Raw genomic sequence first — 243,793 nt, forward strand, 5'->3', positions numbered from 1 at the left:
TAACCATGTAACTCACAATATTAGGAAGAATAGAATAGCTTGCTTGTCCAAAGACAAAGTATAAGATGTGCCTTGAACTCAAAAATGTAGTTGATAACAGAGGATGGAAAAAAACAGCCAGAAAATGTCAGGCCTGGGAGTCAGCTAGGCAGGTAGGGATGGGAGATGAGTGAGGTGTAAAAAGGATGTGGTCCATGCCGCGGAGCGGCTAGGCCAGTGAGCCATGGCCGCTGAGCCTGAGCGTTCGGAGCCTGTGCTCTGCAACGGGAGAGGCCACAACAGTGAGAGGCCCACGTACTGCAAAAAAAAAAAAAAAAAAAAAAAAAAATGATGTGGTCAGGGGGAGGGGGCCACAGGCAAGAGATCAACTCCTCTAGGGAGAGGAGTGCCTAGAGGGAAAAAAATAAAGAAATCAGACTTTTATGCCACGCACTAAGAAAAGACAAGAAGCAGAGTCCAAGGAATCATGTGGTAGACAGAATAATGGCCCCAGCAAAGATGTCCACATTCTAATTCCTAGAACTTGTGACTATGTTATGTCACATGGCAAAGGGAATTAAGGTCACAGGTGGAATTAAGGTTGCTATTCAGCTGACCTTAAAATAGGGAGATTTCCTGGATTATCTGTGTAGACCCAGTGTCATCACAAGGGTTCCTAAAAATGGAAGAGGGAAACAGAAGGGAATCAGAAAAAGAGATATGACAAGGCAAGCAGGGTCAAAGAGGTGTTATGCTGTTGGCTTTGAAGATATAAAGGGGTCCCTCAAGCCAAGGAATGTGGGCAGCCTCTAGAAGCTGGGAAAAGCAAGGAAACAGATTCTCCCTATAACCTCAAGGAAGGAATGCAGGCTTACCAATACCTTGATATTAGCCTAGTGATCAGCATCATACTCTGACCTATAGAACTGTAAGATAATAAATTTGTGTTGCTTTAAGCCACTAAGTTTGTGGTAACTTGCTGGCAGTGGTAGAAAACTAACATGGATCTGTGCCCAACTAAAGGGGACGAACAGGCTATTCAATCAGTGTTTGTTGAAAAAAATGGAGAAATGAGTGAATAGAGGAATATGAGGCAGTTGGCAACCACATTCTGGGGTCCATCAAAGATAAGGGAGTCATCAGCCACAGAACGTGATAATAACAATTGATCTATAGACTCAGCATCAATTTCCCTGAACTTTCCCATCCTATGGAGTGTGGATAAAACATGCCTAGTGAAGAATATGTGTTAAAAGTCAGGCTTAAACAAATACATAAAGACATACTCAACATTACTAATCATCAGGGAGATGTATATCAAAATCACAAAAAGCTATGACCTCACACCTGTTAGAAAGGCTATCATCAAAAAGACAAGAAATAGGGCTTCCCTGGTGGCACAGTGGTTGAGAGTCTGCCTGCCAATGCAGGGGACACGGGTTCGTGCCCTGGTCTGGGAGGATCCCACATGCCGCGGAGCAACTAGGCCCATGAGCCACAACTACTGAGCCTGCACCGTCTGGAGCCTGTGCTCAGCAAGAAGAGAGGCCGCGATAGTGAGAGGCCCACGCACAGGCCTCCACTTGCCACAACTGGAGAAAGCCCTCGCACAGAAACGAAGACCCAACACAGCCATAAATAAATAAATAAATAATTTTTTTAAAAAAAGACAAGAAATAACAAGTTTGGCAAGGATGGGGAGGAAAGGGGACCCTTGGGCACTGTCAGTGGGAATGTAAATTGGTACAACCACCATGGAAAACAGTATGGAGGTTCCTCAAAAAATTAAAAGTAGAACTACCATATGATCCAGCACTTCCATTTCTGAGTATATATCTGAAGAAAATGAAATAACTCTCTTGAAGAGATATCTACACCTCTGTGTTCATTACAGCTTTATTTACAATAGCCAATACATGGAAACAACCTAAGTGCCTATCGGTGAATGAATGGATAAAGAAAAATAATAATAAATATATATATATATATATATAATATATATATCCAAAGGAATATTATTCATCTGTAAAGAAGAAAGAAGTCCTGATATTTGTAATAACATGGATGAATGAAACTTGAGGGCATTATGCTAAGTGAAATAAGTCAAACAGAGAAAGAAAATATGGTGCGATCTTACTTATATGTGGGCTCTTCTATGTTTCTCATAGAAACAGAGAACAGATTGGTGGTTGCCACAGGTGGAGGGTGGTAGGTAGGGGAAATGGATGAAGCTGGTCAAAGGGTATAAACTTCCAGTTATAACATGAATAAGTCCTGGGGATGCAATGTACAGCATGCTGACCATAGTTAACAACACTGTATTGTATATTTGAAAGTTGCTAGGAGAGTAGATTTTGAAATTTCTCACCACAAAAGAACAATTGTAACTATATGAGGTGATGGATGTGTTAACTAAGCTTTCTGTGGTGATCATTTTGCAACGTATACATAAAAAATCACTACACTGTATACCTTAAACTTACACAATGTTATATGTCACTTATATCTCAATAAAGTTGGAAAAAGTAAAATCAGGCTTATCTCCCAGTTTCCCAGGTTATTGTGGCAGTTGATCAAGACTGACAAAATGGTATTACCTTACAGCTGCTGACCTTTGTCCAGCAATTAGCCCAACCCCACTCCACTCCCTTCCTCCCACCATGAAAAACACCTGCCAGTCAGATCACCTTACCATGCTCTCTGTCTCCTAGGTCTTTAAGCTTGCTGCTGCCTCTGCCTGGCAGGCTCTTATTACATACTCCCATAGATGCTCACATCCTCTACTTCATGACATTTGTTTAGTGACTGGTATTTTCCAGTACACCCTAAATCAGGAACACCGGTACAGCCCAATAGTACAGAAGAGTGCCTGGGTCAACCATATTTGCATCAATACGAATCTACCCTTGCTGATTTAATTGGACCAAACTTGCTCTCCTGGGCTGTCACAAATGCTTGTAAAAGGCAGGGATAATATCCATCTTGCTCATCATTCACTCCTCAACATCTAGTACTGACACAAGATGGGTTCCCAGCAAATTTTTGTGGAATGAAAACACTAAAAGACCAAAACAATAAAATCTTGGTCTTTTTGAGAAATTCATTCTTGGATTCCAATTTTGATTCCTGACACCAAGGTGAGTGTTTGGGGCTACTATTGATATTCTCTTCAAAGTTAAAGTGATAACTGCCTTTTATACTTTTCTTTTCCAGCAGGAAGAATAAAAAATATTTTATAATTTCTATTTTCAGCTTTAATATATGAATAAAATGAAAGTCTATTATGTCTAGTGTGTGTACATATAAATATACACATACCCTGTATTAGTCAGTGTTCTGGTGAAAGAGGACCAACAGGAGACAGATGATAGATAGATAGATGGATAGATAGATAGACAGATAGACATAGATAGACATAGATAGATAGATAGATAGATAGACATAGATAGACATAGATAGATAGATAGATAGATAGATAGATAGATAGATAGATAGATGATAGATAGATGATAGATGATAGATAGATAGATAGATGATAGATAGATAGACATAGATAGACATAGATAGATAGATAGATAGACATAGATAGACATAGATAGATAGATAGATAGATGATAGATAGATAGATAGACATAGATAGACATAGATAGATAGATAGATAGCTGATAGATAGATGATAGATAGATGATAGATAGATTAGATAGATAGATGATAGATAGATAGATAGATAGATGATAGGTAGATAGATGATAGATAGATAGATAGATAGATAGATGATAGATAAATAGATGATAGATAGAAGATAGATAGATGATAGACAGATAAATAGATGATAGACAGATAATAGATAGATGATAGATAGATAGATAAATAGATGATAGATGATAGATAGATAGGTAGATGATAGATAGATAGATAGATGATAGATTAGATAGATAGTAGATAGATGATAGATACATTAGATAGATAAATAGTAGATAGATGATAGATAGATAAATAGATGATAGATAGATGATAGATAGGTAGATGATAGATTAGATAGATAGTAGATAGATGATAGATAGATAGGTGATAGACAGATGATAGATAGATAGATGATAGATAGTAGATAGATAGATAGATGATAGATAGATATATAGATTGATAGATGATAGATTGATAGATGATAGATAGATAGATAAATAGATAGATAGATGATAGATAGATAGATAGACATAGATAGAGGCTTATTGTAAGGCATTGGTGCACATTATGGACTATGGAAGCTGAGAAGTCCCACAGTCTGTCTGCAGGCTGGAGACCCAGGAAAGCCAGTAGTGTAGTTCCAGTCTGAGTCCAAAGGCCTGAGGACCAGGAGAGCCAATGATGTAAGTCCCAGTTCAAGGGCATAAGATCCATGTCTCAGTTCATGCAGTCAGGCAGAGACAGCAAGTTATCCCTTACCCCAACTTTTATTCTACTCAGGCCCTCAACAGATTGGATGATGTCCATCCAAATTGAGAAGGGAAATCTGCTTAACTCAATCTATGAATTCAAATGCTAATCTCTTCTGGAAACACCGCACAGACACACCCAGAAATCATGTTTAACCAAATATCTGGGCACCCACTGGCCCAGTCAAGCTGACACATAAAACTGACTATCACACACATATATATATAATTTATTTTATTTTCAAATAGCCTTTATTTTCACTAATGTGTTCTGATTCTAGACTCATGGAATGCTCCTTCACTCTCATATCTGATGATTTGATGAGCAAGAGATTTCTGGATTCAGATGGCTAAATGAAGCTATACTGATTCTCTCTCTTCCAATACACCATGATTTAGAGCACATATATTCAAAATTAACAAAATAAGTTCACCAATATAACTCCCCCAAAAGAGCAGAGTCTAAATATGTATTCTTTCCAAGAAAGGTACCCAAGAAGAACCTGAAGCAGAATCAGGTAGCAGAGCAGAGTGAACCCCACCCCTACCCCTCCCATCCTGCTCACAGACCAGTCTAGTCATCAAAATTTTGACATTTCTGGGGCTTCCCTGGTGGCACAGTGGTTGAGAGTCCGCCTGCCGATGCAGGGGACGCAGGTTCGTACCCCGGTCCGGGAAGATCCCACTTGCCGCAGAGCGGCTGAGCCCGTGAGCCATGGCCGCTGAGCCCGCGCGTCCGGAGCCTGTGCTCCGCAACGGGAGAGGCCACAACAGTGAGAGGCCCGCGTACCGCAAAAAAAAAAAAAAAAATTGTGACATTTCTAATATATCCATGTGTTCATTTTCTATAGCTTCCATAACAAATTACCACAAGTTTAGCCACTTAACACAACACTAATTTATGATCCCACCGTTCTGTAGGTCAGGAGTCTGGTGAGCTCAGCTGGTTCCTCTGGCCCGGGTTTCACAGGCTGAGATCAAGTTGTTGGCAAGCTGGACTCTTATCTGGAGGCTCTGAGGGAGCGTCGGTTTCCAAGCTCGTCCAGGCTGTTGACAGAATTCAGTTATTTGGGCTGCAGGGCTGAGGTCTCTGTTTCCTTGCTGGCTGTTAGCCAGGAGCCTCTCTCAGCCTGAATTCCTCATCATGTTGTTCCCACAACTGCAAACCAGCAACTTCCTGTTAAGTCCTCCTCATGCTTTGAATCTCTCTGAATTCTCTTTCTGCCTCATCCCTTCTGCCTCCAGCTGGAGAAAGTTCTCTGCTTTTAAGGGTTTATGTGGTTAGCTTCGGTCCTCTTGGATAATCCAAAATAATTTCCCTATTTTACGGTCAGTAACTTTAATTGCATCTGCAAAGTCTCATTTGCTACGTAACATAACCTATTCACAGGTTCCAGGGATTAGGGTATAGACATCTTTAGGGGAGGGAAGGGACCTTATGCCAACCACACCCCACATCTCAAAGGAGCTAAATGCAGAGGGTTAGAGGTCTCATCTTTCCCCTCTTCTGACTCTAGAATACTATATAGGATTTGTAGAAATTAGTAAAAAAAAAAATTGTCAGGAGACAAGATCCAGAGTTACACCAAACCAGGGGAGGGGTTGTGGCAGAGGGCAGAGATCCCACCTGAAATGCAAAGATATTCTCCCCCAGGGATGGAATACAACCCCCAGTTGGGTAGAGTGGGTCCTAGAATGGCTCCACCACTTTACACAATCTTGGAAGAGACAGCAGAGCTCATGTCTTCCAAAAATGATGGCACACCCCCTTCTTTGGAAGCTGAGCTCTTCCTCTCAGTCACCACTGTGCTATGGTGCTACAAAAAGTAGATGGACCACCAAAAATTCAGCACTCAAACTGTGAATCAGTGGAGTAAGGAAATGTGTCAAAGGTATGGTGGAAAGGGAGGTATGAATCTGCCCACACTCTCAGACTAAATGAAATTTCTGGGCAGAGCCACGCAAGCATGAGTAAGCTAGAAAAAGGAATGGCGTGGCATGCATGCAAGCTACATGGAGAAAGGAAGGAAGACAGCAAGGAAGGGAGGGAGGGAGGGAGGACAGAAAGGGGTGAGAGAGAGAAAGAAAAAAATATACACAACCAAGAGAAAAAAATTCCCAAGTGCTTCAAACTATTTAGAACATTAACAAAAATGCTCAAAAATTTTTTTTTAAAAGAATGACATGAGAGCATTGCAGGTTTAATTAAACAATTTGAGGACCTAAACAGCATTATCAAAAACCTAATGGATGAATTTTTAAAAACAGGAAACATAATACGCATGGTTACAGACTGAATAATTGTCATGGAGGAAAGACAGAGCTAGTCAGAAGGAAGACAGATGAAAGAGAGATTAAAGCAATCTGAGAAAAACTGAAAATGATGGAATCTAGGTAAAGATAACCTGTCATAATTGATGTCTGGAGCAGAAAACCCTCCAAATAATGTTGGGACAACCCTTTTAATGGAAAAAGACTATTCAGGGACACTTGTTAAAGATGGTCATGCAGACTTTATTTGGGACCATCGTAACAGGTATATGGACCACTGCAATGGAACTTTACAGCAGGAGAAAGAGATTAGGCTCAACTCTGATTACAGCACAGGCAGGTGGGAATTTATAGCCAGGGGAAAGGGTGAGGGTCAATGGACAGAAAATTACTAAGAGGAAACATCAGGGGTAAGGGGGATTCTGGCTAAACTGACCTGACAAGATCCTTTGCCGAAGACAGGCCAGGATGAGAAAACATCACCTGCGGGATGGGGAGGGTGAGGGTGAGGAACCTGATCAGAGATCGAAGGTGATCAGACATCAGGTATGCAGGGTTCTTGTCAAACTGACTTAGCAAAGTTCTTCCTAAAACTAGATTTTACAAGGAAGGGCGCAGATGGGCCTAGGAGGAGATTCAGGAACCTGATTGAAGTTTGCTCAAGCAAAGAATCTCCTGCTCGTCTTTCTACTGAGAGGAGGAAAGCTCTACTCAGTTCCCTAAGAGGAAGAAATATGAAACAACCATTTCACCTTGAGTCTGTTCTTTCATTCTGTTTTCCCCAAGGACAGATTGATTTACCTGATGGGTGAATTTGGAATAAAGGACTGGAAAGGGGTGGATCTGTGCCTTTTGGCCCTTGCTTCTGACCTTCCTGTTTGTGGAGAGGTACAGCCAGCTCTGCATCTCAGGGCAAGTTAGAGGGCTGACTGAGGGGCATGAAACACGGTGAGCAAATCTGTCTAATTCAGGAGGAATATCATAAACCCACTTGGCCTCAGCTCTCAACGTATACTTTCCAGCTTTATTATAATAAGGATAACATCTTAAACTCTATTAATCTGTCTCCTGGGTCTTATTTCTTTCTTGCTTTCAGACTTGAGAGGGAAAGAAATGGGTAATATTCACCAGTCCCCCTAAATTCAACAAAATATTTTTATTAAAAATACTCAAAGAGGGCTTCCCTGGTGGCGCAGTGGTTGACAGTCCGTCTGCCAATGCAGGGGACACAGGTCCGAGCCCTGGTCTGGGAGGAGCAGCTGGGCCCATGCGCCACAACTGCTGAGCCTGCACTCTAAAGCTTGCAAGCCACAACTACTGAGCCCACGTGCCACAACTGCTGAGGCCCGCGTGCCTGGAGCCCATGTTCTGCAGTGGGTGGGGGGCCCACGATGAGAGGCCCGTGTACTGCAGCGAGGGATGGCCCCCCTCACCGCAGCTGGAGAGAGCCCACGCATAGCAACGAAGACCCAATGCAGCCATAAATAAATAAATAAATAAATAAATAAATAAATATTCAAAGATATAATATAGAAAAATCTTTCAAAAGTGAAGAAAGAACTTGACTATGTCAAGTAAAAGAGTATATGTGTTTCAGGTACATCTGTTGCAGACTATGACTCACTCATAACTCACTCATGTCCTTTTTAATTGATTGACTTCAAGGATAAATCAAAAAATATTCATATACTCCCAAAGAAAAGGCAAATCTCTCTGAAAAGGGCATAGAAATGAGTCTGGCCAAGATTTCCTGAAGGCAACTATCCAGAGTCCTAGAGGAGGAAGGGCACACTCCAAGATATTGTTTAACAGAAGAGGCGAAAATCAAAAGCTTTTGATTTATTTCCTTCTTACAGCTTTTTATTTAGTCCTTTGACATTATCCTTACAAAGCCTTTCTTTGTAAGATTATTCTTGATTATATAAATATTGGCTCATATTGTTTCACAAAATCTCTATGCTTTCCTTTTCTATTTAAACAGTTAATCCAACTAGAATTTATTTTAGTTATTATGGAAGCAAGGGATGGAACTTAATCTTTTTCTAAATTTTTAGCAACTGTCCCAAAATAATTTTTAAATGATTTATTCTATCTTATATTGCTTTGAAATATCAAATTAAGGAAGATAGTAGAAATCTATTGAGAAGTAGATAGTCCAGGTTCACTATGCTAAATTCTCTTCAATAAATCATTAACACACACAAACACTTCTATTTCTGGACTTCCTACTCTGTTTCTTTAGATTGACCAAGTATTCTTGGACCAGAAATACTCTATTTTTATTAACATAGCTTTATAATATATTTTAATGCCAAGAAGCTTAAATTCTATACCTTAGTGCCTTCTCTCCTCCCCCGCACACACACATATTACTCTTCTATTTAAAATTTTCTTTAGCTTTTCTCTCTTATTAAATTTTCACAATGAGATTTAGGTGCATGAAATTGAATTAATCATAATTCTTGGTCAATCATAGTTGTTGGAATAGATCTATATTACTTTATCTATTTAGCATTTATTCATTTATTATTTAATAATAAAATGGATACCCATTAATCTATCACCCAGCCCAAGAACAGGAACATTAACTTACATCTACTTATGTACACCCCATCCTATTCCCCTGCCTCTCCTTTGCACACACACATCTGGAGGTAACCACTATCCTCAGTTTTGTGTATATTATTTCCTTACCTTTTTTTTTTGGGGGGGGGCTGCATTGGGTCTTCGTTGCTGTGTGCGGGCTTTCTCTAGTTGCGGCGAGCGGGGGCTACTCTTCGTTGCCGTGCGCACGCTTCTCATTGCAGTGGCTTCTCTTGTGGAATACACGCTCTAGGGGCACAGGCTTCAGTAGTTGTGGCTCGCAAGCTCTAGAGTACAGGCTCAGTAGTTGTGGCGCACGGGCTCAGCTGCTCCTCGGCATGTGGGATCCTCCCGGACCAGGGCTCAAACCTGTGTCCCCTGCATTGGCAGGCTGATTCTTAACCACTGCACCACCAGGGAAGCTCCTATTTCCTTACTTTGTAAAACAATTTTTACATATCAGCATGTTTAACCAAACACTTTATTTTACTTGCTTTTTAACTTCAGAAACGTTATTTTTATAGATGACTTTAGAATTATTTTGTCAAATCTGTCCCTGAAAAAAATTTACAACTTTAATTGAAATGCATTATATTTATATGTAATTTGGGGAAGAATTATTATCTCTATAATAAAGAAACTTCAGGAATTAGTGGTTATGACCACTTTCATTTAAAATCCCTCTCTCTCTCTCTTTCTTTTGCTCTCTATCCTGTTGCTGTTATTGTTTTTGTTGTTTTGCTTGAGGTTTGTCTAGTAATTGATCCTTTCAATGAACTGTGTTTGGAAGGTATATACTAGAATTTGGTTTTAAATTCATAATTTTCTGCTTTAATCTTTTTGGTTCTGTTCTACTGATGTTCCTAGATTCCTTGTATAACCCTCTTTTAACTCCTTGTATTAACACAGCCTGTTTAAGCTTTATTTTTTCTTATTTAATAAAATAAATAACACATTGAAAATCTTGAGTACATTCTTACTACTCTGGTTTTCACTCTATTCTAAATATCCTGTAATTGCAATTTTGTTTTCCTGTAGACCTTGAAGTTATTCAGGATACTTTTTTTAAATTTCCAAGTTATTGGGTCTTTAAATCAAACTTACAGTGTTAATTTCTGTTTGTCCTACGTTGTGTTCAGGGGTTGGGTCCCGTAAACTTTGGTTTTTTATAACATGTTGAGGTTATGTGTTCTAAAACGTGATCATGTTTTAATGTCCTATGAACATATTCTTTGTGTGTGAGATACAAAAATTGATGTTATCTACATTATTTAAGTGGTTATTAGTGAAAGAATATGATCTCTGGAATATGCCTTAAAACATAACAACAATAACTCACTAATGAAATGCACACACACATAAAAGGGGTAGAGAGCGATGAAAAAATAATGGCAAAATGTGAATTTACCTTTTATCAATATAGATTGGTAATGGTTTTGCTTTGGATGCCAGCTTTCTTTTTGTTTGTATTGATCTTTGCTCATTCTTTAACTTTTAACTTTTTTGGTGATTTTGCTTAAATGGTATCTTTTTTCAACATTATTTTGTTGAATTTTTAAAACCCTACATGAAAGTATTGTTCATTTAATAGAGAAGTTTAACTCATTTATAAATATTGTCATAATTTATATATTTCATATTAAATCTATCCTTTATAGCTGTTTTTAATCCTTTCTTGTTTATAATGTACAATATGATTCAGCTATCTATGCTAGTCTTTAATATATAGGAAAAATATGTCCTTTTTAAAAAAATCTATTAATAGTTACATTTATGTTTTTAAATCATTTTTAATCTATAAATCCAAATTTCAGAATCAAAAATGAAACTCATACATTCAGTCAACAAGTACATACTGAGCCCTTATGCTATGCCAACTACTATAACGTGATTTGAAAATCAAAAGGCAAAAAAAGATAAACCTAGTCCTTGTCCATACATAGCTTAAAATCTATTTGCAGTTACAACTCAGCATTACAAGGGCAACTACAGGAAAGCAAAAGATGCTATGGAAGCATGTAGGAGAGATCCCCCACCTTGACTAAGATGTTCAGAGAACATTTTATGGAGGAAATGACATCTCAGCCAAGACCTTGAGATTGAGTGGGAGTCAGTTAAGACCTTTTAAGCTTTATTATTTAACTTAGAACATGTTTGATCCTCTTCCCTACCATCACTACTTCTCAGTTGTTATTAATATTATCTGATGTTTTATACTTAGATATTTGCTATTAGTTTACCATTTTGCATTCAGTAGAAAATGTTGACTTTTTTCTCAGATTTTAACAAGGTAAGTTAAATGTATCTTTATTTCAACGAGTTTTAGTGCTCATATCTAGGTCTTTTAAGCCATTATCTTGCTATTCTTTAGGTACCATTTTCCCTGAAAAATTCTAAATTCTAAAAGGTAAACAGCTAAATATATTTTCCTGAGGTCTGTACCTAATTCTTCCTCCATATCTTTAGGGATATTGCTAAATTAATTATCCCCTCTTGACCATATATCTAGCTCTCCCTCTCTTTCTAGCTCTTTTCCTTCAGCGTATAAATATCCTCAATACCTTTTCTGTTTGAAAAGTCATGTTTTTGACCCCTTGTTTCTTGTAGCTACTACCTTACATCATTCCCTTCAATGCCAAACTACTTCCTACTTGAAAAAGTTGTCTACACTCTTATGTCCAATTTATAAACACCTGTCTGCTCTTAAACCACTGCTGTAAGCCAGTTTCTATCCTCAGCTCTCGCCTGACACCGCTGTCATCAACATCATCAAAGACCTTCCTGTTGCCAAAAATCAAAGAAATTTTTATGTTACTTGACTTCCCTGCCACACCTAAATCTGTAGAGCAGCTCCTGTGTCACTAAACTCTCTCCTAAGTTGGATTTTAAGACTCTTCTGTGGTTTTCCTCCATCCTTGTCCTTCTACTTTTCACTCTTCCTTCAATCATCTCTTAAGTATTGGGGTCCTCAGACTTTTTGAGTTTAAACAGGACTTTTTTTCTCATCTATTCTCTTCTTACACTAGTACTTTTCCTGTCTGATATGGTATAATCTCCATGGCATCAAATAATGTCTATATACCAGTGACTCCAAAATATATACATCTGAAACCAAAATTAATGCTCTGGGCTCCAGAGCATTACATGTAATTGTGCATTCGTGTCTCCACTTGGATATCCAATAAGCATCTTAGTTCAATGTGTCCATCTTCCTCCCAATACTCTTTTCCTATATTCCCTGTGTTTTTCTCTTCTTTGAAACCAGAAACCTAAGAATCATCCCTGACTCCTTCTCCCTGACCCATATGGTCAGGCATCAATTACTAATATTTCTACTTTTCAAATTTATATCTTCTTCTCTGATTCCCCACAACTGGCTTAATTCAAGTTCTCATAATTTACCAAATTGGATCATTGCCAAGGTCTTCCATCGTCACCATTTTTGCTCCACTCCAATCCATTCATTAGATTCCTCACAGAATTATTTCCCTAAAACACAAATATGATCATGCCACTTATATACTTCCATCTTCTGATAACTCTTCACTGCCTTGAACAGAGTATTCAAATACCTAACCTGGTATACAAGGTAGTTTCTGATCTAGCCCCTTCCATTAACTGCAGTCTCATCACTACCCCAACTCATACGCACAGGCTCATGCAACCATTTTCCCTAACAAAGCACTTTCTCCCTTTGCATGTATAGTTCCCTCTAACTGAAAATTTAAAAATCACCTTTTCTTCCTTACCTGAGCAATTCTTACTTATCCTTTCAGATAGCTCATATGTTATCCCCTATCCTCTCTACTAGTTTGGATCTGACAATTTCATCCCCCAATCTGGGTTACATTTTTTTTCAAGTGTTTATATCATCTTTATAATCATTTTTATTGTCACATTTATAACATTTTAAATAACTGTCTCCAATATTCAACTAAGAATTCAATGAGGGCAGGAATCATATCTTACAAATCCTTCTGCCTTGAGGGCCTGTCACCAATGCCCCATGATCAAGATATAGATTTATAGATTTATATGAATGAACAACAAGTAGTTCAGCATAGATGTATTATGAAGACATACAGGAAAATAGCCAGATCATGAAAAAACTTGTGTGTCAGACAAGTCATCTTAACAGGAAAGGATATGACCAAATGTACATGTTTAAAACCTCATACTCATGGCCATGTGGTAAATAGACCATAGATGAATAGAACTGGAGGAAGCAAGTGCTTTGAAATGGTTCGAGTGAACAATTATGAAAACCAAACTGATGACAGCAAGGATAGAGAGTGGGAAGCAGATATAAATGACACTTGGAAAGTAAAGTGAATAGGAGTCAATGGCCAATTCAATATAGGAGTTAATGAGGCATTAAGAACCATGAGCAACTCCAAGACTTCTGGCTTGACTGACTCAGAAGATAGATTACTCATGTTGTAAATCATCAAGTCATATTAAGCATATGCTCTAAACAGGCAATGTACCGGGTGCTTAGACCACGAGATAAATAAATCAAACATAGCCCCTGCCTTTCACAGTGTGCAGTCAAAGAGATAAACACACAATAGAACATAATCAATGTTATTATAGATCTGTAGGCAAGGTCCTATGGGAGGAAAAAAAAGAAAGAAAGTGCTTAACTCTGCTTGGGAATAAGTAGTTTGTAAAACTACCTAGAGTGAAATAAATGCCAAGAAGAATGAGGTACAGTCAACTGAAGCAGGGAATTTAGGAAGTGGAGCAGAATCTGAAGGAGGAAGGGAGGACAATTGGAAGTTGAGATTGAGGGGCCTTTGGGTAATCCAAGTGCCAGCCATCAGGCAGCCAGAATCCAGAGTTGATGGGAAAGAGCTGAGCTAGAGACTTCTCACACCAGGATTACCACAAGGGCTTAGTATTATTTTTTTCTGAAGCTGCCTTAACAAACTACCATAAACTTGGTGGCTTGAAACAACAGAAATTTATTCCCTCAGAGTCTTGAAGGCCAGAAGTCCGAAGTCAAGGTCTGGGCAGGGCCATGCACCCTCTAGAGGTTCTAGAGGAGAATCTTTCCTTGCCTCTTCCAGCCTCTTCTGGAGGCTGTCAGTGTTCCTACACTTGTGACCTCACCGCTCCAATCTCTGCTTCCATGGTTACATTGCCTCCTCCTCTTCTATCCGTCCCAAACCTTCTCCTGTCTTTCTCTTACAATTCAGGATGATCGCCTCATCTCAGGATACTTAATTGTATCTACAAAGATACTTTTTCTGAATAAGGTAAGCTTCATAGTTCTGGGGATTAGAATGTGGACATACCTGGGGGGAGAACCATTCAATCCACTACAGGCATCCTAAGTGAACTCCTTGCTTTCACCACTGTGTCCTTCAGTCAATCCTCAAAACTGCAGCCAACGAGACTCAAAACTTAAGTCACAGATGTAGAAAACAAACTTATGGTTACCAGGGGGGGAAGGCGGGGCGGGGGGGGAGGGATAAATTGGGAAATTGCGATTGACATATACACACTAATATATATAAAATAGATAATTAATAAGGACCTACTCTATAGCACAGAGAACTCGACTCAATACTCTGTAATGACCTATATGGGAAAAGAATGTAAAAAAGAGTGGAGATGTGTGTGTGTGTGTGTGTGTGTGTGTGTGTGTGTGTGTGTGTATAACTGGTTCACTTTGCTGTACACCTGAAACTAACACAACACTCTAAATCAACTCTTCTCCAATAAAAATTTTAAAAACAAATCAGATCAAGTCACTTCATTCAAATCCCTCTATTGGTTCGCACTTCCAGTAACAGCCCAATGGTCTACCAAGTTTGAGTATATCTGGCCCCCAGTTAGCTCTCTGGCCTCATCTCCTACTTCTGTTCCTCATGTTCACTCCATTCCAGACACACCAGCCTCCTGGCTATTCCTCAACATGACACACACACTACACCTAATATACCATTGTATGATGGTTAATTTAATGTGTCCCCTTGACCAGGTCATGAGGTGCCCGTACATTTGGTCAAACATTATTCTGAGTGTGCCTGTGAGGGTGTTTCTGAATGAGGTTAATACTTGTTTTAATTTTATCAAGAATTTATTGTCAGTAAGAAGACTGGCTAATGGTAGTTTTCAGTAAAAATCCTTTACAAGACCACTGCATCACAAATATACAGACACTATTGAAAAAAGAAAAAACTGTGTCATGGTGGTTTTGGTTCTAAACAGGTGTGCAGAAGGTCCCCCTTACACTCTCCAATAATGAAAATGCTTATAATTCTAAATTACAGCAAACATTTAAGACGTGTTCATGTATCAGATCTTTCCTCAGCTTACATAGCGCTAGAAATGAATGATTATATTGAAATGTATCAGTGAGATGTCATACTTCAGTGGAAAATGGCAAATAGTGAAACCCCAATTATATTAAAAAATCAGGGTGCTAGGCAGTGACACTAACACCATCAAAATTCGGCCAAAGACAAATGCACAAAATATCTTGAAAATCTAGTTAAAACTATAAAAAATCAAATCTGTACATAAAATTTATCTAAAGAAACCAGGAAAATTAAAATGATTGAATCTATATAAATACATGAATCATGTTAACAAGATTTCAAGACTGATTTTCATTTCATGATTTTAACACAAATGTAAATACAAAACAGATGTTCATAAATGGCACCAATGTAAATCTCAACCAGTGACAGTTGGTTAGGACACTAGAAATGATTCACACATCAAGAACTGTGGAATTCAGTACAGCCATGCCCATTTTAGCTCACCAAGAAAAAACACTTAAGCACAGCTGCAAAGAACAATGACGAAAATTACTTATATAATCTCTGGGTTCATTAAAGTCCAGGCACTTTGAGGGGAGTTTGAGCATCAGACTTCCATATGTTGTTATGAATCTAGTCGAGGAACTGTCACCTCTTCAAAGTGGCTGTCATGGCACTCTCATGGACACTCGTCAAGACCTCAGACTCTGAACATGCCGACATATCTGAGGAGGAAGGTGTGGGCATGTACACAGACATAGGCATGTTTGCTACAGTGGAGGCTTCAAAGTTTCTTTGATACCCTGAAGAGTAAGGGGCATAGGGTTCTCTACTAGTATTGTTCTCACCAGTGCCTACTTTTTGAGGTTCAGACATACTGACACGATAGAAACTGGGCAGATAAGTGATTCAAGTTGAACTTTGGCCGGTTTCTCAATGAAGAACCCAAACTACCTGGAGCAAGCATGTTTCTTGGAGGGTTTATGGATTCAAACTGATCACTGAATTCTGGAGGTCATGTTGATGGTTCATCAGGCACACGAAAGTCTTCTAGTGATGGCAGAAAAATCACTTTCAAAGTCGTAACCTCCAGGGTTATAGTCTGTATCAACGGCATTTGGATATGCTGAATACAGGAGTGTCTGCTCATCAATAATTGGGGAATTCTTATATATGTGGCATAGGAACATTTGGCATCCAATCCGATGTATGCCAGTGATACCCAGTGTCATCACATGATTCAGACGGAAAGGCGCTATGAGATTTCCCTTCAGACAGGATTTCCCAGGCACTGTATGAGTGAGAAAGCCTTTCCTCTAGACGTTTCTTGGAGAGGCAAGGATCTAGATCCACTACTTTAGTACCGTGGTGGATGTCTGTGTTAGGCTTCTCTATTGAGTCACTGTCAGGAGGAGCGTTCAAAGGATGAGAGGGAGGCAAGGTTGGGGCTATGTACAGACATCTACTGCTTTTCCATGTCTGTGCACAGACTCAGGGCTAAAGGTATTGAATTCAGGATGCTCTGGTATAACAGATCCTTCAAAGGAATTTCAGTAAAGATTGTTCCAAGAGCCACTTGGAATGCTTGGAGTGTAGGGAATAGGATGGATAGACACCTGGGGTGGTATGTCTGAGTAAATATTCTTATTTAGCTTTGAATCAAACTATGGTCTTGGCAAAAAAGCTGTGGCTGGTCCCAAGTGTCTGTCTTCAGCTTCAGCCTGGTGTTTCTTCTTTCAGCTAAACATCTTATGGCAAAGGACGAACACCACCACCAGTAAATATATCCTTGTTTTAAAAAATATTCCTATTCTTTCAGCCAATTTAACATGTCATGGAGTCAACACATGTTGATAGGAGGTAGCATTCTCACAGTATTTTCCTCTGTACTCGTGGATGCAGTTACAGTGATAGGAGCCATGTGTATTCTCACAAAGGGCCCTGTTATGGCAGAAGTTTCTAGCACATTCATCGATGTCACTCTGACACATTTCTCCCCTAAAACCTGAATCACACTGACAAACGGTACCATCCAAACTGTCAAAACATGTTCCACCATTTTTACAGGGTTCATCTTTGCAGCATGGACTAAGCTGGCAGCTCTGACCAGTAAATAATTGGCAAACAAAGTCCATTGTCCACAATGCATGTACCACCATATAGGCATGGATTGGAGGAACATAGATTGCTGTTCACCTCACCTATGTTTAAGGCACTGCATTTGCAGTAATAACCTCCAGTAGGTGATGAATTGTAAATGCCTCCATCCTGGCAGGGGTTACTTGAGCAGTCCTCTATAGCTGTTCATAAGCACCCAAGAGATATATCCACTGATTATTCAATGTGCACAGAGCTTCTTGGTTTGCTGTTTAAAGGGATCTCCTGCCCATTCAAATAAATGGAATCCATACAACCCCTGAAACCATTATTAACTTCTTCCACGCCTTGTGCCTTGCTGGTGGATATGACCCCCTAAAACACATGATTATCCAGGTTTTGATAATTACTGATTATCCAGGTTTTCAGAGCCCCTGGGGCTGTGCCTGATGCAGTGTGGACTTGGTCTAGAACCAATCTGGCATAGTTTCCATTCACTTCAAGTGACACTGCATGTCACAGCCCATCATTGAATTGAATGCTTCAAACAAACACAATTCCAGGGCCACTTCTACAGTTAAATTTGCATTGTAGTCTTTCATTATGAATCTCCACGATGTTATAGTCGGCTCCTTGTGTATACATTACAACTGCATGAGTAGAATATGTTCTAAGCCTCAGGGTCAGTTTCATCTCTAATTTGTTTTTATTTTCAAGATTTCCATTTTAAGAGATAGACTCAGTAAAGCAGATTGTCCTCCCTAATATACACAGGGCTTGTCCAATTAATCAAAGGCCAGAATAGAACAAAAGACTGATCCTCCTGAATAGGAGGGAGCTCCTTCTGCTTGACTGTCTTTGATTAGGGACATTGGCTTTCTCTTGCCTTCAAGCTCAAACTGAAACACAGGCTCTTCCTGGGTCTCAAACCTGCCAGCTTTTGGAATGGGACTATGTCTTTGGCTCTCCTGGTTCTCAGGCCTTAGGACCCAGACTAGAACTAAACCATCAACTCTCCTGGGTCTCCAGCTTGCCAACTCACTCAGCAGATCTTGAGTCTTACCAACTTCCATAATTGTATCAGCCAAATTTTTATAATAAATCTCTTATATGTATACCTTCTATTGGTTCTGTTTCTCTAGAGAGCCATAATACACATATCTTTTACCTATTTATCTTATTGGCTGTCTCCCACTTGAATCTAAAATCACGAGGTCAGGGATTTTTCTGGCTTGCTTACTGGTCACTTGGTCACGTTTAGAGCCTAAAATATGTCTGGCACATTGTATGCATTGAAAAAAATCTCTTGGGCTTCCCTGGTGGTGCAGTGGTTGAGAGTCCGCCTGCCAATGCAGGGGACACGGATTCATGACCCAGTCCGGGAAGATCCCACATGCCGAGGAGCGGCTAGGCCCGTGAGCCATGGCCACTGAGCCTGCGCATCGGGAGCCTGTGCTCCACAACGGGAGAGGCCACAACAGTGAGAGGCCTGCGTACTACAAAAAAAAATCTCTTATTGGATTAATTCATGGATATATACAAATCTGAGAGTACTCAGCAAAACACTATATTTTCCTTTCAGTTTAAATAACATAGTACACAGAATATTTCTTGTAATCTTCAGTGGATTCTGGTTCACCTAAAATATCAGTGGTCTTTGGCAGAAGAGGTATGTAAGAAAATAATTTAAAATACAGTAAAATTCAAAGAAAGAAAAGAAGGCCTTGAATCACACATTATGAAGGCGTTAAATACCCAACCACAAGAAGAAGGGACAGACAAGAATATATATCTTTGAGAAGAAAATAAGTCAAAAATAGAATGTAATTGATAAGAAGTTTTAGATTATGCCTTCAGGATCAAATATTTTTAAAGAGAAGTTAACTAGAAACTTCTCTAAATGTATGTGGATAATTATATTTTTAGACTGCTTTTTCTGAAAGCTTTCTGGTTTATAGCCTATAAGGCTTTTATGAAAAGAGAAAAAGCCATTGAATTATATCATTTAAAAACTTGGGGCTTCCCTGGTGGCGCAGTAGTTGAGAGTCTGCCTGCCGATGCAGGGGACACGGGTTCGTGCCCCGGTCCAGGAAGATCCCACATGCCACAGAGTGGCTGGGCCCGTGAGCCATGGCCACTGAGCCTGCGTGTCCGGAGGCTGTGCTCCGCAACGGGACAGGTCACAACAGTGAGAGGCCCATGTATAGCTAAAAAAAAAAAAAAAAAAAAAAAAAATTTGAAAGTTCTGCCTTCCAATAGAAGATGGTTGACTAAACATACACATTTCCTTTTCTTCCCACCACAAATCCCTCTGAAGTAATACAATATAAAAATATGAATAACTATGGTAATGCAGGAAAGCCAGGAAGGCTTGGACAGAAACAATGAGGATTTCTTGAACATATAAAGGAGAGAAAATGGATGCTGAATGTCTTTCAAAACAAGATATAAACAAATTAGGTTTTAACTCAAAAAGTGAGTCTTTCTTCAGAAGAAACCCTGAAAAAAAATCCTAAAAGGAGAGAGGGCAGACAGCAAAAGCAAGAAGAACTACAATCCTGCAGCCTGTGGAACAATAACCACATTCACAGAAAGATAGACAAGATGAAAAGGCAGAGGGCTATGTACCAGATGAAGGAACAAGATAAAACCCCAGAAAAACAACTAAATGAAGTGGAAATAGGAAAACCATCCAGAAAAAGAATTCAGGATAATGATAGTGAAGATGATCCAGGACCTCACAAAAAGAATGGAGGCAAAGACCGAGAAGATGCAAGAAATGTTTAACAAAGATTTAGAAGAACTAAAGAGCAAACAGAGATGAACAACACAATAACTGAAATGAAAACTACACTAGAAGGAATGAATAGCAGAATAACTGAGGCAGAAGTACGGATAAATGACCTGGAAGACAGAATGGTGGAATTCACTCTTGAGGAACAGAATAAAGAAAAAAGAATGAAAAGAAATGAAGACAGCCTAAGAGACCTCAGGGACAACATTAAATGCAACAACATTTGCATTATACGGGTCCCAGAAGGAGAAGAGAGAGAGAAAGGACCTGAGAAAATATTTGAAGAGATTATAGTTGAAAACTTCCCTAACATGGAAAAGGAAATAGCCACCCAAGTCCAGGAAATGCAGAGTCCCATACAGGATAAACCCAAGGAGAAACACACTGAGACACATAGTAATCAAATTGGCAAAAATTAAGACAAAGAAAAATTATTGAAAGCAGCAAGGGAAAAATGACAAATAGCATACAAGGGAACTCCCATAAGGTTAACGGCTGATTTCTCAGCAGAAACTCTACACGCCAGAAGGGAGTGGCATGATATACTTAAAGTGATGAAAGGGAACAACCTACAACCAAGATTACTTTACGCAGCAAGGATCTCATTCAGATTTGATGGAGAAATCAAAAGTTTTACAAACAACCAAAAGCAAAGAGAATTCAGTACCACCAAACCAGCTCTACAACAAATGCTAAGGGAACATCTCTAAGTGGGAAACAAAAGAGAAGAAAAGGACCTACAAAAACAAACCCAAAACAATTAAGAAAACGGTCATAGGAACATGAATACAAAAACAAGACCCATATATATGCTGTCTACAAGAGACCCACTTCAGACCTAGGGGCACATTCAGACAGAAAGTGAGGGGATGGAAAAGATATTCCATGCAAATGGAAATTAAAAGAAAGCTAGAGTGGCAATACTCATATCAGATAAAATAGACTTTAAAGTAAAGAATGTTACAGAGACAAGGAAGGACACTACATAAAGATAAAGGGATCAATCCAAGAAGAAGATATAACAATTATAAATATAAATGCACCCAACATAGGAGCACCTTGATACATAAAGCAACTACTAACAGCTATAAAAGAGGAAATCAACAGTAACACAATAATAGTGGGGGACTTTAACACCTCACTTACACCAGGTACAGATCATCCAATATGCAAATAAATAAGGAAACAGAAGCTTTAAATAACACAATAGACCAGATAGATTTAATTAATATTTATAGGGCATTCCATCATAAAACAGCAGATTACACTTTCTTCTCAAGTGGTCACGGAATATTCTCCAGGACAGATCACATCTTGAGTCACAAATCAAGCCTCAGTAAATTTAAGAAAATTGAAATCATATCAATCATCTTTTCTGACCACAACGCTATGAGATTAGAAATCAATTACAGGGAAAAAAAGTAAAAAACATAAAAACATGGAGACTAAACAATATATTACTAAATAACCAAGAGATCACTGAAGAAATCAAAGAGGGAATAAAAAAATACCTAGAAACAAATGACAATGAAAACACGACGATCGAAAACCTATGGGATGCAGCAAAAGCAGTTCTAAGAGGAACGTTTACAGCTATACAAGCTTACCTCAAGAAACAAGAAAAATCTCAAAAAAACAATCTAACCTTACAGCTAAAGGAACTAGAGAAAGAAGAACAAACAAAACCAAAAGTTAGTAGAAGGAAAGAAATCACAAAGATCAGAGCAGAGATAAAGAAAAGAGAAACAAAGAAAACAATAGCAAAGATCAATAAAACTAAAAGCTGGTTCTTTGAGAAGATAAACAAACTTGATAAACCATTAGCCAGACTCATCAAGAAAAGGAGGGAGAGGACTCAAATCCATAAAATTAGAAGTGAAAAAAGGAGAAGTTACAACAGACACTGCAGAAATACAAAGCATCCTAAGAGACTACTACAAGCAACTCTATGCCAATAAAATGGACAACTTGGAAGAAATGGACAAATTCTTAGAAAGGTATAAACTTCCAAGACTGAACAAGGAAGAAATATAAAATATGAACAGACCAATCACAAGTAATGAAATTGAAACTGTGATTTAAAATCTTCCAACAAGGGCTTCCCTGGTGGCGCAGTGGTTGAGAGTCCACCTGCCGATGCAGGGGACACGGGTTCATGCCCCGGTCCGGGAAGATCCCACATGCCGCGGAGCAGCTAGGCCCGTGAGCCGTGGCCACTGAGCCTGTGCGTCCGGAGCCTGTGCTCTGCAACGGGAGAGGCCACAAAGTGAGAGACCCGCATGCCACAAAGAAAAAGAAAAAAACTTCCAACAAACAGAAGTCCAGGCCCAGATGGCTTCACAGGTGAATTCTATCAAACATTTAGAGAAGAACTAACACCCATCCTTCTCAAACTCTTCAAAAAATTTGCAGAGGAAGGAACTCTCCCAAACTCATTCTATGAGGCCACTGTCACCCTGATACCAAAACCAGACAAAGATACTACAGAAAAAGAAAATTACAGACCAATATCACTGATGAATATAGATGCTAAATCCTCAACAAAATACTAGCAAACAAAATCCAACAACACATTAAAAGGATCATGCACCATGATCAAGTGGGATTTATCCCAGGGATGCAAGGATTCTTCAATATACACAAATCAATCAATGTGATACACCATATTAACAAATTGAAGGATAAAAAACATATGATCATCTCAATAGATGCAGAAAAAGCTTTTGACAAAATTCAACACACATTTATGATAAAAACTCTCCAGAAAGTGGGCATAGAGGGAACCTACCTTAAGATAATAAAGGTCATATATGAGAAACCCACAGCAAACATCATTCTCAATGGTGAAAAACTGAAAGCATTTCCTCTAAGATCAGGAACAAGACAAGGAAGTCCACTCTCGCCACTATTCTTCAACATAGTTTAAGAAGTCCTAGCTACAGAAATCAGAGAATAAAAAGAAATAAAAGAGATACAAATTGGAAAAGAAGAAGTAAAACTGTCCCTGTTTGCAGATGACATGATACTATACATAGAGCATCCTAAAGATGCCACCAGAAAACTACTAGAGCTAATCAATGAATTTGGTAAAGTTGCAGGATACAAAATTAATGCACAGAAATCTCTTGCATTCCTATACACTAATGATGAAAAATCTGAAAAAGAAATTAAGGAAACACTCTCATTTACCATTGCAAAAAAAAGAATAAAATATCTAGGAATAAACCTACCTAGGGAGACAAACGACCTGTATGCAGAAAACTATAAGACACTGTTGAAAGAAATTAAAGATGAAACAAACAGATGGAGAGATATACCATGTTCTTGGATTGGAAGAATCAACATTGTGAAAATGACTATACTACCCAAAGCAATCTAGAGAGTGAATGCAATCCCTATCAAATTACCAATGGCATTTTTTACAGAACTAGAGCAAAAATCTTAAAATTTGTACAGAGACACAAAAGACCGTGAACAGCCAAAGCAGTCTTGAGGGAAAAAAATGGAGCGGGAGGAATCAGACTCTCTGACTTCAGACTATACTACAAAGCTACAGTAATCAAGACAATATGGTACTGGTACAAAAACTGGTACAAAAAAAAAGAAATATAGATGAATGGAACAGGATAGAAAGCCCAGAGATAAACCCACACACATATGGTCAACAAATCTATGACAGAGGAGGCAAGGATATACAATGGAGATAAAACAGTCTCTTCAATAAGTGTTGCTGGGAAAACTGGACAGCTAGATGTAAAAGAATGAAATTAGAACACTCCCTAACACCATACACAAAAATAAACTCAAAATGTATTAGAGACCTAAATGTAAGACCGGACACTGTAAAACTCTTAGAGGGAAACATAGGAAGAACACTCTTTGACAAAAATCACAGCAAGATCTTCTTTGATCTACCTCCTAGAGTAATGGAAATAAAAACAAAAATAAACAAATGGGACCTAATGAACCTTAAAACCTTTTGCAAAGCAAATGAAACTACAAGCAAGATGAAAAGACAACCCTCAGAATGGGAAAAAATACTTGCAAATGAATCAACGGACAAAGGATTAATCTCCAAAATATATAAACAGCTCATGCAGAGCAATATTAAAAAAACAAACATCCCAATTAAAAAATGGGCAGAAGACCTAAGTAGACTTCTCTCCAAAGATGGCCAAGAAGCATATGAAAAGCTGCTCAACATCACTAATTATTAGAGAAATGCAAAGCAAAGCTCCAATGAGGTATCACCTCACACCAGTTAGAATGGGCATCATCAGATAATCTACAAACACAAATGTTGGAGAGGGTGTGGAGGAAAGGGAACCCTTATGCACTGTTGGTGGGAATGTAAGCTGATACAGCCACTGTGGAGAACAGTATGAAGGTTCCTTAAAAAACTAAAAATAGAATTACCATATGACCCAGCAGTTCCACTACTGGGCATATACCTAGAGAAAACCATAATTCAAAAACACACATGCACTGCAATGTTCATTGCAGCACTATTTACAATAGCCAGGTCATGGAAGCAACCTAAATGCTCATTGACAGATGAATGGATAAAGAAGATGTGGTACATATATACAATGGAATATTGCTCAGCCATAAAAAGGAACGAAATTGGGTCATTTGTAGAGACGTGGATGAATCTAGAGACTCTCATACAGAGTGAAGTAAGTCAGAAAGAGAAAAACAAATATCACATATTAACGCATAGATATGAAACCTAGAAAAATGGTACAGATGAACCAGTTTGCAGGGCAGAAATAGAGACACAGATGTAGCGAACAAACGTATGGATACTAAGGGGAGAAAGCAGTGGCAGGTGGGGGTGTGATGAATTGGGAGATTGGGATTGACATGTATACACTGATGTGTATAAAATGGATGACTAATAACAATCTTCTGTATAAAAACTTTTTTTAATTTTTAAAAAATTAAAAAATCCTAAAAGCATAGGCAGCTAAAGCTGACCCATCTATTAAGCTATGAGTTGGTTGTTAAGGAGATTAAAGCTCCATAAGGCTCCAAGTTCAAGTTGTAGTTGAGTACACCTTAATTTTCTCTATCTGCCAAGGTCCTCTTACAGCATAGTAAACCCACAGCTGAGAGAACAGGAGGACTACTATCAGTAAATAAGGGATTCAATAAATTTCTGGAACACAAAAAGCATAAGAAGGAATAGCTATTGATGATGCAGAACAGAGGAAGGTATAGCCTAAAACACACACATACACACACACACAACACACACACACAGAGACTGTACCACTGGGAGGTGTCTACCTGGTCTGTTGGTAAGACTCAGAAATACTATACTTGGTACATCAGATGGTTGAAGGGTGGTGCAGGCCCTAAAAACAAGAGTCTGCAGAGGAACAGTCAATCCCCTCCTGACAGCATGGTGTTTCTCCTTAAGGAAGAAAAAAAAGTGGGGAATTCTCTTTTAAAATGGAGTAAACTTTCTGGGAAAAACTGAAGTAGCTCGGAGTCAGCATCCCAGAAACCCCACCACCACCTCCAGTTTCCCTAAAAGAAAACTTGCCAGCTGACAGGTCCCACCCCTGTTCACAGACCTCATGGTCAGCTTTTCTATTTTCTCATTTTGAAATACGAATGGAAAACCAAGGATCACCAGACATTTGTGGAAAAAAAACATAGTACACTAACTACAAATAACCTCAAGGAAACAGATAAAACCAAATCAAACAAAAAAAAAGGGCAGAAAATAACTTAGAAAATGTTAATTCGTACCCTAGGAGAAATTAAACTAAGATAAAAATCTCGGTTTTGTGTAACCTAAAGCTTAATCAATACTGGGGGTCTTTTTTAAAATATAAAATTAGAAATATAAAACTTGATGCAAAAATGAATATTTATATATGAAAAATATGTCACAATTTAAATTACATGATCTTAGAGATTCCAATCCCTCTTTTTTGAGATCTATTCAGCCAGAAGAGCTTTCATAAAACTGTTTCCTGATTGTAACATAGCTTTACCTGCCCACTTAGAATACTCTACAACTCCCAGCAACTTTCTGAACTCAAGTGTGGGTCCTTAGTTTTGTGGTAAATTTATTCTGGCAAAGATAAAAAAGGAGGGGGAGGAGAATGAAGATTAGAGAGCAAGAAAGGTATTTTTAACGTTACTGCCAAAAAACAAAAATCAATAAAAGTTTTGAAAGACATAGTTGAGGAAACCTCTCAGAAAATAAGTCAAAGAACTCCTCCTCAAAAAAGAGAGGCAAGGGGTTTCCCTGGTGGTCCAGCGCGTAAGACTCTATGCTCCCAATGCAGGGGGCCTGGGTTTAGTCCCTGGTCAGGGAACTAAATCCTGCACGCCACAACAAAGAGTTCACATGCCGCAACTGAGGGGTCTGCATGCCACAACAAAGACCCAGTACAGAAAAAATAAATAAATAAATATTTTTTAGAAAGAGAGAGAGAGAAAAGATTAGACACAAAGAGGATTAATCCAAGTGGCCCATCATCAGACCAATAAAGAAAGGTTCCAGAAAAATGATTAGAGACAGCAGAACAGAGATAAGTATAAAATGAAAGAGGAGAATTTCCCTGGGTTAAAGACACACTCAGATTTTCAGACTAAAATATCCCCCCACATGCCCAAAAGTTGATGAGTAAAGACCCACACCTGTACATACTATTGTGAAATTTTAGAGTGCAAGAATTAAAGACAATATTCTAAATGTTCCCAGTTAGAGAAAAATCAAAACATAAAAGGAAGCCACATACAAAGAAACAAGAATTAATCCAGCATCAGACTTCTCATTTGTAACACTAGATGCAAGAATACAACAAAACTTCGAAGTTCTAAACAAGGGATTGGCAAAGTACATCCCGTGGGCCAGACGCAGCCTGCTGCCTCTTTTGAAAATGAAGTTTTACTGGAACACAGCCAGGCTCATTCATTTACCCCTTGTCTATAACTTCTCTATAACTTCTTTTATGCTACAAAGGCAGAGTTGAGTAGTTGCAACAGAAACCATATGGCTCACAAAGCCTAAAATATTTACTATCTGGCCCTTTACAGAAGTTTGCTGACCACTGTTCTTCAGGAAAATGATTATCAACCTAGATTTCTACAACCTTCCAAACCATAATGCAAGCTGGAGGGTAAGATATATTTACAAACATGAAAGAACTAATAGCTTAATCTATCATACCCTCTTGGAGAATGGAATACACAAGTGGAGTCATAACACAGAAAAGAAAAGGACGTGTGATCCAGGAAACAATGGCTCTTACATCAGAGAATAGTAAGAAAAGTGTAAGGATGACAACCGTGCAGCAAGTCAGGGCACCCAATCCATACTGTGTTGGGAAGACAGAAGAGAGGTCTCTAGGAAACAGAACTTGACAGGATTGACATAATGAAGAGACTGAGGTAGCGGGGAAATGAGGCTATGGTGAAGGCATACTCTTCAGGGAGAGAACTCCATTTTCTCTAATAATGTAAATACTGACTATTGAGTTTCAATGTGTACCATGAGCCTGTAAGCAAACATGGAAGATTCAATCATGACTGCAAAAAAGAAAGTAAATGTCATCAATCATTACAGTGTAAAAGGAAAAATACAGATCAAAAAGGCTGAAAGATTAAGGGGAGAGGAGACTTAAAGGAAAACTCTCTTCTCTTTGTAATATCTTCATCTTACAGAGTGAGGCAGGACTCTGATGTATCAAGTAATAAAGGTACAATGCTGACCAATACAGAAATCAAAAGTGATAATGGAACTAAACTGTAAAGAGAGAAAAGAGGGAGTATGTGGTATAAGTAAATTAAAATGTCTAAATCTGATCAAGTAAGTAACAGTGATATAAATGTGTCATTTAGAAATAGGGTTGAAATCGCCTAGGAAAAAAACTGGTAAAAGTGTTTAAAATGGCTCTGGGAAGCAGAAGTGGGAGTGGGAGGGATGGGGCAGAATTGACGTTTTTAAGCATAAGTCTCTCTGCATTTGATTTTCTAATGATGTGCTTGGTAAATGTTTATTTTAAATGAATAACAAAGTTGTTATTAACTTCTGGATGATGAAATTAAATAATGAAATGGAATGAAATGAAATGAAATGAGCTGGACTGCATGCAGAGTAGATTCACCACTCCTACTCTCACACCAGTGTGCTGATGCAATTGTCCCTGGGATAAATAAAGCAAATTTGCTCCATATTGCTTCATTATCTCCTTCTGTACTGTTATTATCAAATATACTATTTATTGTCAAATATATATTTTAATGCATATATTTTCATATATATAGTATATACTCAAAAATATGGTGTTATAATTATTTCATTATTGATTTAAACATTCTTACATTTTTAAGGAAATATAAAAGAAAAGATGGAAAAATACATATGCAGACTGTTACACATACCTACATATTTAACATTTCCTGTGGTCTGCATCTTTCCTGTGGATCTGAGTTAACATCTTCTGTCATTTCCTTCCTTTCTGCTGGACTTTTTTTTAGTATTCCATAAAGGGAAAGACTGCTAGCAATGAATTCTCTCAGCTTTTGTAGATCTAGGAATGTCTTCATTTTATCTTATAATTTTTGAAGAATAATTTTGTTGGATATTGGCAGGTTTGTTTTTCCCCAGAACTTTGATTATGGCATTTCACTGTCTTTGGATCTCCCTTGTTTCTGATGAGAAGTCAGCTGTTTATTTCTGTATTGTTAATGCTCTCTGTGTGGTGAGTTGTTTTTTTCTTGTGGCTTTCAAGATTTCTCTTTATTTTTGACTTTCAGTAGTTGTGCTATGATATGTCTAAATGTGATTCTCTTTATGTTTATACTAGATTCATTGAGATTCTCAGATGTGTAGGTAAATGTTTTTCATCAAATTTGGGATTTTTTTTAAAACAAGTAGCTGTAAATATAGGTCGATATATATGAACCTCATGGTAACCACAAATCAAAAACCTAAAACAGATTCAAAAAACAGAGAGAAAGGAACCCAACATAACACTAAAGAAAATCATCAAACCACAAGAGAAGAAACTAAAAGAAGAAAAAAACAGAGAACTATAAAAACAATCCAAAAACAATTAACAAAATGGCAATAAGTACATACCTATCAATAATCACTTTAAATGTAAATAGACTAAATGCTCCAACCAAAGACATAGGGTGGCTGAATGGATAAAAAACAATACCCATCTATATGCTATCTTAAGACTTCAGAACTTAAGACACATACAGACTGAAAGCAAAGGGATGGAAAAAGATATGTGGTGCAAATGGAAATGAAAAGAAAGCTGGGGTAGCAACACTCATATCAAACAAAATAGACATTAAGACAAAGTCTATAACAAAAGACAAAAAAGAGCACTAATGATAAAAGGGTCAATTGAAGAAGAGAATATAACATTCATAAGCATATATGTACCTAATATAGGAGCACCTAAATATATAAAGCAAGTAATAACAGACATAAAGGGAGAAATTGAAAGTAATACAATAATAGTAGGGGATTTTAATACCCCATTTACATCAATGGGCCAACCATCCAGAGAGAAAATCAATATGGAAACAGTGGCCTTAGATGACACATTAGACCAGATGAACTTGATCTCTATAGAACATTCCAACCAAAAGCAGTAGAATACACATTCTTTTCAAGTACATGAAACTTTTTTCAGAGTAGATAACATGCTAGGCCACATAACAAGTCTCAATAAATTTAAGAAGACTGAAATCATATCAAGCAGTTTTTCCAACCACAACATGAAATTAGAAATCAACTACAGGAAGAAAGCTAGAAAAAACACAAACACATGGAGACTAAAAAAGAAAAAAAAAAAAAAGCATGCTACTAAAAAACCAATAGGTCAATGAAGAAATCAAAAAGGAAATCAAAAAATACCTTGAGACAAATGAAAATAGAAACACAACTTTCAGATCTATGCCAAGATGGGCCAATATCTGGAAAATAATCAATGTGATACACTACATTAACAAAACAAAGGAAAAAATCACATGATCATCTCAATAGATGCAGAAAAAGCATTTGACAAAATTCAACATATATACATGATAGAAACTAACAATAAAGTTGCTATAGAGGGAACATACCTCAATGTAATAAAGGCCATTTATGACAAACCCACTGCTAACTTCATACTAAATGGTGAAAAGCTGAAAGCATTTCCTCTGAAATCAGGAACAAGACAAGGATACCTTCTCTCACCACTTTTTAAATATAGTATTGGAAGTGCTAACCACAGAAATCAGACAATAAAAAGGGATAAAAGACATCCAAATTTGAAGGGAAGAAGTAAAGCTGTCACAACTTGCAGATGATATGATACTTTATATATAATAAAGACTCCACCAAAGAAGTATTAGATCCAATAAATAAATTCAATAAAGCTGCAAGATACAAGATTAATATACAGAAATCTGTTGCAATTCTATACACTAATAATGAAATATCAGAAAGATAAATCAAGAAAGCAATCCCATTTACAATCAAATCAAAAAGAATAAAATACCTAGGCATAAATTTAACTGAGAAAGTGAAAGACCTGTACTCTGAAAACTATAAAACATTAATGAAGGAAATTAAATGCAATACAAATAAATGGAAATATATCCTGTGTTCATGGATTGGAAGAATTAATATTGTTAAAAATTCTATACTACCCAAAGCAATATGCAGATTCAATGCAATCACTATCAAAATACCCATGGCATATTTCCCAGAACTAGAATAAATAATTCTAAAATTTGTATGGAAACACAAAAGATCCTCAATAACCAAAACAATCTTGAGAAACAAGAATAGAGCTGGAAGAATCATACTCCCTGACTTTAGACTATACTACAAAGTTACAGTAATTAAAACAGTAGGGGGATTCACTGGTGGTGCAGTGGTTAAGAATCCACCTGCCAATGCAGGGGACATGGGCTCGAGCCCTGGTCTGGGAAGATCCCACATGCCATGGAGCAACTAAGCCTGTGCACCACAGCTACTGAGCCTGCGCTCTAGAGCCTATAAGCCACAACTACTGAAGCCTACATGCTTAGAGCCCAGGCTCTGCAACAAGAGAAGCCACTGAAATGAGAAGCCCGTGCACCACAATGAAGAGTAGCCCCCACTCGCTGCAACTAGAGAAAGCCCGTGCCCAGCAACAAAGACCCAACTCAGCCAAAAATAAATACATAAATTTATTTTTTTTTAAAGTATGATACTGACACAAAAACAACCACATAGATCAATGGAACAGAACAGAAAGCACAGAAATAAACCCATATACATATGGTCAACTAATCTATGAAAAAGGAGGCAAGATATACAATGGGGAAAAGACAGCCCCTTCAATAAGTGGTGTTAGGAAAACTGGACAGCTACATGTAAAAAAATGAAACTAGAACATTTTCTCAAAAATAAGTCAAAATGAATTCAAGACTTAAATGTAAAACCTGAAACCATAAAACTCCTAGAAGAAAACATAGGCAGTATGCTCTTTGACATTGGTCTTAGCAATACTTTTTTGGATATGTCTCAGGCAAGGGAAACAAAAGCAAAAATAAACAAATGGGACCTAATTAAAGTTAAAAGCTTTTTCACAGCAAAGGAAACCATCAACGAAATGAAAGGGCAATCTACTGAATGGGAAAAGATATTTGCAAATGATATGTCTGATAAGAGGTTGATATCCAAAATATATAAAAAGCTCATAAACTCAATATCAAAAAAACAAACAATCTGATTTAAAAATGGGCAGAGAACTTGAATAGACATATTTCCAAAGAAGACATACAAATGGCTAACAGACACATGAAAAGATGTTCAACATCACTAATCATCAGGGAAATGCAAATCAAAACCACAATGAGATATCATCTCACACCTGTTAGAATGGATATCATCAAAAAGACAAGAAATAACAAGTGTTGGCAAAGATGTGGATTAAAAGGAATTCTCACGCACTGTTGGTGGGAATGTAAATTGGTATAGCCACTATGGAAACAGTATGGAGTTTCCTCAAAAAAATTATAAATATAACTACTATACAATCAAGCAACTCTACTCCTGGGTATTTATCCAAAGAAAACTAAAACACTAATCTGAAAGATATACACACCCCAATGTTCATAGCAGTATTATTTACAATAGCCAAGATATGGAAGCAATATAGTTTGCTTCCAAAAGATGAATGGATAAAGAAAATGTGCCATATATATACAACAGAATATTACTTAGCCATGAGAGAGAATGAAATTTTGCCATTTGCAACAACATGGATGGAGCTGGAGGGTATTACATTTAGTGAAATAACTCAGAGAAAGATAAATACTGTATGTTTCACTTACATATGGAATCTAAAAAATAAAACAAATGAACAAATATAACAAAACAGAAATAGACTCACAGATACAGAGAACAACTTAGGGGTTACCAGAGAGGAGTGGGGTGGGGGCGGGCAAAACAGGTGAAGCGGATTAAGAGGTACAAACTACTAGGTATAAAATAAATAAGTTACAAGGATGTAATTGTACAGCAGAGGGAACATAGTCATTATTTTATAATAACTTTGTATGGAGTGTAATCTATAAAAATATTGAATTACTATGTTGTACACCTGAAACTAATATAATATTGTAAGTCAACTATACTTCAATAAAAAATTAAGGAAGTTTTTGGCCCTTAGTTCTTCAAATTTTTTTTTCTACTCCTTTCTCTCTCCTCTCTTTCTGGAACTCCCATTACATGTATGCTGTACACTTTATGTTGTCCTAAGTTTTCCTTTTTCTTCAATTTTCTTCTTTTCATTTTTCAGATTGAATTATTTCTATTGATCTTTTTCTTCCTTCAAGTCTCTTATTTTTTTCCTCTGCTATTTCAAATCTGCTGTTAAGCCTGTCTGATAAAATTTTTTATTTCAGTAATTGTAGTTTTCAACTCTAGAATTTACATTTTGGGTTTTTTTATACTTTATAGTTCTCTATTTATATTTTCTGTGTATTAAGTCATCATCATCACATTTTCCTTTCATTATTTGAACATAATTTCCTTTAATTCTTTGAAAATATTTATAATAGCTGCTTTGAAGTTTTTGTCTATAACCCCAAACTTGGGCTCACTCTGAGCAGTTTCTGTGGACTTCTTTCTTTTTTACTTTTTTTTTTTTAACTGAGTATGGGTTATATTTTCCTGTTTCTTGCATATCAAGTAAATTTTGTTTTTTTTAAATGAACATTTTTAGATAAATATTGTAGGAATCCTTGATTCTGTTTTATCTTTCTTAGGGTTGTGGAGATTTTTAACTTTTTTTAGTAATTTATCCGGACTTAAGCTGTGGAATCACTGATGTCTATTCTCAGTTTTTTAATTACTTTTTTAGACTATTTATCTAAAGGTCTCCCTTTGATACACATAGCTTATTGGTAAACCAATGATGTGGGCAGAAGTTGAGCTCAAATTCCTCATTCCCATAGGACTTCCACCTCTGTCAATTGATTTTTGTGTTGCTTGCAAAATGCAAAGTTACAACCAGTTCTCAAGTTTTCCTTGACTTTCACTTTTCACCAGGCTCTCTCAGGTCTCCCCCATGCATGTACAGTTTTATAGTCAGCCAAGAATGTATAGAGAGTTTATATCAGGCTTTCTATGGATAACTCATTTCCAGGGTTTCCCCATTAAATTTCTGGCTAGTTCATTCACCCCAACCAGAACCACAAAGTCAGATTTGCAAAGCTATAGCTATTCCCCATTTATTCCCAACCATGTCCACCCCTTTTAAACAACAAAGCCAAGTATTTTCACCCCCCACCCAAATTTAGTTCACTTCCCTTGCAGCAAAGCTGTTTGTTTCAAGATAATCCCCATGCTGATAAAACTATCATTCTTGCCAGCCAAGTTCGGGTGGGGCAAGTGCAGGAAGGATGAATACAGTCCCAGTCAAAAGGCCACAGTCTACTGTCCTTACCTGAAGTTCTAGCATTTTTTCAAGAATAAATTCTTCTCAATTTGTTATCTGACTTTGGATGATTTCCAGTGCCCAACCTCTTCACAGCTTCATAAATGGATTTGCCTTCCCTCAAAGAGATTTGAGAAAAAATACCACCTAAAAACACAAGAACAGACTGTTTATAAAACAAATCAAACCAAAAATCTAGCCACTTAGTAATGTTTGAGTCTTATGAAAAGTGCTTGAATACTAAGAAATGTAAACTCTGATTATGGACTAATTAGAAATTAATAAAATTAGGACAACACATATAAAAACTAATGAAATTGTGCCAAAGTGGTATGCAAAGAAGTATTTTTAGCTTTACAATTATTTATAAGAAAGAAAGAAAAAGAGAGAGAAGGAAAGGAAGAGAGAAAGAAAAGGAAGGAAGGGAGGGAAGGAGGGAGGGAGGGAGGGAGGGAGAAAGGTCTTAAGGAATTAGAAAAAGAACAATAACCAATAAATAAAAAACAATAAATAAATAACAATTAAATAAACCAAAATAAAATAGAAGGAAGAAAAGCATACAGTTAAAAGAAGAAAGTAATGAAATATGGAAGAGAAAATTAATCTTGGAAAATAAATATAGGAACTGGTTCTTTGGAAAACAGCAGTGAAATACACAAACTCCAAGCAAGTCTAATGAAGGAAAACATCACTAGAATTAAGCTCCATGAGAGCCTTATTTGCCACTGCATTCTCAGCACCAAGAAAATTGCCTGGTATATATAGGTACTCTGTAGATATTTGTTAAATCAAAAAACTGAATGAACAAACATTAAATTTCTTAAAGAATATAGAAACAAATACAGAATAGAACTTTTAAAGCACATGCTTCTCACTTGTAGGTCTGCAAGTTGGCTACATATCTGCTGGACTATGCTGAGTTCCAGATTCTGGAGTTCAAGCTCTAAGCCCCAAGGCTCCAGGCTAAATGCTATATTCAGTTCTATTCCATGTATCTTCATCTTCATCTTGGACCACAGACTGCTCATTGCATTCTCGTCTCATGATAGATCACAGGCATACAAGAGGCCAAGCAAAATTATGCAGGCACACTTAATGCCTTTACAAGCATCCATCCACTAACATTCTATTGTCCAAAGGTAGACAATGGGGCAATGTCTTAACCAGTTCAGGCTATAACAGAGTACCATAGATTGGGTAGCTTAAACAACATATATTTCTCACAGTTTTGGAGGCAAGATCAAGGTGCAAGCATGGTCAGATTCTCTTCCAGTTTGTAGATGACTGCCTTCTTGCTGTATCCTCACATGGTGGAGAGATCATCTCTCATGTGTCTCTTTTTATCACAGCACTATTCCCATTCATGAGGGCTCAACCCTCATGTCCTAATTACCTCCCAAAAGCCCCACCTCCAAATATTATCACACTGGGAATTATAATTTTTACATATGAATTTTAGGGGGCAAAAGCATTCAGTCTATAGCAGGCATGAAAATATACCACACCCACTCCAGTGTACTGTATGGTTATATGCCAGAAGGAAGTAGTAATGGATTAAGAACAGTAATCCAATGTACCACAAAGCTCAATTTACCACAATAACTGATATGAAAAATAAGTCTACAGTGAGGTAACATTTCTTACCTATGAAATTGAGAAAAATCCTAAATATATTTTCTTGGTGGGGCTATGGGGAAACAGGTATTCTCATATGTTAGTAGTTAGAATACAAAACAGTCCCTCTGAAAGGGAATTTGGCAACCTCTAGAAAAATTATATATGCATTTATTCTTTGACCCAGCAATTCCACATCTAGTAATCTGTGCAAAAGACACATTGGTGTGACTATTAGTTTTTATGTGTCAGCTTGGCTAGATTATAGTCCTCAGTTATTCATTCAAACACTAATCTAAGTGTTGCTGTGAAGGTATTTTGTAGATGTGATTGATGGCCATAATCAGTTTACTTTAAGTAAGAAGGATTATACTAAGTAGTTTGAATGGGCCTGATTCTTTCAGTTTGAAAGTTTTAAGAGCAGAAGTTTCCCTGAGGAAGAAGAAATTCCCACCTGTGAACTAGAACTTCACCTCACAAGCAAGATTTCTAGCTTCCTGACACCCTGTCCTGCCAATTTCAACTGACTTAGTCAGTCTCAACAATCACTCAAGCCAATTCCTTGCAATAAATATCCTACTAGTTCTGTTTCTCTGGTGGAACCCTGACTAATAAAATTGGTAAAAATACCAAAAGGCATAACACAATATAGCACTATTTATAATTGCAAAAAATTGAAAATGTCCATCAATATGGGGACTGCAATGGAGGACTATTGCTATGGACTGTAAGCTAGTGTTCCCTCAAAGTTCATATGTTGAAACCTTCATCCCCAATGCGATGGTGTTTGGAGATGGGGCCTTTAGGAGGTAATTAGGTCATGAGAATAGAACCCTCCTCATGAGATTAGTGCCTTTATAAGAAGAATCAGGAGACAGTTTGCTTCCTCTCTCCATCGTGTGAGGACACGAGAAGGCAATATCTACAAACCTGGAAGAAGAGTCTTATTACACCCCAGATCTGCTAGCACCTTGATCTTGGACTTCCATCCTACAGAACAGTAAGAAATAAATTTCTGTTGATCTAGTCTATGATATTTGTTATAGCAGCCCAAACTGTATAAGACAATTATGCATCTAAAATAAGGAATAAAGACTAACTCTATCTTCTGCTATGGTGTGATATCCAAAATGTATTGCAAATCAAGAAACACAAGATAAAGAAAAGTGTAGACAGCACACTGACATTTATGTAAGAAAGGAAGATATATGCTCAAAAATTGAAGGATAAATTATAAAAATATATTTTAAGGAAAGTAAAAGAAGAAACAGAGAGAAGACAGGAAGAAAAGATAAACTTCTCTAAATATACTTGTTTTCTAAATTTGAGTTTGAAACCATGCAAATGACTTATGAAAATACATAAAACAAAAATAACTCAAAATAAAAAAGCAATACCTAAAAATTGAAAGTAAATTAAAGAAGTGAACTTAATTGTGAATCACGTTATTAGCCAACAGGGAGAAATTACTTCAAGTGACTTTAAAACGAAGTATTTGGACTATACATCCCCTGTGGGCTATACTCTGAGGACAAAGAGAAGTGAAAAAAAATTATAAAGTATTAAGCTGTTTTCAGTAGTATTATTACCAGCAACAGTGCTGGTGTTATACACTCTGGTGTGTGTGTAGTAGGATAAGGTAAACAAGTAGTAATGTAAAGATACCTGGCATGGGAGAGAAGAGATACAGGTGTGACATCAAAGTAAAGTAATACCATGTAGTTTTAAATATAAACTAAAAATATTAGTGAGAGGTAGTGATACCTCTGATAAGGGTTAACTTGTCCAAGAATGGTCACCTGCAAGGAGAAGGAGCTGGCCTCTGTGAAGCTATGTGACAACTGGCTACAACCCAGCCACCCAAGGCAATCAGTCCTGGCCAAGCATGATGTTTAGACCTAGCAACTCTCTCTGTATTAGTTTCCTATGCTGCTGTAACAAACCTCCACAAACTTAATACTTTAAAACAACATAGATTTATTATTCTACAGTCCTGAAAAGCAGAATTGTAAAATGGATCAGCAGAGCTCTGTTCCTTTAGAAGGCTCTAGGGGAGAATCTGTTTTCCTGCCTGTTCCAGCTTCTAGAAGCTGCCCACATTCCTTGGCTCATGGCCTTCTTCCATATTCAAAGCCAGTGATGGCTGGGCCAGTCTTTCTCACATCAAGTTATACTCTGATGCCAACTTTTTTGCTTCCCTCTGTTACATTTAAATGACCCTTGTGATCAAATTGGGTCCACCTGAAGAATTTAGTATAATCTAATTTTAAGGTCAACTGATGGGCAAATGTAATTCTAACTAAAACCTTAATTCTCACTTTCCATGTAACATAACATATTCACAGGATCCAGGGATTAGGACGAGGACATCTTTGAGAAGACCATTATTCTGCTTCCTAAACACCTCACCCAGGACATGCCAGGAAAGAGGTTTATGTTTCCCCAACTACGAATGCTAATATGGTGAATTCTGTCACTAACTTGTTATATCATACAGCTACAACTAGAAGGCTTGGACCCTGGCCCCCGATCACATCAGGAGAAAGGCAAGTGCCTCCCTAATCATGATGCTTAAGCCACACAGCCCAGGAGTCAGTTATCACTCTCCCAAAATCTAAGTCTTTTCCTAACAGGTTGCTGTGACCCACCTTAGAATGTGAATGGTAACAAGGAACGTTCACATCTGCTGCTGCCAATGTACTCATGAATTTTCCCCAATGAACACCAACCCAGCAGCTTTGGTGCTATTAAATTATTTGCTCCATGGAAATTGAATACAGCCTAGTGCTTAAAGCATTAAATCGTGGTCAATCAAAATGCTTGGAGCCTGCCCCATCAGATAATTTTGATAAGAGCAAACAAAAGTACTTAACACTCTAGTGAATTAAAGCAAACATTTTGTTACAGAAGATAGTAATGCAGTAATGAGAAGAGAAAAGAACAATGACAGAAAACCTATACTATCCAGAACCCATATTCACACAAGCCAGAGAGACAGGGACGGTAAAACCGAATGGGTGGTCATCTACAGCAAGAACAGGGCACTTGTAGTTTCTCTCACTGGGATGAGACAAAAATGATCTTACTACTTTGCCAAATGATCTTACTATCTTCATACCTTCATACCAGAAGCCTTCGAACCAGGCTTCTTAAATCCCTAGAAGTCTCATAATTAGTTACACCGGTAGCTATTTCTAGAGCTAAGTTTGCCTGTTGCATAACATATTTTTTTTAATTTAAGAATATGCAGCATGAACAAAAATTAATTCAAAATGGATCAGAGACCTAAATGTAAAATGCAAAACTCTAAAACTCCTAGAAGAAAACATAGAAGACCAAGAAGATCTTGGGTGTGTTGATGACTTTTTAGATATAACCCTGAAGGCTACATGATACATGAATGAAATAATTGATAAGCTAAACTTTTTTAAAATTAAAAACTTCTCTGTGAATACTGTTATCCAAAGTATACAAACAACTACTAAAACTCAACAATAAGAAAATAAACAACCTGATTAAAAAATGGGTCAAACACCTTAACAGATACCTCACCAAAGAAGATATACAGATGGAAAGTAAGCATATCAAAAGATGCTCTACCTCATACGTCATCAGGAAAATGCAAACTAAAACAGCTAGATACCACTACACACATTAAAATGTCCAAAATCCAGGACATTGACAGCAAACGCTGGAGAGGATGTGGAGCAACAGGAATTCTCATTCAATTGCTGGAAAGAATGCAAAATGACATAGCCAATTTGGAAGACAGTTTGGGAGTTTCTTACAAAACTAAACATAATTTTGCCATACAACCCAGCATGCAACCCAATCATGCATCTTGGTATTTACCTAAATATCTAAAACCTAATTACCTAAATTCCTAAAATGACCCTAAAACTGAAGAATTATGGCCACACAAAAACCTGCACACAGATGTGTACAGCAGCTTTATTCATAATTGACAAAACTTGGAAGCAACCAAGATGTCCTTCAGTAGGTGAATGAATAAACTGTAGTACACCCAAACAATGGGATATTATCAGCACTTAAATGAGCTATCGAGCCATGAAAAGACATGGAGGCATCTTAAATGCATATTACTAAGTGAAAATAGTCAATCTTAAAGGCTATTTACTATATGACATTCTGGGAACTCCAAAACTATGGGGACAGTAAAAAGGTCAGTGGTTGCCGGGGGTTGGAGTATGAGGCAGGAATGAGTAGGCAGAATACAGTATTTTTAGGGCAATGAAAAACTCTGAATGATACCATAATGGCAGATATATGTCTTTATACTTTTGTCCAAACCCATAAAATGTACAACATCAAGAGTGAACTCTAAGATAAACTATAGATTCGGGGTGACTGTGATGTGTCAATGCAGGTTCATTGGTTTTAACAAACATACCAATCTGGTGGTAATGTTAATAATGGGGCAGTCTCTGCATGTGTGAGGGCAGGGAGTATATGTGAAACCTCTGTACCTTCTCAATTTTGCTGTGTCTCTGAAACTATTCTTTAAAGGAAAAAAAAAAAAGAATACACAACTTGTCCTGTATTCTCTTGTACATCCTTGGACACTTGCCCAGTAGATTCATGATTCCAGCATATCTAATGCCCTAAAAGATTATATTAGTGTTTGCACACAACTTATTACTCCAAGGAAGCCAAAGTTATTAATAAACTAATCTATACACACTTTTTCTCCATATGAGGTGGGAATCTTCTGTTTTCTACAAATCGACCCAATGGAGGTAGAACTTCTTGAATTATTTTACATCATTTCTCAGTATAATTTGTGAATATGATTTCCAAGTATAGTGGTAAAGACAGCATGTAAATGCAAAAGTGATCATTTAATGGTTAGGAACAATAAGAATAGAATAAAGAACTTTAAGATTTAAGGCTGTCAGTCTCTTCAGCAAGTGGTGTTGGGAAAGTTGGACAGCCACATGTAAATTAATAAAGTTAAAACACTCCCTCACACCATACACAAAAATAAACTCAAAATGGCTTAAAGACTTAAATATAAGACATAACACCATAAAACTCCTAAAGAGAACATTCTCTGGCATAAAAAAAAAACAAAACATTCTCTGGCATAAATCATAGCAGTGTTTTCTTAAGTCAGTCTCCCAAGGCAATAGAAATAAAAGTAAAAATAAACAAATGGAACCTAATCAAACTTATGAGCTTTTGCACAGCAAAGGAAACCATAAACAAAACAAAAAGACAACCTATGGACTGGGAGAAAATACTTGCAAACAATGTGACCAACAAAGGCATGATTTCCAAAATATACAAACACCTCATACAACTCAATAACGAAAAAACAAACAACCCAATCAAAAAATGGGCAGAAGAACTAAATAGACATTTCTCCAAAGAAGACATACAGAGGGCCAACAGGCACATGAAAAGATGCTCAACATCGCTAATTATTAGAGAAATGCAAATCAAAACTACAATGAGGTATCACCTCACACCAGTCAGAATGGCCATCATCAAAAAGGCTACAAATTATAAATGCTGGAGAGCGTGTGGAGAAAAGGGAGCCCTCCTACACTGCTGGTGGGAATGTAAACTGGTACAGCCACTATGGAGAGCAGTATGGAGGTTCTTTAAAAAACTAAAATTAGGGCTTCCCTGGTGGCACAGTGGTTGAGAGTTTGCCTGCCAATTCAGGGGACACAGGCTCACGCCCTGGTCCGGGAAGATCCCACATGCCGTGGAGCGGCTGGGCCCGTGAGCCATGGCCGCTGAGCCTGCGTGTCCAGAGCCTGTGCTCCGCAACGGGAGAGGCCACAACAGTGAGAGGTCCACGTACAGCTAAAAAAAAAAAAAAAACTAAAATTAGAGTTACCATATGATCCAGCAATCCCAGTCCTGGACATATATCTGAAGAAAAGTTTAATTTGAAAAGATACACGTGCCCCAATGTTCACAGCAGCACTATTTACAATAGCCAAGACTTGGAAGAAACCTAAATGTCCATTGACAGATGAATGGATAAAGAAGATGTTATATGTATATATGTGTGTATATATATATATATATATATATATATATATATATATATATATGGAATACTACTCAGCCATAAAAAAGAATTAAATAATGCCATTTGTAGCAACATGGATGGACCTAGAGATTATCATACTAAGTGAAGTCAGTCAGTCAGAGCAATACAAATATCATATGATATCACTTATATGTGGAATCTAAAAAAAGATACAAATGAACTTATTTACAAAACAGAAATAGACTGGGCTCCCTGGTGGCGCAGTGGTTGAGAGTCCGCCTGCCGATGCAGGGGAAACGGGTTTGTGCCCCGGTCCGGGAAGATCCCGCATGCCGCAGAGCGGCTGGGCCCATGAGCCATGGCCGCTGGGCCTGCGCATCCGGAGCCTGTGCTCCGCAACAGGAGAGGCCACAACAGTGAGAGGCCCGCGTACCGCAAAAAAACAAAACAAAACAAAAAAAAACAGGCCTGGAGATGCAGAAGAGGGTACAAAAGAGCCACTGGGAATATTTAACTAATTTAAAAATAAATCTCTGAAAAGAGAAAACTGAGATTATTTTATTTATATAAAAGAATACAGAGAGAAAACCAAACACCATTATGATAGTCAATGAGTGCATTCAACATATGTCAATTCCTATGTTGAATCCCTAGCCCCCAATGTAATTGTACTAGGAGATGGAGCTTTTAGGAGGTAATTAAGGTTAAACAAGGTCATAAGGGTGAAGTCCTAATTCAACAGGACTAGTGGTCCTATAAAACAGAGAGACACCCCTCTCTATGTGCATGCTCTGAGGAAAGCCCATGGGAGGCCATGGCAAGAAGTTAGCTATCTGGAAACCAGGAAGAGAGAGAGCCCTCACCAGGAACCAAATTGGCTGGTACCTTGATCTTGTACTTCCCAACCTCCAGAACTGTGAGAAATCGATGTCTGCTTTTTAGGCCCCCCAATCTACATTAATTTTTATGTCAGCCCAAGCCAACTGTTAACACATCAAAGTACCACTGAGTTTGCAGAATGGTTCCAGGGCCTGGTTTGTTCACACTGGTCTTCAGGCAGAAACAGAACACAGGAACCAATAGCGCTGGTGCTCAGAGAAGTCTCTCTGGTCATTTCAGAGAAGAAGAAAAAAAAAAAAAGTCAGTGGAGAGTGATTTACTGCGAGTGACTCATCAATTCACCAACTGACGCTAAGAACGCTGGGCCAGGCCAGTAGAGATAAGAGCTCGGCTGGGGTCAGATACTGAGTGAAGGGAGTGCCATGGGGGGGTGGCTGGAGGAGTTTTCTCTATATGTGATGATGGTAGATGGGGAAGCAGGATGGTTCCCTGCCAATGTTGTTCATAAACCAAAATATTTTTAGGATCTCCGTTCAATCCCAAGACTCTAACCCTTCCTTTATTACCTGAAATTTTCTAACACACTGTGACAACCTGGCTTCCCAAAACATAAAAAAGGAGAAATTGTCTAAGAGCAAAAAGTTTTCATTACCATAAAGTTTAAACATTAAGGTTATAAAATAAGTTATCTACAGAAGGCAGGCAGCATATATATAGACAAAAGGATTCTCACGAGGTAATTGGTGCGTACAAATGATTGACAATTAGGGCATAACTAATCAGAGCCTGTAACTCAGTGCAACAAACACTACTCTCTTATTTAGACGTCTGACTTCATTCCACTGTGCTTTTGGAAGGGGTGAAAGGGAAAGACAAAGTTGAAAGGTTAATTGTAATTTGTAAACTTCATCTCTTTAATGGAAAGAGATTTAAAAAGGAGAGGGGGACACGCCTTTATCCTCTGAAGGGGAAGACAGGCATCCCAGCATTGAAGAGTATCATGTAACACTCTAAATCAGAAACCCATTTACAGAGGAAATGCCAGTAGGAAAACATAGACTTCAGATTTACTTCCAAGACGTTATAACTGTGAAAGGAATAAAAGTTAAATTATGATAGGAAGAAAACCCAACTTCTTATGCTCTATGTATGAAAAACAAACACCATTCATTAAGTCTGGACATCTTATGCAGGCAAATATTTAGCCTTGGGCATTAATTATGGTTGTGCCAATGATGGGGTCTAGAGGATGCCAATTCAACCCGTTACATCCCCAGGAACGGAAAGCATCCACAAGTTCATGGAGTAGTGGATTATCTCCATTTTATTATTCAACTGAAACCCTGTGCTACATTACATAAGCTGGCCAAGCCTGAAATGTCAGTCTATTTCTTCACCCACCATCTAAAAACTATGATCCACTCTGACAAATGTCTCTTTCTTATATTCTTCCAAAAGGCTGAGCTTCAAGATGAGTTTAATACTAAGCTTCCTGGAATTATTTTTAATTTTTTCCATGATTAATTTTTAAGGAGAGAGGTTGTAGGTTGGTTCCTAATCATTCCCTGTGATTGTTGTGGTTTCTGCAGAATTTCATGAACTTATGGTGTGTTTACCAAAACTTCTTCATTGGTATATAGTTGTGTCAGTTGCCACAATCAATTCATCATTATCTATAATAAGTAATATCAACAAGTACCACTGTGATCTGGGAGGTCACTGGTCTGCTCAGCCTCTGGTGGACATGAGTCATGAGGAGAAGGACAAGGATGCCAGCCAGATCAGCCCTGGACACACATATGGATTAGTTTGCTAGAGGTACCATAACAAAGTAACACAAACTAGGTGTCCTCAGCAACAGAACTTTATTGTCTTACACCATTATGGAGGCTGGAAGTCCAAAATGAAGGTATTGGCAGGGTTGGCTCCTTCTGACGGTTGTGAGGGAAGGATCTGGTCTAGTCCTCTGCCCTTGGTGTGTAGATGGTCATCTTCTCTCTGTGTCACTTTATATCATCTTCCCTTTATGTGTATCTTTTTCTCTACACATGACAATTTTTTTTAAGGACACCAGTCCTATTGGAATAGGAGCCCACCTTAAGACTTCATCTTAAGTAATTACATCTGCAATGACCCTATTTCCAAATAAGGTCACATTCTAAGGTACTGGGGTTAGGACTTCAATGTATAAATTCAGGGGAGATGCAATTCAACCCATAACAACATCCATGAAACAACACTTGTGCCAGCAAGTGGCTCCTACTTTCTCAAGCTCTCATTTGAAACAGGCACTGTGTATACATCATCTTATTTAATCGTTGTATCCCTGTCTTGATCTGCTAAGGCTGCCATAACAAAATACCATAGACAGGTGGCTTAAACAACAGACATATATTTTCTCAGATCTGGAGGCTTGGAAAGTCCAAGATCAAGGTCAAGCAGGATTCAGTTTCTGGTGAGGACTCCTCCTGGCTGAATTTTTCTTTGCGTGAGTGTGGAGAAAGAGAGCTCTGGGATCTCTTCCTCTTCTCATAAGCGCACCAGCCCTATCAGATTAGGTTCTGATGACCTCATTTAACCTTTATCACCTCCTCACAGGCGCTATTTCTTAATACAGTCACATTAGGACTTAAACACACGAATTTGGGGGAAAAAGTTTGAGGGAAACAATTCACTCCATAGCGATCCCTAATGGAAGACATTATTATCTTCATTTTACAGATGAGGAAACTGAAGCACAGAGAGGTTAATCCCCAGGTCCCACAGCTAGAACTAGTGTAAAATGTCAGTCAGTTCAATTTCAAAAAAAGATTTAACAGACTACCCTGGTTGCACAGTGGTTAAGAATCCGCCTGCCAATGCAGGCGACGGGGGTTCGAGCCCTGGTCCGGGAAGATCCCACGTGCCGTGGAGCAATTAAGCCCATGAGCCGCAACTACTGAGCCTGCACTCTAGAGCCCACAAGGCTCAACTATCGAGCCCGGGTGCTGCAACTACTGAAGCCCGTGCGCCTAGAGCCCGTGCTCTGCAACAGGAGACGCCACCACAATGAGAAGCTCATGTACCGCAACGAAGAGTAGCCCCCCGCTCTCCGCAACTAGAGAAAGCCCACGCACAGCAACGAAGACCCAACGCTGCCAAAAATAAATAAATAATTAAAATTAAATAAACAAAAAAACACATTTACCTATCTACCATTACTGTGTATCCCAGACTAGGACCTAATATGAGAAAAGGGAATTTGGACAGGCTTTGCAGGTGTCTACAAGCAGCAGAGTTATGGCCCACCCTGGTGGGGATCATGATTCCTTTCCCCACCACACACTTTACCGCTCTTCTCCAGCTCCTGGACCAACATGGATCTGGCAGGGAGACAGGACTGTGGAGACATACACCTGAGGCAGAGCTGGGTTTGAATCTCTTTTTGACTTCTTACTATGACCTAAGGCAAAGGGCTTAATCTCTCTGTGCCTTTGTGTCCCTCCCTCTTACGATCACACTGAGGACCAAAAGAATGAATACATGTAAGGAGTTTTAGAACAGGGCCTGGCACATAGTAAATGCTTTATAAATGTTATTTGTTATTATAATCATTCTTTTTCGAATTACAAGGAATAGGGAAAATGTAAGCATTCAGAACAGAGGGTTTTAAAATGTCTCCAGCTTCCTTAACCAACCTGGGCCATCTGTAAATTGACTACATCATTTCTAGCTTCCATGCCATCAGGCATTCTAGAAACTAATTTTCTGATATCAGCTTAATACAAACTATTCTAAAATGTCTCCTGCCCCACCTTGGGTTGGAGATCCCACTATAGGTGACTTGTGCTGGAATCCAGCCCTGGCCCTGTCTTAGCCACAAAAAGGTATGAGTCTCGTGGCTATGGGGCCAAGTCTATTCCTGACTTTCCCCTCCTCCCTCCCCCTCAAATTTCTTTCTTCTTCCTTCTTATGGTCTACAAGTTTATTGAACTGAGGCTCAAAAATGAGTTACTCAACGAGGCTTGCGGTATACACGTGTCATGTTTTAGATTGATTTTATTCATTTCCATCCAATGTGTCAAAGGACCTGCTCCAGGAAAATGCCCCCCAGCTCTTGACAGGATGAGAGAAAGTGAAGAGAGAGACAATGAAAGCAAAATTAAAACTCAAGTCCTTTGTGCTCCAGGAATATAACCTTAGAGTGGGAATGGGGGGTTGGAGGAGGTGTGGGCGAAAAAATATTGGTGAGGCCAAAATTAAAGAAGGTCGGGGCCCTATATCCTACCACCCTCAAGTATAAATGTGGGTAACAGGCAAGGCACGAATGCACTCAGACCCCAGGTGTACATCCCAAACCACACGCTGACTCCTGAAGGGTACTGAGGGGAGGGGGTCACATGGAGGGGTCCCTTGACCGTGTCTACCTCTGTTGGGACCCGCTTGCCTCCAGCTGATTCCGTTGGGGAAGAAAAGGTCTCCCACTTGCTCCCTATTCTTTCTCATCTGCAAGGATAGTGTAAAGACACCCCTGTCACCCAGTTAGCAACTTCCCCTCTGCCCGCCGACTGAACGCTCATTTGAATGCGTTTCCTTTTCATTAAGAACAAAGGTTGGAGTCCGAGCCTCGCAGCGCGGGGGCCGGAAAGTACACGACGTGTGTCGAGAGCAAACACACACACACACACACACACACACAATGACCCACGAGAAAGGGAAAGGGGAAAACACCAATCCCGCGCTGGGCTTTTTCGACTTTTCCTTTAAAAAGAAAAAAGTTTTCAAGCTGTAGGTTCCAAGAACAGGCAGAAGGCGGCGGGGGGGGCGGGGGGGGGCGGCGAGGCGGGGGTTTACAGAAAAGGCGCCTGGTCGGTTATGAGTCACAAGTGGGTTATAAAAGGGTCGCACGTTCGCAGGCGCGGGCTTCCTGTGCGCGGCCGAGTCGGGTCGCAGCCCCGAGGTCCCGTCGGGCCGCCTCCAGCCTCGGGACGCGAGCGGAGCCGAGCCCAGCGGCGATCACGCGACGCGGGGAAGGAAGGAAGGTACGCCGACTTTGTACTCTTCTCCGCGCCGGGACTCGGCGGGCGGCGGCGGCGGCTCCCGGGTCCCCCGCTGCCGGGCGCCGGGGGCGGGGGCGGCGCGCACGTGGCCACCACCTAGTGCCCCGCCCGAGCCCGCGAGCGTCCGTCCGAGGGGCGCCGTCCGGGGGACCTCGCCCGGGCCATCAGGTGGCTCGGGATGGATTTCTGGGGAGGAAGGGGGAAGGGGAAGGAGGGGTGCTCAAGACCCGGCCCTCGGCTTCTCCCCAAATTTCCCTTGGTTGGTAGGAGGGGTACCAGGGACGTGGCCCTGGACGAGCTTAGTTAATGGAGCGGCCAGACAAGTGTGCAGGACAGACTTGAGGGGCAGGGTGGATTGGATCAAAAGGGACTGCCTTCAGGATAGGAGGCTTTTCTATTTTCTTTTGAAAAATAACAAATAATATACCTTCATTTTATAAAGTTAGAATCCTAACGTCTTAGATATCAAGGTCTTTATTTAATCGACGTGAGGACTGAGCAGACGTTCTGTGAGCTTCTGTTTTTACTTGCTCCCATCGTGCCAGGGTGCCCTTTGGCAGAGCACGTTGGTTAGCTCTCTTTATTCCCACAAACCCCCCGTATGTGTCTGTCCTCCACGTCCCAAGGGTGGACCAGTTCTTTGAGTTTTCTGTCATCTAAAGCAGGCATATTGGGATGATTATGAATAAAATTTAACCTGGAATTACTGAAGTTGACAGCTGACAAACATATAAGCCAGAATCCAGTCCTTTAAAATGAGAAGACTGAGGACGCGGGAGGTGAAGTTACTTTTCCAATGTCACACAGCAGATCCAAGACACCATGTGATTTGAAGAGGCCAAAGGTATCTAATAATGCTCATAATTTAGTCTATATTTTATGTCAAATAGTTGAGGTCCAGTGGAGATATTCTTTTCATGTGACCTTATGTAGAAGATTACATAAAGCCGGAGTTACTCTTTCTCTCCATTCATCTCTCTGAAGAAGTAGTGCCTCTGATGTATGGCTTTAACATAATGTATACTCTAAATGACTGTAGGGCAGCTGAACTTTGAATAATCATGTGACTGAGCTTTTAAAAATGGTTATGTATAAAGTATTGAATTGTCTATCCATGTTAACAGTAATATAAGCTATAAAGTTGCCAAGGCAATTTCCTGCCTATTGTCTAGTTTGATAGAGTCATCATAATAGAAAATTAGCAGGGTAGGTGGTGTTATCCCATTTTGCCCATGAGGACTTGTGGCTTGGAGAATTTATGTTTTCTCTGGTAAGGTCACTAGGTCCTTAGTATAAAGCCTGCTTCTAGGGACGGATGTGGGATGTGTGATGTGGGGCGTGGGGCTGTGCAGCCCAGGAGCCTTTTGACTCCATTTAAGCTCATGTCCATTATACTTGCTGCCCCCCTGATTTCTTGCAGGGAGCCAAAGCACACTGAGTAATTACTTCTGCTGCACGGACTAGTGGGTAATGGCTGGTAATAACCAAGTTTCCTCATGCAGTGGGTCAGCTCTCCCTGGCCACCGGACCAAGCTTCTGAACCACGTATATTAACAAAGAGAAACCTGAGTGCGGGCTGAAACCTGCTCTCTTTCAAGGCAGGTCAGTGGCATTGGCACAAACTTCTAGTCTTGTTTTTACCTAACTAATCATGTGTAAAAAGTGTAACTTCTTGGGCTTCCCTGGTGGCGCAGTGGTTGAGGGTCCGCCTGCCAATGCAGGGGACACGGGTTCGTGCCCCGGTCCGGGAAGATCCCACATGCCGCAGAGCAGCTAGGCCCGTGTGCCATGGCCGCTGAGCCTGCGCGTCCAGAGCCTGTGCTCTGCAATGGGAGAGGCCGCAACAGTGAGAGGCCCGCGTACCGCAAAAAAAAAAAAAAAAAAAGTGTAACTTCTTGGTCTTAACAAAAGAAACAAACAAAATCCCTGAATGCCATTGCTGTGCATGCAATTCAATTGCAGTAACATAACTAGTTAGAATGTGCTGTGGATTTTGTCATTCTGTACTTTCCAGTCGCAAACATGGAAAATTAATAACCTTCATCTTTCTGCTTCTGTCGTCAAATCAGTCTTCTGTGAATCAAAAACGCCACCCAAAAAAGCCCTAAGTTTTAACTTTTGAAAGGTTTTTTTCATCAGCTGTTTTATGTCATGACTAAGAGCTACCGCTCAACTGAAAGGAGGTTTTTCATATCAAAGTAATAGTTCTTAACTGTTTTTTTCCAATCTCAAATCTAATGGAAGTTATGTATGCCTTTCCCAGATTTTTTTCTTTTTTAATGTGCATGTTCACACCCAATTTTGCATTCAGTGTCAGGATGCTCCAGGCTTCCTTGAATCTCAGCCATGATCCTCCTGGGGGTGGAGTTTCATAATCTCTATTCTAAACCTAGTAGGACTAAATAGCTTGAGTGGTAGAGACTGGTGGGTAGACTCTACCTTGCCCCTGGATTGAGCACCCCTGTCTTTGACAAGCTGGCGTCTCTACGGTTTTGTGAGGTCATTGGGTATTGCTCAGCTGAAGCCATTGATTTTTATACCTTCGTTGTTTTGGTGTTAGGCCTCCGAAGCCTGGTATTATGGAAAGAGCACCAGCCTGGGAATCATGGCAGGTTTCTAAGTCCCAAGCTCTGAGCAAATGCCTGTGCCTCATTCTTCTTATCTCTAAAATGGGTGGCTGGGATTAAAGTCATTTCCGAAGCCTCTTAAACTGATGAAATTCTATGATTCCAGCGTGACTACCACTTCATTTTCCTATAGCTCCTAAGACACAGCTGGGCTCAGTGAATTCATATCCTCTATGTCCAAAGAGAGCGTAAGTACCAGTATAATTGACTAGAGAATATATGTTTGTCTTTCACTGATCTTACTGCTTCAGAACTGTCACATATTGGCTGAAATTGGCTAGAATAAGAATATTGTGAAACTTATTTTTCTCAAGGAAAAATATTAAAATTTTAAAAGCTGCTCTTTATCCCACCTTTTGAATACATCTTTATCTCAGACCCTTAGGTAAATGCAGCATTTTTAATTTGATCACTGCTGTATAATTTTCATCTGCCACGAAATACTTAAGCTCTGTCCATCAATCTTGTCTTTCGCTTACAATACCCGGGGCCTCAAGCAAGACCACCCCCAAAGCACATCTATCCTTAAATAAATATGCCACGTGTCTGAACAGTTCCACACCCTCAGTCACAACTCCAGGACTCACAGCAATGTGGAAAAACACTTTGAACCAAAAGGCACAGCTCCCACCCTTACGCAAGATGACACACTAGCCAGAAAATGGGGCTTAACATCAGTCAGGGGGCATGGTACTACAATAGACTGTGAATACATCTGTGCTAATTCTGAAAAACAGGAACCATGTGTGGGTACATGGGGTTAAGGCACTGGCAGAAGGAAAGATTACTGAAGGCTATCAAACAGCTGATTTCATGAAATTGTGAAGCTGATGTTTGGATAAGGACAATGACAGATAATAACGTTTGTGTCATGACTCCATAAATGAGAATGTTCTATACGCAGTAGAGATTCTCGGCTGTCTTAACAAAATGCTATGCTCTTTTATGTGGCTCAGCCATGGTCAGGCCAGCATTGTGGTTCAGAGCATGGACGCTGGTGCCAGACTGCCCTCGTTGGTATCCCAGCAGTTTAACCTTGGGCAAGTTACTTCACCTGTCTGTGCCTCCATGCCCCCAGGTGCAAGTGGGCAGGTGATAATACTCATTCTGAAGGTTGTTAAGAAGAATAAGCCAGTTAGCATACATCGAGCAGTCAAACTGCTGCCCGGTCCAGAGGGTGCCCTGTGTGAGTGTTTGCTATTATTATGAATACATTTATGATCTTTTATATTTCAGGAAACCAATTTGGAAAATGAGATACAAAAACAGCCTAAGAAAGTAAAGTATATATGTACAAAGTGGTCTCTAAAAGTTCTTGACAAAGTAAAAAAGTTGTTTGTTTTAAAGAGCTTCTAACAGTTTCAGAATGCATTTCTCTCCTGATCCCAAAGAAAAACTAATGAAACATTTTAGAAAATCATTTCCAAGGAAACATCTTGCTGTACCTTCTAGCAGTTACCTATGACTTAGAGATTAGGATACAAAAGGATTATTTGGCTTCTACAGGTTTTTCAATAACCTCTAATTTATATAATGATTCAGTTATACAGTAGTAAATGTATCTTGACTTGTACTTTTAAAACAACAAGTGCAACATGTAATAGATGTACAGAGACTTATGGGCACTCGGCAAGTATTCATGACTGATGCCATTAGCACTGTGGCTCACACCCACTGTGATTATGAGCCTAGCACCCGACAAATGCTTTACGTTCACTGTGTCACTTCATCTTCACAACGACCTTTTCAGTAGGTTCTATCATTATCTCTATTTTTAGAGAAACAGCTAAAACTTAAAGAGGTCAATTAAATTACCAAGTACCACACAGCTAGTAACATTGCTGGCATCAGGAATGGAACCCAGGCAGGTTGAAAACAACAGAACAATAACACCCTGGACCTTTCACTTAGATTCATAACATCTGCCACATTTGCTTTATTTCTCTTTGTCCCTATCCACCTCTCTCTCTATGACTGTATCTATATGCAGACCTGGCATCTCACCTCTAAATGCTTTGGCATGTTATCTCCTAAGAATGAGAACATGCTCCCACACAATGAAAACACGTGTTTATGGCATCCGACTGTGGTTCCAAAAAAAAAAAAAAAACATGAATGGAACCTAGTTTTTATCCACAACTTCAGATAATTATATCTGGCAGAATTCTCCAGCTTTATCCTATAATGATTATACTTTGTAGACTGAGATCAAAGCCTAGACTCTTCTGAATGTAAATGGTCCATCACTCATCTGGAATACCAACAAACCTCACTGATCTGCTTCCACATTTATAAGCTTCTACTACCCTAACTCTCCAAGAATCTGCATATTAGTTAAATCTTACTGAAACACTCCCATGTCAGATCCAAGCCAGTTGTGCAGACACAAATGCCTTTGGAGGATCTCAAGCACTTATTCAAAGCATTTACTGAGCGTGAGCCATGTATCAAGGACTGAGGTAAGACCGAGTCCCTGCCCTCAAGCACACCTCAGCACTAGTGAACGACGTAGTCACAGTGCTGGGTGATGAGTGCTCCAACTGAGCATGGAGAGAGGACCAACCACCTTGGGGGAGACAGCAGGAGGGAGGGTCACATCAGAAGACAAAGAGAACCCAGCCTCCCGGAGTTTGCTCTCTGCTGGAGAAAGAGAAAGAAGGCAAGGCAGAACAGGCTATCTTTGAGGAGAAATTTGGAGTAGGAATATCTAGTGCCTAAGAGTATGTATGAGATTGTCTAGAGATGACTTCATGTGGAGTAGCAGACGTAACCCTCATCTGGGGTGTCACGGCCCTGACTAAAGTGCTATGGGGGTGGAAGAAGTAAATGGTATGGTGTTTGCCTTGTAACTCAGGGTATCCTATACACGAGGCATCTTAAGAAAATTAATTTTTAAACGGGCAAAACTAAACTGTTCCCAGAACTTGCTCAGTTTGTCTAACATAGTTCTCAGTACACAAAATTTTCCTTTCCGTGATGGTGTGTAGAAATAGAAATTTATGAACTGTGTCTTGTAGAAAAGCTGATTTTTCCTATAATGCCAGACACAGGAGACCGTGTACATATAACCAACAAACAGGTTACACATAGTAAGTTCCAAAGGAGGCGTTTTATTGAAATTCACTGTTGAGAATAGGCACTATAAACCCAAATGCACAGAGGAGGCCTAGAAGAGGTGACCTTGAAAGATGGCAAACACCCAGGGTTGATACCTGCCATCACCCTTCCTTTATCCTGAGGCGGGGGAGGCGAGGGGAAGGGGAGAGAAAAGACATTGAAAATAAATTATAAATGAAAAAGAAAATTATGATTAAAATTATCTTCTGGAATATGATACTTTAAAGTTTAAGTTGTTACGCACGTGGAAAACCTTTTGTGTAAATATGAAAGAAGAATGAACGGCTATGATTTAAAGCAATAGAATGCATCTACCCTGAGCTCTCTCCTTCCCGACCCTTGTTTTTATCCATGATTGTTTGATAACATTTTCCCAAAGTTTCGGGCCTGAAGCTGTGCCAGGGTGAGGTCGGGGCATGGAGGAAGTCCCCTCTGTGATACACTGGTCCAGGAGCCAGGCTGGACTCAGGCTGGCTCTCAACCTACTTCTCACTCCATAGAATGACTCTGGGGGAAAATATTTCTAACCTGTTTTTTTCCACATCCTTATCTGAAAAGTGAAGGTATTAATCTCTGTCCATAATAGAACTATTGGGAAGGCTACTTAGCTTGTAAATAAGTTCCAAGGGAGTTTCACTAAAAAACTTCCTGGTTTTAAAATTGGGAAAAGCAGAATAATCCTCTAAGGCCAATATTCTTTCGCATTTGCGTATTCACAATCAAATTGTCACTCTGTATAATGTTTCCATGGTGATCCTGTGTATCCACACTGGCTTTCTTCTGAGACAGTTCAAAAGTATGAAGTACTTAGTTTTATGTTTTAAAATCATTATTGGTATATATCTTTAAAAACTCATTTTCTGAATTTCAAAATACAGAAAGGTATGTTCTATTAAAGCTGTTTCATGTGCAAACAAGTCTTCCCGGTAAGGAGCTCTTAATTTAGAAAAAGTAGATATTTTCATTAAAGAATTCTTAATTAGAACTATTAAGAAAAGGGATGTTAGATATTTTATGGAAGCAAATGAAAGAAAGTATCATGACATAGTGAGTTTATAATATTTTTCCCAGCAATGGCTTATACAGGGAATTTTCCTTAAATGTAAAGTTAATGACATGAAAAGTAATTTTATCATTTATCAGGAGGTCAGGATATGGGTTATTTCTAAAGAACAAAAGATACATTTGTGTGCTTTTTTTTTATTGGAGTATAATTGCTTTACAATGGTGTGTTAGTTTCTCCTGTACAGTGAAGTGAATCAGCTACACATATACAGGTATCCCCACCATCTCAATCAGTAGCAGGTCACACCATCAATCCCTCTTTAATGATGGAATTCATGTGAATACAAGAGGAACATAATACTCTTTGCTGCATTTCCTGACAGCACAGAAGTTGACTTAACTCTAAAATGAGTTACTGAGATGTAACACAGAATAATCATATTCTACAGAAAACGATAATAAAAAAACTTCACAAGACTAAACACACTTTAGAAAACCAGTCACTTAAATATTTCTTTTTGTCACTGAATACTGAAGGTCTTTATGAAGAATTATTGAGAAATTGAACAATTTATATGTGGTTTTATAACACGTAGGCGTTGAAACACAGAGGACTGAACTAAAACTCAGGTGAGACTGTTTTAAATACTTAATTTGTGGCTCTTGTAGTCTGGACATGAAAAGAATGAACTCTCGGATGATTTGAGGGTACATCCTCATCTTTCCTCCAAATCACTCTTTATCCCCATTAAAACTTACCCACTTTGGTCCTCCCTCCTCAGTCCTTGATCTCTGCTTTCAGAGATGACTAGCTAGCTAACCTAACAAAGAAGTCTAAGTTGAGGTGTCCATGGAGGGACTTCAACCCCACCCTTCTCCTCCTTCTCCAAATAACTGATTTGCCTTTCAAGGACATTTTACCTGAAACATTACCTGCCACCGTGGTTCTCCCACCCAAAGGAGATGGTTCTAATTGTAAGAAATTCAGACTAAGTAGAAGCGAAGGGAAGCACTACTATGTAGAATTGTTAGAGGGGCAGGTCCTTGGGGCATCATATGCGCAAGCACCCTAGTCAAAAGTTCATCAAGAAATTGTTCTTCCAAAGATGAACAGCGACAAGTACAAACTTTCTCAGGATCTTGATTTTTACATACCTTCGTTAATCTTCACTGCTTAGTTTTATGACCTAAATCAAAACAGCAACTTCAGAACATAGGGAATTAGAGTAAGTTCTGGTGGGAAAGCCAGATGCTGCTTTCTTATGCAATTATATGCTAGTCGCTTTCAGTGAGCGGATCCCAATAGGAATCAACATTGAATTCCATTTTAATGATTATGATTTTTACTGGTACACAAAAAAATTAAATAAAAATGGGGAAATATTTAAAGGAAGTTATCTAAACTTAATCATTTTAATTTTCAAAAGCATAATTACATTACTTTTCACCTATTAAAATGGCTTTGGAGCTAGGATTTGTAAGGCTATATCAATATAGGATCATGCCTTTCAGTAGAAATAAGTGTATATTCACTTTGTAGCAACAAATTAATAGTTTCCAAGTATTTATACCTTTCATGGTGAGTAAAGTCAGGGCTGTCTCGTGATGGCTTGGTTATAAGAGTCAATCATTGTAACTCTTTTCTTTTTAAAGAAAATTTCATAGCATGCAGTTTTTTTTTTTCTTTTTTTGTTCAATTATTTTTAATTTTTTATGCATCTAAAGTCCTTTGAATTTGTTTCCTTTTTCTTGAGTTTATCTGAAAGTAATATGCACACTCAAACACTAATAAGAGTTGTAAACATGTCCACATTCATAATTCCCATCAAAAAAGAGATATTTCTGAAAAAGGTTACAGTATTCTAAATTTTCTTACCAAGGGGAAAAATATTATGTATTACAAAGTCATGTTAATTACCTATTATAAAAGCCTTGTGAAGTGAAATATCTTGTGAATCCACATCTATTTCCATCTATATCTATTTCGTTATATCTGTGTCTCTATAACATTTGTTATATTGACAGACTCTTCGTATCTGTTACATCAACAATTTAGATTTCTGCTTTGTGTGTGTGTGTGTGTGTGTGTGTGTGTGTGTGTGTGTGTGTTTGGGTTTATTAGAAGAAGTTATTACACTAAAATTCTTGAGGCTTTCTATAATAGGAAAGGGGTAATCTTTCAAACTGAGTGACAAGAGTTATGCAGGACCCATGAAAGAAGATACTGAAAATGATTGGTATTCATTCATTCATTCAGCAAGCATTACTGAGTGCCTACTATATTCCAGGACCTCTGTTAAACATAGGAATAAGAAAATGAATAAGACATTAGATTGTCTCAGTGTAGTAAGAGAGACTGATAAACAGGGAATTTAATCATGGTGTAATATATTCTATGACAGAGGTGCAGAGTATTATCGGAGCACTGAAGAAGTGTTCTTTTCTTGTCTTGAGAGATCAGAAGACCTTCCCCGAGAAGGTGATGTTTTCACGAATGAGAAGTTATTGGCTAGGGGGAAAAGGAGAGAGAGGCACCCCAGGCAGCAGAGACACCATATGCAAAGGGGAAAGTAAGAGTCCTGAGAGATCAGGCACTGGAATGACTTGGTGCAGAAGGCCTGGGTGGTGGGTGTGATGGGAGATGGGCTGGAGAGGGAAGACAAGTCACATGTATGCCCTGCTAACAGTGGAGTAATCTGAAGTCAAAGGCTTCAGGATAAGAAGGCAGGGGCAGTGAGTATGGAGAAAAAAGCATGGATCTTTGAGTCAGCTAGGATGTATAATAACAATAGCTCCTGGAATGCAGTTCTTTTGGTATGCAAATATGAAGTGGTTGGTGCTGAGAATATGCAGCAAAATAAGAAAATACATAGGTATATAAAATTGTGGAAGGATCTAACTTATGATTCATATATGAAGAGATCCTTAGTGACAAACTTAAGACATATTCTACTCTGAATGTACAGCTACTGACGTCTTTCCTGGCAAATCAGTAAGGTAAGAAGAAAAGGACATATTGCAATAATATGCCCCCCCCACACACAAAAATCATCCTTCAGAAAAGCATAATTTAAGGAAATTTTCCCCAGAATGCTGCCTTCAGTTTAGTGCTAACTACCAGAGGGAGAATCGATCTGCCATATAATGAAAGATACCTATTGTTGTTATTCACCTAGTATATCTAGTGCTTCATTTTGGTAGATTTTTATTGAAGACAAGAAGGAATGGTTCTGACCCTCAATTACTGAGTAATAAATTCTGTCAAGTACTACATTGAACTTGGAACCTATCTTCAGCTACTGCAAAGAATTGTGCTATAGTCAAGTTTATATTCACAATGGACATTTCATGCTGTGGGCCTAAAAGTAGTGTGGGTCATAGGGTTTAAAGTATGTCTTTAGAACTGCCCTAGTCAAGACCCTCACTCTAATTTATATTGTATAATCCATATGAATTTCTCTGTATTGCTATACATTACACATTATATTTGTTACAGTCTTATCAAATGGTTAGCAGCTGTAGCTGTTGATTGCTGGGCCTATAATTATATACAATTCTTCTGCCACCCTACCAGCTGGGTGGCTGCACTGATTCCAGAATAAGCCACTTCTTTTCTTATTACCTCATGACATCATCCTGTGCCCAATGCCTTGACTAATAGACTAGCCTTTGTTGTCTGTGGTCACTAATTTCCACTCAGACACACAGAGCAATTCTGGTTTTGGTTAACTTGGGTCCTCCTTGCAAACCCAGGCAAAAACAGTGAAGGTGAGCACGGCTTCACTGCTGGCTGAATGACATTCTGGTCGTTCTAATATCTAAAAGTCTACTGACTATACTTTTAAAAATACTATTCTGGGATAATTTCTCCTTTATTCTGTTTATTGGGATTAATGCTTTTCATCTCTCATTATGTTTTAAATGAGATTTAAGATTGTGTAGTATATTTAGACAAAGTGCTCATTCTGTGCAGTTTTAGGAATTCATCATGTCTGAGGGGTCTGTCTAGATAACACAGTACCACAGTTTCTGTCTGAGCACTGTGAACAAAAGGGAACCTGTGTGGTGCTTTTATTTCAGCATACCTTTAGTGTTTGAACCAATAAAAAAATAAAAGCTGTTAGAATTTTTAATATAGTATTGTGAAAACCATTGTCACTTTTCTGAGCACTCTAATTGGTCAATTGTGAAAAAAGATGAGAGAGAAAAAAATCTGATTATTATACTAAATGCATTTTTTTTAATACCTGTGCTCAGATGTCACCTTTAAAGAACAGGAGTAAAATTTATGGGAAGAACAGTACGCAAGCAATTCACCTTAAATACGAATTAGACACAGCTCTTTAAAAGAAGGTTGAATGATATTGGCTGGAGGAACTAACATTAGGATATTAATATACATTTATCGAGCATTTACTGAGTCCAAGGTTCTGTGAAAGGGGAAAAAAAGTCCATATTTTTATAAGCTTTATTGACTGAAAATCTGTATAAGTAAACTAGAATCCATTATTTAATTCAAAGCTCTTCATCATTAAACTAATTCATCTCAGAAAACAGCAAAGTTAAAGAAAAAAAGTACTATCAGTAAGAATGACAAATTTCCTTGGTCTGGAAATTTCCAAACCACGATATTCTGCCCTGTCAAAATATATTCACTGGGGAATTTTTAACTTTATACACTTCTTTTGAACTTAATCACAATTTCACATCGAGCTGGCTTCATGATTAAATAAAAGAGAAGGTGATTCCCCTCTTGTGCTAAAGGCAACCACATACTTGAATGATACTCTAACTTCTAGGTTCTGCTATAGTAACACCGAAACCAGAAGCTTGTGGGAGAAATGTCACTTTATCTGAGAGAGTAAAATCGGACTCTAACAGGAAGTAGCAAATTCACCTTTTTCTTTTTTCAATCCACTCTGCCGAAGGCAAGTAGTTTGAAACACAGCACTCTGTAAGTCATACTTCCTTTACGCAGATCAAAACCAAAGCCACTGGGTAGTGCTTCCCCCTAAGGAATCTCTAAATAGAAGATGGGGCCATTTTATGATGGATTCATTTGTAGGCAAGACCTCCACTGCCTGTATCAGATCTCCCGAAAAAAAATAAATAAAGGTAAAACCACAACTATTTATTACAGAATGAAAATCTAGCCCAAACTCCTCTGTAAAATAAGTTAATTCTGTTTTAATCTTCATAAATCATTAAGCACCATTTTTAATATTTTGGCCTTTTACCTCAATTACCTACTTTTCAGGTGAGATATAAATCAGAAAAGATGGTACTATGTCAGAATGCAAGGTCTCGCCTTTGCATTTTAGCATTTGGGGACTTTGAAGAACGGTTGCATTTTTGTTTTAACGATGATCCGTATGTGTAAATAATTCAGAACTATATTAGAATTGAAAACATAAATTTTAAAATAGTCTTCCAATACGCTTAAAGGTAAACATATCATCCTTTAATTGACAATTTCTCTACCCTGAACAAATGACTAACTAGGATTTAATGAACCCTCTCCCTTAAAGAAAAAAGAGACTGTCTTTGCTTTCAGATTTATAGTCTGTGACTCCAACTTTATAACTGCATGTGCGTACACAACAATTTCTGTCTCTCTTGCAGGTGGCACAGACCAGGAAGGGGAAATCTGTGGTTTAAATTCTTTATGCCTCATCCTCTGAGGGCTGGAGGCTTGCTGGAGGCTGTATGCTGTTAATGCTAATCGTGATAGGGGTTTTTACCTCTGACTGACTCCTACATGTTAGCATTAGCAGGGTACGGTGCCTGTTACTAGCATTCACATGGGACAAACGGCCGACGTGGGAGGATGACAAAGAAGCGTGAGTCACTCCGTTGGATAAACTCAGACTTCAGGCTTTATTATTTTTTGTTAATCATAATATAGTCACTGGGATGTTCCACCTTAAATTAAGTGTTAAGAGTAAGGTCATTTGAAAGATTTATCAGCTGTATCCTGAATGCCAACATTTTTACTTTAATCCTCAAGCCCACATCCTTGTTTCTATCTTTAATGGAAAATATATTCGTGTCATTTTTAATTCGAAGTTATGGTTTGTCTCTTGTAACTGTTCATAAACACTTTCCATAATTCAACCGGAAAAAATATGGACTAAACACATTCTGAAACAAGCTTCTAGAATATCCTTGTAGTTGAAAATTAAAAGGGCTACCACTATCCACCAGTTACATCATGGATTGTCCAGAAACGTGTATAAAAAGATTTAGAAATTGGTATTTTCCCCCATGTTATAATTCTATTTAGACAACTTTAGTGTAAGATGGATACTTTTATTTGAATCTTAAGGGAGAACTGAAAGGCTATGACAATTATCAACAATTTGTCTTTTATATTTTTACAAATTAGTATGGTAATTGACATCTGAGAGCTAACCCCTGTCTTTTCCCTACAAGATACAAAGATTTAATCAAAAGTTTAATATTTGAAATTAAGTCCCAAATCTAGCCACGTAACACCGTGAGGTCAGAGAATCCACTTTTCCTCTCAGCCTGTTTCTCCTTCCACAGAATTGGGCTAATACTTTATGATGTTGGTGTGAGGCTTACATGAGCTAGAGAACTAGTTTGTAAAATATAAAGTGCTACATTAATGTTATAGTAAAATTAATCCAAGAACTACTCCCCCTACTTTGTTAGAGAAGAGCTAATGATTTGGTTTACAGAATTTTTCAGGTTTGGATTTCTATGCAACCTTTCTCCATAATTATAGAACTCTATCACTTACAAATATGTAGCTAATTGTAATTGTTAGCATATTTAATGTGTATTTGTATTAGCAACTCTTCTTAACATTTTGTCAAAGGGGTTATGCACTGTAACCAAATAAATCTCTTGAGTCTTTAGTTGATTTAAAAGAATTTTTTTTGTTATGGCCTTTTTTCTTTTGCAAAGTACAAACTGTAATTTCAGAAGTTATTTACACACACAAAAAAAAAATGGGAAAAAATTATGCGAATACTAAGGGGAACATTCCTGACTCCTAGGACACAGTATTCTCATCTGAGGGCATCCCCTTGGCCTGTCCCCCATTTCTGTTCAAGTTAAGTGTTACCAAGATAAATTTCTCCTCAACCTGGAGTGAACATTTGGCTCCATGGAGCCCCCATGTAGGTATGTCACGCTGAAGGGTATTTCTTTGCACTGTGCATCTCATCTGCACTGTTTGTCTACAAGAGGAGTCCTTGTTTTGAGTCCCAATTCTTCAAAACCCTGCTTGCGACCTACAGCTACCAAGTCCCATAGTGTTAGGCCTGGAATACACTAAGCTCATATTACCTTCCTGCTGTGATAATGAAAAGCTACGACCAACAAGAAGGCAGATTAAGAAAAACTGCCCTGTGAAATGCTTCCTTTGAAGAGCACTAAACTACCCTACGTGAAACTAAAGGGAGTTACTTAATCTCTGTACGCCTCAGTGTCCTCAACAGTAAAATGATGAATATATTTCATAAGGATGACAGGCTTAAATGAAAGTGTTTGTAAAGAGGACCATGTCCACTATGCGTTGTGTTAATTAAACACTAGCTTTAAAACTTGTAACTTTCAGCTTTAAATCAAGTGATCTACTATAGCAGATCTCCCCAGTAACTTCAGTCTAACCGTAAGCCTCTGATGACAACCAAGAGAACCTAGATACTGCAAGGGCCACTGGGTTTTCTCTTGGCCCCATCCTCTCAGGCTTCTAGTTCCTGATCTCATGGTCTTAGATGGAGTCCTTCTGACCAATATATTCAGTCATTTCAAAAATTCTCGGAGCATGAGTAAGACTGGGTGTGTGTTTGGGTTGAAGGAAGGGATAAGTGACAAGAAAGAGTGTGTGTGTGTGAGTGAGTGAGTGTGTGTGTGTGTGTGTGTGTGTGTGTGTTTTGAAGTGACAACTAAGGATGGCTGAAGACGAAGTCAGCTCTGTGGTAGATGGTGTAGGGAAAAGGAACCCAATTTTGTACACAGAAAAACTGAATTGAATGAAACACTACATTACGCAGGACCTGATTTCTTAAAAAAAAAAAAACTGAAGAATGTCAAGATGGTTTTCTAGGATCTGACCCACTTCCCCAGAAACTTGCTAAATTAGAGACCAGTCCTTTCCTACCCACTGTCAGCAGCCAGATAGACCCAGTAGCTTAAAAATAAAGGGAAGGAACTTCCCTGGTGGTCCAGTGGTTAAGACTCCACGCTCCCAATACAGGGGCCCTGGGTTCGATTCCTAGTCAGGGAACTAGATCCCACATGCCACAACAAAGAACCCCCATGCTGCAACTAAGAGCCCGCATGCTGCAAGTGAAAAAAGATCTCACGTGCTGCAATGAGGATTCCACACACAGCAATGAAGATCCCACATGCCGCAACTAAGACCCGGCACACCCAAATAAATAAATATTTTTTTAAAATAAAATAAAGAGAAAAGAAATAGAGGAATAAGAAGAAAAAAAGTGAAGTCAGGGGATTAAAGAATGTATAGAAAACATGGAGTATTAGAATTTCCCCAAAAATAGAGATGAGCAGGGCTTTGTTCAAAGAAGGTGGGGAAACCTGAAGAGGAAAAAAGCTTGAAGAAAATAGAGCCCATAAATGGGCAGCACTCAAAAAAGCTGACCCATTATGTGGTTCTCCACTTACAATGACCAGAAAACAGTGAAACCAACTGATGAAACTTGCACATAAGCTTTCCACTTTATATTTCAAATTCTCTTATATGCAATGAGTATAAAGAAATAATATACACATAAAAGGTTTGCTGTTGTTGTTGTTGTTATTACTATTGTATTTTAACTAATCTAAGTGTTCCAGTATTAGTCTTCAGCTGGCTAACATACATATTCCTAACCACTTAAGTAATGATTTTTTTTAGGTGGATTTCTCAACTATCATCCCAAAGATGTCTTCTCTATCTTGGATCACTCTTCCACCCTTCTTTGCAAAGCTCAGGGGTTTCCCAGATCACTAGCACTTAACACACTGTATACTAATTTGTTTTAGTGTGTGAATGATTGCCCTAGAGGAAGTGGAACCCATGAGGGCCCATCCACCATCTTGCATTTCTGTATCCCACTCAATGATTACTGACTTAATCACACCACTATCATTCCAAGTCCAACTGTAAAAACAGAAATAAGTTTACATACAATAAACATTTCACTTTATACTGATAGGCTCAAAGAGGTGATTTTGGGTAAAGATTCATTATAGCAAACAAATGACTGGAAAGTTCTACATATAACTGAAGAGCTAGGGCAGTGACTCTCACCTTGGAAACTCGTTAAGGTGCAGGTCCCCAGGCTCCCACCCCCACCAAGGTTCTTATTCTGTAATGAAGCTGAGGAAACTACCTTTTTACCAAGCTAACCAGGCAATCCAGATGCAAGTGGTTCATAAACTGACTCTGAGAAACAGTAGTTTATACCCAGTGCTGCTGTTGGTGTGGCAGCTAGGAATGATGCTCAGAGGAAATCCTGCAACATACAGGTGTAATGTCTGTTTACACACCATTCACTCTGTGTAATGAGAGGTTCTGCAATGTGGGCTGAGTGATGAGATGCCCTTATCACTGATCTCTTTGGGGGATAAGCAGCAATAAATTTCATGTCCCATTATCCTTCCCTGCCAAAAACATCCTAACCATCTCAATAAAATCCACCTGACTTGAAAGTTGCCCACTGAAACCAGCTATAACCAACCAATGACCTCGTACTATTTAGGCCTAACAGATCAGCTGCTACTTAGAGCAGTAGTTAGGGAGGGTCAAGTAGAAGGAATTCGGTGCAGTTCCTGACAAAAGAATGGATTGACTAAAGAAACAAGCATGAAATGTCGCTGCCATCCTATCTCACCCTCTCACCCCTGGGCTGTCAAGGCCTCACCAACCTTTATACCCAGTCTCCACTTAGGAAAATCCTACCCTTTCCCAAATGCTGACAGCTCAGCAATTTCTGACCCCTTTGCCCATGCTGAGCACATAGGAAAAGAACGCTGAAAAGGGTTGCACCCAAAAGCGATCCTTCTCCTCTGTTATCCCAAAGTACATTTTGTATCTCATAAAAGTGCTTTGCACTGTGCCCCGCGTCCATTATTTGTGTACATGTTGCCCTCTCTTCTAGATCATGAGCTCCTGTAGGGAAGAAATATCATTTTAAACTTTTCTGTATTCCACTCAGCTCAGGGCCTTGCTCACAGCTGCTTAAGTGGAATGGGAAAACGTATCCAAGTCTCCACTGACTTTGGAAATACAGCTTGTTCTGATGCAGGAGACTATCTGTACCTGGCATACGTGTATGTCCAGACCTGAGGGACTGTTTTTCAGGTTGACTTGTATGGACTCATTACAGACAGCTCAAACATCAATTTGGCTTTTCCTAAATTCTGCAGCTCAAGAAGGCAGTCTCCATATTCATTTTAACAAATTCCATCATTAAAAAAATATATATGAAAATTTGTCCTTTCCCTCTCTCCAGGCAGGCTTGGTATAACACGCAACTTTGCAATCCCTTAGAAATAACACTGCAGTAGTAGCCACCCCCAAAACTATAAATATTTTCCCTTTCTTTCAATATATTTAACCATGTATGAAATCTAAAATCTAATTGAATAAATTTATCTTCAAAAGGATGTTATCTATATTTGTCAAAACTGAAAATACACATACTCTTTGACCTATAGGATCACCTACAAGAATTTATATTATAGAACTACTAGCACACGTGGAGCATCATATGTTCAAGGTTACCAAATGAAGCATTATTTTAATAGCAAAAATGTTAAATCAACAGGGTTCTAACTAAATAATGGTACATCTTTATTTAACACAAATACAGTATTCAGTACAAACAGAATACTATATACTGAAAGAAGAGAAACAATGTATGTAACTTCTAAAACAGAAAGGAAAAAAGAAAATTAGGAAAATTGGATCAATCCAGTATATGGCAAGAAAGGAGAGAAAAGAATGCAAAGAAATGGTAATCACAGGAAGGGGTATATGAATGAAAACCTATTTCTTAAAAGACAATAATTCCAAAACTGGATTTGAAAAGAAAATAACAGTTTTATGCTGTTTATAAAAGAAAGACTTAAAACATTAACAACATTTAAAAAGTTGAAAAGGGAAAGAAAAATGTATACCATATAAACACTAACAAAAATCGAATGTAAAAATAGAACCAGATTAAGAAAAAATAGATTGAGGAAACCAGATTAAGGGGGAAAAGCATTATTAGGGATACAGAGGATCCTTATTTACTGATAAAAAAGAAACAATTTGCCACCAAGTTATAAAAATTCCAAACCAGAATATATAATGCTAACAAAATAGTGTCAAAATAAAATAAGCAAATATAAATTGTCAAATCCACAATCATTGTAGGAGAATAGATTTAAGGTAGAGAAAACAAACAAAAAAGAAGATTCCTATGTGCTTTTTTAAAGAGAAAACCTAAAATATAATAATATGAAAAGTTAAAAGGAATGGAAAAATATTTACAACTAACCTAAAGAAATCTCATGTAGAAGTATCAGTATCAACCAGAGGGCAGACAGCAGAAGCAAGAAGAACTACAATCCTGCAGCCTGTGGAACAAAAACCACACTCACAGAAAGATAGACAAGATGAAAAGGCAGAAGGCTATGTACCAGATGAAGGAACAAGATAAAACCCCAGAAAAACAACGAAAACGAAGTGGAGACAGGCAACCTTCCAGAAAAAGAATTCAGAAAAATGATAGTGAAGATGATCCAGGACCTTAGAAAAATAATGGAGGCAAAGATCGAGAAGATGCAAGAAATGTTTAAAAAAGACCTACAAGAATTAAACAACAAACAAACAGAGATGAACAATACAATAACTGAAATGAAAACTACACTAGAAGGAATGAATAGCAGAATAACTAAGGCAGCAGAACAGATAAATGACCCAGAAGACAGAATGGTAGAATTCACTGTTGTGGAACAGAATAAAGAAAAAAGAATGAAAAGAAATGAAGACAGACTAAGAGACCACTGGGACAACATTAAACGTAACAATATTCGCATTATAGGGGTCCCAGAAGGAGAAGAGAGAAAGAACCCGAGAAAATATTTAAAGAGATTATAGTCGAAAACTTCCCTAACGTGGGAAAGAAAATAGCCACCCAAGTCCAGGAAGCACAGAGAGTCCTATATAGGATAAACACAAGGAGAAACATGCTGAGACACATAGTAATCAAACTGGCAAAAATTAAAAACAAAGAAAAATTATTGAAAGCAGCAAGGGAAAAATGACAAATAACATACAAGGGAACTCCCATAAGGTTAACAGCTCTTTTCTCAGCAGAAACTCTACAAGCCAGAAGGGAGTAGCATGACATATTTAAAGTGATGAAAGGGAAGAACCTACAACCAAGATTACTCTACCCGGCAAGGATCTCATTCAGATTTGATGGAGAAATCAAAAGCTTTACAGACAAGCAAAAGCTAAGAGAATTCAGCTCCACCAAATCAGCTCTACAACAAATGCTAAAGGAACTTCTCTAAGTGGGAAACACAAGAGAAGAAAAGGACCTACAAAAACAAACCCAAAACAAGTAAGAAAGTGTTCATAGGAACATACATATCAATAATTACCTTAAATGTGAATGGATTAAAGGCTCCAACCAAAAGACACAGGCTCGCTGAATGGATACAAAAACAAGACCCATATATATGCTGTCTACAAGAGACCCACTTCAGACCGAGGGACACATACAGACTGAAAGTGAGGGGATGGAAAAACATATTCCATGCAAATGGAAGTCAAAAGAAAGCTGGAGTAGCAATATTCATATCCGATAAAATAGACTTTAAAATAAAGAATGTTACAAGAGACAAGGAAGGACACTACATAATAATCAAGGGATCAACCACAAAGAAGATACAGCAATTATGAATATATATGCACCCAACATAGGAGCACCTCAATACATAAGGCAACTGCTAACAGCTATAAAAGAGGAAATTGACAGTAACACAATAGTAGTGGGGGACTTTAACACCTCACTTACACCAATGGACAGATCATCCTAACAGAAAATTAATAAGGAAACACAAGCTTTAAATGACACAATAGACCAGATACAGTTAATTGATATTTATAGGACATTCCATCCAAAACCAGATTACACTTTCTTCTAAGTGCGCACAGAACATTCTCCAGGATAGATAACATCTTGGATCACAAATCAAGCCTCAGTAAATTTAAGAAAACTTAAATCATATCAAGCATCTTTTCTGACCACAAGGCTATGAGATTAGGAATCAATTACAAGGAAAAAAACGTAAAAAACACAAACACATGGAGGCTAAACAATACGTTACTAAATAACCAAGAGATCATTGAAGAAATCAAAGAGGAAATCAAAAAATACCTAGAGACAAATGACAATGAAAACACGATGATCCAAAACCTATGGGATGCAGCAAAAGCAGTTCTAAGAGGGAAGTTTATAGCAATACAAGCCTACCTCAAGAAACAAGAAAAATCTCAAATAAACAATCTAACCTTACACCTAAAGGAACTAGAGAAAGAAGAACAAACAAAACCAAAAGTTAGTAGGAGGAAAGAAATCATAAAGATCAGAGCAGAAATAAATGAAATAGAAACAAAGAAAACAATAGCAAAGATCAATAAAACTAAAAGCTGGTTCTTTGAGAAGGTAAACAAAATTAATAAACCATTAGCCAGACTCATCAAGAAAAACAGGGAGAGGACTCAAATCCATAAAATTAGAAGTGAAAAAGGAGAAGTTACAACAGACACTGCAGAAATACAAAGCATCCTAAGAGACCACTACAAGCAACTCTATGCCAATAAAATGGACAACCTGGACGAAATGGACAAATTCTTAGAAAGGTATAACCTTCCAAGACTGAACCAGGAAGAAATAGAAAATATGAACAGACCAATCACAAGTAATGAAATTGAAACTGTGATTAAAAATCTTCCAACAAACAAAAGTCTAGGACCAGATGCCTTCACAGGTGAATTCTATCAAACATTTAGAGAAGAGCTAACACCCATCCTTCTCAAACTCTTCCAAAACACTGCAGAGGAAGGACCATTCCCAAACTCATTCTATGAGGCCACTGTCACCCTGATACCAAAACCAGACAAAGATACACAAAAAAAGAAAATTATAGACCAATAGCACTGATGAATATAGATGCAAAAATCCTCAACAAACTACTCGCAAACAGAATCCAACAACACATTAAAAGGATCATACACCATGATCAAGTGGGATTTATCCCAGGGATGCAAGGATTCTTCAATATACACATATCAATAAATGTGATACACCATATTAACAAATTGAAGAATAAAAACCATATGATCCTCTCAATAGATGCAGAAAAAGCTTTTGACAAAATTCAACACCATTTATGATAAAAACTTTCCAGAAGGTGGGCATAGAGGGAAACTACCTCAACATAATAAAGGCCATATATGACAAACCCACAGCAAACATCACTCTCAATGGTGAAAAACTGAAAGCATTTCCTCTAAGATCAGGAACAAGACAAGGATGTCCACTCTCACCACTATTATTCAACACAGTTTTGGAAGTCCTAGCCACAGCAATCTGAGCAGAAAAAGAAATAAAAGGAATACAAATTGGAAAAGAAGAAGTAAAACTGTCACTGTTTGCAGATGACATGATACTATACATAGAGCATCCTAAAGATGTCACCAGAAAACTACTAGAGCTAATCAATGAATTTGGTAAAGTTGCAGGATACAAAATTAATGCACAGAAATCTCTTGCATTCCTATACACTAATGATGAAAAATCTGAAAGAGAAATTAAGGAAACACTCCCATTTACCATCGCAACAAAAAGAATAAAATACCTAGGAATAAACCTATCTAAGGAGACAAAAGACCTGTATGCAGAAAACAATAAGACACTGATGAAAGAAATTAAAGATGATACAAACAGATGGAGAGATATACCATGTTCTTGAATTGGAAGAATCAACATTGTGAAAATAACTATACTACCCAAAGCAATCTAGAGATTGAATGCAATCCCTATCAAATTACCAATGGCATTTTTTACAGAACTAGAACAAAAAATCTTAAAATTTGGACAGAGACACAAAAGACCCCGGATAGCCAAAGCAGTCTTGAGGGGGAAAAACAGAGCTGGAGGAATCAGACTTCCTGACTTCAGACTATACTACAAAGCTACAGTAATCAAGACAAAATTGTATTGGCATAAAAACAGAGATATAGATCAATGGAACAGGATAGAAAGCCCAGAGATAAACCCACTGACCTATGGTCAACTAATCTAATGCAAAGGAGGCAAGGATATACAATGGAGAAAAGACAGTCTCTTCAGTAAGTGGTGCTTGGAAAACTGGACAGCAACATGTAAAAGAATGAATTTAGAACACTCCCTAACATCATACACAAAAATAAACTCAAAATGGATTAGAGACCTAAATGTAAGACCAGACACTATAAATCTCTTAGAGGAAAACATAGGAAGTACCCTCTTTGACAAAAATCACAGCAAGATCTTTTTTGATCCACCTTCTAGAGTAATGGAAATAAAAACAAAAATAAACGAATGGGACCTAATGAAACTTAAAAGCTTCTGCAAAGCACAGGAAACTACAAACAAGACGAAAAGAAAACCCTCAGAATGGGAGGAAATATTTGCAAACGAATCAACGGACAAAGGATTAATCTCCAAAATATATAAACAGCTCATGCAGCTCAATATCAAAAAAACAAACAACCCAATCCAAAAATGGGCAGAAGACCTAAATAGACATTTCTCCAAAGAAGACATACAGATGACCAAGAAGCACATGAAAAGCTGCTCAACATCACTAATTATTAGAGAAATGCAAGTCAAAACTACAATGAGGTATCACCTCACACCAGTTAGAATGGGCATCATCAGAAAATCTACAAACAACAAATGCTGGAGAGGGTGTGGAGAAAAGGGAACCCTCTTGCACTGTTGGTGGGAATGTAAATTGATACAGCCACTGTGGAGAACAGTATGGAGGTTCCTTAAAAAACTATAAATAGAGCTACCATATGACCCAGCAATCCCACTCCTGGGCATATACCCAGAGAAAACCATAATTCAAAAAGACACATGCACCCCAATGTTCATTGCAGCACTATTTACAATAGCCAGGTCATGGAAGCAACCTAAATGTCCATCGACATATGAATGGACAAAGAAGATATGGTATATATAGACAATGGAATATTGATCAGCCATAAAAAGGAACGAAATTGGGTCATTTGTAGAGACGTGGATGGATCTAGAGACTGTCATACAGAGTGAAGTAAGTCAGAAAGAGAAAAACAAATATCATATATTAACGCATATATGTGGAACCTAGAAAAATGGTACAGATGAACCTATTTGCAGGGCAGAAATACAGACACAGATGTAGAGAACAAACGTATGGACACCAAGGGGGGAAAATGGCGGGTGGTGGTGGTGGTGGGATCAATTGGGAGATTGGGATTGACATGTATACACTAATATGTATAAAATGGATAACTAATAAGAACCTTCTGTATAAAAAAATAAAATAAAATTCAAACAAAAAAAGAAGTATTGGTATCAGAAAAACAGATTTTCAGACTAGCACTCAGAAGTTGACACGCTGATCCAACAACCATCAAAATTTTGAAATAAAAAATAAGAATTCACCATACCATAAATTAAAATGTGTTATAAAGCTGTAATAATTAAAACTGTGTGACAGTGGTGCAGGGATAGACAAATGGACAAGCAAGGTGCACCCAGGCATTTAAAGGAATCTGATACATGTATGATATAACCTCTAAGAGTAGGAAGAAAATAAATGGTACAGAATAACTGACTATCCATGTGGGGGTGGAGAGGATTCAAAATTAGATCCCTTCCCTCACTCTATATGCAAAATTAAATGTCAAATAAATGACACAATATGAAAAGACTTTAAAATGTTAAAAAATACAAAAGAATACCTTATAACTTCAAGTTAGGGAAGGCTTTTTAAGATTTCCTAAACACATATAAATCAGAAAGAAAAAGATGAGTAATTCTGACCACACAGAGACAGCATCAACAAAGTTAAAAGATAAGCCAGGCTAAAGATATTTGCAGTGACAAAGGTTTTTCTGAAAATATAAAGCACTCGTATTAAAAGGAACAAAGAGGGGACTTCCCTGGTGGTGCAGTCGTTAAGAATCTGCCTGCCAGTGCAGGGGACATGGGTTCGAGCCCTGGCCGGGGAAGATCCCACATGTCACACAGCAACTAAGCCTGTGCGCCACAACTACTGACCCTGCACTCTAGAGCCCACGAGCCACAACTACTGAGCCCACGTGCCACAACTACTGCAGCTTGCTTGCCTAGAGCCTGTGCCCCTCAACAAAGAGAAGCCACAGCAAAGAGAAGCCCACGCACCACCACAAAGAGTAGGCCCCGCTCGCCGCAACTAGAGAAAGTCCGTGCCCAGCAACGAAGACCCAACGCAGCCAATAAATAAATAAATAATTTTATTAAAAGAAATAATAAAAAAAAATAAAAGGATCAAAGATCCAATAAAAAAATAAATAAATGGGGCAAAGCCTTAAACTGGTAACTCACAGAAGAGGAAATCTTATTGGATACTAAACAAAGGGAGAAATGCTCATTGTCACTATATGCTCAGTATTGAACAAATTAATTTAATTAGATAGGATCATGCATATCCAACCGACCAAATATTTGAATGTCTGACAATGACAAGTATTTGCGAGGGAGTAGGGAAACAGGAACTATCAGACTACTAATAGGGAGTAAACTGGTACAACTATTGTGGTGACTAACAATATTTAGTAGAGTTGAAGATGCATGTTCTACTTCTAGGTATGTACCCTAGAGATACTGTCAAATGTGTACACAAAGAAACATAAACAAGAGTATTTTCTGCAGTACTGTTTATAATACTAAAAAGTCAAGACCAACCTCAATGATCAATAAGAGAATGAACTAATTGTGGGATTAATCATACAAATGGGATACTATATACTCCTACAGGTATTAACCAGCTCAGCACAAGTACTAGCTCTACATGTATCAACATGTTAAATGTGAACACACAATACTGAGCAACGGAAGCAAATTTCAAAAGGATATGCATATCATGAAACCAATTATGTTTAGTATAAAATACAGAGAATAATATACATTGCAAATCATGAATGGTAAGGATATGCAGAAAAAAAGGACAGTAGTTCTTCTTGGAAATGACATGAGGAAAACTTTCAACGGATAGAAAGCTTTTTCTTTATTTAAAAACGAAAGGAAGAAGGTTAACAGTGGTTAATTTGGATAGTGGCTATATGTCAACATTCTTGGTTGCAAACAAGATCTGCTCTACTAGTTCAAGCAAAAAACAAATGGCTCACAAGGCTCAGAGATCAGGTTACAGGACTCAAAGAAATGCCCATTATTACAGCACAGAGCAGCAGCAGGGAGAAAACCATTGAGCACAGCCCCACACCTTGTACCACGACACGGGACGCTCCGCCGCTGCTGCCTTAAAAGCCACATGTCACTGTTCCCCTCAACAAACTGGATCCCGTGTGCCATGGTCTTCACAGCATCACTTTCAAATTTCACACAGGTGTGTCTAACTAGTGAGCCTAGGACGCCTGTCTGGGCCCTGACTGCAAGGAAGGTTTGGAAACTAAGTTTCACTCTCCACTTGGTAAGATACATAAAGGGGGAAGTCATCAAACAGTGGATGTTCAAGCAGGGCTAGGTGCCCAAAAAGCATGAAAAATGTCCATCCAAATAAGGGTTTGTTAAATTATTTTTTGTAAGCTCAAAATATTTCACAATTTTTTAAAAGAAAAAGAAATTCAAAGTATAAATCCACAGACAACAAAGGGGATGGGAGAGGAAAACAGCAGCAGACAAGAAATTTCGCCCAGTTGCTAAAAGATGGACAGTGGAGTGACCAATGCAACAGTAGAGGATGTCACCGCCTAGAATACATGCAGGAGTCCAGCAGAAGACAGCCAACCTGCCCAGTTGGCCTGGAGAAGCTCAAAGATGGTGGAAGACAGAAGACAGAAGAGGGGCTAAAGAGAATGGGATCAACTAAAGGTCTATATACAAACCAGTTGATCTCTACTCCATACCCCCTACCTCCAAATACAGAAGGACCTGAATCCAGATATTTGCCCACAGGTAAGATACTGGAGGGATCTCATAAAATAAAAGAACAGTCTGGGGAGAACGAGACTAGTCATTATAGAAACCAGTCACCAAGACTGACAATCTCTTCATTCTAGCATTAGAAAATCCCCATCATAACAGCCAGCTTCACCTACTTATCTTGAGAAGCCAAACCTCGTCCATACCACAGAGCCACCACTCAACCTCCCTACAGCCGCATTATCAACTAAAACTAACAACCAACAATCGCTAGATTTGAAAAAAAAAAAAAAAAAGCCTGAAACATGAAAGACTGAGATAAGCAAAAAATCCAACTCTAGAGGAACGAGATCATTCAGGGACTAGGAAATAGATGAATGAACAAATCAATGACTATAACTCTATTAGTATGTTCAGAAAGATTCACAAATACATACTATAACTGTTAAACATGAACAAGAGAGTGGTACATAAGAGCACGTCAGTGAAAGCACCTGGGTCCAAATTCCAGCTTTGCTACTTGCCAGTTCTATGCTCCCCAGTTTCCTCATTTACAAAATGGAAACACCGTCTCAACAGGTTGTTGTGAGGATTAAATAAGAGACTCCATGTGAAAAGCTCAGCACGATGGCCAGTATATAGGAAATACTCAGTTACTCAGTAAATAGTCAGTTAATCCATCCACAAACACTTGCCACTTGCCACAATGTTGTTTACTGCATCACTGTTGACAACAGTGAAAAATGGAAACTAGGATGGTCCTATTTATGTTTGTAAAAGATGGCATTTGTATTTGTGCATATATGTTTATACATGTACAAAAAAGGACTGAAAGGAGAAAACAGGCCAAAGTGTTACATTCGGGGAGAGGAGGAGACAGGGTTGTTTCTGTGTAAAATTTTTATTGTGTTATCCTTTAGAAAAAGGAAAAAGTAAACATCAGTATACATCTTAGGGAGAAAAAGACAAAAAGCACACACAAACATTACATAGAAAACTTTTATTTTAATTTACTACACATATCTAAATTTGAGGAAGTTACTAGGCAGATGCACTTTCCTCTGTAGGCTGAGTTTGATCTTCAGGTACCTGTAAAAACATAAATAGCTTTACTTTTCTAATAAACACTTTTAGTTTTACCCTTCACCCACCATTTAAAATCACTGCACAGCCTTTCTCTTATAATGACCCTGTCTTTGTCTTTCTCCTTCAATAGTAATTATTATAGAAAGTTAAGTAGAAAGAGAAGAAAACTTACAAGACCAAGTTCCCAATATAAATTACCAAGTACAACAATTCCATTAAAAATACACTGAGGCATATATCTAGGCTTCTCAAGATGGTCATTTTATTTTTCATCTATAAAATGAAATCATTAGTTTAAGAAAAATATCAGCAGTGCTGCAACAAGGTATTTTAAATCAATCTATCTTGTTGAAAAAAATCAATAATTCTACTTTGAATACAGTATAATACAGGTTTAGTAGAAACAGATATCTGTATGTTAATATTTCTATTATATGTCACTCAGACATAGCAAACAAACAGAGCTAAACTGTATCCCTCATCACCCCCAAAACCTGCCCTACTTCCTGCATTATCTATTTCAGTGAACGGCTCTATCCAGGTGCCCAAGCCTGGCATGAGAGAATCCACAGTTCTCTTACCTGCATATTTAATCAACAGTCCTATTAGTCCCACCTAAGTAACTCTCACAGCCATTTTCACTGCTCTGCCGGAACTTCAGGATCTCATCATCTACTATGGCTTAAGTCACAGTTATCTTCCATGCTGCCCCCAGAATGAGCTTTTACACAGGAATAGTTTACCAATAGGTCACTTCCTTATTCAAATTCTCCAGTTACCTGTCATTTCCTTATTCAAATTCTCCAGTTACCTCCAATCACCTTCAGGAGGGGAATGCAAATTCCACATCATGGAAGACAAGCCCCTCATATTCTATTTCCAACAAACTAATCTGGACTCATCACCCACCCTACATGTGACTGTACATCCAGATTCATCTTACATTCACCACACACTCCATTCCTCCACACCTCTTAGGCGAGTAGCTTAAAACCAGCTTAAGAAACATCAATTCCTGGGAAGCTTCCTTAACCAACCCCTCCCAGCTTGGTTTGGGTCCTTCTCTTCTTTATGCCAGAGCCCAACATGTACACCTGAATTGTCTGCTTCTAAGTCTAGTTATCCTGTTCAAGTAACTTCCTTGAGGACAGCAAGAAGATTGTGTTCATTACTATACCCACTGTTGCTGGCACATAACAAACATTCAATGAGTCTGTGTAGTTAAATCAATGAAGCATATGTTTAACCTACTCCCTTTAGACGAGCAAACAAACAGTGGAAGAAGGAAACTGAACCAAAATAAATGTTGCAAAAACAGCTACTCACTGATTTCTACTAGATACTACTCTAGGTTACTGTCTCTACTATTTTTCTACATTTCTTATAGACTCATTTTTTTCTCTAGTTTCTTAATCTAAAATGGACATTGTGACCAACCAAAGAGACAAAGTTACTCTCCCTATTCAAAAACACTTTCTTCTCATGAGAAAAAGAAAATTTATATCACCTTTACACAAAAACATTATAGCTAAGTGCCTAAATAGTGAATTCTATCTGTAAAGTCATTGATAAAGACTAGGTTTACACATCATCATGCAAAATAATCACTAAAAATGTATTGGGTAATCCCCCATATGCCGAGTGCTGTGTTCAAACTCTGGCATTACACATAGTATACAACCAACCCTGAATGGGTTAACACAATGTAAATGTACTAGCAAAAATAATCAGAAAACAATATGAGGAGGGATACAATCAAGCAGAGATTGCAGGGATGGATATTTGTTCAGAGATTACTCTGAGAATGTTACATGGAGAAGGTACGATTTGGACAAGGTCTTGCAGAATGAGTAGGATGTAAACAGACAGGAGGAGGATGGGAAACAGAGTCTAGACATAACTGTCATAAAGAAACAAACTTGAGCATAAGTTTGAGTTAACAATATGCAATACGTATTTGAAAGTTGCTAAGAGAGATTTTAAACCTTCTCATCATAAAAAAAAAGCTAACTCTCTGAGATCATGGATGTGTTAACTAACCTTATTGTGTTAAACATTTTGCAATACATAGATATAACAAATCATTACACAGTATATCTTAAAATTACACAATGCTGTATGGCAACTGTATTTCAATAAAGCTGGAAAAAAATGAAGTGACAGAAGAACGTAAACTAAAACAAAGAAACAAGAAAGTAAGTTTGATGTGTACTTGTAAGCTTGACTAGAGTGGAAACTTAGGGTAATGAGGAAGGGTTCATGAGGCCAGGTTACACAGGAGAGCTATCAGATAATGTAAGTAAAAAGTTAACACTTAGTCTCTGAAAGAGTGAACAGGGATGATCGTGGTCAAGAAATATAATCATTCCTATTTGTGAAATCTAGATGCTAGTGACACAGAATAAACGACAGTAGCACAAGTATTCAAATTTGGTTCTTCAGGACATTTGAATATTTAATATGTCAACTGTCGAGGCAGCTTTAACTCATATCTGGCAAATCTTTAAATGTTCATTAAGTTTACCAAAAAATTATCAAGACCTAATTAACACCATTACAACCATTAAGAACTACAACTACTATACAGTAATATTCTTATTTTTCTTCAAGTTCTACAATATCATTCCCATGATACTAACAAATAAAAATGAAAAGAATTGCCAAATAACAAGTTTTCTCTTGCCAAAATACTAACAGGGTCAACAACCACAATACCGCTTTAGCTATTTAGACAACTAATTACTTTTTTCTTTCTTTCTCTTTTCTTTTTTCTTTATTATTTTGTTGTTGTGGTAGTAGTGGTTGCTTAATTTCAAGGAAAATTTCTTCATAGAAATGTACTCACCTGTTGTCAAAAACACCATTTTCCGAGACCTTTCCAATAGTTTATTCCATATCGTAAAATGTGCCTTGAGAAGAAAAGATTTACTATAAGTTATATAAAGCACAAAAGTTACAATAGAAGAGGCTGAGTCTTTACATAGGTTTTAAACAAAACAAATACATAAAAAGTTAGGCAGTACTAATGAGGCGAAGTGGTTCCAAAAGTGAGTTCAAGTAGGGAAAAAGGGTACATACTATACAGAGCAGCTGCTTTGTTTAGCATTTAAGAAAAGAAGACTTAAGGACTGAATATGCCATTCTTCCTCTTTGTCCTTCTTAATCATTACCACCGTAGAACACGTTCCTTCTAATGGGAAGCAAAAATCTGTCCCACTTTTCCACCCGTTCTTTTCTTAAATAGCCAATTCCAACATGCTAGTGGTCATTCTTCAAATCACAAGCAAGCACAAGGAAAGGTTCATTAAGAATCAACTGTGACACAAGAGGGAGGGGATGTGGGGATATATGTGTACGTATAGCTGATTCACTTTGTTATACAGCAGAAACTAACACAACATTGTAAAACAATTATACTCCAATAAAGATGTTAAAAAAAAAAAAAACAACTGTGACATCTCACACTGAAAGAGCAGACCTAGAGGATTTAGTAAATTACCCTAAAGAACAAGTAAAAACTAATGAAGACAACAGTAAAGTTATAGAACCACTTTCCTTAATTCTTAACAATCTTATGTAGCAGAGGATTATCAGAATGCATAAATGAAAAATGCAAGGTGCAAAACGACCACATCAATGTTACTAACTCAGTTGAAGGTGATACTGAGGGATATGGGTGGGTCAGGGACTATTTCAAACTGGATGAGCTGGTAAAATCTGTAATAAAAGGTAAAATTACTAAATATGTACATGCAAACCTTCTGGAGGAAGAGCAGCATGGTATGTTAAAGGGAAAACCATACCTGGCTCAGGCAGAATGAGCAGCAGGTGGGAGACTTTAAGGTGTGAGTGGAATATAACGGGTAACGGAGAAAGCGGTATGAGATGCAGTCAGAGAGAGAGAGGCAGGAGCCACACAACGTAGGGCTTTGTGAGACAGAGTGAAGGGTTGGCATTTGTTCATGGGAAGCCACTGGAACGTCTGGGGCAGAGGAACTGCATGATCTGATTTGTATATTAAAAGCTTCGTTTTGGCTACTCAGCAGAGAATGTGCTGTAGGGGGCAAGAATGAAAGCAAAGAAGGGGAGTGAAGAGAAAGAGCGACAGGGATGAGGGAAGCAGTAGTGGATGAGCTGCTATGCCGTGGATGCATTCGGAATATGTTTTAGGGTTAAGAGTTGAAAGGACTTGCTGGTGGATGGGATGTGGCATGGCTATGAGGGAAACAGAGAATCAAGGATTACCTCAAACAGCCGGCTAGACGACAGTATCATTCACTGAAATGGAAAAAGCTAGGAAAGGAAGGTGTGTGGAAAAAACATGTAAAGGACACGTATGGTAAAAACTAAAAAATGCTGATGAAAGGGATGAAAGAAGATTTAAATAAATGAAAAGATATATTGTGTTCATAGATTGGAAGGCTCAATGCAGTAAAGACATCAATTCCCCCCAAACTGATATACAGGTTTAATAAAATTTCTATCAAAATCCCAGCAAAGGAGAACCATTGAAGATGGCGGAAAAGTAAGACACGGAGATCACCTTCCTCCCCACAAATACATCAGAAATACATCTACATGTGGAACAACTCCTACAGAACACCTACTGAATGCTGGCAGAAGACCTCAGACTTCCCAAAAGACAAGAAACTCCCCACGTACTGGGGTAGGGCAAAAGAAAAAAGAAAATCACAGCAAGATTTATTGATAGAAAAAAGATTACCCTAAAGTTAAATGGAAAGGCAATGGATCTAGAATAGCTAAAACAATTTTTATAACAAATAATAACATGGGAGGAATTATTCTACCTCATTTTAAGACCTATTAAAGCTATAGTAATCAAGATTGTGTGATATCTGGAAGAGACACATAAATCAATGGAACACAATTGAGAACCCAGAAATAGACCCACACATATACGACCACTGATTTTTAACAACAGTACAAAAGCAACTCAACAAAGGAAGGATAGCCTTTTCAACAAATGGTACTGGAGAAGTTTGACAAGTATAGGGAAAAAGAAAACAAGGAACCTCATCCTAAATCTCACACCTTATACAAAATTTAACTCAAAATAAACTACAAACTTAAATATAAAACTTTTAGGAAGAACAATAGGGGAGAATCTTTGGGATCTAGGGCTGGGCATTTAATTCTTAGAATTGACACCAAAAGTATGATCCATAAAGGGAAAAACTGATAACCGGACTTCATCAAAATTAAAAACTGCTACCTGTTTTTAATTGAAAAGACAAGCTACAGACAGAAAGAAAATATTTGCAAACTACATATCTAGCAAAGAACTAGTATCCAGAATATCAAAAAAACAAAAAAAAAAAACTCTCAAAACAACAGTAAAAAAGCAAACAATCCAATTAGAATGTGGGCAAAAAAGAAAAACAGACATTTCATCAAAAAAAGATACAGATGGCAAGTAAGCCCATGAAAAGATGTTCAACATAACTGGCCAGTAGGGAAATGCAAATTAAAATTAAATAAGAAACCACTACAAACCCATCAGAATAGCTAAAATAAAAATTACTGACAACATCAAGTGCTGACAAGGATTAGAAAAACTGATTATTCACACACTGCTGGTGGGAACAGAAACTGGAACTTAGCTTGGTAGTTTCCTAAAAAACTAAACATGCCCCTGCCATATGACCCAGCAATTGCACTCCTGGGCATTTATCCCAAAGAAATGAAAACATTTATTCACAAAAACCTACACACCAATGTTTACTGCAGCTTTATTCAGAATAGCTTTATTCAAAGTAGCCAGAAGCAACCCAAATATCCTTTAACACGTGAACGGCTAAACAAACTGTGGTATATCCACACCAAGGAATACCACTAAGCAATTAAAAGGAACAATTTTTTTTTCTGTTTTTTTTGTTTTGTTTTTTTTATTTATTTATTTATTTTTATTTTTGGCTGCCTTGGGTCTTTGTTGCTGCACATGGGCGTTCTCTAGTTGTGGTGAGCAGGGGCCACTCTTCGTTGCAGTGCGCGTGCTTCTCATTGGGTGGCTTCTCTTGTTGCAGAGCACAGGCTCTAGGTGCACGAGCTTCAGTAGCTGTGGCACTCGGGCTCCGTAGTTGTGGCTCGCGGGATCTAGAGTGCAGGCTCAGTAGTTGTGGCGCATGGGCTTAGTTGCTCCACGGCATGTGGGATCTTCCCAGACCAGGGATCGAACCTGTGTCCCTTGCACTGGCAGGCGGATTCTTAACCACTGTGCCACCAGGAGAGCCCAACAGGAACAAACTATTGATATATTGATACATGCAACAATTTAGATGAATCTCCAGAGCATTACACTGAGTGAAAAACCCAATCCCAAAAGATCACAATAGTGAATGATCCCATTCATATGACATTCTTGAAATGACAAAATTATAGAAATGGAGAACAAATGAGAAGTTACCAGAAGCAAGGAGGTGGGGGCGGAGCAGAGGGGAGTGGGTGTGAGTGGCTGTGGCTATCAAAGGCCAACATGAGGGATCCTTGTGAAGGAATTGCTCTGTATCTTCACTGTATCAATGTCCATACTCTGGTTGTGATAGTGTGCTATAGTTTTGCAAGATGTTACCATTGGAAAAACTGGGTAGAGGTACTTGGGATCTCTCTGTATTATTTCTTAGGACTGCATATAAATCTACAATTATCTCAAAATCAGAACTTTAATTAAAAAATAGAAGCATTAGCAAGGGGTGGGAGTAATATGGAAAATGATATGGAATAGATCCTCAAAATAGATTAGGGAGAAGAACGTGCCAAATGTTAAGGCCAAAAGGCACCCCTGAAGGTCCTATCAATATGTGCTCCATTACCCCTCACTGCACCCTCCTCTATACTAATTTGAAGTATTAAAAATACTATCTCGGACTTCCCTGGTGGCGCAGTCGTTAAGAATTCGCCTGCCAATGCAGGGGACACAGGTTCGAGACCTGGTCCAGGAAGGGCCCACATTTCGCGGAGCAACTAAGCCCGTGTGCCACAACTACTGAGCCTGCGCTCTAGAGCCCACGAGCCACAACGACTGAGCCCACCTGCCACAACTATTGAAGTCCGTGCACCTAGAGCCCGTGCTCCACAGCGAAGAGGCCACCGTAATGAGAAGCCCACACACCGCAACAAAGAGTAGCCTCCGCTCGCCACAACTAGAGAAAGCCCACGTGCAGCAACGAAGACCCAATGCAGCCAAGAATAGATAAATAAATAAATGTATAAAAAAAAGAAAAACTATCTCAATTTGACTTAATTTTTTCAACCAATACTTCTTTTGTAAATTATCTGTTTACATCCTGGGTAAAATTATTTTTAATCATAAACCCAAGTTGACAAAATATTAGTGTTACACAACTTAATGAAAATTAAAATGTATGTCCTTCAAATTGGTATAAAATCAAGACCAGAATCACACCCACACCCAAACTGAATGACCTGAAACTTTAAGCTTTACTTACTCTTAAGTGCACAGGTAAAGAGAGACCCTGGAATCTTCGTACAAGACTCGACTGGGTGGCTTGAAGATTATGAACCGCTGACACTTCGTACTGGAAACAAATACTTGTTCTTGGAATAAGAGGGCCCTCACTCACATCAATGAAGTCACCAAATCTGATTTGATTTAAAAAATAAACAAATAAAACCTCAAAATCAAATCACTTATAATAGTTAAAAAAAATCTATTCATTCTTTTTGCCACTACATCCCTAATCAAGAACAATCTATGTGGATCAATTCCATCTCTAATAGCCCCCGACACAAGAATCGCAAGTGATGAGACTAAAATTTTAGAAATTAAAATCAATGAATCCGGGCTTCCTTGGTGGCACAGTGGTTGAGAGTCCACCTGCCGATGCAGGGGACACGGGTTTGTGCCCCGGTCCGGGAAGATCCCACATGCCACAGAACGGCTGGGCCCGTGAGCCATGGCCACTGAGCCTGCACGTCCGGAACCTGTGCTCCGCAACGGGAGAGGCCACAACAGTGAGAGGCCCGCGTACCACAAAAAAAAACAAAAAAAAACCCAATGAATCCTTTTCTTACTTAGCATTAATATAATTTTAAAGATTTTTAAATATTTTTTTAATTAATTAATTAATTAACTATTTGGCTGCTTTGGGTCTCTGTTGCTGCATACAGGCTTTCTCTAGTTGCGGCGAGCAGGGCTACTCTTCATTGCAGTGAGCGGTTTTCTCACTGTGGTGGCTTCTTTTGTTGTGGAGCACGGGCTCTAGGTGCACGGGCTTCAGTAGTTGTGGCTCGTGGGCTCTAGAGCACAGGCTCAGTAGTTGTGGCACACGGGCTTAGTTGCTCCACGGCATGTGGGATCTTCCTGGACCAGGGCTGGAACCTGTGTCCCCTGCATTGGCAGGCAGATTTTTAACCACTGCACCACCAAGAAAGTCCCTTAAAGATTCTTAAGATCACTGAACACATCATGCTATCAAGTGGATCCAATGTCTAAAACTGATATCCTATCACCTTATAACAACTAACTGCAACAGAGTTTAGAATTTAGCATGTAAGACAGCTTCCTAGAGGAAAAAATTTAAATCTGAGTCAAGAAAACATTAAGTTGAGAAAACAGATACAGGCCGTGAAGCCACTTTTGCATAATGCATTCTTATCTCTCTCATCCCAGCATCAGAAAGCACACTGTGATATAACTTTCTTATATGTAACATAAGTAGTAACTAATTAGGCAGTACTCATGTTTCTATATACATATGAATCATGTTCATTTCATAACAATGAGTATTTTGCCCAATTTCAAAATTAACTCTAAAAATTACATTTTCTTACAATGGTTTCCAACTCTTTCAGAAATAGAAATAACAAACAATAAAATGAGGAACAGAAACCACAACTGTTCCTGAAGATGACTTAAAGCTTCCAATTACACCATAGCAAAAAATTGAACAAAGCAGTAAAAAGTAAGGTAATAAGACCAACAAATTAAGGTACAAATCTTTTCCAGTCATACACCAGTCAGGTAACAATAAAACTAAACCTTCCTATAAATTAGCATAGCAGTCAATTTTTATATGTTTACTTACCTGTGTAGCTTGACTATTCTCTCAGGGTTTTGAGATGCCTTCTCTTCTATGAAATCTAATTTGTACCTAAAAAGCAGCAAAGAAACAAATGTTTTAATCCTAAATGTACAAAAAGGTGTTTAAAGCCATTTCCCTTTCTCTTCCTCTTCAGCCGTAATATTTGCAAGAGGGGTTTACACTTGGAGTCTCCCCTTCCTCACTTCCCATTCACACCTCACTTCCTTCAATCTGGCCACAGCTTCACAACTCCACCAAACTGTTCTCCTTGGTGCCAACCTAATGGACACTCTTTAGTCCTTATTTCCACTGCTCACCTCCACTTCTCAAAGTGTTCTTTTCCACCGGCTTCTGTGGCATTCCCTACTGCTTGTTATTTTAACTCTCTGGTCACCCTTCTCTTTCCCTGCCCTTCAAGGGTTCTGTCCATAAACTCTTTTCACTCTAAGCATCCTCTCTGGGCTAGCTCCTTGATTTGCACAGTTTTAATTACTACTTATGTGTTTATATCTTCTACACCTCTGCTTCCAATCCACATACCTCTTCTGAGCCCCAAACTGTATATCCAAAACACTCCAGACATCCACCAGGGTGTCTACAAGCATCTTACACTCCCAAGTTCTCAAACTGAACAAAAACTTACCCTCTCTTTTCTCACCAAATTTATTCTTATTCCTGAATTCCCTAGGTTAATAAATGACACCAACTACCCGCAGCTCCAAGTGAAAAACTTCAGAGATTTCCTTGATTCCTGTTTCTCCCACCACATTCCCTCCATCCAATTCATTACCAAGTCACATCAATTCTACTGCCTAAATGTCTCTCAAATCCACTAGGGTCTGTCAGTATAATGAATAGTACAGATGGAACTGCACAGCCCAGGTTCAAATCATGACCTTACCACTTACTATTAAGAGCCTTGCCTATTTACCCCAGAATGCTAAACAAACATTACACATGTGTGGCAAGGTTGGGAAGCGTCAGTTTGTGCAAAAACATCCGCTTACTGCCACACCCCTTCTTCCAGAGCCCTGATGATTACTGAGGGAGCCAATTCCCTTGAATACTTGTTCCTCTTGACCCACTTCTAAGAGAAACTCCTGTCCCCTGGGAGGCAAAGCCACTGAAAGTTCCCCCTACAGGAGAAAGGCCCCATCACTGATCCACCTTCAACCTCCAAAACTCTTGTCTCCTCAAACTTGCCCCTAGATGATCTCCCACCTCCCTTTACACATTCACCTAAAGTTATCAAAGTCCTACAAGCCTCTCCTAGACTTTGACAGTTGAGTGGGAGGAAAGGGAAATCTCAGTGTAACATGAAATGAAAGTTTAGAGTACGCTGCCCAATATAGTAGCTATGGAGCACTTAAATGTAATTAGTCCTAATTGAAATGTGCCTTAAGTGTGAAATACACACCAGATTCTGAAGACTTAGTATGAAAAAGAGAATTATAAAATATTGTTTTCAATATCAATCACATGTTGAAATGTTTCACATACATTGTTTAAATAAAACTGTTTTATTAAAATTAACGTCACCTTTATTCTGAATTTTTTTTAATATAGCTAACTAATAAATTTAGTTATATAGATGACTCACATTATATTTCTATTGGACAACACAGCCCTAGAATTTTGGTGGGGGAGGTGACTTGATAAATTCTGATAATTTAAGGAATTTTCTTATAGAATTAATGGTAATTTAGTTGTAAAGAATAATTTGTATTCCAGTTCAGTATATTCCTACTGCTTTCTAAGTACACTGGTTCCAAAATATGCTAAATGTTATAAACTAGCCCCATGAGAATCTGTGCCTCATTTTATAAATAGCTAAAGAAATTCCAAACTATTTACCTTTAACAATTTGCAGGCGCACATTTTGGCTTCAGAATCTAGTATCTATATGATTTTTTGCAATGCAGGTATTCCTTTCTAATTAATTCTAATTTTAATTTGTTTAACATTAAATTTTAGTTTATGTTCTCACAATTAGTAGAAGATAAATTGGAAGTTTTCTGAGTGAAAAAGGGAATTGAGAAGGCAGGCAGGATTTAACATGTTGGCGAAGAAAATCTATCAAATGGTTAATTCCCATGCAGAAGACTAAGATCTGTGTGAACGTTTTACTTCAGCTGTTAGCTGCCTCCGAACAGCTGGTATTTTCTGTCTTACCCTTTTCATCTGAAGAGTGGAAAGATGGGAAGGAAAGGTTGCCAAATGCAACAGTTTAAATAAATTTAAGTTTAAATTCAAAATAATACAATTTCTTAACGTAGGCTACCACTTCACAATGGAAGGAAAAAAGGGAAACATATTGCTATGGTGATATAAAGAAAAGGACTAGCCAAAGAAAAAGAGAAGTAAGACAAAGTAAGAAAATTATCAAAGGTGTGGCAGGGGCACTTCTTCTCAGTGAAATAATGAGATGAACAAAAGCAAATAGGCTGGTGCAGAAAAGAGATCCCAGAGCTAAAAAGTAAAAAGTGTGCTACATAAATACATCAAATATGAAAGTTATTAAGAGCTGAATTTTCTTCATTACATACAACTTTGGGAGGTTTAATTTTGTTTAAAAGGAAGCCAACACTTACTTATTGTGTTGAAATATTTCTAACGCCACTTTTGCTTCAACTTCCAGAGTTTCAAATGGAAGATCCTTATAAATTAAAGTACGAGCATCTTTGGTGAAGGAACATAGGTTCTCCTTAAAAATGAAAGTATTAACCTTTTGTAACAATTTACTTAAAAACATTTCCCTATAAGGCAGATAAAACTGTATGCTTAATATTATAAGTCCAACTACAACAAAAAGCAAACTTGCTAGGAAAGAAAGCATTAATTTGCAACAATTAAATACTGGAACCACAAAATGTACAATTAGCAATTTCTCCCAATTCTACAAACTACAAAACTTGTAATTAAATAGCCGCCTGTATTAGAAATATTATGGATAATCCCACAAAGAAATTTTAATAAACATTTCGTTCAAATTATACAGCCCTATAAATGTTTATTAAAATGATGGTGCAACAAGTAGAAATACTAATAAGTAAATGGTAAGATACAAAAATTTGTTTATACTATGAGTATAAAACTAAGCTTTTTAAATAAAGGCATGAGGAAAAAATTATTATTTATGTGACTCAGAAACTTTCACTAGGAAATGTAATGTCATCGTTGGCCATGTCCAAAATATAGCATAAATCCAATATTAGAAATTTCTGTTTAATGAAAATGTCAATTTCACACAATTAAAATGATTAATAATACACATTAACAATGTTTATGAGTTTAATAAAAACTATAAATAAAAACTATAGTTTTCACACTATAAATCATAACTAATACAGAAAAGATCAAGCACTATTATGCAAATAATTTTTGCAATAAAATTCTTTCCATAAACTTCCTAATAGACTCTTTTGAATGAAATGACTCTTCTCCATTCTTAAATGGACAATTTTCTGTATAACCAATGCACATTCATGGTTTAACATAGCTGTTACTTGACTGTAACTTTCCCCCACTTTCTAAACCCCATGGTGCCTGCAATTAACTAGCACATTTCTTTTTTAAAGTTTTATCTTTAAAAAAAGGAAAAGGAGGCAGCAAGTTTCATACATAATGAGACTTAAATTTTCATCTCCTTAGTTTTTACTTAACTCCCCCAATGAATTAAGAATCTTGACAGACTTGAAAAAAAAAGAAATTATATTGCCACAAGTCCACAGATCATGAAGAAACCATTCCAACCTCTCCCCTCACGCCCCCATCTCTCCCAATATCTCTCTTCCCTCCCTTTCTCTCTCTTTTTTCCTTCCTGTTTCCCTCCTCTCTCTCTCGATATTAAGCAGTAACGGCAGGATTACACAGGAAATAACTGTCAAACCCAGCATTTAAATCTGGATCTTCCCTGACTCCAAAAATTTTTTTTTCAGGTGTCATTTGTGATTTCCTTTTTTTTTTCCCCCACATCTTTATTGGAGTATAAATGCTTTACAATGGTGTGTTAGTTTCTGCTGTATAACAAAGTGAATCAGCTATACATATACATATATCCCCATATCCCCTCCCTCTTGAGCCTCCCTGCCACCCTCCCTATCCCACCCCTCTAGGTCATCACAAAGCACCGAGCTGATCTCCCTGTGCTATGCGGCTGCTTCCCACTAGCTATCTAGCTTACGTTTGGTAGTGTATATATGTCAGTGCCACTCTCTCACTTCGTCCCAGCTTGCCCTCCCACCCCCAACCTCCCGTGCCCTCGAGTTAGTTCTCTATGTCTGCATCTTTATTCCTGCCCTGCCACTAGGTTCATCAGTACGGCTTTTTAAAATTCCATATATATGCATTAGCATACAGTATTTGTTTTTCTCTTTCTGACTTACTTCACTCTGTATGACAGATTCCAGGTCCATCCACCTCACTACAAATAACTCAATTTTGTTTCTTTTTATGGCTGAGTAATATTCCATTGTATATATGTGCCACATCTTCTTTATCCATTCATCTGTTGATGGACATTTAGGTTGTTTCCATGTCCTGGCTATTTTAAATAGTGCTGCAATGAACATTGTGGTACATGTGTCTTTTTGAATTATGGTTTTCTCAGGGTATATGACCAGTAGTGGGATTGCTGGGTCATATGGTAGTTCTATTTTTAGTTTTTTAAGGAACCTCCATACTGTTCTCCATAGTGGCTGTATCAATTTACATTCCCACCAGCAGTGCAGGAGGGTTCCCTTTTCTCTGCACCCTCTCCAGCATTTATTGTTTGTAGATTTTTTGATGATGGCCATTCTGACTGGTGTGAGGTGATACCTCATTGTGGTTTTGATTTGCATTTCTCTAATGATTGGTGATGTTGAGCATCTTTCCATGCATTTGCTGGCTGACTCCAAAATTTTTGCTTTTAGAAACTACAATATTTCACTAAATCCGAGATGCACCACTAAGAAAAAACATTACCAGTTATAATCATAAGATGCTATCTACTGTAAGTCACATTTGCTCTAGAGAATTACACTGAGTGAAAAAAGTCAATCCCAAAAGATTACATACTGAACGATTTCATTTACATAACATTCTTGAAATGACAAAACTATACAAATAGAGAACAGATTAGTGGTTGCCACAGTTTAAGGATGGGGGGGGCGGATGGAGACTAAAGAGAAACATGGGTAATTTTGGCAGTGATAGAAATGTTCCTGGCTGTATCAGTGTCAATATCCTGGTTGTGATATGGTACTATGGTTTTGCAAGATAATACCATTGGGGAAACTGAGTAAAAAGAACATGGAATCTCTATGTATTATTCCTTAAACTCCATGTGTATCTATAATTTTCTTCAACTAAAAACAGTTTAATTTAAAAAAGTTATAGAAACAAACAAAAGACACATTTGTTTTCAGAGATATTAAAATGTGAAAAAAATGTACATAGCGGAATTGATAAAATGGTATGCTACACTGCCTCCCCTCTTCTGATCTCCAGACTTCCAATCTGTAGGACATACAGTTTTGCTTAATTAAGAATTAGGCATTTGTCTGTTCTCCCCAATCATAACTAAGCCTCTAGGCTTGACTTTTGCAAGCCATCAGCATCCTCTACCTGCACAGCACCTGATCTAGATTCACTCTGTTAACCAGGCTCCTGCTGCTACCCCAGTCCCAGACCCACAAGGAGCACCCTCCTTATGAAGGCAGACCATTCCAGAAGAGGCTAGTTTGCTGCTATTTAGTTTGCTGCTACTTCGGTTACCTTTGTCAAAGCCCGATATTTTAATTCACCCCTCCCCCACTCTCAATGTAACCCTTGGTGATAGGAAGATCTCAGGATGCAATAGGCTTAAAATGGCTTAGGGCAGTGGTTTTCAAATTGTGCTCTGAAGATCCAAGGAGGTAAGGCTCCAGGCCCCTCGCCCCCACATCAACCAAGATAGTTAAGCTTCTATATTTTATTCTGGGTATCATGCTGTTGTGAATACCCTCAATCATATACATCTGTCTTAAATACACTAAAAAGCAACAATAAAGATTGACTGATTCTTTTAATATCCTCGACATGCAGTACCATTCAACAATACTAACACAGGACTCGTTCTAACAAAGAAAGGCACAGACTCTAAAATTAATACTCCAAAGAGTAGACTTACTTTTGTTGGCATCCACTCATCAAGTCTCTTATCCAAAACTACATCATAGCAGAAGGCTCCAGTGATTACTGTAAATCCAACCAAAATAAAAAGCAAAGTCAAATCTGTTAGGGTAGAAAGTTACTAACTTGCAACAAATGAATATTTAGACCATAAAATGAAGGGTCAACAATCTCTCCCAACACTACAAATTATAAAATTGTCACCATTATTCCAGCTGCTTGTCAGAGCTATACCAACTTTCCCCCCACCATAAAACTAACTCACCTTTTTGTTAACCCAACATCACCAGTATTTTTTAACCATTCACATTTTCTTCAGGAATATTACCACCATAGAGATCTCAAATATTAGTTACTAGATATAAAAATTCCTAAAGAGTAAGATAGTTAATAAGTAGATGAATAACTAAATGGACATGAAATGTTTAATTTCTTTTTTAATATCTTCTAAATTTCATTTTTTGTTGTTTTGTTTTGCTTAGAATCATTTATTGCCAAATCAAATATTTTTTGGTATATAAACTTCCACCTTTTTAAAAAAAACTACAGTTGTGATCCTACTACACATACTGTTGCAAAATCCTAGTTTTAGGAAAATTACAAAGAATGTGAACTGTTCCACCTCCCCAAAATGGTATTCCTCCCCAGTGTCAGGGTCATTTCTGGTGAAATGGTACCACCTAAACACAGTTTTCTACAGAAGTCTATTTATACTCATATCTCCTCCTCCCATTCTGTTTGGAAATAAGTACTTAAAATGCTAAGAAATAAATACTGACACAATATAATTACATGAAATTCACATTCAAAAGAAACATTCTCCTCTAATTCTATTATGTTAATAACTGACCGCCAGTAATTAAATAAAATGGATTCTTTTACCATTATAAATAGAAGGTATATATGACAGTAATAGGATGGATTTTGTTACCCATAATAAATGGAATGTATGTATGATGGTAATTTATATTAGACTAAATTAGAAGTGAACTCTATACAACAAAAATATGTACCAAAATATTCAAAGATTACAGAAAGTGTCTGTGTGTCTATATACACACACACATATATATATATATGTATATAGACACACACACACACACACACACATATATATATGTTTATTTATTTATTTATATGTGTACATCACCTGGAACTTCTGGAGCTCTGACCAAACTGACCACATATTCATCTTTGAATGCCCTCTCTATCACACAGCCCATAATCATGGCACAAGAACGCCAATAAGCCTAGAAAAATAAAATGCACACAAACATAATAAACACAAGATTTACTAACATTTCTTTAATATAAAATTTAGGTTGACTTTTGACTTAGGAACCATTTCTCAAATATCTGTCCATCCTCCACATTTAGCAATGGTTACCATCAGACCATGACATGACCACCACCAAGCAAAACCCACAAAAGAATGAAGCACCAACTTCATGTGGTTAGCAATGTTTGTATAAGATACCAGACACTATAATGTTTATCAACCAATAAATAGTTTTACTATCAGTAGTAATTTTACTTTTAACCCAGTATAAAGTTAACTTGTTAACAAACTTGTGCTAAAGTAAAATAAATATATTAAAATATACCTGTTTATAACATACATAAATATGGAGGGATAACCCAACTTTTTTTTTTTCCATCTTTATTGGAATATAATTGCTTTATAATGGAAGCCAACTTCTAAGAATTACTTATAGGCTTCCCTGGTGGCACAGTGGTTAAGAATCCCTCTGCCAATGCAGGGTACATGGGTTCAAGCCCTGGTCCAGGAAGATCCCACATGCCACGGAGCAACTAAGCCCGTGCGCCACAACTACTGAGCTGGTGCTCTAAAGCCCACGAGCCACAACTACTGAGCCCACGTGCCACAACTACTGAAGCCCGTGCGTCTAGAGCCCATGCTCCATAACAAGAGAAGCCACCGCAATGAGAAGCCCACGCACTGCAACAAAGAGTAGCCCCCGCTTGCTGCAGCTAGAGAAAGCCCGCACATGGCAACAAAGACCCAATGCAGCCAAAAATAAACAAATAAAAATAAAATAATAGGGCTTCCCCGGTGGCGCAGTGGTTGAGAGTCCGCCTGCCGATGCAGGGGACACGGGTTCGTGCCCCGTTCCGGGAAGATCCCACATGCCGCGGAGCGGCTGGGCTCGTGAGCCATGGCCGCTGAGCCTGCGCGTCCGGAGCCTGTGCTCCGCAATGGGGGAGGCCACAACAGTGAGAGGCCCGCGTACCACAAAAAATAAATAAATAAATAAATAAAATTTAAAAAAAGAATTATTTATGACTCCTATCCTATACCTAACATCACATATCACTTAGGTTATTCATATTTATAACAAAGCAACCTCACTATTAACTGGGCTTCCATCTCACTAGCATTTTGATCCATGGACATGCCCAATATGGGTATCCATGCAATGACCTTCCCAGAGTCATAAAGAGAAATGTAAGTCCTACACCATCTTAAGCTCTGTACTGGCACTACTATAACTAGGCACGTAGCTTTCCTAAGCTCTTCTCCGTATCTGAGGACAAGAGTGGGCTCATTCGGTTGCACATGGCAGAGACTGCTCCAGAATGTGTTCTACACAACCATACAAATATACTAAAAATAAATGCAAACCCAGGCCTTGAAGGCCAGTAGCAAAATGCACTTCTTCATCTATCTGACTTGACTGTTTTTAATGTCTGGTGAACTCCAGGGTCAATGCCTAGATGCAAATCCAGGCTCAGCCACTTAGCAAACTGGTAACCTTGGTCACGCTTCGACACCTCTCTTTGCCTCAGTTTATTTATCTGTAGAAAGGAGATAATAGCACCTTTTATGGGAATTCTTAAAGAGGATTAAATGAGTTAATACCTGTGAATCACTAAAACAGTGCCTGATATACAATAAATGTTCAATGTTAGCTACTACTATTATCATGTCTACCATTTCCTTCTTTAAGTATTTCATTTCAACAAATATTTATTAAATACCTACTGTATGTAAGTCAAGGACAAGATCTAATAAGGGACATGATCCCTGTCGTCACAGAGCCAAGAATCCAGTACATTCAGCAGTTCGTATTACAAGGGAAAATCAAACTACTGTATCTAGAGACACTAGCCCCATGTTGTGAGGCCCAGAAGAAAAGAGGGATTCATTCTGACAAGAAGAAACTGAGAAGGTTCCACAGAGCATATGGCATTTTAATCGAACTATAACAGATAAACAGGATTTTAATAGGGAGGAAAGAAAATACTCGAAGAGCATCAACAAAAGCAAGGAGGATAACACAACAGAAACCATTAGTGACCACGTCCTCCAGTGTGACTGGAGCAAAGACGAAGTGGAAAGATCCCGTGGAAGGTGAAGCTCAAAAGGCAGGCGAGAGTGAGAAAAGTGTCCACGCAGAGCTGGGAAAGTTATATGAACGGTTATCAGGTAGACAAGTTCTTTAGGAATAAGTGACATCATCCTTACATCATTTAATAAAACTCTTGCAGGACTATTAAGGAAGACTTTCAGATTAAAAAAGGGGGGTGGGGGCTTCCCTGGTGGCGCAGTGGTTGAGAGTCCACCTGCCGATGCAGGGGACACGGGTTTGTGCCCTGGTCCGGGAAGATCACACATGCCGCGGAGCGGCTAGGCCCCTGAGCCATGGCCGCTGAGCCTGCACGTCCGGAGCCTGTGCTCCGCAACAGGAGAGGCCACAACAGTGAGAGGCCCGCGTACCGCAGGAAAAAAAAAAAGGGGGGTGGGGTGGGTGGGAGAGTTAAAAAGTTATTGAAATAATCCAGAAAAGATGGTGAAAGACAAGAATGAAATTACTGCAATATACAGGGTGATTAATAAAAGCAAGCTGAACAAAGATATGAATGTCATTTAGTTTTCTCAAACCAAAATACGGAGACATTAATGCCACTGAGGATTTTTGAACTATGAACATGCCTAATCTACCAAGTAAAACCCTGATTATCTAGTACAGTACAACATTTGACCTTGGCCAGATTTGTACATTTCAAACTCCATAGGAAACAGATTTTAATTTAAAAAAAGACTAGAAAGAAAACTGGGGGAGGGATACAAAGGAACATAGAGGCAGAAATACCTTATTGACTTCTCCCGGATCATCATCTTTGAAAGTAAGAAATTTAATTTCACATGACTTGGTCAAAGGCTTATACATGTCCCAAGGCTGTCCGTCCACAAGAGCCAGAATGGACTTCCTGCAGTACCACTCACTTAAATCTAGGAATTTAAAACAGATTGAAGATCTAACTCTAACAAAACCCAAGTGAAAAATTACATGTTTAAGCGCTACGTTAAGAAATAAAACAACAGAAAGGCAAGATTCTGCAAGCTGTCCTTTTTGGGGAGAAAAAAAAGATTTGTCGCCAATAAAAAAAATGATTCCCAACACATCCAATGTATTGCTAATTATTAATGAAATTACCCAAACAAAAATCATTAAGGCTAAGTCTAACTTGAAATTAATCTGTCAATTATTAAGTAATAAAATAGTTTTCCAAGAGCTACCCTTAAATATTCAGAGAGCAGCATCGTGGATATATTTGGCTATATGCACACACAGCTTAGAAGGGAAAATATATAAATATACATCCCAGTAAGTCTGTTCTAGATGGGTTTGGGGTCTTGCTCCCAAACCATCTTTACTTCCCTAACATGGACTCTTCAAGTTAAATACCATAGTTACCAGTTTTTATTCAATAATTATCAGTATGAATTCACACATAAACCAATCAGCTCTGGTCTGTTATATGACTCCAGAATGCAACTCCAACTCTGATTAGATGTTTTTTGAGTACCCAGCTATTCACAGAAGTGGTCAAACCACAGGTCTAAATAAGTTCCATAAGGCGGGGATCATGCCTATTTCTGCTCACTCGCCAGTATAGCTAGAGACTAGCATCAGGCCTGAAATACACTAGGTACTCAATAAAATTTATTGAATGACTGACGGTATGAGTGACAAGCAAGTCTGAGGGCAGTGGTCATGCTAAGAGTGGTTCAGAGGCTTCATCTCTACATGTGATGTGTGTAAAACTCCTGAGCCTGAGCTTTGTCTTAGCCTCCTCTGTATTCCTAATGCCTATCCTACAGCAGAGGTTCATTAAATGCTTGCCAAACAAGTAAGCAATGATAAGTACTAATTCAAGTGCCAAAGTAAAGGAAGATTGAGAGTACACACTCGGCAGGTCAGCTTAAGCTTTTAACTAAAGTTAATTACTTAAATGGAATCATTACTGAGTTTTCCAAAAATCTGAACAATGCAGCCAATCATATATGAGCGAGCATGTAGGTGTACATATCTACTTTTTGTTCTTTTGGAATTTAAACGTTACCAGTTCTATCAAAGCTACTACAAAAGCATTTTGATCGAAAATAACATAGAGGCCTTGTTCCCTTCATTTCCACACCAAATCACACACAGGGCCTTGTTTCCTCCCTTAAGATATGAACACAACAAATATTTTTACCCCAATCACATTCACCCCATGCACTCACACATTTACTACATGTACATGTAAATGTAAACAAAGACACAACACACAGAGGCAAGTGGTGAGCAGATAAAAGACTTAAGTTAGGCTATAAAGAGCAGGAAAGGAAAAGAAGGCCAAAAAAAGCTGATCATCTGAGGCCAGGGCAGTCCCTCCACCCCAAAATCCTTTAATGGGACTCACATGGTGACTGCTCCCATTACACCACAGTGTGTCTAAAAGAGGCAAGCACACTAGTAGCAATGCTTTCAGGTCTGCCTCCTGCAGGAAACAATGACAGCCCTCTAAACTCAGCCAGATTCCAGCAAGTCCCAGGACAACCTATGCGTTACAGCACCAACCTTTCAAGACCCACAGTGCCCTCAACTGCTAAGCCTGCAGTGAACACTCAGTAAGATGCTAGATAAAGGAGAACTTCCGGGAACTTCAGGGAGCAATTACAGCATCTTGTCTCCTCTGTACCAGTTCTTCTCCTGATTTATGCAAAATCTTCAAAATGGTACCCTGATTCGTTACTTACGCATGGCACAGCTATAAGGAGTTGAGATGTTTTTATTCATGACAAAGACAGTGCCAGGGTCAAATTTCCCAACGTGCTTAACTTCAATCTTCTCAGTTCGGGGAGTTAATGATAGCTGCCTGTTTTTCTCTTTGTTAAAGAGATCATTCTGCATTTCTGTCAGTTCGGTCGGTGACAGTTGAGAAGCAGGTGATGTCGCTATAAATCCTGTGCAGAAGTTACAATAAATGTGAATACTGACCAAAAAAATAATATATTGCCCCACCCTGTTCCCCTCCCGTATCACCATCCTCCAACAAGGAAAGAATAGGAGGCAAGGGAACTTTAAACGCTGTTCACCAAAATGAGTTCAGAAGTAAACTTAAACCCCTTTCTAATATTAATAATTAAAACGCCCACGGAAAAGAACTGCAGCCTGCCCTGATCCGCGCCTTTACTTCAAGTTTGCTCTTTCACCATCAGGTCGCCACTTCCCACCAGTTTCCTAGGTCGTATTCCAATCTGGGCTTTACAATAAGTGGCAAAAAGTAACCAGGAAGTGGAGTCAAAACCAGCCCAGTCATTGGAAACGTGAGCAAAACTGTCGCTTTGACAAGGTCTTGAGGACAAGAAAGCTCCACGAGACTGCAGGTCCCACGCCAAAACTCTCCATATGTAGAGAGAGAAATGCTAAGCTTATTTTCCAAACCCCAAATCAGAGGATTTGGCAAGGCATGTACGGGTCCAATGTTAAAATAAGGACACGTTTGCACCGGGACGTGGTCTCCCACCCAGGGGCACCCCAAGCTCCTCCCGCGGCCCCGCCCCTGCCCTCCCCGTCCCTCTCGCGTCCCGAGATATGTACCCCAAGGCTGGGAAGGGTGTTGCGGCCAACACAGCAGGGACTCAAAAGACCCTCCTCGGCCCCCAACCCTGCGGGACCCCCCAGGACCCGCCTCGGGCCCAATCTAGGCAGACACCATCCTCTAAGCCTCCCTCCCTGACCCTATGGCCGCTAAAACTCACTCCAGCCGGCCCCGCCGCCGGGGCCGGCCCGCCAGAGCCGCAAGCCCCAGACTCCCACGGCCATTGCCTCCTCCGCGGCGCTAGGAACCTCCGCGCGCAAGTCCTTCTCCGTCTTCTTCCCCGGAAACTCCGAGCGCGCACCCCAGGTTCCGTCGGACAGTTTTGTTCCGGGCCGGGCTGTCGGGCGGCATCCGCCACCAGGGGACGCGCTCGCGCCTCGCTGATAGTCAGTTGCTGGAGGTCTGGAGTCCAGAGCCCGACTTGTTCCCGGCACGCGGAGGATGACCCGAGGTCCTCGGCCCCACGGCGCCCGGTCGGCCACCCGGTGGGCTCTGCAGGGGGACAAGCGTCTCCTTTGGAGCCGCAGAGCCCGACACGCGTCGTCACCCTCCGCCCTCCGCGGGTTCGATTCCCCGCCTGCTGAGCAAAACCCTTGTTTCTCTCAAAGTATGTTTCTGGGGAGAAAAACAGAAAAGCTGACTTCTGTTTACTCTTACTTTCGTGGTCAGCCCGGCCGGCCACGTCGATGGCATCTTCAAGCTCTTGGCTTAACTCTCGGTTTTGCAAGGGTGAGTTCTTAGGGTAGCTGGAGTGGGTCTGCGCCTGGCTTCTCCATTTATTTAGCCGTAGTAATATGGACCTCAAAACGTGTCCTGTTGACGTTGGAGGGAACTTTGTAATCCGTAGAGCGTTTTACAAATTATCTAGATTAATTTATATACTATATAGAGAGCACGTTAAAACAATCCCATGTTAAAGGGTGGAATTTTTGTCTCTTGTTCACTGATGGATCCCAAGCACCCAGAATGCAGCGTGGCACACAGTAGGTGCTCAATATGTTATTTGTTGAACGACTGAATGCCTTTGCATTCAGCGCAGTGTCTGATTCCTTTGTCCGACTAGGATGTTGCTGATATTGAAGTAAGCATCCCAGAGGTTTAGTATGGAAATGCTCTTATTCAAAGTTGTTTACTGCTATAGCTTTATTTAAATCGTGTAAATTGACAAATTCAGCCCAAGGCCTTTCCCTACTCTGCTCCTTGACTTGCAATTGAAAGACACCACCACCAGGTGGCAATACTGGCTAAGGAACAGATGGGCACCGTGAGACTTACCTCCTGCAGCGAAATTGGGGAACCGTGGTCCTAAGGCACAATCTTAGTTATAAGATAAGTACTGGGGATGTAACGTACAACATGATGACTATAATCAACAATGCTATATGGTGTATTAGAAAGTTGCTAAAAGAGGAAATTCTAAAAGTTCTCATCACAAGGAAAAAGTATTTTGTTTTCGTAACTCTATGAGGTGATGGATGTTAACTAAACTTATTGTGGCAATCATTTTGCAATATATACACATGTCAAATCATTATGCTGTACACCTTAAACAGAGTTGTACATTATTTATAAAACTGCAAGAAAAAAAGAAGACTCTGTGCTTGTTAGATCTGTCACCTTGACCCAAATTGTACATTCGCAATAACTGCACAGGGAAAGTATAATTATCGTCACTTTTTTTTTTTTTTTCGGTACGCAGGCCTCTCACTGCTGTGGCCTCTCCCGTTGCGGAGCACAGGCTTAGCGGCCATGGCTCACAGGCCCAGCCGCTCCGCGGCATGTGGGATCCTCCCGGACCGGGGCACGAACCCGTGTCCCCTGCATCGGCAGGCGGACTCTCAACCACTGCGCCACCAGGGAAGCCCTATCTTCACTTTTTAAATGAGGAATGTAAGTAAGTGTCCGAACTTGGATTTAAACCCAGTCTGCATTTTACCAGACCACCTCTCAATTAAGATACTATCTCAAAACACGAAATATGCATACATCAATATATATGTGTGATGTGTATATATCAGCAAAAAATGTGTATTTTTTGCTTCCTCCTTAAATTTGATCCCTTGGTGATCTTTGTTTCGCTAGCCTTTTAGAGTCTATCCCCATTTAACCTCATGTAGTTGCCTGCAGAACATTTTAGAGTGATACTTAAACAAAGCCTCAGAACATAAATTTAAACAAGTTTAATCATGAATTGCACAGGAAGCAGTGATTGGAAGTCACAAATATCACAGAAATTAACTTGGCTGGAAGGATGTTAGAAATGATAATGTCCAACAAATACTGAATGTATGGCCAGTCATGTTGAACATGCCAATCTATCAGGTTTTCTCACAACCTACTCATGCAATAAGCATATTATTAATCTTCATCTTCTAGGAGAGGAAATTCAGGTTGGGAGAGCTTGAGAGACCTACCTGAGTTAGATATTTGGCCAAGAACCCCCCAAATATTTCCTTACCCTAAATCTCCTATCTTGCCCCTTCTTTATCATCCCTCTCCCCAAATCTTAGTCTCACTCTTTCAATTTCCCTCCCAAATAAAAAGAATCAGGTCTGTGACAGTAAATATCGAAGGTGAACTCGGAGCACCTTATTGTGCCAGAAGGCAAGAAAATACTCAAAGACAGGAAGAAACATGTTAAAAGGACACAGGATCCAGCTCAAAGGGGGCTCCCATTGTACAAATTTAGTTTGAATTACAAAAAGAATAATGATGAAGGATTATAACGTTATGTATGCTAAAAATCCATGAGCCCATAGTGATACTCAAAAATAAATGGGAGTAGAGAGTGGAGAGGACCTTTTCTTTACAAAAGAATGCCAGGTAACACATAGAGTAGGAATAACAGAATGGGGAAAAGTCAACCATTCTGCAACTACCAGTGTAATGTTTAATTCAGGAAGGGATCATCTGTGGATACTAAAACCAATGGGGAAAGTTTGTTGAGGATCAAGATATTCACAAATATCACCCCACAGATTACTGACAAAACATAAAGGGATAAAGGAAACTTTTCAATGGAGAAATCTGATGGATACCACCTTAACATCGTGGTCAAACTTGTCATCACCCAAAATGGGACAGTTTGACATTATTTGTGCCTCCTTGTTGTGATATAAACAAATAACCCATGTAGTATTCCTACCGTAAATGTTGACCCTGAATCTAAAGGGTTATGAGGAAGAAAAATCAGATATATCCAGAAAATGATCCATTCTATAAAGCAACCGGCCTGTACTCTTCAAAAATACCAGTTTCGTGAAAGATGGACCAAGAAAGGTCAGGGACCTGCTCTAAATTAAAGGAGATTAAAGAAACATACAACTAGTACCTGTGTATGCTCCTTGCTTGGGTTATGGATCAGAAAGAAAAAAATGTACAAAGGAGATTATTATGAAAGAAATTTGAATATAAACTGTATGCTAATTAATATTATTGTATCAATGTTATATTTCTTGGATATGATTATTGTATTGATATAGGAAAAAGGCTTTGTTCTTAGGATATAATGTTGAAATATTTAGGGATGCAGTATCTTCACACCTGTAAGTAACTCTCAAACAGTCCAGTAAGCATAGAGAGGGAGCAAGAGAAAGGAAGCAAATGTGGCAAAATGTTACCAATTGGTGAAGCTAAGTGAGGTGCTGATGGTCCCCCTCTTTCAACTTTATTCTCAAATTTTTCCAAATAAAAAGTTGGGGGAATAACCACAGTAGTTTTCAACCACAAAAGTCGGGTTTGCGCACACTGCCTGTCAGGGGCAGCAGCTACAGGCCCGCTGGGGCTCTGCAATATTATCCCAGAATCCACGCTGTAAAAGCAGCCCCTGCTTGGGACTTGTGATTCTGTGGCAAAAAGAAAAGAGAGCAAGGACTCATCAGGACCCTTCAGAGCTTCTGCTCAGATCCAGCTGGTACTCAGCCTCCGAGTCCCCTAACCCCAGCAAGTCCCACAGCCAAGCCCAGTGGAGTCCGGCAGGAGGTGTCTGCCTTCTGCAGGGAGCCAGGAAATGAGGTTATAAAAGTCTCCATCGAGAAACAGAACACTGAAATCTAGAATCCAGTAACACAGTTATTCTCCCACAATCACGAGATGAGCTGAGACTTAAATGCAGATCGACCTCCAAAGCCGATGCTTTCTTGTTTCTCAAATTTACATGTTTTTTTTAAATCCAAATAGTTGATTTCACATCTTCAAATTATTATACATTTACTCACTTGGAAAATCAAAAAAAATATCATACCGTGGAAAATTTCCTCCCAGCTTCTTTCCCCATTCACAAGTTCTTAACCAAAACCTGACAGGGGTTACCACTGTTGTTAATTTCTTATGTACCCTTGAGAGTTCTTGAGGCCTCAGTCTGCTAACCCAAACAAATAATCTTATTTTCCACCCTTTTTGACTCAAAATGCAAGCAAGCAAACATGTGGTTCTTTACCTTGAAAAGCTGTACTTTTTATCAGTTTGTGTTCATCTGCTTCCCCTAAGAACCACCAAGACAGAGTTAATCAAGCAAGGGTTTTATTAGGGGAAACAACTATGAGAGAAAAGGGGGAGGAGCCTGGTAAAGCTAACCCCTCATAAAATAGAGAAGGAAGGAGGGTAGAGAGGAGGCTAAAGAGGGGTCATCAAGGCTTTGAGGGGTGTCCTTGAGCCAAAGCCCACCACCAGAGGGGTCCCAGTCTCGCAGGAGTGGACCTGCCGTAGTGTCCTGACCACACCCAGTCTTTGGCTGGGAGCAGACTTTGGGGGTGTGGCTGCAAACACGGCCATGGATTTCAGAGTCAGCAGCTGGGACTCTCAGTCAGTGACGCTCCCTGTACTTGGAGGTCTGTGAAGCATACAAAATAAGCTGTGTTTAAGAAGTTAAAGAAGCACTTGCTATGCATTTTACATTTCCTACGTGTTAAACACACACACACACACACACACACACACACACACACACACACACATGCACATTTCTAACAGTTATCTCACATCAGGGCACAATACCCTCTGCTTGCACCTGGCCTGACAGGTGAGGACAGACAATCTACCCCTAAGAAATAACGAGAGAGAAAAAACAGGTGCAACCCATAGCTAAACTTCAACATCAGTCCTTACCAACTCTCTAATGGGCTGAGGTGGCAGCGGAGGGTGTGTGGCGGGCGGGGGGGGGGGGGTGACTGTGTGCCTGTATGTGTTGGTGGGTTTCTGGAGAAATGAAATGCAGTTGAATATAAAGATGTACATATAGTCCACTACCATTCCTCCTTAAACCATCCCTTTCTTCTTTATACCACAAGAAAATCATTTCAGTGCTTTTCCTAATAGTAAAGAGAGAACCAAGGATACAGATCATCAAGGCATAGAGTTCTCGTACATAATATTATTTTCTTTTTCATTTTTAAAAAATATGCATGTATGTATGTGCATGTGTGTATATAAATTGTGTTAAGAAAGTAACACAATGTTTTTGTCTCTGACTCTTATTAATAGATACCAGATAATGTTTATTTAAAATACTAATGATTTAGTAAGTGTTGAAAACTATAAATTAAATCACAAGTTGAAGAGATAGTAAGGATCATTTACTCGACTCACCCCCAGCTCATTTAATAGAGAAAATAAGTTACAGAAAGGCTAGTGTTTGGCTCAAGGTCATACAGAATGCTAGCGTAGCATCTGGGATGACGGGGAACACCAGGGCATGTGAAAAATGCCAGGACTCCTGAAATTGGCATGTGTTCTTTAGAATGCTCTGGATCATCCCACCCTGCAGCAGCCACACCAAATCCTTCATTGCATAGTGTTGTAGACACTGCAAGAATTCTCCCATTTGCTTAGGGTTTCAAAGAGGTACTAATCCCTCAAACACATGTTAATATATGTGTTTTCTTTGATGAAGAGGGACAGATATAAGCTTGCGTCTCCAAAAGTAAGCTCCTCCTTCAGCACCACCCATCCATCCTGTTTCAGAGTGAGAAAGCTCACCTACAAATCCAGAGCTTTTCAGAGTGAAGGGTTCATGCTCTTGGGGTGGCGGGGTGAAAATTAACTAAGGCAATGCTCTTTTGATGAAACAGAATACTTTCCTCCAGAATCGCTCTCCCTTAATTATACATAGCCTTTTTTTCCACTCTTTATTGTTGTTTGAAACTCTTGACTCCCCCCATCTTATTCCTTATCCCTTGGCTATGACATCTGCCTGTGCTTTCTCCTCTGCCCACCATCCAATCTTGACCTTCCCTGGGAAGAACACACAAGCTGAGTCCTGATCACCCAAAGCCACCTTCACCCACAGACTAACTCAGGAAATACAGTATCGTGAGGAGTAAAAGCATCAGTTAGATCCCGGATCTCCACTTCTTAGCCCTGTGGCCTTGGGCCAGTTGGACCATAACTTACATAACCATACTTTCTTTGAGATACACTTAGGATATTTGAAATACTTTGCAGCAATGAGTATCTATGTATCTAAAAATCTGCGCACTGGTATAAGTATTCCTATAGAAGAGCTTCCTAGCAGTGGAATTGCTTGGTCAAATGTATATCATTTGAAATATTGATAAGTGCTTCCAAAGTGTCTACCAGAGCCATTAACATACAAGACAAAGCAGAGATACGTTTATTCCAGATGATAGTTTTGAATATTATCATAGTGGTAAAAGGCTACACTTTCCCCGAATCTTTGAATTTGCAACTGAGGTCCAAGGTCACACCCTCCAATCTTGCACCTTTCGTGTTTCAGATGCAAGAGCTTTCTTAACCTGGCCAGGCATTCGCCTGTTCGAGTCTGGCATTTATTTGCTGGAGTCATCAAAGAAAATGCAAACTCAGAGCCAATAATTTCAGCTTCTGTCAATCTGTAGTTCAGAGAGCTGGATTGTATCTCTAAATCCTATTATAAAGGCTTGTGCCAAATGATTGCATATCTTTGATTAGAATGAGTTGATCTAATTAGACTTTTCTTAGTGTTTTCCTCTGGACTCCCTCTCAACTACTTTGACATTTTTTATTGCTGTTTTACATTACACAAACGATAGTCTCTCTATGAAAATCCAAACATTAGGAACATATAGAGAGTAAAGTATGAAAGCCATCCTTCCAGATCTTGCTGCACTCTGTATCTATATGTCTATAGCTATGTCTCAGACATTCTTATTTTTTCAGTCCATTACTTAGTGTCTAACTGCTCTATACTGACATTACTCGAGTTATTCAAATAACTCTCCAAGTAGACGTGGCAAAAGCAATGAAATACAGGGACAACAAGAATAAAGAAATAGTAACTCCCTGAACATTTCTTTCTGTGACAACTGTGGGAGTATTTTGATAACTGTTGGCAGCAGGACACTGCATGTGATGTGGGGAAGGAAACCTTGGCATTCAAACAAGCAAATGGTTTGGCGACAGTTTATTAAATTTCTGCCATGCTTGCAAAAGCCAGTAACAATTTCTCAGACTGCAGAATTACTACACGTGACAGGTTTGAGAATGTTTCACAATATTCATCAAGTAAATCACCCTTCAAAATTAAAAATTATATGAACTCTTTCAATAATTGTAACTGCTAAAACAAAAGCTCACTGGTGTATGTATTTAACCTGTGCATTTTGGATGATTGTCTGCCATGGAATCAGAGGCTAAGCAAAAACATCCAAGTAAAATTATAATTCAGTTTTACTGGTAGGTTTCTGTCAAACTATTACATCTTCTTCAGGCCCCAAATAGTCCACATTCCTTCCCTAAAAATGTAACTGTGAATGCCTACATTAAAAAAAGATTTCAAATCAATAGCTAACTTTATACCTTAACGAAGTAGAATAAGAAGAGCATACTAAGCCCAAAGCTAGCAGAAAAAAGGAAGTAATAAGGATTAAAGCAGAAATAGAGAAATAGAAATAGAGAACAGGAAAACGATAATCAATGAAACCAAAAGTTGGTTCTTTGACAAAATAAACAAAATTGACACACCTTTAGCTAGATTGACCAAGAAAAAAAGAGAGAAAAAGAAAATTACTAAAATCAGAAATGAAAGAGGGCACATTACTACCAACCTTAATGTAATAAAATGGATTATAAGGAAAGCTATGAACAACTGTATACCAGAAAATTAGATAACTTAGAGGAAATGGACAAATTCCTAGAAAGGCACAAACTACCAAAACTGACTCAAGAAAAAGTAGAAAATAAGCCTATAATAAGAAAAGAGATCACATTAGTAATTTAAAATCTTCCCACCAATAAAAGACCAGGTTCAGATGATTTTACTGGTGAAGTCAGCTAAACATTTCAAGGAAAATTAATATCAATTTTTTACAAACTCTTCCAAAAGATAGGAGAGGCAGGAAAACTTTCCAACTCATTTTATGAGGCCAGAATTACTCTGAAAACCAGAAAAAGATATCAGAAGAAAAATATACAGACCAATATCCCTTATGAATATCTGTGCAAAAAAATTCCCAACAAAATACTAGCAAGCTGAATTCAGTAATCTACAAAAATATTATATACCATGACCAAATGGGATTTATCCCAGGAATTCCAGGGTGGTTTAATACATGAATATCAATTAGTATAATACACTATAAAATAGAATAAAGGACAAAGAAACGATAATCTCAGTAGATGAAGAAAAGACATTTGAGGACTTCCCTGGTGGCACAGTGGTTAAGAATCCGCCTGCCAATGCTGGGGACACGGGTTCGATCCCTGGTCTGGGAAGATCCCACATGCTGAGGAGCTCTAGAGCCCGTGAGCCACAACTATTGAGCCCGCTTGCCACAACTACTGAAGCCCGCGCATCTAGAGCCCGTGCTCCGCAACAAGAGAAGCCACCACAATGAGAAGCCCGCGCACCGCAACGAAGAGTAGCCCCCGCTCACATCAACTAGAGAAAGCCCGTGCGCAGCAACAAAGACCCAATGCAACCAAAAATAAATAATAAATTAATTTTTAAAAAAGACATTTGAAAAATCCAACACCCTTTTTTTCTATTGATTTACAAATGTTGTGTTAATTTCAAGTGTACAGCAAAGTGATTCATACATAAATTGTATATATATAATATAATATATATATATATATGTTCTTTTCCAGATTCTTTTCCATTATAGGCTATTACAAGATATTGAGTATAGTTCCCTGTGCTATACAGTAAGTCCCTGCTGTTTATCTATTTTATATATAGTAGTGTGTATATGTTAATCCCAAACTCCTAATTTATCCCTCCCCCCTTTACCCTTTGGTAACTAAATTTGTTTTCTATGTCTGTGAGTCTATTTCTCTTTTGTAACCAAACTCATTTGTATCACTTTTTTAGATTCCACATATAAGTGATGCCATATATTTGTCTTTCTCTGTCTAATTTATCTCACTTAGTATGACAAGCTCTAGGTCCATCCTCATTGCTGTAAATGGCATTATTTCATTCTTTTTTATGGCTGAGTAATATTCCATTGTGTGTGTGTGTGTGTGTGTGTGTGTATATACCACATATGTACCACATCTTTATCTGTTCATCTATCGATCTATCAATGGACATTTAGGTTGCTTCCCTATCTTGGCTATTGTACATAGTGCTGCAGTGAACACTGGGGTGCATGTATCCTTTTGAATTTGAGTTTTTGTCTTTTTCGAATATATGCCAAGGAGGTTTGCTGGGTCATATGGTAACTCTATTTTAGTTTTTTAAGGAATCTCCATACTGTTCTTCATAGTGGCTGCACCAATTTGCATTCCTACCAAAAGTGTAGGAAGGTTCCCTTTTCTCCACACCCTCTCCAGCATTTATTATTTTTAGACTTTTTATGATGGCCATTCTGACTGGTGTGAGGTGATACCTCATTGTAGTTTTGATTTGCATTTTTCTAATAATTAGCGATGTAGAACATCTTTTCATGTGCCTGTTGGCCTCCTGTATGTCTTCTTTGGAGAAATGTCTGTTTTGGTCTTCTGATCATTTTTTGATTGGATTGTTTGTTTTTTTGATATTGAGCTGTATGAGCTGTTTGTATATTTTGGAAATTAGTTCCTTGTGGATTGCATCATTTGCAAATACTTTCTCCCACTCCGTAGGTTGTCTTTTTGGTTTGCTTATGGTTTCCTTTGCTGTACAAAAGTTTTTAAGTTTAATAAGGTCCCATTTGTTTATTTTTGCTTTTGTTTCCATTACTCTAGAAGACATATCCAAAAAAATATTGCTGTGATTTATGTCAAAGACTGTTCTGCCTATGTTTTCCTCTAGGAATTTTATAGTATCCAGCCTTACATTTAGGTCTTTAATCCATTTTGAGTTTACTTTTTGTATATGGTGCTAGAGAATGTTCTAATTTCATTGTTTTACGTATAGCTGTCCAGTTTTCCCAGCACTGCTTATTAAAGAGACTGTCTTTTCTCCATTGTGTATTCTTGCCTCCTGTGTCATAGATTGACCATGAGTACATGGTTTTATTTCTGGACTTTCTATCCTATTCCACTGATCTACAACACCCTTTCTTGATAAAAACATTCAACTATTGGTTGGCCAAAAAGTTCGTTTGGGTTTTTCTGTAAGATGTTACAGAACAACCCGAATGAACTTTAGGCCAATCTAATAGAAATAGAAAGGACCTTCCTCAACTATCCACAGCTAAGACATTTATATACAACAGTGAAAGACTAAATACTTTCCCTTAAATCAGGAACAAGAAAGAAAAGGATATCTACACATTTCACTTCTATTTAACATTGTACTGGAGGTTACATCCAGGGCAATTAGGCAAGAAAATAAGTAAAAACATCTAGATTGGAAAGGAGGAAGTAATACTATCTCTATTTATAGATGACATGATCATGTATATAAAAAATCCTAAGGAATCCACTAAAAAATTATTAGAGCTAATAAAAGAGTACAAGCAAATTGCAGAATACAAGATCAATATACAAAAATCAGTTCTAGGGCTTCCCTGGTGGTGCAGTGGTTGAGAGTCCGCCTGCCGATGCAGGAGACACGGGTTCGTGCCCCGGTCCGGGAAGATCCCACATGCCGCGGAGCGGCTGGGCCCGTGAGCCATGGCCGCTGAGCCCGTGCGTCCGGAGCCTGTGCTCCGCAATGGGAGAGGCCACAGCAGTGAGAGGCCCGCGTACTGAAAAAAAAAAAAAAAAAAAAAAAAATCAATTCTATTTCTATAGACTAGCAATGAAAATTCTGAAAATAGAATGAAGAAAATAATTCCATTTACAATATCATCAAAAAGAACAAATTACTTAGGTATAAATTTAGCAAAGAAGTGCAAGACTTGTACATGGAATACCACAAAAGATGGCTGAAAATAATTAAAGACCTAAATAAATGGAAAGACATCCCATGTTCATGGATCAGAAGACTTAATATTGCTAAGATAGTGACACCCCTCAAATTGATTCACAGTTGCAACATAATCCCCATCAAAATCCTAGCTGGCTTTGAAGAAACTGACAAGCTGACTCTAAAATTCATACAGAATTAAAAAATAATCTCAAAAAAGAAGAACGAAATTGAAAGACTCATACCTCATGACTTCTGAACTCAGTACAAAACTACATGAATCAATACAATGTGGCGCTGGCATAAAGATAGACATAGAATGACAGAGTAAACTGAGTGTCCAGAAATAAACCCTTATGTTTATGATCAGTTGATTTTTGACAAATGTGCCAAGGCATTAATAGGGAAAGACCTGTCCCACAGCCATTTGGGATGCTTGTTTGTTTTTTTTAATAATCTTATTTATTTATTTTTTTATTGAAGTAGAGTTAATTTACAATGTTGTGTTAGTTTCAAGTGTACAACAAAGTGATTCAGCTATACATATATATATTCTTTTTCAGATTCTTTTCCATTATAGGTTACTACAATATATTGAGTATAGTGCCCTGTGCTATACAGTAGGTCCTTGTTGTTTACCTATTTTATATATAGTAGTGCGTGTATGTTAATCCCAAACTCCTAATTTATCTCTCTCCCCAACCTCCCACTCCCACCTCTGCTCTCCCCATTGGTAACCATAAGTTTGTTTTGTATGTCTGTCAGTCTATTTCTGTTTTGTAAACAAGTTCACTTCTATCAATTTTTTAGATTCCGCATATAAGTGAAATTGTATGATATTTGTCTTACTCTGCCTTACTTACTTTATTTAGTATGATAATCTCTAGGTCCATCCATGTTGCTGAAAATGGCATTATTTCATTCCTTTTTATGGCTCAGTAATATTCCATTGTGTGTGTGTGTGTGTGTGTGTGTGTGTGTGTGTGTGTGTGTATACCACATCTTCTCCTGTTGATGTATATTTAGGTTGCTTCCATGTCCTGGCTATTATAAATAGTGCTGCAATGAACATTGGGGTGGATGTATCCTTTCAAACTATAGTTTTCTCCAGATATGTGCCCAGGAGTGGGATTGCTGGATCATATGGCAGTTCTATTTTTAGTTTTTTAAGAAACCTCCATACTGTTCTCCATAATGACTGTACCAATTTACATTTCCACCTACAGTGTAGGAGGGTTCCCTTTTCTCCACACCCTCTCCAGCATTTGTTATTTGTAGACTTTTTGATAATGTCCATTCTGACTGGTGTGAGGTGATACCTCATTGTAGTTTTGATTTGCATTTCTCTAATAATTAGTGATGTTGAGCATCTTTTCATGTGCCTGTTGGCCATTTGTATGTCTTCTTTGGAGAAATGTCTGTCTACAGCCATACCATCCTGAACATGCCCAATCTCATCTAGAGAAATGACTATTTAGGTCTTCTGCCCATTTTTTGATTGGGTTGTTTGGTTTTTGTTTGCTTGTTTGTTTGTTATTGAGTTGTATAGCTGTTTGTATATTTTAGAAATTAATCCCTTGTCAGTTGCATCATTTGCAAATATTTTCTCCCATTCTCTAGGTTGTCTTTTCATTTTGTTTATGGCTTTCTTTGATGTACAAAAGCTTTTAAGCTTAATTAGGTTGGGTGTGTTTTGTTTTTCTTCAGAAAAGTTTATTTTATTTACTTCTCCTAGGCAAGTGAAAATCCTGGTGAGATGTCATCATGCTCCCTTGCCTCCCCTTTCTTTCCTTTGCTCTTCTCCCCCAAAGAACAGCAGGAGTGCCAGAATCAGTTGGAGAAGGCAAGATAAAAACAGTGAAGAGAAGTTTCTGTTTCTCTCCCCCAGTGAATTGGCCTTCCAACTTGCAGTCAAGGCCTTCATAAAATTAAACTTGTTTTGATAGTGATTACTTCTCTTGGATCAGCTGAGTAAGTGGAGCCAGTAACATAGCAGAGAGATTTTGAAGATCCAGCAAGTTTGCATAGGAGGAGAGGATACCAAATTAAGTCTTTGGTTTCTTATTTATGAAGATGAGGTTACTTTTTCATTCACTTTTTGTTATGTGTATGAAATTTTGAAATGTGTGTGAAATATGTGTGAAACATTTCAGCTGTACAGAAAAGAAGAAAAAGTAGTATAACAAATGCCATATACCCACTGTCGAGATTAACAATTTGCCACATTTTGCCTCTTCCATGTTTTTATGAAATATTTTCTTTTATTCATTTTTAAAATTGAAGTGGAGTTGATGTACAATATTATGTTACTTTCCGGTGTACTATACAGCAATTTGACATTTGCACACATTATGAAATGATCACCACAGTAAGTCTAGTAACCATCTGTCCCTGTACAAAGCTATTATAATATTATTGACCATTTTAATATAAATTACAGATGTTATGACATTTCACTTCTAATTTTTCAGTGTGTATATTTTTAATAATAATGACATTTTCTTACAAAAAAGCAAGTTACACTTGACTAAAACTTTTGAGGTTAAAACTGGAGAGATTTCCAATACCACAAAGCTTTCATTATTATTCCCATCACTCTTTCCCTTACTAGCAGGAGAGGAGGGGAAAACTTGGACCTGTTAGAATTGGTCCAAGTACCAGCTGAGACTTTATTTTTTGGTGTTTCCAGAAAGGCCCTGACATCAGAAAGCAAAAATCTCTTTAATTCTAAACTATTGACAAAGACTGTGGTCAACTTAGGCCAAAAGCCAAAGCTCTCCTCATTGAAAAATGCAGTAGAAAGATTTGGCTAAATACCAGTAGCTTTTTAAAATTAAGAATCTCAGTCAACATGTTGGAGGTTTTGAATGCAGAAAGAAGGGAAGGGAGTATAGAAAAGAGAAAAGTGATGATAAGAGGAAGATCAGAAGAGAGAAGAAAAGAAACAGTCTTATAAACCCCAACTCAGATACCACAATCTAGGCATCTCTTTCTTCTATCTCCCTATATCCCTTTCTGTTCTAAGATTGTTTTTTTTTTTTTTAATAAATTTATTTATTTATTTATTTTTGGCTGCGTTGGGTCTTCATTGCTGGGCGCGGGCTTTCTCTAGTTGCGGCGAGCAGGGGCTACTCTTCGTTGCGGTGCACGGGCTTCTCATTGCGGTGGTTTCTCTTGTTGCGGACCATGGGCTCTAGGTGTGTGGGCTTCAGTAGCTGTGGCTCGCGGGCTCCAGAATACAGGCTCAGTTGTTGTGGTGCACGGGCTTAGTTGCTTTGCAGCATGTGGGATCTTCCTGGACCAGGGATTGAACCCGTGTCCCCTGCATTGGCAGGCAGATTCTTAACCACTGCACCACCAGGGAGGTCCTGTTTTAAGATTCTTGACTTACTAGGATAAAATTAAATATGCTTTAAACAGTTTATGAGAGAGAAAGAGAGACCGTGTGTGTGTATATATGTGTGTGTGTGTGTGTGTGTGTGTGTGTGTGTGTGTGTGTTTAAAGTGGTTGGGGCAGGAGGGAAAAGAAAAAATCTGTAATAGTTGAGTAGAGGTTGCTTATCATACTGACAACTTTCCAGCAGCAATAAAATACGGTATTGTTACTAGAAGACTTGCTTATTCTCTGTTTCTGAATTTGAAGAGTAGCCTAGTTTTATAGTTGAAAATGCCTTTAAAATCACATACCTCAGTCCCATTTTCTATATATGAGGAACCAAAGTTCCAGAGGTTTTAGATGGCTTATCTAAAATTGTCTCTAGGGAAAAAATATGTAGTTTCTGGAATGGCCAATATATCTCCACTTTTGACTGTCAGTGCTCCAGGATGTTTAGGCCCTATCCTAGGGAGGAATGACAAGGATGGCCATTTCCGCCATAGGCTCTAACCTCCATATCCTGCTTCTTAAACTGCATCCACCCCATCAAGCATTTTCAAGGTCTCCATCAAAGTTCCCTGCCATTGTGTTCACTGGCTCCAAGCCAGAGGACAAACATTTGAACTTCTGTCCCTGCGAGGATTCCTAGCACTTCAGGGAATCAGCAGCCTGGCCTTTGTTAGAATATCACACTTCCAGGAAAAAAATATTTTTGAAAACTCTTCCAATTCCTAGGAGCACTCACATCTATAAGGCACAAGGCAAACCTTAAAATTCAGTGAAAAGCAAGAGGGTTTTAAAGGTTATCATATGAGAAAATATGCCCTTTCTTGACCTCTCCAGAGAAACACAAATCTTGGCTTGTTTGGTAGACAGAATGTTGTCACTTAGAGCATTATATCGGTCGTGAAACCAAATGTTAACCTTCTGCTGCTCTTCCAGTCAGCTACTTTTCATCAGGGTCAAAAAGAGCATTCCAGAAAAATTAAAACTATCCACCTGCTTTAAAGGGGAAAGATCCAAGAACATAGCAGTTTCCTAAATCTTTGGGAATAAAAAGGCGTCATTCTGTTTCTTGTCTATCTACCTAATCTTTTCTGTAGCAAGTTTATTCATGTTCTCTAACCCCTTCCCAAAGGTCTTAAAGATGAAAAATGCAGTTGAGATGCTGGTCATAAAAGTTATTTTAGGTATAGAATTTCATCAGCATTAAGAATTTGATTACACAAAACAATTAAAGGTTTATAGAGATACATTAGAGAAAAATGTGTTCAGGATACATAGTAAACACTAAACAAATCAAAAGCAGCCTGTTTTTGCTACAAGTACTCCTATTTATCTGTCTTAAGTTGGAGCACGTACTAAATTCTGTACTTAAAAAATATGCCTTGTGGGCTTCCCTGGTGGCGCAGTGGTTGAGAGTCCGCCTGCCGATGCAGGGGACACGGGTTTGTGCCCCGGTCCGGGAAGATCCCACATGTCGCGGAGCGGCTGGGCCTGTGAGCCATGGCCACTGAGCCTGCGCTTCTGGAGCCTGTGCTCCGCAACGGGAGAGGCCACAACAGTGAGAGGCCCGCGTACCGCAAAAAGAAGAAAAAAAGCCTTGAGAACTAGGTACAAAGAAAAAGGGCCGCAGTGGATTTTATCCTTTTTCTCTGTACTCCAGGATAAATTAATGAAAATGCAAAGAATATTTTTATGTCATGTTTTTCTTTGTTGGCCAATGGCAAAACATACCCTCTTGGCAAATAGGCAGGTATTAGAATCCACTACTAAAATCTCAAATTCTACTGCTGCCAATTTGGCCATATGAATCAAAACTTCTGACTTTTTTACCACCAACTATCCTGAGGAAATAATCACGCAAGAGTACAAACATACAAGAATGTGCATCACAGCTTTCTTTATGATGTTAAAAAATCAAAACAACCTAAAAGCAAATAAATATGGATCTGTTAAACAGTTATTATATCCCTAGAGCGAATACAATGGTGCCGTCAGCACTGATATTGCAGTAGATTGGTGACTTGGAAAAATGGTTATAGGAGTGGAGGTAACATGGCAGTGCTGTAGAGTAAAGGCTTTAGATATAGACAGACCTGGAACCATGTCCTGTTGTACCATTGACCAATTGGGTGTCCTGGGGCAATTTATTGGACCTCATTCAGACCCTCAGTTCCTTCATATGTAGAATCAAAGGAGATCATGAACACAGAGCACTTAGCAATGAGATTGGCATGTAGAGATAACTGAAGCTTAAAAGCAGTACTACTGACTTTAAAAAGACATTGTTAGATGTTATGGGCTGAATGTTTGTGTTCCCTCAAAAATCATATGTTGAGACCCTAATCCTAATGTGATGGTATTTGGAAGTAGGACCTTTGGGAGGTGATTAGGTCATGAGGGTGGAGCCCTCATGAATGGGATAAGTCTCCTTATAAGAAGATGCCAGAGCTCTCTTTCCTCCATGTGAGGACACAACAAGACATCGGCTGTCTGCAACCTGGAAGGGGGCCCTTGCTGGAACCTGATTGTCCCAACACCCTGACCTTGAACGTCCTATCCTCCAGAACTTAAGAAATAAATTTCTGTTGTTTATAAACCACTCAGACTCTGGTGCTTTGTTATAGCAGCCTGAACTAAGTTGTTAGGTTAAAAAAGAACGTACAGTACTATGACACTCTTGTCAAAGATATATGGATCCATATATCCACCCAGTAGCTATATATCTATTGAGCATTTAATAACTGACAAGCACTTTGTTAGGAAAAGGGACTACAATAATGAGATTAAAAATTAGACCCTGTCTTCATGGAGTTCACAGTCTACTACTGGTGACTGATTGTGACCAATTGAGTTTAAAATCCCAGCTTTGATACCAGAGAGGAAGAGGGTAACGAGAGCTTGCAATAGTAGGATTTGATCTAGTCAGGAAGGGCAGGAAAATTTCCTAAGGAAATTGAAGTTTAGCAGAGACAGAAGGATGAAGAGGTGGTGACCAGCTGAGATGGAGGTGAACTGACAGCAGTGAACATAACAGTTCAGCGCGTTGAATCTGGACTAAGCCCAGTGCCGTTGCAAACCTTACTCTACCCGCCACAAGTTGTTGTGATTCTGGGCTTGTCACTCAATCTCTCTGTCCCAGTGACCTCACCTGTAAAATGGAAATAATAGATTTTCTAATTTATATGATTATGAGGATTAAAGTAGGTAATATGAAAAAAATTTAGCATAGTGCCTAATATATATATAGCAAATATTCAGAGATAATACTAAAGAAAGAACAAAGAATGAAGATCCAAGTGCAAAGAGGGAACAGTATATGCAAAGGCCCTGTGGTATCATGATGAGAAAAAGGGAATGAAGTGGTGCTGTATATCCTCCTTTTATTCTAAAAGCTGCTGGAATCCTTGAAGGTTTTCAGCCAGGCTCTCCATGGCCTCCATTGCTCTCCCTCTCAACCTTTGTGCTACAGTCCCACCTGCCAACTCTCACTCTGTGTACTTGTCACAAGGTCTGTGCACCTGGTGTTCCCTTTTCATAGACTGTTCTTCCCACCTGTTTTCTCCTACTCCCTTCAACTTTCAGACTAAGTGTCACTCCCTCAGACTAGCCTTCCCTGACTTCCCAAATATGCAAACCCTTAATTAATTAGCCCCCCTAGTATCCATGCTTGCTTTGCCTGATCGATGTCTATCTCATCCACGAGATGAGATATTGTCTGTTACTGCACATAATTGTGTCCCAAGCCATCAGCATAGTGGTTGGCCTATAGTAGGTGCTTATTTCATGTTGCATAATGAAAGAGAGAAAGGATGGGAGAGAAGGAGGAAGGTAAAAAAGTGGAGAAAATTGAAGTGGGGTGAAGCGGTGATAAAGTCAACTCAATTTTAGACTTGATTTTAATTTAAATATTTAAAAATCAATTTTAACTGATTTTGAGTGGAACATCTAGATATTCTAAAAACAGGGAAAACTGATTTGGAGTTCAAGAGAAAGATCTGAGCTAGAGAGATATAGACTACAGAGTTATTAGAACATGAAAGATAACTGAAGTAAGGGAATGGGGAATAGCAGGGTCTGTAGAGACAGATGGTTTGGGTTCATTACCTGTGTGCATGTGGGCAGGTTAGTAAGTCTCTAAGTCACCAGACAGATACAGAGAGATAGGTCCCTATCACAGCCAGCCAGACTCCCAATAGTGTGTTTCCCACATCCCCAGGCTGCCTCACACCCAGCTGGTCACTCAGATTACCCTGAACATTCATCATACAGAAATCATACAGATTTTGATCTTCTATTTGTTTAGCCTCTGGAGTTGATCGGGTACTTACTGATACCCAGCAGTTATAGATAGGGCTGTTTAAAGACGCATAATCATACCTTTCCCCAGCTCCCTCACTGTGTTGTTGCAGAGATCCAAAGAGAAAATGCGTATGAAGGGACCTGCAAAATATCGTGTCAAACAAATGAAGATGACATTATCATGACAGAGAACAAGTCACAACATTCAGGATGGCTTTTTCTTCTCCCTAGAAATGCATTCCACTGGAGTCCATCTTCTCAGATATCTTAGTAATTAAGAACATGGGTCTTGGAAGTCAGACAAATCTGGGTTTAAAGCTGGTTCAGGTTTTTCCTAGTTGCCTAGTCCTGGGTCAGGGACTTAACTTTCCTAAGCCTTTGTTCTCATCTGTAAGATGATAATAGTACCTCTTCCCAAAGTTGTTTATCAGATAATGCCTATAAAGTGCTCTGCATAGTGCCAGAAAATAGTACTTAATACATGGTAACAATTAATATCGTCTTTAGAAGTGTTCTGGAGAGCAGCAACCAAATGGAAGAATCACTGCATCTTTCCTAAATCTTTTTAGTATCCTCTCATCTGGGCTGTATTGCTATAGATCCAAGATGGTGAGTTAGACTGCAAAGCTCCCGCAACCCAGCGGAGTTTTTCTTCCCCCACTCACTCTTCAATGAAGGACATACATTAAGCGTAGCTGTCCTAGGCAAGGGGTCTCAGGAGAAAATTAGATATAGTGTGGGTCAAGTTATATACAAAAAGGCAAATCCATTCCCAGCCGGTACTGAGGGATCTACACTCTTTGGGGGACTGCAGAGGAAAGACATAACTAGCATTCATTCCAGGACTGGCTCTTTTCTTATCTTGCTGTGTGACCTTGGGTAAATTATATCACTCCTTTGGTTCTCATCATTCTTAACTGTGAAATGAGGGAGGGGAAATGTGGGGAGGGGATGGAGTTGGGAAGTACCTTTTCCCCCAAGTTTTAGTTGTTATGACTCCATCCTTATAGACTAACTGATGCCTGTCCATCCTTTGTTTGACCCTGACAAATGTTTGTTAAATGCTGTCTCTTCCCCAAGAAAATTCCATTTTAAAAAAGTCATTTTCTTATTACTTAATTCCCTATGAAGTTGCTAATTATCCTTCAATTTAAAAAAAACAACCACTGAATTGATGATAAATGTGCTTTTAAAAAAGGAAAGAAAGCATTAATAACTAATTTACTGATCACTGGTGAACGTCACTTAACTGTCAGGTAGAACCACCCTGGAGCTGTTAAGTCATGTAGGAGCAGAGATTGTGAAAGGCTGTCCTGCTTGTAGTAATTAGAACCAGGTGAGGCTGTTACCGGGTCCAAGACAAGGTGTTGAGGCAAGGAAGATGACTTTATCCGGAAAGCCAGCTGACCGAGAAGGTGGCAGACTAGTGCCTCTGATAAACCATTTTATCCAGGTTTGGATGCCAGTTTCTTTTATAGTACAGAGAGGGGGAGGAGATGAGGAAGTAAAGTAAAAAGGCCATAAATTTTGCAAATATCCCCTGGAATGGCCAGCCTTGTGGAGGGGATGTGTTCATTTCTTGTTTCTTGCAGCCTTCCACAAGTGCGCCTGGTCAGGTTGTCTCCCTGTGAGCTGAACAGAGGCACTTTAACATTCAGGCAGAGGGGCAGGGTTCCGAGGCAGGCCACTATGTGTGATGATAATAACAAAAGCAACGAAAAGCAAAGGTTAAAGTCAAAGAAACATGGAGTCCGACTTAGCTCTCCCCTGTTACAAGGCTAGTGAGGGTTTTTTTTCTTTCTTGGAAGAAAGTTTTGAGCACTGTATTGTTATAATAACTGGAAGAAAGATGTCACTTTGGGAGAGTCATGAAGATCTTCTTGAGGGGCTGTAGAATAGGGCTTCTCTAAATATAGGTTTATTTGAGCACAAGTCATGAGTGTGCTTATGGGCATATCAGAACGAAAAACTGAAATCAGGCTTATTTCAGAAAAGAATCTGAGGGATAATGATGAAGGATGAGTAATAAGCATCCCATGAAAGACCTTAAATTCTATCCACAGGCAGTTAGAATGTATTTGAGAGACACTTCGGAATTTATGTGGTTCTGGAAATGGAAGACGTTTTTCCCTCTTTTCTCTAATTTGCAGAGTGTGGGCATTTACCAGCAACTTCTCCACACCCGTGAGGAAAAATAACCCATTCAACATAGAAATACCGAATCTGAGATGTTGTGAGAAGTCACTCAGTTTAAGAAGTCACTTCCGCCAGGGAACTCCTATGCTGCTGCTGTTTGTAATCATTTCATTTTAATCTTTGCACTAGTTTTATACTTTATTAAGTAAAGAACACGGTCTTTAAATTTTTTCTACAAGTTCTTTGGAGGCTTGCTTTCTCTATTGTCCAAGTGGTTAATGCCCTCATAATTGCTAAATGCAGGAGACAATTTTCAATTGTCTTTTTAGCACTGAAGACAGTAAATACCTCCACCTCTGGCTCCTGATTCTCTCCGAGTTCCTCTCATACATTTTTGACTGCTCTTTCTTGTGTTCTTTTGTTTGTTTCAAGTTTGTTATTAGACTTTATTATTTAGGTTTTAGATTCACAACAAAATTAAGCAGAAGGAATGGAGATTTCCCATATACGCTCTGCCCCCAGCACATCCTAGCCTCCCCCATGTCTCCCACAAGCGTGATACATTTGTTACAACTGATGAACATACACTGACATATCACAATCACCCAGAGTCCATAGTTTACATTAGGGTTCATTCTTGGTATTGTACATTCTATGGGTTTGGACTATGGACAAAGAAATATTGCCTGACATTTTAGTAATCAAAGAATATTGCCTGCCATCAAGCCATCAACCACTGCAGGTTCCCGCAGTGGTGCACCCTGAGAGGAATTCAGGATGGTGAAAAACAGGATACTGGCCCTAGATATCAAAGGAATGATTTTAATGATCTCTGACTCTTGCATCTTCCCTACATAGAAAAGCACTAAACTCATTAACTTGAAATGTCTGTTTTTGTGATTAGCAGTAATCTTTTGACATTCTACTACATGGATTTGTTTGTTTGTTTGTTGTAGCAAAAACTCCTATATATCCTGGTTCCTCCCTTACCTCTTCTGAGCAGTCTCTCAGAGCTTAGCTGAGAGGCTGTATCCCAAGCTTAAGCCCTCAGAAAGTTTGCCGAATAAAACATAATTCTCAACTTCTAGGTTGTGCTTTTTTTTTTTTTTTTCTGTTGTCATGGGACTGAGCCCTGAACCTGTCTGCACTAATTCTGGGTAGTTAGTGTCAGAATTGAATTGAATTGCAGGACACCCCCTCAGTGTCTAGAAAGTGGGAGAATTGTCTGGTATGAGGGAAGAAAATCCCATGCAAAAAGATCATATACACTAAGTGTACGTTTAATTTGGTAAGGAACTGCTGAAGTCTCTTCCAAATTGGCTGTACCATTTTGCATTCCCACCAGCAATGAATGAGGGTTCCTTTTGGTCCACAGCCTCACCAGCATTTGATGGTGTTGATGTTGTCAGTGTTCTGGACTTTGCTCATTGTAATAAGTGTGATAGTGGTATCTTGTTGTTGTTTTAATTTGGACTTCCTTGATGACATATTATGCGGAGTATTTTTTCATATAGTTGCGTGTGTTGACCTAAAACAAATAGACTGCGAGTTATTTCTCCAGCAAAGATGGGTTTACTTGGGATCTGCAGAGAATTGCAATTTGGGGTCTGCATCCATGGTGAGCCAAATGCAAGTCCCTGCACTGCAAGGGAAGGAGAACACTTTTATAGAGGGTAAAAGGAAGTTGGGAGGGCTAAAATAAACAGTAAAATAAACAGAGTTCATGGCTTTTCATTGGTTGAGTCCTTGCCAGGGAAGGAGTCTTTCTTCTTCCTCTTGGGCGCTGCTATTGTCACAGGGCATGAGAGCGTCTCATTCTGGTCCCCTGACTTGATTTAATTGAAGTTTCTGGGTTTTTTTTAATTTATATATTTTATCTTTGGCTGTGTTGGGTCTTCTTTGCTGTCACGCGGGCTTTCTCTAGTCGTGGCGAGCAGGGGCTACTCTTCATTGTGGTGCATGGGCTTCTCATTGCGGTGGCTTCTCTTGTTGCGGAGCACGGCCTCTAGCTGCACAGGCTTCAGTAGTTGTGGCTCGCGGGCTCCAGAACACAGGCTCAGTAGTTGTGGTGCACGGGCTTAGTTGCTTCGCGGCATGTGGGATCTTCCTGGACCAGGGAAACTCGTGTCCCCTGCATTGGCAGGCGGATTCTTAACCACTGTGCCACCAGGAAAGCCCGAAGTTTCTGTTAATTAATTTTTTTATGCTTACTATCTCTATATCTTCTTTGGTGAGGTGTCTACTAAGGTCTTTGACCAATTTTTTTTGTTTTTAAGTCTTTATTGAATTTGTTACAATATTGCTTTCGTTCTATGTTTTGGTTTTTTGGCCACAAGGCATGTGGGATCTTAGCTCCCCAACCAGGAACCGAACCCGCACCCCCTGCATTGGAAGGTGAAGTCTATAACCACTGGACTGCCAGGGAAGTCCCCTGACCAATTTTTAAGATTGGGTTGTTTTCTTATTGTTGAGTTTTAAGAGTTCTTTGTATATTTGGGGTAATAGCTCTTTATCAGATACATTTTTTTGCAAATATTTTCTCCCAATCTGTGGCTTCTAATTCTCTTGAAATTGTCTTTCAAAAAGCAGAAGTTTTTAATTTTAAAAACTTTAATGAAGTCTAGTTTATCAATTCTTTCTTGCTTGAATCACGCCTTTGGTATTTTATCTAAAAAGTCACTACCAGGGACTTCCATGGTAGTCCAGTGCTCCCAGTGCAGGGGGCCTGGGTTCAATCTCTGGTCAGAGAACTAGATCCCACATGCTGCAACTAAGGATCTCTCATGCTGCAACTAAGATCTGGTGCATAGTAAACAAAAAAAGTCACCAACAAACCCAAGGTCCTCTAGATTTTGTCCTTTGTTATTGAAGGGGAGCAGAATCTGTCACCCCAAAATATGCCTCTTTGGCAGGAGAATTATTTTAGGCTGATACTTTTAAGAAACAGCAAACATAGGAAAAGCCCTGAAAACTGAGTAGAAGTACAAAAGCACCTTTTGTAGGAGACATTTATATTTCTAAGGGAAATCTCTATTCGTACGGGTATCTCCCTCTCTGTACCTAGAAGAGAAGGGTGATTCTAAATCTCTGGAAACACTTATTAATGGAGAAGGCAGTGAATTAAATCTGCAGAACAACCTTACCCTTGTTTACTGTGCTTTTGCTGGTCACCTCCCATAACTGGCCTGGGTGGGGGGGTAGGGGGAGACTGCAACATCTTTCGTCTTTAACTACAGACGGCATCTAAGGTGGTGACTTGGGCCATTTTGGAGAGTTATTCAGTGTTCTTGGATATCTCCCTTGAATATAGAAGGTATACAATTTACTAAATGTGTTTGTTTTTCTCCCATTAACCTGTCTTTTCATTACGGAGGGATCTCAGCCAAGAACCTAAAAGGGGAGAGGAAAAATTATTTCTACTTCCCCACATTATCTTCTAGGAGTTTTGTAGTTTTGCAGTTTACATTTAGGTCTGTGATCCATTTTGAGTTCATTTTTTGTGATAAAAATATAAGGTCTGTGTCTAGATTCACTTTTATTTTTTAACATGGATCTTCTTCCTACCTCTTATTGGATTTATTTCCTTAGATTTACCTCTAGATGAATATTCACTTCTTTTTCTGATTGATCTCATTCATTCACTCTCATGGCTTCTCCCATCTTCTAGAAAGGTTCTCAAATACCAGTCCATTGAATAGTTTCATCAGAGTCAACCAGGGTGCTTCTCAGTAATGCAGTCAGCCCTCTGTATCCACAGGTGTTGCATCCTCAGATTCAACCAACCACAGATCAAAAATATTCGAAAAAAATTCCAGAAAATTCCAAAAAGCAAAATTTGAATTTGATGCGTGCTGGCAACTGTTTACATAGCGCTTCCATTGTATTAGGTATTATAAATAATCTAGAGGTGACTTAAAGTATATGGGAGGATTGCGCACGTTATATGCAAATACTAATGCCATTTTATATAAGTGACTTGAGCATCCTCAGATTTTGGTATCCATGGGGAGTCCCAAAACCAATCCCCCTCAGACACCAAGGACGAGACTGTACAGCTTCCCAGGTGCCCCTGAGATAGAAACTTCTGGGACTCAGAAAGAGAATCATATTTAAGGATCTCTAGGAGATTCCAAAGAGCAATCTTAGTGATCACTGTTCTAGGGGAAGCTGATGATATTTACATCTACTTCTTTTTTTAAAATAAATTTATTTATTTTATTTATTTATTTTTGGCTGTGTTGAGTCTTCATTGCTGCGTGCAGGCTTTCTCTAGTTGTGGTGAGCGGGGGCTACTCTTCGTGTGGTACGCAGGTGTCTCATTGCAGTGGTTTCTCTCGTTGCAGAGCACGGGCTCTAGGCGCACAGGCTTCAGCAGTTGTGGCACGCAGGCTCAGTAGTTGTGGCTCACGGGCTCTAGAGCGCAGGCTCGGTAGTGGCACTCTGGCTTTGTTGCTCTACGGCATGTGGGATCTTCCTGGACCAGGGCTCCAACCCGGGTCCCCTGCACTGGCAGGCGGATTCTTAACCACTCTACCACCAGGGAAGCCCTACATTTATTTCTTTATCAATTCTGAGGGCTTCCTGAATTCTAGCCCAAGTTTTCTAATAGTTGCTGGTCATCTCACTAGATAACCCTTAGTCAACTCAACCCAATCCTATTGGAACTATGTATGCTGCCTATGTTTCGTTTTCAGGTAATGATGCTATCTATAACCACATATAGCCACCCAGGCTAGAAATCTCCATTACTACAACTCCCCCGCTTTCTCACCTCTATAGCTGACACAATCATCTAGATAGATGACATAGTCCTGCTGTGGAATACCATTGGAATCTACCTGCCTCTTCACTTACTGTGACCATTTACTTCATGCCTCATCTCTTTCTCAGAACACTGCAATGGTTTTCAGACTTGTCTAACATTCTGATTCTCTTATCTCTAAACCATTCTCTACATTTCCATATGAATCATCATTCTAAGGCAACAATGTCTTATAGAACTTTCTGGAATGATGGCAATGCTACATATCTGCATTGTCCAGGAGGACAGACACTACTCGATGTGGCTATTGAGAACTTCAAACGTGACAAGTATGACCGGAGAATTGTATTTTAAATTTAATGGAATTCAAATTTATATAGCCACATGAATCTAGAGGCTACCATAATGGACAGAGCAGTTCTACTGTGGATTATTTTATATCCTACCCTAGTGCTTTCCAAAAGCTCTTTACCTACAGGATAAGGTCTAGAGTCTATAGTATGACATTGAATGACACTCATAATCCAAACGTCTTTTCAGTTTCTGCTACCTCCCCTGCCCCCATTCCACATGTTCTACTCTAGCACTGTAGAAACTTGCTTTTCCTAAACAAGCCATAATTTTTAGATCTCTCAGCTTTTGAGCCTGCTCTTTGCTCTGCCTAGAATGCCCTTCCCTTATTTCCTTCCTTTCAAAAGTTGCCCCAACTTTCCATGCCGATAAAGAGTGTATGGGAGGATGTGTGTAGGTTATATGTCCTGCATGCATCCCCAACATAGGAACCTCCCCTTAGCCTTGACCTTTGACCTTGAACAAGCTGTTTAGCATCTCTCTGCCTGGTTATCTCATCTGTAGAGTGGGGATGATAATATTTTCTCTCTAACAGAGTTGTTGGAGGATTAGATATTGCAGTATTCAGACTCCACTGCTGAGAAAGCACTCAATAAAAAACGTATTATTTTCTGTCCTCCCGTAACACTTATGACGTGGTATTTGAGGCCTTTCCAGGTGGGACTCATTCTCTCTTTCCTCAAGACTGTGAGCTCCTTAGCAGCAAAGACTTGATCTTGTTCATCATTGTCCTCCAGCAGCCGCATATTGTAGCTATTTGACAAATGCCTTGACTGGGGGACAGATAACTGAGTGAATCAATTATTCACATAGGGTGTCACAGAATTTTTTTTAAAAAGTACTCCTTTTGTGTGTGTGTATCTTTAGCAAGGAGCAAAAGAGGCAGATAGTTGGGGCAAGAATGAGAAAAGAGGGTGCCAACAACTTTTCTCGTAAAGCATTAAATCTTTCTTGTTACTCCCAGAAAAACTGGCGTTAAGCCTGTTGTTGAATCTGTATCCTTTCTCCTTGCTTGACTAGAGTATAGCTCTCACATTTTTGCCATTTTGACTTTCCTTTCTGGGTCCTCTGTCCCTCTCCCGCCATGGGCATTAAGCTTCCATCACTGTCACCAAGGAAACAGCAGGGATGCTCATTCCTCACAGCTCTGCATATCTGAACTCTGGTTGCCTTTGTCCACTGAGCTAACTAAATTCTTCGTGTGCACACCACTAAATCAACTTTCTTCTACACAGAACTTTAACATTATTCTACGTTAAAAAAAAAAAAAGTGTAACTATTTCTTCTCTTGGGAATGGTCTTTTTCCAGACCTGTCAGTACTGTTGAATGCAGCGGACATTTTCGGTCCCTAGGAGTAAATATAAAAATTGCCTGTTTAGCCCTTGCACTGTGTGCACTGTAAGTGCGGGTCAATTTTAAAGCACTGCAACAGAGCATTCATAATGGGTTTCGCTTTTAAAAGCACTGTAGACCAAAAATAAACCTGACAAAGGGCAGCTGTAGAGTTTTAACATGTGGAAAACTCCACAGGCGGCAGTTATATAACTGGAAAGAAACATGATAAATATTTCACACCGTTAGATGAACTTCTAACTCTGACACGTGAAAAGCAAAGAACACAAAACACACCTCAACTCTCCAAAGAAGCAGAAAGCTTACACCGAGAAGAGACCAAGGCGATTGCTAAAATCTGAGTCCTGCCTTCCAGCTCGAGTCTTGATTGCTTTTTCCCCCCTTCGCCTCCAAGGCGGAGCCGGCGAACCCCATCTCCCCGGAGCGCCTACCCCGCAGGTTCGCGGGTTGGCCAGAAATTTCCCAAAGATCTCCACCCTTAGGCTGAAAACCCCCAGAGAAGTTTTGTGCCAAGGAGGGGAAGAGAGGAGTCGGAGCAAGGCAGGCGCAGTCCCCCCTCCTCCGCGCCCCACCCCCAAGCCCTGCGGCCAGCGCCTCCCGCGCCCGGGCTCCTCGCCCTGGGGGACAGCTGGCAGCCCCGCGCCAGACCAGACACAAAGCCGATCAATCCCGGCGGCGCGGGGGCGGGGGCCGCCCGCCCCGCCAGGGCTTCCCTTCCGCCCGTCGCCTCCTCCGGCCCCCTCATTAGGACCCAGCCGACACCTCGTCCGGCTTCCTCGGCCCGCCCCGTCCCAACCTCCCCACACGCCCCACCCCCCGAAAGAAAAAGAACTGTCCAGACCCCCCCAGGTCCCCGGTTAGGCCAGACCCGCCTCTAGGGAGCCGGTTAAGAAGACGCCCCTGGAAGGGGGAAACTGACATGCCATCAGGCCCCGCCCCTCCCCTCCCCTGCAAGAGTGTCTCTGCTCCCGCCCCGAGAAGTTCAGTGCCCCCCCGGGCTGCCTCCCGCGCTTCCGCGCTCCCGCCGCCGGGACCCTCGGCTTCCGAGGAGTCGGCAGCTCCCGACCCCGCGAAGATGGCGAGGAGGAGCCGCCACCGCCTCCTCCTGTTGCTGCTGCGCTACCTGGTGGTCGCCCTGGACTGTAAGTTGCTGGGGTACCGCCACCCTCCCACCCACTCCTGCTGAGACCAGCTCCCCCAAACCTCCAGCCCCTACTACGCTCGGCGCTGGCGGAGGGCTTTCTCTGGGGTCCCGGACGGAAGGTCTGCCGCGGGGCAGCTGACTTGACACCCAGCGAGCCCAGAATTCGAGGGTGCCGTCTGCGGCGGGGGGCCGGAGGTCTTCAGTTTAGTGTAAATCTCATCTGATTTTGTTAGTTCTAGTTAGAGAAAGTTAAGGGTCCACACCAGCAGGTTCTCATCTTGCAAAGTTGGGTTGAGTTTTCAAAGACACGGAAACGTGAATAGAATGCAAAACTCACTAACTCCTTAGAAGATGCTAAGATCCCAAGATGGCATCACTCGGAGGCAGGCGCCGGCCACACGCTTAGCACTAGAGCAGGGGGCACTATTAGAATTGTCATGGCTTTTGAGGGTCCCAATTGTGCCGCTAATGTGCAGTGCACTTTTGGGACGCGTGGTGGGAGGGAATTCCTGGCTGTTGAGCCAGAATTACTTGTATCCTCTCCACCTGTACATCTACATTCAGTTAGAGGAGTCTGGTCTGGGCGCTCCAGCCAGCTGCTGTGTCCTCAGGGTACGTCAACGGGATTGTTAGAAAGATACAGAAGCTCTGATGCAGTAGCGGGAGACGTCCCAAAGCCAACTTCACGGGATGGTTCTAAACAGGATTTTCACGGATTCTGGGCTCATAAGATTTAAAATCCTGGGAATGTTTCCTATTATTTTGTTTTTCTCGCATTAACTTTTTAGAAAAAAATGGAGGAGATTACAATAGGTCTTTAGCACACTTAAGAAACGAAGTTTTCCTTTTTCTTTCGTTTTTCCTTTTTTTCTTTTTACTTTCCTTTTATTTATTTTTAATAGAATGCATTATTGTTGTTGCTATTCAAGTTCTGATAATATAATACTTAAAATAACCTGCAGGTTGCGTGTCTAATAGCATAAAACAATGACTCTTTCTCGAGCTCTCATTGCCTGAGTATTGCTCAGCTCAACGTGGTGTGAGTTTTTGTCCCTGAGTGGGGAAAGAAGGTGCAAGTTGTCTCAGTGAAGGGGGCATGTGCTGACCTATATTATAGGAAATCAAACCAAGAAGTCAAGGCTTCACAATAAAAACCATTACGCAATTTTGACATATCAATTGGTATCATGTTGAACACACAGACAAAAAAATCACTAATGCCGAAAGGCAACAAAGAGGCAGACTGGAGGAATTGTAACAAAACTACTGGAAAAGTTATGTATTTCACTGACAGTCTTAAATTTGAAATAAAAAGGACTGACTTTAGTGTAGAATTATCACTAATTAAAAACAGAGAAAATTATTTTACTCTGGTATTCCTACACAGTAATCAAAATAGAAACAATACACCCTAAGTTTGAAACTGTAGCCAAGAATAACCCAGAGGCAAACACAGGCTTAGATGAATAGGCAGAATAAGCGCTTTTTCAAGCTTTGGGTAAAGCTAACACTTTGGCCCTCCTAACCCTGACTCCTACAGGGGATTAATTTGGAAGTGTGCAGGGATCTTTTCTGTATTGTTCCTGGGATGCCAAAAGGTCTGGTATTGCAAGAATGTTTTATTTGCTTTTTTAAAATTTTTATAACAGTTTAGACTTAAAGAAAAATTACAAAGATGGTATAGAGAGTTCCCATATACACCACACCCACTTTCCCCTATTATTAATATTTTACATTAGTGTGATACATTTGTCACAATTAAGGAACCAATACTGATACATTATTATTAACTGAAGTCCATACTTTTTTCAGGTTTCCTTCATTCTTCCCTGATGTTCTTTTCTGCTCCAGGATCCCATCCAGGACACCACAGTACATTTAGTAATCCTGTATGTATCCTTAGGCTCCTCTTAGCTGTGACAGTTTCTCAGACTTCCCTTGTTTTGTTATTACCTTGGCAGGTTTGAGGCGTATTGGCAAAATATTTTGTAGAATGTCCCTCAATTGGTATTTCTCTGATATTTTTCTCATGACTAGACTGGGTTTATGGTTTTTTTTGGAGGGCGATCTCCGAGGTGAAGTATCATTTTCATCACATCATATCAAGGGTACATACTGTGACCATGACTTATCACTGTTGATGTTAACCTTTATCACCTGGTCGGGTAGTGTATGCCAGGTATCTCCATGGGTTACCTTCCCCCCCACTTTCCATACTGTATTTTTTGGAAGGAAATCACTATGTACAACTCACACTTAAGGAAGAAGAGTTATACTCCACCTCCTTGAGAGTGGAGTAGCTCCATAAATTACTTGGAATTTCTCTGCTTGAGAGATGTCTCTCCCCCCACTCCATTCATTCATTCATTCATCTATTTTTTTTTATGTCAGCATAAGCTCATCAATATTTATTTTGCACTTTGGATAACAGTCCAATACTATTTTATTTATTTTAGATTGTCAGCTTTGGCCATTGGGAGTTCTTAAAATTGGTTCCTGTGTCCCTTTGACATCCCCCCATCATTGTGTATATATGTGTGTTTGTTTGTTTGTTTTTGGCACTTCCTTACTTTCTGGTTCCACAAAGTGCTCCAGGCTGATCCTGTATATTTTCTGCTCCAGTTCCAGAATCAGCCACTGCTCCAAGGAGCCCTGGTTCCTTTGATTGGAGAATGGTATTAGAAACCAAGATCTGGGCACTAGGTACATTCATTGCTTTTAGGGTGTTGTTGAAAAAACAAGAATGTTCTTCGAGGCTAAGTTTCACCCCACCGTCCTATTTTTGATTTATCCACTCAGGTTTCACATCCAGATCCAAAAACTGTACTGAAGGCTTACCTATGTATCACACTGTTCCTAGGACTTTCCTGTATGTTTTCTCTTTTTAAGTTCTCAACAAATGCATGAGATAGAACATATCTTCAACTTACAGGTAGGGACCCTAAGGCTCAGGAAAGCTAAGTTACTTGTCTGGGCTCACTTATCTAGGCTGGAAAGAGGTGGCACTGGGATTTGAAGATCAGAGACTTTGTTGCATAGAGAGCTGGCCTTCACTCTCATTTTTCTGAACACTTAACTCTTTTTATCATCTTCATTCAAGAAAAGACAGTGGATTCCTTATGCTCTAATTATATCTCATCTTCTTGATATTCATCCCAAATACGACTGTACCACTCTTTTGTCTCAATCCTAATATGTATAATATCATGCTCATTCCCATTCTTTCCTTTTACTTCTATCTGTCAATATTCTTTATTTCTTTTTGGTAGTCAGGAGGATTGCTTTTTGTTGTTGTTACTTAAATTATGATTTCAGTGTACCTGTTGATAGATGGACATTTATTTGTGTGTTTAGTTGAATTATATTTTTCTTTCCCACTAAAATAGAAGCTCCATGTGGGAAGAAATTTCTTGATGTTTGCTCACTACTGTATGTCCAGTGCTGAGCAAAGTGCTTGGTTAATAGTACGGGTAAATATACACCTGTCGAAGGGGAAGGGGATAAGGTGGAGTGGGTGGAAGAAATGTATGGATAGAGTTAATGATTGTATTATAAATCATGAAGCCCTAACTTATTCTGCGTAGGTGAGATGTCAGAAAAGGAGTTGAATGTGAATGAGAGCAGTGTGCTGTTCTTGGCAATACACATCTGGTGGCAGCTTGTCCTCAGATCTAGACTGGAACCCAAGCCAGGCAACCTGGCCTGAGTTTGTAATCTCTCATCAACAGACAAGGACCGTGGAGGCAGAGAGAGGTTTGGATCTTCTGCAGAATTACAAGGTTCTGCCTCTATGATGGAATTGACCCAAAACAGCACTCCAGGAAACCGGTGCCAGGAAAATTCTGCCCTCTGTCAACATTGTTAAGAGCAAAGCATCATAATCAACTAGCTGAAGAGAACTGGTTCCATCTTGACATAGTCAAGATGAATGCAAAGGTCAAATTGTGCTTGCTGGTAGACCTGATAATCATTTTAAGACAGTAACAGACATGACATTAAAAAGGAAGATGTCAAAAGCAAAAATATCAGCATAAAGAGAACAGTGAGTTCCCTATGGCTGAGGACACTCATTTACCCCTCCACATGAGCAGTTCAATGAGAGAAGCCCATGTGTATTTACACACATTTGCGCGGCCCATGGTTTCTATCACACTCTCTTCCTCCAGTGGGCCTATTTGGTGGAGAAGATGTATTAGACCATAGAGGCAAGAGCCACTGTGTTTGTTAAAGTCAGACCAGCAGAAATCTGTAAAAGCCATTGTTTAAAATAACATTTCTTTACATCCCATAACAATGTAGTGACACCACTGCTGAGCCGATACTACAGGCTACCTGTATTGCCAGATTGATGTTTTTTTAAAAATAAATTTATTTATTTTATTTTTGGATGGGTCTTCGTTGCTGCGCGTGGGCTTTCTCTGGTTGCAGCCAGCAGGGGCTACTCCTCGTTGCGGCGCGCAGGCTTTTCACTGCAGTGGCTTCTCTTGTTGCGGAGCACGGCCTCTACGCACGCAGGCTTCAGTAGTTGTGGCACGTGGGCTCAGTAGTTGTGGCTCGTGGGCTCTAGAGTGCAGGCTCAGTAGTTGTGTCGCACTGGCTTAGTTGCTCTGCGGCATGTGGGATTTTCCCAGACCAGGGCTCGAACCCCTGCCCCCTGCACTGGCAGGCGGATTCTTAACCACTGCGCCACCAGGGAAGCCCTCCCAGATTGACGTTTCGAGGAAGATGAGGGTGAGTCAGAATCTGGGTCAAGTGCTTTCTTTGGCAAAGAAAGAAAAAGAAAACTTAAAACTGAGCACTACTTTCTTGGAAGGTGTTACTGAGGTTAGAACTCAGGGGAAAAAAGCCCAACTATATTAGTTTCCTATTGTCACAGTAACAAATTACGATAAATTTAATGCCGCACAAATTTATTATCTTAAATTTCTAGAGGTCAGAAGTGTGAAATAGGTCTCAATGGGCTAAAATCGAGGTATGGGAAGGGCAGTGTTCCTTCTGGAGGGTCTAGGGGAGAATCTGTTTCTGTGTGTTTTCCAGCTTCTAGAGGCCAGCCATGGCCCCATTCCTCCAGATGCAAAGCCAGCGATGCCAGGCTGCCATATCTCTGGTTCTCTCTCTTCTGCCTCCCTCTTCCACTTATAAGGACCACTAAAATTGCATCAGGCCCACCTGGGTAATCCAGAATAATCTACTCATCTCAAGATCAGCTGGTTAGCGACTCTAATTCCATCTGCAACCTTATTTCCTATTTACCATGTAAGGTAACATATTTATAGGTTCCTGGAATTAGGATGTGGACACCTTGCCGGGGGTGGGGGGGATTATTTTGCCTACCACAGGAACCAAAATTAGGATGTGGGTAATCGGTGTTGTGGCCAAGAACATTCTAGAGCCTATGGAGCAACCATAACTCTTCCCTTTAAATTATACTTCATAGTGTTATAGATTTGCATTTTTTGAGCTGTATTTCAGATGGCATAGTGTAGTGGTAAAGAGGACGTACTCTGATGCTGAACTCTGCTCACTTACTAGCTTTGTGACTTTGTACAAGTTATTTGACTTTTGTGTGGGTTAGTTGACCCATCTGTAATGGTGACAATCCCAATAACAGTACTTACCTCATAGAGGTTTAGGGAGAAAGAAATGTGTTCACATGTATAAAGCATTTAAAAAACTGTTACTGTTATTATTGTTAAAATTTGGGGGCAATGAAGTTAAACATTCATATTATCACTTATAATGGATTTCTGACATTTTTGAGAGTCATAGACAAAGAATAGGCTGTTTCATAAGTACTGTACTAGTTTAAACAGCCTGTTTTATTTACTTTTATTATTTTAAGAGTTTATTTTAGGGAATTCCCTGGCGGTCTAATGGTTAGGACTCCACGCTTCCACTGCAGTGGGCACCGGTTCAATCCCTGGTCGGGAATTAAGATTCCACAAGCCGTGCAGCATGGCCAAAAAGTAAAATAAGATAACTAAAATGTTAGATTAAAAACTTTAAAATGTTAAAAAAGAATTTTTTTAGAATGTGTTTTTTTAAGTTTTATTACAGAATACACACACATACATCTCTATCTATCTATGAAAAGATTATACTCGTAACCAGGTAAAGAAGATGAGGGAGACCATTTCTGATGGTGCCAGCAGCATGCACAGATGTCCCTGGGGGAGAGCGTTCAGGAAGAGGGTGAAGGAATAAAATAAGTTCTTTAAGGCCAGAGTATGGAGAGCAGGGGAGGGTGAGAGGCAGCAGCCAGGCGGTGGAGGGCTTTGTGAGACACAGTTAGGATTTTGAATTTATCCTAAAGTAAGGAGAAGCCATTGAAGGCTTTTAAACGCTGAATATCCGTCAGATTTGCATTTCAAAAAGGGAACCCAGTGGATGGAGGATAGAGAATGGGCAGAATGGGTAGGTGGGAAGTTGGAAGTGGGGAGACCAGTGATTGGAGTGGTCCAGGCAATTACTTCCTAAGTATGTCTTTTATATAGTTTACTGAAATATATACATACACAAACGTATATCATTAAACATATACATATACCCACAGAAAATTGTTTTATTATTTGAAATGTAGTTAATTAATCAGGGATTTGAGAAAAATTGTTCTTTGGTTTTTAAGGATTTTTTTAAAAAAATCATGTATACTGGAGGTGTTTCCAACTTTCTGTTCAGCTCCCAGCATATAAACGTAAAACAGTAGCTCTTTGGGTTACTATTTCTCTTCTTTCAGTGTTGTTCTCTTTTCCAATACCTGAGTTTGTCTTCCATCAGTATTGTTTTAAGTGTTTTTAGAGTTTCACCAAGTTGCCACCCTTTGGAGGGTGACTTGATTAGCTGTGATGGGAAGAAGAGTGGCCTTCTATATTACTAAGGGTATGAGTGTGTGCATGAGAGAGAGAGAGAGAGAGAGAGAGAGAAAGAGAGAGAGAGAGGATGTGTGTGCTCAAATGAATGCCTGCTGACAGGCCCACAGAACCCTACTGAGGATCTTCAAACCAATGAGTGGGTCAGCAGTGTTCTGCAGTTTGAATTGTTCTTATGTTTTATGAGGAGAGAAGCAGAACACTGTCCTGGACCTACCTAGTCCTGTGAAGTAGGTCAGGAACTGCTCTCTTAAAGGGAACCCTCCTACACTGTTGATGGGAATATAAATTGGTGCAGTCACTATGGAAGCAGTATGGAGGTTCCTTAAAAAACTAAAAATAGACTTACCATATGATCCAGCAATCCCATTCCTGGGCACAGATCCGGAAAAGACAAAACTCTAATTTGAAAAGATACAGGCATCCCAGTGTTCACTGAAGCTCTATTTACAATAGCCAAGACATGGAAGCAACCTAAATGTCCATTGACAGATGAATAGATAAAGAAGATGTGGTAAATATACACAGTGGAATATTACTCAGCCATAAAAAGAATGAAATAATGCAGTAAGTCAGACAGAGAAATATAAATAGCATATAATATCACTTATATGTGGAATCTAAAATGAACTTATTTCCAAAACAGAAATAGACTTACAGACATAGAAAACAAACTTGTGGTTACTAAAAAGGAAGGGCGGGGAGGGATAAATTAGGAGTTTGGGATTAATAGATTCACACTACTATATATAAAATAGATAAACAACAAGGACGTACCATGTAGCACAGGGAACTATATTCAATATCTTATAATAAGCCTATAATGGAAAAGAATCTGAAAAAGAATATATATATATATATATATATATATATATATACTTTGTTGTATACCTGAAACTAACACAACATTGTAAGTCAACTATACTTCAATAAAAAAATAATAATTTAAAAAATATATTTTTCGGAAACAATTTTGAACGGTTCCCGAAGTACAACCACAGAACTGTATAGTGTTCTAAAGGACAGAATTCGACGAGTACTGATTAAACCATAATTTTCCTCCCAGAAATTCTGTAAAACTATTGAAAATAGAGGTAAACACTTCATTTTGCTCTAAGTAAACGGGTCATTCATGCCTGTTCAACTGCGTTCTCCAGGTCTTCAAAGGATCTCCTACTGCTGTTGTTGACATTGCTAACAGCCCACTGGGAAAGAAACTTTGTGGAGAAAAATGTCAAATATTTCCTTCTAGAAACTGGAAGTGGGGAAACGTACAAGAGGGGACTCTATGTGAGTAAATAAAGTGCTCTTGAATGATTTAAAAAAGAAAAAGAGCTACTCTCTTAGCTTTCCACTGTCTGGGCTCCAAAAGTCCTGAGCAAGCATCCTCGTGAGCATAACTGACATGAGTTTTAGTCCTTAACTAAAGAGTCTTGTCTTTCTCTCTCTCTCATGTCATTGGACTCAAGATTTTATTTGTTTCGTTGGATTTTCTATTTTGTTTTAGTCTTCAAAGTGCCTCACAGGGACATTTTGGGACAAATTTGTCTTTATATTTGTACAGAGTGAAGAAGCCTAGCTGGTCTCTCTCCTTTATGCAAGGTGTTTCCGGTTTGCTGGCTCACATCTTGTGAAAAGAGTCACCTGCTGTTTTCAGTTTTAGCTTTTCTCACACTATGAAAACTTGCTCAATACTTTATGATGGACGTGATCAAAGACAAAAATAGATCACTGTTAAATGCATCTACTTACATGTTCAACTAGCATAATTTATGTATATGGTGAATTCGAACATCACAGAAAAGTCATCAAATGAGAACTGTCTCCTTTACAGTCCTCCTGATTTTTATTCCACTCCCACTCTTTTAATCTGATTGTTTAATTGAGGTATAGTTGATGTACAATATTATATAAGTTTCAGATATACGACATTCACAATTTTTAAAGGTTATACTCGGTTTATAGTTATTATACAATATTGGTTATATTCCCTGTGCTGTACAATATATCCTTGTAGCTTGTTTATCGTATGCATAGTAGGTTGTACCTCTTAATCTCCTACCCCTATGTTGTCCCTTTCCCTCACTCCCTCCGCTCGTAACCACTAGTTCATTCTCTATACCTGTGAGTCTGTTTCCTTTTTGTTATATTCACTAGTTTGTTTTATTTTTTAGATTCCACATATAAGTGATATTATACAGTATTTGTCTTTCTCTGATTTATTTCACTAAGCATAATACTCTCCAAGTCCACCCATGTTGTTGCAAATGACAAATTTTCATTCTCTTTTTATGGCTGAGTAATATTGCATTGTGTTTGTGTGTGTGTGTGTGTGTGTGTGTGTATGAGACATCTTCTTTATCCATTCATCTGTTGATAGACACTTAGGTTGCTTCTATATCTTGGCTACTGTAAATAATGCTGCTATGAACATCGGGGTGCATGTATCTTTTTGAATTAGTGTTTTTGTTTTCTTCAGATATATGCCCTGAAATGGAATTGCTGCATCACATGGTAGCTCTGTTTTTAGTTTTTTGAGGAACCCGCATGCTGTTTTTCACAGTGCTTGCACCAATTTACATTCCTACCAATAGTGTATAAGGGTTCCCTTTTCTCTACTTCCTCATCAATGAAGTAGCCCACTCTTAAGTTTCTTGCATGTGATTCCAGAAAAATCGTGGGGCGGGGAATGTAGTTCCAGCATATATGAGCATACCTGTATAGTTTCTTTAAAAATAAAAATTACTGTGCTTAATGTTCTGCAACTTCCAACAGATCAAATCATATTGTGTATAATATTCTGTGCTTTCCTACAAAGTATCTATTTTTACCAGTAACTAAAGCCACAACCCAAAGCTGGGTCACCAAACAGGACTCATGATAACATCTTGAAGAGGCCTTTTTAAAACCCTATGCCAAGATGCAGTAGGGACGATCTTCTAGTTAAAACCACTAAATATAAGTAGTGAAACCAAGTGCTATAACAAAACAGAGGGAAATAAACTCCCAAACCAGTGATCAAAACTAGAAAGAGAAAAATTCCAACCGAGACCCAGTGAAAAAATCCAAAGGAGAAAAGAGTAAGGGCCAGAGAGGACAGAGACAGCAGCACCAGCTAGGATTTACAGACAAGTGAAAGCTGCTGCTATTTTTAAAGGAGAGGAAAGAAGTAATGACCATGAATAAAATTGGAACACGTTGAGCTACTGGGAAAGTGCTAAATTTGAAAAGAGAGAATTGTGTTTATATTTTAAAAAAATGCTCTAGAGTCACTTTAAAATAGGAGTGGATTCTAATCAAAAGTAGAATGGACATATGAAATAAACAATGACTCAAGTGTAAATAAACACTGATCTATTCAATCCAATAATTTAATTACTGGTTATTATTATTTAATCCAATAATCTAAACACAGTGAGCTCTGCCATAAAATATATAAAAGTTTTACATAAACTGATTGGAGCTATGGTATCATTGTACTATGACGCCATATAATGCTTTCGGTCCCAGAAGAAGTCAGGTTCTTTTGTGTTTGTGCCGTGTGTGTGTGTGTGTGTGTGTCTGTAAGGGAGTGAACCTCTATGGCATTTTATCTAGATACAATGTTTCTCCTCCCAGCCTCCATCTCTTCTACTGTCATTGTCCTCCTTGTTCAAATGTTCTCCATGTTGCCAAACGCAAGTCCTCTCTGAAGGTCTAAGTCCAAAATCCCTTACCTCTTCTTTTTTTTTTTTTTTTGCGGTACGCGGGCCTCTCACTGTTGTGGCCTCTCCCATTGCGGAGCACAGGCTCCGGACGTGCAGGCTCAGCGGCCATGGCTCATGGGCCCAGCCACTCCGCGGCATGTGGGATCTTCCCGGACCGGGGCACGAACCTGTGTCCCCTGCATCGGCAGGCGGACTCTCAACCACTGCGCCACCAGGGAAGCACTCAAACTTTTTTTTTTGATTCCATATTCTACTTTTTTTTTTTTAAAGAGCGTATGCCCCAATGTAAGTTTTTGGTTATAAATTATATACATGTATTTTTGTATCAATATATTACATTAATTATAAAATATACATAAAATAAATATTATATTAGATGCAAACACTAATACCTTTGGGCAGAAATGAAGTGGTGGTAGCCCTATATTACAGAGTTTGATAAAGGCTCTGTAATTAAAACACTGTGGGACTGGTACATGAAGAGACTGACAGACCGATGGAACAGAATATAAAGTCCAGAAATTGGCGCAAGTTCATTTATAAATTTAGGATAGATAGGGATAAAAATAGAGATCTATCTATCTAAACCTACCTTTCTATATGTCTGTATTTATCTATCTATCTATTTATCCACATATAAAATGGTAGCATCTCAAACCATTGAGAATTCTTATTAAATGTTGTTACAACAGTTGTGCAGTGATTTAAGGTAAATTGGATCTGAACCTGATAGTGTACATAGGGATAAAGTCCAAATGAATCAGAGATCTAAATGTAAGTAAGTAAGCAAATAAATAAGACCATTGCCCACAAACAAAACAAAACAAACAAAACAAAACAAACAAAACAAAACAGAACAAAGCATGGTACGTTCTTCTATGAATTGGACTATATATCCAAAGAGCATCTGCATGAAAAAAATAAAACACTATACACAAATCAAAAGATAAATGTCTAATTGGGAAAATATATTTGTAGTTTAATCCTCAACCAAAGAGTATTATCACTGATATAACAAAGAGCCCATAAAAATGGAAAGAGAATAAAAATATAAAGAACAAAATAGAAAAATGGTACATGGGCATGCTAACACACACACACACACACACACACACACACACACACACACACACACACACACACACACACACACACACACACACACACACACACACACACACACAAGCAAACCCCAGAGAGTTCCCAGAAGAAAAATTCAAATGATTCTTCAAGTATGAAGCTCTTTGGAATTCACTGGCCGTCTAGTGATAGGACTCCTTGCTTTCACTGCCAAGGCTCCAGGGTTCAATCCCTGGTCAGGGAACTAAGATCCCACAAGCTGCGCAGCCAAAAAAAAAAAAAAAAAACTGATAAGTATGAAGCTCTGCTCAACATAACTTGAAATGTTAATTATTAAACCTTCACAAAGACTGCATCTCTTGTCTACCAGATTAGCAAAAACATATAACTCATCTGCATGTTCCTTTACTGAGGTTGTATGGAAATAGGCACTTTCACACACTCTTGATGGGCAGTGTAATGAGGTGTCTGCTCTGGCGTGGAATTCAGCAGTGTGTAGAAGAATTACATATCTACCCTTTGACTCATCCACCCCACTACTGGGAGCTTGTTCCAGAGCTGTATAAAACAGGACATGATTCATGCATAATATTATTTATTTCAAAATTATTTATTAAAAAAAGACTGAAAACAATCAAATACCCATCAGTAGGGGGTTGGCTGAATAAATAAAATGGTGTGCAATGTAGTCATGAAAAGGAATGAGGGCAGTCTCCATGTATGGATATAGTAAGTGAAAAAACCAAGGTACAGAACTGTATAGCTTCACATGCTACATTTTTCGTAAGAAAGAAATGCTGGGAAGTTAAATGAAAACTATTCACAATGGGTAGAAGAGACAGGAATAGAACAGATTTCTCTTAATAACTTATTACATAGATTTGATTTTGAAAACTTAAAGGTTTTATTTAAAAGATAAAATTCGTTAAAGCATCCATCTGTGAAAATTGAAAACAGATGGAAAGAGATGAACCTACTGTATATCAAATCAGTGATATAACCACATAGAGGAAAGAAGCTCCAGTCTGAGCTTAGAAAATAATATTCCCCTGAATAGTAGGATATACTTTAGGGATGAATAAAGCTACAAATACTTTGTAAACTAAAGTAATTTAAAATAGTGGTTTTGTTCTTTTGAAACTACTTTGTATTACAGGACAATTCAAATCAGTAATTATATCGATATAGAAAGATAAAGATTTTCATTGTAGGAAAAAAGAGATACATGTATAATGTTTTTTAAAAAGGTAAGTTAAAGCCCTATAATGGTATATTTGATTTGAAAAATCACTATGAACTCATGATGCTTTTTTCAGATGCAAGAATCTGAAAAGGAATATATATATACATAAACATATATATGTATATATATATACAGTAACTGAATCACCTTGCTGTATACCTGAAACTAACATTATAAATCAACTATATTTAAATTTTAAAAAATGAAAGAAAAAGAAAAATACAAAAAAAAAAAGAAAGAACGACACATTTTCTGTGTCTGTCTACTAAAAAGGCCTAGATGAAATCACAACCTGTATCAGTCAGCTCTTATGAAGTAACAAAACCCACCCAAATCTCAGTAGTTTGCAACTATATGCATCATTTTTGCTGCTTTTCAATTTTGGTGGCTCCAGGTCAGCTGCAAAATCTCTGCTTTACATGTCTCATTCCTGGCCCCAGGCTGAAAGAGCTGCCCCTATTTGGGAGAGACAGTCCTTGTGGCCAAGGGCAAAGGCAGGAGGCAGAGCTAAGTCATGCAACAGCTCTGAAAGCATCCACTTAACATGATGGATGTCCACTGGTCAAAGCACGTCACATGGCCAGACCTGGAACTGGGGTAGGGGAGTGTATTCTGCCTGCCAGGATGCCCTGGAAATCATGCGATAATAAGTGGGAAGGGAATGAGTAGTTGGGAATAATAATATAATCTATTCTACAACCCCATAAAAATGATCACAAACAGACTGTGATCTAGATACCATTCCACATTAGCAGTGACTCGGGATCTTTGGAGGAGCATCTGATTCCGTGTTTAGAGTTGGGCATATATGAGTGTGGGACATTTTGTTGCACCAGAAAGCAAGTTAGAACTCTCCGAGCTACTGAGGTTGTGTCTAAAAGACACAGGAATCAACATAAAAGGGCTCCCTTTGGCCAAATTAGAGGCAATTTGAGAATCAAAAAAATTTTTTTAAATATTGAATGCAATTGATTTAAAGATGTTGAATATATTTTTTAATGTATTAATTATGCAGATACCAAAAAGAGAGAGAAAGTCAAATAGAAAAAAAAAAAAGACACAGTTACCACGCTTTGGTCACCATCTGAACTAAGTCAGTTTCTTCTTACTCTGATATCTGGCAGTCAATAATAAGGCTTTGTCCTGCTTTCCTTTATGTTTGCATATGTAACCACATCCTTAATTGACAAGGAAAAGTTCTTCTTTATAGAATTCAAGCTAATAAATGCGCAAAGATAATAGAAAAAAATAGAATCTAATTATCATTATCCTGAAACTTGTAATTGGCTTAGGATATGATTATTAATGGGTAAAAACAGAAAAAATGTTGATGGGAAACTTTACAATGGAGGGATCAGTCTCTTTATCACCTGAAACCACTATTTAGTCTTAACATCATTAAAAGTGGCACAACCAAACATTCAGTGATATAATAGGAAGCATATAACATTCCCTATGTAGTATTTTTGACCATCCCTCAAAAAAAATAGTGACCTTTCCTTGAATCAACCCTCTAGACAAGCTAACTTCTTTTTGAAGGAGAGTAGATACATAGATTAAATGACCCCACAAGGCCACACACAAACTCAGAAACTGGGCTTTTCTACAGAATAACTGACCAGGTTTCTGCAACAAGTCAATGGCATGAAAGGAAAAAATAAAAGGGAGGAAAGAGCAGGTTAGCTTTAGATTAGAACAAACCAAGACAAAAAGCCTACAAAGCAAATGTAATGTTGAGACATGGTTTGGATCCTGATTCAAATAAAACATCAAGCAAATTGGACTAGGGCTGGATATTAGATTATACCAAGGAAGTATTTTAAATTTTGTTAGTTGTTCTAATGGAGTTGTAGACATATGTCTTCAATTTGAGTTGATACCTACTTAAATATTTAATAAAGAAAAAAATTTTTATATATATGATTTGCTTGAAAATTCCTCAACAACAAAAAGGGGTAGATGAAGTAAATGTGGCAAAGTCTTTATAACTGTTGAATCCAAATAATGAAATATGGGGGTTATTGTTCTGTTCTCTCCACTTTTATGTCTATTTGGAAATTTTTCATAGTAAAAAACTACTTAAACCCATAAATACAAATAAAGAGAAGAATGTGACAAATATATAGAAATTCTAATATTTTTATTCACCCCTCTGGGTTTTCTTATACATTCTACCTTAGAGTCTACTGGTTTAAAGAGAAAATAAAAAGACCAAAGTGAGTCTACATAAGATATCTGAATTGTCTGTTTTCTTAAACTCCACATCTTAGCCAGGGTAGTCAATATAAGAAACCCACATTCTGTTTAAATAGCCCCCTTTTAAATCTAGTTTGTCTCTTTCACACTAATAAAATGCCTTCAGACAAACAAATGAACACCCTGCCACTAACTGGAACTCCACGATCCTGGGTTACACTGCAAAATCTGTTAGTAAATCCACTGCATAACAGCCGTTTTTCTTCATGATGTAGTGTGGATCTTTCGGTTCATTTATTTTGAAAGGAACTTTAATATTTTATTCCCTAAAATGTGAAAGGACCCATTAGATGAGTGCATGTCATATTCATAGACTGATGGCAAGAAAAGATGAATGTAAAAAGTGAGTTGATTAAATTCCTAAATATTTAAAATTTTTTCTCCTGCATTTATTTAATGCAGGCTGACTCAATCAGGCCTTTCTTATCAAGCATCTGGCTCTTCTGAACAACAAAAGAGAACACTTGCAGCCTTCTTATAGGGTAAGGGCATATCCAGCATTTGACATTATCAACTCTTTCAAAATTGCTCATACTTTCTAAAATATTTAATGTTCAAACCCATGTCATTAATAACTTAATGTCAAGTTCCAAATGAGTTCTTTTATTTAATTATTTATTTATGGCTGCATTGGGTCGTTGTTGCTGCGAGCAGGCTTTCTCTAGTTGTGGCACGTGGGCTCAGTAGTTGTGGCTCACAGGGTTAGTTGCTCCGTGGCGTGTGGGATCTTCCAGGACCAGGGATCAAACCTGTGTACCCTGCATTGGCAGGAGGATTCTTAACCACTGCGCCACCAAGGATGTCCCCGAAATGAGTTCTTTATATGATTTAATTTCCCATAGTTCCTCGAACCCTGAAGACTCCAAAGCTCTAAAGATTCTCTAGAGAAGACTCTGGTTGTGGGGAAAAAATGGAAGAAATAGAGGCGTTTGGAAGCAACCTAGAGCCTGTGTCAGCAGCTTATGCACACTAGCAATGTAGTCATTTGTGTCAGAAGCTATTTTCAACACTTTCCCCCAATGCGCCATGAATTCATGAGCAAGAGAATGTAGATGTTAATAGAGGAAAGAGTTTCACTTCACCTTCCATTCTATTATTTCTTGGTTTTAGAGTGCAAGCAAGATTGCATCACAACCCTCTAATCGATTTTATATTTAGAGTCCTAATTATTTGAACAAACAAGTCATATCTCTCTAGCCTGTACCATTTTACACGTTCAACTATTTATATGTTTAGTGGTGAGACACCCAAATCTGCTGAGGAATGATGAGAACAGTCAAAACTAGCCTTTTGCATTACATGGGCTAGAATAGCTGAAGAAATGTATTTTTCTAATTATTAGGGAAAAAAAGGACAAGTAATTTTGGAAGTGGGACACAGAGGTACTTTTTAATAAAGCTAAGTTACCTCACCAATGAGTGTGTAGAATAGTAATGTGTTTTTTCCCAGAGGACAGTGGATTCCCATCTTTTACTTGAAGGAATATCCATTACATTTTCCCTGACAGGGTGACTCTGGGGCATTTTCAAACTGACTGGGATGATGGGCAGAATCACCTTCACTTTTTAAATTAATTTTATGAATTATATTTCTAATGTATATTTGACAGTGATACATTATCAAATTTATAGGTTAAATATCCATGTGAAATGTCTCTACTGGATGGTTCAAAGAACCTCCTTATATTTTAAACCATAAATGTCACATTTGTTCACAAAGAAACAAAAAGTATGATGTAAATAAAATGGAGCTTGGGATCCAAGGAACTAAGATTGTGTCAGTTCTGCTCTTAGTAATGATGTGGCTTTAGAAAACGGCTTAATTTTATTCAGGTCTTATTTTCCTTATTTGTAAAATGAGGGAGGAGGTTTGATTTAGTGATGATAATGTTCTTTATAATTTAACGTTTTATATTTTTTAATGGGGGAAATGTACCATACTTAGCCTGTGATGATAAAGTTATGTGGAGTTGTGAACATGTTTTAATTCTAAACTGCCTTTTTCAGAGTTCTTATTGGTTAAAACACAGAGTTTGTTTTGAAAAGAAGCAAGACATGGGCTCCAAAAGTGGCTTGGTATTCATGGAGCTCATATCTTCATGTATATTATGTTTAGTTTCTATTTGATGCAGTAGGCAACAAGAAGTTGCTGGAAGTTTTGATGAGTGAAACAATATGCCAGAAAATTGGTATTTGAAGTAAACAATAATTTTGACCCCTACATGTAGGATAGACAGGAGGAAAAAGGTAACTTTAGCCCAGGTATTAGGTAATAGAGTCCAAGATTAAAGTAGCTGTCAAAAAATTTGTTTAAAAAGAGTTAAATCCAGAAGACATTTAAAATAGAAATTGGTAAGTCTTAGTGCTTGATTAAATATAGGGGACATGAAAGAAATCAGAACAATACTTCTAAGTATTGTAAACATGAAGAACCATAGAAATCATAGTATTTAAATGGAAAAGGAGTGATTATTGTCTATAGTTCGGGAGGCAACAAAATAGCCAACTAAAGATGTCTGTATAGACTATTGGAAAGAGGGTGAGAAGTGACTACAAATAGAACTACCATAGGACCCAGCAATCCCACTACTGGGCATATACCCTGAGAAAACCATAATTCAAAAGAGTCATGTACCACAGTGTTCACTGCAGCTCTATTTACAATAGCCAGGACGTGGAAGCAACCTAAGTGTCCATCATCGGATGAATGGATAAAGAAGATGTGGCACATATATACAATGGAATATCACTCAGCCATAGAAGGAAACGAAATTGAGTTATTTATAGTGAGGTGGATGGACCTAGAGTCTGTCATACAGGGTGAAGTAAGTCAGAAAGAGAAAAACAAATACCGTATGCTAACACATATATATGGAATCTAAGAAAAAAAAAAAAAGGTCATGAGGAGCCTAGGGGTAAGATGGGAATAAAGACACAGACCTACTAGAGAATGGACTTGAGGATATGGGGAGGGGGAAGGGTAAGCTGTGACAAAGTGAGAGAGTGGCATGGACATATATACACTACCAAATGTAAAATAGGTAGCTAGTGGGAAGCAGCCGCATAGCACAGGGAGATCAGCTCGGTGCTTTGTGACCACCTAGAGGTGTGGGATAGGGAGGGTGGGAGGGAGGGAGACACAAGAGAGAAGAGATATGGGAACATAGGTATATGTATAACTGATTCACTTTGTTATAAAGCAGAAACTAACACACCATTGTAAAGCAATTATACTCCAATAAAGATGTTTAAAAAAAAAAAAAAAGAATGTAAAGGAGCAGAGACAATGAAGAAAAAGTGCCCAGGGAAATAATAGGCAAGCAACAGAACAGTGTCATGGATGAGGGGAGGAATTTTGCCAAGTCAGTTGTTATCTGGAGGCTAAGAAGGATGAAGAAGGGGAAAGATCAGAGTGAAGTAAGGGCAACCTGAGGGATTAAAAAGTAAAGAAAGAACAAAATTAGCATTTGAATAGAACTCTAGGATTAAAAAAATACTTTCACTGGAATTATGGTATTTAAGTCGTGTTAACATCCCTTTGTGGTACCTAGAACTATTTTTATCACGGTTTCATAAATGAGAAACAGAGGCTTAGAATGTCTTTAGGGATACAGTACTTAGAGGCAGGACTTGAAGTTAGAACTGCTGACTCCAAATCTCATTTTTTTTCCTCTGTGGGTGACAAAGTATCAGGAAAGGTAGAAGGCTGAGGAGATTCGGGGGGAAATGAAGATACTCTTTCCTGGTGTTCACTTCAGCAACATGATGCACGAGGCAGGGAGAGAGGGAGCTTCCCTCCGTCTTGTTATGTACAGATTTAGAATCAGCACACAGTGGCCTGCAGGCGCAGTGCAAAAATGACTAATTGTTTCTATCGTAATAAGAAAATAATTTGAATATTCTATTTGGAATGTGGTTCATGGTTTAAATATCTTAATGAGTTAAATACTTTTTGATATTTTGTATATTTGCACTGTGGTTGTCTCAACATATATAAATGCCTTCCATGTTCACAACTCAAATTGAATTCAGAGCAATATTAACCCGAAGGGTAACCCATAAGCCTGCAATAAATATTTCATGATCTGAAAATCTTGTTTAAGTAAATGGGAAAAATATCCAAAAATGAGCATATTCAATATCATCAGGGATTTATTATCGAATTTAGTCAACCTAAGAGCATCACAGATCATTTTAAAGGGAAATGGAAAAAGTCCCCCTAATTTCTAGCCTTTTTTCTAAAAGTTAATATTATAAGATCTTTCAGAATGTTGAGTCCAGGATTTCTAATTAGGCTTCGGGCACTTATACCTTAATTAATATGAGTCTCTGTGTTGTACCTTTTTTTTAAATAAATTTATTTTTATTTATTTTTGGCTGTGTTGGGTCTTTGTTGCTGCGCACGGGCTTTCTCTAGTTGCAGGGAGCGGGGGGCTACTCTTCGTTGTGGAGCGTGGTCTTCTCATTGCGGTGGCTTCTCTTGTTGCAGAGCACGGGCTCTAGGCACGCGGGCTTCAGTAGGTGTGGCTCATGGGCTCTAGAGCGCAGGCTCAGTAGTTGTGGCGCACAGACTTAGTCGCTCCGCGGCACGTGGGATCTTCCCGGACCAGGGCTCGAACCCGTGTCCCCTGCATTGGCAGGCAGATTCTTAACCACTGCGCCACCAGGGAAGCCCTGTGTTATATCTTTGAAGGTGGAGAAAACTGGGTTATGATTTCATAATATGCTTACCTTTTCAAAGATTTTTATTGAAGATGTGGATCAGAGATCTTAAAGATCATTTAAAAGGGTGATAGTACATGCCTGAAAAAGAATAAAATAGTTTTGGGCATACTGTTATTGAGAGATAAGAAGACTTAAGAGACATCAATTATCCCAGTTAAATTCATCAAAATTAGTTAAAGTTTTCGTAGCTGAAAATGTTATCCTTTGAAATACAGCATATTGTGAGTAGGAAGAATTATATTGGGCTTCAATTTGGAGCAGTGAGTAATTCAAAGTTGAAAGAGGTAAGATAGAAAGTAACAAAATTGAAAAGCCTCCAAACTGTGTAAAATAAGTCTTGAATAAATCCTGTATCCTCTCCGGTACCCCATTTGCAGTTTTGTTGTGAGGACAGGTACCACCAGTGTATCATGATACTGATTATAAGTTTCACTCTTGAAAAATTAACTTTATGGTTATGTTACATCAGCTGTATAAGTGGAGAACACTTTCAGTTTATTAAACAAAGCTTCCAAATTTCCGTTAGCTCAGAGTGTGTTCAAGGAATTCAATTGGGAACTAGCCCCAGGAGCGGTGTCCCTGCCCCAGGGGGTGTCATGGAGTTCTGTAGGACCTATTTAATTGTCACAGTGATGGGTGGTTTGTGGGGCAGGAACCAGGCTGATAAACATCTGTGTGCCAAGCCATGCTGCAAAATAATTTCCCTGTGTCCCTCACCTTTCATCCTCCATGACTTTCTCAGATTCCATTGCATGTTCATATAAGTGCAAACTTTTTACCTATGAACACAGTTTTTTTGTTGTTGCACAGCCTTAATATATATCTAAATATACAATTTTCTATTCTAATGTCCACAGTAACCCGGTTCTTTATTTTTCGGTACCATTTGGGATGGCTTCTGGTTTTCTTACTTCTCTTAAATGCAATTTAATGTTATTATTATTTTTTATGAGCTTTTTTTTTTTGGCTGCACACCATGGCATGCGGGATCTTAGTTCTACGACCAGGGATCAAACCTGCACCCCCTGCAGTGGAAGCATGGAGTCTTAACCACTGGACCACCAGGGAAGTCTGTTTTATGAGCTTTTTAAGAAATTTTATTTTTTTTAATATTCTACATATAAGAGAGGTCATATGGTATTTGTCTTTCTCTTTCTGACTTATTTCACATAGCATAAGGTCCATTTATGTTGCTGCAAGTGGCAAAATTTCACTCTTTTTTAATGGCTGAATAATATTTATTCAGCTTCTTTATGCATTTGCCCGTAGACAGTAGTTTGTATATCTTGGCTATTGTCAATAAGTGTAGATTAATATCTGACTTCTTCACTGTGTCTTCTAGTGTAGTCATGTACAAGCATTTATAAATTGAAATATATATTATGTTACTATAAATTGTTTTCCTTTTATTTCTCCTTAATATTAAAGGAATATTATATTTATATTTAGTTCATATAAATATTATATTTATATAATATATAAATATATTTATTATATATTATAAATATATAATATATTTATTATAAATATTATATTTAGTTTTCCAAATTCTGTATATATAATATAAATATATAATGTTAATTATCTATAAATTTTGTTTCAGGATAATAAAAGAGGCATCAAAATTTATTATGGGGCTTCCCTGGTGGCGCAGTGGTTGGGAGTCTGCCTGCCGATGCAGGGGACATGAGTTCGTGCCCCGGTCCGGGAAGATCCCACATGCGGCGGAGCGGCTGGGCCCGTGAGCCATGGCCGCTGAGCCTGCGCGTCCGGAGCCTGTGCTCCGCAACGGGAGAGGCCACAACAGTGAGAGGCCTGCGTACCGCAAAAAAAAAAAAAAAATTTATTATGAAAAGAGATTCTGATAGTGCTGAGAACCAATGAGTTAAAATAAATAAGTGTAAATTACATGTATTTCATCATTGCACTAAATTCTTCAGTTTGTGGCAGTTGAAGGTAGGAAATTTATTATATATTCTATTTTTAGGGAGCCAACTTTTCCCTTTCCAAGGTCCATTTTTAGCTGACATGAGGAAAAAAAGTGAAATGGGAGAAAAATGTTAAAAATAATGACACTACAGAATGCACTGCAGGAAAACCATGTGTGCATATATGCACATTTCACCAAAATATGCTAAAGGAGTTTTTTCCTTTCATATGTAGTGAAGGTATTGCTAGTTTAGAGTTATGCAGTGTCAGTATTTTAGATTTTTGTAAAAAGAGGCTATAAACCTTTAATACAATCAAAAAATGTTAAAATATAACTAAAGCTTAATACTTTATTTTAATTCAGCTAGTTTTATTCATTGGTCTAGTATGTCAGGTATTGTGCTAGATTAAAAATATATATAGTTTAGGGACTTCCCTGGTGGCGCAGTGGTTAAGAATCCACTTGCTAATGCAAGGGACACGGGTTCAAACCCTGGTCTGGGAAGATCCCACATGCTGCAGAACAACTAAGCCTGTGCGCCACAACTGCTGAGCCTGCACTCTAGAGCCTGGAAGCCACAACTACTGAAGCCTACGTGCCACAACTACTGAAGCCCACGCGCCTAGAGCCCATGCTCCTCAACAAGAGAAGCCACAAGAAGGAGAAGCCCGTGCACCACAATGAAGAGTAGCCCCTGCTCACCGCAACTAGAGAAAGCCTGCACTCAGCAATGAAGACCCAAAGCAGCCAAAAATAAATAAATAAAATTTAAAAAAATATATATATATAGTTTATAGTATATTTAAAATATGTTCTACATTAGGTATATAGTTTATAGTACATATAAAATACTGCAAAAGAATTTATAATACATCTGATTTGAAGACAAAACATGTTCAGTCTTGTCTACAACAGACATTTAATTATCTCCTTTTGTGTGTTAAGCACAATACAGGTACAGTTCCTAATATCACCATGTGCCAACACTACCCAATGGAAGAATCAGATATGTAAGAGACAGTTTGTAAAAATAAACAAATAAGGGCTCGTAAAAAGTGCTGTGTCATATAGGAGAATGGATGAGTATGTATAGAAGGACAGAGGGGCTGGTGAAGACTTTACCTTTCCTGATATTTCAGCGGTGTGTTGAATTATACAGAGAAATTCAGCATTTCTCAGGAGAGTATTGGGGAGCAGGGATTTGAGGCAGAGAGCCTTTGAGACTGCAAAGGCTTTTGGAGTGAAAAGAGCCCACGTGAGTGGGAGCCCCATGGTGGGTGACTTGAACATAGGGTATGGAGGGGGGCAGTGATTGAGGGGGAGATTGAAAGACAGGAGCTAGTTCTGAAAGGCCATTTGAAGGAATTTGGAATTCATCCTGAAGGCAAAGGGGAAGCCTCTGAAGGAAGCTAAATATGATCAGATTGTGTTTTCAGAATCTAACTCATGTAGGAGGGAGGCAGATGAATTGCAAACTTGTCCACATCTGTATTCGTACTTGGCTATTTCCCTCCTGAATCAAAGGAAGTGGAGTGTCTCCTGTCAAAAGCTAATTCCTTACTTGTGCTCATGATGCTCTTCTTCTAGTCTCATTGGGTCCTTTTCTTCAGCAGTTATTCCCTATCTCATATATCTTCAACTTATCTTCATTATTAACTCTTTTATCACAGGCTATAGACATGTTCAAGTCTGCAATTTCGAGAGGGAAAAAGATCCACCATGATTCTATAGTCAAACATCTTGAATTGATGCTCTACATTTATTTTCTCCATTTTTTACTGACCATTCAACCTGCGGTCAAACTGCCCTTCCCACGCCATTGAAATTGCTATCATTGTATCACCAGTAACTTATTAGTTCCTAAATTCACAGCTTACTTTCATCAAAACCTTACTTGACCTCTGAGACTTCAGACGTTGTTGATACTCCCTTCTTGCAAGTCTGCCCATCTTTGATTTCCATGACATCATTCTTTCCTGGTTTCTCTTACTTCTCTGATTGCCTTTTCTCAATCTTCTACATACTTTTCTCTTGGACTTTTTCTCTCTTATTCTACTATAAATTATATCCCCCCCTTGGAAAGTCACAATAATCCTTAGCATATTAAGAGCTCTGTAAAGTTCTACAGTAGATAACTTTGATTTAACTTGCTAACCCAATGTTTGTCAAATCTTTATGACCATGAAACCTTCATCTTCTATGAAATGCTAAAAGTCAATGGCCAATCTGAGGGATGGGAGACAGAAAAGGAGCATCAGAAAAAAAAAAAACAGGAGGGAAATGGTGTCACAAAAGCCACCAAATGAGCCAAATCATAAAATGCTATTTAATTTTATCAAAGTAGGTTGGAAAGGAAAGTTCCATGGGTAGTCAAAATATCATTCAGAGCTCTCACAGGAGAAGTTCCTAGAGGTGGTAAGACTTAAGAGGGACCTTGAAGATTGGAAAGAATTTTAGTGAAGAATTTTAATGCCCACACCTCCCCTCCAAGTGAAGACTTATGTGAAAATAATAAGGAAGATTAAATTAAACATGTCTTGAAGATATAGACATGGCTCTGAGAAGGGTGTTTGTTAAAGTTTAAAGAGGAGTGGTTGACTTTGTAAGTTTATTCTAGATGAGCTTTCTCAGAACATAAATGATTATAGAACATTTCTTAAAATTACAGTGTATTGCTGAACCTCCAGAAGGAACTCCTAAGATAACAAAGAACACTTGTATTGGGCTTCCCTGGTGGTGCAGTGGTTGAGAGTCCGCCTGCCGATTCAGGAGACATGGGTTCGTACCCCGGTCCAGGAAGATTCCATATGCCATGGAGCGGCTGGGCCCTGTGAGCCATGACCGCTGAGCCTGTGCGTCCGGAGCCTGTGCTCCGCAATGGGAGAGGCCACAACAGTGAGAGGCCCGTGTACCGCAAAAAAAAAAAAAAAAAAAGAACACTTGTATTAAATTAGACACTCCAAAATTAATTTAGTACTGTAATTCATTATGATGCTTGTATTAGTCAGAATTCTCCAGAGAAACAGAACCAATAGGATATGTGTGTGTACATAGATATAAATATATAGATATCTAGATTTATTTTAAGGAATTGTCTCATGCGATTAAAAAGACAGGCAAGTCCAAAATCTGCAGAGTGGGCCAGCAGGCTGGAGATCAAGGAAGAGCCAACGCTGCAGTTCAAGTTCCAAGGGTGTCTGCTGGCATAATTCCTTCTTGCTTGAGGGAGCTCAGTCTTTTGTTCTATTCAGAACACCTACTGACTAGATGAGGCCCACCCACACTATGGAGGGCAATCTGCTTCACTCAAAGTCTACCAATTTAAATGTTAATCTCATCCAAAAACAGCCTCATGGAAACATCCAGAAAAATGTTTGACTGCATATCTGGGCAATGTGGCACAGCCAAGTCAACACAAAATTAACCATCACAATGCTATTTTAAATCATACATCAAAACTTTTAAAAAGCAAGTAATTTTGTTTTAAAAGATAAAACTTCTCACCTTTGTGGTTATTAAAATCAGAAATTTTTATTAAATTTACTTTTAGGTGACAAAGATGTTTTTAAAACAAGAATGGTGATTTATGGCATTTAAAATCACATTTAAGGCAACTACTCAGAAAGATATTTTAGGAGTTGACTCATCATTTTTAGCATCAAATATGTTTAATTTTTTGTTGCAGCATAATATGAAAATTGATTCTCCACAGTGATGCACTAAGTGTTTTTAGTTTCAAATTGGCTGTTTCAAAATTTTTGATTGTTTAATCTTGTGCGTCTCATCCCTTAATTTAAAAAATTAAACATAGCTCTTTATATTCCATTTTCATTTTCTCCATAATTAAATTCATTTCCATTCATTTGGCAAATATTTATTGAGTATCTACTACACATCAAGCATTATTCTTAGCCCTTGGGCTATTGATAAAGAAATAAAGGCCCCTGCCCTCAATACATAAGTACATTATATACTATGTTAGAATGACAGGTTCAATGGAAAAAAGAGAAATCAAAGCAGGATTAAGGGAAGCAGGAGTTTGAAAGGGAAAAGGTCAGGTGCAGGTGAGATTGTGATATTAAACAGGGTCATCAGAGTAGACTTCATCAAGGAGGTATATTTTGCGAATAAACTTGAAAAAGTGAAGGATTTTGTAAACCTCTGAAGGAAGAGGCTTTCAGGGAGAGGAAATAGACAGAGCCTGGCCTGTTTTGAGGAAGAAGAAGGCCATTGTCCCTGGAGCAGAGCTCGGAGGGAAGAGTTAAGAAGGTCTGAAAGGCAATGAGGCCAAATTGTATAGAGCCATCTCGGCCAATGAAGGACTTTTACCCTTACTCTGGTGAAATAAAGAACTAATCCAAGGTGCCACGATCTGATTTAGCATTTCAAAGGATCACCTTAGTGTATGTGTTGAGATTAAATTCTGCAGGAGCAGGATAGCGTAGAAGGCCAGTCAGGAGTTTATTGCAGTGATCCAGGCAAGAGGCAGTGGTGCTCAGATCAGGTGGTAGCAATGGAATTAGTGAGAATGGACAGTTTCTGGATGCATTTTGAAGGTAGAGCTAATAGGGTTTGCTGATGAACTGGATATGGCATGGGTTTGGGGAAGTGGAATCATTAAAGATAACTGCAAGATTTTTGGCCAGAGCAACCAGAATAATCATCTGAGGTGGGGAAAGTGGAGCAGGTTCATAAATAAAGATGAGGTTTGGACGTAGTGTTTGAAATGTCTGTTAAACCTTCAAGGTTGAATAGGCGTTTGGATCTGAGTCCAGAGTTCAGCAGAGACACCTAGACTGGAGCTATGTATTTGGGAGTTGTTAACATCTGGGAGTGTTTAATGCCCTGAGTTTGGTTCACATCATTCAGGAAGGACGTATAGACAGAGAAGAGGAGATGTCCCAGGATAAGATCCATGAGAAGGAAACCTAGACAAGTGTATTGTCCTGGACGTTAAGTGCAAAAAGCATATAAAGGAGAAGGGAATGATGAATTCTGTGAGATTAAGGTAGTTAGGGAAGGTGTCATCATAAATCATGTATTACAAATGACAAAACACAATCCAAAGAGGCTATAACTGTCCCAAGTATGTCAAAGCAAGAATTTAAACCTAGGCCTTCCCTTCTCTAGGCAGCCACTGTAATGAAGAAGTCAAGCTAGTCATTTTAAAAAGGAAGAAAAATAGGAGTTCCCTGGTAGTCTAGTGGTTAGGATTTGACGCTTTCACTGCCATGGCCTGGGTTCAGTCCCTGGTGGGGGAACTGAGATCCCACAAGGCAAGCTGCGCAGCCTAATTAATTAAAAGGGAAGAAAAAGTAATAACTCTAAAAATTCATTCTCTATTTTTATAGTCCATCCTAATACATGATTACTATGGAGTCATTTATGAAACACTAAATCTGCATCAACCCATTGGATAAAAAACAATGTGGAGTGAGGAGAGGGAGAGGAGAAACAAACTGTAGAGATTGGACCCTTGCCAGCATCGAGGCTAAGCAATTACATACTTTAATTTAATCTTTACAACCTGTAAGGAAGGCATTGGTAGCTTCATTTTACCTAAGTGGAAACTAAGGTTTAGAAGATTGAGGCTGTAGCTTGCCCAAGGCGAAGTAACAAATCATTCATAGCAAAGGGTTTCCAACCTAGATAGATCTCATTTCCTCTCTGTCAGTTCTGACTTCCTGAAGACAAAGAATGATTCTCTTTTCATCTGGAATAAAGACTTAGGTCACATTTCGATCAGACTACCCTTTCTGCACCCATCTCGACCTTAACGTTGCTTTTTGTTTGCCTTTGGATGATATTCAGTCAAAAAGCCAACCTGTGGAAGGTGGTGGTGTTGGTGATACAATACTATTTAGCTCTTTATCCCCATGGGTGAGAAGTCAGTTCTAATATCTCCTCATCAGAAACTTGAAATGCTGAGACTGACTCTACATAATTCAAAATATCTCGCTGATTCTGCCACAAATTCAGTCTTCATCATGCTGTACAGGATGTCAAAGCCATTTCACTTGAATTATGTTATGGCAATAAGACTTTTTTAAAATTTATTTTTGACTGTGTTGGGTCTTTATTTTTGCACGCGGGCTTTCTCTAGTTGAGGAGAGCGGGGGTTACTCTTCATTGCGGTGTGCGGGCTTCTCATTGCGGTGGCTTCTCTTGTTGCAGAGCATGGGCTCCAGGCGTGCGAGCTGCAGTAGTTGTGGCATGCAGCCTCAGTAATTGTGGCTCTCGGGCTCAGTAGTTGTGGCTTGCGGGCTCTAGAGTGCAGCCTCAGTAGTTATGGCACACAGGCTTAGTTGTTCGGCGGCATGTGGGATCTTCCCGGACCAGGGCTCGAACCTGTGTCGCCTGAATTGGCAGGTGGATTCTTTAACCACTGCACCACCAGGGAAGTCCCAGCAATTAGACTTTTGCATGCCGTATTTGGACACAAATACCTGTGTCCATCTTTCTAATACTTGATCTGAATAAGGGTCAAAAATTGGATCTCTAATACTCATTTTACGACCATTCCAGGATGTAGCTCTGTAGGCCCCACTGATTTGAATGCATGCAGATTGTCTTAGTTATGTTGAGCTGCTATCACAAAAATACCACAGATTGGGTAGCAACAGACATTTATTTCTCATGGTTCTGGAGGCTAAAAGTCCAAGATCAATGTGTTTGAAGATGCGGTGTCTCTGAGAGCCTGCTTCCTTGTTGCAGACTGATACTTTTTTGTTTTGTTTTTTAAACAGCTTTATTGAGATATAATTCACATACCATACAATTCACCCTTTTAAAGTAGATAATTCAGTGTTTTATTTTAACATATTCACAGATTTGTGCAACTGTCACCACTATCCAATTCCAAAAGATTTTCATTACTCCCAAAAGAAACCCCATACCTGTAACAGGCACTCTCCCCAGCCCTTGGCAACTACGTACTGTTTTCTGTCTCTCTGGATTTGCCTATGCTGGAAATTTCATAAAAGTGGAGTCATAATATATGGCCTTTGTGACTGGCTTCTTTCACTTATAATATTTTCAAAGTTTATCCATGTTGTGTCATGTTATCTTAACTTCGTTCCTTTTCATTGCCAAATAATATGCCATTGTATGGCTAGACCTCATTTTATTTATCCATTCATCAGGTGATGGACATTTGGTTTGTTTCAACTTTTTGGATTTTACTAATAATACAGACTGCCAACTCCTCGTATCCTCACATGGTGGAGAGAGAGAGAGTGCTCTCTGGGGTCCCTGTTTTTTTGTTTGTTTGTTTGTTTGTTTTTCTGTACACGGGCCTCTCACTGCTGTGGCCTCTCCTACTGCGGAGCACAGGCTCCGGACACGCAGGCTCAGCGGCCACGGCTCATGGGCCCAGCTGCTCCGCGGCATGTGGGATCTTCCAGGACCGGGGCACGAACCCGTGCCCCCTGCATCGGCAGGCAGACTCTCAACCACTGCACCACCAGGGAAGCCCTCTGGGGTCCCTTTTATAAGGACACTAATCCCATTCATGAGGGCACGGCATCCTCAAGACCTAATCACCTCCCCCGAACCCTACCTCCTAATACCATCACATTGGGGGTTAGGATTTCAACATATTAATTTTGGGGAGACACAAACATTCAGTCCATAACACAGATGTTCATTAAATCATTTCTTTCAATTGGCTTAGTTGACTGGCCCTAAAAAAATGCATTCTGGTGTTAGCTCACAGTTGGATGTGTAGGACCAGTTTTGAAATAAAAGAATGAGTCAGAGAACTGTCTTTAATAAAAGAAAGGGGAAGTTATAGTTCTTGGATTTGAGCACCCTAGAAATCAGGGTAACTAACCCTGAGCAATCTTGCCTGACAGTAGTAAAATATGACAGTTAAGCAACGCCAAGCCATTGTTTCCATGTTCTGCACTTCAAAATAAATGGTTCTTGTTCCTTTGGCTTCCTGAAGATTAATCAAGGAAACATGAAGCAACAATAAACTGGGAAGCTTTCCCTTAGTTTTCAGATCTCTTCTGGAAGCATTTATGGTAATAGAATTTAATTAATAGCACATGTATGAAATGTAAGGGCTAAAACTTTTATGAATCATCATACAGCAGGAGAGTTAAAAACTAAAATTTATTCAACTCTCATATTTTAAGAATTGAAATTTGAGAAAGAGAATACAATTTACTTGGTCATATAAAATCTTAGTGTCTTAGGGGCTTCCCTGGTGGTTCAGTGGCTAAGAATCTGCCTGCCAATGCAGGGGACATGGGTTCGAGCCCTGGTCCGGGAAGATCCCACATGCTGCGGAGCAACTAAGCCCGTGCACCACAACTACTGAGCCTGTGCTCTAGAGCCCACGAGACACAACTACTGAAGCCCATGCGCCTAGAGCCCATGCTCCGCAACAAGAGATGCCACTGCAATGAGAAACCTGTACAACACAACGAAGAGTAACCCTGCTCACCTCAACTAGAGAAAAACCTGCGCACAGCAACAAAGACCCAACACAGCCAAAAATAAAATAAATTAATTTTTTTTTAAATTTTTAAAAAATCTTACTATTTTAAAGGTTGAACTATCAGACAGTTAGTTCAGGACCCTGGAGACCACTTTATTGTGGGTGGTCAAATTTAGAAAGCTAAGTAAACTCATTAATAAGGAGCAGTCCATAAGTGTGTGCCGGGATAGATTATTAGAGTTCTCACTAAGAAAAATGATACCAAAAAATCTTATCCTTGCAAATTTTACAAAATGTGCAAATTACTAGGCCCTCTTCACTTCCCTCCCAGGCCCTTAGGAGGTGTCCAGGCAAGGGAGGACCCCAAAGCTTAAGCCTTATTAAACTCAGTCAGTCTGTCTCCTGTTATGTGTCTATTCATTGTATTCTATAGATCTTCTAATTCAGAAAAAGATTGAAAACATTAGCTGTGCACTATCTTCATTTGAGAAATGCAAAGATAACTTCATTTGCAGATTATAAATTTAACAGACTGGTGATATTAGAGATCTTTTTGATACTTTTTATGCTAGTCTCTGTAAAGCACAATTTGTATTCATAGCTGCATGTTCACTCTTTCAAAACATAACTTTTACTGCATTAAACGGTTGCTATTGATTCCTGAAATTCAGTCAGTAAGGTGGAGAAATAAAACTGTTGAAGTGTAAAGAAAGTTTAAAACAAACATCTATATAGAGTTGGGGATAGAGAGAGCTTAACAGATGGTAAAGAGCTGTCTTCTCACATATGTTGCTTCAGTGGATTTATAGATATCAAATGACTGTAGAATAACCATTTCATTGTCCCCTGGCCCAACCAGCCACTGAATAATCTGTGTTGTCAGTTGTTAGGACTTTCTGTGCAGATTTGCATATTGTAGAGATTCAGAACCAGAGTTCAGAATCCAGATTCAGAAGCTTGGTTTTAGCTCTTTGCTCAGAGCTGATCAAAATTCTGGAGAAGTGACTAACAATACGTCTTCTCAAAAATTGTTTACTTGACAATTATATTAGTATGTTTATTGCTGCTGAGAAACGTAACTATCGAATGCTGGTGGTGGGACTTTTAATCTTGAAAAACTATATTGAAGTTTAAGAATTAGCAACTATAATTTTGCATTAAAGGGCAATGAATAATCTTAAATTAAAGTATCATCAAGTTCTCAAAGCCTGATGTACCATCTATATTTTAAGGATGTTCCTGAGACACAACCCAGACTACAAATCAATTAGTGAAGAGAGACACTCAGGTTTATCTCCCATTTTAGTATCTTGGCCATTGTCTGTTTTGATACTTGACATCTTTAGTAACGATTTCTTATTTTACACTAACAGAGTGTTAAGGCCATTGTTTTCTGGCACCTTAATCTTAGGGAGAACGAATTAGGACATAGAATGGTTAATATCCATGCCTTACATTGAGTATGTGATTCCTATTAGCATCAGTGTTGGAAGACAGCATTTCCTCATCTTGTCTGAGAGTCTGCTGGATTTGAGTTGACTGTTGTTGTCTATCTAAAATCTATACTCAATGCCACTGGTGAACAAATTGTGTTTGGCTGAGGTTGTCACTTGGGGAGTGTCAAAGAAAGACCTCAGAATGCTCAAAGGGCTTCTTTCATGTCCTAGTGGTGAGCATCTGGTGAGAAATTCAGCTACTGATGGCTTTCTGATGCTGTTGGCCACCATTAAACATTTGAAGATGTGCTTGAAGAACTTTCTTTGAAATTTTTGAGAATTTATTTTACTGTAAGAAGTTAATTTATTTACTTCATTGCAAATATCACATGAAAAATTGAATCGTCCAGTGGTTTGGGTAACGGAAAACTGTGAAAGTTTCCCTAAATTTACTAACGCATATAGTTTTTTGTTTTTTTTTTTAACATCTTTATTGGGGTATAATTGCTTTACAATGGTGTGTTAGTTTCTGCTTTATAACAAAGTGAATCAGTTATACATATACATATGTTCCCATATCTCTTCCCTCTTGCGTCTCCCTCCCTCCCACCCTCCCTATCCCACCCCTCCAGGCTGTCACAAAGCACCAAGCCAATATCCCTGTGCCATGCGGCTGCTTCCCACTAGCTATCTATCTTACTACGTTTGTTAGTGTGTATATGTCCATGACTCTCTCTCGCCCTGTCACAGCTCACCCTTCCCCCTCCCCATAACCTCAAGTCCGTTCTCTAGGAGGTCTGCGTCTTTATTCCTGCCTTACCCCTAGGTTCTTCATGACATTTTTTTTTCTTAAATTCCATATATATGTGTTAGCATACGGTATTTGTCTTTTTCTTTCTGACTTACTTCACTGTGTATGACAGACTCTAGGTCTATCCACCTCATTACAAATAGCTCAATTTCGTTTCTTTTTATGGCTGAGTAATATTCCATTGTATATATGTGCCACATCTTCTTTATCCATTCATCCGATGATGGGCACTTAGGTTGTTTCCATCTCCGGGCTATTGTAAATAGAGCTGCAATGAACATTTTGGTACATGACTCTTTTTGAATTTCGGTTTTCTCAGGGTATATGCCCAGTAGTGGGATTGCTGGGTCATATGGTAGTTCTATTTCTAGCTTTTTAAGGAACCTCCATACTGTTCTCCATAGTGGCTGAACCAATTCACATTCCCACCAGCAGTGCAAGAGTGTTCCCTTTTCTCCACACCCTCTCCAGCATTTATTGTTTCTAGATTTTTTGATGATGGCCATTCTGACTGGTGTGAGATGATATCTCATTGTAGTTTTGATTTGCATTTCTCTAATGATTAATGATGTTGAGCATTCTTTCATGTGTTTGTTGGCAGTCTGTATATCTTCTTTGGAGAAATGTCTATTTAGGTCTTCTGCCCATTTTTGGATTGGGTTGTTTGTTTTTTTGTTATTGAGCTGCATGAGCTGTTTGTAAATTTTGGAGATTAATCCTTTGTCGGTTACTTCATTTGCAAATATTTTCTCCCATTCTGAGGGTTGTCTTTTGGTCTTGTTTATGGTTTCCTTTGCTGTGCAAAAGCTTTGAAGTTTCATTAGGTCCCATTTGTTTATTTTTGTTTTTATTTCCATTACTCTAGGAGGTGGGTCAGAAAGGATCTTGCTGTGATTTATGTCATAGAGTGTTCTGCCTATGTATTCCTCTAAGAGTTTGATAGTTTCTGGCCTTATATTTAGGTCTTTAATCCATTTTGAGCTTATTTTTGTGTATGGTGTTAGGGAGTGATCTAATCTCATACTTTTACATGTACCTGTCCAGTTTTCCCAGCACCACTTATTGAAGAGGCTGTCCTTTCTCCACTGTACATTCCTGCCACCTTTATCAAAGATAAAGTGTCCATATGTGCCTAACGCATATAGTTTTATGAAAACAACTTATACTTAGTGCCAAAGCATCATTTGTTCTTCTTGTATTCAAATGATTAAAAACTCAGAAAAGGGAAGGAGCATAAAATTTTTGTGCAGTACATAATATACAAATATACAAAGTTTGTATATTTGTACAAAGTTTGTTCGAATTAATTCATTCACCATAAACATCTGTCCGTTAACACTTTCTCTGTTAAAATGGCAATTTGTTATAAACTCTCTGAATAATATTTTTACAACCCTAAAGATTGATAGTGGATGTGAAGTTGTCTGCAGAGTGCCTGAGAGTAGCATTGTTTGGTACTGATTTCTCCCAATGCCTTGCACAGATTTGAGAACGGGGGATGAGGGGGTGGGGTGGGAGGAGGTCTGTGGAGCTGGACTAAACGTATCTGTAGGTAGATTCACATCTTGGCTTCCCTGCTTTCTAGTGTTGTGACCTTGAGCAAGGTACTTAACCTCTCTCAATTGTCACATCTGTCAAATAAGGATATTAACAGAGTGGAGTCACATCTTTGTTAGATGCTAGGTTCTTAAGGGGAAAATTTATTCATTGTCAAAATCACCCTTAAATTCTTCAGGTCATCACTAACTCACCAGGACATCAGCCATGGGTAGCTCCAAAGTCAAACACGTCTTTTATTCCTCCTTGCGCTTTGGTGTGGCTCCCCTTTCTCTGAACATAGGATGCCAATGTCTCATTAAGAAGAAGGGCCAGAATGGCCCGAGACTAGAAGAACGTGTCCGTCTGTGTGTCTGTCTCTCTCTCCCTTTCCCTTACTTCCTTCCTCTCCCTCCTCCACCCTCTCCTCTCCCTCCCCTTATTTATTATTTTTTGTTTGCGGTACGCGGCCCTCTCACTGTTGTGGCTTCTCCTGTTGCAGAGCACAGGCTCTGGACGCACAGGCTCAGTGGCCATGGCTCACGGGCTCAGCCACCCTGCGGCATGTGGGATCCTCCCGGACCGGGGTACGAACCCGTGTCCCCTGCATCGGCAAGCGGACTCTCAACCACTGCGCCACAAGGGAAGCCCTCTCCCTCCCCTTCTATGACCTATTATGGTTGAATGACAGATAGTGAGAGAGATGAGTATATTATCTAATATATCCTAATTCCTACCTCATTAGGTTACTTTCTATCCATATAAATATTTATCTGTAATAAATACTGGATGGTATTATTGTTACTGCTAGCCCTATGGATTTTTAAAATATTTGTTACTCTAATAATTGTATATAAGTGATTAAACCACATGGTTAAGGGCTTCCCTGGTGGCGCAGTGGTTAAGAATCCACCTGCCAATGCAGGGGACATGGGTTCAAGCCCTGGTCCAGGAAGATACCACATGCTGTGGAGCAACTAAGCCCTTCTACCACGACTACTGAGCCTGTGCTCTAGAGCCCGCGAGCCACAACTACTGAACCCGAGAGGCACAACTGCTGAGGCCGTGTGCCTCAACTACTGAAGCCTGCACACCTAGAGCCCATGTTCCACAACAAGAGAAGCCACCGCAATGAGAAGCCACTGCAATGAGAAGCCCGCGCACCGCGACAAAGAGTAGCCCCCGCTCGCCGCAACTAGAGAAAGCCCGCATGCAGCAATGAAGACCCAATGCAGCCCCCCAAAAAATAATATAAATAAATTTTAAAAAAGAAAACACATGGCTATTAATTTTTATTTTTGAAAACTTATGAAATAATTTATACCCACAGTTTTTATGACTTGCTTTTATGCACGGTATCTCTCTAATGTACTTAAAAAATTATTTTTATTAGGGTATAGTTGATTTACAATACTGTGTTAGTTTCAGGAGTACAGCAAAGTGAATCAGTTATACATATACGTATATACACTCTTTTTTAGATTCTTTTCCCATATAGGTCATTACAGAGTATTGAGTAGAATTCCCTGTGGCATACAGTAGGTCCTTACTAGTTAGTTATTAGTCCTTATTTATTTTTGGCTGCATTGGGTCTTCGTTGCTGGACGCGGGATTTCTCTAGTTGTGGCGAGCAGGGGCTACTCTTTGTTGTGGTGCGCGGGCTTCTTACTGTGGTGGCTTCTCTTGTGGAGCACAGGCTCTAGGCGCGCAGGCTTCAGTAGTTGTGGCTCACGGGCTTAGTTGCTCCACGGCATGTGGGATCTTCCCAGACCAGGGCTCGAACCCGTGTCCCCTGCATTGGCAGGCAGATTCTTAACCACTGCGCCACCAGGGAAGTCCTCTCTAATGTATTTTTAAAACAAACAAAACCTCTGTAACATATCAGTTTTTCCTAATCATGTTTTCAATGAAAAGTGTTCACTTAAATAACACTTTTATAGTAAATTTTTAAGTTGTGATAGTGTGAATACATATTTATTCTTAGTCAAACCAAATTATTTTAGACGGGTGATAGACATATAAGAACTTTCATTCTTACAGTGGGGGGGAGAAAAGAATCACAAAGGTTTTATTTACTAGGAATTACTTGACTTGGAGATTTAGAAGTTATGGAAACAATCATCTCTTAATCTCATTTTATGAACTGCCAGTGATTTTGGAACACATCCATAGCTATGAAAGACATTTTGTAACTAGGTTTAAAACAATTTTTGACCTTAACCAGCGGTCCTACTTGACAAGTTTTTGTTTATTTTTCTACTTAACTTACTCAAGAAAAGTGAAGAAAGAAAAATCAGTTCAAGAAACCATCCAGCAGCCTGCCAATGCAAGGGACACAGCTCGAGTCCTGGTCTGGGAAGATCCCACATGCCACGGAGCAACTGAGCCTGTGCGCCACAACTACTGAGGCCGTGTGCCACAATTACTGAAGCCCACGCACCTAGAGCCCATGCTCCGCAACAAAAGAAGCCACCTCAGTGAGAAGCCTGCTCACAGCAACGAAGAGTAGCCCCTGCTCGCCGCAACTAGAGAATGCCCGTGTGCAGCAACGAAGACCCAACACAGCCAAAAATAAATAAATCAAATAAATAAATCAATATATTAAAAAAAAAAAGAATACGGCCAACAGATCCTATTCCTAACATCTGCTAGTGAAATACTGATACAAAACATTTTGTTTTCATAAATAGAGTTATTGGGTTCAAGTTAGAAAAATAAAACTGAATTTGAAGACTTAGGCTGGAAAACAGTAGAAATCTTATATATTTTTTTTAAGATTTAGAGCTTTCTGTTTAAATAAGTTCAACGTAAGTGACTACACTTTAAAAAATATTTTTACTTAATTAAAGGCAAACCTTGAAGTAAATGGAATTAGAGGAAGCAAGACAGCTAGGAGAAGATGCTTAAAATCATTGAAGGAAATATTCAGCCTACCAAGAAATGCTATCTATTCATTAATTTAATAGTACTAAGCCCCGTTATAACTGTTTTGCCTTCATAGCTTTTGCAATTCAACCAATCCTTTCTTTTTCCTTGTCTGAGACACATTTTTTTTCTATTCAAATATATACCTACAAAAGTTATGAGGGAATTAATAAAATTCCTGAAGTTAACAGCTGTTATTTTCCATAGAACTTTAAAAGTGATTATTGAAAATTAAAGAAATAATTCTCAAAGGAAGTTTTAGCAAGTAGAAAACTGGAACTGAGAAAAGGGAAGAGGGACTTCCCTGGTGGCACAGTGGTTAAGAGTCTGCCTGCCAATGCAGGGGACACGGGTTCGATCCCTGGTCCAGGAAGATCCCACATGCCACGGAGCAACTAAGCCCGTGCGCCACAACTACTGAGCCTGCGTGCCACAGCTACTGAAGCCTGCATGCCTAGAACCAGTGCTCTGCAACTGCAACAAGAGAAGACACTGCAGTGAGAAGCCTGTGCACCGCAACAAAGAGTAGACCCCACTCGCCACAACTAGAGAAAGCCCGCACGCAGCAACAAAGACCCAACGCAGCCAAAATTAATTAATTATTAATTTTTTTAAAAAAAGGAAAAGGGAAAGATGATTCAATCTGGTCCTAAATCTTCCAGTCTCAGATTGGACTAATGTTTGCCTCAAATGAAAGAAGGCCCAAGACTCCTAAAGAAAATAAGCATTCTCAGTAGGCAATGTGGTGTTTGAAAAGTTCAAAGACATGATGTGAAGGGAACAAAGATTATCTTTTCCTATTTTGCCAACATTGTCCTCTCAACCGGTTTCTAGGGAATATGAATCTTCATTGTTTTGTCTAAAAAGTATACTAAAATAGTTCAAAAGTCATGAGAAATGCCAGTCATAATTGGAACTTCTCTGAGCACACTAATTTACACATTTCTAAAGGAGAAAAGAGACTCTTTCAAAGTGTACTTCGAAAGTTTCACAAAATAGTGGTTTAGAATCAGAATCACAGGAAAAACATTCAGCGATCATGTCATTTAAACGTGGGTGTAATGCACAAGGACCCATGAGACCCTAACTTTTCTCCAGCTCACTTAAAAGGATTCTGGCTTGGCCAGCTTAGTCTCTTCCCTTCCTCTGCTCTCTGAAAATCCAAACCCTCCTTTTGGACTCTACAAAATAAAATTGAGGCAGGAGAGGAGAAGCTGGAAAAGAAAGGCATGAGGGGCTGGTGGGGGGAGCAGTTCAGAGGACTATGGGACATATTCTAGTATGTGACAAAAGTACATGGAAAAGGGAAAATAGAGTATTTTAAAAGACTTCTTGGACCCCTTCATGGTTTTTGAAATATGCAAGCAAAAGAGTTATTTTGAAATTACTCTTTGGTGGCTCCAATACCTCTCTAAGACTGAGCCAAGTGGGTTACTGCTTTATACAAATATATTTACAAGGGCAGTAAAAAGGATCAGTTCAGGCCTACATTCTTCACATAGATTGGCCAATTTCCTTAGTGAAGATGTTTGCAATCTAGAGATATGTAGAACCTGAATATTTAAACAATGTTGAACAGTTGAGCTAGACATTTGAGGTTTATAGTTTTCTGAGATTTTTAATTTCACAATTAGATTTGCTGTCCAGGCTTCCAAGAGAAGAGAGAAAGGAAAAAAGAAAAAATTATCCAGAATAGCATGTATTCTTCAGGAGTGATAGAATCCGGCACAGTGGAAGATTCATTTACATGTCAAGGTACTTATAGATAAATGATTGAAAGATAAGATGCCATGTCATATGAAGGATTTTTCTCTCCTTCACAAAAGTGTAATAAATTATTTCATAGTTAAGAAATTCTGATCTTATAGGAACTTTCCAAATCCTTGAACTCATGGTTCCTTGCCCTCCTTATTATCCTTGTCTATTCCTGGGTTGTCAAACCAGCCTAGCTGTAAGTCTAGAGCAGTGGTTCTCAACCAGGTAGGACTTGCCCATCCTACACTCAGGGGACATTTGGCAATATCTAGGAACATTTTTTGGTTGTCATGACTTGGGGTAGGGGGCTAGGGATGCTACTGGCATCTGGTGGGTAGAAGCATGTGATACTGCAAAGCATCCTACAATGCACAGGACAGCCTCCCACAACAAAGAATGATCTAGTCTCAAAGGTCAATAGTGTCAACATTGAGAAAGCTTTATCTAGAGCTTTCCTCTGAGATTACCTTAGTGTCCTACTTCTCCAGTCACAGTCTCTTAGCTTCCACCTTCCTGTTATTCTTCTGAGCCAGTCCTTGCCTTGCTTATTACCACCAATTTCTCAACCTATGCCGTCTTCATTAGACCAGTGGACTTTTCCACCAGGCACCTTTGTTAATCTGCAGTCCTTCCTCATAGTTCAGCTTGGGAGGAACGTGATGTGAGGCCCAGTATAGAACAGTAATAAACAATGTGGGCTTTGGGTATAATTTAGGTAAGTTAAAATCCCAGATCCACCACTTACGACTAATATAACCTTGGCCAAGTTTCTTAGCCTCTCAGTGCGTCAGTTTCCCCACCTGAAAAAAATGTGGATTTCATCAGGTGGGGAAACTGATAATATCGCCACCATCAGTCATCAACATCATCATCATCATATCAGATCCCATTAGGGATTTCAGTCTTATAGATCAGTGATTTTTCCAGGATTGGAAAATCATGGAACTGTTTAGGGGGATAACAAAGGTGTTCTGCTTGCATTTTTTATCAGACCTTTATTACACAAAGTTCATAATCATTATATATTATGTATATACTATGTACATATATACTATGTATATATCATGTACATACCATGTATGTACTATGTACATTTCATAGTAAATACGTTGAATGACTCATTTCTATATGATATAGGTATAGTCAGGGATAAGTTCATAAAGCAATTTATGTCCTTACCTAAAGCACTAAAAATAATTAGCTTTTATTTGCAGGGGGCAATACCTGTGACAGTACTAGATCGCACATTAGGCTGAATTAAGGACATAAACTCTTGTTTAACAGTTGAGCTTGTGAGAGTGTGTTGTCTGAGGGGGCAGCAGGGGGGAGGGGCGCAAATAGATGCATGAGTTCTGCTTTGGGAAATGCTTAAAGGGCAAAACCACAATATAGAAAATGGAAAAAACGTACAGTTTGCCTGAGCTTTTCCTATTTTGATACTTGAAAACTTGTGTGTTATGAATTGTGTGAAACTGTCACCAAACTTCAGGCTAGTTTTCTTTAATATGGCATCCCATTCAAACATGTGAAAATGGCCTTTTGCACTATTTTAATTATCCTGTCTGTTTTAATCTTTCAGATCATAAGGCCTATGGATTCTCTGCCTCAAAAGATCATCAAGTAGTCACAGCAATAGAGTATCAAGGTAGAGTACCTTACTGATTTTCACGGTCCGTATTGTTGAAATAACTCACAGAGATGACACACGTTAGTGCCTTTCTGTTTGTCAGGAACCTCTGTCTCACTTCACGCTAACTCCCCTGCTGAAATGCGGCTCCCTGCTGCTTCCCCCTTGAGAACCCTTTCTCCACCTCCTCAGTAGAAATTTTGGACATTCCGCGAGAGACCTGATGTACAAAGAATGTCTCATTACATAAAGTATTTGCAACAAATGAAATCTAATTCGTAAAACTGGGAGAAGGAGATCTTGCAAAGTTTCTAGTCAGCTAAATTTGGTAAATGGGAATTAACACTGCAAACCCCACTCTATGTATTTAAGAGAACGTTAATATAGCCTACTGTTGGGGTATCATTTTGCTATTTATTTTAGCCTCTTAAAATATTTATAAGGGAGGAGTTGGTATTTAACAGGTGTAAAGTTTCAGTTTTGCAAGATGAAAAAGTTCTGGAGATTGCTTGCACAACAATGTGAATGTATTTAACACTACTGAACTGTACAGTAAAAATCATTAAGAAGGTAAATTTTAAGTTATGTATATTTTATCACAATTAAAAGTTTTTTAAGGATCTAATAACCAAAAAGAATTATAAGCCTTTATAGATTTACTTCAAATGTTGACTATCTACTACTTCTCTGAAGGGTTTTTACCTAGAACACATTAATAATACTGGGCAACCTGAAAAATTACTGTTTCTTAAATGTGATGCTTCTTTAGACCATAAACATTTAAGAAACTGATTTCAAATGTCTGATCCCTTTTCTTTAGGCATGTCTTAGTTTCCTGCAGTTGGAGAGAGATAGGTTTGGAGTAAAGAGAAAAAGATTTAAAAAGGGGGCCTGATGTGAGAAGAATTAAATGATCTAGTATTTAACCAGTCATGCCTGGCATAGAGTAAGTTATATGTGCTTGTTAAATAATAATATGCTATAATAAGAATCAGTGAATCAGTCATTCACTTAAATAATTATTTAGGTTATTCAGGTTCTTTGAAGTCCTAATATTTTACATGATTAAGCTAATAAAACACTCTTTATCATGACGTAGCTTTAAATGGGGAGAGGTGGGAAAAAGAAATTAATGATTGGTAGTAATTTGGGACTATGGAGTACTTATAGGGAAGACAAACACGGCTGGGTGAGATGCCAAAAAGGAGACTGGAAAAGCCAATGAGTGAGCACAGTGAGAGGACAAGATGGAGCAGGATATCCATGTGGGACAAAGGAAACAAAGTTAATTTCTCTCACTTTTTACTTTTCTGGAGGATCTTACTGTTGGGTCCAGCTGGATACCGTGGATATTCATCCCTGCCTCCCCAGGCCCTACGCCATGATATCTGAATTAGGATGCCAAGAGTATATTCTTTAGTCTTACATTACTTTAAAAAAATGTATTAAGGCGAAATTCACATAACATAAAATTCACGATGTTAAAGTGAACAATTAAGTGTCATTTATTATATCCACAGTGTTGTGTGACCACCACCTCTATCTAGTTTCAAAGCATTTCCAACACTCTAAACTAAAACCCTGTACCATTTTTATATCACTTTAAAATGTGTGTTTTATTTTTAAAATAAATCCTTCTACAGATAGGAAATAGAAAATCCTTCTATGTTTATTGCAATCAAATGTTAGTCTTATTTACTCCCAAGTAAGTATTTTCTATTTTTTTAATCTCGCCTCTGCTCCTTTTAATTAAAAATTACATTTTGATTCTATTTTATATGTGCTCCAATCATTCCAACTTGACTTTCCATAAAGCAAAAATAAATTTCTATCTATCTTCTTCAACATTTCACTTTTAGGATATTTTATGCAGTAACTTAATTTTACTTAAAGTCTAAAATATTTTTTTTGTTTTTACTTTTTTAAACTGAAGTATAGTTGATTTACAGTGTTGTATTAATTTCTGCTGCACAGCAAAGTGACTTGGTTGGTTATGCATATGTACATTATACATTCTTTTTTATATTCTTTTCCATTACAGTTTATCCCAGGACATTGAATATAGTTCCCTGTGCTATACCTTGTTGTAGGACCTTGTTGTCCATCCATTCTATATGTAATAATTTGTATCTACTAACCCTAATCTCGCAGTCTATCCTCCCCCACCTTCCCTCCCCCTTGGCAACCACAAGTCTGTTCTCTATGTCTGTGAGTCTGTTTCTGTTTTTTAGATAGGTTCATTTGTGTCATATTTTAGATTCCACATATAAGTGATATCATATGGTATTTGTCTTTCTCTTTCTGACTTACTTCACTTAGTATGATAATCTTTGGCGGCATCCGTGTTGCTGCAAATGGCTTTTTCTTTTTTTTAATTTATTTATTTTATTTTTGGCTGTGTCAGGTCTTTGTTGCTGCTCGCAGACTTTTCTCTGGTTGCAGCGAGCGGGGGCTACTCTTCGTTGCAGTGCGCGGGCTTCTCATTGCAGTGGCTTCTCTTGTTTCAGAGCACGTGGGCTTCAGTAGTTGTGGCACTTGGGTTCAGTAGTTGTGGCTCACGGGCTCCAGAGTGCAGGCTCAGTAGTTGTGGCACATAGGCTTAGTTGCTCTGCAGCATGTGGCATCTTCCCAGACCAGGGCTTGAACCCATGTCCCCTGCATTGGCGGGCAGATTCTTAACCAATGCGCTACCAGGGAAGCCCCCTGTAAATGGCTTTTTTTTTTTTTTCATGGCTGAGTAGTTAGTATTCCACTGTATATATGTACCACCTCTTCTTTATCCATTCATCTGTCAATGGACATTTAGGTTGTTTCCATGTCTTGGCTATTGTGAATAGTGCTGCTATGAGCATAGGGGTGCATGTATCTTTTTAAATTATAGTTTTGTCGGGATATATGCCCAGGAATGGGATTGCTGGATCATATGGTAATTCTATTTTTAGTTTTCTGAGGGACCTCCATACTGCTTTCTGTAATGGCTGCACGAGCTTACATTCCCACCAGCAGTGCAAGAGGGTTCCCTTTTCTCCACACCCTCTCTAGCATTTGTTATCTGTAGACATTTTAATGATGGTCATTCTGACCAGTGTGAGGTGATACCTCATTGTAGTTCTGATTTGCATTTCTCTAATGATTAACAATATTGAGCATCTTTCATGTGCCTCTTGGCCATCTGTGTGTCTTCTTTGGAGAAGTGTGTATTTAGGTCTTCTGCCTATTTTTTGATTGGGTTGTTTGTTTTTTTGTTGTTGAGTTGTACTAAAATATTTTATGATTTGTGTATATGTGTGTTCCCCCCAATTCATTCAGTTTTTTGTCTCTTGTCTCTATGATTTCAAACAATTATGAATTAATTAATTCCTTCTTTTCAGTACTGCTTTTCTGTATCACCTCCCATAGTGATGCCAAAAGCAGAATGAGAGTAAAGCGAGCGCTGCTCTGCCAGGCTTGTAAGTTACATGAGCAGCCTTATGCAGAGAGCACAGCCCTGAGAGAAATAAATCAGAATTTAATAGCATGCTTTTCTCCACAGAAGTAATAATTTATGGTAATTCTCCAGAACTACTTTGGTAGTATACATTCTCTTCTTGCATTATGTAAGATTTTGATGATTTTTAACTTGAGCACAGAGAATGAAATCAAACAAGAGTCAACAATACAGAATCTTAGAAAAATTAAAATTCACGGTGATTCTAGCTGTGTGATTCCTTAAAGTGATTATTTTGCTACATGTTGAACAAATGCTTTTTCCAAACAAAGAATTATCTTTTCTCAATCCAAACTGGAACAGATATTTTTGGCAATGTAATAATCATCTTAATAGAAAAACTTGGCACATTTTTCTGTTCTAATATGCCTTGCTTTGAGAAAGTATGATTTATGTCTATATTATTTTCTTTACTGTCTCAAACACAGGAAACACTTTAGCTCAAATCTGAGTAATTTGGGGGTAGATTTATGATGGTATTAAGTATGGATTTCTACCATGCCAAGGCAAGCTTATAACTACAAGTAAGAGAAGTGCCTCATGGGTAAAAGTAATAATAACCATTTATGGAACATGGACTATATACAGAGTACCATGTGCACCCAAGTATGTAAATATATTATCTCATTTAATCTTTACCACAACTTTGCAAGATGAGTAATGTTGTTCTTGTCATTTTACAGATGTGAACACAATCACATCTTTTTTTAAAAAAGTTAAATAATTTGCTCAATATCACACGTCTGGTTTATGGCAGAGGTCTAACTTCAAAGCCTGTGCCTTAAACTACCATATTATGGCATAATAATGCCGAGGGCTAGACACGGAAAATTATGCTGGCCATGAATGTTGAATTTGGGCTGAAAAGAGAGAGGAGAGTCCATGGTAGTTAGCTTCTCAGTTCACTTGGTTCTCTATCCTCAGATGTTGGCCCCATGGTTCAGTAGATTTACTGTTTCTCACAGTTTTTGAGGTCAGGGTGTTCCCCTGCTTGGAACACTCCCAAAGAACCACAAGGCGAAATTCAGATTCCAGGAAATTCAAAAATTCAAATTCCCTCTTTTAAGTCTTTGGTTAATTATCACCTTCTAAATGAGGTGAACTCTGACTACTCTATTCTTTTAAAACTGCACCCCCATTCCCCAGATTCCCAAACTTCCTGTACTCTGATCTACTCTTATTTTCATAGCACTCATGACCTCTTAACGTACTATATAATTCACTTCGTGATGTTTCTTGTGTGTCTGACCCCCTGCAAATTGTAAGATCCCAAAGGGGAGGGATCTTTGTTTTGCTCACTGCTATAGCTCAAGAACAATGCCAGACACACAGTAAATACTCAATATATTTTGGACAAATTGCATAGACCATTTCTCCACATTTTATATGGTCAATGAGATTGAGGCTGGAGTGGAGTCACTTCACTTAAGAAAACCATTGGTTACATTTTTAACATAATTTCTGCAGAGGTTTTCCATAGAGTAATGAGTATAGAAATCAGGAAGAATTCACCAAAAGGAGTGTGTGTGTGTGTGTCCAGTTAAATACGTGAAACAATTTGATTATTTGAGTGTAAATTTATTCCTAAGACCTAGGAGTGTGAGCTAAAAATGAGTGTGGGTGTGTGTTTAATTGCTGGAAACTCAACAAAATACGGGAAGGAAACCTATCTAGAGCTCAAGACTCCGGAAGGCCACCACCCATTCTCCTTAATCAACAGAACAGAGCCATGTTTCCTCAGACAAGTCCCTCGGCACACATTTGTCTGTGTAGCATAATTGTAAACATGCCTGTAAAATGATGTCTGTTTGTAACATAAAACTTTTTAAAACTAGGCATCCAAAAAAAAAAAAAAACCTAGGTATCCTTAAAAACAAATTTTGGATTATTTTTCCTTGTCTTTCTTTTCTCTATCCTACTTCCTATCTTCCATTACCTGTTATTCTATTTCTATATTTTTAGCAATGTGTGTGAAACTAAAAAAAAATTAGAAACTACATTTTAACAGAAAAATCATAATTCTGTCACACAGAAATCATCACTGGGTTAATATTTTCATACATATTCATACAGGCTTTTTGTCCATATCTATGTGTATACTTTTAATAAAACCTGGGATAAATATTATAAGTATTGCTTTCTAATCTACCATGTCATGTAATATCCTGAATTATTTTTTTTTAACGGCATTAAGTCTGCTTAACATCAAAATCAGAGGTATGAGAAGGATTTTAACATAGTTTCTCTTCTAGTCAAAGATACTGTGTTTTTTAGGTCAAACTGTATGCATTGTGGAGGAAAAAAAGTTTCAGAAATATGAAGTTGAGGGAACTCTGCCCAGTACTCTGTAATAACCTATATGGGAAAAGAATCTGAAAAATAATCGATATATGTACATGTATACCTGAATCACTTTGCAGTACACCTGAAACTAACACAACATTGTAAATCAACTATATTCCAATATAAAATAAAAACTTAAAAAAAATATGAAGTTGACACTCCAGAGAGCTGGCTGAAACATACTTTAAAAATAGTTAGAACTAGGGCTTCCCTGGTGGCGCAATGGTTGAGAGTCCGCCTGCCGATGCAGGGAACACGGGTTCGTGCCCCAGTCCGGGAAGATCCCACATGCTGCAGAGCAGCTGGGCCCGTGAGCCATGGCCACTGAGCCTGCGCATCCAGAGCCTGTGCTCCGCAACGGGAGAGGCCACAACAGAGAGAGGCCCGCGTACCGCAAAAAAAATAAATAAATAAAAATAGTTAGAACTAGAGATTTCCATTTGGCAACTTGAAGGAGTTGGCAGGCAAGCCCTGGGTTTTTCTTCCGTCCGTCATCTTGTTTGGACAGTTAAAGGAGGGGGCTCCTTGGGTAGTTCCAGGAATTCTTTAATGACATAAGTGCAGTAAATTGCCCGTGGTAAAGTAACCTTAGTGAGCTACATTGAGGCGGTTAAACCTGATGCCAAGATGAAATCTTTGAATAATTTTTCTGGATTGAGGTGAGGGGTGGGAGTCAATGATTTATTAGGAGACCATATTGGGTGTGTATTAATGTATTTTCAGAGAAGGTTATCAAAAAAGGGATCTGAGTGAGGATGTAGCGTGTTGAGGGACCATTTGGGGTTCCATAGCATGGCCTGGGCTGGGCTAAGTGCCTTTCTTAGGCAGTAGGGTGAACCATCCACTATTTACCTCCATCCTGGCACTCATCACCTTGGACTGAAATTACACTGTCTTACTTGTCTCTTCTACCAGACTGTAAACTCCTTGAAGACTGAGATGGGGAAGAAAAAGATAAATAATTAATCATAGCTGCCATTTTTAAAGACTTACTATGTCCAGGCATGTGTGCTTTGCATATATTATTGTATATGAAGACTCAACAACTCTATGAGATACTATCTTATTTTACAGATGATAACTGAAGCTCAAGAACTAGGGAAAGTAGCATAGTGTCACAAAATTATTTTGTGAAATAATCATAATGCTTTCAATTCATCTTTGAATTAAGCCAACCTGTTGAGGAAATTTATGAATAAATAAATGAATGAATGTATAAAATAATAATTTAAGGATGTTAAAAATTTATTAAGTAAAATATTATTTCAGAGGGACAATTTTTTAAAAAGTATTTTTATTTATGTTCCTAGAGGTTATTTTAGCCTGCAAATACCCAAAGAAGACCATTTCCTCCAGATTGGAGTGGAAGAAACTGGGGCGCAGTGTCTCCTTTGTCTACTATCAACAGGCTCTTCAAGGTAAGATGCTGGGACTCGATAAGGTGAGAGCAAGAGAGCACCAAATACCCCAGGTCCTTTAATTAACCAATGAGGGCAGGACATGGCTGATGACTGAGAATGTGTTTCTGTAAGTGTGAGATGAAACCAATAGAGACTGAGACCCAAAACACAACAACCACAAAAACAGAGGACAGGGAACAGAAGAAGTTCACCTCCATGGAGGCCCTGGACCCCTCATTTCTCACCTCACTTCTAGAGGATGTAAGATGCAATTGTTCTTGCTGGCCCAGTAGATTAAACTCTTGCGGGAAAGGACGAAAAGATGGTGTGGGGTTGGGATGGAGGGTCACTGCTCAATTGTAGTAACTTTACCCTATTTCCATATCACCATTGAGAAAGCAAGGCCATCACTGAGAAGTTTAGGGAGTTAAGACTTAGGGGAAGGTAAATACAGCTACCCTTATCCAGTGCTTTCTTTTTTACATTTTTTATTGTTATACATTTCTTTATACTCCCTATCCTTCTTGTTGAATATATAGTAAGCTTTTAATTTAAAGTATTGGTAATGATAGATAAAATGCAATGGTGTCTGTGATTTAGTTCAAAATAATCCAGTGGTTAAAGGTGCAGATGTAGTAAGACAGGCGTAGCATTGATTAAAATTACAGTTGGGTGATGGTTTGTTGAGGTTCATTTTACTATACTCTCTAATTTTGTGCATGCTTGAAATTTTCCATTATAATTATTTAAAAAGTTGGAAATATAACTTAAGTATAATAAACAGGTTATTATTTTAAAATATGTTTTACTTTAATTTTAAAGAATTAAACAAGTGAGCAAATGTTTAAAGTTCATAGAAAATTTAAAATATCCCTGTGGTTCTTACCTGTTAAGATAGGATTACGGGCAGCAGAGGCCTAATAGCACAGCTGTTTTTACTTGAATTTTCTGTAATGCTAATCTAATGTGATACAAAACACTATTTTAATTCCGTACAAATTACTATCAAAAACTAATCCAAAGAATGTTTTTAAAGACCCCCTCACCTTCTTTTTTGTGGCAGTATCATGCAAGCCACCACACATAAAGTTACTGTTCCAGCTAGTTAAACTAGGCTCTCCAGTATCTTTTGAAGATGTGAATCTATTTATTCTAGCATACTAGAAAGGGGATGAGGCAGGAATGAGGGTTGAATTCTTTCAAATAAAATATGGGAATACGGAACTGAGTGTTCTTTTGTGAATAGTATGACGTTCTAAAAAAGAAATAGAAGTTTGAAAGAGCAGCACTCATATACAATTTTAAAATTTTTAAATTGAGTTTATTAATAGGAAAATAAATGCAGTGGTTACTGAATGAAGTGACTAGAGAAAGGTAGTATATAGAAAATTATTATATCATTATTAACATCATTGTCCTCTTTTTCTAAAAGGAGATTTTAAAGATCGAGCTGAGATGATAGATTTCAGCATACGGATCAAAAATGTTACGAGAAATGATGCCGGGAAATATCGTTGTGAAGTTAGTGCCCCATCTGAACAAGGTCAAAACCTGGAAGAGGATACACTCACTCTAGAAGTATTAGGTGATGTGCTTGTATCTGTGTGATTACTGTTCCCACCCTCATCCCCATCATCCAACCCTGGAGGAATGAGGCAACTCAGGGCCCCAGCGAGTGAAGTTATAAAGGTGGACCACCAGCACCGCTGTTCCTGCAAAATCTTGGCTATTACTCTTTCTCACCTCGTTGGCTGCTTAAATGTTAATGTTACTAACTTATTATGACAAAATCTCTTTTCAATTAAGATTCAGGTAAACCTTAATGGTCCTCCACCGTACATAGAAGCATTTTCCCTAAGAGTTTATTTTTTAACATCTTTATCGGAGTATAATTGCTTTACAATGGTGTGTTAGTTTCTGCTTTATCAAGAGTTTATTTTTCAATCATTTTCAGCATAGGTAGTAATTCTCTTACCATATAAAATAGTCTCTGGGCTTCCCTGGTGGCGCAGTGGTTGAGAGTCCGCCTGCCGATGCAGGGGAAACGGGTTCGTGCCCCGGTCCGGGAGGATACCACATGCCGCGGAGCGGCTGGGCCCGTGAGCCATGGCCGCTGAGCCTGCGTGTCCGGAGCCTGTGCTCCACAACGGGAGAGGCCACAGCGGTGAGAGGCCCGCATACTGCAAAAAAAAAAAAAAGCCTCAAATGAGATGATAGAAAAGCAATAAAACAAAAAAAAGTATTGGAATTAGCAGATGCAAGCTACTATATATATAGAATGAATAAACAACAAAGTCCTACTGTATAGCACAGGGAGCTATATTCAATATCCTGTGATAAAACCATAATGGAAAAGAATATGAAAACCAATGTATATACATGTATAACTGAATCACTTTGCTGTACAGCAGAAATTAACACAACATTATAAATCAACTATACTTCAATAAAATAATTTTTTTTTAATGTAGGCTGGGGAAGTATAGAAGTTATTTTGGTAAAGAAAGGAAATTAGCATTTATTATGCAGCTAGTATGCATTAGGCTCTTTCACATGTGTAATTTTACTTAATCTTCACTGACAACCTGATTTTTACAGATGAGGAGATAGATGCTAAGTGATTTTCCTAAGGCTGCAGAGCTAGTAAGTATCTGGGCCAGGATTTGGATCCAGATGGGGTTAACTTCAAAGCCAATATATTTAGTTACTCTAAGACTCACTGATAGATAGTAACTGCCCATGATGACAACTGGTGGAGGAAATGATCAGTTCTTCTCCATAGATGTTACTATAAACTACTAAGCAAAGAGAATAAAACGACTCCTCTTCCTTTTTCTACATAGTCCAGGCTCTTTCTAAAATTCTAATGATGTACTTACTGTTATAGAAGAAATTTCATTCAGAAAACCTTGCGGGAGATTCAGCTGGTGTATTAGTCTTCTGCCACATACCAAATGATCACAAACTTAGCAGCTTAAAACAACCACCCATTTATTAGCTCACAGTTCTGTAGATCAGAAGCTCAGCAAAATGTGGCTGGGTTCTCTGCCCAGGATATCACAAGGCTGAGATCGAGGAGTCAGCTGGGCTCAATTATTGACTGGAGGCTCTGGAAGCAAATCTGCCGTCAAGCTTATTTATTCTTGTTGGCAGATTTCAGTTCCTTACGGTTGTAAAACTGAGGTCCCCTTTCCATGCTGGCTATCCGCTGGAGGCCACGCTCAGTTCCCAGAGCCACCACATTCCTTGCCATGGGGCCTCTCTATCTACAACCCAACAAAAGCATGTTGAATCCTTCTTGTGTTTTGAATCTCTGAATTTCCCTTCTGTGACCAGCCAGAGAAAACTACTTTTAAAGAGGTCATGTGGGGACTTCCCTGGTGGTCCAGTGGGTAAGACTCGACGCTTCCAATGCAGGGGGCATGGGTTTGATCCCTGGTCGGTGAACTAGATTCCGCATGCATGCCCGCAACTAAGAAGTCCGCAGGCCACAACGAAGATCCTGCATGCCACAAGACCCGGTGCAGCCTAAATAAATAAATAAATAAATAAAATATTAAAAAAAAAAAGAGGTCATGTCATTAGGGCAGACCCATCTAAATAATCTCCCCTACCTTAAAGACAAGAGATTTGGGACCTTAATTACATCTCTAAAATCCCTTCAGAGTAGTACCTACATTTGTGTTTGATTGAATAACTGAGAGAACGTGTACATACACCAGGGCCGGGGAATTGGGGGGACCGTGTTAGAACTCTGCCTACACAGACAGTTCTGGGTTTTCCTGGATTTAAGTAAAGTCTGGTTTACTTTACAAATCCCTGGGACCAGAATAACCTTAATTCAGGTATTCTCTGTCTTGGCCTGAATGGGATTTTAGTTTGAGTACTGATCCTGAAAATATACTCAGGTTTGACTTTGTTGGAATATAGTTGATAATAATACATTAAAATCATTGATGAGGGGAGCAGTAGAGATTGTTTATCTAGAAAAGAATAGCTGTTGTAGTAGCTAATGTAGTGTTTGCAAGTGTAACAGGCAAGCCCTGAACTCTCAGTGAGTGGCTTACATAATAGAAGTTTCTTTCTTATGTAAGTAAAGTCTAAATAATTGGAGACAGAGATAGCAGTGGTGGAACTATATTGCCCTACTTAATGAAATCAGTAGGGACCCAAGCTAATGTAAGCATGACATCTTTGATACATAGCTTTCTGAGGTCACCATGGGTATTGACACCTCCTTGGTAGTGGGAGGGGGAGGGGGAGGGAATGGATGGAGAATCATACAGGAAGCTTTTATGGATCAGGCATGGGAATAGCATATATGACTTTTCCCCAGATTCCATTGGTCAGAACTCATGCATGTGATCCCATCCGGCTACAAGGGGGCTGACAAATGTGGTCTAGCTGTGTGCCTGTGAGGAAAGGAAGTGGGTCTCTTGAACAAGTAGCCAGTCTCTGTCACAGGTGTCCAATAAATTCATCTTTAGCTGGCTGTTAAAATCCTCATTTAGCTTGTAAATAACCAATGCCATTTGACTTCCATCCTCCAGTGGCTCCGGCAGTTCCATCATGTGAAGTACCCAGTTCTGCACTGCGTGGAACTGTGGTGGAGTTGCGATGTCAAGACAAAGAAGGCAACCCGGCTCCTGAATACACGTGGTTTAAGGATGGCATCCGTTTGCTAGAGAATCCAAAACTTGGCTCCCCAAGTGCCAACAGCTCATACACAATGAATACAAAATCTGGAACTCTGGTAAGGTCATTTCAAGCATTGGCCTAATAACTGTCTTGCATTTGGAAAAAAAAATATTAGAACTAAAATAATGGAGAGTAGAGGGCTGATACCATTGCTCGTTAAGTAGAGAGAGGAAAGGATAGCAGGGAAGATGGCGGCACTCATACAGAGAAGTGATGGAAAAGGCTGCCACAGGAGAGGAGAAGACAAAACAGAGAACTAGGGAGTTGGACGCAAAAAGGTCTGCACCAGGGGCCTGACGCAGGCCAAGATGGAGTCATGATGATGGATCAGGCCTGGAAAGGTACTAGGTGCAGTCTCGTATTTATAATACCAGGGAAATGCATGAAAACTCCCTTGGGAAGGGGACCCTCCTACACTGTTGGTGGGAATGTAAACTGATGCAGCCACTATGGAAAACGGTATGGAGGTTCCTTAAAAAACTAAAAATAGAACTACCATATGATCCTGCAGTCCCACTCCTGGGATGCTCTGGCCCTTTCAGCATCAGCAGGCTCAGTCAGCAGGTCCAAGTGATTTTACACTGAGAAATTGGGTAGAAAACCTGCGGTCACACTTGGCTATATTTACTTTTCAAATTTGTGTTTTCTCAGAGCAGGTGATGAAAAGCCCCAAGCCAAGTCTGAAAAGATATAGATTCACTTTCCTCATCTCAACCCTTGAAATATCTGTGATGTCAAAGGGGTGCACCAGGGCAGAACCAGCATGGGTTATTTTCTGAAAAATGAGCAAAACAAAGACTCCAGTGTATGGAAGACAACAGTTTCCTTTTAATCACCAGTTATAATATCCTGGAAGATCATTTTTGGTTTTAGTCTAACTTTTGTTTATACATAACCTTGGCTTTGAGTTCATGGTGAATATCTTTAAAGGAGTCTGGCTCTTGGGACTGACGATTCCATAAAGTGAGAATACTCAAGGGAATGCTTTCTATTGCACCATGTTGAAGGATACAGAAAGAACAGGTATATGGGTAGTGGGTAGGGAAAAGAGAGGAAAAGGCCTTAAATAGATCAAAACCCTGGCTGTTTTTAGGCACATATATTACATGAGGATACAAGACAATAAGGAAGTGCTCCTTAGAGGTTCATGGCCGCTCTTGGATGCAGTCAGCAGTGACCACTGTGGTACTGAGGGTGTGACAGGAGGATACTGAAGGAATGGGTCTGAGCACCCCTCTCACCCTCCTTAGGTCCTGGCAGGATTCTTGAAGGTGTCCAGAACACACTGAGTTCCCTCCCTCCTACTAACTACCTAACGAACTTCTCTCCTTCTATCCATCTATCTACCCATTGTTTCTTTCCTCCTTTCTACCCACCTGCCTCCCTTCCTTCTTTCTTTCCTTCCTTCCTTCCCTCTTTCCTTCCTTCCTTCCTGAAACTCTCCGAGGTGCTAAACTACTATGAAGCCTGTTACATCAAAGTCTTGCCTTTCAGTTGCTTTGGCACAGAGTAGACAGAACAAGGGTTGGTTGGACTTTATCTTTTCATAATTTTCACCAATTCTACAACTGATAGAAGTTGTAATCCTATAAATGACATTAAGACTTTCCTAGGCCCTATGCTACTTCCTGGTAGTAACTCTGGCTCTTTAGAGAAGTGTTCATTGTTTGCTGCTGCAGTGAACTCACTGTGACTTAGAAAACTGCCTTTAAGGCCAAGGAGGCCTTTATTTATAAATGGTGTTTCCTAGGACTTAGAACTACCTACAATAGTTAATACTACCATGTGCTGTAAACTTTTAAAAATGCCCACTGTCTTCCTAACTGTACTACTTTTTCAGTATCACACACTAAAAAAGACACTTCCTGTATATATTTAGGTCTTTCTCTGTCAAATTAAACAGAGGCCTAGCTAATTACTCCTTGAAGACATGGCAGATTTCTGAATTCACTGTAAAGATATAAAGTCCTAGGGACTTCCCTGTGGCACAGTGGTTGGGAATCTGCCTGCCAGTTCAGGGGTCATGGGTTTGATCCCTGGTCCGGGAAGATCCCACGTGCCGCAGAGCAACGAAGCCCGTGCACCACAACTAGTGAGCCTGCGCTCTAGAGCCCGCGAGCCACAGCTACTGAGCCCACTCGACTAGAGCCCATGCTCCGCAACAAGAGAAGCAACCGCAATGAGAAGCCTGCGCACTGCAGAGAAGAGTAGCTCCCACTTGCCTCAACTAGAGAAAGCCTGCGTACAGTAACGGAGACCCCACTGCAGCCAAAAATAAAGTAAAATTTTAAAAAAAATGTATAAAGTCCTAAGTCACTGAAAAGGAAAGACCTACTTAATGATAAATTTAAGGAACACAGTTCTTTTGGGAGTCTACTGATAGATTTATTGCTTAAGTAAATATGTATTTTTTTCTTCTACAAATAGCAATTTAATACTGTTTCAAAACTGGACAGTGGAGAATATTCCTGCGAAGCCCGTAATTCTGTTGGACATAGCAGGTGTCCTGGGAAACGAATGCAAGTAGGTAAGCACGAAATATTGGGAGGAACAAATGGTTTAAAATTAGTATGTGCAAATATTTGGGGGTGGAAGGAGCAAGGAGTAAGTAAGAGCTGAGTGATTTGAAGTATAAATGGAAGGGAATGTTTAAAATCAGTTTGACATAATATTACAAAAAGCAAAGATGCTGTTTTAATCCAGCTTCCAAGCAAGACAGGAATATTTATCATTGTATTTTATAGATTTTTGAATTTTTCCAATAATTAATTTTAAAATATGCTCATCTGAGCAATCCTCTTTGAAACAAAAGCTAAGAGTCCTGTAAGTTGCTCAGAGTCAAGAATTCAGAATGGGGGTTCGCATTCCAGCTCTGCCACTTATTAACTACGGGCTCTTCAGCAAGTTAATTAAACTCCATGCCTCAGTCTCCCCAAAATTAAGTTATAATACACTGTCCTCATAGAGTTGTTAGGAAGATTAAAATAATTAATATTCAAAAGTGTTAGAATGGCACTGGTGTATTTTGAGCACTATATAGGTACTGGCTATTTTAATGGTTGGTAATTTGTTTCAAACCCCTGAAATAGTATGTTTATACTTATTGCAGAGTAGGCTGTTCAAAAAGACTTTTTTTTTTGGCCATGCTGCACGGCTTGCAGGATCTCAATTCCCCAACCAGGAGCTGAACCCGGGCCACAGTAGTGAAAGTGCCGAGTCCTAGGCCACCAGGGAAATCCCAAGACATGTTGAATATAGTTATGGATCTAGTTTGCTATAAAACATAGCTGCCATATATTATATTCACAAAATAAGTGTCTTAGAGTCGAATAAAATTCAGGCTCAATTATCTTTTCAGATTACATGAGTTTCAGAGCAAACATTGTTTTTCATTTTACTTTTAACAATTTGGTTAAACTCGTTCTTGTATGAAAGCCGTGTTTTGAAAATGGTTGTGTAATAGAGAGGGATGAGCTGGAGATGGCATCCGAGGGGTTAAAGGTCACTCTGGAGGGGGCTGCACCCTAGGTTTCAGGAGCTTGTCCTCAGCTTTGTGGGGTCAGAAATTCATTTTTTCAACACGTCTTGAGCTATGCAGGTACGTGGGCAGTAATTTATATTGTCTGTGTACAGTTAACTCTTAGCATGATATTTTAAAGAAAATATAATCTTATTAGACTTCAGGATATCCTAAAGTATAAGATATTCAATAGTATACTCTAATTTCCACAAGTAAGTTTGAATTTCAGGGTTTTTTTTTAAATTCGGGGACACATACTATCTACCCAACCCACTCAAGTGTTGACATTTAAAGTCAAACATAAGCATTTGCTTAAATTATCAGAAAATATCCCTCTCAATGCCGCTTTGGAGTTATTAGAAAATTCACTATCACATTTTATTTTTTCTTTAAATGATCATGTTTAATTTCAGTGCCTAATTTAGTTTTATCTTAAGAAATAATATAGGTGAAGTCATGGTTTTGACATACTAGTTAAATTTTTCCTAGCATGCAGTGAATAAATACATAACAAACTTTAGATTTCTGTGTTTTGCTAGTAGTATCACTTTAATTTGAACGTGATTTCCACATATCTATTCTTTCTGGTATAAGTTGACTTAAAAGTTAGAATTGCTTTGTTTAAAGCTCATCCATTGATCCTGGATGTTTTACATCCTTGGTTTGGAATTCAGATCTTTGGAAATACATAATTCATGAAGCCTCATTTCCAGTTTTCTTTGTGAAGTATCACCAACAACTTGTAACCAAAACCAGATCTGTTTACTGTTCTAAATAAATCCTTTCTGAAGTACAGAAAGAAAGTAAATCATGGGTTTGCTGATTATTCCCAGGCTGCTTTATTGTACAACTCCAGAAAATTCTGCTCACACTTAGCATTTGGTTCCTTTCCTTTTATTTTAGAATAATGATACCCTCCTTTTATTGTGGCTTTTTTATTAAGAAAGAACACACAATATTTTCATACGTGTTATTACATTTTCTCTTTAGTGAGGCATAATAAGGCAGGCATATTACTTGCTCAGAATCTCACAGTAATTACAAATGGGATGAACACAACTTACCTTTAACTTACAAGTCTTCTATCTTCTTTTTCTGAAGAAAATAAAATAACATTTATACCATGACTTAGTACTTACTGGATAAGACAGTTTTTTTTGTTTAGAATTTGCCTTTAGCTTGAATACTTCATGGATGTCAGATTCATTGACAAACTACAGGACAGTTTTTTGTCAATGAAAATTTCAATCTAAGGGTGATTATAGCCCTTAGGTTAAACCCTTTGTAGGTGTCAAATCATTGACTATTACAAAGAAAATTGTAGGCAGTTTGGTTCTCAGGAGTTTTATTTAGTTATTAATTTAATTTTGCCTTAGATTATGATTATTGTGTAGTTCTTTTTTTCCTCTCTGCTATTTTTTGTCCAAGTGAATAAATAGATGAATCTCCACCTCCCAATACCCAAGCAAATATGAACCGAGTTTATATCAAGCAATATTTAAGGTTTCCTACTCTAGTCAAATTACTCAGCCTTTCGAAAGATTGACCCAGTTTCCTTTTTTAAAAAACAAATAAGTTAATATTTCAGAGGCATCTGGAAAAATTAATAACACTTGGCATTAAGAAAAAAAATTAAGACCAGGAAATTTTACGATAAGCAGACTCATTCAAATAATATTTCTTAAAAAATCATTCCCAAAATGTGCACTGCTTTAAAATATCTAAAATTACTAGTGAGAAACTGGTACCTAATATTTTCTCCAAGTTATTTAACCATATGTTAATTAATACTTGCTTTTAAAAAAAGAACCCTTTGTTCCTTTAAAAAGTGTAGGAATTTGCATATTAATCAATACATAAGAAGTGTCTAAATGACAGAAGAGTATGGCTCATGAAATCCTCATGGACAAGATGGAAAGATGTGACCCAAATTGAATGTGTAGATGGATTCACACATGGTTGGATCCCTCACTCAGAGCATGCTAGTAAATTTTGTTATATGAAGATATATGTCTAATAGCCTGTTAAATAGTTCTCTCCCAAAGTCATGTTTATCATTTTATTAATGACTTGAATGTATTTTTGATGCAGTTCCCAGTTGCAGAAATATTAACCTCAGAAGGTTAATAATCTAATTCTTCGGCAACAGAATCAGTAACTGGAAAAACCTCACAAGTTGGTAACATGGTAGTGATTTTTCAAAGTTAGGTCCAAAAAATGCAGTTATATTGGGTTAGAGGAAAGATGACTTAGTAGTAACAGGAAAAAGCCTGGGGAAGTTTAATTCATTTTTAACTTAATGGGATAACAGTTTAATGGCATATATGTATGTGGGTGTGTTATGTGTGCGTATGTACACACACACACGCACAAGCCCATATAAATTCAAGAAAGAAGATGTTTCTGATACTTAGTTTTAAAGAACAACAGTGGCATGGGCTTTCTTTGGGGTTGAATGAATTTTCCGTATTTGTGAAATTGACCCAGATGACGATGTAGAGGAATTTTAAGGAAAATTTGAGGGGAGTGTTGTAGTAGAATACTTGAACTCACTGAATTTCAAAGCTCACTTCCAATCTGATATTTAATCATATGGATTATTGCGTCTCCAAATGCATGCAAGAGAATACCATACATTTTATTTCTGGATCATAGAACTTTTTAAAATTTCAGATTCTTGCAAGACTTAGCTCTGCTAATATTTTCAATCAATTTTGAACCGTATCCGTGGAAGTGAGTTAGTGGAACAGGCTTAAAAAGCATGAAACTATCTGTATTTATGGTATAGCTACAAAGGGGAGCTTTTATTTGTTTTGTTTTAATTTATTTATTTTTGGCTGTGTTGGGTCTTCGTTGCTGTGTGCGGGCTTTCTCTAGTTGCGGCAAGCAGAAGCTACTCTTCAATGCAGTGTGCAGGCTTCTCATTGCAGTGGCTTCTCTTGTTGTGGAGCACGGGCTCTAGGCGCGCAGGCTTCAGTAGTTGTGGCACGTGGGCTTAGTAGTTGTGGCTTAGTTGCTCTGTGGCATGTGGGATCTTCCTGGACCAGGGCTCGAACCTGTGTCCCCCGCACTGGTAGGCGGATTCTTAACCACTGAGCCACCAGGGAAGTCCGAGGGGAGTTTTTTGAGCTTTTTCGATTTAATAACTACATCGGTCCATATTTTTGACATGAATTCATGCATGGTTTATTTTGCATTCCAGATGATCTCAACATAAGTGGCATAATAGCAGCTGTAGTAGTTGTGGCCTTAGTGATTTCTGTCTGTGGCCTTGGCGTGTGCTATGCTCAGAGGAAAGGCTACTTTTCAAGTAAGTGAATTTCACTCTTTGCCAGACAGCTTCCTGTGGATATAGTTTTCTTCTGAGACACTGTTTCTCCTAAGATGTTCTAACAGACTCTGGAGAATATTTTTCGTTAATTTTCCTGCAGTAGAAAATGTCCAAGATGACATGAAGGTGAGTCATGAAGCATCCCGGCGAATATAGGGAGGAAAGGCAGAGGTGTCTCATCGCAACATTCCAGGAATCATCACAGAATATGTGAGAGGCACCGGGGAGGGGCATAGCGCAGCGATACCGAGAGATGTGCAATGCGGATGGATATTTATAGCACATGTACATGTATTTAAGATCCTTTTATTTTAAGTAAGGGATCGTATATCTCAAGATGAAAATTAATTTCTAGTTTTATGATAAGAAATTTCATTGGAATAAATCTGTGAAATGTTTTATCAGTATAGAACAGTGGAATGTTGAATGTCAAATTTAGCACAACTGTATTTAGAAGACAATTGTTCAATTAAAAACTAGAAACCTATTGTATTATAGTTGCTTCTGAGGTTTTTAATTCTTCAAGTTTAGGTCTGTTGGAACTCGCGTTTGGTGATACAATAGGTTTGATGTAAATGGATAAGATTTTTAAATGTTTTATTCTCTTAATGCATTTCTTTACTTCCAGTCTTTAAAATTATCTGAGACCTTCAAAGTTGCACAACTCCATCAAGTCCACTAAAAATAGTGTATAAAGTAGAATTTTTAAGGATAATACATTTATAGCATGAACAAATTTTAGACCTGCTGTTTTTATAGTGAACATTAATTTTGAAATTTAGGTTTAAAAATATCTTATATCAAAATAAAACTTAAATGTAAAGGGGGTTTCTAATAATACCTATAAATAGGTATTGTAAAATGTTTCCATGAATGTGGTTTCAAGGATATTCCCTATAATTAAGAATAACTGCTCTGTGAATGAATAGTAGCTGTTGTGTGGTGCTCCTATCCAGTCCAGTGTAATGTAATCCGGCTGAGTCCCCCTGCTGGTCAACAGTGGAAGTACAGACAGATAAGGTTGCTCGTTCAAAATTCTTGTCTTTTCTCTCTACCTGCAAAGAATACCTGTCTGAGTGTTTTTATTAAAGACTTGGTAAACGGTTTTTCTTAAAATGCTGAATTAATTAAAGATTTTACGTGAATATTATTAGTTCATTAGCTAAGAATGTTACTTCCGTTTTCATCTAGCAGAAAATCTATCTAAGAGAACCATTTTCTTGAACTTGCATTTCAGACAGGGGCTGGCAAACTATGACCCATGGACCAAATCTGGTCTGCCACTTGATTTTCTATGGCCCACGAGCTAAGAATGGTTTTTACATATAAACATTGCAGTCTATTTGATAATAGGGAACCCTAACATTGAACCCCCAAATAAGAGAAATGTTATCCCTCCAAAGAATTCCATTCTTCTAATTAGTAGACCTGTATTACAAGACTTTGATTATTATGATTATATTTTTAATTCATTGATAAAAATTTGTTTTCTCTTTTGTTATGTAAGTACTTACTTAATATCCTCGATTTTACCTCTTTGCCCACAAAGCCTAAAATATTTGCCATGTGGACCTTTACAGAAAAAGTTTGCCAACGTTTGATTTAGGAGGTATACAATGTCAGCAAGTGAGAATCAAAACTGAGAAAAAGGAATTAAGCTCAAACTCATTTTTATATGAATCTGTATCATACCCTATTAATTCTTGCATTAATGATATATACTTGTTCTTTTGTAGAAGAAACCTCCTTCCAGTAAGTATACTTTCTTAATGCATGCCTTCCCCCATATCAACTACTTTTTTGTTCATCATCCGTTTAAAGTCAAAAGTGGGAAGTTGGGTTGTTTGTGCGGGTTTAATTCTATGGGCAGTGACTCGAATTCATCAAGGAACACATCCCACCTCATGCCTCATGCCAACTTGTCAACGATGTTTAGTTACCTAGAGAAGAAATATAGTCGCTAATTTGACTTTGTAGGCATTTCCATAGTACTACTTGAAAAACTTTTTCTGTGTTTTTCTAAATTTAAAATGTTCAAATAAATTTTTCCCTAAAAGTCATTTTACATTTCATTGAATACCAAATATATGTCCAACCCTGTTCTAGGGACTGATAACAGAGCAGTGAATAAAATAGACCAAAAAACTCCTCTGCCCCATGGAGCTTGCATTCTAGTAGAGTAAGGCAGAAAGTAAACAATTACATGAGCGCAACAGTATGTCAGATTGTGATAAGTATTATGGAGAAAGATAAAGCAGGTAAGAGAACAGAGAATGCACAGGGGAGGAGTGGAGATTGCCCTTGTAAATAGGTGGTTAGAGAGGGCCTCACTGATGAGGGGACGTCTGAGGGAGTGAGATATGCAGATAAGCAGAGGGGAGAGAACAAAGGGAAAGATCTCGAAGCTAGGCGTGCCTGGAGTATCTGAGGAACAACAAGGGGACCGGTGTGGTTGGAACAGAGTGAGAACAATGCAGGGAGGAGATGAGTGAACACCAATAGTGTAGTGGGGGCCAGATTATATGGAGTCTGTTCCAGGCAGTTGTGAGGAGTTTGGCTTTGGTTCTGAGTAAGATGGGACATCATTGGAGGTTCTTGAACAGAGGGGTAGCATCTCATTTAATTCTTAGAAGCTCACGCTGACTGCTGTGTTGAGAATAAACTGTAAGGTGACAGAGGGTGGAGGAAGCAGGGAGAACAGTTAGGAAACTATTAACTAATCTAGACAAAAGAAAATGGCGGCTGGTCCCAAAGTGATGGTGTCAGAAATGTTGAGATAGGATTCTGGATATATTTTGAACAGTTTGCTGGTTGATTGGATGTGGGCTGTGAGAAGAAGAGAGAAATCAAAGATGGTTCCAAGGCTCTGGGAAAGATGAAGTTACCATTTACTGAAGTGTGAAAGGTTTCAGGAGGAGCATGTTTGAGAGTGGTGGTGGAGGTAGGTAGAGAGGTCTGTCTGGAGTGCTTTGAAATTTTAATATTTGAGATGCCTATTATACTGCCAAGTAGAGATAATTAGTGAGTAACTGAATATATGAATCTGGAGTTTGGGGAAACATCTTAACTAGAGTTAGAAATTTAGGAGTCATTGGTACATGAGATCTGGATGAGATCACCAGAGTCTCCAGTGTATTTGCAGTTGATTTGTGCCTGTCCTTGTATGTATGGAAATGGCAGACCCAACCTTGACTCTATGGGCGTTCCCCTCTACTCTCAGCTGCCATGCTTTGGAGACTGTCATCTCCTAAGTCTTTTGAAGACCAAGAAGATGCCATTGATTTCCTGTTCCTAGACTTGCTCCTCAATCATGGTCTCTGAGCCTCATAATATCCCAGTGCAAGTCCAGGATGAGGTCCAAGTTAACAGGACTAGCAGTAGCCAGGTCAGGAGTGAGTTCTGAAAAGCAGGGTAGCCTGATGGTGGTATGGCCAATCCCCCATCGCACTCCAGGCAATTGTGAGGATTCCCACTTTTATTGAGTAAGATGGAAAGTGATTGGAGGGAGGGTTATGAACAGAGAAGAGACATCATCTTATATATGGAGAAAGGCTGGCAATGCTAGGGTGAGGGAGGTTATTCTTTCATTCAGTCCCTATTACTGTCTCTATTAACCCAGGGAGGCAGTATCTTTATTCCTATACACACCTTCCGTTTGTCAAATCCATGCTCCTCAAAATTTGTTGGACAATGAATTGGATGTTGTATTAGTCTGCTAGGGCTGCCTTAAAAGTGCCATCAGCTGGTGGCTTAAACAACAGAAATTTATTTTCTCATAGTTCTGGAGGCTAGAAGTCCAGGCCTCTTTCTTTGACTTAAAGGTGGTGTTCTCCCTGTCCTCACACGATCTTATGTTTAAACATCCCTGTTTATGTCTGAATTTCCTGTTCTTATAAGGATATCAGTCATATTGGATTAGGACCCACCCTAATTACTTCATTTTAATTTAATTACCTCTTTAAAGACCCTGTCTCTAAATATGGTCACAGTCTGAGGTACTGGGGGGTTGGGACTTGAACCTGTGAATGTTTGGTGGGGACATAGTTCAGCCCATAACAGGTAACTGGAACCGTAGTCACCACATAAAACTTTCCTTCCATGGAAAAAATGAAATTTGAGATTATAATGATTAAACTTTCAAAATAGTAAATGTCAATGAGTTGAGTTAAAAGTTAGTAAGTCTCTGGTTTGCATATTCCGCAAAAGTCGTTAGTATCTAGCCCTAGGCTACAAGTAGACACACAGGGCTTCACACATACAGATATTTTGTTACATGGTTTTCTCTATGAATATTGTCTATAAATATAAGAAATTCAGTTAGGATTTCTGGGGGCTTTTGTACCTTTTTTACTAAGATAAATGTTCATCTTCCTGTTGAGAAAATGTGTGGAGGTAACATTAACTAAGAGGATATATGTTTTAGAATTGGAAGCAATAATATAGTAAATGCTGTCTTTTATGTTCCACAAACAGGAAGAGTAGTTCTGCATCTAAAGCCACTGCAATGAGTGAAAATGTGAGTATTTTTAAAGCATATTTCACTTTTAGTATACCTTGTACTAGTGTCTACCGCTGGTCTTTAGAAGGAGCTAAATAAACGTTAGCTCCCATCCCCTGTCTGGGAAGGCAGCATTTGTAGAGCAGTGGGGCTTCACCATCCCATTATTTTCTCTCATTGTGTTTTCTATTATTAGTCGGCCTCCTTAGTATCATTAGATCTGGCATTATCAGCTCCATTTTATAGATGAAGAAATTAGGACACACATTCTCACAGTATTACAATGGCCAAGCTGGGACCCAGGTACCTTGATTCTTGTCAGCTTGACCAAGCAGATCACTTCCAGAAGATCTGTGGTTCCAGGACTCTCCTGTGGTTATTCAAAGCACTTGGAAATTTTAGGGATATGGAATATGCTCTGCTTTTGCAGAAAGGAACATTTCAGAAATCCTTGAAAAGATGCAAGAATTACCTAATTCAGATTGTTAAGGGAACATAATTTAGATGCTTGGACCCTTGTGTACTTTTGCATTTGTAAGCACTACATTGAAGCAGTAAATACCATCATTGCTCAGATTTTGTAGCTCTTTGGATGGTTATTCAGCCTTCTGGACTATTTTTCAGCAATACAGTGAGGGAAGGGAGGTTCCCGATGTTTTTAGAAGTCTAAGCCCTTTCTTGAGAAATGGAGCGCTACTTCCCTGAATTCCTTAGTACTCTGTGGCAGGGATTTGCTTAGATTTCCTTTCAGTAGAGCTTGGGTGGGGCGTGTATTTTAAACACTTAAGTGACTCTGATAGACACTAACCTTTAAGACCTACATACTGTTCCATAGACTTTTTTTTCCGCCAAAAATTAAAAAATTGTCTACTCCACAATCTATCATGGAAATCACTTTATTTTGTGGTTTACAATACCAAAGCATATTGTTCATCAATTAGCAGACAAGCAACATGTTAACTCTATATTTGCTCCTATAATTTGTAGAAAATACTCCTTTGAGTGCGGAGTAAAATAATCTCACCTGACCAAATAGGAAGAGACACTTTGTGGCTGAGTCGGAAGAACAAAAGCTTTGCTCTTTTTCTTTGTCTTCTGCTTGGTTGCCCTCGTCAGCCAAGAGCAAGAGTGTCCAATTTGAATTCTGCCCCAGAGCAGGGTTTCTCAACATTGGCACTACTGTCATGTTCTCCTAATTCTTATATAACAATTTATATAAGAAATGACAATTTCTTCTAAGGCTTATATAACGAATTTTTTATAATTTCACATTATTCTTTCTTGTCCTGTATGTTGTAGGATGCTTAGGACCACCTGACCTCTACCTGCTAGATGCCAGTAGCATCCCCCCAGCAAACAGGACTTCTCCTGTTCTAATTCCCACTCCTACTTCTTTGCTCTTTAGGCAAAGATTCAAGGATTTGTCTCCTGGTATTTAATTATTTAGTTCCCCATAAAATAGATTTAATTAAATATACGCTGGTTTGTACCTGCAAGATTCTCATAGTGGATGTATCTTTGTATTCATAAGATTTCTATATTTCTTTAAATGTTAAGTAATACATCATATTTAAACTTGTTTTTTCTTTCTTCTCCTAGGATTTCAAGCACACAAAATCCTTTATAATTTAAAAGAATTCCACCTTTGCGATGCACCAAAACCCCAGTTGTTGCACTATTAAAAGATTATAAAACTCTGCTTTGTCTTACATTTGCCAAGAGGTACATGAGGAGGTGAAATTGGTGTTTCAGTATAATCTTTATGACTGCTACATCACTTGAAATTTTTATTTTACACAAATAGTTTTGTCAGCAGCTAAAATACAGTCTGGCTTCTTGTGTCTGGACAAAGTTAAAGGAGTCAAAATACTTTGTAATATTCTGGGGCTTGTGAAATGTTAAATATCGTAACTTCTAGAGTAAGTTACTAAAAATATATCATACTGGTTGTGAAATTAATCCACAGAGCGTGAAAATGTAAGCTGTATGCACCCTCTGTGCAAGAGTCTGATTTAGAGGGTTCAGAAAATACTCTGACAGATGCAAAAGGAACCTCTGGTCTCGTTATTCTGTTGCTCATTTATCACTAATATATTCACAGAAGGGAAGTGGCAGGAAGGGTCTTACACCCAAGGATTTGCACTTTTTGTTTACTTTCATGTCTGAGAACCAAAATCAACATGAAGAAAAATACCTAATGACCAGAGCTCACTCACCTGGTGTGTGCCGTTGATTTCTTCATTAAACATCAGTCTGAGAGTTAAACACAAACCCAAGTGTCTTATTTCACCCCCAGAGCTGCTTGTTGCTATTTCCCTCCCCTAAGACCCCTTTGAAGAGGATTGGTGACTTTGACATCAGAACTCGCCATTGGAACCAACACACATAACCCTACAGATACTTGTCCCTGCGTGATGGTGACTTCACATCTCTCTGTCTCTAAAATTCGTGCAGTGAAATTTTGCATTGGGCCGAGTCCCTTGCTGTTATGGCCAGTGGTTTTCCAACCCTGCTTATGGCAAAGTCAGGGATATGGAGGGGAGGACAGGTTGCCCGACAAGTAAAATGAGATGAAACGGCTCAGGGTGGCTCCTGGCACCTGGTGCTACACTTGATACATAGAAAACACAGGAGAAATGAACTGAAAAATGGGTCCGATCATCTGGTTTCTAAACTGATAGATCACAAAGACCTCCAGCTAGTGTTACAAAGTGAAAATTCCAATGATCCATGTAATAGGGAGAGTAATTAGACTGTGTTAAAAGCATAATCATCCAGAACTTATTTTGATTATTCGTTTCATATTGAAAAGACAATATGGCTAGGGCATTTCCAGTTCCAGGCAAATCTAGACGAAAAGGTCCCTCACTACCTTTGACAACTTTGAACACGGTTAAACTGCTTTTAAAGGAGTCCACTCTTTTTGCCCAATAGGCAGAGCAAATCGCCAGGATTCACGGGACAGACAGTTGGATTAAGTACTCACCAAGTGCCGAATATGTGCCTGGACACCAGGTCACTGGGAAGATGCCTGTTGTCACACTGCCCCCACTTGTCTGTGACATTCAGTGATTCTCACCAGACCTCTTCCAACAGTTTCCGTAAAGGGCCAGGTAGTAGATATTTTAAGACATGTAGGCCATATGGTCCCTGCCATAACTGCCTGTACTGTACTCAACTCTGCCATTTTTCATGTCATGGTATTGTAGCATGAAAGCAGCCACAGACAATACTTTTAAAATGGTCATGTTTGTGTTCTTAAAACAGGAGGCACAGACAGGATCTGGTCCACATGCATAGTTTCCCAACTCTTGGTGATGAAGCATGAAAAGAAAAAAAAACAAAAAACTATCATTATAATTCTTAGAGCATTTTGATTTTGTTTTCATGAAGTAAAATTGTGTTTTATAAAGGTTAGGGTGTTAGTATCTTTAATAGCAAGTTTTAATTATCATTGTAACCAGATTTAATTTATTTTTACTCGGGGGTTTAACCTAACTAAATCTGGAACAACTGTTTTTCAATACAGCCTTGAAAAAAACTTCATCTCACAGGTGGTTTTGTCTGATTAAAGTCTACATTAATAAAAATAGCTGAACGTGTTCAATTTTTTAGTCCCATTTAATGGTGCAGGGGAAGTCATTCACCTATTGTTATTCAAATGAAACCCAGGAAACTAGTCCCTCTTACTGTCTGTAGCTACAAGGCTAATGCTTTAGCTGCCTAAGATGAGAATCTCATCTCTCAGCCTGGGTGCCTGCCAACCTTTCCAATGCTGAAAAAATGCTCTGAAAGTAAAATGTCACAACTATTTATTGAACACTTTATATATGTCGTGGAAGTGGGGGGTGGATGGAGTTGAGGCTGTATAAAATCTCAAATTCACCTCAACGATTGTATAAAGAGGGCAATGTCGTCATTTTACAGATGAGGAAACTGAGATGAACTGAGTCAGTGACTGCCAAGTTTACAAAGCTGACAAGTGAAGAGGCAGTGTCTATGTGACCCAGGTCTATCCGATGCAGGATGTTTTACACAAGATGTTTTTTCTCTGCCCCCAACATTCCTTCCTTTGAAATTCTCAAATTCTTCTCTCCTAGGACAGCTTCCCTTCACCCTGCCTAGTCTCACAGCCTGTGATACTTTCTGCCTTCCCTTTGCCCCTACCCCAGGTAAATGCCATGGTGGATCATTTCATCCCCTTGCCACAGATACCCAAATCTTTAATCTTATTTTTTTCAAGATTGAAGCTAACCACGATTTAAATTTAACCACCATTTAAATTATATTCTCTACCACTACCACCCTCCCTATCTCCATTTTCAACCTCCCATTTATTCACAGACTCCATCATTCATTGGCACGATTGTCACTACTTTTTATCTCCGGCTACTATCTCACACCTTTTGTCTTCTGCTACCTTCCTCCCTCAAGTACCCCCTCTCTTAGTAGCATTTTTTTTTATATAATAACAAATGTTTTTGTTAGTTTTACTTTTTAGTTTCTAATTTCTTTTTTTTTTAAACATCTTTATTGGAGTATAATTGCTTTACAATGGTGTGTTAGTTTATGCTTATAACAAAGTGAATCAGTTATACATATACATATGTTCCCATATCTCTTCCCTCTTGCGTCTCCCTCCCTCTCACCCTCCCTATCCCACCCTTCTAGGTGGTCACAAACCACCTAGCTGATCTCCCTGTGCTATGTGGCTACTTCCCACTAGCTATCTATTTCACGTTTGGTAATCCCACTACTGGGCATATACCCTGAGAAAACCGTAATTCAAAAAGAGTCATGTACCACAATGTTCATTGCAGCTCTATTTACAATAGCCAGGACATGGAAGCAACCTAAGTGTCCATCAACAGATGAATGTATAAAGAAGATGTGGCACATATATACAATGAAATATTACTCAGCCATAAAAAGAAACGAAATTGTTATTTGTAGTGAGCTGGATGGACCTAGAGTCTGTCATACAGAGTGAGGTAAGTCAGAAAGAGAAAAACAAATACCGTATGCTAACACATATATATGGAATCTAAGAAAAAAAAAAAAGTCATGAATAACCTAGGGGTAAGACGGGAATAAAGACACAAACCTACTAGAGAATGGACTTGAGGATATAGGGAGGTGGAAGGGTAAACTGGGACAAAGTGAGAGCGTGGCATGGACACATATACACTTGGTAGCACTTTTAATCTCTCCTGTCCTGAAGGCTCCTTTGCCCTCTAGTCTCCCCCTCACACGCCCCATCAGTCTAGCAGTTACTGCCAGATTACTCTCTTGAACAGTCAACTCCCTTCTCCCTTTTCTCCCATCCCCTTGCTGAAAACCTTTCACTCTTTTCCTTTACATAGTCTCTCACCAAGGTCTAAACATTTTACCCTGAAATTCAGGGCCTCCCCCCACGTACACACGTTGTCATATTGTCACACCTACCTGTTCAGCCACATGTTCAAACTGAACTAAGGTCATTGTATCTCAACGACCCTTTTTTTCTTCTCCTTTACCTGGAAAGCTGATTCTCCTAATCACAAGATATGTAGATTCTAGTTACTCTTCAGGACATCTTTCAAATTCCACCTTCTCTATGCAGCCTTCCCTCTTCTCCCTTCTGGAAGAAGTTTCTTTCTTCTCTGAATTTCCATAGCACTTGGTTTTCTTATGGCACTTGTTGGTTTTATATTTCTTAATACAGTTATGTATGTACATCTCTGGCATCACCACCAATCTATTAATAGAACCACTTTGAGAAAAGAGCCACGTTTTACATACATATTTATAAGCCCCAAAGTATTTAACTGTATCTAATGTGTAGTCAGTATCCAGTAAGTGCTAAATGAATTTTTTAAGATCAAAAGAGCACTTGTGAAAGGGCAATTTAAAGAGTATTTATTGATAAAATTTCTCCATAGATTTAGAATATTAATACTGTATTTTGCAATGTTATTATAATCCAGTTCATTTGTTATGCAGAGTCACACAAATTAATGCTCCATGAATTCAGGCTGGACAGACATGACTTTTATTCTACTCCTATTAGTTATTAGGCATCCATTTCCACACAGTCCTTAAAAAGATCTTAAAATATTTTTCTACTTTAAAGTAAGACATACTAGAGTATGTCTTTATACTTTTTACTAAGAAAATGTCAAAACAAATGAATAATGTGTCAACAAAGGACTTGTTTAACTTCTTTAAGACTGAGGGCAGATGGTTTTAAAGCTCCATTTTATGATGTTTTCAACACTGAATGTGCTACACAGAAGTGCTTCTTAAAGATGGTATAAAAACTGAGATTTCTTTATGACCTGTAGTTAGATTCCTAAAGTTGCCCCCTGCCATTTAACTTTTCATTCTCAAGCTTCCTTTCCTTCCAAATATTTAACTACCATGAATTATACTGAAGTTGCTGTAGGTCAAGAAACCTAGTTTTCTAAATTTTAGGATAACATATAGCAAAAAGAATTAGAGAAAGTTTTATATGTAAAGACATATTCATGTAACAGAATGTCGACTGGGATTTTTCCTGTTGCCTGAAGGCTGACAAGTACCTCACTTTCTAAAGAAACCCATAACTAATTTGGGTATAAATACCTGCTTTGATGTTCATGAAGAGACAGTTGTGCTACCCTGAAATTATTACCCTGGTCGTCTCTCCTTTACCCCACCACACAAAATCCATAAACTAAAGTGTGTAGGGATGGATTGGGGGTGGGGAGCAATGGAGAGAGACAGAATTGTCCAAGTCGTGTGAGTTTGCCAAAGTTGTGAGTTCTACTTCCCAACTCACCCCCCAAGGCAAGTAAAGAGAATTTTAAAGAGAATCACCTGCAACAATTGAAGGCACATGCCAAGAAGCAAAGAGCTATTTGAGCAGAGTGAAAAGAGAGTTGGAAAAAGATATCAAGGTAGAGAGCAGGGGAAATGGTGAAGCACCTATCTTCCCATTGTGTCTCAGGGCAAGGATGTGTGAGTTTCCTGTGGTCAAGTAGGCATCTTTGAAAGTAGCTGGCCTTGAGCCTTCTTGCCAGTGTCTGAGAGCAAACATCTGAAATAAGAGTCTGTGAACTGGACCATTGAGGTGGGAGCTGAGGGGAGTTTGGAAGAGATGGGTCGGACCTCCCATTTAAGGTAATCTGCATAATAGGAAACTTTATAGCCCACAGAGCCTTCCAAGAACTCATACATTAAGAATCTAACCAGAGTAAGCATTTATAAGCCTGCCACACCAAGGGTAGCAACAATCAGAAACAAAAATTCTACACTAAATGGATTTAAGTAAAAATCGCCTACAACGGAAGCCCTCTTTGGTTATTGCTATTTTTATTAAAGGGAGTACTAGACACGTAACAGGCAGGCACATGTCCATTTCCAGTTCCTGTACCTTTCCTCAACTCAAATATGCCCTTATAAGAACACCAGTCTTCTTATAAGGACACCTGTCAGACTGGACTCAAGCCCACTCTAACAACCTCATTTTAACTTAATCCCATTTAAGGGTCCCAATCCCCAAATACAATCATATTGGGAGGTTCTGAGAGTTAGGGCTTCCACATAGGAGTTTTAGGGGAACACGATTCAGCCCACACCACCAGGCAAGGGAGAAAAATGCCATTTTAAACAGCTAAAAGCCTAGAAAGTTGAGGTCATTTGTAATAACATATAAGGTGGTCCCAAATGCTAAGTGCAGGACCACTTTCTTGTAGGCTGAAGTAACAGATAAAGGCTGGAGTTTGCAAATTTGGGGCAGACTTACCAGAAAGTTGAAGGGGCTATGAGGAAGAAGGGGCAATGGTTAACATCCATGACTCAAAGCACCACTACAGCATTCAGTTGGAAAAAAAACAAGAGCACTTCTCTGGTCAAAATTTAGCTAAATGCATAGCCCTAAGATATAGGGCATGAGTAGGATGCTTAACACAGTATCCCTGCAGAAAGCCACAAATAGAGTCCTTCTGTTTACATAATGAAGAGATTGGGATGTTCAAGCAAACTCCAAGTAGTTGCGAGACAGACAAAAAAAAATTATGAATAGGTGTGAGATTATAAAAGGTAAAATTCAACTAAACTCTGAATTGGGGAGGGAAACATGAACGGAAAGGGTCAGCCCCATCTCCACCTAGACTGGCAGGGTCGCTGTTGACCCCAGGCTGCTTGCTTGCCACAGGAAGGTGGAGTAGAGCCACTTCAGGGGAGGGGAGGTTAGACAAAGGAACAGATCAATGAGGCTTCCTTGGTTACCTTTAATGGTGCCATAATGAAACATCGAATTCTGTTTCAACGTCTACAACTATTTAAAAGTAGTCCAACTGACCCATCATTGCTTAGCTTCATTTGAAGAAAACTGGGCAGTTTCTTCCTACTACTTTACCCTCCCCAATTCCATCTCTTCACATCTTACTAATCACACCTATATCATTAGGAAATATTTGTGGATCTTTTGAAAAGTATTCCTCACCAGGTTGAGACTTCAGCTAGTATGGCATGCCATAGTAAAAATCTATTTCTCTTTTGAAGTGAGCTAACCTCATAAGAAAGGCTGTATTTTTGACTTCACATTTTTGAAGAAAATCTCTAAAGCTTTACTAAAGACAGGTATTTACTGACATAAGTCAGAGAGATTGTCAGATAGAAAAAGGCACAACTGCTTTTCCTGTTTTTAAAAAAGAATAATTAAAAATAAAACCATCTACTCTCTGAAATTTTGATGTGCTTGCTCTGCCACTTCTCTGGCACATCATATCTGCTGGACCTTCCATCAGCTGGGCAAACACCACCACAGAGCTTAATATATATATATATTTTTTGCAGTACGCAGGCCTCTCACTGTTGTGGCCTCTCCCGTTGCGGAGCACAGGCTCCGGACGCCCAGGCTCAGCGGCCAGGGCTCACGGGCCCAGCCGCTCCGCAGCATGTGGGATCTTCCCGGGCCGGGGCATGAACCCACGTCCCCTGCATCGGCAGGCGGACTCTCAACCACTGCGCCACCAGGGAAGCCCTACAGCTTAATATTTTAAAGGAAATTCCTTTGTAGAACCCTCCCCTCTCTGGCTCCCAGCTCCCCCTGATCTATCCATATAGCCCCATAAAAGACACTGTGATCATTACACTGCAAGGGAAGAGGAGGGACCTGAGTTACTGGGATAATAAAAGCATTTAACATATGAGGAGATGGAAGTTAAAACACAATGGATGTTCCTGGACATATTCACAATCACACTTGAGTTTCCTGAAAAAGCTATGAAAAAGGATTTATGAACCATTCCTTCATATTCTGGGAACGGGTATAACATTCTCCGCAGCAAACATTCCTTAAGTCAGGTGGCTCCCCTCCAGCAGTAAGTCTCCGCAACAAAAAGGACACCCCTGCACTCAGAAGAATCTGGCAAGTAGTACCCAATTAATCCAAGGTCTCCATCTGCTTTGATATAACCAAATGGGAGGATCTAAAAACACAGAATTCAATACACTCAAGTGTACACCCAACACCACCAAATAATTTATTTTGAAATCAGAATTAAAAGAACATATGACAGTTGTGAAATGTATGTTTATGCTGTTACTTCTGATCAGTTATACAATTAATCTAGGACAAATTACCAGATAAATTTTACATTATTTCTTCAGGACTGTGGTTTCTCGACGACTTCAAACTTGGGATCTAAGAGGAAAAAAAGGTTCAAGCTTAGCCATACTGCAATAAAGTTCATCTTCTAGAAAGTTTTAATATTTAACTCATCAATCTTCTGATTTTTTAAAGAAACATCTACATGGAAATATAACAACTGCTTAAGATTTATTCAGGACTTACAGTGAGCCAGGCTCTCTATGTCATTTAACTACAACTATCATTATGAGGAAAACAGCATAATTCTCCCCAAATGTCAGATGAGAAAGAGGGACCAATTAATCCAAAAATCACAAAATCACACAGCTCATAAGTGATATTGTCAGGAGTTTGATTTTAGATCCCTGCCGTTTAACCTCTATGCTATGTGATCTCCTACCCCAATGGCATTTATTCCAGAGCTTCTCATGCACATGTCACTGTTCTAATAAATTCACACGTAATTGTCATTTAATCCTCTACACAACCCAAGTATAAATATTCTCCACTTAAAATGATCTCCCACAACAATGAATCTGTGATTAAAAAGACTTACCTTCAAATGTGAAGTTAGGGAACGTATTCATGTCTGCTTTACCATACATCTGCTTAAGCTTAAAAAGCTCCCTGTCTAGTTCTTGCTGATACTCTGGGCCAACATCAACAGGTCCTCCAGATGTCCTGTTGTGTAAACGACCAAGTTGAAAACAGATTTTAATCATTAGTTTACAAAAACAAAATTAAGTTTCATAGATCTTCTATATGTAGGGAAAAGCAGACTTTTCTGAAAGATAACAAGCAGTTCCACTTGAATTTCAGCTCAAACTATTTTAACTATTACGAGGTTTCACATAAATGAAGCAACTTCAAACAAACCTCTAACATTCAACGTCTGTCAGTATCAAGGATACTTATTAAAAGTCAACCTCTCAGGGTCTAAGCAGCAATAAGGTATAACGGCCAAGTCTGCGGGGTCTGGGGTGAATGACTGCTTCCGTTTCAGCATCAGCTCTACAATTCAGTAACTGTGTGAACTAGAGCAAACCGTGTGAACTAAACTCTACATCTACAACTCAAAGTCTTACCTGATGGTGGCGTTGAGAGAAAGAGAGATTGTGTACATGTACCACTCAGCATAGCGCCTGGCACACAGTGAGCACTCAGTTATCTACTATCACTATGATTTAGATTAACCACCACTGGACGGCATTCAAAAACTTTAAGTCTCTATAACAGGGGCCTAACAAAGAAGCAAATTACTTCCTACCCCCAGAGGTTTTGCCATTTAGAAGAAAAAAATAACATGTTTATAAACAATTATGCTGTAAGGGAGTTAGGTGATAACCTACAAAGACACGGTTTAACAAAAAGCTACTTGAATTGAGGGATCACTTTTGCTAAGCTGAACAGGGAAATTTCATTTTAAAAAGGTGGCATTTGTGACAAACTATGCATTTGGGTCAGATTTTAATTTGAGACATTCTAAGACTGAAAAAGCAAGGATGAGGAGGTGGTAAAGCACTGGCTGTATGTGGGGAACACTAAACAGCCTAGAGGGAAAAGCCAGCGGGACCCAGATCACAGGAGGCTGAGAATGTTAAGCCTGGGACTTTGTATTTTGTTTGCTAAGCAATAAAATGACAAAATTAGAGCTGTGCTTTGGAAAGATAAATATAGCATCATGGACCAGCAGTGTTTACACAAATTCTGTTTGTCAGAATGTTACTGCCCACTTATCAATGAATATAATAAAAAAATCTATAAATGAAAATTCTATCAAGGCTAATATTTTCACCCATGCCTATGATAAAAGCATAGGATCTTATTTATGCTACAGATTTTCCACAAAAAATACTGAGCCAGCTCTAATTTAAGAACTTGTTAATGATGTTTCTTGCTATGGACCCAATGTTCTTCTACATCAGCATGTGCAACAGAACCTTCTGTGATAATAGAAATGCTCTATGTATGTGCTGTCTAATATGGTAACCAGTTGCCATATCTGGTATTGAGCAATAGAAATGTGACTAAGACAACTGAGGAACTGAACTTTTATTTACACTTCATTAAAATTTGAATAGTCACATGTGATTAATAGCTATAGGGATATACAGTTCAGTTCTAGATAGAGCCTTCAACCAGATACTTTGATGACTGTTGTCCAGCTCTGGGATCCACAAGCTTTTAGAAACATTCACTCTTCCAAGCCGCCTTCCAAAATGCACCAGCTAGAAAGGAGCATTTCTTCCTATGAGTTCTCCAAACACTGAATGTGTCACTATCTTAGCATCTAACCTATTTAAACTTATATTGTATTTACTTGCTTAGAAACTTTCTACCCCATCAGACTTTAAGAGTATTGTGTAGGGATTCCCTGGTGGCGCAGTGGTTGAGAGTCCGCCTGCCGATGCAGGGCACACGGGTTCATGCCCCAGTGTGGGAAGATCCCACATGCCGCAGAACGGCTAGGCCCGTGAGCCATGGCCGCTGAGCCTGTGCGTCCGGAGCCTGTGCACTGCAACGGGAGATGCCACATCAGTGAGAGGCCCGTGAACCGCAAAAAAAAAAGAATATTGTGTAAATGCAAAGTGGCTTCTTTCTTTGTAGCCCACCACTGTTAATAGTCCAGCACTTTGCACATGGTAGACAACCAAATAAAACAAAACTCTGAATTGATCTGTATCACTTTTCCGAAGATTTGGGCGTTGAACTTCATACTAAGGTCATCATTCATCTCCAAAACTGTGTGGTTCTATTATTATGTTGCTCCTGGACTTGCTTTATGTCATGAAGCAGGAGTCTTTTGATATTCCCAGAAATATGTAAATATGGAAGTAGCATTAAAGAAAAAATGTTGTGTCTATACATTTCCCCCAAATCATGATGTCACAAAAAGGGCACTGAATTGAGAGTTAGAATATTTTGATTATGTTTTCCCCACAATTAGTTTTATGACCTTAGGCTAATCAATGTCTAAGGGGCTTAGTTTTTCTCAAATATGGTTCCTAAATGATTTCCAAGATCCCATGTACTTGTATGAATTGATTCTAGTTTATAATAAATGACACTATAGTAGGGATATATCTAAAATGGCACTAGATTTAATGGGATTCTCCCTTGGAACCCATATAAGGAAGAGAAAATTTGGGACTTAAAAAAAAAAAATCAAGATTCTCATCTTCTTCTTTGGAGCAGGTAATGAACCTTTATGATAGAGATCAGCTCAGTGAAGGTCTTAGACACTTTCAAACGCCAAGTAATTTTTTATTACCATCTCAAAACTTACATACTTTGAATATTCACACGTACACCATAGTTGATTATCTACCCACTTACTGTCGCTTAGTTCTATATTCTCTAATCTTGTCCACGAAGAGTTTCTGGACAGGATCAAGTTCCTTATTAAATGCCACTGCCGTAAAACCGATGTTCCTCCTCAAAGAGACCGAGACTGCAGACTGAATGACAGAGGTCAACCTGAAGAGCCTCTGAAGAATCATGGTGATTCTGTTACTGGAAACAAGCACCAGAATGTGAAGATACTTTAAAATAGATATAATTGTAAAACACCTATTAATATGTTATAGTGGGCATCTAATTCTACTAATTGCTACAGAACTTAAATCATACCAGAATTCAGTAAACACTAAGAACAGTCACCTGACCATAGCTCCCTTCCCCTCTCTACCCCACACTGCAAGTTTTTTGCTTCTTAACCAAAAGGCCCTGGAACCTAGCAGCAGTTAGGAACCACTCAGGCCTGCGTGTGGCTCCACTAGGGTCAGACGCAGAAAGCAAGCTCAGAATCTGGGATGGCATGTTTTCTTCTCCATGAATTTATTAGTCTTGGCTGCCCACCCTCAGCAGAAAAAGAATAATACTGATACCCAAATTAACGTACCAGGTTTCCCTGACTCCCTCAAAAGGCCAAAAGGGAGCTGTGCAGGGAGCCTGGAGACAGTTGGCTGAGCCTCAGTTTCTACTTCCCGGGCCCACAGGGAAAGAAACTGCTCTGCTTGTTACAACTGCAGGATTCTAGACATTCAAGGACACTGTAAAAACCAAATCTAAGTCCAAAAGAACCAGCAAGGAAGACAGCAACTAGTCCAAGGGAGCCCACCAACAAGAGAGGAAAAATCAAGCAGTACAATCTAATCAGTGAAATAGAATTTGTGAAGGAGAAGAAAGTCTGAACTTTTAAAATAAGGACTTAAAGACTTCTAAGTCCTAGACTTCCTGAAGCTAAAATACATGGTCATCTAACTAAAAAATTACAGTATATAAATTAGAGGATGATCTCAGTTGAGACCTCATTTAGTGTCCTGAAAAGATCAAATGCAAAAAAAAAAAAATTGTATGCAAACAGAAATTCCAAAAGAAAAGAAATAAATAGGGAGACCATAAATAATTAGAAAAAACTGCCCAAGATGAAGAAAGGCTGATTAAACTGAAAGGGCTTACCAAACCCTTCTGGAATGATGATAAAGATTCACACCTCAATACAGCCTGGTAAAATTTCTGAACCTTAAAGTGAAAACCCAACATGCTAACATGTTTCCCATGCCACCCCCCCAAATTACCTAATAACAGCAATAACAATAAGCATCATCTCACTGACACTGGACTACTATTAAATTATAATACTACTGCTCAAAGTGTGGTCTGGGGACCAGCGGTAGTATTGCCTTACTGGTCTATAGTAATACCAAAATTGGCAATAAGCATTTAGAAACTTTTACAGCAAACTGACAGAGTAATTCATATCTGTTGAATTTAATGATACAAAAAGAGTTCATATTTTGTGTGTCTTCATTGTTTTGTCTTTCATCTACTAATTTTTCCAGTAATTCATTTTTACTGTATTCTTCAAAAATATCCACACGGGTTGAGGGGAAAATGGCCCTTTACTAATGAGAGTTGGAAAGCACTAAGCTAGACGACAATGGAGTAGCACAGCAGTTCTCAAATACAGGTGGCGGTATCCCCCAGGAGATATCTGGCAATGTCTGAAGACATTTTTGGTTGTCCTGATAGCGGCGAGTGTTACTGGCCTCTAGAGGATAAAAACCAGGATGCTGCCAAACATCCTATAACAACAACAACAATAACAACAATAGCCTGCCCACAACAAAGAAATATCTGGTCGAAAATGTCAATAGTGCTAAGGTTGAGAAGCCCTGAAATTGCACATAAAAACCACCAAAAGAAATCCTACAATCAACCAAATATCCTTCACCTGCCAGCATGAAAGAAAACTATTTGAAGAAATTAAAGATTTCATCATACATCACTCTTATACCTCATCAGAGGAAAAAAAGGGGGGAGGGGAGACTCCAAGCAAACAACAAATGACCTTAAGGTGCCACTTAATAGCATTCTCATTTTACACAGAAACTGAGGCTTAGCGGTAAGTACCTGATCCCAGGTTACACAGTAGAATTTGACAGAACACAAACATATTTTTCAAATTGTGCAATTCAGTGTATATTTTCCCCTTTGGCAACGTAAAAACACACAACACTCTGCAACGTGGTCACCTAACACTTGTTCAGCCCTAGGTATTTTGCAAAGTACTTCTAGACATATTCTCTCCTTGTACCCTTATGGCAATACTGTGAAGAAACAGAGAAAGGTGTTCTTATCCCTCCTTTACAGATAAGAAAATGTTTAAGAAAAGTGATTAAATTATTCATATTCCCACAATTAATTTGCTCTAAGTCTAACATTGCAAAGATCATGTTACTCCTACTGCAACATGGGTAAAACCCATTTTCATTTTTTCTATTTCTATCATCTAAGTACGAATGATTCCCAAATCACACTTCTAATTTTGGTCTTTTTCCTGAACTCCAAACCTATACATTCGACAGCTCTCATCCTTTCCTAAGTCCTACCGGGCCCTCAAATTCAACTTATCTAAAAAATGAACACATAATCTCACTATCAAAACTTGCTCCTTTTCCTTTATTCCGTTTCATTTTTTTCCCCACTGATTAAAGATCTAGTGAGAAAGATACATGTTATTACACAAATAGGTATAAAATACCAACTATGATTAAGTTCTCTATTCGAGTACTATGAGGGGCCACGCCAGCCTATGATAGGGATTTGACACACTCAGAAAGACTGGGGAAGGCAACAGCAAGAAAAGGGTACAGCGTAAGAGGCGGCCTTGTGCTGAGAGGGAGCACGGTTCTCCCGTTTACAATGATGACTGACCAGCCTTTCGCTGCGATTTCGGCGCATGTTCATTGCTGAAGTCAATCCACAACTCGCCTGACTTAACCGGCTCTCTTTTTCCCTCCTGGAATCCGTGATGTAAAACAAAGCTGCTTAACCAAGTTTTAGCACCACCAACGTTTTTAGGTGGGTTGCAAACTTTTAAGATTACTATTATCCTTTCCCCTCTTACGTTCTACTTTTAAATGCTGTAGTTCAGAACAATCGCCCGCGCGCCAGGGCTGAGTAGGCCTGGCTGCAGACCGGCCCCGCGGGCATGACCTTGGCTGCCCCAGCCGGGCGGCGGGTCCATGAAGCGCCGGCCCCCCTGCCTCCCACGCCACCCTGAGCGTCAGGCTGGCCCTGAGAGCGGTATTATCAGGGCTACCTACTGAGTCTACCGCAAACTTCAAGGCCTAAAGGCGCCGAGGTCAGCAATGACTCCGGGCCAGACCGTGAAGGTGTCCAGGATACAGGCGGCTCTCTTTCAGAAGGGCAGAGGTGATAGGCATCCCAGACCTCGTGAAGAAACCCAGAATGCTCGTCCCTAGAGGCCAAGTGAGTCCAGTTACCTTCCCAGTCACCTTGCACTCGGTGCCGAGCTGCCAGAGCTACCACCGCCACCGCCGCCGCCGCCGCCACCGTTTTACTTCCGGCCCTGGCTCCGCCCCCCCCGCCTAACCGCCATCGCAATGGATTATGGGCCGCCGTTTCAGTCGGTCGACACTCACCGGACAGGAAGCGTCTCGGAGACAGTCGGCGACCGGACGGCTCTAGGTGAGACAGAAGCCAAACAGGAGGAGGAAGTGGAGGGTAAGTGCTTCCGGGTCCCCTGGCGACGCCTCCGCCATCTTTCCTTCTCCCAAGTTGACCTGCTCTCTTTTTCCCTCTCGGAAACCTTGTTTTGTACGCATGCGCACTTGGACTGGCCTTTCCCCTAGTTCAATCCCCACCGCCCCGAGTCAGCGTCCTCTTCCTTGGGGTGGTTGAGGTGTACGACTGTGCAGGCAAAGTGACAGAGCGTAAAACAAAGCGGATTGGGGCGTTGGGCTCCCTTGTGCCTCGTGAGCCTCCGTTGCCTCGGGCGTTCGTTTCGCGCAACCTGCTGGGAGTTGTAGTCCCGGACCCGGGGGTGCCTGGGAGGTGGGGGGGGGTTGGAGTTTCTCTGCGCCGTTTTCGCGGGAAGGGCCCAGGGGCCTCTCACTTCGAGTCGCTGGAGCTGCGGGTCTTACCGGGAGAGACGCCGCACGTGGAGCCCGCGGCGCTGCGGTTTTCAGCCGGCTCTGGACTGCGGGCGGGGGCGACGGGGCCGAATCCAGAGCGGGTGAGTGCGGCCGCTGGGGAGGAGGGGAGCGCGGGTCCGCGCGGGCCGGCTTCGTTCCGGGGCCTTCTCCCCCACAGCGGCCCCCCCGCGGCCGCCTCTGTGTTTTGTTTCCGCTGGTCCCCGGCGCTGTGACTCCCATTTCCGTTCGTGGAGACTTGAGGGAGCCGGGTGGGGAGGGGCGGGGGAGGCTGTGCGGGGAGCGGAGGGGAGGGGCGGGGGGCGCGCGGCGCGGGACTCTGCTAAGCCGCGCGCACTCGGGGCCCCGGTCGTTCGTGTCACCCTTCGCCGCCCCCTTCCCTCACTATCCCCTGCTCGACTGTCCGCCGTGGTCCGCATTCGCCGCGGTCGGGATCTGATCCTGACGCCCCGGGGATTTCAGAGGAACATGCAAAACCATCCTCCTTGCCAACTCAGCGATTCGCCTTCACTTCGTATCCAGTTGTCTTTCTAGAATTCTTACAGTTGCATCAAAGCCATCTATTAATGTATATGGTGTCCGTTGGGTTTCTTTTAAAAACGAGGAAGTGTGAGGCAAGGGGAAAATGATGGATTAATGTAGCTTGTCAGCTTTTTTAGTTTTTTCGTGGACTGGAAGATACGCCCGCGCGTGTTTGTATTTAGGAACCCTAGTTTGGTTAGGTTAACATCAGAGAGGACAACGCCTAATGTTGCACTGCAAGATGACGAGTAGTGATTTAGAAATACGCGCAGTAGGTCTGAGTCGTGAGAGGAGCAAAGTTTTAGAAAGGTCCATTTAAGCAAAGTGAAGAACTGGACAGTGATAACGTTCTTAGGTACTTTGTTGTCTTAAATATCAAAAGAAACTGGTCCAGCTCGTTCGGAACTACTTAAAGGGAATAATAATCTCTCTCTCTTAGGGTTTGATCCAAGCTTTCCAAGCTTATTTATTTTTAAACATATTCTGACACTAGGTGGACTTAAGCAGTTTTTACGTGGATTGCGTCTACAGGACCAATGCCATGAGGGGTGTATAGTCTTGAAGTAAGAAAATAATGAGCTAGGTGTTTCGTTGAGGCAAGTCATAAGAGCATGTGGAGGCTGAATACCAAATTAAAACTGTTGACTTTAATCTTCCTCCAGCTTTTATTTATGAAACTTCAAGTTTACAGGAAAATTGAAAAAATTATACAGTGAAATTATACAAGGAACACCTTCACCCCCAGGGTCACCAAGTGTTAACCTTTCTCCACTCTTGCTTTCTTTCTCCATGTGTATCCACACAGATGTATGTGTGTTACTTTTTCTTAGCTATTGACTTTATCTTTAAGAAACAAAAATGTCTTTTAATTTACTCAGGATACTTAACAGTATTTTTTAGCTCGAGAGAATGTGCAGTTATCTGGTAGGTACTCCCAGATTGCACTTGTATTTATGTATCCTTTATTTATTTATTATCCTTTATTTATTTATTGTCCTTTACTGGGAAAAATTGGCCTAAACTCTGTAAACTAATAATGTGTTCCAGTGAAGAATAATCCTCAAATTTATCTGTGACTCTAAAAGAGAATGATAAACATAACTGTATTTTAAAGAATAGTAGCCTTTCCTGGAATTGTTAGTTAAATATAAATTTAGTTTGTATTCATTTTGTGAAGTGTTCTGAACCCAGGTTAGATTTAATCTAGGAGAAACCAGGGTGTCAAGGGGTACCTTTTCCTAGGGGGAAGGGCCCAAAGTAATGCTCTCTTCTCCATTTTCTTATGTATTGATATAGAATCCTGGGGAATTGTTTCCAGAAAAAGAGCTAAGACCCACTCAAGCAGTGATATCAAAGATTTGGACAGTTTCCCAAATCTCTCCATTGCTTCTTTAGCTTAAATTTAGAGAATTGAGAAAGAGGAAGATCAATTCAGGGACTGTAAGTAGCATGATTTTTTCCAAAAGCATATTGGATTCTTTTTTTTTTTTTTTTTCTTTATTTGGCACCTTCTAGAGACTGATCTGTGACTTTTTTGGAAGATCACAGGGTAAATTTCTTAACAATCCTCTGTCTTAGTGCTTATACTCAGAGGTACCAAAGGTGTCCCTGCTGATAAGCCCTCAGGGCCATTTCTCAGCCTCTGGTTGTTACCAGAAAACTGGGTTCATCTCTTGGTGGGTGGCAAGACAAAAGACACAACCAAGCCAAAGATCAGAAGAAGAAAGGGTGTACTACTTGCAGCAAAGAGAATACCAGGATCTTCCCAAAGCGGTATCCTGAACAGCAAAATTGATGACCTTTTAAGCTAAGGGTACTTGCATATTCATGAAGGGTCTTGGGTGGTGCATGCCTATCCATGAAGGGGCTTCAGCAGGAGAATTCAGCATAGAATTGGGGCAAAGGTTGACAGCATCCATGCTTTAGTTGATTGAAGTCACAAGGGTCAGAAAAGGTCAACATTATCATCCCTTAGGTTACAGTTGATCTGGTGGTTGAGCGCTGCGGGGGGCGGGGGGGGGGGGGGGGGGGGTTAAATTCTGAAAAACAGCTTAAGAAAGTGCTTCAGGCTAATCTTTACCATGGAAACAGAACTGGGAGTCTTTATAACTGATTTATTATCTTTGCTATTGTTACTCCTTAAGAGCATTATTACTGAGACCTGTTCAAGGGTAATCATTGTGGCCAGGCTTAGATTCCCAAATGGCTTAGGCCAAAAATGGCTTCTCATGTCAAGAAAACACCTAGGTCCTTCTTCTCTGGGTACCGCCTACCCTATCTGCTTACAATTACTGCTTCTTAGGCTTTCTGTTTTTCCAAAGTTCCTAGAAAATTCACTTGTTTTCTAATCTTTTTTTTAAAGTTGGTTATGGAGATGGGAGTGGATGTCCTTGTAGGCCCTGAAAATACAACATAAATGATCCTTTTAAGTGCTGTCCTGCTAAAAACCTTATTCTGGTTCTTACTTTTTTTGTACAGTTTTTATGATTTTTGCGTGTATGTGTGTGTACGTTACCTCCTTGTTTCTAACAGCTACTGTAGTTCCATAGTGTGTACTTCTTTCACATTTTCTTGTATCCGCGGTACTCTCTTACCATGGATATTGGCTTCAGCTTTCAGCTATCTCCAGCAAAGCTGCCCTTAACATCCTATTATCAATCATCGTGAGAATGTCTCTGGAATGCTTATCTGAGGACAAGATTGCTGGGTCATAGGTATAAGCACTTTATTTGAGCAAGTGCTTCTAGATTTTTCTCCAAAATAGTCCTGTCTATACTCTATCAATAGTCCTGTCTATATTCTATGCCCCCATGTCCCTGCTAACTCTTTTCAGTATTCAACGTTCTAATCTTTGCCATATATGCACAGTATAAAGTGAATAATTTGAATGTGAGCATTTCTTCATGTCCGTAGCCATTTTGGTTTCTCTTTATGTGAGTTTCCTTTTTCTGTGCTTTACTGACTTTTCTAATTTGTCCTGACTTTTGGGGGGGTGTTATCAACTTGCAGGAGTTCACTGTGAATTCCAATTATTAGTCCCTTGTCATGTGTGGATATTGGAAATATCTGTTTCTACTCTGTAGCCTGTCAGTTAAACATAACTCTTAATTTTTATGTAAGGAAATCTATCAGTTTTTTTCCTTATGGTTTATGTTTTTGAAATTATGTTTAAGAAATCTTTTCTATCATTAGACCACAAAAAAATTCCCACCATTTTCTTCTGTTAGCTTCATAGATTTACCTTTCACATGGAAGCCTTTTAGGCTTCTGGAGTCAGTTATACAGTGTGTAATAGTTGTTATAACATTCACTTATCCAACACATTTTAATAGAGTGCCTACAAAGGGAGAGGCAGTTCAAAGTTCTTTGTATATATCTGTGAACAAATACCCCTTCCCAGGTGAGCTTGTGTTGTCCTACAAGGATAGGCCTTATTGGGTCACCACCTCCTGTTTTGCTCTAGTGCTCAGGATGAATTCCACAGTTTTACACATAGTATCTGTTAAGAAATAGGCTTTATGGGGAAAGGGAAGACTTACTAGGCCAGGGTCAGCAAGAAAAGAAAACAAAAGCCCTTCATTCTTTCATCATCCCAACCAAAATCTGCTGGGGCCTAGGCATTCTGCTGGATGTGCATGATGTGTATCTATTTCAGTGGAGAGCCCCACCCTCTTATTATGCTTTCTTATTGTAGGGGAGCTGTGAGAGCAACCTTAATAATGTGGGGAAAGTCAGATCATTTTTGTACTAGGCAGTCTAGATTTGGATGCCAGCGATTTATAGAATAAGTTGTCAGAAAACCAGCTACCCAGCATTTGGAGATGTTTGGACCTGAGGAGAGTTACAATCCTTTTTAAAGTGGGAAAGAAGACTGTGTTAGTTTCCCAGAGCTACTGTAACAAATTACTACAAACTTAGTGGCTTGAAAACAATTTATTATCATACATTTCTTGAAGTCAGAAGTCTGAAATGGGTCTTCCTGGGCTAAAATCAGATGTTGGCAGAGTTGCATGTCTTCTGGAGGCTCTAGGGGAGAATCTGTTTCCTTTTTCCAGGTTTTAGAGGCTGCCTGCGTTCCTTGGTTTGTGGCTCCTTTCTTTCATCTTCAAAGCCAGTCATAGCCAGCCAGTCAAGTCCTTCTCACTTTGAATCACTCTGGATCTCTTCACATTCCCTCTTTCCCTCTTAAGGATACTGTGATTTCCTTGGACTCACCTAGATAAGCCAGGATAATTTGTGTATTTGAAGGTCAGTTTATTAGTAAACTTAATTCCCCTTGGCCATGTGATTTAGCATAATCACAGGTTCTGGGTTGTTATTGTGCCTACCACAAAGACCTTGGTCCCTTGAGAAGTTGGGACCTGGGGAAGCCCCTCCCACCTCCAGTAGCTAGGGGAAGTCCGTAGGCCAGGCAAACCAACTTAAGTTCCTGGGGTCACTTTTGGACAGTTTTGGTTTTTGCACCCTGGCAGTGATCCAACAGAGAAAGAAAGACAATAAATGTAGTAAATTATTAGTATGTTAGAGGATGAGTGCTGTGGACAAGAAGAAAGATGTAAGGACAAGTAAGGAGGCCAGTGTGGGAGAGGGAGTCAGAGCAGTAGTAGAATGGGGATGGGGAGTAGATCACGTAGGACCTTGTTGGCCATTGTGAAGTCTTTAGTTTTTTTTTTTACTGTGAATGGTATCAAAGGAGTGCTGTGATGTAACTTCAGTTTTAAAAAGGATCACACTGGCAGTTGTATTGACTGAGAACAGACTGCAGGGGGGCAAGGGCACCAACACAGGGAAACGTGTTAGGAAGAGGCTATTCCAGGTAAGAGATGGTGGAGGCTCTTGTTCTAGTGTATATTTGCAGTATAGAGCATGTACTTCAGTTGATAGACCTAAAGCATGACATTATGGAGCCACAGGCAGTTTAGCCTCACTAACCTCTGGATAGTTTTCTTATGAGGGTGGACTCAAAATAAGATTGTTCTGTGTAAAGCATTTGAATGTGGTGCCTGATACTCAGTAAATAATGGTTATTATTAATAGGAATGAATATTTGAATTCTTCATTTTGTCAAATCTTTAAAGTGGGAGCACGGACTCCTTTATAAACATTAAAGTACCAAATTTAGAGGACCATTCCTTGCAAGTCAGAGAGTCGAAGGCACTTAGCAGTACTTTTTTAGATATAGTAGTAAACTTAGAAAACTCTATTCTGGACTGAGAATATATATTGAGTCCAGAGACAGATTCACTGACCTACAGTGAGGTCCTAACAGCCTGAAACATTAACACCTTGGAAATGGTCATAAAGAAATACCAATATATGCAGCTATTTTATGCATTACTTAGCATTTTTTTAATTATAATGTTTTAGTATCAAGAGTACAAATGGTACAAAATGGCACATAATGTATCAATGGTACAAAAATCAATGGAAGTTTAATGTAGCAGGTAATAATTTTACACGAGAGAATTAAAAACTGAAGTAATGGTTTATTTAAAATGTATAAAACCACATCTGAAAAACAATCATAAAAAATTCTAGTGTTGGGACTTCCCTGGTGGCATAGTGGTTAAGAATCCACCTGCCAGTGCAGGGGACACAGGTTCGATCCTCGATCCCTGGTCCAGGAAGATCCCACATGCTGCGGAGCAGCTGAGCCCATGCGCCACAACTACTGAGCCCACATGCCACAACTACCGAAGCCCACGCACCTAGAGCCTGTGCTCTACAACAAGAGAAGCCACCACAATGAGAAGCCCATGCATTACAACGAAGAGTAGCCCCCACTTGCCCCAACTAGAGAAAGCTGGCGCTCAGCAGCAAAGATCCAACGCAGCCAAAAAAAATAAATAAATAAAATTCTAGTGTGTAATCAGGGCAATAATGCACATATCTATAATGATTTTGTTACTTTATTTTGCTGTTTGAGAATATTGTACTGGCATTTATAAGAAATGTAACACAAAGCTGGGATTAACTTTTATATTATTCTGTCAGTATAATGGTTTGCAATAAATTCTGCTAAGAAGGTACAGCTTTTAGCTGAACCATTGTAAATTGTTCATCTCCATGTTGTTTTTTGTTTGGCCACACCATGCATCATGAGGGATCTTAGCTCCCTGACCAGGGATGGAACCCATGCCCTCTGCAGTGGAAGTGCAGAGTCCAAACCACTGGACTGCCAGGGAATTTCTATGTTGATTTTTAAGCTGCAGGTTTGAATCTGTTATTAAGACTGAATTGCTGTAATATAGTTGACATGCCTTCACTTAATTTTGAAGTAACCTGAATTAATTTATTGGCTGAGATTGGGCTGAAAACATCCCAGTAAATCCAAGGGAATGACAATGATGTCATGTCAGGCTAATAAACACCATTTAAACAAAAACTAGTTTATAAATATTAGTTGTGGATTTTCTTTTATATGTGAAGATTACTTCCTCCTCTTCTGCTTATCCTCCACTTTTATTTGAATTGGGTCTTTACTTCTTGTATACCGTGTCTGCTTATGCAGATAATTTCAGAATGTCTTTCATTTTAACTTTTGTAGGGTCAGCTTTTGAAATACTTCAATCATGACGAAAAGAGAAGCAGAGGAGCTGATAGAAATTGAGATTGATGGAACAGAGAAACCAGAGTGCACAGAAGAAAGGTTGGTATTTTTTTAATTTACCACTTTTTATATTATCAACATGCCTAATTAAGAATGAAGCCAAGGGCTTCCCTGGTGGCGCAGTGGTTGAGAGTTTGCCTGCCGATCCAGGGGACACGGGTTCGTGCCCTGGTTCGGGAAGATCCCACATGAGAGGCCACAACAGTGAGAGGCCTGCATACCGCAAAAAAAAAAAAAAAAAAAAATCACGCTAAGTTCTTTTGGGGGCCTTTTTTTTTTTTCCAACTGACCTCAGCATTTTGGGGGATAATGTATTGCCTTTTTCCTCAGACTTACTGGGTTTGTTGGTTTTGTAGCTGGGAGGAAAAGATAGTTTTAAAGACAGTAATAAGTATAGCTGATAATGATCAAGCAATTGATTGTGATGGTTTTTCCCCCTCAGGCACTGTTTGATTCTTTTTCCTTTTGTCAGTGCTGATTACTTTTATTTCAGTAAGAGTTTAATCCACAGCCTGAACTAATTCAACAAATAACAGCTGTCTGGAGTACATGAATAAATGAGACTGTAACTTGCCCTTGTAGAGACTACCTTGTATTTGAGGAAACATACATCTGTATGAGCCATCACAGTACTAAGCATTTAGAGAAGTGAAAGGTGTTAGTTTTTGGAATGGTAATAGAATATTACTTACTCCATTAAGGAAGGAGGGCAGTGGTAATGAGTTCTGAATCCAAGGAGAGAATATGGGTAAAAAATAGGGATTTGGGAGTCAAGAAGGTTGAGGAGGGTAATGGCTAATAGTCCTACTTTACTCTGTAAAGCAGGAGATAATAAACTGAAAGTAAAAGGACCTCAAGGGTAGCAGAAAACTGACATAGAGTAACGAAGGTTCAGAACAACTATGATGGGAATGGAGAAGATCACTAAAGTTGAGTAGGATGCTGAGTGTTGAGAGTGCAGCTGAGGTTAAAGACCTTAAATTTTTTAAAATTGTATTTTATTGTGGTAAGTATATTTAACACAAGATCTACCCTCAATAAATTTTTAAGTGTACAATACAGTATTGTCAACTGCAGGCATAATGTTGTGCAATGGATCTCTACAACTTATTTGTCTTGCATAATTGAGATTTCATGCCAGTTAATTAGCAACTCCCCCATTTTTTCTGCGGTTACTTATGCCACCTCTTCTGCTCAGAAGAGACGTTTGGCTCTAGCTCAAAAGAGAAACCCCAGTTTAGTGTCCTCCGTCCTGTCCTCCCCCACCATGCCCTGGTACAGAAACATTTTCCTGACAGAAAAGGTCTAAAATACCTTGACATGGCTGCCTGGGAGACCTTAAATTTTTAATGGAGCTTTTCAACATGTTCGATTATGCTATTTTCTCCAACGGAAGAAACAATAGGCTGCATGTCTTTCTTAATTTTCATACATGTGCACATATAAATGTTTAGGTTGTGTGTGTATACGTACATACATACATTTATTTATTTATTTATGTAGCACATTACCCCAGAACTTTGCAGCTTAAAGCACCCAACTGTTATTATCGCACGAAGTTTCTCAGAATCCAGAACCTGGGGACAGTTTAGCTGGATGGCTTTGGCTCTGGGTACTTTGTGAGCTTGCAGTGAAGCTGTTCGTCTGGGCTACAGTCATCTGAAGAGCTGACTGAGGCTGGCATATCTGTTTCTGAGATCACTCATAAGACTGGTGACAGGACCATTCGCTTCCTCACCACATGGGCTTCTTTCCGTGCAGGGCTGCTCATGACATGGTGGCTGGCTTTCCCTAACGCAGATGGTCTGAGAGAGAGCCTTGGCCACAGTGTCTTATTTTTAAATAACCTAATCTAAGAAACAGTACATATATCACTCTTAGTCCTTAGTCCTTTGGTCACACAGTCCAACCTTGGTACAATTCGGGAGGGAACTATGAAAAGATGTGAATATTAGGAGGTAAGAATCATTTGGGCTATCTTGGAGACTGACATGCACGTATTTGTTTTTATATATACATACATACAAATGGTCCACAAAGTCTGAAGTTTTTACTGTTTGACCCCTTACAGAAAACCTTTGCTGATGTCTCATGTAAGATATTGGTAGTTACTGTGGTTGATAGTTACTGTTGACCTGGGGAGTAGCTATGTAAAGGAAGCAGTTATAGCTAGCTGTCTAGTTGTAGCAGATTGCTATGCAGAAATTTAGGTCCAGTGATGTGAGATCATCCACACTTTCTCAAGGGAAATTGGTAATCAGGTTTTTTATATGGATCTCCCAAGGTTTAAATGGTGGCAACAGAATATTAAAAAGTGTTTTAAATGTTGAGCTCATGTAAAATAGGTCTTTAAAAATCTGTGTTAAAGTGACATTTTAAAGATTATTGTTATGAAAAAAAGAAAAATATAGCCCACTCTGCTATAGCTGAAGAATTAGTAAAAATACTCACTTAGCCAAAAGACCCAATTATTTTACCTTAACAAATAGTAATAAGAATATGTTTACTATTATTTTAAAATAATCTTGTTTTTTTCAGTCATGACTGTTCTCTTTTATAAATTTTAAAAGTTTTAGGAATTTAGGCTGAATACGTTCAGTGAATATCATGTGTATATTGCATTATACTTGGAATTTATGTGAAAATGGAACTTGACAAATTTTAAATACATACTGTTTTTGACAACTGCAAATGAGATTTAAACCATATATAAATTAAACATGTCATGAAACTTGATTGAATTCTAGGTTTATCAATTCAGCAAATACTAATTGGTACCTATTTTCTGTTTGGCCTCAAATAAGGATTCACAAAAGATACGTAGAATTACGTACCAGAGATTTTACCTCAAGGAACTTTGTAGAATTCAAAGTATGAAATAATAATGCAAAAGAGCCCTTAGAGAGTTTTAAAGGAAAATTATAATTTTTTAAGGTGGATCTAGACTGATTATAACCAGTAGTTTTCAGATTAGATTAAATGAAAATATTTTTGATAACTTATATTTTCATGTCTTATAATTTACATTATTAAATTGTATTAATCTTGGAAAGAGAAATTGACTAGTAGAGATGGCATACAAGTTTTGAAGAGGCTTTATATATTCCTTTCTGAGCCTAAAATTCTTCAAAATAACTTGGAAATATAATATAAATGCAAATGTTTCTCCTTAAATATTGTATATGCAATATTTGTATGTGTATACACACATGCATACACATGTATGTATATAATATGGTGTATTTGAAAAGGTGCCTTAAATTTCAAGCTAGCATTTCTCTGTGCGATGTGATTCAGTATTAAGCTTGACAACACTAGCTGTTGATGAGCCTACCACTGTGAAAGGTGTCTGTGCAGAAAGGAGTTTCAAAGGCCAGAAATGTGTTTTGGTGTTGAATTTTGTTTTCACCATATCATTGCATTAATATCCAGGGTAAGAATGTAATTGTTAACCATTATATTCTTTAACACTGGATCCTTTAACATTGTATTCTTTAGCATTGTTGAACAAACCTACACTCCAGCTGAATGTGTAAGCCAGGCCATAGACATCAATGAGCCAATAGGCAATTTAAAGAAACTACTAGAACCAAGACTGCAGTGTTCTTTGGATGCTCATGAAATTTGCCTGCAAGATATCCAGGTATTATTTTTTTCTTTTTTGAGATTTGTATTTCAGCATTTATATCTGCATTAGAAATGTTTTGTTGTTGGCCTTTTCTCTCTAGCTGTGACCTTTTTCTCCATTTGACCTATATTATTATAAAATGTAAGCATTTAGAAGTAAAAAGAATTCTTTCAGAAAAATTTCCTCCACTTAAAATTATTTTTAAAAGATTGAGTAATAAATCAAACATTCTTTTTTTTACTTTGACAAATATAAAATGAGAAGTTTAAATACATTTTAATCAGAGCTTAAAACGTAGAGTAGTGAGAAACACATTGACCTTGGAAGCTGAAGAAGTGTGTCCTCACACCCTGTTTCTAACTTTTAACTTCTTTGTGCATCAGTTTCCTCATCTTTTAAAGATAGTTTGACCAAATGATTTTATATTCCCTTCCATCTTTATTTGCTCCAGCAGTAAATTTTGGATAAGCTACAAAGGGATACATTGGAATGTGAACCCAGGCCTGTGTGACTCTAAAACTCTTCACTTGTTTGAGGCTGACTTTTTAATAAAGTTTTTATTGAATAATTCATTGTCACTGGACTTGACCTGTTTTTTTCTCATATGTAAAATTAAGGGACTCAATCTCTTACTTGTTTTTTGCTCTGATATTTGTTGCTGCTCTTACAATACCTGACCTAAGCAAAACGAAAGTAACACGTGCAAAGTACCCAGCCTATCATAGGATCTCAATATATATTGGTAGAATAAATGGAAATATGCATAATTTATAGTATCATAGAATTCAGAGCTGGCCTTGCATCTAGGACATTTTGGATTTCTTCCTGTCCCCCTCCCCCTTCTCCTCCTCAAAAAGGATCTGAGGATAGTAACTTCTGTTCTCCATGTCAATTAATGCAAATATACAGTTGGAGTCAGAATGCTTGCTGCTTGTGGTAATGCTTTTGTATTTTCAGATGAGTGCTGACTTCAGAGCTGATGAACAACAGTTGAGTTGTACTTCTCTAAGGAATATGACCTGAGATCAAATATCATGCTTGAGTTTTGTCCTTGTGCCAGCTCTTAACTGAACTAGCTAGAGTGTCCAGTACCTGAGAGCCCTCTTCAGAGTTATACAGGCTTTAGCTTCTAGTAGATAATACCAGTGTCTACTGGAGAGGGGAGAAATCTTGCTATGAGGAGAATTTTTAACAAAATGTCAGGCAGAGACTGTTGTCTTAAGGAGTGAAGCTGCCACGTTTGACCTGTCCAAGTGTAGGGTTACAAAGTTTGTCTTGTCTCTGTTTAAGTTAGATGCATAGTCACTTAAGATTTTAGGCTTTATGTGTATGATGTTTTTAATATTAGAAAATATGTTTGTACCATGACTACAGTATTGGCTGAATTCTTGGGAATGAGAGTGGGAGGAGCTTTGTACCTCCAGCTGTATGATATGCAGACACAGAGATACACATTATTCAAAATAATTACAACAGAAGGCTGTTTATAAATGGATGACAAAATGTCTAGAAGTCAGAATTACTTTTTGCCATTTGTGTGAAATGTATTCAAAAGCACTGATACTGAAAGGTACTGAAAGGATACAGAATTATGATTAAAGATATTCACAGCTAGGTCAAGTAGTAAGGTTATAAGTCCTTTAACTTCATTAACTTTATGATCAAAAATTTAGAGTTAACCCTGATCTTAAATGTGTATCATTGATTAAAAGGGAGATAATGGCAAGAATTACATAAATAAATTTATATAAATTGTCCCCACTAATAAAACACCCTTGCTTATTCATGGCAGATAAATAGCATTATCTTCTACTTTAAATACTTTTACAGAAAAAATAATTGCCTTTGGCATTATTTAAAATTCTAAACTAGACTCCAGAGCTAGAGAAAACCACCACTTACAGTAAATCCTGTCGTCTGTGTTGTCCTTAATTGCTACCACAGTGGTTAAGTTATTTTCAGTTTTGGCAAAGAATTAAATGATAGGACAACTTGAATAATTAAACGTGTTCTGTAACTTAATTAGTATGCCTCAGTAATTAAGTCCTGTTTGGCACATCCATTTATATTAAACAAGATGACTGAGCTAAAATAATCTTAATCATTTTATCCATGTTTAGCTGGATCCAGAACGAAGTTTATTTGATCAAGGAGTAAAGACAGACGGAACTGTACAGCTTAGTGTACAGGTAATTTCTTACCAAGGTAAGTTACTTTTAATGTTGTTACTTAAAAGTTTAGCTCATGTTTTTCTAATATGGGAACTCAATTTTATAAGTTTTAGATGGTTGTCTAAATTAGTTAATGTGATGTTATAGCCAAATATTCATGCTTTTGATTTAATTGTTTTATCTGTCAGGAGGAAGCAGATAGTATAACACATTCTACCTACTTTAATCAGGAAAGGGTATATTACAGGGTAGTAAATAACAGGATCACAGGGAGGGCTGAAAGAACAGGTTCTAGTTGACTTTCTAAGAATGCCTCAGCCACGCTGTAGAACGGGACTGCCAAGGAAGCTGCTGCTCTGCCGGGATCTGGAAAATGCCAAATCTGAAAGCCACAACTATAGCTGTCGATTTGGAACCATGCTGCCTTTTCAGTGATTCACATTAGCCAAAAAATGGATGCCGTGTGCTTGCTTGTCCCTCTTAACTCATCTCCAAATGGAACGCTCATGGCAGTGATTCTAGAACCTAAATCACATCTGCAGCCGTAGCTGCAAGGACATGTATAGTCTCTGCAGTTTAGCACAGAGAGAGGAATTTGCAAAGGATGTGATGTGACCCAGTCAGCCATATCCATCACAGTATTTTACTAATCTGTGTAAATACACAAGTTAGAAAATTAGGAAACCATTTTTGGTGGGTTGAATTTTAGTTTTTTTAAATGTGGCTTTTTGAGATTTCTAACCAGTTTTAGATTAATTTTCATCTCTGAACATACTGTATTGCTTACAATTATATTTCACAAACCAAAGTTTTCTTCACATTATGAAAATGGTAACTACCTACTTATGATCCTTAATTTCCCCAGGATTTACTATTGTTGGGAATAGGAAAGAAAATCAATCTTTGTTTTTTATCTTTAAAAGTTTAGTGACCTCTCAGTATAGGTGTGTTTAAGAAGAGTTGACTTGATGCAATTTGAATGGAGGATTAGGGGATAATTTTTAGGAAAAATCTTCTTCAAAAATTATAATTTGTTTCCTCATGTATATTTGAAAGAACTGACTTCTGTTTACACTACCTGATGAATTATAGCTGTATATTTTCTTGTAATAATGATTTTCCTGATTGAACTTCAGAATATTGAAATTGAGTTTTGTTTTTTCTTGCAAATACACTTTGATTAAATTTTTGATATAGATTGTAACTGAATCAGTGAGCAAACAGTAGCTGTTAAGTAGTATGATAGTTTTTTGCAGCTGTTATTTTAATATAAGTGAGATTATTTCATAAAGGGCTAGTTTATTCTATTTTGAATATCTTAAGTATTTGGGTTTTTCTTCATTCAATTGAAAATGAAAATCAGAATTTAATGATGTGAATTTAATGTAACAAGCTTAGTGTCTGTTCATTTTTAATACATGTACTTTGTCTTCTAAAAAGAAAAGGAGTCAGTAAATAATTTTAATTTTTTCAACTTCTCAGGATAAGTAGCTACTCATTTATACTCTCCATAGTGTAGTTTTAATTTTCTATTCCATAGTGGTACTTTTTTTCCTAATGTTTGTAGGTGGTGTGTGTGTGTGCTTGCATGCATGTGTGTGTGTATATATGCATGGTGGTGGTGGTATTCTTAAATTATTTTAGACTTACAGAAGAGTTGCAAGTGTAGTAAAAGAATTCCTGGATATCCTTCACCCAGATTCCCCAAATGTTAACTTTTACTATGTTTGCTTTATTCTCTCTCTCCCTCATCCCCACATTATTTTTTTGACCTGGTTAAGAATGAGATGTAGACATTATTCCTTCCTATCTCTAAATACATTAGTGTGTTTTCCAAAAACAAGAAATTCTTTTGCATGACCACAGTTCAGTTATCAAAATGAGGAAATTAATATTGGTACAATACTGTTATCTAATCTATCAAAGTTCTGCTGAATTGTTGTTTTTCTCATTTAATAGAAATCTGTTTAAATTCTCTAGACATAATGCTAAAAATATTTAAAATGGAGCCTTGCTCTACCATTTGAGAACATATAAACTCAACTAAATTTTTATTTGTTAGAGACTTTCGTGTTTTCACTTAGATATACTTGTTTTCTTTTTAATCACTGGTAAGGAATTGAACCAAAGCTAAACATCCTGGAAATTGTTAAACCTGCGGAAACAGTTGAAGTAGTTATTGATCCAGATGCCCACCATGCCGAAGCAGAAGCACATCTTGTTGAGGAAGCTCAAGTGATAACTCTTGATGGCACAAAACACATTACAACCATTTCAGATGAAACCTCAGAACAAGTGACGAGATGGGCTGCTGCTCTGGAAGGTTATAGGAAAGAGCAAGAACGTCTTGGGATACCCTATGGTAATAAAATGCATAATAATTATGTTAGGTAGAATAATAAGAATTAAGCTTGACATGAAAGACAGTAGGGTGAGTAGATTATCTATCTTAAATGTAGAATTTTTAGGAAATATATTGATTTTCTTTGGTTTTGTTTTTGTTTTTTTTGGACTGTAACATATGATGGTGCTGGGAATACAAAGATAAAAAGAAAAAAATCTGCCCTTAGGGCATTCACAATGTAGTTAACGAGAGAGAAGATAAATGAAAAAAGATAATTGCTATAAACGTAACATGTTTTTAAGCTGTCAATAACTGGTATAAAGAAACATACTCTTAGAATCTCAAAAGGATCATAGTGGTCTGGGGGAAAATTGGGGAAGAGTTTATTATAGGCAAGGAAACTGCTAGACATTGCCGACAGGAAATGTTTGTGCAAAGCTGAGAAGTGTGAGTAGTGAGAAGATGCATTGGGTAAGGAGTTATTCTGTAGCATTGTAGAACTGTTTTTGTTTTTTTTTTTTTGTGGTACGCGGGCCTCTCACTGTCGTGGCCTCCCCCGTTGCGGAGCACAGGCTCCGGACGCGCATGCTCAGCCGCCATGGCTCACAGGCCCAGCCGCTCCGCGGCATGTGGGATCTTCCCTGACCGGGGCACGAACCCGTGTCCCCTGCATTGGCAGGCGGACTCTCAACCACTGCGCCACCAGGGAAGCCCTGTTGAACTGTTTTTGATTGATGGAAGTGACAGTTGAAAATGAATGTGGCAGTGGTATATGGCATAAGTTGGAGCAGGTAGTTTGGGTGTGACTAGGTGATAATATTTAGGTTAGCCTAGACCAGGTGATTTCTGTGGGAGCAGAAAGGAGGAGATGAATCAAAATAATGATGGGACTGAGCAACTGATTGATGGATTGTGTGAACGTAGAGAGGGGAGATTCAAGTATTGATCTAACTTCTCAAGCTTGGGTGACTAGGCAATAATAATATAAGAATTGGTTACATCTTCATTACATATTTCCTGAGCCAGGCACCATGTTAAATTCTGGGCTTTCAGTAGTGCACAGGAAAGATAGTCCATGCCTTCTAAACCTTAGTGGGGAAGGTAGGAAAGTCTGGTATTGGAAAGATTTTTCAAGGGAAAGTGTTGATTGTACTTGATTTTCAAGTAATAGTACAAATTCAACTGGAGGTCACCAGAAAGTAGTTTCAGGTGCACAAAATTTGGACTGGAGATAAAGATGTTATCTGGGACTCAGTCACATTGAATTTGTTAAAGTCATACAAGTAGATGCAGTCTCTGACGGAGAGAGATAAAATGGAAGAGAACATAATGCTGGACCTTGTCAACATTTAGGGTTGAGGAACAGGAAGTGGGGGGAAAGCTTTAACAGATAGAAGGAAAATAAGAACCGTATATAGTGCTGATGAAATTGGGGAAGAGTTTTAGATGGTCACAAGTCTTGACACTGCTGAGAAAGTCAAAGAATGCTGACTGAGTAATATCTATTACATTTGGTCATTAGAGGCTCATTGGTAGATTTAGATAAAAGCAGCTGCTGAGTTGGAGCGACAAAGGTGAATTATAAGAACTAAATAAACATTGTAGAAATGGAGAAAATTGAGTATGAATTGGGGGGGGCAGGTGGGAAGAATGCTGGGGTAATAAATAAATAATATTGAAGGTTCAAGAGTTGGTGGTGACCTGAGTGTATTTGTAGATAAATGGTGTGGAACTAGTGGGAGAAGGAAAGATTAGGAACTAGTGGGAGAAGGAAAGATTAAAGAAGCAAGGATAGGAGTTATTCATAACAAGATAAAAGAGTCCAGTTTGAAGGATGAGACCTAAGCCATTCCTCAAAGAATAAGAAAGCTGTTAAGACCAAGTCTAGTGGCAGTGTGGATCTTTTCATTTGCTGTCAATTTCGGGTTTTCTGTGTAGCATCTCAGTCTGGCCCTGCGCTGCCCAGTGCCGTGGTCACCAGTCCCATGTGAGCACCTGAAATATGCCTGGTCTGAATTGAGATATGCTGTAAGAGTAAAACACCCAGTACAAAAGGAAAAGAATGTACAATCTTATAAATTTTTTACCTAGATTACATGTTGAAATGAAAACATTTGGATGTATTAAGTGAAATTATTATCAAAACGAATTTCACCTGTTTCTTTACCTTTTAATGTAGCCATTAGAAAATTTTAAAGTTACATAGTGGCCTGCATTATGTTGGACAGTGCTGATCTACACAATTTCTGCCTTCAGTACTGGGGAGTTTTCCTTCATTATTATTTTGATAATAACCTTCTGTGTTTCTCTGTTCTTTTTCTAGAACTCCTATCAAATCTCCTGGGTTGATCCTCTACATCTTTTTTCTTCCTTATTTTTCATCTTCATATCTATTTGTACTACTTTCTGCCAAATTTTCTTGTCTTTTTTTTTAATTATATATTGTTTATTTATTTATTTATTTATTTATGGCTGCATTGGGTCTTCGTTGCTGAGTGCGGGCTTTTCTCTAGTTGCGGCAAGTAGGGGCCACTCTTCGTTGCGGTGCGTGGGCTTCAGTTACTTGTGGCACACAGGCTCAGTAGTTGTGGCTCACGGGCTCAATAATTGTGGCGCACGGGCTTAGTTGCTCCGCGGCATGTGGGATCTTCTCGGACCAGGGCTCGAACCCATGTCCCCTGCATTGGCAGGAGGATTCTTAACCACTGCACCACCAAGGAAGTCCCTTTCTTTTCTTTATATTGCAACCTGATTTTTAGTTTCAATTTACAAGGGCTATTTATTTTGGTTGTTACCTTTCCATAGCATTCTGATCTTATATTACAGATATCATGTTTTCTCTCCTCTCTATGTTGATTACAGTGAAGTGGAGGTTTATTATTTTTTTGTTGTTGTTTGCAGTTTGTTATTGCATTATTTCTGCTTCCTCTGGGTTCTGTTTTTCTGTTTATTTTTGGTCATCTAGTGGTTTCCTTTTCGTCTCTCAAATATCTGATTATTTTTGACCATCTGTTCATATTTAAGAGTGAATAACTTTAAAGCTAATTAGTTTGAAGTCTGGAAGGAGTTTGTTGACTATGCTGGTGAAATGGGGTGTTGGTCATTTTATTAAAAGATTTTCAAGTGTCAGCATGTATAGATCTTTTTCCTGGGTCTCCCAACTTCTCTGGAAAATTGGCCAAACACGTGTCAGGAGTAGAAGGTTGGGGTGAGGATTTAGGGTTGATGTGTGTGTGTAAATGTTGCATTCTGGAAGTGGAAAGGGAAGTGGAGTGGGTGGAGAGGGTCTCACTCTTCGGTTTGTAGACCGGTCTAAAGTGTTCCTGGTGCCTACGTGGTGGGGAGATGCTTCCATTTCTGTCGTTTCCCACTCATGTTCCTGTGAGTTTACATCTTTCAGAAGTTTCTTTAGCATCATTTTACTAAGGACTTAGAGAAAAGAGGCAGGGAGAACATGCATGGCAATTAGTTATGTTAAACTAGAAGACCTGATATTATTTAAGAAAACAAGGCAGACTAACTATTTTCCCCTAACATTTTTTTTTTTTTTTTTGCGGTACGCGGGCCTCTCACTGCTGTGGCCTCTCCCGTTGCGGAGCACAGGCTCCGGACGCGCAGGCTCAGCGGCCATGGCTCACGGGCCCAGCCGCTCCGCGGCATGTGGGATCTTTCCGGACTGGGGCATGAACCCGTGTCCCCTGCATCGGCAGGCGGACTCCCAACCACCGCGCCACCAGGGAAGCCCCTCCTCTAACTTTTTGATCCTGATACTTTTTTGTTCATGTTTACATAAAATGTGCTTACTTGAACTTTGAAGTGTGTTTCAGGATAGCTTTTCTAACTTTCCAGAACTCCTTCTGTTTGTTGTTTTGGAGTAGTATTAAAAAATAGAGCCTCTTGCTTTCTCAGTTCCTGTCAGTTCCTTGACTTCACTTTTATCTGGACCTCCTCTCTCCCTTTCCTTCGTGTTTTGATGCTACTCAATTTCAGTTCCACTCCCACCGGTTTCTCTTTATTGTGGTCTTCTCCTCTGGAAGTGATCCTTGGCTTAGTTTGAAAATTTCACAGGTGCTTCACTGCTCCATCCCCTTTAAAGCTGACCATGGACCTTTGTATTCCTCTGCTACTGGGTTGGGCAAAACTGTGCTTTCAAAGAATACTTCCTGGCTGTGTTCAGTTTTTCGCATGCTCGGGATGGAGAGTGAGATGTTCCTTTGCTTCCCTCTGCTTTCTCCTGCACAGATGCTGATACCATACAGCTCTTGTGACTGTTACTGCTTTGTCTTCACTTGCATGTATTTTGGGTTCCATGGGGATATCATGTCACCTGGTTTAATTGTAAATGTCCATGGATTTTTGGTTTTGCTCTCTAGTTCCTTTTAGTGGTGGGTTTTGTTTTGCTTTATGTGTGCATTCAGAGAAATTTTAAAACTTTGCTGCCATCTTCTTAGAATCTTCCTTCCTTAACTTCCTTGTGAAAAAAATCAAACAAAAAATCAATTCTGTGGCTTGCAATCCTGTATTATGTTTGATTCATTTTTACTGTAAATTGGCTCTTGATAAGTACCTGAGTGTTATTTTTCCTCACTTATTTTCTTATTGAATAGCATGCATCTTGGGGGCATATAATCAATACCATTTGGATAGATGACCTTCTCCGTGCAGAAATACCTATACCAAAATTAATTCAGCTAGTATTTATTAAAATTCTGTGAGTAGAAATTCCGTTACATGCCAGGGATACAATCATGAACTATTTACACATGTTGACCATCTTTTTTATTTGTGAATTCATTCAGTAGTAAAAAAGGATGAAGAAAATGAAACTATTTGGATTCACCTTTTATAGATTTAACAAATGTACGCACAAAGCGCCGTGGTAAGCTCTGAAGATTCAGTGGTTTACAAGACACAGTCCTTACATTTAAGACCTCAAGGTTTTATGGGGGGACAGCTGAGTAGACATGCAATTAGCGTGTTGTATTGTAAGTGCTACCATAAGGGTAAGTGCAGGAACAACTAGCTTTTTACAAGAAGTAAAAGTGAGGAAAGAGTACGTTCATATTTTGGAGAATATGTCTCCCCAGAAACCCCTTATAATTTTATTTTTTCAGTGCATCAAATCATACACTACTACAAAATAATTTTTTAAAACTTGTTTAATTTACTCCATTTTCTACAAGGTAATCATGTATTTTATTCTTCCATTTGGCCCACTGGAGAGCAGTTTTGCATTTTGTTTTTCTTGGTAAAATTCCAGACTAACTGATGTAGAAATAAGTGAATCCATCAAAAATTTAGATTAAGAAATTGAAAAGGAGCTAAGGAGAAAATAGAGCATAAGAATCTTTTTTATTTCATATAATGAGTTTATTTACTTCACTTACTTGTAAAAAAAAGAAACCTGTCTGGATTTTATCTGCGTGTTTGTGTGTGTTTACAAGTTAACTGTAAATTTATATAATATCTAAGATGCAACTAGGCCAATGGTAATATTTTTCTCTTTAGATCCCATACAGTGGTCCACAGACCAAGTCCTGCATTGGGTGGTTTGGGTAATGAAGGAATTCAGCATGACCGATATAGACCTCACTACGCTGAATATTTCCGGAAGAGAACTCTGTAGTCTCAACCAAGAAGATTTTTTTCAGCGGGTTCCTCGGGGAGAAATTCTCTGGAGTCATCTGGAACTTCTTCGAAAATGTATAAAATTGAAATTATTGTCTATTTGCATTGTAGCTTAAGTTTAGTTTTATTTCTTTATAACTTTGTTTTCATCTAAATTGTTCATTGATAATAGCAATAATAATTAACATTTATTAATTGTGTAAGGTTGTACTGAGAGCTTTATATGTATTATCTCATTTGATCTCGTACTAATGCCACAGATCATTACTTTCCTTATCTCTTCAGATACAAATCTGAGGATTAGAGAGCCCCTACAAGGTTATAGAACCTAAGGTGAGGCAGAGCCAGGCTCCAAACCCAGGCAGACTAACCCTAGAATCCAAGTTCTGAAGTAAGATTCTATGCCCTGCATTTAGCTCTGTTCATATATTCTAGTTGTTGACTTCTGTTTCATCAGTCAGTCCTGTCCTTTATGCTCATCTTCTAGAAATTTAAGGTTATTTGTTCACAGGTGGCTTCCCTCGCATTCCCTTCATTATTGGGATTAAATCTTTTAAAATATCTTTTAATTGAATGGGATCTTAAGGGAGAAAGGGGAAGTGTAAGTATGCAACACACCATCTTGAATTGGAAGCCACAGATTATAGTGTTACCATGTTGCTTGACAGACATTATTATGATTAAGGCTGTCCAACAAAAAGAGCTCAAATAGACGTAAATTATTTTGCTTGAATTTTAATCCATCTTATATTTCAGTGACTGTTAAAATATCTTAGCAGTAACCCATTCCCTGACACTGTTAAATAAATCAGGAATGCTAGCCAAACCCATATAGTTTTCAGAATGTGTGAATAGGACACTCTGACTTTGTTTTATAACGGTTATGGATGAAAATGTAACTGGTAGCATTTCATCCTACTGTGTACCCAGTAAGGGGACAGATCTGGTAGAGGGATTTTTCACAATCATTTAATGCTTAGGGTTTTCATCTGCTGTTGAATAAGAAATGAGCTCTGTAGAGAAGCTTTCCTTCATTGTTTTTATTGGTAATATCTCTCTTGTGTTGGTTCTCTTAAATATCAAGAGGAGAAAAATATTTAAAAGACTTATTACATTCATTATATTTACACGGTTTATTTCCAGTTTCAGTTCCTATTAGATAAATAAGTTGAATGTTCTGGTTGAAAGTTTATCCTTGGCTTCGCAGGTTTTCTTCTCTGCAGAGCTTTTCAGCTGAGTAAGGTAAATTCCTGAATTGTTTCAGGTTTTTAACATGTAAGTTATGTTTACAGAAACATTTTCTTGTAGGGACTCTCGAGAATAGAACAAGGGCAGTGTTTAGACTACAGTTTAGTTTTTCTCAAATTCATGGTTTTCGCTCTGTCTCCCAGGTCAGCACTTTTTGGTTGTTTCTCTCTGGTTCTCCCAGTGCTTCTCAAATGTTAAAGCTCATTCGGAGACTCTTCCTAGTACAGGGGGCAGAGAAATCTTGTGTATCTTTCCATCTCCTTGCAGTCAGTGGTAGAATGGGTCTTCTTCAGAAGAGCTCTGCTCTGGAATTGTTTTGTTTTCAAAAGTAACAAAGCCCCAGAGCCTAGATGAGTATCTTAGGGAATTCCTTGCTTATCTGGCCGTGGTTCTTTGCCTGGTGAGGAAATCCCATCTGGTTTGGGAATCTAATTCTCAGAATCTGGGAATGGATAGGGTGGTGTGTAAGGCTATTTCTGGCAGACTTTCTATAATTCACAAGCCTTACCTCTCAGAACAGGCTCCTTTGGGCACAGTCTAGTTCTCTGGCCCCTCCTGTAGAGTGAAGTCTACAGCATATTTCTGAAAGGCATTTATTAACCCAGCATTTTTATCTTTTCCTCAATGATCTATCAAGGAGACACAGTACTGAACAGATAGAGCTCCATCTTTACATATTTGTGTTAGTTTTCCCACCTGAGCCACCAGCTTCCTGCAGCTTCCCTTCTTGTGAAACTTCATCCAAGTCCTACAATACATGGGGAAGATAATTAGGAAATGTTCCAGTAGTACCAGCTCTATGATGTCCTTCTTCATATGAATATGTCTTCTGCCACCAAAGGCACAAAGCTCTCAGTTTGCTGAGGGTCTTATTTAGAAAAAAGAATTGCCTTATACCTTTAGTGTCCAAAGTTTCTTCATAAAATGCCTCCATAGGCTCAGAGCTTTGCCCCTTAGGGCTCTGCTTCCTTCATGTATGACCAGGATTTGAGGGCTATAGAGGAATATGATATTTAGAGTGCCTGTATGGTCTTGGACCAGCCTTTCCAAAGCCCCTCTCTTTTTGTGTTCTGCCTTGTTATCTTGAGAGTTCCCCAGGAAACAAACCAAACTCCACTCTGAAAATCAGGGCTGAGAAGCTGATCTTACAGATCAGTAATGCCTGTGCTGTGTGGTGGTGACTCCCTTTCGCCTCTTTTTGGTCTAGGGCACTGTGTTTATTTACAGTCACGAATGGAACAATTTCATTCCAATAGCACTTTGCCTTTTCAAGTTACTTTTGTAAAATCTGCGGGAAAATATACCACAAATATAAAGCATGCATTTTTCTTCAAGAGGGACAGTGGTTCTTGGGGAGAAGGCTCAGAACTAGGAATGTGGATAAAAGAATAGTGTCTTCAATTTACTGAAAAGTTAACTATGTTTCAGGCATTGTGCTTCTTAAAAATATTTTCCTTTAATCCTTACAACCACCTCATACAGTGGTAGGTGGGGGTATCTCATTTCAATATGAAGAAATCAGTGGTGAAGTTGGTTGAATAATTTACCACAGTCACACAGCCAGTAAGTGAGTGCTAAGATCAGAACCCAGATCTGAGGCTAGTTCCATGTAATTGTTTAAACTCCCAAACTCAGGACCCCCAAAGAAAGCTCCCATCTGACAAGTAGGATTCAGATCTCTTTTTAGCTTCCCAGTCCTCTCCAGCTCTGTGTCTTTAGTTGGATCCTGGCATGGCATCCTAAGTAGAACTGTGTTGGGAGCCCAGGCCCCAGGACTCACTCAGTACACAGATGACTGCTGGTAGGTGCTATTTCAGTTCAAGAGAGAAGCATCCAGTCTATGATGGGCACTAAATAGGCTGAAGGAATATAGACTGGGAAGTGAAACTCTTGTCTGAGAGGTAAAGAATACCATTTAAGTAGGGAATAGCAACAGATGAGTAATGGATGGTTCTCCAAAGGGTCACTAGGACCTTTTACACTGTAACTCATGTCGAGAGCTGTATTTGTAGACATGTTAAATTATTTAGTTCAGTTGTGACACTGAGGACAGCTACAATTCCACTGAAAATTTGGCTGTCTTTAAGAAGAAGCATTCTAAAGTTAAAGCCGTTTTATTAAAAAATGGATGTTAGTTAAGTAAATTATGACACTCTCTCAGATCATCTTGAAGAGAAAGAGCCTTTTTGATGAAGAAAGTGTATCTAAATAATTTCATTGTGATGTATATTCTCATCTTTGATCTGATCTTTAAGATTTCCTATTTTATATAAAACATAGATAAATAGATTTAGAATAGGTATTTACATTTAGAAAACCCTGGTTCTCTGAATAACTTTTCTGAACATGAAAAGAATTTGGAACTTTCCTTCTACTTCTCTTAAAAATATCTTTTCCCTGTAAAATGATGATCAAGGATCTTTTTAAGTTATTATGCCAATAAGTTTCAGTTGTTTGATGTTTTGCTTTTTTGTTTGCTTGGTTTTTGTTTTAGTTGTGGAGTTTTTTTTTTGTTTTTTTTTTTGTTTTGAATTTTACTGGATTGGAGTTTGCATTTCTGGTTTAAGTGAAAACAAAAAATTTTTGTGTGTGTTCTTCAGATGTATTGGCAAGCCAAGAACAACAGATGAATGAGATAGTTACAATTGATCAACGTGAGTATTCATGTGCCCATAATGTGTGGCCCATTTATCAATAAGAAACGTTTTCTTTATTTAGTACTGCAAGGTAGTAAAAAGAAAAACTAATTTTTAAATTTCATATGAAGTATTTTAGATATACAAAGAAATAATAAAGTATAACCAACATCTGTGTATACCATAAGAGATAAAACTTTATATATCAGGTCTACCTGTTGTAGATCCCATTTTAAATGACTATCCTGAACTTGATGTTTATTATTCTATGCATATTTTATCTTTTTACCAACTTACGTAACCATAAACACTTTAGGGCATTGTTGATTACATGTCTGAACTTTTGGGGAAAAATGGTGCTATACTGTGCATATCCTTTTGTAACTCGCTTTTTTGTTTAACATTTATGAGACCCATGTTGATAAATGTAGCTCAATTTTATTTTCACTGCTGTATATTATTTTTAAAACTTTGTGAACATCATTGAATGAATATTGTAAGAATGCTTGTGAGATTCTCTGGTTGTAATATCATGGGGTTTCTACCCTTTCAACCTTACTAGGTAAGACCAAAGTTTTTCTCAAAGGGGGTATGTTTGTACTCTTATCAGCGGTGGAACGTGAATTCTCATTTGTCCACATTCTCCAAAATTTGATAAACCATTTTTTATGATCAAATATTTTAAAAAATAGATTTTTTAAAATAACTTTAATGTATCACTAGATTTATCACATCATTAAGTTTTTCCAAAATAAGGAAACCAACTTTTATTCGCTATGTTAAGATTCACAAACTGTAATACAGACATCATACCTTATCCTCTGAACTTGTGCTGAGGTAATTAGACGGGCATTAGTTAAACTAATTGCATTTTATTTCTTTCAGTAATTTTTTTCACTGTTTGTATTGGAAGGAGAAAAAAAATTTTTTTCCTTGTCTTGCTTTGCAGCTGTGCAAATTATTCCAGCATCAGTGCAGTCTGCTACACCAACAGCCATTAAAGCTATAAATAGTAGTGCAAAGGCAGCTAAAGTACAAAGAGCTCCAAGGATTTCAGGAGAAGATAGAAGTTCACCTGGGAACAGAACAGGTATTTTTGCATTATCATCTGGTATTTATAAAATTTGTCGAATTATGTATATTTCGTTTTATTTCACAGTATGAAAATGTGAATATGGACTGTTTCTCTGGCGATACTTAGACAGCATTTGTAAAAAAAATTTGTGTTTTTAGTATGGCTGAAGTATGCACCAGAAGACCTGTGTGTTGTCTTTTGCCTTCTGTTAATCCGTAGCATTGTGGTCAATATTTGTCATTCTTGTCAATTTTTAGGAAACAACGGCCAAATCCAACTGTGGCAGTTTTTGCTAGAACTTCTTACTGACAAGGATGCTCGAGACTGCATTTCTTGGGTTGGTGATGAAGGAGAATTTAAGCTAAATCAGCCCGAACTGGTTGCACAAAAATGGGGACAACGTAAAAATAAACCTACAATGAACTATGAGAAACTTAGTCGTGCATTAAGGTAAGAATTTATTACTTTTCTTTAAGTATCAAACCTTTCTAAAAAATAGCTAAGAAAAAAATAGAATAAGAATTCTAGTGTAAACACTGTTATGTAATGATGTTAAAATACTTGTTTATAAAATGTTTTCTTTATATAAATAAAACTAAAATTTTTCACATTTATGTTAAAAATTACTTCTTAAAAAGATTTTTAGTAATAATTTGAGGTACGTAGAGTTTTTTGAAAGATGATTCTAAGATTTTTATCTGATTTAAAAGCATGTACTATGTTTAAAACCAACATATCTAATCTTTGAGGTTTCTGTTATTTACATAACAGATGCTGTCGTTTGGTATAGGTGAACTGAATGAGTGTAAATTCTAGCAAATACGTAGATATTGTCAATTTTTATAATTAGATGCAAAATGTCAACCCATTTCCCTGTTTTTCCTTCCCCCACAATATGCCAAAATCTGAATATCCAAACTTTACATCAGTTAAATTGGAGTAGAATAATTATTTATAATTTCTCGTAAGTGGTATGAAAGTTTTTGACATAATTACTGTCATAAATTATGCTTACTACAGCGATAGAAATTCAGTATGTACACTTAAGTATCTGAGAAGTAGGATATATAGGAATTGTGTCTATATTTTTGGAAGAGTGAATTTGGTAAAGCAGTTCTGCAGTTTACCTCTGTATTCCTAAATAACATGCTTTTACTGCTACTTTATGTTTCACTGGAGCATTGTTTGTGAATTTCACACAGAGATTACGATTTACCTCTCATCATTAACACACATACCCTTCCCATCCCTTCATCCAAGTGTAATATAATTATGTGGAAGTGTTGATTAGATCAGTATTCATTGTTACAGGATCATGGCATGTAAGTACCATTACATAGTTTATCATGATTATTTTTCTTTTCCAGAATGACCATTTGTTTTCCTTAGCATACATAAGTAACTACAGTGCTTTATTTTCAATGTACTTATCACTTATTCAGTCTCAAACACTTTGCCAACTATCTAAAGATCCTTTCTGTATAATCAGTTTTGACAGTTGATGTGATTGTGTACATACAAGTCCCCTCAAAATTACAGATGAATTATTAGAATTAATAGTTAAGATGTCACTTCTCCCCAGATTGGTCTAACTTTCAATGCAGTAACCGCCTGAATAAATGTTTTCATAGAACTTGACAAGATAATTGTAAAATTTATATAGGAATATAAGGTATCGCAATAACCAGGACACCTGAAGAAGATTAATTAACAAAGTGGGAAGACTTGCTCTACAGGATATTGAGACTCACTGTAAAGCTACAACAACAGTAAGACAGTGATCTATTTGCTTAGGATAGACAAATAGACCAAGGATTAGAGTAGCTAGCCCGAATAGAACCAGGAATGTAGGAACATTTGATTTAAAGATGGCAGTGGGGAAAAGACCTACTTTTCAATCAGTAGTGCTGGGACAGTTGACTATCCATATTGACCCCTTCCTCATAGCATACTAAAAATCAATTCTATGTCGCTTGTAGCTCTAAATGTGAAAGTAAAATAGGGAGGCATCTAGAAATACCTACTTGACTTCAGTAGATGAGGAAAGACATTAACAGAGCCAAAAGCACTAACATAATGGAAAAGATCAATAAATTGTACTACATTTAAATTTAAAACTTCCGGTCATCAGAAACCATCATTAGGAGGGTGAAAGTCAAGCCACACATATCTGACGTAAGACTCTTACCTGGAATATGTAAAGAACTCTTACAAATCCATAGGAGAATTAGGAAAAATGGGCAAGAAACTTAAGCAGACATATTAGACTAGAGATTGTCCAAATGGCCGATGAACATATGCAGTGGTGCACAACCTCATTAGTAATCAGGGAAATGTATTTTATTTATTTATTTATTTATTTATTTATTTATTTATTTTTATTTATTGGCTGCGTTGGGTCTTTGTTGCTGTGCGCGGGCTTTCTCTAGTTGTGGCAAACGGGCTACTCTTCGTTGCGGTACACGGGCTTCTCATTGCGGTGGCTTCCCTTGTTGCGGAGCACGGGCTCTAGGCGCACAAGCTTCAGTAGTTGTGGCACGCGGGCTCAGTAGTTGCAGCACACGGGCTTAGTTGCTCCGTGGCATGTGGGGTCTTCCCGGACCAGGGCTTGAACCTGTGTCCCTTGCGTTGGCAGGCGGATTCTTAACCACTGCACCACCGGGGAAGTCCAGGGAAATGTATTTTAAAACCACAATAAAATGGTACAGTGTACATCCCAGAGTGGCTAAAATTAAAATAATTGCTTTTAAAATTAAAACCAAGTGTTGGTGAGGATATGGAGCAGTGGGAATGCTTCTACACTTTTGGTAGGAATGTAAACTGTGACGGATAACCCAGTAGTTTGTCTTCTAAGGATGTACCAGACAAAAATGTACATATATGTTCACATGGATGCTTATAACAGCATTATATATAACATCCCCAAACCAGAAACCACCCAGGTATCTATCAACAGTAGAGTGAATAAGTAAACTATAATATACAAAGGGAATACTGTGTATCCATTAAAAATGCACTGATATGGGTGAATGTCACAAACATAATATTCAGTGAAAAAAATCCAGACCCAAAAGAGTACATATTGGATTTATACAGTAGAGTTTTAAAAAAAACCAGCAAAACTAAATTACAGCATTTATGGATGCATGTTTGGGTGATAAGACTATAAAAAGAAGCAATGGAATTATTATCATGAAACAGGATTGTGTAACCTTTTGGAGCAAGGGAGGAGTGATGATGGGGAGGCGCCGCAGAGGAGCTCTAGGGTGCTGACAGTGTTCTGTGTCCTGACCTGAGTAGTTAACAGGTGACTGTTTGCTTTGTAATAAATCACTGAGCTGTTCGCTTTTGTGTCCTTTCTGTTTGTGTAATATATTTCCCAATTTAAAAGTTTTTTAAAAATACAAGTAAAAAAAGGGGGTGGGGAGAAAAGAAATCATATCCATGAAAATACAGGCATCGAGGCTTCCCTGGTGGCACAGTGGTTAAGAATCCACCTGCCAATGCAGGGGACACAGGTTCGAGCCCTGGTTCGGGAAGATCCCAAATGCCACGGAGCAGCCAAGTCTGTGTGCCACAACTACTGAGCCTGTGCTCTAGAGCCCGCGAGCCACAACTACTGAGCCCATGTGCCACAACTACTGAAGCCCACGCACCTAGACCCCGTGCTCCACAACAAGAGAAGCCACCTTAATGAGAGGCCTGCGCACCGCAATGAAAAGTAGCTCCGCTCGCTGCAGCTAAAAAGAAAGCCTGTGCGCAGCAACAAAGACCCAACACAGCCATAAATGAATGAATGAAAGAAAATACAGGCATTGTGTACCTTTCTACTTTCTTCATTTTAGGGGGGAAACAGTGAGTGCTGTTATATGTGGTCATATGACGCATCTACTAGATTGGAGGAAGTATTAAGTAAAATTGTTAATTTAAATGAGAACGTATGTGTATGGCATTTTATAACATCTTACCAAGAAACATACGATTATACCAGCTCCAGTTTTGTTTTAGAAATGTAAAACCACTTTCCCTCTTCATTTTCCTTTTTTCCCAAGTGTCTTATTTGTTACAGCCTTACATATTATGTCGAAATTTTCTTAAGAAATTGAAATGCCTACAGCATTTTAACTGGATGACAAGCATTGGTGGTTTGTGGGCTGAGATCTAAATTCTGTATTAATGTAATTGACAAAAAAGGAGACAGGAGACTATGCCCAGTGTGTTATATCTCTCACTGGGAAAGTGAACATAACCATTATACTTTAGCTGTTCTAGAATTAGGGAAAGATGACATAATTTCCTGCATGTAGTCTTTTCATTAATGGATTTTTGGTTAAACTGAGTGATTTTTATAATAAAATCCTGCTAAATGTGATCGTTTGTACCACTGGTACTTTTGCAAATAGCTGTTGCTTTTGTAACAGCTCTTCATCAAATGGTGCAAATGGGCAATGCAGTTTTAAAATAAAGGCTCCAAAATCTGCCAGCCCAGAAAAGTTTCGACTTACCTTTTTTTTCCTATTATTGGAATTGGCAGTGCATAGGGGTAAATAAAGTCTGTTTTCCAAAGTATAAATCCAACTGTTTTATATCCATAGAAAACAGCAGTAAACCAGACTTCTAGAGTGATTTCCCCAAATGTACCTGTGCAGGTTAAGAAACATTGTTTCTTTATGATGTCCTCTTTTATGTTTTTCTGTATCCTCTCTCTTTTTTTTTTTCAAGTCCTTTTGCTTACTCTTTTGAGGCTCCCTATTGGTTTGGAGAATTTCTCTGTAAGGGGAGAGCCTTAACATATTAAAATGATAAAGATGAAAGCATAGCTACATAGTAAAGGATTTTGTACGAGACAGAGAGGAAATGGACATTCCAACAATCCAAAGAATATGTGTATTAAATTTTTATTCATATTATATGAATAAAGCTATATATCAATATAGCTTCTATTTTCTAGAGGGCTATATGTGGCAGTCATTGTGTGCTAAGCACTTTACAAAGATAATCCTTTCAATCTTCAACAATTCTATTAGTGTTAATACTGTTTTTAATGTCATTTTATAAATGAGGAATAAAAGCTTAGAGAAAATATGCCTTCCCTGTGGTCACAAAGGGTAATAAGTTGAGATGTTAGGTTTTGAATCTCGGCGTTCTGATTCAGAGCCCTTATTCTTAGGCTCTATTACTGCTCCCAAGGTTTTTTGTTTTGCTTAGTAATGTTTATTTTTAAATCAGTGTTTCATCGTAATTTTTGAAAATATGTTTTGAAGATTTAGTACATAAAATTTGAGTGCTTAGCATTGAAATTTTAGTTAATGTTCTGAAGTTTCCTTGGATAATAACATTAAATATTTTATATAGACTCAGTGTTAATTGCTATTGTGGTAGATACAATACTAGTCTTCTTATGGAATAATCTGTGAAATATTGTAAGAAGTCCAAATTTTTAAATTTTATTTATTTATTTATTTACATCTTTATTGCAGTATAATTGCTTTACAATGGTGTGTTAGTTTCTGCTGTATAACAAAGTGAATCAGCCATACATAAACATATATCCCCATCTCTCTCCCCTCTTACATCTCCCTCCTACCCTCCCTATCCCACCCCTCTAGGTGGTCACAAAGCACTGAGCTGATCTCCCTGTGCTATGCAGCTGCTTCCCATTAGCTATCTATTTTACATTTGGTAGTGTACATACGTCCATGCCACTCTGTCACTTCGTCCCAGCTTACCTTTCCCCCTCCCCGTGTCCTCAAGTTCATTCTCTACGTCTGCATCTTTACTCCTGTCCTGCCTCTAAGTTCTTCAGAACCATTTTTTTTTTAGATTCCATATATATGTGTTAGCATACGGTATTTGTTTTTCTCTTTCTGACTTACTTCACTCTGTATGACAGTCTCTAGGTCCATCCACCTCACTACAAATAACTCAATTTTGTTTCTTTTTATGGCTGAGTAATATTCCATTGTATATATGTGCCACATCTTCTTTATCCATTCATCTGTCAGTGGACACTTCCATGTCCTGGCTGTTGTAAATAGAGCTGCAATGAACATTGTGGTACATGATTCTTTTTGATTTATGGTTTTCTCAGGGTATATGCCCAGTAGTGGGATTGCTGGGTTGTATGGTAGTTCTGTTTCAAATTTTATTTTCTGTTTTGTTTGTTTTGGTTTTGGCCGCACCACACAGCCTGTGGGATCTTAGTTCTGCAACCGGGGATCGAACCCGGGTCCACGGCAGTGAAAGCCCACGTCCTAATCACTGGACCACCAGGAAATTCCCAAGAAGTCCAAATTTAAAATTTTTTTATATAGTCCTAATGTGTTTTCTCTTTTTTAAAGGTATTATTATGATGGGGACATGATTTGTAAAGTTCAAGGCAAGAGATTTGTATACAAGTTTGTCTGTGACTTGAAGACTCTTATTGGATACAGTGCAGCAGAGTTGAACCGTTTGGTCACAGAATGTGAACAGAAGAAACTTGCAAAGATGCAACTCCATGGAATTGCCCAGCCAGTCACAGCAGTAGCCCTGGCTACTGCGTCTCTGCAAACAGAAAAGGATAATTGAGCCCAGGACCTTTTGGGAGTCCAAGGTCTTTCTTAAATGTTAGAGCAAGTATTGCTCTTACCTTTATTACTGAATTTGAATCTTCTTTTATTTCTAGACTGTACAATCTGATGCATGATTTTTTTATAAATATTTCATACTCTTGTGAATTTGGATCTTTTTACTTTGAGCATATATTTTAGAAAATGTGTATGTTAAACGATCACCACAATGTCTTTAGGCAGGTTCATTGTGGGATAGTTTGTTAACAGTCAAGAAAGCTAAACTGGTCAGTATTAATGTCTAGCCCAACCAAAAATAGCCAGTAGCTATTGATGAAAAATAAATGAAAGTATCTCCAGGAAACAGTCTGGCTTAACTATTTTTTGAAAATATAACTGTTTCCCCTCTCTGCTGCTTTAGATGTTGCTTTACATAGAACCAGAAAATGGAATTTTTCACAGCTGAAGCATGTATGCCTGTTTCATCTAATCAAGCAGAGCTAAAATAGTCATATCAAATAAAATTATAATATTAATAAATTACTAAACTAAGAGCATCACGTTATTAATTTATATATTTGCAAGCAAAGGACAGTAGAAGACTGGCAGAGGAATAGTGCTGAAGAAAGAGATCCAGGTTTAAATCTGGCTTTACTCAAGCCAGTTTTAAGGATTTACTGTATAGCTATTTCATAATGTCAGGCCAAGAATTTAAATTATTATAAGAGAGGCATTAAATTCTAATAAACCAACTATTACAAAAATTCTCAAATGATCTCTGCTTTCCCTATCAGAGATTTAAAAAACTGAAAAAGTGTACCTCAACCTGAAAATAAAAGTTTGGTTTAGTTTGGTTTGGTATGGCTTTCTTTTTTTTTTTTTTAATTACCCTGTAGTGCTGGTTTATTATACAAAGCAGCTTATATAAGTCCTGGGTTTCTGATGAAGTGAAGACTTTAAATCAGTCAGTAGTACTTTACCTTTCAAGACATTAGTAAATTACTTGCAAATAGTTTTAAAAGGACATTTTGAACTCCAGTGTAGGCAGTCTTTTCTTAAAACAAAATTTCCCATTTATTTAATTTTTTCCTTTGAATATTATATATGAGTGTACAGATATCTATATACATGTCCAGTTGACCATCTTATACATATATACATGTACACACATATAAATGAAGACATAATATTCAAAGCAAAGATATTTCAAAAGGTGATAACTCATTTAAAAAATTCTTTAAAAATTAAATAACTCTTACATACGTAAAACTCCTTACTTACCACAAGCCAACACTAAACAGAAATGGCTAGAAATGTCTTTCTTTTTTTCTTGCTTGCTGTGCTTGGTTTCCTTGCTTTTTTTCTTTTTGTTTTAAGGTATTACGCACGAATCATGATATGAGATACTGGCAAATAATCCTCTTATAGCAGAAGATTGATTCTCAAATATTACTTTATGTATCTTCTCCCTCATCATCGCCTTTAAATCCATCCCTCTAAACAGCTTAATAAGAGCTCAATACTTTTGACTAACTAGGAGGAAAGTGCCATGCTAATGCAGTCAAAGAGGCACTGTTAGTAGTTGCTGCCACTAGTAGCAAATAGTGGTTTGGAGAGAACCATAGGGACAGGGATCTTAGGAACAAGGAGTAGAGGAGGGCGTCTGTGACCTCCTTTTCTGGTAACCTCACATCATAATATTAAGTGTTATGCTGTACGACTGCAACATGTAATGTCAGGTCATTTATGTTTTTATTATGTCTATGTCTAAGTCCTTTAAGACCCTGCAGTAGAATCTAAAAAGAATAAAATCTGTAATTTCCATTTTTACGTTTTTATAAACACATACAGAGTAGACTGACAAATTATTAGTTTAATTTGGATGCTGTGATTGCAAGGATATCTGAATAGAATAGCAATATGAAATAATATATAGAAGCTCTAGTTCAGATAACAGCTAAAAAGAAGGTTTGCACCATCCTCTTATGGCCTGGGAAGTTGACAAGTCACTTACAGTTTTAAAATAATAATAATAAAATTTACTCTTCTGGTATATTTTTCAAGAGCTTAAAATTATTGACTTTTTGATTTAAAATACTTTGGGGGAGACACGTTAAAGTTTTAGCCAGGATGACAGATTTCCGTTATGTCTCAACTGTATGTATATATATTTTTAAGACAAGGAACACCCATATTTCTTCTAGATCCCTAAAATCAAACTATTATTTCTTTTTTCCTTATGTGTTCCTCAGATACTTTTTTTTAAAGAACCGCATTCTATCCATTTTCTTCCTTTTGCAGTTTTTATTTTATTCCTCATCATTTGAACAGAGACAGTTCTCATACATGATCAGGTGCTGTTTCTTTTTTCTTCTTTGCCTCTCACCATTGTTTTATGCACCATAAGTAATGAGATTAATTTCCCCAGTTGACTCAAGAAACTTCTGTTACTTTGTCTCAACTTATAAATAAACTATTTCCGTTGTCCTTATTGAGGTTGCAGTTATCAGAAGCCAAGTAGTTTTTTCTTTTGTTGAAAGATAACTTGTGTTCTGAAAGAAAATATAATTTGCTCTGCTTTTATGAATAAATTTTCCAGAGAAGAATTTACAATATATTCAAAAGGGAGAAAGATAAAATTATTGGCCATCTTCCATACCATGTAAGTACAAAAATAATGAAGTGTGTTCATTTTTGTTTTAAAACTTTTTTTCCACATGAGATTCTCATTGAGCCAACTTTCATACATATCTTGCTGGCCTTAAGTTTAGAAATTTGTGTTGGCATCAGAAAATCCAACAAATTAGGCAGAATTACTCTGTGGTTGATTGTCACATGAATCGACTCATCACATTTATTTTTGTGTCAGTCTGTGTCAGTTAATTAGGAAAAATTGTTTAGTTGTTTCTCTCCCCTGAATAAATGGTGAAATTCAACTATGATATTTCTTTAAAGGATTGTGCCTCCGAATATTTTAGGTGAGGTCTGCTGTTTTACATATTCATCATTTTATGCTACTGCCTTTTAAAAAGAACTAATGTATCTTTGAAATAGCACAAAAATGTTTTAAAATTCATAATTTCAAAACAACATGTGACTAACTTAATGTCTTCATATCTAGAGGGTATAAAAATATTGATATTTCAGTGATATTTCACTTGCTGCCAGAAAAAAATATTCTCAATCTTTTGTAAGAGGGAAGAGGATTTTTGCATACATTTTTACTCTTTAAATAAAGACACTTGTACTGTCATAACAACAATTATGTATTTGTGGCTTTTTTTTTGTAATTTTACATAAGACAGTTATTTTCTATTTTTACTCAGATAAAAAATATTTGTGCATAAAATGTAAAAATAGTAAAATGAGAAAAATAAAACTATTATACAGTATATTTCTGTTTTTTAGAATTTTTTTCCCCATCATACAGATAGTCTCAAATTCCTGGGATATTAGGTTAGATGAAAATATGACAGTTCACATCTAGTATATAATTCCCATATACTTTTTTAAAAACTATCAATTTGGGAAGAACAAATTCCACTGAACTAAAATTAGGTGTTAGAGAGTTTAGTCTTTTTAAGAAAATAAATGAAAACCCCATCCACAAAGCCGAACTGTTTCAGAATAGCAACAGAAGAAAGGTAACACTGAGTACTTGTCAAAAGGCAAGTCGATGATCGCTAAAATAGAAATTCTTAGTAAAGTTTGTGGGTTTTTTGGTTTGTTTTGTTTTAAATTATGAAAAATGACCTCTCCCTGTTGTCTGAGAAACCAGGACCAGAGTATAGAGGGGTCAAAGGGAACAGAAGAAAAACCTGACTTACGCTTTTGTTTATGGTCAAGCAGTGATCACATTTTGACTGACATGCTTTAAAAAGAAACAGTTTGAGTGAAATAAACTGCTTTTCACACTGTCTAATTTTATCTAGTTTGAAGTGATGAAAATCATCAGTTAGGAAATTAGTGAGGTATATTTGTTCTCCCAAGACACTTTTTTTGTGTACAACTTTAAAGCTTAATTTGCAAGCTAATAAGCACATGTTTAAAAAGATTTTTACTACTGGCAAACTGATTTAGAACACGACTTTTAAAATTTCTGTGGTCTGAAGGATGACTTTTTTATTTCCAGTTTGTCACAGACTAAAACTTTTATAAAATAAAAAGTGAATTAATGTGGGGAGGAGGAAATGGGGAGTTGTTTAGTGGGTAGAAAATTTCAGTTTTACATGATGAGAAAGTTCTGGAGATTGGTCCAGCAATGAATATACTTAACACTACTGAATTGTACACTTAGGCATGGGTAAGATGATAAATTTTATGGTATGTGTATTTTGCCACAATTAAAGCTTATTTTAAAAAAATCAGTTACTAGGAGAATTTAAAAATTCAATTAACTCACCAAATTAACAATACAGAGGGAAAAAAACATCATCTCAGTAGATGCAGGAAAAGTATACAGTGAAATTCAACATCCGTTCATGATGAAATCTCTGGGCCGACTAGAATTAGAAGGGAACTTCCTTAACTTGATAAAGAGTATGAAAAACCTACAGCTAGCATCATGCACAGTGGTTTGTTTTCCATCTAAGATTTGGGGAAAAGCAAAGAAATATCTGCTGTCACCATTTCTAGTCAACACTATACTGAAGACTACCTGGAAATAAGGTAAGAAAAAAAGAGGCATATGTATTGTAGGAAATAAAACTTCAGAATACATCAAATACGTTGAAAATCCTAAAGAATAGATTTTTTTAAAAAAAATCTGCTAGAATTAGTGAGTTTAGGGAGATAAGACACAAGGTCAGTATACAAAACTCAATGTTATTTCTATATGCTAGCAACAAATAATTGGATATTGAAATTTAAAGCTACCATTTACAATAGTATTAAAAAGCATGAATTAATTAGGGAAAAATGTAGCAAAATTT

General features: G+C 38.6%; 4 protein-coding genes, 1 long non-coding RNA gene and 1 pseudogene across 18 annotated transcripts; 3 read left to right on the forward strand and 3 right to left on the reverse strand.

Moving 5' to 3' along the window:
- Positions 1 to 15,942: 15,942 nt before the first annotated feature.
- LOC101329758 (protocadherin Fat 1 pseudogene) lies at positions 15,943 to 18,358 on the reverse strand (annotated as a pseudogene).
- Positions 18,359 to 47,778: 29,420 nt separating this feature from the next.
- On the forward strand, positions 47,779 to 49,728 carry LOC141278498 (uncharacterized). Its single transcript, XR_012331261.1, has 3 exons — positions 47,779 to 47,881; positions 48,565 to 48,743; positions 49,402 to 49,728. It is a non-coding gene; the product is annotated as an uncharacterized lncRNA (long non-coding RNA).
- Positions 49,729 to 74,844: 25,116 nt separating this feature from the next.
- Positions 74,845 to 97,369, reverse strand: MRPL39 (mitochondrial ribosomal protein L39). Of its 3 annotated transcripts, none has more exons than XM_019923118.3 (10): positions 97,215 to 97,369; positions 96,210 to 96,416; positions 94,276 to 94,415; positions 91,311 to 91,410; positions 90,159 to 90,226; positions 86,599 to 86,711; positions 84,011 to 84,076; positions 82,412 to 82,565; positions 77,791 to 77,854; positions 74,845 to 74,948 (listed from the first exon to the last, which is right to left on the reverse strand). In XM_019923118.3, the coding sequence occupies exons 1-10, from the start codon at positions 97,276 to 97,278 to the stop codon at positions 74,941 to 74,943; spliced, it is 984 nt and encodes a 327-aa protein (XP_019778677.2). In that variant the 5' UTR covers positions 97,279 to 97,369; the 3' UTR covers positions 74,845 to 74,940. The 3 variants fall into 3 exon arrangements, with proteins under 3 accessions (XP_019778677.2, XP_019778680.2, XP_019778679.2); XM_019923121.3 differs by lacking the exon at positions 97,215 to 97,369 and adding an exon at positions 97,194 to 97,212; XM_019923120.2 differs by lacking the exon at positions 97,215 to 97,369 and adding an exon at positions 97,054 to 97,187.
- A 27,900-nt stretch (positions 97,370 to 125,269) lies between these two features.
- On the forward strand, positions 125,270 to 191,456 carry JAM2 (junctional adhesion molecule 2). Of its 8 annotated transcripts, none has more exons than XR_012331577.1 (13): positions 125,273 to 125,752; positions 127,567 to 127,643; positions 164,349 to 164,469; positions 166,049 to 166,114; positions 173,237 to 173,344; positions 174,759 to 174,911; positions 177,877 to 178,079; positions 180,452 to 180,551; positions 184,747 to 184,854; positions 186,612 to 186,627; positions 187,679 to 187,816; positions 189,349 to 189,391; positions 190,973 to 191,456. XR_012331577.1 is itself a non-coding variant. In XM_073804411.1 (13 exons), exons 1-12 carry the CDS (start codon positions 125,530 to 125,532, stop codon positions 189,381 to 189,383), a joined length of 1,236 nt encoding a protein of 411 aa, XP_073660512.1. In that variant the 5' UTR covers positions 125,279 to 125,529; the 3' UTR covers positions 189,384 to 189,391; positions 190,973 to 191,456. The 8 variants fall into 8 exon arrangements, 5 of the variants coding, with proteins under 5 accessions (XP_073660513.1, XP_073660512.1, XP_073660510.1 ...); XR_012331578.1 differs by adding an exon at positions 184,976 to 185,001 and having other exon boundaries at positions 125,275 to 125,752; positions 187,679 to 189,391; XM_073804411.1 differs by lacking the exon at positions 187,679 to 187,816 and adding an exon at positions 184,976 to 185,001 and having other exon boundaries at positions 125,279 to 125,752.
- Positions 191,457 to 198,859: 7,403 nt separating this feature from the next.
- ATP5PF (ATP synthase peripheral stalk subunit F6) lies at positions 198,860 to 206,073 on the reverse strand. Of its 2 annotated transcripts, none has more exons than XM_019922847.3 (4): positions 205,940 to 206,073; positions 202,326 to 202,502; positions 199,546 to 199,670; positions 198,860 to 199,043 (listed from the first exon to the last, which is right to left on the reverse strand). In XM_019922847.3, exons 2-4 carry the CDS (start codon positions 202,487 to 202,489, stop codon positions 199,006 to 199,008), a joined length of 327 nt encoding a protein of 108 aa, XP_019778406.1. In that variant the 5' UTR covers positions 202,490 to 202,502; positions 205,940 to 206,073; the 3' UTR covers positions 198,860 to 199,005. The 2 variants fall into 2 exon arrangements, with proteins under 2 accessions (XP_019778406.1, XP_019778405.1); XM_019922846.3 differs by lacking the exon at positions 205,940 to 206,073 and adding an exon at positions 205,781 to 205,910.
- Positions 205,905 to 242,254, forward strand: GABPA (GA binding protein transcription factor subunit alpha). Of its 4 annotated transcripts, none has more exons than XM_004318113.4 (10): positions 205,905 to 206,021; positions 213,519 to 213,620; positions 217,080 to 217,224; positions 219,330 to 219,414; positions 221,497 to 221,742; positions 227,233 to 227,427; positions 231,201 to 231,254; positions 232,186 to 232,326; positions 232,569 to 232,761; positions 238,653 to 242,254. In XM_004318113.4, the coding sequence occupies exons 2-10, from the start codon at positions 213,544 to 213,546 to the stop codon at positions 238,879 to 238,881; spliced, it is 1,365 nt and encodes a 454-aa protein (XP_004318161.1). In that variant the 5' UTR covers positions 205,905 to 206,021; positions 213,519 to 213,543; the 3' UTR covers positions 238,882 to 242,254. The 4 variants fall into 4 exon arrangements, with proteins under 4 accessions (XP_004318161.1, XP_019778403.1, XP_073660509.1 ...); XM_019922844.3 differs by lacking the exon at positions 205,905 to 206,021 and adding an exon at positions 206,382 to 206,532; XM_073804408.1 differs by lacking the exon at positions 205,905 to 206,021 and adding an exon at positions 208,756 to 208,784.
- Positions 242,255 to 243,793: the final 1,539 nt, after the last annotated feature.

The sequence above is a fragment of the Tursiops truncatus genome, chromosome 4, assembly GCF_011762595.2.
Source record: "Tursiops truncatus isolate mTurTru1 chromosome 4, mTurTru1.mat.Y, whole genome shotgun sequence".
NCBI classification, from domain to species: domain Eukaryota; kingdom Metazoa; phylum Chordata; class Mammalia; order Artiodactyla; family Delphinidae; genus Tursiops; species Tursiops truncatus.

Excerpts from the sequence above, each read along its gene's own strand:
- MRPL39 (XM_019923118.3), bottom strand. The coding sequence starts at position 97,278 with ATGGCCGTGGGAGTCTGGGGCTTGCGGCTCTGGCGGGCCGGCCCCGGC. Across the intron at positions 90,227-91,310 it reads CAGAGCTCCAGAAGTTCCAG|TAATCACTGGAGCCTTCTGC; the intron begins GTGATGTACACA and ends TTGGATTTACAG. Across the intron at positions 82,566-84,010 it reads AGAATAGTCAAGCTACACAG|ATTTGGTGACTTCATTGATG; the intron begins GTAAGTAAACAT and ends AAATCAAATCAG.
- JAM2 (XM_073804409.1), top strand. The coding sequence starts at position 125,530 with ATGCCATCAGGCCCCGCCCCTCCCCTCCCCTGCAAGAGTGTCTCTGCT. Across the intron at positions 164,470-166,048 it reads AGATTCATTTACATGTCAAG|ATCATAAGGCCTATGGATTC; the intron begins GTACTTATAGAT and ends TTAATCTTTCAG. Across the intron at positions 173,345-174,758 it reads CTATCAACAGGCTCTTCAAG|GAGATTTTAAAGATCGAGCT; the intron begins GTAAGATGCTGG and ends TTTTTCTAAAAG.
- ATP5PF (XM_019922847.3), bottom strand. The coding sequence starts at position 202,489 with ATGATTCTTCAGAGGCTCTTCAGGTTGACCTCTGTCATTCAGTCTGCA. Across the intron at positions 199,671-202,325 it reads GAATATAGAACTAAGCGACA|GACATCTGGAGGACCTGTTG; the intron begins GTAAGTGGGTAG and ends TTTACACAACAG. Across the intron at positions 199,044-199,545 it reads CCCTAACTTCACATTTGAAG|ATCCCAAGTTTGAAGTCGTC; the intron begins GTAAGTCTTTTT and ends TTTTCCTCTTAG.
- GABPA (XM_004318113.4), top strand. The coding sequence starts at position 213,544 with ATGACGAAAAGAGAAGCAGAGGAGCTGATAGAAATTGAGATTGATGGA. Across the intron at positions 227,428-231,200 it reads TCTGGAACTTCTTCGAAAAT|ATGTATTGGCAAGCCAAGAA; the intron begins GTATAAAATTGA and ends TGTGTTCTTCAG. Across the intron at positions 232,327-232,568 it reads TTCACCTGGGAACAGAACAG|GAAACAACGGCCAAATCCAA; the intron begins GTATTTTTGCAT and ends GTCAATTTTTAG.